General features: G+C 45.8%; 5 protein-coding genes across 8 annotated transcripts; 2 read left to right on the forward strand and 3 right to left on the reverse strand.

Annotated features, from left to right (window-relative positions):
• Positions 1 to 12,557: 12,557 nt before the first annotated feature.
• On the reverse strand, positions 12,558 to 91,692 carry crls1 (cardiolipin synthase 1). 2 transcript variants are annotated; one of them, XM_085981725.1, is made up of 7 exons: positions 90,843 to 91,692; positions 84,586 to 84,723; positions 50,204 to 50,333; positions 37,615 to 37,700; positions 36,068 to 36,136; positions 20,680 to 20,771; positions 12,558 to 12,831 (listed from the first exon to the last, which is right to left on the reverse strand). In XM_085981725.1, the coding sequence occupies exons 1-7, from the start codon at positions 91,287 to 91,289 to the stop codon at positions 12,801 to 12,803; spliced, it is 993 nt and encodes a 330-aa protein (XP_085837851.1). In that variant the 5' UTR covers positions 91,290 to 91,692; the 3' UTR covers positions 12,558 to 12,800. The 2 variants fall into 2 exon arrangements, with proteins under 2 accessions (XP_085837851.1, XP_085837850.1); XM_085981724.1 differs by having other exon boundaries at positions 12,558 to 12,817; positions 90,843 to 91,689.
• LOC147121458 (uncharacterized) lies at positions 63,184 to 76,043 on the forward strand. Its single transcript, XM_085981726.1, has 4 exons — positions 63,184 to 63,927; positions 65,811 to 66,015; positions 68,750 to 68,887; positions 73,181 to 76,043. The coding sequence occupies exons 1-4, from the start codon at positions 63,198 to 63,200 to the stop codon at positions 75,741 to 75,743; spliced, it is 3,636 nt and encodes a 1,211-aa protein (XP_085837852.1). The 5' UTR covers positions 63,184 to 63,197; the 3' UTR covers positions 75,744 to 76,043.
• A 1,634-nt stretch (positions 91,693 to 93,326) lies between the features above and the next one.
• mcm8 (minichromosome maintenance 8 homologous recombination repair factor) lies at positions 93,327 to 136,455 on the reverse strand. Of its 2 annotated transcripts, XM_085981719.1 has the most exons (18): positions 136,051 to 136,455; positions 127,234 to 127,326; positions 121,575 to 121,657; positions 120,930 to 121,079; positions 120,514 to 120,611; positions 113,477 to 113,675; positions 113,306 to 113,391; positions 112,221 to 112,372; positions 110,856 to 111,054; positions 110,745 to 110,775; positions 109,843 to 109,987; positions 107,648 to 107,785; positions 105,406 to 105,601; positions 104,589 to 104,808; positions 102,983 to 103,192; positions 101,413 to 101,489; positions 95,644 to 95,833; positions 93,327 to 95,076 (listed from the first exon to the last, which is right to left on the reverse strand). In XM_085981719.1, exons 1-18 carry the CDS (start codon positions 136,172 to 136,174, stop codon positions 94,984 to 94,986), a joined length of 2,484 nt encoding a protein of 827 aa, XP_085837845.1. In that variant the 5' UTR covers positions 136,175 to 136,455; the 3' UTR covers positions 93,327 to 94,983. The 2 variants fall into 2 exon arrangements, with proteins under 2 accessions (XP_085837845.1, XP_085837846.1); XM_085981720.1 differs by lacking the exon at positions 102,983 to 103,192.
• An 80-nt stretch (positions 136,456 to 136,535) lies between these two features.
• Positions 136,536 to 186,651, forward strand: trmt6 (tRNA methyltransferase 6 non-catalytic subunit). Of its 2 annotated transcripts, XM_085981721.1 has the most exons (11): positions 136,536 to 136,922; positions 158,515 to 158,645; positions 160,389 to 160,498; positions 160,603 to 160,694; positions 161,154 to 161,237; positions 164,236 to 164,360; positions 177,591 to 177,937; positions 179,569 to 179,654; positions 182,152 to 182,254; positions 182,343 to 182,429; positions 185,767 to 186,651. In XM_085981721.1, exons 1-11 carry the CDS (start codon positions 136,726 to 136,728, stop codon positions 185,938 to 185,940), a joined length of 1,536 nt encoding a protein of 511 aa, XP_085837847.1. In that variant the 5' UTR covers positions 136,536 to 136,725; the 3' UTR covers positions 185,941 to 186,651. The 2 variants fall into 2 exon arrangements, with proteins under 2 accessions (XP_085837847.1, XP_085837848.1); XM_085981722.1 differs by lacking the exons at positions 182,152 to 182,254; positions 182,343 to 182,429; positions 185,767 to 186,651 and adding an exon at positions 181,042 to 182,129 and having other exon boundaries at positions 136,588 to 136,922.
• Positions 186,652 to 191,903: 5,252 nt separating this feature from the next.
• chgb (chromogranin B) lies at positions 191,904 to 222,292 on the reverse strand. The gene is made up of 5 exons (XM_085981727.1): positions 222,147 to 222,292; positions 221,366 to 221,412; positions 221,185 to 221,275; positions 208,941 to 210,598; positions 191,904 to 192,359 (listed from the first exon to the last, which is right to left on the reverse strand). Exons 1-5 carry the CDS (start codon positions 222,193 to 222,195, stop codon positions 192,276 to 192,278), a joined length of 1,929 nt encoding a protein of 642 aa, XP_085837853.1. The 5' UTR covers positions 222,196 to 222,292; the 3' UTR covers positions 191,904 to 192,275.
• Positions 222,293 to 288,358: the final 66,066 nt, after the last annotated feature.

A 288,358-nucleotide genomic window follows, 5' to 3' on the forward strand; every position in this document is an offset into this window, starting at 1 on the left:
ACAGGATCAGATTGGCTGCCCATGGTCCTGGGTCAGAGAATACAACATGATGCAGTGATGGGATCTGCTGGTGGTGATTGGGTGGGGAGAAAGAAAAAAATGGTTTATATATAAACATATTTAAAAAAATTACCAACAGTTTTACCCTTTGTTAAACTGAATTATAAAAACCACAGGTCCCCCAAGGCAATCTCATGGATCTAAAAGCCTAAGCAGCATTAGCAGAGACCCAAGAGTAATTTGTCCACTAGCCGATTAATACCAGCAAACAAGCTTCACTTTCCATTTTTGGGAAGATGTTGAAATCTTTGTAAATCTACATTCTATACATCTCACGCAAGCATTCTTCATTACATTTAAACAAGGGTTATATTGTAGGAACGGAGGTTCCTAACTAAATAATTCAGCTCAACTCGATGGATTAAAAGACTGGAATTTAATAACAACGAAGTTTGCTGGATGTTACAAGGAGGAAATCAAAACACATTCGTTCAAGATGCCAGGTAGTCGAAGACTGCTGGCAAGTTCTCTAAGCTGACGTCATGACGTCCCCACGTTCTTCGCGCCAGTAGCGGTCACATGATCAGCGTCATGACGTCACCACGCAGGATAAAGGCAAACACACACTGTAAAGGTAACAATCAGTTTAAAGGTGCAGTCTCCGGCTGCACTATAATACAATTAAGGGGATTATACTAAAGTACACTGAGTCTCTTGTGGCTCCTCCACAATATACTATTTCAAAGAACATTGTATTTAACAATGAAAATTATGGAAATAAAGTACGTTAATCAGCATCGTGGGGAATGGGACTAATTGGATGGCTCTTTCAAAGAGCTGGCACAAGCACAATGGGCCGAATGGCCTCCTTCTGTGCTGTATCATTCTATGATCTATGGACAGAAAAGTCGACATTTCAGGCAAGGCCTTGCTTCAGAACGCAAGTCTGAACAACAGGCAAGCAATATAATAAAACTAAAAAAGGGGAAGGGGCAAACCTCACAATTCTCAGCCAAGTGCTGTGTTGTTCCCATAGATAGGCAGGGGAGCGCACACCTATGTTTGTTGGAGCAGTTTTATTTTCATGTTTCCTCATGGCCCAATCATACAATGGATGATTTGCCAAGTTTGAGGTGCCGTGGCTGTTGGCTGCACATAGCAGGCACCCTGACCACAATTTTCTGTCCATTAATTTAAAATTATTAGACTCCGCCCTGAAGCGTGAACTCAGAATTAACACCAACATGTCATCCTTGACTATAAAAATGAGCAACAATCTAATATGATAGTTGTCAAAAAAAAAACTTTTTACAACCAGCTCCACCATAAAAACAATGCTTCTTACATCCCTCTAATGAAGGATACTGGTAAGTCTGAAACAAATCATCTCCATTACCATCTCCTTTTGCTTTGTACTATCATCCGTTTTGCCATTTAATCTCTCCTGCCGACCTTCCCTTTTGTTCTTTCCTCTCCTCCACTCCCTTCCCTGCCCTTACTTAAAATCTGTTACAGCTCTAGCTTTTTCCAGTTCTGACTAAAGTCCATTGACCTGACACGTTAACTCTGTTTCTCTCTCTCCACAGATGCTGCCTGACCGGCTGAGTATTTCCAGCATTTTCTTCAGATTTCCAGCATCTGCAGTATTTTGCTTTTGTACAAATCATCTCTCTCTTCCCTTCCAGTCTCCTGCTTCCCTCCCGTCTCTCCTCTTTCAACACTCTCCCCTTCATTCTTTACTGTTTAACTTTCTCTCCCTTTTCTGTCTCTCAATGTCACCTCTCCCAGTCTCTTTTCCTTTCTGGTTCGATCATGCCTGGTTGCTGCCCCCACCTGCCCTCTCTTTCTCCCTCACCCCTTTTCTGGTTTGTATGCTTTCTCTCCTTTTCTGGCTCATACTCTTTTCCTTTTCTGGCTTGCTCTCATTCCCTTTGGTTTTCCTTGCTCTCCTTTTCTGGCTTGCTCCTTTTTCCAAGTTCATTTTATGTCTCCCTCACTCTCATGTTTTGTCACTCTGGGAAGACACTATATGGGGTGGGAAGAAAGCAGGTCCCTGAAGAAGTGAGACCAGGTACAGAAAGGTTGGAGAAAATATCAAGGAGCAGCAAGGATCACACTGGGGCAGCAGTAGGAGCACGGTCTCCGGCTAACCTTCGCAAAGTTTGAAATGGCACAGTAGGGAGGAAACTGGAACAGGCATTGACTATACTGTGGGGAAAGACTTGCGGTGACTGACCCAAACTGCAGGCAATTGGAAAGAACCCAGTCTCATCCTTCCTGTACCAGGATCATTCCAGTTCAGTTGGTTATTTTTAAAAGAACCTTCACCAGGTCACAAATTTACATTTTAAAATTGCAAATTTAAAAAAAAAGTGCAAATTTGTAATGGAATGCACAGCCTTGGTGAGGATCGCTCATAACCCTGACTTCCCCCCCCCCCCCCAGACTTCGGTGGGGGAGGGGAAAGAATTCCATGCCTTGTGTGATCAGTTTGTACTCTGCAGCTATACTGTATATATAGCTTTTCGCAATTTTGGCTCATAACTATGTGGTGTTCTGTAGCAGATGTAGAGCACAAGTTGTTCACACTTGGAGGTTACATTACCCACATCATACTGGACAAAGAAGAGTGAAAATAGACTTGGTGGAAAGTTATTTTTGGTTACAAGATAAAATAAATAATGAGTTTTCTTTTAACAACTATTGACCAGCACAGGAAAAAAGGTATGTCCAACTTTTCCGTTGAGAATTACAAGAGACCACAAAGGATCACACTGGCAGGAAGCCAAATAAAGAAGCGATAGGAGGTGAAGGGAGCAGCACACTGGTGTTGCTTGTCATCTGACCATTTGTTATTCAGCTCGTCAAAAGCTAGAAAATAACTTGAGTCCAATTTTCCACCCCTGCTACTGACTCATGTTAAATTTACTTCAGAAATTAGAACTCTGGTTTAACCAAAAGCCTGAACAACAAAGGACAGCATGTAGGTTTCAGTGTGTTCTCAGATAGCAACACCTCAAGAAGTATAAAGCTTGTTCATTTCATCAAGATCACTTGTACTGCCTTGGAACCAGCCCAAGAATGTATTATTCTTCATACTATATAAATGTTAATTAACTTCAATTTTTGGGGGAATGGGTAGAGGCTGGTGGGATGCTAGGGAAGACAGCAACAAATGGGCAGTTTCTGTGACTTGACTTACGTAATTTGAATATTACTGACTGTGCCCCATATTTCAAATAGCAATTTACATTTGTGTTCTATTTGTGTTCTATTTCATTGTCTGTTACAGGAAGTACCAGACTATATAAAATCTAGGTGACAATGATTACAAGAAAACATCTGAGGTTCAAATGACATCAACCTTTGAGAACAAAGGTAAACTAGCTTGTCATCTGAACCTCAAGATATTTTCATTGCAGTCGCAAATGCTTACGTAGATATAGCAATATTATTCTCAACCATACAAGTTAAGTTTTACATGTCATTGCATAGAAAGTTTTCTTTCACCGACAGCAAGCATTATAGACAACCCAGATGGTCCATTTAATTAGTACCTAATGATGTCTTCACCTTTTTGATCTTTTTCATTCTCCAAAAGGAGAAAGAATCTGTAGTGTCCGTGTGTAGATAAAGACACTGAAGACAGGAGTTGGTTCATAGGTATTTACTAAGCAAGTCTGGGGGGGGAGTTCTAAAGGATATACACAATACACAGGCTTATATAGCCCAAGTGGCAATTACCGGCATTACGCACACCTGGGACTCTTAAAGGCACATACACCACAATTCCTCCCCTTCTAGCTAACTAGTACATCATATTTTAAGTAATTATTAATTACATGTTATATGCAAAATCATATACATTGCTGTATTAATTAATTATAAGTTAGTCTCTCAGGAGGCTTCCTGACTCGGTCCGGATAACGCCTCGGGGGTGTAGTAGTTTCTGGTGGTGTAGCAGGTTCTTCTGGTAAGGCTGATTCGGCTTGAAGGCCAGTGTCGGGTTCATCGGGTTCCAGTATCACCGGATCGGAGGTAGATATGGGTATCTCTACTTCATCGTTGATGTATAGCGTGGTGGTGTAGGTTGTCCCTTTTCGGATGAATTGATGATTTGGTCAGCATGGCGCCTTATTATGCTTTCTCCGATGTCCACGGTATACATCAGTGGTCCTAGTCGTGTGCAGATAGTTCCAGGCTGCCATTTCTCGGTACGGTAGTCCCGGGCCAAAACTGGTTGGCCTATCTGGAAGGCCCTAGTTGGCCTTTCATTCATGCCCTGAAACTGCCGGTTCTCCACGTCCCTTCGGATGTTGGGCTTGACCAAATCCAGCCGGCATCTTAGGTTTCTATTGTAGAACATCATGGCGGGAGTTTGGTTTGTAACCATATGTGTTGCATTCCTATATGCAAATAAGAAGTTATCCACCTTGTGCTGAAGTTTTATGCTTTCATTACCCATGGCCTTTATGGCCTTCTTAAAGGTCTGGACAAACCTTTCAGCCAATCCATTGGTGGCGGGATGGTATGGGGCGGACGTGTAGTGCTTAACCCCATTGTTCTTTAAGAACTTTCTGAATTCTTCGGACACAAATTGCGGTCCATTATCAGAACATATCTGTTCCGGCAGCCCATTCCTGGCAAATATGGTCCTTAATACTGTGATGGTTTTTTCCGTGGTGGTGGAGGACATTTTTATTACCTCCGGCCACTTGGAGTGTGCATCAACTGCGATTAAGAACATTGAGTCCATAAATGGACCAGCAAAGTCGATGTGCACCCTTTGCCAGGGAGATGAGGGCCACTCCCATGGATGTAGAGGGGCTTGTGGTGGAGCGTTTTGGACCTTCTGGCATCCTAGGCAGCTCTTGGTCATGTCTTCGATGTCTCCATCGATACCTGGCCACCATACAAACGCCCTAGCTAGGTTCTTCATTTTCACTCCACCCAGATGCCCCTCGTGAAGCTCCTTTAGCACTTTATCCTGGAGTTTGGGTGGAATCACCACTCTGGATCCACACATCAAGGTTCCTCGGCACACTGACAGCTGTTCTCTTCTTTGCGAGAATGCTGGCAACAGTGGTTCGCCATGTGCTGGCCATCCCTTCATTGTTAAATCGTAGACCCGTGAGAGAGTAGGGTCATTTCTGGTCTCCCTTTCAATGGCAGAATTTGTCACCGGTAGACATTCCACTATGGTAGAGTGGAATATCTCTACTGGGTCTACTGTAGGTGCCTCTTCTATCGTTGGCAACGGCAGGCGCGATAAACCGTCAGCATTCCCATGCTGTTTTGACCCTTTGTATTCAATGTTGTATTGGTGTGCCCCTAGAAAAAGGGACCACCTCTGTAGTCTTTGTGCCGTCATAATGGGGACACCTTTCTTAGGGTTGAATATGGAGATGAGGGGTTGATGGTCAGTCAGCAAGGTAAATTTTTGTCCGTGTAGGTAATGGTTGAATTTCTTCACTCCCCATACCAGGCTGAGTGCTTCCCTGTCTATCTGGGAATAGTTACGCTCAGCTGAGTTCAATGAGCGTGACGCAAAAGCTATCGGCCGTTCCGAGCCATCAGGGAATCTATGGGACAATACCGCTCCTATGCCGTAAGGGGATGCATCGCACGCCAGTCTGATTGGTAGTGATGGGTTGTAATGAGCCAAAACTTTCTCGGATGTGATTAAGTCTTTACATTTATGGAAGGCACGTTTACAGTCTTCGTTCCATTTCCAAATCACTCCTGTGTGTAGAAGATCATTAAGAGGGTGTAGAATAGTTGATAAGTTCGGTAAAAATTTATGATAGTAATTTATTAATCCCAGGAATGACCTCAATTGTGAAACATTTTCAGGTGCTGGGGCTTTTATAACTGCTTCAATTTTTTCAGGTGACTTATGCAACCCTTCCTTATTAATTATGTGGCCACAATATGATATCTGATTTTGGAAAAATTCGCACTTGGGGCGATTTGCTCGTAGGCCCCGTTCTTTCAGCCTAGTGAGCACCTGCTCCAAATTGGCAAGGTGCTCGTTGTCGTTTTCTCCTGTTATAAGGATGTCGTCTAGGTAACACTGAGTCCCCGGAATCCCTTGCAGGACTTGTTCCATAGCTCTTTGCCAGATAGCTGGAGCTGATGCTACTCCAAAAACCAGTCGATTGTACTGGTACAGGCCTTTGTGTGTGTTTATTGTGAGATACTTTTTAGAGGTCTCCTCAACCTCCATCTGTAGATATGCCTGTGCCAAGTCAATTTTTGTGAAACGTTTTCCTCCGGATAGTGAGGCGAAAATATCTTCTATCCTCGGAAGAGGATACTGTACCGTGTGAAGGACCGGGTTTACAGTCACCTTAAAGTCCCCACAGATGCGAATTTTTCTCTGTTCCTCAGAGTTATTTTTCAATGCTTTTTTCATGACTGGAACGATGGGTGTTGCCCATTCGCTCCAATCTATTTTGGATAATACGCCTGCCTTTTCCAAATTCTCCAGCTCTGCCTCGACTGCCGGACGTATTGCATATGGCACCGGTCTTGCCTTAAAAATTTTTGGAATTGCTGCATCTTCCACTTTTATTGAGGCGGTGATGCCTTTCAAGGTTCCTAGTTTCTCTTGAAACACTTCTTTGGCGTTGGCCAAGATGTCTTTTAATCGTTCAGGTATGATGTCATCATTGTTTTTTTCCTTACTGGTCACCGTCAGTGCCTGAATGGAGTGCCAGTCTAAACGTATCTTCCTTATCCATTCACGTCCCAACAACGGTGGACCCCCATCTTGTAGAATGTATAAATACAACTTTTGTATTTCTTTGCCGTTGTATACCACAGGCACCTTTATTTTTCCTTTGGGGTATACTTTCTGCCCCGTATATGTTTTTAAGATAATGGATGTGTCTTTTAGAGGTATATGCGAAAATAGCCTCTCGTAATCTCGTCGATTTATTACGGTTAGAGCTGATCCTGTATCTAGCTCCATTTTAACTGGGGGCCCTGCTATTATGAGGGTAACCCAAATGGTCTGGTAATCTTCATTGGCAATTACATTATGTAATTTGAGAGAGCTTAGTCTCTTGTTCCCGGAGTCGCTATCGCTCTTCTGGTCTTTGGAGCTACTGTCTGTCATCATTTGTACCTTTCTGTGCTTTTCCTTATTGATTCTTTTCCCGTTAGTGGATTTTTTATTTTTAGATCGGCATACACGTGGAATGTGTCCCATCTTTCCGCATCGCCTGCATGCTTTTTCTTTGAACCAGCAATCCCTCTGGTCATGGTTGGATCTGCCGCAGTGATAGCATCTCTCGAAACCCCGTGTCATTTTATGGGTGCCGAAGTCCTGTGGCCTTTGCTGTATCTTTGCCGCTCCTATTGCACTGAAAGCCTTGTCCAGTGTTAAATCTTTTCCAGAAGATACCTTTTTTTGTGTTTCTACACTTAGGGGATCGCAGATGAATTTGTCTTGCAGAGAATCTGCCAGTCCTGCCTCGAATTGGCAGTGTAGGGTATCAACAATCTCCTCAAAATTCTTGTCCATCGGTTCGGCTGGAGTGATTAAGTTGCGTAACAGCTTGTATGTTTCTGCGCCCATTAGATCCAGAAGCACTGAAGCTTTTTTTTCATCTTCTATTCCATTTGCGGTGCAAAACACCTCCACTCTTTCTACATATGTGGTCCAATCCTCTATCTTGTTATCAAAAACATCAATATTGCCAAAGTTAGGCTCTGTTTCGTTATCAAAAGCATCAATATTGCCAGACTTAGGCATTTCAAAAAAAAAAAAATGGCGCTTCCCGCGCTTTTTTTCTCTCTCTGTAGCAACGATATGGCGCTTCCTGCACTTTCCCGCCGCTGCTACCGATAACAACGCTGTTTTACTGTGGTTTCCGTTTATTCACTGTTGGAGACTCGTTCCCGACGGAGGTCTAAACGCTGACCTGCTTGCCGCGCCGGCCGTCTCCCGAGTGCACCCTCCCAGTCCGTTATTGCTTGCCTCCGATTTCGCTGCCTGTCTCAGCTGTAGAGCCCGCCGCTGGAGCCCCAGCCTGACGCCCAGGAAGGATTAGCGCAGTACCTGCCACCAGCTTGGCCAGCTGGTGAAACCACAGTTTCTATTACTTCCTTGAGTCTTCTGGACGCTGGAGGAATCGATGTCCTTGAGGTGCTGCCGAATTGCAGGTAAGTCCGTTTCCACTTCGTCGCCACTGTAGTGTCCGTGTGTAGATAAAGACACTGAAGACAGGAGTTGGTTCATAGGTATTTACTAAGCAAGTCTGGGGGGGGGGGGGGGGGGGGGGGAGTTCTAAAGGATATACACAATACACAGGCTTATATAGCCCAAGTGGCAATTACTGGCATTACGCACACCTGGGGCTCTTAAAGGCACATACACCACAATTGCTTTTAAAGGCACATACACCACAGAATCCACATTTTCAAAATTATAATTGTATCAACTAAAAATCTGGCATACAAACTTATGGGAAACTGGATCAGGTATAAACAGCCAGCAACAAAGCACCAGAATGCCTTCTGTGGAAAATTACAGTTCTGGTTGGGTAGATAGCAAGAGAACCATGCCACTTTTGTCAATAATCACCACTCCTTTAAATGGGAATCAGAAAAAAACCACCATTGACTTTTAGCAAGAAGTGAGCTAAACCTCATCTTAGAATAAGGGGCTGCTCTTTCAAAACTGAGATGAGGAGAAACTTCTTCACTCAGAGGGTAGTAGGTCTGTGGAATTTGCTGCCCCAGAAAGCTGTGGAAGCTTCATCATTAAATAAATTTAAAACAGAAATAGACAGTTTCTTAGAAGGGAATTAGGGGTTACGGGGAGCAGGCAGGAAATTGGACATGAGTCTATGTTCGGAACGGTCGTGGCCCTGTGGGTAACGGAGCGGGCCCAGGGGCTGTGTAGCCTGGTTCTGCTCCTACTTCTTGTGTTCTAATTATGTTAGATTTTAGGAGATGGTTCTATTCCTGTTCCTGGCTGGGGTGGAGATCACCTTTTACAGAAGGTAAGTACTGTAGAAAATATAGGGACAGTGATCTCCTGGACGAGTTTCGATCGCCTAGATGGGTCGGAGAGGAATTTCCCTGATTTTTTTTCTCCCAAATTGGCCATTGGGTTTTTTATCTGGTTTTTCGCCTCTCCCAGGAGATCACATGGGTTCGGGAGGGATGTAGAGTGATAGTAGATTTGAGGCTAGGATCAGATCAGCCATGATCTTATTGAATGGTGGAGCAGGCTCGAGGGGCCGATTGGCCTACTCCTGCTCCTATTTCTTATGTTCTTATGTTGGCTCATATTTTCCGATCGGAGGCTTCCTGCGTGCGGAGGCCTCTGATCTGGAAAAAATTACGCCCGTACTCGAGGGCTCCAGAGGTCCGGCCATTTCCACTCCTGGTCCTCTCCATGACGAAATGCGCAGGGCCCACGTATCCCAGGGGCGCATGCGGTTTGCAAGCATCCCTGGGATCACGTGGGCCATGGGGAACCAATGAAAGAAGGGAATCTCCCTTCATACTTTTGACAGCTTAGACCCGTCAAAAGTATGAATGGAGATCACTCCAAAAACACATCAAAACATTGTTTTTTTTTTTTAATCACGTTTTTATAATTAGTTAAAATTACATTAAATTAAATATTTTAAAGAAAAAATTAATTTCTTGAAAAAAAATTAACGCTTTTTTACAGGGCTAAAAATAAACGTACCTCTTTTTAAAGTATTTTTTAAATTATAAATGAGTGGAAAAAAAATTGTTTTTACTTTTTTTTTTAAACTCTTAAGCTGGTAAAAGCAGGCCTTATGTCTGCTTTTACCAGGCATAAGATTTTTAAGGGATTTCAGCGGGCGGAGGTTCTGCAGAAAGCAGAACTCTCCACCCGCAGAGGCCCTTCTCCAGGGAAGGCGCGCGATCTGTCAAGAGGATTCTTGACAGATCAGAAATGCCGGTTTTCAGCGCATGCACTTCACATGCCTGAAACCGGCACTCGTACACACCCGAAGGGATTGGAAAATATGGGCCATTATATGCTCAAGGATAGCTTCCAGTGCCTAGTGTTCATTCTCAAGGCGTTATGTACCAGATTTCATGATACTGTTTTACAAAGTACATTGTAGCTTTATATTTATTAAACCTGTATCCTTGGTATTTTATTCGAAGGTCCCTTGGGTGTGGAGAAAGCCACTGCAGCTGGGTCTAATTTAAACCAGAACTGAGCATAGGGACTCCAAAAAAAACGTTTTCCCATTTCTCGCAAGAAAATAAATGTACAATTCTAAAGAGTTAACTATCTAGCAAACATAGCCATTTATTTTATGTACTTTAAAAAAAAGTGAATGCTTTGATATTGAAGCATTACCAATTTGGCTGTGCGTCAGCCTTGGCTCAATTGGTAACACTCTTACCGCTGGATCAGAAGGTTTGAATTCCACTATCCGGCTGGAGTACATAATCTAGGCCATCACTTCAGTATACTACTGGGGAGGTAACGCAATGTCAGAAGTCCTTTGGATGAGATGTTTGAAGTCCCATTTGCCTGTTCCAGTGGTTCAGATGAAATGTTAAAAATTCGAACAAGAGCAGAGTTCTAGTGCCCTGACCAACATACTTTGCTCAACCACAAAAACAGATTCATTGGCTGTTTCTCTCTCTGGTGTTTGGGCTTTGGAATGTTCAACGATTTGAAACAATCGTTCAGAACAAACTTAGCTTTGCAGCTTTGGGATCGATCAACTTATCTGGCTGCAGTGGGTAAAGGAAGCAATGAAAAACACAACCCTCACTGTCTGAGAACCCGTATAAACTTCTTTCCAAATTCAATCATTTGTAATGTTCACTTCTCCCCCACTTGCACTGTGATTCTGAATTCTTGTGTGCAACATAAAAGGAGATCTGCTATTATTAAAAACAGTACATCAGCACGTATCTGTCACACAATTATAGGCAAATTTATTCTAAGAAACTTTTGTGATGCTGGTTGGCCCGTATGCCAATTGTTCCACCTCATCTTTTATGCAAATTTTACTTCCTAAATTTCAAAAACTGAACAGAAATGAAGAGTTAGAAGCTATGTACTGTATAAGCTTTAGGAAAGTTTTAAAACAATTATTAGAATTAGTAATGAAAAAGTTTCAAGTTCCTTTAACAAGTGACTGAATAATTTAGTTTCTACTTCCCAGTCTCATCCACTCTGACTGCACTCAGTAAAAATAATGAATTGTTGCTCTTGACCCCAGTCATCCTGCTCGCCTGAACTCCCACCTGATTTTCACTGGACCTTAGACCGATTCATAAAATTGCCATTTTCTTTGTCCCTGAGCACGACTCACCACCAATCTCTCACCCAATTCCTATGGCCTCTGTACTATCTCCTACCTATTCACCCCTGCAGCCAACTATAGAATCAGATTAATACAGAAGGAGGCCATTCAGCCCACTGTGCCTGTGTCAGCTCTTTGAAAGAGCTCTCCAATTAGTCCCACTCACCTGCCCTTTCCCCATAGCCCTGCAAAGTTTTCCCCTTCCAAGTATTTATCCAATTTCCTTTTGAAAGTTATTATTGAATCTGTTTCCATCACCCTTTCAGGCAATGCATTCCAGATCACAACAACTCGCTGCATTAAAAAAAAAACTCATCTCGCCTCTGGTTCTTTAGTCATAAAAAACAAAGTTTTCAACCCAAACCCCTAAAATTAAAATAAGCACATTTTCCAAATCAATACGCCAACAGCTCCGATGATGCGCTCATAAAGCTCACCAGAACTCAGAGCAGGATCGAGCTGGAAGCAACAGTGCAAAAACACCACCGATACAGCGGTATCCCAAAGCAATGCAACACTACTACTATCTGAACATGGGAAAAAACAAAACACCTCCCCATACAAGATAGATAAATTACATCTAAAACAGAGGAAACAGTATCAAGGACAAAAAAAAGGTAACTACAACTGACTTCTGTAGAAGGTGCTTCTGTAAAAAGGAACAAGCAAAAGACATGCAAAAAAAATCTTAAAAACAAGTGCAACTTATATATATATATCAGAGCAATTAGACTTTATGGCTGGACGTTCAGCTTTCTGGGCTGTGATTTTCCTGTCCCTTGGGCTTGATGGGCCGAATGGACTCCTGTGCTGTAACCATTCTATGATTAAAATAATTGGGGAAAAGCAGAGTCTGGTGAATACACAAGCAGAAAACCCTAGCCCACAGCCTTAAAGGCAAAGGCTGTATTAGCAGCTAAAAATCCCTTTGTGTGCTGTACATTGTAAAGCTCCCGTTCTCAACGAATTTCACATCCTCTGACTTACCGTGTGAGCAGCATCACAGAAGATCTACTCTTTATATCAAATGTCTCCACCTATGACTGCCAGGTTATGAAAATGTTTATTGCAGTAATATGATTTAAAAAAAACTAAATGGAGCTCTGTTTTTAAGAGCTCGAGCATAATACATCATCTGGATGACGTGCAAATTATCATTGCATAGTGTGTGCTTGAAATTAAATTTATTGCGTGAAGCGCAAATAAAATAATAAAACCATAAATGTAAGAAATCTATAGATTTTTTACTTTTATTATTAAATTCACAATCTTGTAGGAAAAAAATTCCACATATATCTACATTATTTTAATCAATGTCTTTTCAGCAGAGAAATCAAGGTCCAGTTCCTCCTTTGTTTGTTGTACTGTTTCCAGACACCACTGGCCAACTTTGAACCACTTTATTTTATTTCACCCGATTTAAAACTTGCACGGTATTTTTGCCGTGGAGGTAATAGCTGTACGCAGACGCTGCTGTCGTCAACGCTGTAACGTACCTGAAACAACAAGACTATAATAATCAACTTGGAGCATCAGATCATTGCCGTTAGTCACTAAACATTACAGCAGTTTCAAAATTATTCATACAAGATCTCCTTTAACAATAAAAAGCACGCCACAAGTTGCATTTATATTGCACCATTAACATAGTAAAATGTCCCAAGGCACTTCACAGGAGCATAATCAGACAAAAATTGATATCAAGCCAAAGAAGGAGCTATTAGGATATTAAGACAGGTGACCAAAAGCTTGGTCAAAGAAGGAGGTTTTAAGGAGCGTCTTAAAGAATGAGAGAAAGAAAGAATGAAAGACTTACATTTATATAGCGCCTTTCACAACCACCAAACATCTCAAAGCGCTTTACAGCCAATGAAGTACTTTTGGAGTGTAGTCATTGTTATAATGTGGGAAACACGGCAGCCAATTTGCACACAGCAAGGTCCCACAAACAGCAATATGATAATGACCAGATAATCTGTTTTTTTGTTATGTTGATTGAGGGATAAATATTGGCCAGGACACCGGGGATAACTCCCTTGCTCTTCTTCGAAATAGTGTCATGAGATCTTTTACGTCCACCTGAGAGAGCAGACGGGGCCTCGGTTTAACGTCTCACCCGAAAGATGGCACCTCCGACAGTGCAGCACTCCCTCAGCGCTGCACTGGAGTGTCAGCCTAGATTTATGTGCTCACAACCTTCTGACTCAGAGGCGAGTGTGCTATCCACTGAGCTACAGCTGAGAGAGAGAGGTGAAGAGGCAGAGGTTTAGGTAGGATATTCCAGAGCTTAGGGCCTAAACAGCTGAAAGTGAATGGTGGAGTGAAAAAAGTGGGGGGTGCGCAAGAGGCCAGAGTTGGAGGAACGCAGAGTTCTTGGAGGTTTGTATGGTTGGAGGAGGTTAGAGATAGGGTGGAGCAAGGGTATGGAGGGATTTGAACACGAGGATGAGAATTTTAAAATTGAAGTGTTGCTGGACCAGAGGCCAATGTAGGTTAGCGAGCACAGATGGGAAAAAAGGTATGATGCACTATGTACTTAGCATCATTTTTATAGGAAAGCATATGCAAGTTTGCACATATATGGATATACACGCAGAAGATACCCTATGGGCTAGTTAAATAATGTATTGAATATTGAAGAGGCTGGTACTTCAGTACTGAGGGACAGCTGCACGGTCAGAGGTACCGTCTTTCGGATGAGAGGTTAAACCGCGGCCCCATCTGCTCTCTCAGGTAGACATAAAAGAATTTAACATTACCTCCCTGCTTTTGTATTACCTTCCTCTAAAAATAAACTCCAGTACTTCGTTTACATTCTTTATGGCCTTATCAACTTGTGTTGGTACTTTTAATTAATTACGTATCTATTTTCCCAGATCTCTTTGCTCCTCTACCCAATTTAGTTTCTTACAACAACTTGCATTGATATAGCGCCTTAAATGTAGCAAGTCATTCCAAGACACTTCGCAGGAGTGTCAAAACCAAAATTTGACAGAGCCACATAAGGAGATATTAGGACAGACGAGAGGTAGGTTTTAAGGAGCGTCTTAAAGGAGGAGAGAGGTAGAGATGTAAAGAGGTTTAGGGAGGGAATTCCAGAGCCTAGGGAGCTGATTAAGTGGCCTCGTTATTCCTTCTACCAAAATGAACCACCTCACATTTAGCTATATTGACTCTGCAAGCCTGTTTATGTCTTCCTGTTGCTGTCTTCCACCTTATTTGATATACCCCAATTTGATAATATATGCACTACACCATTTCTCCAATTCTTGAGTCCCAATCATTTATGCACATGATAAACAGTGATCCGAGCACTTCTTATTTTCTGCCAGTTTGAGAAACTTTCCTTAACTCCTATCCTCTGTTTTCTGTTTTGTAGCCATCTGTCGATCCATTCTGCTACCTGGCCCATAAGTCCACAAGCCCTGACCTATAACACATTCACTGCATTGCCTTGTCTACTCGTTCTGTTACATCTTCAAAAAATTCAATAAGGTTGGTTAAATATGGCCTTCCTTTTAGAAATCTATGCTGACTTTTTTTTAAATTATATTTTCCACCTTTAGATATTTAGCAAAGTATCCAGTATCTTTCCTATCACTGACCTTAAGCTTTCTGATCTATAGTTCCCTGGATTAGTTCTATCGCCTTTTTTGAAGATTGGAATTACATTTGCTGTCCACCAGTCCTCTGGCACTATTCCTTCTTCTATTGAATTTTTATTTATGGATACTAGTGCCTCTGCCATTTCCTCCTTAGTTTCTGTGAATATCCATGGGGGCAATCCATCTGGACCTGGGATTTGTTCTTTTTAAGTTTGGCTAGTTTCCTCTTTGTTAGCCTCTTTAGTGAAAACTGAGGCAGATTTTTCCTGTTTGAATTTTGTGGGCTTAGGGGTTTGGATAGGCTCTTTCTACAGTTGTTGCCTTATTAATGGATAAATCCTAAATCAGAACATCAAGATCTGTTAATATCAGCAATTTGAGATGTATGCAAATTAATGTGAACATGACTTTAAATGTCTACACTTATGCAGTTCACAAAGACAAAAGCACCCCTGCCTTAAGGTATATGAGCTACAAAGAGAGGTTGAAGGGCCTGGGATTGTTTAGTCTGGAGAGGGAAGCCTATGGGGAGATATTATTTAAGCATTTAAGATCCTTAAAAGAATAGTTAAATTGAGCCTCAATAATATGTTCAAAACTACCACAAACTCTAAAATCGGGGGGGATATATGGGTTCAGATTAGACATTAGAGAAGGGAAGGTGCACAGTTTAGATTTAATTGCTTTACTCAGAGGGTGGTGTATATATAGCACAAACTGACCAGGGACACACAGTGTATGGAAACATTTAAGGGATAATTTGATTGCTATTTGAGTGAGTGGATAATTGAGGGATCAGTTTTTGGAACAGGCCAGATGGACTGCAAAGTCTTTTCCAGTCCCGCACTTTCCGAGGTACAATCTAGCCCCATTTTCTGCAAGCACAGATCCTGTTTTACAATCCAGCATCCAAAATCAGAAACTCATCTGTCCAATATTCAAATATCATAATTATCAAGTGACCATCCCCAAACCTATAGTTACCATAAATCTAGGAAGTTTAAAAAAATATATATATAAAATGTCAACCAGTGATGAACATTTGCATCAGTTGCTGGGCATCATTCTGCCAATTTTCCACCCTAGGTGACTTTCTACTAGGAAATGGGACTGCTACCTTTTATAACAGGATAATAAATCACCATAAGTGACAGCACAAAATCAGCAGTACCATTTCCTGACAGAAAATGTACCAGGAACAGAAACCACCGAGATTGACTTTACACGATCAAGGTTGAGCTCCTAACATTTAAAATTCACCGAAGACAGACAAATTGCAAAGAGAATTCAATGATAGTACAGGTACACTATCCCTTATCCGAAAGCCTTGGGACCAGCTGAGTTTCGGTTTTCGGATTTCAGAAGGTATTATTATAAGACTGGGAAATTTGTATTTAATATAAATTTTAAAAGCTCAGGCTACCTCTTGCGACTGTTCCGTGTCTCATTCCCCTTCCTGCTTCTCTGGAAAGCCGGATGTCGGCTGACTCCTACTAAGCTGGCCCGCAAATCAGGTCAGGGGTCGGGTCGGGTCGGGGGGGGGGGTGGAGAAAAGAATATCGGACGGGCCGCGGTTTGGGTGTCGGGGAGAAAAGAATATCGGACGGGCCGCGGTTCGGGTCGGGTCTGGTGGGGGGGGGGGGGGGGGGAGAAAAGAATATCGGACGGGCCGCGGGTTGGGTCAGGTCGGGTCAGGGGTGGGGGGGGGGGGAGAAAAGAATATCGGACGGGCCGCTGCAGCTATCGGACAGGCCGCTGTATTGTTGGGTTCACTCTCCCGGTACCTCCTTCGCACTGCCCGGCTCGGCCTGCAATCTCCTACCCAGGAGGGAACTCTGTGACCCTCTGCCCTGCTCAGCGTAAGTCGTGCGCCACTCTGGTCATGTCGTGCGCACGACTTACGCTGAACGAAAAAACTTTCGGCTTTTAGAGGTTTTTGGAAGTTCGGATAAAGGATAGTCTGCCTGTATAATATTTGGAGATTGATATTCAAGCGCAATAATGGCATTCAACCAATATCCCAGGATAACTGCAATGGTCCATTAGCTCTTTTCTAAATATAAACATTTCACCAGCATTTGGAGGCTTTATGTATGGGTTTAAGGAGGCAGATATGTAGCACCGCTGTCCCAGATTTCAGTGCCACATAAACAGGCAGTAAACTGCAGCTCCCTATTCACAGAAATTCTCCAGACATTGCACTGCATGGTGTAAGATAACCAGGACAGCCAAGGCTGTTAAAACGCAGGACCCTTGCTCAAATTTTGTGGTTGCAGTAGGACGATGTCCAGGGGCCTCAAATACTGGGTCTTACTGATTAGTCAAGCCTGTAAACCTTAGCAGAAAGCTTCATGAAGCTTTATTTACCAGCTATGAATTAACATAGTAATGCTCATTCAAATACACAATACAGGTAGACTACCCTTTATCCGGACTTCCGAAAAACCGAAACCCTCTAAAAACCGAAGGTTTTTTCGTTCAGCGTAAGTCGTGCGTACGAACGAAAAAACCTTCGGTTTTTTAGAGGGTTCCAGTTTTGGAAGTTCGGATAAAGGGTAAGTCGTGCGCACGACCCCCCGCCGGCCCCGACAACCGCCAGCCCCGACAACCACCGACCCCCCCGCGGACCCCGCCGGCCCCGACAACCGCCGACCCCCCCCCGCGGACCCCGCCGGCCCCGACAACTGCCGACCCCGACAACCGCCGACCCCCCCCCCCCCCGCGGACCCCGACAACCGCCGACCCCCCCCCCGCGGACCCCGCCGGCCCCGACAACCGCCGACCGCCCCCACCCTCCCCCCCCGCGTACCCCGCCGGCCCCGACTGACTTACGCTGAGCGTCAGCGTAAGTCGTGCGCACGACCCCCCGCCGACCCCCCCCCCCGCGGACCCCCGCCGACCCACCTTCCGAAATCCGAAATTCTCCTTTATCCGAAACTCGGCTGGTCCCGAGGTTTTCGGATAAAGGATAGTCTACCTGTAGTTACAATATGAAATGCTGATCCAACACCAATGCGAACATAAACATTGTTGGATTATGTATCAGACTTTAAAGTCTAATAATGAGATTTTTGAAGAGATTGTTTTCATTATTATTACATATTATGAAAATCTGAAACCTCAAAACAAGAAAATAAAACTAGCTATAATACTACAACACGAGAAGTAGAACAGAATACATACAATATAGTGAATTTTATACTGTGAGAACAGTGACTGTTTATTCCCCATAGTACAAACAGACAATGAGCAACGGTCTGAACTACACAAAATGCTGCCAGTGTATCCATCAACTGCCATAACCCTGTTCAGCTAAATCCACTAATACAGTTGACCATATTTTTTGAGTTGAGGAAGTGTGGCCATTACGGGGTCAGGAGCTTTCGCTGTACATATTCTTTGTTCCCTACGCAATATCAAACCTTAAAGTAATTAAAATGAAACTACTAAATCATTGAACTGTAAAATGTAAGCACTGCACTCCCATCAATCTCTCCCACTCCAACTATTTTACTAATTTAGTCTCTCTCCACCAGCAGCTTGCATCACTCCACTTCCTGACAGGCCCTCTCTATTTTGTTCAGCAATGGGCAATGATTCTTAACTGCTTGTTCTCTTTTAGACCCTTTGCATCTTTCAAGCCACTTTCCCTCATGCTGAATAATCTTGTGCATCTCATTGTAAGGCACAGATTCTCTCCACCAGTCACTCTTCCCCAGGATTTTCCTCTCATTCTCAGTGCCAACCGCTCTATCTTACTTGATAATGTGAGGGAACAAACGCAAGCTTGAAACTTCCATGAAGCAGCATTGGAAGCACGTCTCAAAATTCAACATCCACGCACACACACGCACTTCCAGGGGGGTGGGGGTCACTGGCTACAAAGAAAAGAATGGACTTGCATTTATATTGTGCCTTTCACTATGTCAGGATGTCCCAAAGCGATAGCAATTTGGAGCAGGAATCCTGACCTGAATTTCGTCTACCTCAGAAATGCAGGGCCAATTGTAGCACACCGACTTGTCTTGACTTGGATCAGTTAAGTCAGTGCAGACTGGGAATCATATGTGGACAATCCCTGGTAAGTTTTCAGTCTGAGCCAGGCCACTCCAACAGAACTCCAAGCAAAGGTCAGCCACTTGCAAATAAGAGGTCAAAAAATAAATAAAATTGGTGGACTTTTTCCATACACTTCCTAGATGCTGGTTTCAGTCAAATTGACTGGTTGATCATGGAGGCAATCTATTTCCAGACCTCAGAGATGGTCTATAGGAGGAGGGGGATATGAAGAAAATACCTTAAAGGAAAATGATGGGGAAACACTGTCAAATCCTTCTCATCAGCTTTGTAACTGTAGGAAATATTGTGCTTTTATTGCACACTAGATTTTCCTGCCATTAAAAGCCACCATTTTGCATCTAACTTTTACATCAGAGTTGCTTCAATGTAGGTTGCATGTACATCCAGCAGTATCTACATAGAGTAATCCAGGAATTGGCACTGGAGACACTAAGCCAAGAGTAGCTGGTATCGGCTTACAGTAGGACTTAGCTAAACATTTTTTGTTAGCGTGGAAGCCTCCAAAATCAGCAGCCTGTACAGCTTGGATCCATTACCAAACAGATGAGTCACCTATGCCAGAGAAACAATTCCACAGGGTAATGTTATTAAAAAATGATCTAAAATACCAAACCTACTTTCAGGCAAGGGCGGGGGGGGGGGGGGGGGGGTTAGCATAGTTCAGAAATAAAAATGTCATCTCTTACAAGGTAGATAATCTCTATTTAGATACAAGGCAGTACTTCATACTGAAGCAGTTCCTCATGTATGGTCCTTCAAAGAGGAAATCTGAAACAATTTGTCTGATTAAGTGTACGGCTGGTAGATTGATTGCTGGGATGAGAAGGTTGTCCTATGAGGAGAGATTGAGTAGATTGGGCAAATACTCTCGAGTTTAGAAGAATGAGAGGTGATCTCATTGAAACATACAATATTCTTAGAGGGCTTGACAGGGTAGATGCAGGGAGGATGTTTCCCCTGGCTGGGGAGTCTAGAACTAAGGGCATAGTCTCAGGATAAGGGGTCGGCCATTTAAGACTGAAACAAGGATAAATTTCTTCACTCAGAAGGTTGTGAATCTTTGGAATTCTCTACTCCAGAGGGCTGTGGATGTTCAGGCTATATGACCTACTTCTGCTCCTATTTCTTATGCTCTTATGATAGTATTTGTTCTGAACAGACCCGTTTTCAACATGTCAGCAGTGCAATAGAATGCATTCACTCCATGCTCCAGCTCACCAGAGCCCTTGCTGACCTCCACTGATTCCCTGTCAATTATTTCAAAATGCTTCTACTTGTTTACAGATCCATCCATGTTATCCACCTAACTCTGGTCCTGCAGCCTCTGCTGTGCTTCGCATCCTCTGCTCCAGACTCTGGACAACTGTGAATCCTCTACTCTAGCACTGGTGGCACTGCCTTCAGCCACCACACCCCTGCATTCTAGAATTCGCTTCCTAAACCTCTCCAGTGGCTTGTTCTCTCCGCACCTCCAATAGCCTCCTCACAACTTACTCTTCACCCACATTTTCAGTCACTCCCTCCAATCTTTCCCAATTCCTGTACGGTATCCGATCCGTCCCTTTTATAACGTGCCATGGGACATTTTGCTACATTTAAAGGAGCAATATAAATACAAGACATTCTTATTTTCATTCTTTAGGAAGGGGCAGAATGTTTCCAGCAAATCTCACCATAAAGTGTGAAGGAACACACTGTCCACATACTGAAAAACTGGAGCTGCCAGTGATGCAGCCACTAGTACAAGTTGAACCGCTGTGTTAACCTGCAACATTAAAAAAAAGTCAGTGAATTAAAACATTGCCAAATAAAACTTTAGGTAATGTAGCAACAGTCTGGATAACTTTTTCAGTTTCATTATATTATGAGTTAAGTTGTACAACATTGGAAATCCACAGAAATAGTTCAGTAAAAGCCATACTTAAGAGGACCCAAATATGCCATGGGCAATAAAGCAACAAAACCCTGCACCGTAGAATCATCAAATATATTTATATGGGGACATTGAGACAATACTTATTATAAATAGAACAAGCCACAAGTCCTTCAAATTCTGTATCAATGTTTGCTTTTAACATTTCAGAAAAGTTCAATTTTAAGAATCCATACAAAGGGAGATCTCAATCCATCTTATCCAGTGCAATATAAGACTACTTATCACAGACTTATCTAAAACTTATTTGTGTCTCAACATTTGTTGCCACTTCTTAGTGTCACCAATGTAACTGCATCCAGCGATTTCCCAATTCTTTATTACTTTGTAGAAATAGAATACAGGGAAATGACACATGCATATTGATTAGAAATGCACAAATGGGACACACACAGTTCCCAGCATATCAATTTTTGGAAAGAATCCAGGGTCTGACCAGAGAAAGCCAAGTATTAAATTAGGCAAAAAAAGTATGAAGATGGAGTTAGACAAATTCAAACAATATGGTCACAGAAACCTTTCTGCATTTAAACAGCAGGGTAAATATAGATTTGAAAAATTATTAAACTTAAATTCCAAAAGCAAGTCTGCTCTTTATTAGTTAATACTAACTAACCAATTGTTGGTACGGACTTCATTTTGTCTTTATAGGAATCCACAAATATCTGAATAAGTCAATATTTATTAAGTTATTTGACATAGTTTTTATGTATGTGCATATTTTAATGTCCATCATGTAACTACATATCTTAAAGCGATGAATATTTTATCGTATCTGACAAACTTGTGGTTGCACTTCACTTTATGTCACATTGCCAGAATTAGAGCCAAAAACCCTAGCATTCTAGTGGAGTCTCAGTGCAGATAAATAACTGAGAATCAGGACTGCAACAACATTTCAATAATTATAAAAAAGTACTATTTTCCTATCTTTCCTTTACAAGTGGCTCACCAGTACATCTCCACCAGCCACCAGGAAGGAAGACAATGTAGGCCACTCCATAGAGCTGGGAGGATGGTAATGTGTTAATTTTTACCACCAACCAAGATACAAAGTTTGTTCCTAAGTGGTGCTCCATCAAGTGCCCAACTGAGAACCAGTAATTCAAGGACACCGAAAAGCTGAAAAGAATCTCAGTTGTAAGATTCGCAAAATTCCCACATTCCCCCAAGGTCATTAATAAAAGGGACCCTGCATGGACAATTTAAAAAGGGTACCCAAAAGATGGTGTCCGCACCTCGTGACCAAAAGCCTGTAACATTTTAAAACCTTGGACTCTGTAGCACAGAACAGGCAGTTTTGGGAAATCAAAACTTAAAATGCATTTCTGTGAAAAGGACTTTGTGTTTGAAAGCCCAGACAGTTAAGCAAACACTGAATATGCATTTCGTCAGATTGGAACAGATCAACCCAGTTAGGCCTAAGCGTAAAGCCATTACTTTGTCCGCATAAATAATCAGAAACAGCTTAAGGAAGCCACCAAGGCTGGACAGGCTGATTAAAATGCATTAATGACAATACAACTCGGACATCAGGCCATCAGGTGCGATAAACAACCATGTAAAACTAGTTAGTTTAGATTGGTGTAATCATTTAAAACAGCCCGCCAAAAGTTAATGAACTGACCTGATTTGGTGCGCAGATTAGGGCCTTCCGAAGGAGTATAATTGTAGGCCCATCAGTACCAATCACTCTCTTGTCTCTCTTACTCTTGGCCTGCTGCCGCCCTGGCCTCGTGGCGGGTTCTCTTCTCGCTCCCCGCATGAGTTTTGCAACCAAGGACATCCATATCAAGCGCGGAGGAGGGGAACGAGACCCGAGTCCAAAGTCACCCAGGACACCCGGGCCACGAGAGAGGGTAGAGGAAACGAGGCGAAACGAAAAATAAGGTAGAGACCCAACAAGAGCAGAGAAGGGCACCAAAGACACATTGATAAAGACCGAGCGCCTAGTTATAAGCTGGCGCTTGGGGAAGAGAATAAGTTGGCTATTGAACACTGCGAATGAACTGGTGTTAAACGCAGTAACGAATATGATGGTGTTCTAAGAATGGGTAGAAAAATCTAAGCAGTAAAAACTGCCAATGCAACGTTACCGCCGACGACCGTCCGAGGGAGAAGAAGAGAACCCATCGCGACGAGACGACGACGGTAGCTGAGGAGAGGAAAGGTGTGCCACAGCAACAGCTCCAGCACCGCGCCCTGAGACCACGTGGCGACGGAGTACCCCAAAGGACAGGAGACCAAACCTCAAAACTCGCAACGGTTAAGGCAACAAGCCTTGGATTGGTGAGCATGAATTCCTGGCCCCTCATAGCTTAATCTAGTTAGGCATAGGGGGTGGGATAAGGATAAGGGGATTGTTAAAGTAGTTGTTTTTCCCTCGATGTGCCGTGTGTTCCCCATTCCCTGTATAAGTATAGTTATTTGTTTACGCCTGTAATTGTTTACCAGTAAATTTCTCATAAGACTGTGTTTTATTTCTGTTTTAATAAAATCTTGGTTTTCTTACACCGAACCACTTGTCTACTCGATTTTTCTGTATCGCCGCCTGCACCTAAGTCCGGTGTCTGGAACCCAGGGGCGTGGGGGCGATTCGAACCGCTCACCAACAGTCAGGGGCATAACTGACTGGGCGCACGCGCCACCCGCCACACCCTACAGAAAATGGCGATGGTTCGGATGAGCAAACCATGATGGAGGAAAGGATTTCTGATTACGTGTTTAGCAAGGTGAATATCACAAAGAAGTGGATCACCACTCTGTTAAGGGCTGGGCGTCCAGTAGATGCAGCAGCTAAGTGGACAGAGGGAAAGGAACACAAGAAGTCTTTAGAGAAGGCAGTCTGGCTGATGTGTTTCAAAAAGCAGGTGCAGCTTTTGGACAGGCTCGTTGCAGCACAGGCAGCCGAGTTAATGGAGTCAGCCCTGGAGATCCAGGATAAGGCTCTAGCAGGGGAGAAGTTATTGGTAGCATTGCAGGCCCTGAATCAGGAGAGAGTGTATCTAATGGGAGAACACAAGGCCCAGTTGGAATACTTACGGTGCCAAGTCACCGAAGCCAAGGGAAATGAGTTAAGGTTGCGGGAGAAGAACGCCCGCTTGGCAAGGCAAGTTAGGGAACAGGAGGAGAAAGTACAGGAGGTAAAGGCAGCTTACAAGCTAGCGAGCGAACAGGGGTTTGAAGATGCAGATCATGGCCCCTGCAAAGAGCAGATAGAGAATCTGAGCCTGGCCCTCAGGAAGGCAAAAGGCATGGTGTGCCTTATAAGCCCAAAGGCAGGCCAGGCGGATTTTATGGGGAACGAGGGGAGGACAGTTCGAACGTCACCCAGGGACGACCCGGTTGAGGGACAGGAGGTCTCACGACCACCACCCGTAGCGCCAAGCTTCAGCGAGGTCTGGCAGCAAGGGGGGGGGTGGAGCCGGAGGTGGGGCAACCCCCGCCAGAGGTCGGAGCCAGGACCGACGTGCCCAGCACGGCATCAGAAGTTCGGTCCACCCGTCAATGGCGACGATGAGGGACCCCTCCAAAACCAGTTTGTACAGGTAGACTATCCTTTATCCGAAAACCTCGGGACCAGCCGTGTTTCGGTTTTCGGAAAATTTCGGATTTCGGAAGGTATTTTAGAAGACTGGGAAATTTGTCGGGGGTGGGTCGGCGGGAGTCGGGGTCGGGGGTCGTCAGCGGAGGTCGGGGTCGTGCGCACGACTTACGCTGACCCTCTGCTCAGCGTAAGTCGTGTGCCACTCTGGTCATGTCGTGCGCACGACTTACGCTGAACGAAAAAACCTTCGGTTTTTAGAGGGTTTCGGTTTTCGGAAGTTCGGATAAAAGGTAGTCTACCTGTATTACCCTATAGCACCCAACAGCTTAGGGCTATGGTGAACCATATCCCAAAGCTCTCCGAAAAGGGAGACCCCTCGATCCACTTCAGGGACATAGAGCAGGCAGCCAGCGTCAACGACTGCGATGGCGCTGAGCAGGCCAAGATGCTGCTATTCTCCCTGGAGAGTAGTCTCCTCCAATCCCTCTCTGACGAGTGTAAGAGGGGGCAGAGCGGGTACGAGGAGCTTAGAGATGCGGTTCTGGAGGCCATGGGGATGAATGAGGGAAGTCCTTTCTCCCGCGTGGAAAAGACGGTCCAGCTCGCAGGGGAAACCCCGCAGGCTTTCGCGGATCGGCTATGGACAGTGTACCGGAGGGCCTGTCCGGGGACGCCGAATTGGGTATTCCTGAACAGGGATCCCCTGGCCCATTGGCTCCGTTGCCTGGTGGTGAACAGCTTGCCACAGGTCCGGGCCAAGGCAGAAGTCTGGTTCGACCCCAAGAACCCCCAGACCACCGAACTTACGGTGATCAGACAGTTGACTCTGGCCTATAAAAACGGTAGGGGAACCGATGCACACCCACCTAAGGGGAAGGTGCATGAGGTAAAACCCGGACTGGGTAGGAAAGAGTGGTATCAGGAAGGGAATAACCCCCCCAACACAATGACGAATTGTTACGGGTGTGGGAAGGACGGTCACTGGCGGAAGGAGTGCAAAAACCCTTGGAAAGATAACAAGGGAAAGAATTCCACAGCCCCAGCCCAAAAGGCGGGGGCAGGAATCACTCCCGCAGCGGTCGAGTCGCTTTTGGACACCATGAGGTACTTATTGACTGGCCAGGGGAGAGTAGCAGCCGCCACCGGTGCTCTGACCCCGTCAGCCCCATCCAACCCACAGCCCTGACTAGAGCCAGCGCAGCCTGTTTACCTGTGTTCTCTCCGGTACGATGAATGGAAAAGACCCCTCTTGGAGATGGAGGTAGAAAAGGTGATGGGGACCTATCTGTTAGACACGGGGGCATCATGCACCGTGGTCTACTCAGCTAACCCCACCGCCTCGCCCCTATCTAACGGGGTCCCATACAGTCTGTCAGGGTTCACAGGCAAAGAACAGGCCGTCTCATTTTCCATCCCGCTCGTCATTCAGTTAGGACCGCTCCGCTCTAAGTGGACCTGTGTCCTGATGAAATGGGAAGTGGAGGGTGGAAGAGGGGTCCTGGGAGCCGACTTTATTGTAGGCCACGGGATCCCAGTAGATTTGAGAAATCATTGCCTATGGGGGGCAGGTAAAGGAAAGAACGGTAAGGAAGTAGTGATCCCAGGAAAGGAAGGGAAGGGGACCCTGTGCACCATGAAGCCCAAAGAGGGTTATAACCTTGAGCTTATGGTCAGTAACACCCCACAGGACTTCCAGGCATTTGTGCAGGCCCACCTGGCCACATTTGCCACACACAAACACGACTGCGGGAGGGTCAAAGGGTTTGAGGTCAGCGTAGACGGGGACCCCATGGCCCGACCACAGAAACAGTATAACTTCCCCAGGGAAGCAGAGCCAGACATGGAAGCAGCCATGTCCTCGTTAGTACAGCAGGGAGTTCTGAGACTGATAGCCACCCACGTGAATTCTCCATTGTGGCCGGTTAGAAAGCCGGACAATTCTTGGAGGGCCACGGTGGACTATCGAGTGCTCAATAGTAACATCCCAGCCTGTGCACCCACAGTAGCAGCAGTTGCTGACCTGATAGGAAGTATTCCAGCATCCGCGACCACTTTCACGGTGCTGGATATTTCCAACGGGTTTTGGTCCATCCCTTTAAGGAGGGAGGATCAGTACAAGTTTGCCTTTACGTTCAAAGGGCAACACTACACGTGGAACTGCTTGCCTCAGGGCTTCCATAACAGCCCCAGCATTTTCCATCAGTGCATGGCAAACAGTTTAAAAGAGTTCAGCCAGGCCAGACAGTTGGTACAATATGTGGATGACCTGCTTCTCTTCACCAATTCGAGAGAGGAGCATGGCCCACTATTGCAGAACTGCTGGAACTGCTCGGGCAGAAGGGTTTTAAGGTGAACCCCAAGAAAGCGCAGATCGGCCAGCAGGAGGTGAAAATCCTAGGCCTGACCGTGCGTGCTGGAGAAAGGGCCATAGATAAGGCTAGAAGAGAAGCGGTACAAGAGCTACCAGTCCCCAACACAGTGACGGGTGTGAGGTCGTTTCTAGGGCTAACCGGGTACTGCAGGGACTTTATTGAGGACTATGCAGCCACAGCAGCCCCTCTGCTCCGACTCCTACACAAGGGAGTGGAGTGGCTTTGGGATGAGGGTTGCCAGGCAGCATTTGTCAGGCTCAAGAAGGACTTGCAGACCGCACCAGCTCTAGGGGCTATAGATGGGGGGAGAGAGTTTTTCCTGGAGGTAGCAGCCAGCGGGGACAGCCTGAGTGCTGTGCTGCTCCAAGAGCGGCACGGCCGGCTGAGGCCGCTGGTCTACTCCTTCAGGATACTCACGGATGTGGAGAGGAGCTACTCCAACTATGAGCAGCACCTCGGCCACACATTGGGCTGTGAAAAGATCGTTGATCTTCACAGGCACCTCTCCCATCACCCATCACACACCCACCCAGATGCTTCTGGACGGGAGGATCAAGGATGGAACTGTGAGCACTGCCCGCATTGCCCGCTGGACCTTGATCCTCTCACAGATCAAGCCAACCTGGTATATCCTGGAACAGCCCACCGGTGTTCCATAGAAGGGGTTGGGAAGTGAACATAGGTTTACGGGCCGGGATACATCCCACGGGCCGCGAGATCTATGTAGACGGTTCCAGCACGGTATCTGCTGGCGAGCGTCTCACGGGGTGTGGAGTTTATGACCCAGCGGCAAACATTGCCCTGGCGATTAAGCTCCCCAGCACCATGAGCGCCCAGCAGGCTGAACTGTCCGCGGTAGTGTACGTCGTTACACACCCAGAAATCTTCCCCACCCCCTACACGATTTGCTCGGACAGCATGTTCACATGCAATTCGTGTACGGAGTACCTGGCCTTCTGGTCCCGTCGCGGATACACCTCCGCCGACGGGAGACCCCTCACAGTAAAACCCCTGCTGGAGAAGATCCTGGCAACAGTGGGGGAGGAATGGGAGGTTTTCATCCACAAGGTGAAAGCCCATTCCTCCACAGAACCCCGCGGCCAAGGCAACCAGCAGGCTGACTTCCTCGCCAAGGAGGGTGCTTGCACAGGCACTTTCTGGGACCCATTTGGGTCCAGACCCATGGCGGCAGTCAGATGTAGGGACGGGACCCAAGGGGGTGAAGGGGTAGCGTTAGCCCCAGACCTTAAGACGGTCCAAGCCCAAGACCACGTCCTCAAAGCAGTCCTCAGTGCAGTGACTGAGGGAAAAAGGGTAGCGGGTCCGTACGGCGCAGCAACCCTTTCCGTGAAGGAAGGCATGCTGTTCCGGGGGGGAACAGTGGGTTGTGCCGCAGCAACACCACAGGGAATTCCTTCAACTGGCCCATGAGGGTCCAGGAGCGGGACACCCCAGGCCCGAGACCACCTGGCAGCGGGTGGAACGGGCGGGATGGTGGCCGAGACTCAGGGAAGATGTCCGCGAGTTCTGTGCCGGCTGTCTTGTGTGCGCTGCTAACAACCCTGACCCCCACAAAAGGAAGGTACCTATGGGACACATCAGGAGGGTAGAGGGACCATGGCAGTCGATACAAGTCGACTACATCGGGCCCCTGCCCACCGCCCAGGGAGGCTATAAGTACTGCCTAGTCCTGGTGGACGTGTTCACCAAATGGGTAGAGGCCATCCCCTGTAGAACCGCCACAGCTCTGGGTACTGTCAGGATCCTGGTCTGGGAAGTGTGCTCGCGGTGGGGACTACCACAGTATGTGGAGTCTGACCAAGGGAGTCATTTCACCGGACAGGTGATGCAGAACACCCTTATGCTGTTAGGCATTGAGCGGAAGTGGCACGTGGCCCACAACCCACAGTCATCAGGGATTGTGGAAAGAATGAATAGGACCCTAAAGGAAAGGCTGAGGAAGGAAACGGTGGACTCACCCCGTAAATGGGCCGAGGTCCTACCGTTGGTTCTGATGGGGATCCGTGCCAGCCAGTCTAAAAGCACGGGGTACTCCCCGTAAGAGCTAATGACTGGCAGGGTTATGCGGACCCCCACCCATGTACTAGTCCCGGTGCTAAGAGTGTGTGTATTTGAGTCGAGGCCGCAAGGCTCGACTATGCTTCACCCAAGCCAGAGAATCTCTTGGGGACCTGGCTGCATGTTTTTGTATTTGTTGCAGAAAGACTTTCAGGATGAAGGGGATCGTAACCCTACTCGCCCTGATGGGACTGAGCCTGGGAAAGAGGGGCGACGTAGAAGACTCCCACATCTATGGGTGCTCCGGAGACAGAGCGCCGATAGCAACCGACGGAAGCGGCGAACAGGATGCAGAGGAGACCGCCGTCTACGTCCACGAGGGAAGGTGGCCAGGGTGGCTGGGGTCCAATTCGTCTCAGTACTCCAGCCAGACCGGGTTCACATACGGGGAGGCCTCCCTCCTGTGCCCCAGGGTACGGGTCGTTACCACAAGGGTTAGCGTCACCATAGGGAAGCGTGTATGTTTAACGTGCAAGGGACACATTCCTCTGGATAGGTGGTGGTGGCTCAGAAAGCTGAGCAAAGATATGAGGAACCCCGCAGTCAAGTGGGAACGGTTGGGGAACAATACCCACCGGACGATTACAGGGACTCATGGGGGATTAAGTGTGTGTTGGGACAAGTGGTGGGAGCCGGATCAAGGGATTTACATCTGTATGTGGGGGTCAGAGAAGGTCTGCCCCTCAGGCATATCCATTGTTTTCCACCGGCAGTGGCACGACACCGGGGAGGGGATGAAGTGGGATACCAGCCTGAAGGCGTGCGCAGTCCCATTCTCCCCGATCCCAGTCAATGCCACGGAGCTTGTTACCCGCCCCCGAAAGCCCCTGCCCACGGCGCAGGTGGCGAGGTTACCCAGGGAAGGGTGCCCCCCCACCACCAAGGGATCAGGGAATGGGTTGGTACTAGTGCCTACCGACCAGATGCTGTACCAGGGGGTACACTACGCGGTAGCCTCCATGATTTTAAATCTCACCGAGGTACATTTACCGGAGTGGTGTCCCAAAGAAACAGAGCAGCTATACCAGGCCCTATTGAAGGACATGTTCAAGAAGTTTTATGAGTTTGATTTCGCCAATGTTGACAAAACCGAACTGTACACCACACACCGTGAGTTTTTGGGTAATGCAGGGAGATGAAGAAGGGGAGTATGGAATGATGTTTTTACTGCGTTTAATACTGAGTCCTCTGTCATCAACAGTCTAGATGACATAGAGCTGCAGACCCAGATAAACGGTTTAAAAACAGTTAAGGAAGATATTAATGGATGAGAACAAAGTAGTGGGCTCGGAGTTGCATGAGGACCAGGCCATGACGGTCCATTTAAAAGAGATGATAGCGGAGTTGGAAAAGCACGCAAAGACGGTAAATGCCCTCATAAGGGAGGACAGAAATGTTTCTAACCAGGCTGCGCAGAACGAGGTGTGCGTGCTGTATGGGGCGTGGTTACTGGGCGGAGGCCGCAGTAATCTGGAGGATTTAAAACCGGGTTTAGTCCCCTCCTGCATCAGCAACAAACACCTCGCAGCCCTCCATCCGTTTGAGAATGCATTAAGCCCGTGCCAACTCCGGCTAGCTTCCGAAGCCTACCCAGTCCCCGTGGATTCTGGGCGGTCCAACCACATGATCATGGGATGCCAGTCATGGGTAGGACAGCCCGACCCGTGCCGGTATACAGGGTTGAGAACATTGGAGTCATTCAAGGGGGTGTGCACATTCGTTTCACAGCAGTCCCGCCTTACGTCATAAAGTGGGAGCACGCTATGACAGGTACTGACCTCTCAGGGTGCCGGAGCCGGGGAGCACACATAATCCTGTGTCCCCAGCACTTGAATGCCTTTTCAAAACCGCAGTGTGGGTTCAGAGCTGCTGGCGCGAAACCTATAAATTGTACCATGGAGGCAATGGCACAAGGCCATGTTCCCCCGCAAGTAGCATATATAGGAGGTGGGACATGTCACCACAGGCACGACCCACTACCAGAATGGACAGCATAGCTGGTGTCCGGTTAGTGACAGCAGTTTCTGCTTTAAACCTGAGGCAGAAGTTCAAGTGGCCAAGGAGCGAATTGTCCCCATTCCTGAACCCTCCACTGTTCACCTCACTGTGAAAGAGAATTTTACCAATTTACAGAAGTACGTAGCGCATTTCGGCTACGAAATTCCCCCTCTCCCTGAACACCTTACCAAAATACTCAAAGCCGCTATCGTTTCGCAGAAACATTTTTACACTCTAGAGCAGAAAACAGTAGAGATAGGGACTAAGATATTGGATATTGTGATTCCACCCTGGTGGCACATTTTCAATAACATAGAGGTCCCTTCGTGGATCAGACTGGCTTCCCACATTCTCGTGGTTTGCCAGTTAGGGATAGTGTTGTATCTAGTATGCATTCAATGTAAGGGAAAAGGTCAGATGCTAGAATTCCGAAACCAGAGGATCTGGAAGGAACATTATGTGAAAGGGGAGGGAGATACGCCTGTTTGAGTTTTTTGTATTTTGATTAAAGATTGTTGTTTTTTGTGTTTGTTGTTTTTAATAAAGATTTTGCAACGCGTTGTTAATAAAGATGTATGTGTACCAAGTGGTGCAGGGGTGTTGGACCCCTCCATGCTTGGATGTGTGTAAAAGACTGTGGTTATTCTATGTATACTTATGTACACTACATTTTCGCGGAATGGGAAGTGCATGTGTCGTGGGTGTATTTAGATAGGTAATTACAGGGGAAGGTTGACTGTGGAGGGTCAGAAATTTTGCTCACCTTGTAAGGATGATACTAAAACTTGCTTGAAGTATCACAGGGGGGAGTGTAAGATTCGCAAAATTCCCACATTCCCCCAAGGTCATTAATAAAAAGGGACCCTGCATGGACAATTTAAAAAGGGTACCCAAAAGATGGCATCCGCACCTCGTGACCAAAAGCCTGTAAGATTTTAAAAGCTTGGACTCTAGCACAGAACAGGCAGTTTCGGGAAATCGAAACTTAAAATGCATTTCTGTGAAAAGGACTTTGTGTTTGAAAACCCAGACAGTTAAGCAAACACTGAATATGCATTTCGTCAGATTGGAACAGATCAACCCAGTTAGGCCTAAGCGTAAAGCCATTAGTTTGTCCGCATAAATAATCGGAAACAGCTTAAGGAAGCCAGCAAGGCTGGACAGGCCGATTAATATGCATTAATGACAATACATCTCGGACATCAGGCACGATAAACGGCCATCTAAAACTAGTTAGTTTAGATTGGTGTAATCATTTAAAACAGCCCGCCAAAAGTTAAACAATGAACTGACCTGATTTGGTGCGCAGATTAGGGCCTTCCGAAGGGGTATAATTGTAGGCCCATCAGTACCAATTGCTCTCTTGTCTCTCTTACTCTTGCTCTTACTCTTGACTCATGGGCTGCTGCCGCCCTGGCCTCGTGGCGAGTTCGCTTCTCGCTCCGCGCATGAGTTTTGCAACCAAGGACATCCATACCAAGCGCGGAGGAGGGGAACGAGACCCGAGTCCAAAGTCACCCAGGACACCCGGGCCACGAGAGAGGGCAGAGGAAACGAGGCGAAACGAAACGAGACAAAGAATAAGGTAGAGACCCGACAAGAGCAGAGAAGGGCAGCAAAGACGCATTGATAAAGACCGAGCGCCTAGTTATAAGCTGGCACTTGGGGAGGAGAATAAGTTGGCTACTGAACACTGCGAATGAACTGGCGTTAAACGCAGGTGCCCACGCCGTAACGAATATGATGGTGTTCTAAGAATGGGTAGAAAAATCTATAAGCAGTAAAAACTGCCAACGCAACGATACCACCAACGACCGCCCGAGGGAGAAGAGGAGAACCCATCGCGACGAGACGCCGACGGTAGCTGAGGAGAGGAAAAGGTGTGCTGCAGCAACAGCTCCAGCACCGCGCCGAGACCACGTGGCGACGGAGTACCCCAAAGGACAGGAGACCAAGCCTCAAAAATCGCAACGGTTAAGGCAACAAGCCTTGGATTGGTGAGCATGAATTCCTGGCCCCTCATAGCTTAATCTAGTTAGGCATAAGGGGTGGGATAAGGATAAGGGGATTGTTAAAGTCGTTGTTTTTCCCTCGATGTGCCGTGTGTTCCCCATTCCCTGTATAAGTATAGTTATTTGTTTACGCCTGTAATTGTTTACCAGTAAATTTCTCATAAGACTGTGTTTTATTTCTGTTTTAATAAAATCTTGGTTTTCTTACACCGAACCACTTGTCTACTCGATTTTTCTGTATCGCCGCCTGCACCTAAGTCCGGTGTCCAGAACCCAGGGGCATGGGGGCGATTCGAACCGCTCACCAACAGTCAGGGGCATAACTGACTGGGCGCACGCGCCAAACCCACCACCCCCTACACAGTCTCAAATCCTACAACCTTTCTAGTTAGATATAAAACACAACACTTGAACCACTAGATTCCCTTTCCAAACAAAACTTAGGGGAAAATTTAACCCTCCCTGCCGAGCAGGAACGGGATGTGGGGAGGGGCTTTAAAATGGAGTATACAGCCTTACCATACTGTTCCCACTGGAATCCCACTGGCCACCATTTTAACTGCTCACTGCAGTTATGTTGCTGAAGTGCCACTCAGAAGCAGGCAGGTGCCTCATGAATGCAAATCGGAGTCCTGTGACATGAATGAGACCCCGGTTGCATTTTAACCTGGGCCTCAGCAGATAAGCTGCTGCGGCTTTCCCGCTCATTAAAATGCTGTCGGGAGGATGAACAGGCCCTCCAAGCAATGTTCCCTCTAACTTTTTTTGGGGCTGCACGGTCCATTGAAAAGTCCGCACCTGCGCGGATTCAATTTAAAAGCCGTCTCACCAGCTGTGCGGGACCCCTGGAGCGCTGTGCGGGACCCCTGGAGCGCTGCGCGGGACCCCTGGAGCGCTGCGTGGCCATGCAACATAAAGGGAACATTGCCTCCGAAGTAAGTGGAAATGTTTCCCTCGTGGGGCCAGTGCTCCCCCAAGTTCCACAAGGAAAGTCGCGGCCACCTTTGCTCCAGATTCCCCCCCGCACAAGACCCTACTGAAACGCCGTTCCCACGATTTACCTGCTTGCCGGCGAGCCTTCCTTTGGTGCCAACCAGTGGCCTCCGACCGCCCAATCTTCCACTCCCACCCTCCCAGCAGCTGCTGCTTTCTGCCTGTTTCGGGCCGGCAGCATGCAGATGAGGCCCGGCAGTTAAAATAGCCCCGGGCCTCACACTTAGGCCTGTGAGTGCATTTTGCAATCACCCCACTCACCGGGTTTAAAATCTACCTCTTAGTGTCTGAAGTTAGAATAGTGTATCACAGACTAAATTCGTGGGTGGAAATTAGATCTGTCCAAAGCAAGTAAAGAACCCCAAGTATCAAACTTTCCTCATTGGTTGAAATAAGCAACTTGACCATACCAATTCATTGAAGGGTAGGTCCCACAAGAAAGCAACTAACTACATCGCTGATTTCATTTCTGAAAGTGGTTCCTGATGCTGATTTTACTTCGGACCCTGCTAAATATAAAGCTGTATAAATAAAATGTAAAAAATAATAATCGCAAACAATTACATAACTCACCATCAAATCAAACTTACCCATACCAATGTCTCCCTGGGATTACCAATGCCTGCAACATTTGTTTGAGGTGTACCGCTGTCTCAATGACATAAAAGCCAAGTTTTAGTGCTTCCCTGACCTTCAGTTGCTTGGCTGGGTTTTGCTGCCCCCTTTATTTTATTTTTATTTCTTATTTCTGATTCATTTTTCAACATGTTCAGAATCGTTTTCAAGATTTTTGTTCTTTTAGCCATTGATTCTTATCTTTTTTTAATTTCCACCTGTATTGAAGAATTTTTTCCACCTGAAAATTAGCCTGTGCTCATTCCCTTGAGCATAGAAGATTAAGGGGTGATCTAATTGAGGCGTTTAAGATGATTAAAGGAGTTGATAAGGTAGATAGAGAGAAACTATTTCCTCTGGTGGGGCGTCCAGTTAGAGCTAGGCTGTTCAGAGGCGATGTCAGGAAGCACTCCTTCACACAAAGGGCAGTGGGAAACTGGAGCTAACTCTCTTCCAAAAAGCTGTTGAGGCTAGGGGTCAATTGTAAATTTCAAAACTGAGATTGATAGATTTTTGTTAGGCAAGAGTATTAAAGGTTAGGGAACCAAGGTGGATAGACAGTGAATGACATAATCCTGCTCCTATCTTCCTATTTGCAAATGAAGTGACCTTTGACAAGGTTGGCTTGTTCTCCCAGAGATAGTTGTATGTAGCACACGCTTAAAAAAAATATATACTTGAAACTAGAAAAGAGCTTTCTTTGAGTGTGATATAGTTACTGCAATATTTTGAGCAACACAAGTTCATACATGCCAACCTAGAAAACTCACAAGTTGACAAACAACTTCAAGAAAAGCTGACAACTCAAAAAGACAACACGAAGACAGCCCTGAATATAGGTCTACTTTACAGTGGCAAACTTCATTTCTATTACAAGGGATTCCAGGAGTTTTGCTAGCGCGTTAGGGATCACGTTCTGGATTCCGTCTGTGGAAATGGAAACCCAAAGGCCTTGCCAGTGACGTGCAGAAATAAGGGTTGAAATGGATCATAAGCTTGTTGCAACTTAAGCTTTAGGTACACCCCATACTCCGTCACTTGTATTGCAGGAACAATCTAAAGGACACAGAAGTCTGATTTTGCAGGAGTGGACTTGACAATTTCTGAAAGAGGATACGAGCACTCGTGTCGAGATTTATTTCCAAGGGGTATGTCTCCCCCAGAAATTTTTAGTTTACATTCCATGGTCTCTTTTCCAGAATTTTGGAGTTACTATATTGCCCTTTTTAAAAATAAAATGGAAACATTAGATATGTTATTTAAATAAATATTTGTTACAAGTTACAATTAACTCTTGATTTTTGCATCAGAAAGTAATAGACGGTGAGCATAATGCAGCAGGCCTGTGAGTATGCAGCTACCATATCTGAGTGAGGTAATAATGGAAACAGCAGGTGGTCCTGGATCTTACACATGGACTAAAGCAAGTCCTTCCATTGTATGCCTCAGAAGCAGTGGAGTGGTCAGGGGTTGGGTGGGAAGGGGATCAATTAATGGGCAAATGAGTCTTACCTTGCTGATAAATGTTGGTTTTAATTGAGCTGTAGCATAACACGGGTTGAAATATTTGCTGAGAGTCCTCTGCGAGAGAGGAAAGAAGTTATTTAGTTATATATAATCAATTTTATAAAACACAAACCCTACGTAAAAGCTTGCACAATATCATACAGGAAGGGAGAAATTAGTAGGAAAGCATGAGAGCATTTTTGTTTGCATACAAGTCCGAGAACAGAACAGAAGATCAAAGCAAACAGATATTTCATATTAATACTAAGGCTAAGTTCCTGTTACATAATTCAGGACACAGGATTCAACAGATTGGTGTCAATTCAGTGGATTGCCCCATTTTCTTCCCATGAAGGAAAATAAAACCTGGGAAATGCTTCCACCATCCCATTGTCAGTTCCTTCCCAAGAGGGTTCTTGTTTACCTGGGTCTTGGTTTGCTAGGATGGAGCTCAGGTCATTTACAGTGGCAAAAACAAGTTTAAATCCTGCCTCCTTTTGTCACTACCTTATAAATGAGGTATCAAAGATATTATTTTAAACACCAGCTTTGCTCAGATATTGTTACCTAAGGAGCCTTTATCAGCAGTAATAAATTCATCTGGAAAGGATCTGATGGTGGGAAAGTTACGGAAAAAAGTACATGGTACAATAACTGGCTCACTCAGCATTAGCACATGATAGGACATAGGGCGCGAAATTCGGTTATGCCCTGTTTAGGGTGGTAACTGAGTTAAGGCCGAACATTGAGCGCCCGGCACGGAAGTACCACCCCAGCCACTAAATTCAGCTTACCGCCCTGCACAGGAAGTGGAGTGCAATCTTGGGCGCTCCACTTCCTGGTGGGGCGATAACCGAGGCAATGTCGGGGTGTGATCGGCAGCGCTCTGCGGGGTCTCCGCGGAGCGTTGCCGTGTTTCAACGCCCCTCCCCTTCAGTTAAAGGGGAGGGCCGCTGCGCACTCTGCAGGGCCTTTGATGGCCCCAACTAGGCCACCAGGAGAGTTTGGTTTAATGGCAGTAGCCCGGCGCAGAGACGCGGTGCTGGGCTGCATGATGTCGGCCAGGACCACACCACGGCATACCACGGAGAAAATGGCGGCGCGGGTTGCGGCTGCACCTCCCCTTTAAATACCAGCCCACGAGTGGAGGTCGGCCCGGCTTGCGACCAGCGAGGCTGACACCGCCCGTGGCAGCCTCGCAGGGAGCAGCCAAATTTCTGCCATGGGACAGTAAGGGGCCATGATGGGGTGCTAAGGGGTCGCAGCACACGGTGATGATGTCATCATCGGAGGTGCGGCAGCCCAGGGCGCTGCCGGCGGGGGGCGCGGCGCTATCGGGTAGCGCCTCAGCAACGCCCCGCCGAATTTCTCGGGAGGCGCTTCCCCCCCCCCGGGTGATGGGCCCTTTGCGGCCCGTTGTTGCCACTGGAGGCGCTAAGGGCAGGTGCGAAGGAGCCGAATTTCTACAGACTTTATGCAAAACAAAAACACTGATGACAGAGAGAAAGAGCAAACGCGAGCGAGAGAGAGAGAGAAACAGTTTTGTTACTTACTGGTGGTGGAACCGTTCGGTATCTAATATAGAAACCAGCTGCAATCAAAGTGATATCTCGCAAAAGGACCATAGCAGTAAGAGGAGCTGAAAAATAGAAGGATTATGATGGTATGAGGTAGAGTTGTGGGTGGAGATTAAAAAAAGGGAAGAGAAAAGGAAAAGGAGCCTCATGTGCACACACCCTAAGAGTATTTCATTATTATTCACAAATCTTTCTTCTGCCCTTGGAGGGAAGATGAGCAGAATAGTTAAGGACGCAGACTTCGCCAAGATTTGAACTGGTAGCTTTAAAGTACACATTTCATCTCTCGTCTCCCCTCTTCCTACCAGACAACACACAACAAAGTTCTGAAAAAAAGAAGGAAGGAAGGGAGGGAGGAAGGGAGGAAAGAAAGGAGGAAAGAAAGAGAGAACGAAAGGAGGAAAGAACAAAAGGAGGAAAGAAAGAAAGAATGAAAGGAGGAAGGAAAGAAAGAAAGAGAGAAACGAGGAAAGTAAGAATGAAAGAAAAGTAAAAATGAAAGAAAGAAGGAAGAAAGGAGGAAAGCAAGAAAGAAGGAAGGAAGGAAAGAAGGAATCAAGGAATGGAGGAAAGGAGGAAAGAAAGAAGGAAGGAGGGACGGAGGAAAGGAGGGACGGAGGGAAGGAGGGAAGGAGGGACGGAGGGAAGGAGGGACGGAGGGAAGGAGGGACGGAGGAAAGGAGGGACGGAGGAAAGGAGGGACGGAGGAAAGGAGGGACGGAGGAAAGGAGGGACGGAGGGACGGAGGAAAGGAGGGACGGAGGAAAGGAGGGACGGAGGAAAGGAGGGACGGAGGAAAGGAGGGACGGAGGAAAGGAGGGACGGAGGAAAGGAGGGACGGAGGAAAGGAGGGACGGAGGAAAGGAGGGACGGAGGAAGAAAGAAAGAGAAACGAGGAAGAAAGTAAGAAAAGAAAGGAGGATGGAAAGGAGGAAGGAAAGAAAGAAAGGAGGAAAGAAAGAAAGGAGGAAAGAAAGAAAGAGAAATGAGGAAGAAAGAATGAAAGGAGGAGGAAAGAAAGTTGGAAAGAAAGAATGGAAGAAAGAAAGAGAGAAACGAGGAAGGAAAGGAAGAAAGGAGGAAGAAAGAATGAAAGAAAGGAGGAAAGAAAGAAAGAGAGAATGAAAGGAGGGAGGAAAGAAAGGAAGGAAATAAAGAAAGGAGGAAAGAAAGAAAGAGAATGAAAGGAGGAAGAAAGGAAAGGAGGAAGGAATGAAAAAGGGAAAGAGAGAATAAAAGAAAGAAAGGGAAAGGAGCAAAGAAGGAAAGGAAGAAAGAAAGAAAGGAGGAAAAAAGAGAAAGGAGGAAGAAAGAAAGAGAAATGAGAAAGTTGGAAAGAAAGAATGGAGGAAAGGAGGAAGGAAAGGAAGAAAAGAAAGAGAGAATGAAAGGAGGAAAGAAACAAAGGAGGAAGGAAAGAAAGGAGGAAGGAAAGAAAGGAAAGGAGGATAGAAAGAAAGAAGGAAGGAAGGAAGGAAAGAAAAAGGAGGAAGAAAGAAAGAGAGAAACGGGGAAGAAAGAATAAAAGGACAAAAGAGAGGAAAGAAAGGAGGAAAAGAAAGAGAGTGAAAGGAGGAAAGAAACAAAGGAGGAAAGGAAGGAAAGAAAGAAAGAGAGAAAGAAAGAGAGAAAGAAAGAGAGGAGAGAAAGAGAGAAAGGAGAAAAGAAAGAAAAGAATGAAAGGAGGAAGAAAAAAGAAAGAATGGAGGAAGAAAGAGAAACGAGGAAGAAAGTAAGAAAGAAAGAAAGGAGGAAAGAAAGAAAAGAATGAAGGAGGAAGGAAAGAAAAAGAGAAACGAGGAGGAAGGAAAGGAGGAAGGAATGAAAAAGGGAAGGAGAGAATGAAAGAAAGGAGGAAAGAAAGAAAGAGAAAGGAGCAAAGGAGGAAAGAAAGAAGGGAGGAATCATAGAAACATAGAAGATGGGAGCAGGAGTAGGCCATTCGGCCCCTCGAGCCTGCTCCGCCATTCAATGCGATCATGGCTGATCATCCAAATTCAGTACCCTGTCCCTGCTTTCTCCCCATATCCCTTGATCCCTTTAGCCTTAAGAAATATATCCAACTCCTTCTTGAATATATTTAATGAACTGGCCTCCACCGCCCTCTGTGGCAGAGAATTCCACAGGTTCACCACTCTCTGGGTGAAGAAATTCCTCCTCATTTCTGTCCTAAATGTCCTACCCCTTATCCTTAGACTGTGACCCCTGGTTCTGGACTCCCCGACCATCGGGAACATCCTTCCTGCATCTAGTCTGTCCAGGCCTGACAGAATTTTATAGGTTTCGATGAGATCCCCTCTCAATCTTCTAAACTCCAGTGAGTATAAGCCCAATCGACACAATCTCTCCTCATACGTCATTCCTGCCATCCCAGGTATCAGCCTGGTGAATCTTCGCTGCACTCCCTCCATGGCAAGAGCATCCTTCCTCAGGTAAGGCGACCAAAACTGCGCACAATACTCAAGGTGCGGCCTCACCAAGGCCCTGTACAACTGCAGCAAGACATCCTTGTTCCTGTACTCGAACCCTCTCGCTACGAAGGCCAACATACCATTTGCCTTCTTAACCGCCTGCTGCACCTGCATGCTTACCTTCAGCGACTGGTGCACAAGGACACCCAGGTCTCTTTGCACTTCCCCTTCTCCCAATCTATTGCCATTCAAATAATAATCTGCCTTCCTGTTTTTGCCACCAAAGTGGATAACCTCACATTTATCCACATTATACTGCATTTGCCATGCTTCTGCCCAATCACCCAACCTGTCCAAATCGTACTGGAGTTTCACGACATCCTCCTCACAGCATACCCTCCCACCCAGCTTTGTGTCGTCTACAAATTTGGAGATATTACAAAGAAAAGAGGAAAGAAAAAAAGGAGGAAAGAAAGAGAAAGGAGGAAGAAAGAAAGAAAGAGATAGGAGGAAGAAAGAAAGGAGGAAAGAAAGAAAATGAAAGGAGGAAAGAAACAAAGGAAGAAGGAAAGGGGGAAGGAAAGAAAGAAAGAGAAAGGAGGAGGACAGGAAGGAGGACAGGAAAGAAAGAAAGAGAAACAAGAAAGTTGGAAAGAAAGAATGGAGGAAAGGAGGAAGGAAAGGAAGAGAATGAAAGGAGGAAAGAAACAAAGGAGGAAGGAAAGGAGGAAGGAAGGAAAGAAGGAAGGAAAGCAGGAAGGAAAGAAAGAATGAAAGAACGAAAGGAGGAAAGAAAGAGAGAAATGAGGAAGACAGGAGGAAAGAAAGGAGGGAGGAAAGGAGGAAAGAAAGAAAGAGAATGAAAGGAGGAAAGAAAGAAAGAAAAAGGAAGAAAGAAAGAGAAAGGAGGAAGAAAGGGGGAAAGAAAGGAGGAAAGAAGGAAGGAACGAAAAAGAGAAAGAAAGAAAGTCAAAGAAAGAAAGGAGGAAAGAAAGAAAGAAAGAAAGAAAGAAAGGAGGAAAGAAAGAAAGGAGGAAAGAAAGTAGGAAGGAAAGAAAGGAGGAAAGAAAGAAGGCAGGAAAGAAAGAAAGAGAAAGGAGGAAGAAAGAATGAAAGGAGGAAAGAAAGAAAGGAAGATGGAAAGAAAGTGTAGTGTATGTAACCTGTACTACCTTAAGAGGATACCTTAAAGTGATGGACTACTTTTAATGGCTCCTGTACATTGTAGTACCGGTGGTGACCACACCGGTATATAAACCCTGCGGAGCAAGTGTACCTCAGTTCCCGCCCTGACCCTCAATCACTAAAGACCTGTTTACTTACTTCTGTTGTCTGTGTCCTGTTATTCATCATAACTGCACTTGTAAACACAGACTCAACAGTGGCGACGAGTCTGATCGTACCTAGCGGCAGTTTTGCATCACCTCCCCCAGTACTGATTCTGGGGTCCATTCCAAGGAGGATCGCACGGGAGGCCATCGAGAACCCGGTTTGGTCTTCTGGCCACGAAGTCCAACATCAGCAACAGGCAGTGATCATCCCTTCTTCGACAGCGGCGGGTAAGCCCGATCGAGCGGCACGGGGGGGGGGGTGGGGGGGGGGGGGGGGGAAGTCGGCCAAGTTGTCAGAGGGAGAAGGGGAGGAAAAACAAAGAGAAAGGGCAGAGGACACGACCGCAGCCGGTGTCAGGGGCCGGGCTGCAATCGGGGCAGAGACGCGCAGCAGCCAGAAAGGCGCTTTATTGCCACAAGGACCGCGGGAGCGGCGGGGCAACAGCGCAGAAGAAGCGCTGAAAAGCAGTTTTAAAATAAACTGCAATCGGGGCAGAGACGCGCAGCAGCCAGGAAGGCGCTTTATTGCCTCAAGGAACGCGGGAGTGGCGGGGCAACAAGAGCAACAGCGCAAGGAAGCGTATACACGGGAAAAGAAAGGCAGGAAGGACAGCTGGGAGGCGTGGACAGCAACAGCGCGGAAATCGCCATCTTGAGTCGGCGGGGCAAGAAGACAAGCGCGGGAAAAGCCGCCAAGCGCAGGAAAAGCCGCCATCTTTAATTAAATTTTTTTTTTTAAAGTCATCATATTAAAGAATATCCGAAGGGAAAGAAGAAACTCAGCAAGGATGCCGAAAACGGGTAACATCACTGCCTTCGACAACGATGTGGAAGATTGGGCCACTTATGTGGAACGCATCGAAGTTTACTGTAGTACAAATGATGTACCGGATGATAAGAAAGCACTAACCCTATTAAACTCGATGGGTGCGAAGACGTACGGGTTATTAAGGAACTCGGTAACCCCAGTCAAACCGGTAGAAAAGAGTTTCGCGGATATTGTTACTATCCTGCAAGAGCATTTAAATCCCACACCGCTGTTGATAGCGGAACGGTTTAAATTCTACAGAAGAATTCAACATAAAGAAGAAAGCAACGCTGAATTCCTAACAGAACTGCGCAAGTTAGCAAAGTACTGCCAGTTCGGAACAGGACTAGCAGACGCACTGAGAGATAAGTTTGTGTGTGGGCTCCTAAGGGAAGGAACCCAGAAGCGACTGCTAGAGGAAAAGGATCTTACGCTGGACAAAGCTTTCAGCATTGCAGCATCCCACGAGGCAGCAGCACGGGGCGCTGCAGAGATACAGCAAAGGCCACTGGAATTCAGCACCAATGAAATGGCATTGGGCGCAGTAAAGTGCTATCGTTGCGGAAGGACAACGCATGACCAGAACCAGTGCTGGTTCAAAAACAAAGAATGCAGGCAATGTGGCAAACTTGGTCACATAGTGAGAGTATGCCGGTCAGGAAAGAAGACCAGCAGCAAAATGTCACCACAGGAGAAGTACAAAAAAGTACACAAGGTGACAGTACAGTTCGGATGAACAGAAGACAGATTCAGACTCCAGCAGCAAGGGACTGGGTTGTCTGAAAATACATAATGTGGGTAACACAGCAGACCACCAAACTATCTGGGTCATGCTCCAGATAGCAGGAGTCCAAGTGAAGATGGAGCTGGACACAGGGTCAGCATTAACGGTCATAAATAAGCAAGACTACAAAAGGTTATTCTCGCATTTTCCCCTGAGGGATACGAAGACTGTATTGAAAACATACACGGGGCAAAAAGTATACCCCAAAGGAAAAATAAAAGTAAATGTGGTCTACAATGGTAAAGAAAGTCAGAAAATGGACTTGTACGTGTTACCTGATGGAGGTCCGCCACTACTAGGACGGGAATGGATCAGGCGAATAAAATTGGACTGGCATTCCATAAAAGCACTGACTGTGGATGCCTGTAAGGAGGACGACGTCAAACCTAAACGACTGTCCAAAATCTTAGACGATGCTAGGGAGGTGTTCCAACAGGGACTGGGAACACTGAAAGGAATTACTGCAACCATCAAGGTTGAAGAACAAGCAAACCCAAAATTTTTCAAAGCCAGACCGGTGCCCTATGCGATACGACCTGCTGTGGAAGCAGAGCTGGAAGGGCTAGAACATTCAGGGGTACTGTCGAAGGTGGACTGGAGCGAATGGGCTACACCCATTGTTCCTGTCATGAAGCGTTCGTTGAGCAACAAGCCTGGGGAACCTGGGAAGGTTCGCATCTGTGGCGATTTCAAGATCACTGTTAATCCAGTTCTTCACACGGTGCAATATCCGCTTCCGCGGATCGAAGATATCTTCGCTTCGCTGTCTGGCGGAAAGCACTTCACCAAGATAGACCTGGCGCAGGCGTACCTACAGATGGAAGTTGATGAAGCGTCACGACAGTATCTCACGATCAACACACATAAGGGCTTATATCAGTATAATAGGCTGGTTTTTGGAGTGGCATCGGCTCCAGCGATTTGGCAAAGGGCCATGGAGCAGGTATTGCAGGGAATCCCAGGCACACAATGCTACCTGGATGACATCCTGATTACAGGAGATAACGATAACCTCGCGAATTTGGAGCAGGTGCTCATCAGGTTGAAAGAATATGGGCTAAGAGCTAATCGCCAGAAATGCGAGTTCTTTCAAAAGCAAATCTCGTACTGCGGCCACGTCATTGACCAAGAGGGGCTCCATAAGTCCCCTGACAAGATCGAAGCTGTAGTCAAGGCTCCAGCACCGGAAAATGTATCCCAGTTGAGGTCGTTCCTCGGGTTGGTTAACCATTACCACAAGTTTCTTCCAAATTTATCCACGGTGTTACACCCACTAAACACGCTTTTGCAAACGGGAATACCATGGAAGTGGAGCGATGATTGTAAGCAGGCTTTTCAAAAGAGCAAGGCATTGATCACCTCTAAGGAAGTGTTGGCTCACTTTAACCCAACGCTACCTATTCGCTTAGCTTGTGATGCATCTCCATATGGTATCGAGGCAGTGCTCTCACATAAGTTTCCAGATGGCTCGGAAAGGCCAGTCGCTTTTGCATCCAGATCATTGACCTCCGCTGAGCGCAATTATGCTCAGATAGGGAGGCTCTCAGCCTCGTGTGGGGAGTTAAGAAATTTAACCATTACCTGCACGGCCAAAAGTTTACGCTGCTGACAGATCACCAGCCGTTGGTTTCCATTTTTAACCCTAAGAAGGGTGTTCCGGTAATGACGGCTTCAGAGATGGTCCCTCTTCCTAGAGGCACATCAGTATGATATTGAGTTCAAAGGTACAAAGCAGCATGGTAATGCTGATGGGCTGTCGCGCCTGCCACTACCTACAGCGGAAGAGGCACCGGCAGTTGACCCTGTCGAGATATTTCACTTGACCATCATCGAATGCTTACCAGTCACCAATGCAGGTATTGAGAGAGAGACCCGAAATGACCCGACACTGTCTCGGGTCTACGATTTGACAGTGAAGGGATGGCCAGCACATGGCGACCTGCTGTCACCAGCATTCCCAGCCAGACGAGAACAGCTGTCCGTATGTCAAGGAACATTGATGTATGGAACAAGGGTGATTATTCCTCCTAAATTAAGGGAGAGAGTTCTAAAAGAATTGCACGAAGGTCATCTGGGGGGGAGTCAAGATGAACAGCCTTGCTAGGGCTTATGTGTGGTGGCCACGTATAGACAAACAAATAGAGGATCTGACTAAAAGCTGCTCAGGGTGCCAAAAAGTTCAGAACGCACCTCCAATTGCACCGCTGCATCCGTGGGAATGGCAACATGTGCATATCGACTTTGCAGGTCCATTCATGGATTCCATGTTTTTGATAGCAGTAGACGCACATTCTAAATGGCCAGAAGTGATTAAGATGTCGACCACTACCACTGAGAAGACAATCGCAGTTCTAAGAACCATATTTGCAAGGAATGGATTGCCGGAGCAAATATGTTCAGACAACGGACCACAGTTCGTGTCAGAAGAAGTCCAGAAATTCATGAAAAAGAATGGGGTGAAACACTATACATCTGCCCCGTATCATCCGGCTATAAATGGGTTGGCCGAGAGATTTGTACAAACGTTCAAAAAGGCAATAAAGGCCATGAGTGAAGATCATATTCCACTACAACACAAGGTGGACAATTTCCTAATGGCGTATCGAAACGCCACGCATGCAGTGACAAATCAAAGCCCTGCCATAATGTTCTATAACAGAAGGTTGCGGTCCCGGTTGGATTTGTTAAAACCCAATGTGCGACGGGAAGTTGAAAACAAGCAATTCCAGCATGTAAATAAAAAGGCCACTCGTAGTTTTGAAATAGGACAACCAGTGATGGCCAGAGACTATAGGGATGATAAATGGCAACCTGGAACAATTTGTGCACGAAAGGGACCTTTGATGTACACGGTAGACGTTGGAGAGAACGTAATACGACGTCATGCTGACCAACTTGTGGAATCGAGAACAAGGGTCGGCCCCATGTCTACGGCAGAGACACAGTTGAAGAACTTATTGAGCCTGTAGCATCTACCTCAGACTCGAACGTATTGGATGATGTTGAATCCATAGGAGATCAATTGGATGAGTCACCCCAGCAATGGGAACCAGAGATCCCTGAAAAGCGTTATCCGGGCCGGATCAGGAGGCCTCCTCAGAGACTGAATCTTTGAACAGTTCTTGTGTGTAAATTGTATATATGTATATTATTCATGTAGTGTATTAATTGGGGTGTCCACTGTTAAGCTAAAAGGGGAGGAAGTGTAGTGTATGTAACCTGTACTACCTTAAGAGGATACCTTAAAGTGATGGACTACTTTTAATGGCTCCTGTACATTGTAGTACCGGTGGTGACCACACCGGTATATAAACCCTGCGGAGCAAGTGTACCTCAGTTCCCGCCTTGACCCTCAATCACTAAAGACCTGTTTACTTACTTCTGTTGTCTGTGTCCTGTTATTCATAACTGCACTTGTAAACACAGACTCAACAGAAAGGGAGATGGAAAGAAAGAAAGAGAAAGGAGGAAGAAAGAAAGGAAGAGAAACGAGGAAACATGAAAGAGAGGAAAGAAAGAAAGGAGGAAAGGAAGGAGGAAAGAAAAGAAAGGAGGAAAGAGGGAAAGAAAGAAAGGAGGAAAGGAAGAAAGGAGGAAAGAAAGAAAGGAGGAAAGAAAGAAAGGAGGAAAGAAAGAAAGGAGGAAAGAAAGAAAGGAGGAAAGAAAGGAAGAGAGAAGGAAAGGAGGAAGGAATGAAAGAAGGAAGGAAAGGAGCAAAGAAGGAAAGAAAGAATGAGAAACGAGGAGGAAAGAAAGGAGGAAAGAAACAAAGGAGGAAGGAAAGGAGGAAGAAAGCAAGAAAGAGAAAGGAGGAGGAAAGGAGGACAGGAAAGAAAGAAAGAGGAACGAGAAAGTTGGAAAGAAAGAATGGAGGAAAGGAGGAAAGAAAGAAAGAGAGAATGAAAGGAGCAAAGAAACAAAGGAGGGAGGAAAGGAGGGAAGAAAAGAAAATAATGAGGAAGAAAGAAAGAAAAAGGAGGAAGAAAGAAATGAGGAAAGAAAGAGAATGAAAGGAAGAAAGAAACAATGGAGGAAGGAAAGAATGAAAGAGAAAGGAGGAAGAAAGAAAGGAGGAAGAAAAGGAGAAAGAAAGGAGGAAAGAAATTGAGAAAGAAAGAGAAAGGAGAAAAGTAAGAATGAAAGAAAGAAGGAAGGAACGGAGGAAAGGAGGAAAGAAAGAAGGAAGGAAAGAAAGAAAGAAACGAGGAAGAAAGAAAGGAGGAAAGAAGGAAAGAGAAAGGAGGAAAGGAAGGAGTAAAGAAAGGAGGAAAGAAAGAGAAGGAAGAAAGAAAGAGAAAGGGGGAAGAAAAAGGAGGAAGAAAGGAGGAAAGAAGGAAAGAAACAAAGAAAGAGAATGAAAGGAGGAATGAAACAAAGGAGGAAGAAAGAAAGAAAGAGAAAGGAGGAAGAAAGAAAGAGAGAAATGAGGAAGAATGAAACAATGAAAGAATGAAAAGAGGAAAGGAGGTAAGATAGAAAGGAGGAAAGTAAAAGAAAGGAGGAAAGAAAGGAAGAGAGAAAGGAAGGTGGAACAAAAGAATGGAGGAAAGAAAAAGGAAAGAAAGAATGAAAGGAGGAAAGAAAGAAAGAATGAATGAAAGGAAGATAAAGAGGGAGAAAGAAAGGAAGGAGGAACAAAAGAAAGGAGGAACGAAAGGAAGAACGAGAGAAAGAGAAAGGAGGAAAGAAAGAATGAGAGAGAAAGGAGGAAAGAATGAGAGAGAAAGGAGGAAAGAATGAGAGAGAAAGGAGGAAAGAATGAGAGAGAAAGGAGGAAAGAATGAGAGAGAAAGGAGGAAAGAATGAGAGAGAAAGGAGGAAAGAAAGGAAGAAAAGAGAAAGGAGGACAGAAAGAAAAAAGAAAGGAATGAGAAAAAAGGAAAGAAAGAACATACACCAGTATCTTTAGTCTCTTATAACTGAATAAAAACAGTGTGTTCTATTAAAAATTAATAAACCACACTAAGAAAATAATGAGTTCTGCAAGCGAGTGGTGAGGGTGTAACTGGAAGCAATGAAACCAGCATCAATGCAGCTCAGCCTGGGTTTCACCACAGCTAACACTGCCATAACAGAACAATAAAATCACAGCATTGCAGATAAGACAAGCTAACTGAAACCACAATCTAATGCCCATCGTTTCAGCCCAGAGAACTCTCTGAAGCCAGAAGATATAGTCAGAAATCATGAAAATTCAACTATATTGCCAGAAGTACTGATAGTATTGCTTCATGTAAATAGAACTATTGCCAAAATAAGATGAAATTAAATCCTTTCACCATATGACCTCATCTGCTGAAAGCAAGCAATCACTCGTCACTCATATTGATGACCTGAAGCCGAGGCCATCTGAAGATTTAGTTTTCAGGAATCTCATCAGCATCCCATACATCACTGATGTCCTGCACTATGGGTCCTGACCCTTCATCCTTGTTGCTCAACCAAAACAAAACTGCTGGAAAAACAGCAGCACTGACTTAATATTGGATTTATGGAGCAGTAACAGCAAGGACAATTGTCTTGCTGAGTCTTTGCCTGTACGTTCTGAATGCAGTCAAGCACCTTCTAACATGAAAGGAGTTTCACCTACTTTAAAACAGGTCGAGTATGGAGTTTCCTGGAGTAGCTTTTTAAAGCTATTGGCATTTTTACAAGCATTCAAAATTGGTTTCTAGCTATTGATTTAAAAGAAACCCCGATCAGTTTAACGTGTCTGATTACAAGAAAACCTGATGTCCCAAGACGGGCATTTCTACAAAGTAGTACATAGAATTTGTACATCCAGGGTGTCAATGATGGACTATTGGAGCAATTCAGCTGCCTGAATACCAAGCACGTTAATTTAAGATACAGAGATTTCTGGCACAGTATAAACTTTAGCAGCTTGATTCCAAATGACTTGTCGTGCCTTAAATATGCCGGAAGTCTCATTTGGAATGTGCTTTGTGAATATAGGTATTTACTTTGGCTTTTCAGTTTCTAGGTTTCTGCCCTGCATGGAAGACTTCCCATATTTAGCTTGAACATGGAATAGGGAAGTCCATGACAGGCTGAATAAAAAGGTGTTGTGGATTCTTTATCAACTGTAATGTCTGGTTCCGATGGGACGGTCACAAATCGACCCAAGTTCTGACAAACTGATTGCGCAGAGGAGCACGTAGATGTCGAGGTGAAGCTGGGAGATGATAAAGAATTTATAGTTAAACGAAATGTGACGAGGACTCGGTGTGGAAACTGAAACTTCTCCTTGAAGGAATATTCCTAAGATCATGGCCATCCTCGCCCAATAAGCCTGGTATCTATTTCTAGATCTCTAGGTACATCAGTGTTGTAGAGATCGGGCTACATTGTTGGAGGTGCTGTCCTTCAGGTGAGACTTCAAATGGCTGCTTGCTCAGGTGCATGGAAAAGGTTCCACGTCGCTAATTGAAGCTGTGCAGGATATTTCTCCCAGTGCCCTGGCCAACATTCCTCCCTTGAGCAACACCACAAAAAAAGTTAAAATGGTCATTCATTAATTTGTTGTTTCTAGGACCTTACTGTGCACAATTTGGCTGCCGTGTTTGCTTGCGTAACAAGCGTGAGTACATTTTAATAAGTCATTTTCTGAAGGGTCGATAATGAGAAGGCACAGATTTAACGGTGATTGGCAAAAGAACCAGAGGTGACAGGAGGAAAAACTTTTTAAATTCAACAGGTGGTTAGGATTTGGAATGCACTGCCTGATAGGGTGGTGAATACAGATTCAATAGCAGCCTTCAAAAGGGAATCGGATAAATACTTGAAGGAGAAAAAATTGCAAGGATATGGGGAAAAAGCGGGGGAGTGGGACTAACTGGATTGCTCTTCAAAAAAGCTGGCGCAGACTCGATGTGCCGAATGGTCTCCTTCTGTGCTGTACTATTCTATGATTCTATAATCCTTTGGCTAAGAAGCTCTTTGGGATGCCCTGAGGAAGTGATAAGGTGCTATATGAATGCAAGTTCCTTTTTTTTTTACTTGCAACTAGATTTAGCTAACTCATCTGGTCCAGATTGTCCTACAATCTCAGGGGTAATAATGCAAAGGTACATCAGACACTGGTATCTGGGCCATTAGCTGGTCGAAGCAGATGAAATCCGAGACCTTTGGTGTAGCTGCTGGTATTCAGAGCTGAAACACGTTATTGTTACACCACTTATTTTTCTAAACTATCCTAGAAGGGAGAGCAGAAAGAGAATAACGAGAGTACCTGGAATGAGCTCAGCACAAGTCAGACTGACGTACAGGACACTGATCAGAATTTTATCTGCCAGTGGGTCCAAGGCACTCCCCAAAGCAGATTTCTGATTAACCCAGTTTCGTGCAATGTACCCATCCAACTGCAAAATGTAAAGAAAATAGGGGATGTGTTAAACAGTCAGTCAATCATCAATGATGCATCGGAGAAAGAAATCACTTGAACAAAAATGGCGAAATTACACAAACTTAAGTCATGTCTCTCTTATAATACAACAAAGTACTTCTGCATTTACATAACTTTTTTCCCCCCCAATTTATTTTTGATTATTGGCTGTAACTAGTGCAAACACACCAAAAACAAACGTTGCAAGATTGCTCTCAATTTGTTAGAGATGAGCCATTATTACAAGGACATGAACATTACAAGGACATGAACATTATGCCATCTAAAATGGACCGTAGATACATGTCCCTTGAAGCCTAGGTGTAATTGCTCTGAAATCCTAAAATGAACCATGGGGTCCCTTCAGATCAGATTGCACCTAAGATCCCTGACTTTGTTTAGGTTGGCGGAGAATGCTGTCTTTAACCGACAGATCAATTAAGAATTATAGCAAGGGGAGCTAATAAAACAGTATTCTGAGATTGTTCACATTTTTAAGAAGGTAAAGAGTGAAATTATTGCAATAGTAAAAATTGTTTAAAAAGTTTGAACTTAAAAAAAAAATACATCTAGCGTAGAGCCATGCAATTGCTTTTAGTTTCTTCTAAACAGTTTGGTCTGATGCAAATCTCGAGATAGTGAAAGTCAGGCCCAGTTGGCAGCACTCTTGCCTCTGAATCAGGTGGTTGTGGATTCAAGTCCCACTCCAGTGACTTGTGCACAAAATCTAAGCTGACACTCCAGTGCAGTGCTGAGGGAGTGCTACACTGTCGGAGATGCCATCTTTCGGATGAGACGTTAAACCGAGGCCCCGTCTGCCTTCTCAGGTGGACGTAAAAGAACCCATGGCACTATTTTGAAGAAGAGCAGTATTCTGGTCAATATTTATCCCTCAACCAACATCAATAAAACAGATTATCTGGTCATTATCACATTGCTGTTTATGGGACCTTCCTGTGTGCACATTTGCTAAATTACAATAGTGACTACACTTCAAAATTTCTTCATTGGCTGTAAAGCGCTTTGGGACATCCTGAGGTCGTGAAAGGCGCTATATAAATACAAGTCTTTCTTTTATGATCACGTGTGAAAATTAACCCAAATCAGGTGTGGCAAACTAAATTTGTCTAGTAAATTTGCATAGCATAGAATACATTTTCCAATGAGTAGTAATGGCCAAGGACATTACAGAAAATACTACATAAAGGTGTTAAGGAATTATGTAATGGAAATAATGATTCTTTTAGCACTCTGGAGTGGATTTTTCTCACAGTAGCAGTGACAGAAAACCCAATACCTCGAAGTGGTGAAAAATGAAGGCCTTTATTTGGTGCATTTTAGAATCTACAAAGAACATGGACATTCCGGTTCTTTAAAAATAAAAATAAAAGGAACATTTTCTTCATTTTGAAAACTACTTTCCTTTTGCCATTTGGGAATTCATTATTTCTTTTCTATATTTTAAAACTTTGTTCCCCCAGTCGTACCAGATAATCTATTAAGTGGCAGAAAAAAGTTTGTTAATTTTTTTTAAGTTGGCTAATAGTAAATAAGGATTTGAACCCATTGAACATAGTCAGGGGCTGTCGGTAGCAAATTTAGAATTGCATAGACACTTTGCAAACACAGCTCTGCCCCACTGGTGGTTCATTTCTAGGGACCGAGGGCATGCTCCCCTATACAATTGCAATATTTTCCATTAAAAAATTATGTTTTTCCCTCCTGCAACAAGTACACAATTCACATAAAAACAGAAAATGCTGGAAATACTCAGCAGGTCAGGCACCATCTGTGGAGAGAGAAACAGAGTTAACGTTTCAGGTTGATGACCCTTCATGTTTCTCTCTCCACAGATTTCAGATTTCCAGCATCTGCAGTATTTTGCTTTTGTATTAGAACACAATTCACATAGGCTGTCTGTCTCCCCTCCTGTCCCAGCAGGGCTCTCGGGTTTTCCTTTCCTTTCCTTCACCACCCTATCCCACCCCCACCAGCAATGCTTTCACTAGAAGCTTCCTTCCAGCTTCCCTCTTTTTCCATCCCCACCCTTGCCGGGCTTTCTTCTCCCGCCGTACCCCCTCCAGACTCAGACTTCCCTTTCTCCCCTTTCCCCCACAAATGCTGGCTCTCAGGCTTTCCTCTCTCTAACCCCTTGGTTCCCCTATAAGTGGAGCCCTTGGACTCCCCTACACAGCGCTGCTCCAGACTCCTACCTCCTGCTGCGATTTTGAATGTCACTGAAACTGTGCCAAGATCTCCTGATCTGACATGAGGTAGGAGTCCAAGGGCACCACGGATTTTCATTCAAAACACAGGCGTGTGCAGTGTGCCCCCAAAGTACTGTCAGCATCAGTGTAGGGTTGGGTCTGAATGTCTGGGTAGGAGATAGATGTTCAGATAGGATGAACTACCTACACCAGACTGGTACCAGTGCCCTCAGAAAAGATGAATAGGACAATGGGACAGGATTTAAACTGATGAAGCTTTGGTGGGGAGCAAGAGGTTAATGAATCAAAGCAAAAAGGAAATTAATAACAATAGCAGAATGAGCAAATAAGAAAATAAATATTTTGAGGGATAAGCTTAAATATTTTTATACAAATACAAAAAGCTGTAAGGAATAAAGTACTGGATTTAGGGGTTATGCGATTAATGAGAATATTTCTATTATATATCTCAGCAATTCTCTGCTGTCAGCCATGTTTCTAAGAGCTGAATCTAAGGGGATATGAAATGCTTTACAAAGAGAAGCACATGAATTGCTTTATTGATAAATAAATGATACAGCAGCTACACACAGAGTGGATGTAGCAGAAGGGGATATGTTTGAAACAAGGCAGATAGAACTGAGTGATAAAGGTGGCAAATTATTAATTGGTAACTGTTAGAGACCAGCAAAATAAAGGGAGCAGGCAGATGGGGAGCGGACTAGACAAATAAAGAGGGACATAGTGAAGAAAAGAGAGAGTACAAACAAAAGCAGAGGCTGTTTAGCAATCCATCAGAGCTGGTCAGTAGACTAGAAGTTGGTGAGCATCGGAGATCTAATGAAGCGCCAAAGCCCTTCATGGATCCCCCCTCAGCCTTGATGACCGATGGCAAAATGCTTGGAAGAACTGTGACATACGGAATGGATTCCTTATAGGAGGACCCCACAGTATAACCTGAAGGATCAAACCTTCCTTGCAAATAGTGGACAACCATCCATGGTAGATGGTGCCCCCTTCTTCATAGATGGAAGCTTAAAGCATCCCCATCATGCGACTGTGGAGCTCCTAATCAGACCCTGGGGCACATCATTGAGCACTGCCCTCAGAGGAAATTTGCAGGCAGCCTACAAGATATCCCAGCTGTTACACCTGAAGCTTCAAATACTCATTCCAGCATTTTCTGTTGTTATTTCAGATTTCCAGCATCCGCAGTATTTTGCAAATAGATATTGATACTTGATTTGCTTTGCTACCACCATAAGAAAGAGATGATTATATTGTTAGATTTGAATTGTCAAAGGCCAAAAACAACAATGTGGTGCTAGAAGACTTTAGGGAAGTAGATTTTCACGCTATGACAAAAGTCTGAAAAAACCTAATATATTAGAGAAGGCGAGAAAAGTAGGGAGAAAAAAAATCAGAGGGCAGCAACAAGATGAACCCAAAAATCTTTTGCAACAATGTTAATAGCAAGAAAAAAGCTAACAAATATTCGGATCTGTTAAACGATGATTTGAATAAAACTATTACAAGTGATTTGGGCATGATAGATATAGTGAACAGATTCTTCACATCAACCTTCACAAAGGAGGGCAGTAGACAAATTCCAGTCATAGTAAATGGAGCTATGCAAACCATAGTACACACATACAAGTTAAAAAAGATGTATTATGCAAAAACTAGAAGCATTAAATAGCCACAACGCTCCTGGGCAAGATGGAATACAACCTAGAATTCTCAATGACTTAAGACAAAATCAGTGATGCTTTAGTTGATATTTTTCAAAGCTCCACAAATACTGGAAAAAGTATCCAAGGATGGCAAATAGTTCCAATATTCAAAAAAGGAGCAAGACATAATCCTGATAATTAGAAGTTGATTAATCTAACATCTATAATGGTAAAATGTTTGAGGGCATTCTCCAAGATGCTGTAAACGAGTATTTAAAGAACACTGGCATCATATGGAATTAGTGAGCGTGGTTTTATAAGTAATAGGCCGTACAAAACTAACGTAACACCTTGAGGTAACCATTAAACTATAGGATGTAGTTTACATGCACTTTCAAAAGGCATTTGACAAAGTATCTTATGAGATACTAATAAGGAAGCTTAAAGTTCATAGAATAGCTGACAAATTGTCCAGATGAATAGAAAAATGGTTTGGCAAAAAAAAAAAACAGACAACTATAAACAAATCTATAAGGGGAGGTAGGGCATGCTGTTATGGTCACCCTATCTCAAAAGGAACACAGATGCATTACAGGAAAGGTTTAAAGTAGAGTAGCCAGGATGATTCGAAGGGTTTTAGAGGCCTAAATTATGGAGAAAAGCTCAAACGACTAAACTTTTGCATGAGAAAAGACACAAGGGAGACATGATATAGATCTTCAAAATAGTGAAAGGTATACATGAAGCAGAAATGCACAATCTATTTATCTTGGACATGGATAGGAATGGAAAGCACAAGACCCCACCAACCAACCCCTCCCCCACCACAACGAAAATTAGTGCTCCCTAAAGTAGGGGATCATAGGTGGGGTGTGGTAGAGAAGTCCGTGATAGAATAATCTTACACAAACTCTATATGGAGCTGACTTAATGGGCTGAATAGCTTTTTCTCACTGGATTTCTTCATGGTTTTATGTTGCTTACCATCCTATATTATGGTGCATGCTAAGATTTAAAAAAGGGAAATAAAATGCAACATATACTTACTAGCAGCTTAATAATAATCAAAGCCATTGATTTACAGTTTTAGGAGTAGGCCATTCAGCCCTCAAGCCTGCTCTGCCATTCTATATCATGGCTGATCTGTACCACAATTCCATTTACAGACTTTTGCTCTGTATCCCTTGATACCCTTACCTAGCAAAAATCTACTTGACCTCGGTCTTGAAAATTTCAATTTACCCAGCATCAAAGCCCTTTGAGGGAAGAGTTCCAGATTTCCACTACGCTTTGTGGAAAAAGAGTTTTCTGATTTTACTCAAACTGGCCTAACTCTAATTTTATTTTGTCTCCTTGTTCTAGATTCCCCCACCAGAGGAAATAGTTTCTCTGTGTCTATCCTTTCGAATCCTTTTTTCATTTTAAGCATCTAGTTTAGATCATCCTTCAACATCTAAACTCAAAGCAATACAAACCAAGTTTATGCAACCGGTCCTCATAATTTAACCCTTTCAGCCCCAGTATCATTCTGCAGAATCTGTGCTGTAGCCCCTCCAAGGCCAATATATCTTTCTTGAGGTGCGGTACGCGAAACGAAATGCAGTGCTCCAGATGGGGTTTGATGAAGACATCGGCAAATATTGTAGCATTACTTCCTAACTATTGTATTCAAAAGCTGTCATGGAAAAAATAGAATTGCAGAATTTGATCCAAAAATACCAGAATGTTTGTAATTAAAAGACAACGGGACTTAAATCAGTCAGAATAAATCAGTGGTCCTAATAATACATTGTGCATTCCATGGCATAATGCCTCTATTGTAATGAAACAGCGTTTTATCTCTGACTCAGGTAATGAATTAATAGAGGGGAGATTTTGAAGGAGTTTTTACTACATCTTAGGTATGCTGCTGTCAAGATCACATATGATTTATTCTATGTCAACCATAGGGTGAAAATTCACTAAGCTTGCTCCTTTTTGGGAGAATAAATAACCCCAACTCCCTCACTGAAAAAAATAAAAGTTTCTCTTTGGATCATAGACCCTGTGCAGCTGGGTCAGCTTTCCCTCAGGACGCCAAAGTCAGAAAGAGCTTCCTCCAAGGGCCCTTCCCCCATTCACTGTGAGGGAGCTGCACGGACTCCACTCGGGTGGCTCCCCATGCCAGCACAGCTGGGACCAGGAACTCCATACAATGGAGGATGGGGCCAAAGTCTCAAGCACAGTGTAATAGGGGTGAAAATTAGGAAAAAAAACTGCAAACACTGGAACAGTGAAATAAAAACAGAAAATGCTGGAAACACAGCAAGTCGGGCAGAATAAGAGAGTTTAACGTTTTCGGGTCAGAACAGTTCTGATAGAGTTACACCCTAAACATTTACCAATTTTTTTTTCTTTTCAGGTGCCCACAGACCTACTATATATTTGCAGCACTTTTTGTTTTTATATTTTGCTACAATACATTGCATAATTTTAAGTGCAATTTAAATTTTTTTGAAGAAAAACAAAATCCATTTCACTACTAGGTTTCCAAATATTTTATATATATGCTCAATGGTTTTAATAATTAAACTTTCACGTGGATGAAGGAAATTGTGGGGGGGGGGGGGGGGGAAGAGAAGGGTCATACGAAGATGAAGTGAAACATTAAACTTTCAGGACTACATCCGATCTTACCTACATGCCATAAGCGCAAAATTATAACCCTACCTTGCTAATAAAACAGGGCCTCTCCAGCATGCTTTAAGATTTATTTCACCTAATGCAACATTAATGACCAAAACGTCCACTCTTAAGTTCTTATCATCCCCACCTACTCCAGTGGATGTTTCAACTATTCAAAAAACCAGGTCAGTCATTTCCTGTCATCAAGGACTTGCAAACAGCTTGGACCGATCTCTCATTTATATATACCACATTCTTCGCGATGGAATGTGCTTTGCTAGAGCCATCCCTAGTTGGTACAAACTCCTACAAACACTTTATCACTGCTGCTGTTTATCTTCATAATGGCACAGGAATTTCAGAAGCCGGCTCCCGACTCCAAAAGCCACGCTTCCACAACTATGACAGCAACCTTAATTCCAAGCACATCTGGTTATTGTATGAATCATCTCTACACTGACCCAATGTAAAACTATTTCTTTTAATCATTGCACTGTAGGCAGCTTTCCCATTGCCTCGTGGTTAAAAGCATTGCTCAGTGCAATACAAAGCTAAATAGACCAAAAGGTCTCTGGTTCTTTTCGCAGTGAACACACAAAGCCTGGAAAATGGTCACTTGGGTGAGGTACTGATGGATCCTAGCAAGACTCAGCACCTTCAAGAGAACAGGGGAGAAAAAAAAACTACCAGACAAATTGATAATTAGGAGATCATTTTCCTGGTAGGCAGGATTAGTGCAAGGAGTTGGCGGGGAGGGAAGGCCGGGGCAAGCGGCCCGCATGTTGATGCCGCCTTACACGCAGAAAAAAAAATTCCCACCGTCCAGGGGCCCCAAACACTCCTTCTAGGTGAAACAGTGATTTACCTGTACTTCTTCCAACTTAGTATACTGTATTCACTGCTCACGATGCGGTCTTCTCTACAAGGAGACCAAACGCAGATTGGGTGATTGCTTTGCTAACACCTCCATTCAGTCTGCAAGCATGACCCTGAGATTCCAGTCGCTTGGCATTTTACTTCTCCATCCCACTTCTATTCTACCCTCACTGTCCTTAGCCTCCTTGGTTACAGAACCATGACAGGTAGATGGAATTAAGATACAGATCAGCCATGATCTAATTGAATGGCGGAACAGGATTGAGGGGCTGAATGGCTTACTCCTGTTCCTATGTACACTGTTCCGATGAAGTCCAACGCAAGCATGAGGCACTTTCTAATAGGCACTTTACAGCCTTCTGGCTGTAACACTGAGTTTAATTTTAGATTTTATCACCACACAGTCACCCGTCAGGTATAGATGGAGGTGTCTGGCCAACCAAGACAGGTTTGTGAATTGGTTATAAAATTCTGAGAGGGCTTGACACGGTAGATGTGGAGAGGCTGTTTCCCTTGATTGGAGAGTCTACTAGTGGTCATAGTCTAAGGAGAAGGGGTCGGTCATTTAGGACTGAGATGAGGAGAAATTTCTTCACTCAAGAGGGTTGTGAAGTATTTTTTTAAGTGTAGTCTGACGGATAAATATTGGCTAGGGCACCGGGGATAACTCCCCTGCTCTTCTTCAAAATAGTGCCTACCCCAGAGGGCTGTGGATTTTCAGTCGATGAGTATATTCAAGACTGATATCAATAGATTTTTGGGCAATAAAGGAATCAAGGGATATGGGGATAGAGCGGGAAAGTAGAGTTGATGTAGAAGTTCAGCCATGATCTTATTGAATGGTGGAGCAGGCTCGATGGGTTGTATGGCCTACTCCAGTTCCTATTTCTTATGTCACTGTGCGAAAGACAGAGCCACTAACTATGATTGTCTGTCCTATTTACCAGATGCTCAACTCAGCTTTTTCCAGATAGTAGGTGAATGGTTTAAAGTTGATACCAAACAGCCTCCTTAGTAGTCGTGAAAAGGGATCTGATTGATACGTCCAGTCGCTGTAAGAAATGCTTTACAGTTGGTTGACTTAGATTAATTGTGAGTGGGATCTGTCTATATTCTTTTGTCATAGCATAAAGAGATCAAGACTAGCAGGGTAGTTTTTTTGTTAAATTATTGAGTGGGGCCAGTGGAAGGCTGAAAATCTGATTGCAAATATAAACTTTGCATCATAGATGTTGGTCCTAAGTAAAGGTGTAGCACTGCAGTGTGCCTGCGATTCCAAGAAGTTTTATTTTGGAACACAGTCTAAGTAAAGCTTTGTAATCTAGTGAAATCTGTTACATTTGCTCTTTCTGATGATTAATTTTATTGATTAATCGGATTCATATTCTAAGTAGACATTTACAGACTGTCAGTGTTATTTGTACCTCTTTTGGAGAGGCCAGAAGAGTACAAGGTGTCTTGTACTATTTCTAGTGAGCTCATTTGCAGCATATGGGATTTATTGCTCATCAGACATGCTACATCATCAGATACTTTGCACAGAAGGTCACACTTCTGTTCTTGGGGAGTGAGGGCTGGTCTATGGGAGTGGCTTTTCACACTGGGCATGAGGAAAAGCATCTGGCGAGAGCTTGAATCATAACAGTGACTTCAACAGGCATTGCTGTTGTCCTAATCACCTGGTGAACTTTCTTTCCGCGTAAAATCCATTTGTAAAATAAAGGGAATGGAGAAGAATTTAATTTCTACAACTAACGTCTGTTATACAGATTATTTCCATCTTAAGCAATATTTTTTGGCTTATTTTTACCTGGGGCAGAGCAGAGAAGTTGGTTGAACAGAGGGAACAGGTTGGGTGCCCAGAATTGCCTAGCAGGCGCCAATCGTGCTCATTATAGACCACAATTTTCAGGTCACATGGTATCTACAGATAAATTATATAATAAGGCAATACGACCCACAGCAGATGTTATGATGGAAAGGTGGATCTCTAATGGATTGCAACCATCCCTCAAAACAATAGATGGCATGGGTGGAAAACCTAATAAGAACATAAGAAATAGGAGCAGGAGTAGGCCATTTGGCCCCTCAAGCCTGCTCCGCCATTCAATAAGATCATGGCTGATCTTCTACCTCAACTCCACTTTCCTGCACTATCCCCATATCCCTTAGTATCCAAAAATCTATCGATCTCTGCCTTGAATATACTCAACGACTGAGCATCCACAGCTTTCTGGGGTAGAGAATTCCAAAGATTCACAATCCTTTGAGTGAAGAAATTTCTCCTCATCTCAGTCCTAAATTCCCACCCCATTCTGAGACTGTGACCCCTGGTTCTAGACTCCCCATCCTGGGGAAACAGTCTCTCAGCATCTACCCTGTCAAGTTCTGTAAGAATTTTATATGTTTCAATGAGAATATCTCTCATTCTTCTAAACTCTAGAGAATAGAGGCCTAGTCTACTCAATCTCTCCTTAGAGGACAATCCCCTCATCCCAGGAATCAGTCTAGTGAACCTTTGTTGCACTCCCTCATCTATTCCACCAAGATATGGCACAGCAATCACAGGATCCTCTCCTAAATCTTTGATAAAGTGATACTAATAGCATTTGTTTTTTTTTTGGTCTTCCCCATAAACAGATCAGCCTCAAACCTGTAAAATTGTGAAAACCTGTTTTCTATGTCCGGAGGCAAAATTAGTGATGGCAACACTGGACTGTAAGGAGCACGTTTGTTTAAATATAAAGTATATACAGGTAGACTACCTTTTATCCGAACTTCCGAAAACCGAAACCCTCTAAAAACCGAAGGTTTTTTCGTTCAGCGTAAGTCGTGCGCACGACATGACCAGAGTGGCGCACGACCCCGACCCCCGCCGACCCCCCCGCCGACCCACCCCCGACAAATTTCCCAGTCTTATAAAATACCTTCCGAAATCTGAAATTTTCCGAAAACCGAAACACGGCTGGTCCCGAGGTTTTCGGATAAAGGATAGTCTACCTGTATATGAATTATCATTTGCCTCTCCAAACCCACTTATAAAGACTTGCATCCCCAACCTGCAATATAGATTTAGAAACACCCTGTTTTCACAAATGATAACAGATCATAATGCCAATGTTAAAATGTCCTCTTGCCTAGCCAGTTACAGAGATGAGTTATATTGTCTCATTAATACAGTTATTAATAATAGCAGCCCATTCCCTCCCCACCCCCTCAGAAAAAAGAACCAATACACAAGTCAGCTTCTGGAAAAATGGTAATCCATTTCAGACTCACTTGCTTAACTGTTTCTCCTTTTTCGTTAAGGCCAAAGAGTCATCATTAACCCTGAAGATAACCATGAATCCATCTTACTAGTTGGTTATAGCCTGCCAGCCCTCACTTATCCCAGACATTTAGCTATCAAAGCAAGTTACATTCCAAGAGCTCTGCTGGAGGAACGCATAGCTACAACAAAAGGAACAAAGCAGTCAGATGAAAGACACAAAGTACATGCCCGGAGTCCACACAGACTTACTAATACTTACACTTCTTGCGCACGTCCAACAGAAACTCCTTTACAACGCCTGCAAGTGCTTTTAGAACAAACAGCGGGGGTTAAAAGCCATCTGAATCAGACAGTCTAAAAATCTGGGGCAGCTACACAGCACTCTGAAGACAGCGTGCTTTAAATATCCAGATATCTAGTGCTCCAATCGGTTTGGTAAGTGCAAAAGTTATTGTATGTTTGAAATGTTCTTCTGTATAACCATTGTTAGCAGAAACTAAAAGCACAGTTTTAATGACTAAATGTTGTACTATTTTGCTGATGACTTTTCTATAAAGCTTTAAATCACAAAATTAGAAAAATTAAAACGACATTACTCATGATTGCGAATGATTTCACATTTGTGGGATCACCACATAATTTTCATATTAATACTATTTAGTCTTAACCCAAATGCACTACAAAACAACAAAGTTCAAGTTAAATCAGTTAACTACCTGATTTTGGAGTTTAGAAAGGATATTTTTGAAAGCCTAGTTCTTCTGTGATTGTTGGATTAACTAGATATTAAGGGAAGGGATTCAGTGCATACTCTGGCACTGACAGTAAAATAATCATAATTGGCAAACTCAAGAGTATTATTAAGGTTAAAAATATTGTTACTTCCCCCCCTCTCCTAATTTAAAAAAAATTCTAATGGATGACAGTAAAAGAAAGCATGCACTGGTCTCTATAGTTGACTGGTTGGCAATCCCCTTCTCTACAAATTTATACCAGGCACCTAAATGCTGCTTGCACCAGTGCAAAAGTTATATCCATGTGTTGTAAGGTTCATGCGTGAACAAGTGACTTGTGTAACAGATGTTACAGTAGCTGTTTAAATGTTGATATACCTGAACTTTGCAGGTCTAAAGTCAATCAATAATCCAACAGCATAATTTATACTTTGGCAACTAAAATTTATTAAAATCCAGTGTGGCAAAAGTTCACAATCCAATCTTTACAATATAAAACATTACACCGTACTAGCCTTGAGTACATGGTGCTTGATTCTGTTATGCACTGTAGAACTACCTTAAGATTTGAAGATCTAAAGACGTGAGCAAGTCCAACAGTATTCTTACAAATTGAGCTCTTTCAACTGTTGAAATATAGTATTTGGACACAGTTCTGTGCTCGGAAACCTTTTTTTATTTTAAGGAGGGTGTGGCACATATAGACAGCAAAAATGCTAATTTGATTATCCAAGCAGATGATTTTATTTGGGGTGAAGGAGGGGCGGGCAGGAAGGCTGGGGTCACTTGACAGCAATTGGGGATAGGAGCCTAATTAATACCCCTTGCCCCATCATGCAAGCCAATGCCTAAAGGGTAGGGTGAGCTGGTAAACAATGGAATTGTAGTTAAACTCCAGCAGCACTTATGTATGCTCTTGGGATTCCATAACCCTTGGGTCTTGCTAACCTGCTTCTGGTCTTGTGTAAGTGGGCAGTGTCCTCAAGAGGAGAGTTTACACACTGCATAATAAGCTAACGGAAACTATTGTATGCATTTTTCAATAGTTTTGCTTGCAGCTTCTTCAGTTATATGTTTTATTCAAGACACTCAACTGACTAATAATAAAAATTGTTGTCAGCTAAGCTGGTTTTTACAAATCTCAGTTTACACTGCGAGACAAATTTTAGAATTGACGTATGCAGAAATCAATTATTCTGAAGGTTGCATATTCAATACTACAGAAACTGTAAATTGACATCATATAGTATAACAGAAAACACCATATAAAATTGGACAAAATAGTATTATATTTAAGACTGGAGCAGGTTTAAAATTTACTTGCACTTAAATTTAAAAATAGAACAGTGATGACTACCAGCCCACCTCAAAGTTTATTTATAATCTGTTTCAGGAATTGTATCCGATTAAAAAAAAATGGAAGTGGTGGATCTTTTCTTTCTACTTATGGAAGTAGTGTTTTTTCTTCTGAAAATTAATGGTTTACCAGTTGATCAGCCTGATCATTTTTCGTTCTACCATATGAAAACGTACACCCAAAATGACACTCAGCTTCATCTGTCAAGCAAGAACATCAGTAACATACTGGTCAATACCTTCCAAAGTTTCAGTGCCCTGGAAATACTCGACCTGTCGCACAACAGTCTGACTTACGACGGCCTACCCTGTGGATCCCTGACCATAGCAACATTAAGGCACCTGAACACGGCCAACAATCAACTCACAACTGTCCCATCCTGCCTACCCGCAGCCCTTGAATTTCTTGATTTGAGCAGGAACGTCATCCAGCAGATCGAGTTTTCGGAGTTTACAGGCCTTCACAATTTAAATGTTTTACTTTTAAGTCACAATAAGATCTCAAAAATTGTCTCTTCAGGGACAGTGCTCCCACAACTTGTATCTCTGGACCTGAGCTACAATAACTTTCCGAAGTTACAATGGAAATTTCAAATGCCTAATCTCACCCTGCTAAGACTTGAAGGAAATCCTTTGCAACAGATCAGCCCATATGAATTCTCTCTTTTCCCCAAGCTCCATTACCTAAACCTGTCCATGACGTCTTTGGAAGCGTGCAGTTACAAAGCATTTGCCTCTGAAATGAAAACTCTCAATGTACTTGATCTGAGTGCAAACTTATTCAAAATCTGTAAGTACCATTGCCTCTTATTTAGGAATTTAAAAAAAATAACGCACGACAAAAACGTACAGGTTTCTTGCTCCCCTCAAAAGGAAAGCACTTAAACATCACATATTAAAGCTTGAAGCAACCTGTGTGATTAAAAACAACACAAACATGTCTACTGACATTGCCAAGAGTCTAAATAATCATCTAATAGTTCTAAGTCACTGAAAGATAGGTTAGGAATGTCAGAATGTCAGAAATCAGTGTATAAGTGCAGCCTAACCTTATGTTTATTGAAGCCATCTGGCTTGAACACAAAACAGACATTAACAAGAAATTAAATACTAAATTAACTAACTACATGCACAGACTTGTTAATTAAAAACAGACTAAATTACCATTGAAGTGAATGGGGGTCGAGGGTCACAGAACTGGTTAGAGAGACAGAGAAAAAAGTATTTGATTTGAATGTTAAAACTTTCACAAGTAATATTACTTTAGGGATATAATTGATGGGCTTAGATACATTGCAAGGGATACCAAATAGGTTGCTTTTTAACAAATGTGAACTTTGAGGCAAACGAAAACCTAAATATTTATTTCACAATCTCTCAAACAAATTCTCATTCATTATAAACAAGAAGGTAATCACACCCTGAAAACGTTGTGAGTCTTTTGAGTGACCATGTTGGTTTCACAACCACTCCTCAAGGCATCCCTATAAATTATCAATATTTTTAAGTTCCTCAAATTTATAATAAAAGTTAATAATCACAAAAATTATAAGTTCAACTGGTAAAACTCACTCTAGTGGCAGAAAATAGGTATTGCAGTAGTTAATTTACTCTAATGGTGCCGTACATTTTACATTAACTTTCTCTGGTCAGAACAAGGATTGCTTTCACTGATTTTGTTACAACAAATAAGAGGCTTTCAAAAGAGGCCAGCATCACTTGTGTCTGGACAAGATTTAAAAACTTAAGTCAGAAGTAAAAGGTCAGTGATTAGTACAGGTCAACTATCCCTTATCCGCAATTCCGAAATTTGAAAAGCTCTGAAAACCGAAAGTTTTTTCGTGGAGCGTCACTCAGTGGGGAGATACTTAAACAGATAGGAAAATGATTGAGATTTCTTGTGCTTTAAAAAAACTGACCCTTAAATGTTCACAATACTTGTTGTATTCATACTTTGTATAAATTGAAATATTGTATATTTTTGATGAGTAAATTAGGTAAACAGTAAATCTGACTTTACAACGTTCCCCGTGGGCTGCATTGTTCGATGTGGCTTGTTTCTTTCAATGCGCGGTATTTCCAGTGTAAAAGCTTGAGCAGCTTGCACGGGAGTTTGCAGATTACTGCGTGGCCGTGTGCAACTTTGAGGAAACATTGCTGTTAACTATTTCTTTATAGTAATCTGGTTACCTAGCCAGGTTTGCATCCATCACTAGTGGTGTAGTTGTAGGGTAAACCCGACAGCTGCCTCTTGTCCATTTATAAGCATCATCCGTTCTGAAATCCGAAAAATTCCAAATTCCGAAACACATCTGGCCCCAAGGGTTTCGGATAAGGGATAGTGCACCTGTATTTGAAGTTGGTTTACTACACGCGTTATGAATAGCCTTAAAAATCTGTACTTGTATTTGTCAGCCATTGAAAATGGCTATAAGTCAACAAAAACAATTATGTTGCTGTCTTCAGTTATCACTTAATTGTCTTTAAGTGGATTGGGAGAAATAGTAAGAGTTAAGAAAAAAAAGAGGTTCTCATTGCTGAGGGAGCCATAATTACTGAGTGCGCCATAATTTAAGTATGTTAAGTCACAGACTGTAGTTCTGAATGTCAGCAAGCCTTATAAAGGGGTCTTCAGAACAATACAATAGCTAATTATTTATTTACAATCTACAGTTGACCCACAGTGGTTTGAAGGATTAAACAATCTCCAGATCTTTTGGATGAGGCAGATGCCCTTTCTTCAGGCTCTGCCTGTTGATCTATTTGTCCATACACCAAGCCTTATACATGTGGATTTGGAAGGAAATCCCCAGCTACATTTTGTGAAAAGTAGTATGTTTGAGTTTCTCCTGCATCTAGAGTTCCTTTCTCTTAAAAGGTAATTATTCAACTATCCTACTAGTAGAAATATTAAGTGGATGCATTTTGCTTGTAGGTATACCGTAAAAAATGTCTTTTGTTGACACTTCTTTATTAATTCATTAAATGTATTCAGTGTTGTCATTCGGCGTATTTAGTGCATTGACATCAATGTGATATAAAACTAACATACTGAAGCCCATATGCTTCTTGCGTGCTACTCTTAATTCAGGATTTCAAATTGCTCTCATCACCAGTGAGAGACCTATAATCATAATTTTCTGCAGTCACAATGTAAGTTTGGTACGATAAAATCTAAACTGCATTGATGGGTATTTTTCCCAGTTCAAATGGAGATAATACAATGATTTCACAGGCCCACTATTAGCCTTTATTGAAGTTCTAGCGACATCAGTGTTGAAAATGAACTATTTTGTATACTATGTAAATATATCCAGTGTTCGGCGATACAGTTCACTCCGGATATAGTGTCAGCTGTGGCTCAGTCGGTAGCACCCTCACCTCTGAGTCAGAAGGTTGTGGGTTCAAGTCCCACTCCAGAGACTTGAGCACAAAAATCTAAACTAGCACTCCAGTGCAGTAGAGGGAGTGCTGTACTGTCAGACATGCCGTCGTTCAGATGAGACGTTACAAACCAAGGCCCCGTCTGCTCTCTCAGGTGATGTAAAAGATCCCATAAATCTATTTTCAAAGAAGAGCAGGGGAGTTATCCCCGGTTTACTGACCAATATTTATTCCTTAATCAACATTAGTAAAACAGATTATCTGGTCAATTATCTCATTACTGTTTGTGGGATCTTGCTGTGCACAAATTGGCTGCCGCTTTTCCTACATTACAACAGTGACTACACTTCAAAAGTACTTAATTGGCTGTAAAGCGCTTTGGAACGTCCTGAGGTCGTGAAAGGTGCTAGAGAAATGCAAGTCTTTCTTTAATTTATTGTCTTTTGTTTGTATAAAAATTTTTTAATTATCCAATCACTCAAATTAAACAACTGGAATGAAACAGCATATTTAGCGTAATTAGAATTATTCAGTAATTCAAATTAAGTAACTTCGTCAGGAACGAACTGTGCTGATTAAGCTGGGAGTTCCACAATAATACAGCACCGCATCTAAAGGCCACAACAGAACAGTGACTAAAACAGTCAATGAAACACTCAATTTGTGCCACATTATTAGAAACAACTGTGCAAAGAAACAGGCACAATACAGCCAGCACAGTATGTACTGTTCATGTAAAAAGAGTTTGCAGATGGCAAAAATCTGTAAAGTAAATACAGAATAAGCAGTTACAAATATTCCTCCCTACTAAACAGGCAGAAAGGTCACTATCCCAATAGTGACCTTGAAATTCTGCAACTTTAAACAAAATATCTTCTATAGTTGGAGCCAAGAGACCTACAACAGAAGTTTACTAGTCCAAAAGGTTTACATTTTGACAGTTGGGTTTGCTAGGCGAGATATTGCCTTACAGCAAGAACTGTGCACATTGGGCAGCTACCCGTTCCAATACTTCTGGCATATTTAGAATAGCCTGTATAAATGTTTCCATAGATTTTCACTTCATGCCAGCTTATTGATCTTCTAGCAGCTGTAAAACACAAATATTCTTTTATACTTTAAAGAAAACTTGTTATGGTTCTTCAAAAAGATTTTGTACAAGACAAGGAGTCTGGACGAATGAACTTCATACTTTCAACACACAAATCAATTTTGCTCTTACCGTTAAGGCAATCTCAAAAAGAATTCCACACAATTCATTTTGGAACAGGGCTCCAGGAAGTTGTTATTCTCTCTCAGGATGTGGGTGTCACTGGCAAAGTCAGCATTTATTGCCCATCTCTATTTGCCCAAGCAGTTTTGATACAACCTGGTGGTTTGCTAGGCCACTTCAGAGGACAGTTAAGAATCAACCACATTAGTGCAGACAAGGGGTCGCATATTGGCACATAAGGACAGCAGGTTTCCTTCTCTAAAAGGACAATAATGCACCAGTTGGGTTTTTACAACAATCTGACAGCTTCATGATCACTTTTATACAGATACCAGCTTTTTATTTCCAGAATTTTTCAACTAAATTCAATTCTCAAACTACCATGGTGGGATATGAATTCTCAATCTCTGGATTATTAGCTCAATCCTCTGGAATACTAGTCCAATAAAATAATCACTACACTACTGTACCCAACTTTACTGCATTCTATTCCCTGTCTCTCTCATTTTTGGTTAGAATTACTTAATATTCTCAGCCCGTGCATTATTTCTGACTCTGGTTTAGTTATCAATGAAATATATATTTTTTCTGTTCACGGGATGTGTGCGTCACTGGCAAGGCCAGTATTTATTGCTCGTCCCGAATTGCCCTTGAACAACTGAGTGGCTTGTTCTGCCATTTCAGAGAGCAGTTAAGAGTTGTGGGTCTGGAGACCAAGTAAGGATGGAGTCAGTCCCAGTATCAGTAATCTTGATCATGAAACTAGCAGATTTCCTTCCCTAAAGGACATTAATGAACCAGTTGGGTTCTTACGACAATCCGGTAGTTTCATGGTCACCATTACTGATGCTAGCTTTTTATTCCAGATTTATTTAATTAACTGAATTTAAATTCCACAGTAGCCCAGGTGGGATTTGAACTCATCTCCGGATCACTAGTCCAGGCCTCTGGATTAAAAGACTAAACCAGCCAGCAAAAATATTCTAATTAAAAGTGTTGCTTTTTCTCATTCCAGTTGTAACCTGACAGAATTCAGACCCTGGAATTTCTTCACTAATTCAACTGTCACAATAAGCCTCTCTGGAAACCCCCTGGTTTGTAGCTGTGAGCTCACCTGGCTGATTAGTGAACCAGAAAAGCTCCTACTGAACAGGTAAGGATCCGATTAGCTTCACCATCAGCAGCAGCTTCAACTATACTGTATTTCTAGAACACGAGTAAGTCAGTGCAACTGGCACAATGGTGAGGCAGGGAAAAACACACATTTAGAATTTTTTTTAAATTAAAATCTAGACGTGGACAGAGACTAGGTTAAAAAGGACAACAGTGAAAGCAGTCTTTACTGGTTTTGTTTTTTTTAAACTAAAACAGTAACCATACCAGCTTAATTTTTACTTGTCTAACAAACAAATAGTAGCAATCATAGGATTATAGAATCTTACAGCACACGAGGCGGCCATTCGGCCCATCGTGACTGTACTGGCTCTTTGAAAGAGCTATTTCTCACTGGGAAATAGGCATGTGGCATTGAACAATGACGAACAATCAGCAACTTATATATATTTATGTAGCGCCTTTAGCGTAGTAAAATCTCCTAAGGTGCTTCACAGGTGGGTTATCAAACAAAATCGGACAGTGAGTCACATAATAGGGCAGATGAAAGATGTACGTTTTAAGGAGCATCTTAAAAGGAGGAGAGACAGGCTGAGAGGTTTAGGGAGGGAATTCCAGAGCTTAGGGCCTCGGCAGCTGAAGGCTCGGCCGCCAATAGTAGAGCGATTAAAATCAGGGATGCTCAAGAGGCCAGAATTGGAGGAGCAGAGATCTCGGTGGGGTTGTAGGGCTGGAGGAGATTACAGAGGTAGGGAGGGGCGAGACCATGGAGAGTTTTGAAAAAGCCATACTGTATTTTTCTCCACAGTTTTGAACATAAAGTTAAGGGTAGTACAACACGAGCAACAGGATATTTGTTTGCTTCTGTAATTCCTCCATATAAGCAAGTTCCTAACCTTAAATCATGCCACCAAAAGGAAGCTCCAAGTGGAGATTAGGCTCTTTCCCAATGAAAGGGAACGGAGTCTGAAGTCAGTCACACAAATTTGCACTGGGATACTACAAAATTGGTGGTGGGGGAAGGGGGGGGGGAAGAGTGTAAAGTATTAGAATTCCTCCTTTGGTGCATTCCTGTACTCTAAAAAGAATTACTTGCAACCTCGAGAACTTTCAAAAAAATACCATAACTATTAATTCGCTTCTTGTAACACAAACCTGAAACATTTGCCTTCCCCATTCTTAAAAAGCTACTAGTCACTCAACAATTGGCATTTACATAGCACCTTTAACATAGGAAAACACCCCGAGGCACTTCACAAAAATCATAATAGACAAAAATTGTCACCGAGGAGATATTAAGAGAGATGACTAAAAGCTTGGTCAAAGTGATAGGTCTTGTGGAGGATGTTTGGAGGCACGGCCTTCAGTAGTGGAAAGAAGGGAGTGGGTGTAAGAGGCCAGAGTTGCAGGAACGCAGAGTTCTCATAAGATTGTACGTTTGGCATAGGTTTCACAGATAGGGAGGAGTGAGGCCATGGAAGGGTGAGAACACAAGGATGAGAATTTTAAATTTGAGGTGCTGGTGGACTGGGAGGTCAGTGAGCATAAGGGTGATGGGAGAGCAGAGCTTGGTTCAGGCTAGGATAGAGCAGAGCTTGGTTCAGGCTAGGATAGAGCAGCAGAGTTTTGGATCAGCTCCAGTTTATGGAGGGTGGGAGCTAGGAGGCCGGCCAGGAGAGCATTGGAGTAGTCAAGTCTGGAAGTGACAAAAGGCATGGACAAGGGTTTCAGCAGCAAGACTGTTGAGGCATGGGCAGAGACGGGCGAAGTTATGGAGATGGAAGTAGGCGGTCTTTGGCAAGGTACCACATTGGAGATTAAGAGAGAAGATTAAGGGGTAGGGGGAGGATAGTAAACTGCATTAAAATTGGTTAGAAGAGAGAACACAGAATAGATGATAAGGGCATTTTTCCCCCAGAGTGGACAGAAGTATCCCTCAGGGTTCAGATCTGGGGCCAATGTGTACATCAATGCTTTGGATACAAGCCTAGAGGGAGTGGTGACAAAATTTGCTGATGATTTCAAAATAGGAGGTATAACTAATTCTGTAGAAGACCAAAGGAAAGGGATATTGGGCTAAAAGTGGCAGATGGAATTCAATGTCAATAAGTATGAGGTTATACATTTTAGTTCAAAAAGTAACTACAGTAATTATACTCTGTATAGAAGTGCTGTGCAAAGACTGAGAAACGTGTCGGGTACAGGTTCACAGGACATTAAAGGCAGCACCTCAGGTTGATAAGGCTCAAGAGATATAGGATCTAAAAGCCAAGAGGTAATGATGAGCCTATATAATCCTTAATAAGATCTCAGAGTATTGTGTGCAGTATTGGGCTTCACACTGTAGGAAGGATATTGAGGCTTTAGAGACAGTACAACATAGATTTATCAGGATGCTGCCTGATATGAGGAAGTACAAATAATTGAGTTTTCATTAGAACAACCCAGATTACGGGGCAATATATATATTTTGTAATTCATTCACAGGATGTGGACGTCGCTGGCAAGGCCAGCATTTATTGCCAACCCCTAATTGCCCTCGAGAAAGGTGGTGGTGAGCTGCCTTCTTGAATACTCAGAGAGCAGAAATGGCCTATATAATAGAAGTGTTTAAAATTATGTAAAGACGGGACAGGGTAGATAGAAGCAGACTGCTTCCAGTGGTTGAGGGGGCAAGAACAAGCGGCCATAGATACAAGATTAAATATCAGAATTAGAACTGAGGGAAGGAGAAACTTCTTCAGAGAGCTATGAAATTCACTTTCTGGGTTAGCGTTGAGACAGAAATTGTGTCAACATTCAAGGTCAGATAGGATAGGTGGATGATGGAAAAGGAGTGGGTAAATATGATTAGAACGATTTGTTCATGTGAAAGGTAACGCCAACACAGGCTAGTTGGGCCAAATAGCCTGTATCCGTGGTGCATCTTCTATGTATTTCTATGCTCCTGAAAATCCATATGCGCTGCATCTACTGCAAGCCCTTTACGTATCCAATTGGTCGCTTTTTCAAGTAAACAATTAAATTTGCCATACACGACTTGTCTTTAACAAATTTGTGCTGGTCGCCTAAATGCTCACAAATTAAGTGTTTTTTTATTTCAATAATACAAAGTACAGAACTGGAGTGTATAATCCTTTTAGTACAAGGTCTGCCTTCAGCAATATCAAGTCCATGAATCAAGTCTGTGCTCACTAATTTAAACTTGGGAAAACAAAATTAAAAGATTTCTGAAGTATGGAATGTTGCACAGCAAAAAGATCACTCACGAAACTGGTCAAATGGACTAATTCCCTTGGTTGGCAATTTAAGCAATACAAATCATTCTACTTTGTAGCCCAAAAGACACTTTACATTAGTATATATGAGTTCAAGATTTATTAACTGTTTTAAGTATTTACAGCTGCAGTTTATTGCTGTTTCCATAAGAACATCTACGTTATCTATAAAATAATGAAAGGACTGTAAAAATGTTTTTAACATCTTACAAGCAATTAATTTTTTTTGGGTGCGCGGCCCATTCAAATTTCTGCGCATGCGCGGTTTTTCCATTTAAAAGCCGGTGAGCCGGCTGCAGGGGACCTCCAGACCACTGCGCAGCCACGCAGCTTAACAGGAACATTGCTTACAAGTACATGGCAACAAATGTAACAGTTGTGAACTGCACCCTTTATATTGAGTAAAGATTAAATCATCTATAAAACCTAGATCTCGGTACTACTATGCTCTAGCACAGACTTGGAGCACAGTTAACAAAATGTAGTGCGGTGGTGTTGCTCAGATTCCAGTGAAACACAATATTAAGCCTGTAAAATTTTTATTCAGTCACATTCAATGCTTTCCCCTTATGGCTTCAATGATGCATAACTGTGGGCACATGAAAATCACAGATTTTGCCCTTCCAAGCTTGGCTAGTGTCAAGAGAGAGCAGAGCATTCTGAGCGATATAGCACCAAGATGAAGTATTAGAGGTTAAAGGTCCAGCACTAATGAGAGCAGTATCGGGAGAAAATTCAAATGGTGAAGATTATAGAAGCTTATTGTACAATAGTAAAGGGCATTGGCTTCAGTGCATTTTTTTGCTATACTATATTCTATTTGCTATACTATATCATACCAATATTCTTCATAAACTTAGTAACAATGTTGTGTATAAATAACAGCAGAAATAAATGCTCAGTAATAATCAATTACATCATATTTCTGCACAAATTTGAGAGATGCAGAATAAACTTAGTGAAGTGTAAAGATTTGTAATGTTTATTAATAGTCAAACCATTAGCTTAGATTTCATTTTTTTGATATTTAACTTCCCTCCCTCCATGTACAACAGAGCAAACGATACCAGATGTCATAGGAATGGTCCACAAAGAGAGATGTTATTGACAGATCTCATAGAGGAGTGTGATATTAATGGAAACCACACGCAGGAATTACAGGTTGATGACAGTACTGTACAAACTGGACTGCTGGAGCATACAACTGCAGTATTTCACAATTCTTTGGCTATCACCATCAAGGCATCAAGCAGCAAGTTCCCAGTCCAAAGCTCAGCTGGGTTCCAATTCAGTATCAGCACATCTTCCACGATGAGTACTAATGTGTTGAATACATTACCTTTCCATGGCTTGTCTTCCCATTCAAACTCGGCTACTCTACAGACTAAGGCAAGCACCACACAAAATTATCAAAATTGGATTAAAAGTAAAAGTAAATCAAGGGCAAAAACTTCAACATCATCAACAACTAACATAGATCAAACTGGGACCAAACATTACCCAACAATTACCACAGATCAAACTGGGACCAAACATTACCCAACAATTACCACAGATCAAACTGGGACCAAACATTACCCAACAATTACCACAGATCAAACTGGGACCAAACATTACCCGACAACTACCGTAGATCAAACTGGGACCAAACATTACCCAACAATTACCACAGATCAAACTGGGACCAAACATTACCCGACAATTACCACAGATCAAACTGGGACCAAACATTACCCAACAACTACCGTAGATCAAACTGGGACCAAACATTACCCGACAATTACCACAGATCAAACTGGGACCAAACATTACCCAACAATTACCACAGATCAAACTGGGACCAAACATTACCCAACAACTACCGTAGATCAAACTGGGACCAAACATTACCCGACAATTACCACAGATCAAACTGGGACCAAACATTACCCGACCACTACCGTAGATCAAACTGGGACCAAACATTACCCGACAATTGCCACAGATCAAACTGGGACCAAACATTACCTGACAACTACCACAGATCAAACTGGGACCAAACATTACCCGACAACTAACACAGATCAAACTGGGACCAAACATTACCCGACAACTACCACAGATCAAACTGGGACCAAACATTACCCGACAACTACCACAGATCAAACTGGGACCAAACATTACCCGACAACTAACACAAATCAAACTGGGACCAAACATTACCCGAAAACTACCACAGATCAAACTGGGACCAAACATTACCCGACCACGACCGTAGATCAAACTGGGACCAAACATTACCCGACAACTAACACAGATCAAACTGGGACCAAACATTACCCGACAACTAACACAGATCAAACTGGGACCAAACATTACCCGACCACGACCGTAGATCAAACTGGGACCAAACATTACCCGACCACTACCGTAGATCAAACTGGGACCAAACATTACCCGACAATTACCACAGATCAAACTGGGACCAAACATTACCCGACCACTACCGTAGATCAAACTGGGACCAAACATTACCCGACAACTACCGTAGATCAAACTGGGACCAAACATTACCCGACCACTACCGTAGATCAAACTGGGACCAAACATTACCCGACAACTACCACAGATCAAACTGGGACCAAACATTACCCGACCACTACCGTAGATCAAACTGGGACCAAACATTACCCAACAACTAACACAGATCAAACTGGGACCAAACATTACCCGAAAACTAACACAGATCAAACTGGGACCAAACATTACCCGACAACTAACACAGATCAAACTGGGACCAAACATTACCCAACAATTACCACAGATCAAACTGGGACCAAACATTACCCGACAACAGTGACATTAGAGACATCAACATTACCAGAATTCTCCTCTATCTCCACCACCATAAAGAAGAAGGGACCGATGTTTATAGTAATTGAAGATGATGATTCAGAGTCCCTAGAAGAAGAAGAGATTACAAGTCCTACACATGTTGGTGATTGTAATTATGATCCATGTAGGCACTGGCAGGTACCTTGTCATAACCTGCAACATTTGACAGGCTGTAACTGTCCTGACATAACTGGGGAGGAAGTCACACCAGATCCAGTGAAGATACAAAAGGTGATTAAGATTTCAGACAATTCAGCAGAAATCTACTGGTGTGCCCCTAGTTCTACAGTACTCCATTACTATATTATCTATCAGTCAGACGACAACAGACATTTGTACAAGACAGACACCATCAATCCTACATATCGAAGATATACTTTACGTGATCTTACCTCGGACAGCACATACCACACGTGTGTGGTGGCTGTGAATAAAGCAGGATCAAGCACAGCAAGCAGCATCTGGCCTTCAAAAGGCCCATGCTATATTTTCAAGACTAAGCCAAACTACAATAATATATTTTATATAGCCTCTACTGCAATTATTGCCACTCTCTTCATACTTGTGATTCTCCTATCAGTTTGCTTGTGCAGAATCCGTCAAAAGGGACGATCAACGGACTTATCTCGTATCAGCTTGAATCCCCTAAGTTTGCAAAACCCAGCATTTGATGACCACCTGGAGCTGGCAGGTCCCAGATCAGCAGTTAGTACAATGAGTGCTGACTCTGAACCCATTCCCTGAGGCCAACATTTAAAACAAAACCCAACTCTTTTTAGAAGCAGCTGCCTAAATTTATCAAATGATGTAACTTTTCCTGGCAATCGTTTGGTATTTTCTACACCTCATCAATGTCATTGTTCTTCAGCAGTCATTCAAGCAGTGGTGTCATTTATAAAAGGACCCTTTCAAAATGTGTACAAGATGCATCTTTTCAATGAACCGTTTAAATAAATTGATATATTGAAGAAATTAAATACATATGCTTTCTACATGTGAAATAAAACATATCTCCTGTACATATTTCTTTGGAGAATGAAGAGGTTTTATCACTAAAATATTCCCTCCTGTGTTGCAGAAATCTTTAAAGCAGCAATGCTGAGTTATAGTACCAGTGGCATGTTATAGTACAAGTATCATGTTATTGGAGCAGGGGCTGAGATCTGTGATGGGAGACAAACGAGAGAAAAAAAATGTTAGGTGCATTAATAGGCCTGACCATCTCTTATTTTTCAGTTTTGAAGGAGGGTCCACACCAGAAATGTTAACTAATCTGCTGCCCTGCACTATAGGCCTTGGTTCTTCATGCTTGTTTCCCAATTAAAGTCCGAAAGTACTGTAAACTGTGCTATGAAACTAACTAATGTGGAGCCCAAAGTAAGCAAGTCTTAACAGTATTAGGAGAGTTGGTAAGTACAAAGCTTCATATAATTATCATTGACATGTTTAGTTGTGTTATAATTTCAGTTTTGATCAAGATGCTTCATTGTTATTGGAAGCAAAGAGCTAGAAATTTGAGTGTGCCCAAAATCAGGCGTGCAGGGGGTGCAGGGAGCATAATATTAGGCCTCGAGCCTCGTCATCATCGAGCCGGCGAGCTACAGCTCGCCTGTTGAAAAGGACTCAATGATTGGGCCGTTCCGACACAAGCAGTGACCCTTGGGTAATTCCTTAATGGGAAGCAACCGGGAGTAAGCGTAGCGGTAACCAGGATTGGGAAAAGCATGATTAGGGAGGGTAGAGGCCGGCATCTGGGAGGGTGGAAGTGGCAATCTGGGGGGGGGGGGGGGGGGGGGGGGGTGGTGGTGGGTGGGAGGGAGCTAAGTGGCGGCCAGCAGTGGCCCATGCAGTTCAGATGTGGAGCCAGGAGTCTGCATATTCAGGTAAGTATATTTTGCGTCCTGCAGCAGCCCCTTTAACAACCATCTGTTAGACCGTACATAGACCTGTTTTTTCTGAACACAGACTGCCCAGCACCAGCTGCATTCAAGGCGACCAAATATTGCAGACGGCACCCCAAACAAGCGTTAGGCCCCTTATTTGAATATGTTTCCGGCATGGGCCCTGGCCGCCTATTTTTTTGCCTACACTAATATTTCAGGCAGCACACTTCCGGCTCTTAATGAGCGTGCGCTTCCTGCCCGCCATATTGGAGGCTCAGGCGCCCATTTAGCACACATAAAATGGGCACGGCGCCATTCAATTTCTAGACCAAAGAATTTAGACTCAGTAGCAAAGAAATTTGAGGATGATGCCTTCTAAAAAGGAAGAATAAAAGTCACACACATCAACTCCATATATGCAAGTCTCTAGTTCCATCTAAATCTAGGAAGTTGAATCTTTTTATTTAAATAATAATTGAAAGTCAGCTTTAAGATTCTGCTAATCATGTACTGTATAAACATCTTGCGTGGAGTGTATATCTGTGCAGCATCACCTCTCAAAAGTGGTTTCAACTTTTGGCTCAAATAGCAATTCTGATCAGAAATCATTCTGTAAGTGAACAATGTTGATTGGATAAATCCACTTTTAGGTACAAAAAAGGTCATCAAGCAGCTATGTTTTACAAATAAGATAGAATATATTTATTATACAAAAGTTTATAAATATCACTTAAGGAGTCTCCTGATGCTCAAATGTGCTGCACATCGCCTGTCCCACCGACTGATCCCTTTCCCAACTTGACACTGCTCCCTAAATCAGGCTTCCAGATTTTGTTCCCCTACCGATAAATACATTACATTTTTATAATTATAACATTTTACTAGCTACCCACTGCTGTAGTTATCCCACCACCTGCTCTTTACTGCCCACTCTCACACTTCACTCTTGCTGCCACCCACTCCCCCAACCCAACTTGCTGCGACCCGACCGTGCTCAAATATCATAAAACTCCGCTCCTCTCCATTTATATTGACTTCAGACAGTAACCCCTACCTTTGTCCCATCCTACACTCACTTCCATCCACTCCACAGTATCTGCTGCCACAACCATGGTCACTCCCAACCAATACCCATCTCCAAACTATTCATTTCGCCAACTCCCCAGTGACCCACTAAATATCCATTTGCCCTACCCGCATAGCCAATACTCACCATCCAAACTTTCCACTCCCACCTCATCTGCCTTCTTCCCATTCCTCACTTTCTATCCCTTCAAATACTTCTTACATCTAAGCCCAATATCCTTGCCCTAAATATTACTCGTCACTCAACAATCACTCACTTCCCCAATTGAATTTTAACCATCCTACACTTCTCACCTGCATAACTCGCTGTAATCCTCCAAATACTCCGACCCCCCTCAGCTCTGTACTACTTAGTACTTCATCCCACTACCCTCATCCCCTAAATCCTCAATATTTTCTTTCCCAAACTACTTACAAACCACCTCTCATACTAATAAAACTAACACCCTCTCCGAAACAGCATATCCTATCGCTTACTGCCATCAACCCCACACCCACGTCCTTATAAAACAATATCCTCTGAATTCATATCAACAAAGATATGGGAGATCCACTAACAATGTGAAAAGCCTTGCATATAGTGCACACATCCTGCAACATTTCCCCATTATACTCTTCTGGCCCAGTTTAAGCAATGCCACAGAGGATGCACTCGTAATATATTGAAAGTTGTGCAAAGTGACACACTTTGCTGATTTGATAAAACAGAATTTGACTTCTTCAGTGGCCCTGGTAATTGTGCGTTACAAAGCACAACAATTAATTGTGATAAAGAGCTTCTCCTCTGACTCACCATGAGCAACACCATGGGGAATCTGCTAATTTAGTTTTCCATGCATTATTATGTACATCTCGTATATAGCTTTTCGATTATAGAGAAGTTTCTTGAATACTTGGCCTTTTGTTAACATTTTAGTTTGTGGTGGCTTTGAACAAATTGTAGATATCTTTAAAAGTTTTAATTAAAAAGGGGCATCTGATGATTTTCAGAACGGATGTCAGCAAAATAACTGCAGTGATTGCACAAGACTTTTTAAATTGCAATTGTGCATTTTGTAGTAAAATAATGCTCCCGTTAGAAACAGCATACATCTTTCAAATTACCAGAGCAAAGCTATGGGAGATATGTTGTCACTTTCATATCTTCACATTCCTCCCTTGGCGAACGGTGTGAAATAGTGGAAGGATTTGCAGGTTGATTAACGATCTGACAGCGGTGAAGGTTCCTTCATGAAGATGGCTGTAACAACGTTTAAACCAGCCGATAGGGTAGTTAATCCTATAGGGCGGGAGGGTTTTGTGGGCTCCCACAACCTATACGATGAGCGAGGGCCACCCACACCCACCAGACGAGTATCCCACTGGATGCCAACCCAGAATTCCGAGCCGGAGCTCCGGTCTCCACTCGCCAGGACTGTCTGGAGCAGGGTTCGAACCCTGCATCTTCTAACTCAGTGGTGGCTACAGTTCCATTAAGCCAAAGGCTCGCTCCATATGGCAACTTCTGTGAAATAAGAATCCAGCAAAGGAACTGAACATCCAACTGAAAAGCCTTTCTAGAAAGGCTTCTGACAGTAAACAGACTGTCATTAAATTCAAACAAGAGAACAAAAAGATCTAGATTGCCCACATGTCCAACAACGGGATATTAGATGGTGCGATAGTGACACATTTGACCATCCTAAAAGCTACAATCAACTGCGACGCCCTCGATCAAGGGAGAAAGGTGGAGGGAAAGAACGGAGGCAACCTGCTCAGTATTTTGCAAGTGGAATTTTGTAAATAACTAGGTGGATGATAAAAACATCGTGCTTTCGATCAGCCTCGGTTGCTCCTGCCTGTGTTTTTGAAGATATAATGCTACTTCTGAATATTTACCATCAACTACAGTGAAAAAAATAGCCTCTGGCACTCTCCTTTCCCTCCATCCTCCCATAAAAGGTGTTAAATGTGCATCTTGGTGTTATTTACTCACTATCCAAAACAACATTCAACATTCTGAAACACACAAAGTCTTCCTCTACTTAGTAAGTCAAAAAGAACATTTTGGAGTGGAAAAGAAACCATGTGGTAGTGAGACACAGGCCTTTCAACTCTAAACCCCAGATCAAATTCAACTCAAATTGGTGGATGAAGACATCCTCTATCTGCAAGTGTCTCATGTAAAATGAATTTGGGCAGTCTCAACCCAGTTCCTGTTAGACATGACTCCACAGCACAAAGCTGTCTCTCTCTCGGAGAGGCCATTGGATGGCTTGGTCTGGGAAATGAAAGGTGGTCAAACTGGTGCAATTGGGGTTGCACCCCAGACTAGGACTGAAGCATGTTGTTTGGGCAGATTGAAGAGAGCATTATTTTGCATCTAACCACGTTACATCTGATCTGGAATGCTTGATATGACAAGGGGAGCCTGGAAGGCAAAGTGCTTCATTCCTAAGCACTAACAGGCTGGAAGAGAGGTTGAACGAGGAGGAGGATTCCTCTAAATTTGTAATGAAGTAGTAAATGTGTTCTTTTTAAGCTGCATTTATAATTTTGCTGCAAACAGCAAAAAGGAAACTGTTCACCCAAATGAGGACAAAAATTCACCAAATTTAAACAAAGGCAAACTCACCATAGTGTCATATTTTAGGGTATGTTAAGTTTTTTCACAGAAAGGATTTGGAAATTAGTTACATTTAAGTGGTGCGTTTTGAAACAAAATGGATTCACACACAGGTTTAAAATTCGCCTTACAGCCATATATCGCAACCACTAAAACAATGAAGAGTTTAGATGTTATGAGCCAGCCATGAAGATGTGTTTACATAATGATCAGGGACAATGACCAGGGACAATAGTGAATTTTGTTATCTCGTTTTTAGCCTTCCTAATAAACATCCACACACATTATCACTGGGATGATCCTTTCCTTTGATCCCTGCGGGGGTGCCATTATTATGTAGTGACAATAATAAACTAAAAAGCTATTAGCTTATCTTAGTTTTTTAACCACGAATTATTTCAGTGTTCAGTGGAGTGCCAAAATAGTTTACTAAAACCAGGGATTTAACAATGCCCTTGTTTGTTCCAAATCAGGGAAAAGAATCACTGCAGCAATTGATGCAGAGAGCAATTCAAATTTTACAAAGCTTAATAACCAAAAGTTAAAAAAAGTCTCTCATTCATTATTGCTTAAACAGAAAACAAAACAGAAAGCACATAAAATGCAAAAATAAAGGCCAAGCACACATGCTTAAAAGCATGGAACTGAATGATTTCAGACAGTATTTTTTTTTAAATGGATACTCAAATGTTTCTGGAAGATGTTTATAAAAAAAAATTCTGAACCAACTAACAGCACTTCATCTTCAAAGGTGCCTGTAAGACTATCTTGTGATTCATAATTTGGAAGTTGAAGGCTCTGGAAGTGAAAATCAGTTCTTTATTGATTTGGTTATATATAAAAACAGAACAAAGCATGCATATTCTAACCTTTTATATTCCATCCTCCTTTAGGTCAGCTAAAAACAATGTTACATTAAGAAACATTAAATGTTTTATGATATTAACTCAGCATCTTAGCACTGCATCAGTAACTTGTGATTTTCACGGTAAAGTAATAATACAAAGTGATTACTGCACAGCCTCATTAGCTGCACTATCAAGTACAGTATTAAGAAGCAAAATAATTTGATCACTTTAGAAAAAATTCCATCAGCTTTTTTTTTGGTGAGGGAATAGAAATCTTGCATCATTAAAGAACTGGATTGAAGCGATGCAGTATTATACTTTCCTCCCATCCCATTTCCCTGCCCCTACACTTGCTTAAAACCTGTTACATCTGTAACATTTTCCAGTTCTGATGAAAGGTCATCGAGCTGAAACGTTAACTCTATTTCTCTCTCCACAGATGCTGCCTGGCCTGCTGAGTATTTCCAGCTTTTTCTGTTTTCATTCAATATTATACAAGTCTGACTAACAAAGTTTTCCTGCTCAAACATCATTTCCTATCTATAGGCACTGCGTAACAATCGTTGCAAGTGTGGAAGATATATAGGATATTTTTGGACCCGAACTACAAATCTGGGAACTTACCCTTGATCAAAATAGAAATTTTCAACAAACTTCTCAATTCTGATTGGTGTCCTTTATGTTTGACTGAAGGATAATCACATATTAAGAACACCAAACTAAAATCCCATCAGAGAGTGCAATAAAGTTCAAAATTGCTGTGATACAGCTGCCAGTAACTGGGACTGATATGCAAGACTTCTCAGACCTTAAGCATCAAGGCTTCTTAAAAATTAACTGTCCCACTAAATACATTCTGTGTTTTAAAAGGGAAATAAATAGCAAGAGTGAAATCAAGAGTAGCTTATAGTTAAGAACAGGTTATTTGATAACATGCTGCTTTGATAGAATCAAGATCTGTCCTTCAACGTCAGCATTTGTATAATGACTGAAGATGTAATTCAATCACAGATCTTTGGAAGGCAAGGGAAGGCTAGTGTAGGAAGCAGTAGCTTTAGAAAGATATTAATTGGAAACCTACAGTTCAAAAGGCCCATCAATTGTTTATTTAGGTTGAAGAACTTAATTTGCTATCTCAGCCTTTACTGAGGTTACCCATCTTAAATCACAACCTACTGTCGGAGATGTCATCTTTCGGATGAGACGTTAAAACCAGGCCCTGTCTGCCCTCTCAGGTGGACGTAAAGGATTCCACGGCACTATTTCGAAGAAGAGCAGGGGCGTTCTCCTGGCTAATGTTTATCCCTCAACCAAAATCACTAAAACAGATTATCTGGCCATTATCTCATTGGTTTGTGGGACCTTGCAGTGTGCAAACTGGCTGCCGCATTTCTCTACATGACAACAGTGACTACATTTCAAAAAGTACTTCATTGGGTGTAAATCGCTTTGGGATGTCCTGAGGTCATGAAAAGCGCTATATAAATGCAAGTCTTTCTTTCTTTACTGTACTTGCATTTGTCAGTTATGACGAGCAATCAAAGCATGCCAATCAAAATGGTATTAAATAAAACATCACCAAGTGTATGAAACAAAACAAACTGGTGAACCAAGCTAATAAGCCACCACCATTGTACGACTCTTCCTTTCAGGAATGGACCCATTAAATGCTTTGTTAAAATACACTGTGATTTTATATTTTAAAAAACCAATGAACTCATTGAAATGTTTTATATTTAGTCATTTTTAAAAGACACTTCACTAATGCTAGTCAGGTGGTAATCTGACAAAAGGCTACAGCCTGGTTTAACTATAGCCAGCATGCTTATATAACAGTACCTGTTCGTATAGTGTGTACAACCATGCATACAAAGTTACAAATCCTGCTATTAAATTCATCCTGCTGTACAGAACTGAAATTTTCTGAATACAATTCAAATTTAAAGGAGACATTTAAATTTGCTTACATTAGGCAACAACAAAAAAGTTCCTACTGACTCAAAGGTGAACAAAGTATTTGGGCCAAAGGAGCCCCATGAATTTAATATGCAATTCCAAATATTTTGAGTTTTCAAAATGCAAGCCTTTCCACCCTGACAACAGACACTAGACAGTTCTCTCTTTTTAAGTTTTAGAACGACTCTCACACATAATACGCTGCAACATTACAGAATAGGAAGTAATGAACTAACCTGGCTTGTTCCATGGATAAGATGGACCTGATAACTCACTTCTGGAATAAACCGAGTGATTCCACTACTTCCCATTATGCTTGCTCCAAGTACACAGCTTGATCAAATTCAAAAATGACCTATTTTTGGTTGTGTCCACTCCTTTTAGGCATAGACATGAAGGGGAAGTTTCATTTTAATGTGAACATTTGCAGCTTACAAATAATAATAAGCAGCAAATTAGTAGCTCCCATTTATATTTGAAAATAGGAAACTTGTTCATGGCTCATCTAATTTTATTGTTTTAAATTAAACTTAGCAATTAAGCACATTTTTAAAAGTTTAAATATCTTAACAGTACAGTTAGGCTTACAGTAAAATGTAATGTGGGCATGAGAAACTTTAATATGTATGGCCACATTACATTTTACTGTTTGCCTTTCCACCCTGGTCATTTGCCATTTTAAACTTGGGCTGTAAGAGGAAGCATTCCAAGCTGCAGAATACTGGGTGCTTATAGGTTATCACTCATGGTGGAAGCAATTTGATCTGAATTAAAAAACATACAAATTATATGATGTGATTTTTCCCACAGCCTATTGGTATCATTATGCTAAATAAGCTTGGTGACAAAATTTAATTTGCTGAATCCTCAAGTTCCCTTTTTCAGGACTTATATAGTGCAAGACTCTTTATGAAGAGACATTATCGTCAGCAATATCCAACACTGCTTTAGTTTTTGAAAATACATTTAATGAAGTGTTGAGTATTACGCCTGTGTTGATATTCCCATTAGTAACAGGTTACCTTAATATAACACTCCAATTTCCAGAAGATTGGCTACATACAAAATGATGTGGTGCAATGCACAAAGCAGAAGTATTTGTTTAAAAAGCCAATTATATACTTTATTAGAAAATTTGAACGGCATACTCTTCTTAATGGTGTAAGTTTAACAAAAGTTGTCCATTTATCCTAGAGCTAGTTACTCACCAGATCAGTAATTCCCGCCAAAGTAAAAAGACCCAGCGCTAGATTGAATTCTTCTTCCACAATCAGGTAACCCAAATATGGTGACAAGCCAATCCTTGCCATACAGAGTAAGTTTGGAATTGTCCATGGATTTTCATACTGCAAAGAAAGATAAGAAATGTATTATTTTCAGATGAACATATTCCTGATCACCAGTAAGAAAGCCTCATTTTTTTTTGGTAGGGAAAGAGTGCTCAGACAGGTATCTGACACGTATGGAAACCCATCAGCATGTTTAGGAATTTCCAAACTAAACTACTGAGAAATGTACACATATCCTTCCTATTTCCCCAATATAAAAGGCTGCACAATACTGGGTGCTTATATGTTATCACTAGTGGTGGAAGCAATTTGACCTGAATTAAAAGCAATACATTAAAACAAATTATTAGTATTTCTCCAAGTAAGGCATACTCCATTTACCCAAATCCATAGACATTTGGTTCAGGTTGGCAGCGGTCAAAGCTGAGGTCAAAGGTTATCCACTTTAGTGGCAAAAACAGGTAGACAGATTATCTGAACGGCAATAGATTGGGAAAAGGGGAAGTGCAACGAGACCTGGGTGTCCTTGTGCACCAGTCGCTGAAGGTAAGCATGCAGGTGCAGCAGGCAATTAAGAAGGCAAATAGTATGTTGGCCTTCATAGCGAGAGGATTCGAGTACAAGAGCAAGGATGTCTTGCTGCAGTTGTACAGGGCCTCGTTGAGACCACACCTTGAGTACTGTGTGCAGTTTTGGTCACTTATCTGAGGAAGGATGTTCTTACCCTGGAGAGAGTGCAGCGAAGACTCACCAGACTGATACCTAGGATGGCAGGAATGACGTATGAAGAGAGATTGGGTCGATTAGACTTATATTCGCTAGAGTTTAGAAGAATGAGAGGGGATCTCATTGAAACTTATAAATTTCTAACAAGACTAGATGCTGGAAGGATGTTCCCGATGGCGGGGGAGTCCAGAACCAGGGGTCACAGTCTAAGGATAAGGGGTAAGCCATTTAGGACTGAAATGAGGAAGAATTTCTTCACCCAGAGATTGGTGAACCTGTGGAATTCTCTACCACACAAGGCAGTTGAGGCCAATTCATTAAATATATTCAAGAAGGAGTTAGATATATTTCTTAAGGCTAAAGGGATCAAGGGATATGAGGAGAAAGCAGGGACAGGGTACTGAAATTGAATGATCAGCCATGATCTCATTAAATGGCAGAACAGGCTTGAGGGGCCGAATGGCCTACTCCTGCTCCTATTTTCTATGTTTCTATGACACTGCTGGAGTTTAGCCAGCTAAAACCATGAATCGTAGCTTTACAGAGCACCGGTAAACCTCCACCTGCTTGTCCTAACTGTCAGGGTACTGTCTTGCAGAATTATCTGTGGTTGAGTAGGGAAGGATCCCAGCTCTCACTGAGAGGTCTATTCCTCCGGATTAGATTAATGAGCCAGGCTCGCTGGCTGGCAATCATTCACAATGCCCCAGAGTACTGTTCTGTGAGCAATTGTTGTTTTCAAAATCTCAGTCTGAACAAAAAGACACCTGTAAATAATTTTGCCATCAAAACGTAGCTCAAAAAGGTTCTAAATTTCATGCGCCAGCCCACTTCCACACCACCTCTCCCTGACCATGAGCATCGCCACAGGAGATCCACAAGTATTTCTGCCTAAAAATCACAGGCCTACATTCACTTCCTGTCATTATACCAATTGCTTCACACTTCCTGCATATCTGGCATACAATAATATATGCACATTTTTTACATCCAATTTTTTTGTAATTGATTGGCTAATATATGCTCAAAATATGAATATTTTTTCACCTGCCACATCTTTCCCTTCAGCCTGCCCAGTAATTCCCCACAATAAGGTTTGTAACATAACAAAACTACTTAAGTATTACATATTTCACAATAACATAATTAAACTTCCCTATAAAATTGTCTATAAGTTGTCCCTATAAAAATACCTTTGAGAAATTTACTTGCAGGCCTCAACCTGCCTCAAAAGACTAGGCTTGAAGTTCATATTTTCCCCAGAGCTATCACTCTGTCAGCTAAAGGGAGATGCTACAAGAACTTGCATTGATATAACAACTTTAACATAGAAAAACCGAGTGTCTGAGTGTGTGTAGTGTGCACAATTACCCAGCATGCATCAAAGAGTTTCTGTTGGTGCAAGTGTTTCCTCATATTCCAAACAAGTTGTATATGTTCATATCCCTCCATGGCCTCACCCTTCCCTATCTCTGTAACCTCCTCCAGCCCTACAACCGTCCAAGAACTCTGCCTTCCTCCAACTCTGGCCTCTTGTGCATCCCCCACTCCTTTTGGTCCACCGTTGGTGGCTATGCCCTCAGCTGTCTAGGCCTTAAGCTCTGGAATTTTCTCCCTAATCCTCTGCCTTTAAGACCCTCCTTAAAACCTACCTCTTTGACCAAGCTTTTGATCGCCTGTCTTAATATCCTACCATCTCCTTCTTTGGCTCAGTGTCAGTTTTTGTCTGATTATGCTCCTATGAAACGCCTTGGGCCATTTTCCCATGTTACAGGCGCTACATAAATGCAAGATGTTGTTATAGGATCAACAGCATAATCTATTATGAACAGTTTAATTTTACTTCAGAGATAGCCAGAGCTAATGGGTGATTAATATGGCCTGTGTCTTATATTTAGACTCAGAAATCCATTGTGTGCCTCCACAATGATCTTCCTTATCTTCAAAAGCAGCAAGCACTCACGCTAGACATTATTTTAGGCTTTAAATGCCAACCAAGGGCACAGTAACCAAGTGGTTATGGTACTGGACTAGCAATCCGGAGGAGAGTTCAGATCCTCCCCATGAAAAATTATGGATTTGATTTCTGTAATAAATGTAGTAAGCTGAGATGTAAAAACGCAACAGGTTCACTAATGTCCCTCAGTGAAGGGAACCTGCCACTCCTAGCCAGCCTATCTTACACGTGACTTCAGTCACATACCATGTGGTTGATTGGTTCTGTCACCAACTTAATGGTAAATTTTCCTCATTGCTCAGAGTTTGAGTTCTGCTTTGCTCCTCTCTCATGAACATGAAATATAGGTCAGGCAGATTGAAGGGCTTTTCATATGAGGTGTGATACAGGGCTGCATAGAAATTTGCTGTGACATCACTCCATAATGATGCATTAATGGTTTCGCCATTATTAAATCATAAAAAATCCAGCAAGTTGCGGAGTAACTGAGATATGCCATCGGTTTTGATCCTCCGCTGTTATCCTCGCCAAAGCTGATAAGAGTCCATTCTTGCCGCTCAGTTTTCCATTGTAGTTAATGGCAATCGCTAATTTGCTGGATTTATACTGTTATTTCTGCCGCAGGCAGTTAAACTGAAAAAAAATGTCGTGGATCACCTGGTATTGACATGATTTATGGCCAGCACATGGCTCTCAGCCTGAGGCCAACAAAGGGACCTTTAAAGCTATGGAGCAGTCAGGAAATTTTTCTAAAAGTATTTTTTCCTAACTCTCTCATGTTTGGCAGTTTATTCTTGTCAACTTTGCCATCCAGACTACCGTTAGTGTCTGAAGGCAATTCCTTTCAAGGCCCCTATCTGTGTCAGGAAGGCAAAAGCATTGTAATGGTCTATCCACTGGGCATTCCCATGTTCCTGATTATTATGGATGACCTGGAGGGGGTGCAGAGGGAGTCAGCATGTCACTTGAGGTACCATGGCCGGAGACCTCTGTAACATCAGCCAAGAAGCTGTGAGGACCTGCATTCAACAGGTGACTGATGCAATATTCTGCAGGGCATCTGACTGCATTAAATACCCTGTGCAGCAAAGAGACAGATCCATCAACTTCCACGGGATTGCTGGCTTCCCTAAGATGCAGGGCAATGTTTCCGTTTAGCTGCACAGCTGTCTGAAGCTCCCGCGCGGGCAGCTTGCCGGTTTCTGAATGGAAAAACTGTGCATGTGTGGAAGCTTGAACAGGCCGCGCACCCAAACATTGGTGTAGGGGGCTATCGATGGGACCCGCATGCTGCTGAAGGCTCCACCTGAGGAACCTGTCACTTTCATCAACAGGAAGGTTATCACTCACTAAATGTGCAAATTGGTTATGATGCCTAACTAAGGATTCTACATGTAAACTCACGAGCACTGGGGATGCACTCACAACAGGGACATGCAGACACTAGAGATTACCTTTTGCAGCCTTTTATGAAGTTTATTTTTAAAATATATTAAATTTTTTAAGTTGATTTGGGTTGATTTCAGAAGGGGCAGCTCAGTTACCTCCCAGTGTCAAAACTCAATCTGACTTATGGCAAATGTTCCCTATTACCATGTGGTTGCTCTGCAGGGTAAGCCATTGGGTATGCTGCCCATGAGGCCTCGGATACGTCACTGACCTTGTCGTTACTGGATCAGCGGTGCAAATATAGATCATTATCAGCAGGGAGCTGAAAACTCCAACTAAGGGCATGCACAGCCTAATACGCTGTTTCAGCAATTCAGGCCCTTTAAAAGTGCCAACTACACATCCACGAAAGAGTTGTGAAAAGCAAGCAAGTGTAAACTTAACATACATTACACAACTGCATCTATCACAAAATCTGGTCTTATTTTGCTTCTATGAAAGGCTGACTAACCACATTGTCAGCTCTTCCAGAAACATCAGAGCATGTTCTGCTATATCCTATAAGCATGGCCCATATCAAGTAAATTTCAACAAAGGCGATAAATTTCAACAAACGCGCGAATAGGTAGTCAAAATAATTGGTCGCGTCTAATAATAAAAAGAAAAACAATTACTAACTCTAACCACCTGCCCCAAGCCTAACCACCTGCCCCAAGCCTAACCACTTGCCCCAAGCCTAACCACTTACAGTAATAATTTGCACTGCAATGTTTATATAACAAAAAACTTCAGCTGTGGTACATTCTCCATTGAAAATCAGATGGTAGTTTTTCAGCAGCAAAGTCCACAACCAATGCAAGTGTATCTCTGGAATGAGTTTACGGTAAAAGACTGGGGAAAAATCTGAGCCCAATGAATATGTGGAAGTGAGTCAGTAACTGGGAGAGAGGGCGGGCGATGACGGCGGGAGGGCGACAGAGGGCGGGCGGCGGAGGGCGAGCGGGCGGCGGAGGGCGGTGGGTGACGGAGGGCGGGGAAAGCTGGCGACGGAGGGCGGGGAAAGCTGGCGACGGAGGGCGGGGAAAGCTGGCGACGGAGGGCAAGCGAGGGCGGGCGGGCGAGGGCAAAGGAGGGCAGGCGACGGGGGGGGGGGGGGGCGGGCGACGGGGGGGGCGGGCGACCGGGGGGGGGGGGCGGCGGGTGGGCGACGGGGGCGCGGAGGGAGGGCGACGGGGGGTGCGGAGGGAGGGCGACGGGGGGCGCGGAGGGAGGGCGACGGGGGGGGCGCGGAGGGAGGGCGACGGGGGGGGGCGCGGAGGGAGGGCGACGGGGGGGGCGCGGAGGGAGGGCGACGGGGGGGGCGCGGAGGGAGGGCGACGGGGGGGCGCGGAGGGCAGGCGACGGGAGGGCGGGCGACGCGCAACGCCGAGGGCGGGCGCGGGTGACGGGGGGCGCCGAGGCGTGACAGGGGCAGGCGACGGCGGGCGACGGGGGGGTGCGCGGAGGGCGGGCGACGGCGCGGAGGGCGGGCGACGGGCGCGGCGCGGAGGGCGGGCGACGGGGGGGGGGCGCGGAGGGCAGGCGACGGTGGGGGCGCGGAGGGCGGGCGACGGGGGGGGCGCGGAGGGCGGGCGACGCGGGCGGGCAACGCGGAGGGCGGGCGACGGGGGGGGCACGGAGGGCGGGCGACGGGGGGGGGGCACGGAGGTCGGGCGACGGGGGGGGGCACGGAGGTCGGGCGACGGGGGGGGGCACGGAGGTCGGGCGACGGGGGGGGGCACGGAGGGCGGGCGACGGGGGGGGCACGGAGGACGGGGGACGGGGGGGCACGGAGGGCGGGCGACGGGGCGCGAGCGACAGAGTGAGAGGACATGATTGTTTTGTTGGAATAGCTCAGGTGCGAAGTCAGGTAATGTAATTCAGAAAGAGTGGAGCTTGGGCAGATTCCATGTGTGCCGCTGAGCTGGAGAGTTAATTGCTGGAAGAGCTCAGATGCCGAGTCAGGCCCTGTCATTGAGTGGAGTTTGGGCAGATCCCATGGGTGTCGCCGAGTGAGTGAGTGAGGCGGTGTAACGCGCGGCCCCGGCCCACCCTTTGCCCTTACCAGCTCCGGAGACCGGGCGGTTGCCCTGCTCTTGCCGGCGGCCCTCTCCTTCCCCTCATCTCCGTCCCCCCGGTAGGTGCAGGGCTCGGCGGGTTCCCTTTTCGCGGCCGGTTTCCCGGCTCCGTAACCGCGAGTGCCGCCGGCGGACCCGGGGCCTGGATCCACCTGCTGCCGGAGGCCGGGACAACACCAGGGGCTCCAGCCGGGCCGCAGACGTCTCCAACCGGCCCTGGGCAGGGACAGAGCCAGGCCGCCGGCACCGGGGAGCAGGACAGAGCCCAGCCGTCGACGGCAGCCCCACCTGTGAGGCGAGGGTGGGGTCCCGCTCGGGCCTGTTCTCGGCCGAGGCCCCGCGTCCGCCTGGCCGTTGCCGGCGCTCCCTTGCAGCGGTCGGGTCACTGCCCGCCCGACGCTGCTAATCGCCCAGCGGCTTCGACACAGGAACATGCTGAGGGCCCGAGAGTGGGGCAGGGACCCGGCCGCGGCAAGCGCCTCACGCTCAGTGCGAGTACCGGCAGCCGCCGCCGCCTTCTGCCCGCCTCTCTCGGCACCCCTGACCAGTGACCATTTTGTAACCGTGTCCTGGGCTGGAGGGAAGAGGCCCGGCTCGGCCGGGCCAAACCTGAACTAGCACCCGCTTAAAGGCGCAGGCCGCCACACACTTTCGGCCGACTAAATATCTCTTCTTAAAGGCGTCTGCCCCAGCCGTAAATGCTCGCAGAGCCGGTCGCTCGCTGGTGCCCTCCTCTCTCAATTGGATTGCTAACAACTGTCCTGCTGAAGAATTCGCCAGATCAGGACAGCTGAGGAAGGCCCGCTCACACTGAATCTACCCAAGCTCCACTCCCTCAATCGCTCTCTCCCTCACTTTGAAAATTGGATTTAAGCCAGTTACGTCTCTGGGAGGATCCCATCCATTGTGTAGGCAGTTATATATACTGATCACTATTGTGACAGCATATTCAGTGGGAAATATACCAATTGGATTTTCATTGATCAAAAGGGTACTTGGTGGCTTACCCAGACAATTTGAAATATTACAATGAGTGTGATGAAATATGTTATTCATCAGACTCTAACTACATATATTGTATTGCCTGCTCCGGTGTTTTCCCTTGTATTGTATATAGTGCACCGCCCCCTTTCTCCCCATTGGGTGTGTTGGCTCCGCCCATACCTGGCCCTACTTAAGACAAGCCCAGGCTTGTCTTGGAGCAGAACGCTAGGTAAAGACACAGGCATCTTTCTTTGCTAATAAAAGCCTTGTTTTATCCAGTTAACTTTGAGCCTTGAAGTTATTGAGGCGCATCAATGAGAATTAATCCAGAGAAATGCTAAAAACCCACTCCATATTTCCACTGGTTGGCGATTCTGGGACTAAGGGGGTATAGTCTAAATATTAGAGCCAGACCTTTCTGGAGTGAAATTAGGAAACACTTCTACACAGAAAGGGTGGTAGAAGTTTGGAACTCTTCCGCAAACAGCAATTGATGCTACATCAATTGTTCATTTTAAATCCGAGAGCGATAGATTTTTGTTAACCAAAAGGTATTAACGGATATGGGCCAAAGGCAGGTATATGGAGTTAGATCACAGAACAGCCATGATCTAATTGAATAGGGGAACAGGCTCAAGGGGCTGAATGGCCTACTCCTGTTCCTATGTTCCATCGTAGCATCTACTTTCTTAAATGATTCCAAGGTTTTTTTGCCTCCATTGCTCTATCTGTAGGCCATTTGCACATGTTGATCATTCTGTGAAGGATTTCCTGCTATCTGGCCTAAAATTACCTTTACAAAAGGAAAATATTGCAGATAATAATCTGAAATAAACAGAAAATGCTACAAATACTCAGGTCAGACAGCATCTGTGGAGAGAGAGATGTTTCTCTCTCCACAGATGCTGCCTGACCTGCTGAGTATTTCCAGCATTTTTTATTTTTATAACTAAAATTACCTTTATTAGTTTAAACCTGTGTCCTTCAGTTCTATTCCTGCAATTAAATGTTATGTATTATTCTGGGTTAACTTTTTCTATATCCCCCCTAACTCCCCACAGCTGAAAAAATGCAGTGGCAACATAGGGAGCATTCTGCATTTTATTTTGTGTTATGTCAGATGTTTAGGATGAACCCAATTCGAAAATTGGATTTAAGCCAGAAACTTGCAGACAGAAACTAATTTTGTTTTCAAGTTTGTGCTGTTTCAGTATCTTGCTCATTTGACTTGTGTGTTACTTAACCGGTGAATAAATCTAAGATTTTTAACTTGTATGCACTGGCCTGGCAGACCGTGTGGCAGAACATCTCGCATGTTCTCAGTGAACTATATATTGCACAATTACTCTGGGTCACACATATAGAAGGGCTACTTGAGTACCAAACTCTTCAGTGCTCCTTCATTTCCATACTCAATTCAAAATTTGGGTGATATTCTCTGGGAAAATTCATAGACCGTGACAAAATAAAAATGAATTAAGAACATAGAAGTCTCAACAAAGGTATCAGTCCAAACTATAAAAAGGTATGGACGTTCCATTTATTCTGTCAATGTTAAACAAAATATAATTTTAATAGCATTTGTTCATTGCATTTTTCAAAATATATCTTCTATAAGATGGACAGAAACTCCTTTCCATACTTTGTAGATTATAATGTAGAATTACAGAACCACAGAACATAGTATTTTCTTAATCAACTAAAAGCTATTTTTGTATAAATGATAATACTCTAATATTTGAAATAAAATTTCTACACAGAATTGAGGAAACAGAATTACTTAATGGTGTAAATACCCACAAAAGTGAGAAAATGTATTATGACCCATTTAATATTTCCAGCAATGTTTTTAAATGGGAAAAGATTCTTGTTTGAAAATTTTTCTCTTCCTTTTCACTGCACATTTCTAGAGAAGGTCTGGGCAGAACTTTCTCCACACTAATGCCTTAACTCCACAGAAACCCCACACTTCCCCACTGTACTCCTATTTTGTGGCTGAGCACAGATGAAACTCAGTTGAGTAATAGGCACCCTGGCAATCAAGATCTTATTGCTTGAATTTCAGACAAGTGACAGCAAAGATGCATTAATAAAGTCCGAACAGGTTTCTTGTCCCCACATCTATGATTATTAAAAATCTTTCATCTGCACACACTTGAGTCAACTTTTTCCCACTGTAAATTCTTAAGTCGACATTTGGAAACTGCCGATGTAAACTTGTCACACATATAATTACATCTTTCCACCAGTGTAGGTGCTGCAGTGCCACTACTGGCAGAGTGCAATTACAGTGTGACGAGTTCACATAGGAAGTTTCCATTATAAATTTAATATAAGAATTTGTAAATGGAAAATATAAAATAAGGGCGGAATTATACAATTTTAAAATGGCAACTAAATTGTTTGCACGCCCTGGTCCGGTTAACCCCACTTTACCCGAGGTCTACACATAGTCTCGACTTCCCCTGCGCAATGCCATGGGAGATTAACTTGCTTTTTATTCTTTATTACTCACCCAAGTGGCATGCACCACACCAGGTGAGATGGTGAACAATTTACTTTCACCGAGCTCTGCCAATGCTGCTAAAGTATGCAGGAGCAGTACTGTGCAACTCTTCTCTCCCTTTTGAAGTTTCCAAACCCTTTTCCCTACTTTGTTCAGAAATATAGCTAATAACAGAACTAGTCCTGTGGAGTACACAGGAAGTAGATTCAAGCCTACTTTTCCGTGACATAGCGAGTACCAACATCCTACCCGAACTCAATTTCCTTACTGAACAGTAACTGATATTTGTGGGGATAGGGGAAATAATCAGAATGAACAATTCTATTCCTACCAACACTTTCCAAACATTATGAAATTCAGCAATTTTGAATGTATGTAGTAACTTGTCAGAATGGGTTGTTTTTTTCTTTAAAAAAAGCTAAAATTAGGATTTTGCTCCGACCTAGTGTTATAAGTAAATAAATATTTCTATTGTCACCCATACTATTTTGCTGATTTGTAGCTTGAAAGATTTATGACATAATAATCATATCACCTAAAGTGGATGTCATTTTAGCTCTCCTTGCCTTTGTTTTCCTTTGAGGGGTTAGAACAATTCTACAAAGGCACTTGCTGTAGAATGTTTGATCGGTCTGCGGTTACATGGTCTGGAGCTGATAAAGTCTTGATCCCTTTTTTAACAAGTAGCCCTGAACATTCAAAGAGTGGATAAATCCCTCAAAGTCAGATACCTGCATAATTTAAGACAAAAATAAAATTGTGTTTTAATCGTTATCTGTAGTACTATGCAGTGCAACAACAACTTGCTTTTACAAAGCATCTTTACCACACAAGGCATCCCATGGCGCTCCACAGAGAAATAGTAAGAGGAAACGATGCACAGCCAAGGGAGAGATATTGAGAGGTGACTGAAGGTTAGGTGGAAAAGATGGGGTTGGAAGAGGTTTTTTTAAAAAGGACAGAGAAGTAGAGGGGTAAATGGATTTAGGGAGGAAGTTTCTAAGTCGGACCAAAGTGACTGAAAGCTCTGCCATCAAAAGGTGGGGTAAGAGGGCAGGGGGATGCACAGGAACCCAGAGTAAGACTGAAGAATGTGGGAGGCATGTATGGCATGGAGAGAGAGATTGGGGGGGAGGACAAGAGAAATAAAGAAGTAAAGAAAAGAAAGATCGAAAGAAACAAAAGGAGAAAAGAAACAGAACAATCTTGCATTTATAACGCCTTTCACAATTTCAGAAAGTCCGAAATCACTTCACAACCAACAAAGTACTTTTAAATGACAAAGGAGGTGTATTTACCTGTATCTGTATTTCTCTTGCTAATTGCTTGAGTTGTTGAAATTCAAAAACAGTTTTATAAGTCTGTTCTGCTATCCTGTTCAGAGCAGCCACAAATCTTTTTGCCTGGGATCGTTTGCTCATACCAGAACCATGCTGTGAGCGTTGAAAATCCAATCTTCCAAACTCATCAGAGAAAGTATCTAATAAGCTGTTAAAACAGTATATATGTTTTATAAAGGTGATTTATTGAAGCTAAATTAAGAGTAAAAGAGACAGAGAAAGAAGGGGAAATAAAGAGATTACTTTCACCTGGTTACACACCGGCATCTAAATATCCGGAACTCTTTCTTAACCGGCAAAATTCAGGAGTAGGTTCAGGTAGGTTTTACTATATATTAGTGGCCGTGTAAACGGGGTTCCTGCACCTGTGGCCGTGCAACAGGGACTCCTGGATCTGTGGCCGTGTAACCGGGACTCCTGCACAAGTGCCATGTAACCGGGGCTCCTGCAGTTGTGGCCGTGTACAGGGCTCTCGTACCTTGGTAAGTATACCTCTCTGTAATCCGGGCTTTTTGATCAACCAGCACCACACCGGTCCCGTCGGTGCTGGATAAAAAAGAGTTTCCTTGTACAGGAAACTTTGGTTTATCCGGAGGTTAAAAGTCCGGAAAGCTCTATCTACCGGCAAAATTCAGGAGCCGTTTCCTATAAGTATTTTTACTTCTCGTTGCATTTTTTTCCCCAGTCAGGCTCTGCAAGGTCTGTAGCTAAGCAATAGCTTCAGCTAGAGACGCTTTTAAGCTGCAGCCGACTGTTTTGAAGCTGTTAGCAACAGGGTTTGTTGATTCACACGGAGCTGAAAATCTTCGTATGTTTCAACATGTCCGGCGGTTTTGATCTAACGGCAACAGCTCGGTCCCGTCGGTGCCGGATATCACAAAGTTTCCTGTACTACATTTAAAAAAAAAGAAATAAAGATTACCAGAAGACATTTAAAGCCTCAGACTGATGCCCATAGTGTTACCTGGACTAGAGATGGACCCAGAAGACGTTAAGTAAGTAAGCAACATTATTACATACCTTGAAGACCAAGCATGGAAGGCTCAGAAGTGAGCAAAATCAATAGAAAAATATATTAGCATGACAAAAGAATTGTGGAAACAAGCAATGCAGAAATAGACGCGACCAGAAATGAGTTAGTGGAAGTGGATAGTCAAGAATTTTATTTTATTACATTATTGATAAAAGATATAGCTGGAAAATCCTAAGCAACGTCAAGTGTCTTAGTAGCTCATGGATAGTGGTGCAACAGAAGTGCTGACTCCTACCCATTTACAATCTTGCCTTCTCACCTGGTGGGAACAGTCCAGGATCTTAACTCATGATGTGTGCTACCATTCATACCGCTCCATCAACTTACCAATTTTATCCCTATAATTCAGATAATCCTATTACTAACTCAGATGGGTTTTTTCAAATTGGCCTGAAGTTCCTAGCCACCTTTTGGATAGGGATTCTGTTTCTCCAAATTCAGTATTAATTTTAGGTTGGTTTTCACCATACCTCCAAATATACAATTTCCTGTCAGATCCCATTACGCCAGCAAAGGCTTTGTTGGCCCTAAAATAGGAAGACTGCGTCTGGCCCGTATTTTCCGATTCTTATGAGTGTGTAAACACCCGTAGGGACATCGGAAATGCCGGTTTCAGGCATGCGAAGCGCACGCGCTGAAAACCAGCATTTCCGATCTGTCAAGAACAGATCCTCTGCCTACACTGGAGAAGGGCCTCTACGGATGGAGAGTTCCGCTTTCTGCAGAACCTCCGCCCACTGAAAACCGTTAGAAATCTTACGCCTGGTAAAAGCAGGCGCAAGGCCTGCTTTTATCAGCATAATAAGAGTTTAAAAAAGTTTTTAAAAAATTCTCATTTATAATGTTAAAATACTTTTTAAAAAGGTAAGTTCATTTTTAGCCCCGTAAAAAACTTCAATTATTTTTTTCAAAAAATGTAATTTTTGTTAAATATATTTAATTTAATGTAATTTTAACTCATTTTAAAAACGTGATTTAAAGAAAATTATTTAATGTTTTAGTGCCTTTTTGGAGTGATCCCCATTCATACTTTTGATAGGTCTATCTGTCAAAAGTATGAAGGGAGATTCCCTTCTTTCATTGGCTCGCCTGCCCATGTGATCCCAGGGACGCCCCTGGGATACGTGGGCCCTGCGCATTTCGACTGTGGAGAGGCCCAGGATCGGAAGTGTCCGCACCTCGGGAGCCCTCAGGTGAGTGCGTAGATTTTTTTCCTATAGGAGGCATTCGCACGCAGGAAGCCTCCTATTGGAAATTACAGACCTTTGGCCTAGAAATTCAGTATAGCCACGTTTGGGGCGCTACAGCATGGCGTTCGATAACTTTTGCACCCGGCGCAACTTAGAGGAAGCCAGCCCATCAGGGACACCCTCAGCCGAGGCAGCCCATGGCCATGATGGTGACACGTCTTCCCTGGAGGGGAGCAGGGGGGAAGGGTCGGAGGATAGTGAAGCTCCGGGGACCAGCGGGCTGCAGCAACGCGGGAGGGGTGGGGAAGCTCGGCGGCCTTCTCCCCGGAGGGTGAGTGCGGCCTCCAGTCCTGCTACGGTGAGCGCAGAGGAGGTGCGGCTCCTAGCGGAAATGGGCGCCCAGGCTGAGCGCAGGCACACTGAGCTCATGGCTGCAGTGGCAAGGATGCCTGACTCCATAGTCACTGGCAAGGAGTGTGCAGGAATTCGGGGCAGCACAGGCCAGGAGTCTGCAACAATTCAGTGCAGCACAGGCCAGGAGTCTGCAGGACATCGCGGCAGCACAGGCTAGGAGTCAGCAGGACTTCGCTGCTTCACAGGCGGCTTCTAGCCAAGTGCTCAGTCGTGCCGTGCATTCACTGGCTGCTGTCATGCAGACACAGACCAGGGCCACACGGGCACTAACTGCTGCCACACTCGCTGGATCGGCCAGGCATCGCTGGGGCACTCGCTGTGCCGCAGCAGCCCAGCAGTCTGTGCCTCAGCAGATTGCTGCGCATGCTGTAGTGCTGGCCCGTACGCGTGCCAATGTCTCAGCCGACCAGGGAGTGCCTGTGATCTGTCAGGTTGGCAGCATTCCTGCAGCCAACACTGTCACTCCTCCATTGCAGCTGCCACCAGCTGTTGGACAGACTGCTGCCGCCCAAGCAGAGTTGGAGCAGTCAGCAGCCGGCCCCCTCCAGGCCCAGAGCTGGTCCAGGCCGACCCCCAAGGGCATCTGCCGTCTCACCATCTGACCCTCAGCAGCCTTCCCCCAGCCTTGCTGCAGCCACTGGGGTCCCATTGAGGAGGAGCTGCAGGGCGGGTAGGGGCCAGTCACGGAAGCGAAACGGATCACCCTCGCAGGGGAAAAAGTAGAAGGGGTGGCCAAATGTTTTGTTTTACTTATAAAAGCCGAGACTGGTGTATTTGTTTCATATTTAAAAGCAGAGACTGGTGTATTTGTTTTACTTGTAAAGGCCGAGACTGGTGTATTTGTGTTTTTTGGGGGGGGGGTTTCTCTCCATTAGTTTGTCATGTGGGAAGGGCACAGAGGTATCATAGTAAAAAAAATTCTTAAGTCGCACTGTCCATGCTGTCTTTTGGAAGTCCTGGTTGCCCTGCTCGGCTGAGGGCTTGTGGAGCGGCTACATTCATCTTCTGCCATTGGCACAAGCCATTCCCTGAGAGGGGGCCTAGAACCGACTTGCAATAAGCCACCGACGGGCGGCCCTTGCACTTTCTGCCTCCCTCCTGTGCTGGTCCTCCTCCTCCTCCGGTGGTCCTCCAATGTCTGCTGGCAGTGGCTGAGTCCTGCGGATAGCCAGGTTGTGCAGCATGCAGCACACGACAACGAAATGGGAGACTCGCTCAGGCGAGTACTGTAGGGCTCCCCCTGAACGATCCAGACAGCGGAACCGTTGCTTCAGCACGCCGATTGTTTGCTCAATGATGTTCCTGTTTCCTTGATGGCTCTCATTGTATCCCTCTTTAGCAGGGGTGCTGGGCGCACGGAGCGGGGTCATCAGCCAGGTGCACAAAGGATAGCCTTTGTCCCCGAGAAGCCATCCTCGTGGGTGAGGCTGGGCCTTGAACATGTCTGCCACAGAAGTCTGGCGCAGGATGAAGGCATCGTGGCTGCTGCCTGGAAAGCGGGCATTGACAGCTAGGATGAGCTGCCTGTGGTCACACACCAACTGCACGTTGAGCGAATGGTAGCCCTTCCGGTTGCGGTAATCCTCGGCATTCTCTAGAGGTGCCCGCAAAGCCACATGCGTGCAGTCAATGGCGCCCTGCACCATGGGGAAGCCCGCTAATGCTGCAAAGCCCATTGCACGCTGTTGCTGCTTGTCAACGGTCATGGGGAAGGAGATGAACTGACGTCTCCTTCTGAAAAGGGCATTGGTCACCTGGCGGATGCAGCAATGTACCGCAAACTGGGAGATGTTGGAAATGTCCCCAGTCGCGGATTGGAAGGAGCCGGTGGCATAGAAGTTGAGAGCCACCGGCACCTTCACTGCCACCGACAGAGACGTCTTGCTCCTCAGCTGTGGCTGCAGATCTCCGCGAAGCAGGTGGCAGATCTCAGTGACCACCGCCCTTCTGAATCGCAGCCTCCGAACACACTGCTCCTCAGACATGTTCAGATATGAGAACTGCTGGCGGTATACCCTGGGTGGGTAAGGCCTCCTTTGCCGACGCCTGTTGCCCCTTCTCCGTCTGGCCATGACTGGCACTCTCTCACGGCGTCTCCGAGCCCTTTGAATGCAATGGAGAAGCCCAACGTTTCCACCCATTGCAGCCCCCATTATATGTTTCCAATCAATGCTATGACTCTGAAGTTAAAGACAAGTGCAAAGCTGTGGCCTGAAGCCACAAGTACCTGTGCGAGTGTTGAGCCAAACCAGAAAGCTCTCTACCTTTGTCTCTCTCCAAAGATCCGTCTCTCACAAAGAAGGAGTGGTGCAAAATGGCTGCCATTTATACTGCAGGAGGAGTCCCCTTTAATTAGCGCCCCCCGCAGCAACTGGGAACCGTTCCCCTCTACCAGTCGCTAGGGGCGCCAGGCGCACAATAGGCCGGCGCCACTGAATTTCCGGTTTGGGGCGCACAAAGGGCGTTGCACCATGAAATGACGTCAGGATCTGCGTGCGCAGCTGAGCGCGCACAAAGGTTTTGCGCCGCCGCTAAATCTTAACTGAAGTTCGCGAGAGGCGCAGACCGTGCTGCGCCCGTGCGCTAGCCGCTTAGCACCCCACTTCTCCTCCTAAGGCACTAGTGGCTGGCGCAAACTACTGAATTTCTAGGCCTTTGTCTTTTACTTCATAAAAGGAGTAAATCTCCTTACTTTGTTTGGATTTTTATGGCTCCAATGAGCTTTTGCAATCTTAAAAATGGGGAAAAGATCCTTGAGCAGATGAAAGTATATATTTTTTTGCAATGGCTACAAAAAAAAATTGCCTAGTAATAATCAAATAAAGATTATTAATTGTACCCATTACCCTCCAAATGTTGTGTACGTCATTAAAATGTGTCAGCTCCCTGCACATCCTGGAGAGATTAGAGATATCAATTAACTTCTTCCTCCTAACTATGTTCACAGTCAACAGTTACATTAGCCTGTGTTCATTGTGTACAATTTGCTCCATGTTGTAGCTTTGCATATTTTGTACCTTTATGCTTTTTGTTTGCCTCTACTTGTTCTGTAAAGATTAAATAAAGATAATATTAAAGAAAAGGCTCTACCTATGTTTCATGATGTCCACCACATCTTCTGCGTCACTTTTTGTTGCATTTTCTCTGAGTTCTAATCTTGCTCTTGCCTTTCAAAACACAGAAAGTAGACTTTTTATCTCCAACATTAATAGGCACTGAATTGAACAGAACACTAGTTACCATGGATTGAAACATGGTACAGCAACATTTGAACTAGAGATACTGATTGGGGGAGGGAGGGGATGCGGGGAAATCAGTCTGCTCCCAAACATTTCAAAGGAGGATGCAATTTAGTGCCAATTAATACCCAACTTGCACAATGCTGTTATAATCTAGCAAAATATCACAATGTGCTTCACAATGGGAGAGGATTCAGTTACTGGGAGAAGATTTAGAGGAGATGATCAAAAGGAGGAATTGAAGAGGTAGTTTTAATGAGGCCTTTGAAGGTGGCTAGAAATGATGTTTTAGAAAAAAATTCAGAGAATTGGATCGTGATAGCTGAAGACTTCCATTACTGATGGTGCAGCAGAGTGAGAAGGGAGCTGGGGGTGGAGAGGAGGAACTCACAGTCGGCCAGAATCAAGAGTGAAAGATGCAGCCTGGGATATAGAGCTAGAGAAGGTTACAAAAGTTGGATGGAGCAAACCCTTAGAGGGAAGTTTTAAATGAGGATCACAATTTTTCAAATCAATGGGCAATGGATGGGGAACCTCAGCAAGGACAGTGACGTTCTGGGAGAGTTGGAGTTTGAGAGTTAGGAACTCTGGAGGCCAAAAAGGAGAGCTTTGGAGAAAGAGTCAGGAGGAACTATGGCATAAGTGACTGTTTCAGCAGGACTGGGGATGAGATAGGAATGGTGGCAGGCAGTGTTGCGGGGGTGGAAATGGGTGGTCTTAGTGATGGTTGAGTGTGGGATATGAAGGTCAGTTCGAGGTTAAACATGATGCCAAGGCTGAACGCCATCAGGTTTAGCCTGAGGATGGCAAGTTGCTGAACTCTGACCTTCTGCAGGTGAAAACGCCAACTAGTGGTCAAGTGTTACACCACAGAAAAGGAGCAAGTCTGTTTCAGCTGTTCTTCTATACCTTTAGTGCCCAGATCAAGAGCAAGATTGATAGAGCCCCAAGGAACAGATCACTTGGCACAAAAGCCACAGAATGTTGTTTGTGGGGTTACCACAAACTGGGCCACTGAGATCATTTATTCTCCTCCCCAAAAGAGTTACCTTGTTGTCTGCTATATTAGACCCCGAGTGTGACCCAAGAATGCTGTAAGATTATTGGATTTAGTAGGATAAATTCAGCACTCACACACTCCCAGCTGGAAATCTCACTCAAAAAGAGCTAAAGTTACAATACTGTAGCACTGATTCTCCAATCTGCGCTCCCTTTGAGCAACCCTTCCTGTCAGAAATGCAGAATATCTGAATTTACTCAAGTGCATCACAGCTTCTTGCGTGTACTGTTTTTAGAACAAAATGGAAAAACAAGTAACATGGAGCGATTCCAACATACTTTTTAGGCACGTTCACATGTCAGGTTTAAATTCTGTTTCACCAATTGCCCCAAAGTACTTTGAACAATACATCCATATTTACCTCTGTGAGCCTTATAAGAGACTCCAGCTGTCTTGTGGTAATTGGAGTGTTATCTGGACCTTGATTCTGTCTCCTCAACTCTAGATAAAACTCTTGAAGTACTTGAGCTGCTTCAATGGATAACTTTGGACAAACATAATGACGTGCGTATCCTACATATTTTCTTAGTAACTGATGAGGAATAGGATCAAAGTTTTCTCCAGGGGAAGCCTTTTAAACACAAATACTTTGGATCAGAATGCTACAGTGGAGAACACAAACTATTAGATTTCTGTTTGTAGCCAATCATAGAAAAAGGTAATGTATTAAAATATCAGAACTTTTAGACACTTGTTTCAAGATCAAAATTCTACTAATCTGGAGTCTAGTAGTGCCTTAAAACCACACTGATAATTTAAATCAGATGCAAGTTTTATGTGCCAGTAGTCGATTGCCTGCATCTCTAATTTACTATATCCGTGCGGTTTCCCATTTCTTGTCAGAATTGGGAGTGGAACATTTTCGCACTTTCAGCACTTAATGACAGCAGCAGGCACTCCAGATCAAGTAAATCACAGCCAAATACAGAGATTAATCGATCCACCTTAACCTCAATCTTAGAAAAGCATCACTTAAAGCACCAATAGGATTTTTCCATTTTCCATACCATCCACCCTTGAGTGACACTGTTCTCACTGTGGATAATTTTGTGCTGTAGTTCCACACCCACTAAGGACTCGCTTCACCCCATCTTTTCACCCCACTGTAACATCCAGTTCCCCAGCTAATTCTCAGTTCTAAATTTTGCATTATTAGTGTCCCCAATACATTCTTTGCTTTTCCAGCTTCTCCACATCATGTCAGTTTTGCTTAGTTGATAAAGAGATTTGCCTCCAAATTAGGAGTATATAAGTTCATGTCCCACTCCCCAAGCAATTGAGGACATAATAATTTAGCCCCAAGATACAGCTGCTTTGGCAGAGATGTTGCCCTTCAAATTAGACATTAAACTAAAACCCCGTCTCCTGGCCTCATTCGTTCACATGGTTACTAATATCCCATGGCATTATTCAAAGAACAAATGAACAAACTTGCATTTATATAGTGCCTTTCACAACCTCAGGACATCCCAAAGTTATCCAGATGTCCTGAAGTTTTCCCAGTGTTCATGACAGGTCATTAATCTCATTGTTATTTGTGGGATCTTGTGTGCCAAATGACTGCTGCATTTCCCTGCACTCAAGTCATTTCATTTCAAAAGTATTTCATTGTAGGTGAAGCACTGCGAGACATTTCTGACAGACATGATAAAGTGCTGTTTAAATGTAAGTTTTTATTCCTTTCTCTCCCACATCTTAAAGTTTTTACTGTATTTATTTCTGTTTTGAAGTGTTTTGGTGTTCAGGATGTCCTAGGCACAACACACAATGGTGAATTGTGATGGCCAAGAGATCTGACTTCTGTTTTGGACAACTGGGCGGTGGGAGTTTAATACTTTAATCTCAGTCACTGTCAAGGTGCTGTCTTATACATGACTATAAGCGTATTATAAAATACACTACAGTAATTATACAGTCATACAAATCATTTCTGGTTTCACTTTCACAATTACTGCACACTTCTGTACCTTTAATCTTTCGGCTAAGGGTCTATCTGAAGCAATTTCAAGTACTGAAGTATTAGTATCTTGTGTGCTTTGACGTGAAACTGTGGCACTGCTCAAGACTGCTTTCTTCCCAGCATGCAAGGCCATGACATGTTCTGAAAGAAGGTTGTCATGATCTTCGTTTGGAGTATCAAGCAAAATAAATACCAAATCGAATCTTGAAAGTAGGGCACTGCCCATTCTAAAACATTAAACATAAATAATGAAAGTTACCTCACACATGAATAGTACTATTTGTTGTTAAGGTATTTCTATATTCATTTCATCCTGTAGAAATAGCACAACATACAATTCCTACTGGTCAGCAATACATTGCTTAATATTCCTCTATGCTCGAAGAAAAATAATTTCCAATGGATGTGCTTTGCAAGCAAATTAAAACCTATGATGAATGGCTTCAGAGAGAGTTGAGAATTTTATGTTAAACTGATAGTCTATTGGCTTTTTATTCCACTTTTAAATTTACTTTCAGCCTTTAACACCCCAAACGTAACTCCCATTGGCCAGTTACAAAGACTGATCTTGGGTTACTTCCATAAAATTTAACACTGCTTTTTCCTTCAAACTCCAGCCGCTGTCTCCCTCTGACAGTACAGCTGATACAAGAAATTCACTGTGAGACAAATCATAAGGAGAAATACATGTCCTACTATTCTATAATGGAGTTTTGGGAGGACAACCACCCTACCACTAAACTGAGAGTTTCTGTCTTTTCATATTACCCGAATTGTCAATGCAGAAAATAATTAAAAGTGTTAATTATACAAGCACAACCTACTTTAAGTTCTCAGAGACTGTTTTAGCTTTACTGTAGTGGCCTCCAGCCGGATTAGCAGCAGCAAGAATTGAAGTTCTGGCAGGCAAACTGCAAACAATTCCAGCTTTGGCTAGACTGATACTCTGTTGCTCCATGGCTTCCAGTAAGGCTTGGTGCTGGTTTCCCATTTTATCAAATTCATCAATGCAGCAAATGCCTGAAATAGATAGGAGACAATTCAGCAAAGTACATTTTCATAACTTTAACAGAAATTGCAATTTTCCCTAAAATAAGTAATTCTAGTGGTTTCTGGCAAAGCCATAACCCTGAAGTAACATTGCTGCAATTGCTTTGGGATAAGGTGAAAAAAAAGCACATATTCAAATTCCTAAAGTATATACTGAAAGCACACAATTACAATTTGAGAGACAATTAAACACAGATCCTGATGGTCAAGCTGAGAGGTATTACCTAGCAAAAAGCACCCAATCTTTCAGGTCTAGAAGAGCCAAGTCCTCACTCCTATACATAGATGGTGAACTGATATAGAATCTTACAGCACAGAAGGGGGCCATTCGGCCTGTCAGGCTTGTGCCGGCTCTTTGAAAGAGCTGTCCAATTTAGTCCCACACCGAGCTTTTTCCCATGACCCTGCAAATTAGTCCTCTTCAAATAAATATCCAATTACCTTTTGAAAGCTCCTGTGGAATCTGATTCCACCACCCTTTCAGGCAGAGCGTTCCAGATCTTAACAACCCTCTGAAAATGTTTTTCCTAATTTCCCCTCTAGTTCCTTTGCCAATTATTTTAAATCTATGACCTCTGGTTATCAGCCCACTTGCCAGAGGAAAGTTTCTCCCTACTTGCTCTATCAAAACCCCTCATAATTTTGAATGCCTCTATTAGGTCTCCCCTTAACCTTTCTCTAAGGAAAACAATCTCAGCTTCTCCAATCTTTCCACATAACTGAAGTCCCTCATCCCTGGTATCATCATGGTAATCCTCTGTACCCTCTCCAAGGCCTTGATATCCTTTCTAAAGCCCAGAATTATACGCAGGTTGCGGTCTAACTAGTGATTTGTAAAGCTTTTGCATGACTTCCTTGTTTTTGTATTCAATGCCCCTACTTACAAAGCCAAGTATCCCATCTGCTTTCTTAACTGCCTCATTAACTTGCCCTGCCACCTTCAAAAATTTGTGAATATGCACTCCTTGGTCCCTCTGTTCTTGCACCCCCCCCTCAAAATAGTACCATTTAGATTATACTGCCTCTCCATATTGTTCCTCTTAATGTGCATCACTTCACACTTATCCATATTAAACTGCATCTGCCTCGTGTCTGCCCATTTCACCAATCTGTCTATGTCCTCCTGAAGTCTGCTATTATCCTGCTCATTATTTACTGCATTGCCAAGTTTTGTATCATCTGCAAACTTTGAAATTGGACTGCCTATACCCAAGTCCAGGTCACATGAAAAGCAATGGTCCTAATTTTGACCCCTGGGGGACTCCACTGCACACTTCTCTCCAGTCAGAAAAAACGGCTGTTCACCACCACTCTCTTCCTCATATCCCTTAGCCAATTACAATCAAAAATATCATTGATGAAATAGAAAATATTTAGTCACAAGCTAAATTCCACAAAATATAGGATCCACTTCATTTATATTTTCATATATTTGAAAAGTTTCAATGAAAAAAGTGATCAAACAGGAACAAAGACTGGAATATAAAATGGCTTAGATTAAAAAAAAGGGAAAAATAGTTGAGGAATAAGAATGAATGCAATGATGGAAGGGTGTGTAGCTTGTAGAAAATAGGTTTCAGAACATATAGCACCAATGGCTAACTTGAGTGATTTAATAATGAGAACCTGCAATAAGGGAAACAAGGGCAAGCCTAACTAGTACCTTTCAATATAGTTTGAAATTAACAGATGACGTGTTCAAATCAAATCCCAATCTTTCAGCATGTACCGAAAAACTCTAATTACAAATGCAAATATCTTTACTACAGCTGTGAACATACCAGAGCTATTTTTTTTGAGAATGTAATGTTACCTTCACCACCCACCCCCCCCAATTCCCCCACAAGCCTCCCACAGAGCAACTGGTCAGACTGAATCGATTTTACAATTAATTTCCTAAGCACCTAGCCAAGTACCGTAGTCAGAAATACTCACAATACACATGTACTTTGTAGTTCATGACTGCATAATTAGCTATGCATTCAGTCATCACCATATATCCAATTTGTTAATTACCTTGATCACCAAGTACAAGAGCCCCTGCTTCCAATGCAAAATCTCCTGATCCGCTGTCTCTTGATAAAGTTACAGTAAGTCCAGAAGTAGTGGTGGTGTTACCACAGACATATACTCCCCGTGGGGCAATATTACACACTGCCTAAGAATAAAATTGCAAATGGGCATTTAAGCATAAAATATAGCTAAATACACTTATCTGCAAAGTGCATAATTAGCACCACAGTTTTGAAGACAACAATAAGTAGAACCAAAACATCAAACATGCACTTGATGACTTTTGGGAATCAAATATTAAATCCGAGCACTGGTTATATTTTTAATATTTTATAGTACATTATCTCTCCTTTGAGTAATATTCTCAACTAAATGAACTACACAATAATTCAAATAAAATCCCCGTCTATAGTTATTTCAATGACAAATTTTATTCCACAGGAAGTGTCTGCCTAAAATGGAAGGTGTTACAAAATGAGTTTATGGTATAAGGAATTCTGTGTAATACAGATTTATATTTCAGTGTTGCCAACAATCCTCTATTTTTTTAATGAGGTAATTCACAAGAGTGGCAAATAAATCACAACTTAGTCCATTTATACTTTTTCTTGAAAATATAGTTACCTTTCACCAAGCAGAATTGAGCATTTTTCTTGTACAAAAACAAAGGCCTTGAAATTACTGAGATATTAACATGTGAGCATTTAGCACATTCATATGAAATTTCTTCCTCTGCTTCTTTTAAAGTAGCGGAGGATGCAATTCTTATAAAGCATCAAATGGCATAATTGTGTTTTGTATCATAGGCAAGGCCAACAATGCAGAGACATAGGGGGTGATTTTGCCAATGGGGGCGCGTTGGAGGCAGGACTGCTGCTTGTCGGGTTTTAGTCCCGCCTCCATCGACTTGTGGCCAACCCATGCTATTTTCCCTTGATTGACCTTGTTAAGCTCGCCCAGCGAGCTTAGCAGGCCAATTAAGGGGAAGCCAGTTACAGAGAGCGTCAGCGTATGATGTTTCAGCTGTCAAAAAATTTTGACAGATGAATTGTCATCGTTTGACAGCTCTGTGAAGCTGTCAAACACGGACATTCTATGTTGTTTGATGAGTTCTTGTATTCAAGACTCATCAAACCTCTTTTGTGAGCAGAAATTGGATGGCTGTTGCATCGGAGAATGCAGCAGCCATCTGTCATCTCTGCCAGTGAGATGCGAGAGTCTCCGCATCCCCAACTGTTGAAGCCTGCAGGAAGAAACAAAGATAAGTAAACATTTTCGATAACTTTTCACTCACCTCACATACTTACCTCTCCACACTTGCACCCATCACTTACCTACCTCCACAGCGCACTTTTGCACCCTTCTGACCCCCGCAGACCCACTGCTCGCCTCGGTGGCACTGGCGGGTTTCCCAACGTTGGGAAACCTGCGCCTCTGGTGGAAAAATGGGGATAATCCTCTTAACTGCCTGTTAACTACCTCCAGGAGACGGGATCCGGCACAGGTCGGCTACCCGCCTCCTGGGAAGATAGCACGGAGGCGGGTTGGGGGCGGGATAGGCACCCGCCCCCAGATTTTGACATTTTCCTGGCAGACTCACCTCCCCAAGGCTGGCAAAATCCAGCCCTCAGAGAATAAACTTCCAGGATTGGATTTGTTCTTTTTGTTCTTTGTGCCTAGTTTGCCCACCACAACCTACATTGGGATCAGGTCCAGATAAGCTTGCCTCACTTGGAAACTGAACGTTATCCAGTGGAATTGAATGAAGGTGAACAGTAGAAAGCACCAAGGTTTCCATAATTTGGTAATACCTAGATCCAGCACTGTGGAACTCAGTGGGGCAGACAAGCACCAAGGTATTACAATTGGACTCAGCAGGGGAAAGGAAAAAAAATCAGCCAGATCACTGTCAGCCACTCCTGCTACAAAGTTCAGATGCACAGATAACAATTCCAGGCATTTGGATACTCAGTCAGATGTCCTCCTCGGTCTAACAGTGTGCCAACACTCACAAAAGAATGGGTACTTGAACAAGATATCAGAGGACAGCTGACACTCCTGCAACTGTTCCTCTGTAGGAGCCCATATCTTAAGAGGAAAAAACATTGAAGCCATTTTTTGTGAACAAAGAATGATTTATACAAGTTTGAAAATCCTTACATTTTGCCTATAAAAAGGAGATTTTTGTACTTGATAACTTGCCTGTAACATTTGGCTCTTTCCAAGTCCAGGATCACCAACTATAAGCACATGAGGATCACCTCGGATAGGAATGCGATTTTTATCATCCACATACTTTTGGCAGCCTCCAAAGAGTGCCAGTGCCAATCCTGCTTTGACAAGCTACGAAAAAACATCTGTTTATTGGGAGTTTTCATTCAATAAAACACAGTAATAAGCTGTTTGAGCACAAAAAATAATTGTATTATTAATCATTTAATACTGTGGCCACAAGAGCAGCTCAGAGGCTGGGTATTCTGCGGCGAGTGTCTCACCTCCTGACTCCCCAAAGCCTTTCCACCATCTACAAGGCACAAGTCAGTGGTGTGATGGAATACTCTCCACTTGCCTGGATGAGTGCAGCTCCAACAACACTCAAGAAGCTCGACACCATCCAGTACAAAGCAGCCCACTTGATCGGCACCCCATCCACCACCTTAAACATTCACTCCCTCCAGTGCTGGCAAACCATGTCTGCAGTGTGTACCGTCTGCAGGATGCACTGCAGCAACTCGCCAAGGCTTCTTCGACAGCACCTCCCAAACCCGCGACCTCCACCACCTAGAAGGACAAGGGCAGCAGGCGCATGGGAACACCATCACCTGCAAGTTTCCCTCCAAGTTACACACCATCCTGACTTGGAAATATATCGCCGTTCCTTCATCGTCGCTGGGTCAAAATCCTGGAACTCCCTCCCTAACAGCACTATGGTAGTACCTTCACCACACAGACTGCAGCGGTTCAAGAAGGCGGCTCACCACCACCTTCTCAAGGGCAATTAGGGATGGACAATAAAAGCTGGCCTGGACAGTGACGCACACATCCCAGGAACGAATAAAAAAAATTAATGGCAGCTTTATTATTGTACCGTGACACTCACCTCATGACCATATATAGCAGGACACAATGAACTGCAAAAAAAATAAAGATCTTCAGTTGCCTTTCAAAATTATACTAAACAACAGTTTTAAAGAAATAGGATACAACATACTTAACAAATAATTTGAAAAGGTTTTCTTCAGCCTGAATCTCTTGAATTGCATAAAGCTCTTTAAGTGTAAACTCCATGGAGGCCATATCACCAGATACCTCTTCAGAACTCACATTCCTCCGTCCTTTACCATTACTAATAGAGTTGGCCTCAATATACAAAAAGAACATGCACTTGTCATCTTTGTTTCTAGTCTTCCCTAAAAAGATAAGTCAAACAGAATAATGAATGAATATATACAGCCAAAATATAGAGAACTAGTGAACCTTCCATTGCCTTAATCAGTTAATCAGAGGAAATAGTGCGGGAGAAATTTGTTATGGCCCGTTTTCAGGCACATAACTGACAGCATGCTTCCAGTGGGTGCCCGAATCAGGAGACCCCTAGGCTCGATAGAAATTGGGCATACTGGGGGTGTGACAGAGTTATCAACTCAAGGAATTTAATCAATTAACAGATAAGCAATTTTCCTGGAATATACTGTGGAAAAAGCTCAGTATCAATCATTTATTTTGATTCAGGGATTGTGCTGACAGTCAGTACGGCTACCATTAGTAACGAATGTTTATTTTTATATCCTGCCAAAAATGGAAGAGTACTGGCCACATGAACTCTACAAGTGTACATTACACAGACTAGCACAGGTTGGAATATATTTCAAAACTGCAACACATCTTGGTGATTCAGATAATGTTGCAAAATTCGCAGGATCTAAACCACATGATGGCTAACTGCCTTGCAACACGCTCCAATCAATCAGTTCTCCAATATAAATGTGGCACATCAGCACCCAGCCAGGACTGTCCTTTCTTGGCTTGGGCACCTCCAGAACAGCATCCAGGTTGATATGAAGTGTTAACTTCTGGGTAAACCAGTATAACCACTCAAGGACACATCAGTAACCTACATCATTAGAACAGTGCCAGGTGAAAGAGAAGACTTAAAATGGCAGTTCTGCACAGGAAAGGAAATTAGTCATATAAATCAACACCACCCGAGTTATGTTACATTTTATAGATTGGTGCATGGATGAGAGTACTTTATACTGGAAATACTCCACTGTACTCGTTCCAACTCCTTTAAACTATTTCCATACGTTTTCTTCTATTGATATGAAAAGGTAGAGAAAAGGAGATGGAGATCTTACAATACGAGCTGAAGTGGTAGAAGACAGAGTTAGTTGAAATTGTAACGAGTCATTTGGCAATGGCTCTCTAGTGAAATGATCTTAAATAGTTTTGGTGCATAAGACATTACAAGTTCAGAACTAATGGCTGGAATGTTTTCATAAGACGACATCACACAGGTGCATGTGTCGTGGACAGCAAACAAAAGGTGTACAGTTTATGTGAACTTCCGTCATACCTTCATTACTGTTTGCCACCTTGACAATCCCTGTGACTGTTACCATGTCTCCTGGAACACAACAGTCTACCAAATCCTGGATAAGTTCACATTCTATAGTTCGAGGGATTCTCCCAGCCTCTCTCTTATCATCTGATGTAAGCTCCTGCAGTCTTTAAAAAAAGAAACAAACATATACACAACTTTACCTAAATGGGAAAAGGTCTTTCCACGTTAAAAGAGACACCCATTTGTGTGTGGCAAAAGTAAATGATCTCTTGTACTTAAAAAAAAACACATATATTCCTGGCAATGTTACGTCTAATTTTTTTTGGTACACAGTCCCTTGCGCGGCCCATTCAAATTTTCGCTCATGCACAGTTTCTTCCACTGAAAAGCCGGCGAGTGGCCTGCGTGGGACCTCTAGACCGCCGTGCAGCCACTCGCCTTAACGGGAACGTTGATTCCTGGAGACCCAACAATTCTACAGCGTCTCAGCTACAAACTGCAATTCTCTAGATTGAGATACCAATACTGAATTTTTACATCACTGATGCAACTAAAGTGGGAGGATGAATACTTGAACCTACACAGCGCCACATGCCATTAATTAATATTATATATTAGAAAATGGTGCATGGTCACAACATGGTGAGCATGTAGTTGCTGATGTGAGCATACCATTGCATGACAGAGCCACCTAAAGCAAAAATATCTGAAGTACTTTTGGAAACACCAAAGGGACCAAAAAATGTAAACTTCGAGGAAAAAAACCCATCTGCAAGCTGCTTCACCTCAAATCAAATGACCAGTTACTTAAAGAATGAGGTGAAAGACACCTACGGCTGAAGAAGGCTTGTAAAAGACGGTGATCTCAACGCCTCCAGCCCCAACCCCCACCCCCACAGTCCTTCTACTAGTTAGAAGCAGATAATACAGTCTTAAACTAGTACAGCTATATAACTCTCCTGTTGAAAGCACCAAATTAAATCGCAATGCCACCAAGGTCAGGCCGTTCTGGCCAGCTGGATTGAATAATAATTTATTTATTTTTAAAAACTAGAAATACAGAAAATGCAAAGATCTTTGATCAAAAGTTTACTTACTTGATAGATTGCCAGTCCACAGTAACTGTTAATGGAGAACTTCTATTCGGTGTAAATGATCGGCTGCGACAATCTGGCGCTAAACACTATAGAAAGAATTCGAAATTAGTTTCCTCAAATAATTCCCAATTTAATCAATATTTTTTTCTCTCTAATATGATAGTACAATACCTTTGTAGGGAGTGTGTATTTTCCATCAGGAAGAGGTAGACTCTGAACATCTCCACATGTATTACATGTAAAGGCCATTCTAGTGCAGAAAGGTTTGACATTGCTGACACGGACAACTGTTCCACGCAGAGAAACATATTTTCCATAGCAGTTAGCTCGTAAATTTTTCAACGACGTCAAAGGCTCATAGTTATAGACCCTAAAAATGTAAACACTTTGCATGAGATGCATGTTTATTTTAATAAAGTAAAAATAGTACATCTTAGCTATGTTTTCATCATACTTTGCTGTCACACCATATATGCAAATATTTTGCAATTTATTGTTTTATGAAGACAAAATTTGAGCCTATGACAAATCATAATTGAACAGGTAGGTGCCATATGAATCATGCAAACATGAATAAAAATTAAAAATGAACATACTTTTCTATATTATAAAAATAGTACATCTACACATTTCTTGTCCAGCACATTCAAATTTCTGTGTTGCATCTTAAAAAAAACCACAGAAGCCAGAATGTATGTAATCTCCGAGTGACTTTACAAATCACAAAAAAAAAGCCGCAATTGTAATCAAACTTTGAACTTAACGGCCTAGAAATTGGGTTGGGGCGCCAAAGTCGCCTGAGCGCAGGATTTAGTGCAGCGTTCAAGGCTTTAGCGATCGTCAGATATTCAGTTTCATTGCCCCTAGAGGGAGACGGGGCGAGGCTCTCCGCGTCCCTCTTAGGGCGCTGAAACTGAATATCGCAGCGCAACGTGCTGCAGCACGGCACGCTGCGGTACTGCAGGCCTTCCTCCCATTGTTAAGGGGGAGGGGCCTGCAACAGCGCGATCCCCGCTCGCGAGTGCCGGCAAACGAGCCCAGCACCAAGAAGTGCCGGGCTCTCGGGAAACAGCCGGCAATGCCACGGGGAGGGGGTCAGGAGGCCGGGGACGGAGGTGCTGGCAGGCGGCCGCCCCGCACCTCCACCTTAACTTGCGCCGCTGCCGGCACAGCAAGGTCCCGTAAACCGGGCGCGGGTAGCGAACGGCGCAACTGCGCCGTTCGCTACCAAATATCGCGAATGGGGCGCTGTGCACACCGATGATGTCATTGGTGGCGGCGCAGCACAAATGGCCAACGCCACCATTAGCGCCCCTGCTGAATATCACGGGAGGCGCAGCCAGTGGCGCTACAGCCACTGATTGCCTCTTTAGGCGCTAACAGGTGGCGCTACTCACCCAATTTTTCCCCCATCCTGTTTTAACTTTACATCACTTACCAAACCATCACTTTAGGTCCCCACGAACACTCCGCTACCTTATCAAGGACTTCACCACCTCCCCAGCTGTTTGCTCAGGCTGAACCAGACTGTACAAAATGTCAGTGTCCTGTTCGACCCAGAACTAAGCTACAAACTCCAATCCTATCCATCACCAAAGTGCTTACATGTACCTTAGCAACATCACACACCTCTGCCCCTACCTTATCTCCACCTTCCATAAATTCCAACTGAACCACCTGCATCCTGCCCCAATCTCATTACACACTGCAATACCTGCAATTTTTCCCTCAAACTCAAAACACACAATTAATAATTCAATTCTTAACTTATCCATATCTACAAAAACAACTTGTATTTATACTGCAGTTATTGTAGAAAACATCTCAAAGGCACTTTAGAGAGAACATAAGAAATAGGAGCAGGAGTAGGCCATTCGGCCCTTCGAGCCTGCTCCGCCATTCAATGAGATCATGGCTGATCTGCTGCCTCAGTTCCATTCACCGGCCTTATCGCCATATCCCTTGATGACTTTACTAGTCAGAAATCTATCGACTTCTGTTTTGAATATACCCAATGACTGAGCCTCCACAGCCCTCTGGGGTAGAGAATTCCAAAGATTCACCACCCTCTGTGTGAAGAAATTTCTTCTCATCTCAGTCCTGAATGGCCTACCCTTTATCCTGAGGCTGTGGCCCCTGGTTCTAGACTCCCCAGCCAAGGGAAACATTCTCCTAGCATCCACCCTATCAAGCCCTGTAATAATTTTGTATGCTTCAATGAGATCCCCTCTCATTCTTCTGAATTCAAGAGAATACAGACCTAGTTTACTCAATCTCTTCTCATACGACAGTCCCGCCATCCCAGGAATCAATCTCGTGAACCTTCATTGCACTCTCTCTATGGCAAGTATATCCTTCCTTAGGTAAGGAGACAAAATTGTACACAGTACTCCAGGTGTGGTCTCACCAAGGCCCTATATCATTGGAGTAAGACTTATTTACTCCTGTACTCAAATCCTCTTGTAATGAAGGCCAGCATACCATTTGCCTTCCTAATGACTTGCTGCACCTGCACATTTACTTTCAGGAACTCATGTACAAGGACACCCAGGTCCCTTTGAGCATCTGCATTCCCCAATCTTTCACCATTTAGGAAATACACTGCCTTTCTGTTTTTTCTACCAAAGTGGATAATTTCACTTTTATCCACATTACATTCCATCTGCCATGTTCGCACCCACTCACTGAGCCTGTCGAGATCCCCTTGAAGCCTCTTCACATCTGACAGCAGTTATCATGGGTGACTTTAATCTACATATAGATTGGGCTAACCAAATTAGTAACAATACTGTGGAGGAGGAATTCCTGAAGTGTATACGGGATGGTTTCCTGGACCAATATGTCGAGGGACCAACTAGAGATCAGGCCATCTTAGACTGGGTATTATGTAATGAGAAAGGATTAATTAGCAATCTTGTTGTGCGAGGCCACTTGGGTCAGAGCAATCATAATATGATAGAATTCTTCATTAAGATGGAGAGTGAAATAGTTGACTCAGAGACTAGGGTCCTGAATTTAAATAAAGGAGACTACAATGGTATGAGGTGCGAGTTGGGTAGGATTGATTGGGGAATGTCACTCAAAGGGTTGACGGTGGATAAGCAATGGCAAACATTCAAAGATCGCATGGATGAACTACAGAATTTGTTCATCCCTGTTTGGCATAAAAATAAAACAAAAAGGTGACTCAACCGTGGCTAACAAGGGAAATTAGGGATAGCATAAGATCCAAGGAGAGGACATAAAAATTGGCCAGAAAAAGCAGTAAACCTGAGGATTGGAAGCAGTTTAGGATTCAACAAAGGAGGACAAAGGGACTAATTAAGAGGGGGAAAATAGAGTATGAGAGTAAGCTTGCAGGGAACATAAAAACTGACTGTAAAAGCTTTTATAGATATGTGAAGAGAAAAAGATTGGTGAAGTCAAGCGTAGGTCCCTTGCAGTCAGAATCAGGGGAATTTATAATGGGGAACAAAGAAATGGCAGACCAATTAAATACATACTTTGGTTCTGTCTTCACAAAGGAGGACACAAATAACCTCCCAAAGATGTCGGGGAACATAGGGTCTAATGAAAGGGAGGAACTGATAGAAATCAGTATTTGTAGGGAAATTGTGTTCGGGAAATTGATGGGATTGAGGGCCGATAAATCGCCAGGGCCTGATAATCTACATCCTAGGGTACTTAAGGAAGTGGCCCTAGAAATAGTAGATGCATTGCTGGTCATCTTCCAAAATTCTGTAGGCTCTGGAACAGTACCCATGGATTGGCGGGTAGCTAATGTTACCCCACTATTCAAAAAGGGTGGTAGAGAGAAAACGGGGAATTATAGACCGGTAAGCCTGACATCGGTAGTGGGGAAAATGCTAGTGTCCATTATAAAGGATGTAATAGGAGAGCACTTGGAAAAAAGTGACCGGATCGGACAAAGTCAACATGGATTTACAAAAGGTAAATCGTGCTTGACTAATCTACTGGAATTTTTCGAGGATGTAACTGGTAAAATAGATAAGGGAGAACCAGTGGATGTGGTGTATTTGGATTTTCAAAAGGCTTTCAATAAGGTCCCGCATAAGAGATTAGCGTGTAAAATTAAGGCACATGGGATTGGGGGTAAAGTATTGACTTGGATAGAGAACTGGATGGCAGACAGAAAGCAAAGAGTTGGAATAAATGGCTCTTTTTCCGAGTGGCAGGCAGTGACTAGTGGGGTACCGCAGGGATCAGTCCTTGGACCCCAGCTATTCACAATATATATTAATGATCTGGACGAGGGAACTAGATGTAATATCTCCAAGTTTGCAGACGACACAAAGCTGGGTGGGCGTGTGTGCTGTGAGGAGGATGCCGAGAAACTCCAGTATGATTTGGACAGGTTGGGTGATTGGGCAGAAGCATGGCAGATGCAATATACAGGAAACTTTCGATTAACCGGCCCCTAAATAACCGGAAATGTCGGTTAACCGGCAAAATTCAGTAGTCGGTTTCAGCTAGCTTTTATAACTTTTATTACTTGCACAGCAACAAATTGAGGAAGGCAAGGGTTTGGCTGCAGCTGTTGCTAAGCTACAGAGACGCTTGCAACTTGTGGACGTTCTTCTGAAGCAACAGGGTTTGTTGCTTCATACGGAGCTCTAAGGTCCGTATCTTTCACTATCGTGTTCAGTTATCCGGAATTGTTGCTGAACTGGCACCACGTCGGTCCCGTCCGTGCCGGATACCAGAAAGTTTCCTGTAACGTGGATAAATGCGAGGTTATCCACTTTGGTGTCAAAAACAGGAAGGCAGATTATTATCTGAATGGCAATAGATTGGGAGAAGGGGAAGTGCAACGAGACCTGGGCGTCCTTGTGCACCAGTCGCTGAAAGTAAGCATGCAGGCGCAGCAGGCGGTTAAGAAGGCAAATGGTATGTTGGCCTTCGTAGCGAGAGGGTTTGAGTACAGGAACAAGGATGGCTTGCTGCAGTTGTACAGGGCCTTGGTGAGACCACATCTTGAGTATTGTGTGCAGTTTTGGTCGCCTTATCTGAGGAAAGATGTTCTTGCCATGGAGGGAGTGCAGCAAAGATTCACCAGGCTGATACCTGGGATGGCAGGAATGACGTATGAGGAGAGATTGGGTCGATTGGGCTTGTACTCGCTGGAGTTTAGAAGAATGAGAGGGGATCTCATCGAAACTTATAACATTCTAACAGGACTAGACAGACTAGATGCTGGAAGGATGTTCCCGACGGTCGGGGAGTCCAGAACCAGGGGTCACAGTCTAAGGATAAGGGGTAAGCCATTTAGGACAGAGATGAGAAGGAATTTCTTCACCCAGAGAGTGGTGAACCTGTGGAATTCTCTGCCAAAGAAAGCAGCAGAGGCCAATTCATTAAATATATTCAAGAAGGAGTTGGATATAGTTCTTAAGGCTAAAGGGATCAAGGGGTATGGAGAGAAGGCAGGAACAGGGTACTGAATTTGGATGATCTGCCATGATCTCATTGAATGGCGGAGCAGGCTCGAGGGGCCGAATAGCCTACTCCTGCTCCTATCTTCTATGTTTCTATGACACTGCCACCTAGCTTTGTATCATCAGCAAATTTGGAAATTTTACATTTAGTCCCCTCATCCAAATCATTGATATAGATTGTGAATAGCTGGGGTCCAAGCACCGATCCTTGCGGTACCCCACTAGTCACAGCCTGCCATCCTGAAAAAGACCCGTTTATCCCTACTCTTTGTTTTCTGTCCGTTAACCAATTCTCAATCCATGCTAATATATTACCCCCAATTCCATGTGCCCTAATTTTGTTCACCAACCTCAAAATTAGGGCACATGGAATTGGGGGTAATATACTAGAGGTGAGGGAAATAAAGGTAAAAGAAATAAATGCTGACCAATGGAGGGAGGGGGAGTAGAAAGTGATTAGAACAGGTGACCAAAAGCTCGGTCACAAAGATGAGTTTACAGAAGGTTTTTAAATGGAGAGAAAGGAAATAGAGAGCCAGAGGGGTTTAGGAAGAGTGACGGAGCCAGAGAGGATATGGGTTAGTAGCTCAGTTTGCCACTGAATAAGGACACAAAGGTTTAGTCTGAGACATTGGCCAGGGAGGAGAATGAGATCTGCAACATGGAAGCAGAGTTTATTAGACCAAAGATGACAGCTTTGGTTCTCCTAATGTTCAGTTAGAGAAAGTTTTGGCACATCTATATGTTGATGTTGGTCAGGCAGTCTGATGCGGTTGTGGGTTTGAGGGAAGAGGTGGAGTGGCAATGCTATGTATCATCAGCATATATATGGAAGTTGACCCAGTCCTGCAGATGATGTCACCAATGGCATGTTGATGAGAAACAGAAGAGGACCAAGAAAAGATCCTTGTGAGATTCCAAAAAGGTGAGGCTGTTGAGACAGGAAGACAAACTATTGCTGGATATGCATTCAAATAGGTAGGAGTGAAACCATGCAAGGGTAACCCTACAGAGTAGAACAGAGGCGACGCTATGTAAAAGAATGGTGCGGTCAACCGTATCAAACACCATAGAGGACGAAGAGGGATTGTGCATCATGGTCATAAAGGATATCATTTGAGATTTTGGCCATAACCGTCTCAGTGCTGCAAAAAGGGCAGAAGCCAGATGAAGGGAATCTGAACAGGAAGTTTAGGGAGAGAACGACATGGAACATGGAGACGACGACACTTTGAAGAAAATAGTTAGCCTTAATTTGACGATTTAATTTGGTTTCTTTGTACAGCACTAATTTAAAGGACAGATTCCTGATGACTAATGAGAAATCCACCCTTGAAAATACAGATCATATTTTAAAGGTCCCTATATTGTGTATAGTGTATATCACCAGTTTCTTATAATAGCAAAAACTGACAAAAGGTAATTAAATTTTGCTTTGGCCAAGTTATTTCAACATGATTTAGTATTAATGGCTTTCTTGGGTATGAATTATACGGTAGCAACAGACCACAAAAATACCAGTTTGCATTTCTTTGCAATCATGTCCACTTATACTATAGTTCTTTGTTCTCAACAGATACAGGCACTGGCCAAGTGAAACAGGTCAGTCAACAGCTAGGAAACATTGTCCAACATATAAATACACTCTCAGATGATACAGAAAATTATATGTTTATAGCAGATTAAGTCTTCACTTAACCTTTCAAGACAATATTTGCAAGCAGCCCTAAAAGTTTCTTGTTTTAAACTTACCGTGCATGAATGAAGGGGACATTTACAATTGGAGCCTCTTCATTTGGTAGCCCTTGTTCCAACTGAGCTGCCTGTCTTTCAAGATCTCTAGTTATTACCTGAATGCATGCAGTATAAGCAACATAAATTAAGCTACAAGCTTTACATTAAAAAAAACAGTTCAGCTTACTTACGACAAATGTCCAATAAGGAGACTTTCAGAATAGTATTTTCATAACAGTAGAAAGTAGAGTTGCACCATAACTTTTTTTTTTAAAGAATAGCAATTCTTTTTACTTTACATTCTTCCAGAAGAAGTGGAAAAACAAAGCAAAAAAGTACATTTAGAACTTGTAAAATTAAGAAAATTGTGTTTGTTACTCAACATGCACATTTAACTGAATGGTTACGCAGAGAAGAGTTACATGATACTTAACCTGGTGAACTGCCAATCCCAAGCAATCCAACAATTTTTCTGGCATATCCCTCAATTCAGTGGCTAAATTTGGCATGAGACCAGTTAGCTCTTCATCATTTACAAGTTCCTTAAAGTCAACCAGGATGCTTCCTTTTCTTTCTATTTCATCCTTTGAAGAGAAATATTTCTCATTTTCAAGTGAATTGCACTTTCAACTTTTCTTATCGCTATCTGCATCATTACTGTGAATGGCCAGCCAGCAGCACTGAATTGATTTTTTTTTCATAACACTCCAATACAGTATGAGAGAGTGCTGCATACCATTGACGAAGTTGTAATGACTATAGTAGCATTTTTAAATGTTTGAAGATTAACTGGTAAACTTCTCCTGGGTGCATTTGACGTTAAAAAGTATAAACAGCATGGTAAAACTCGAAGTCAAATTCTTAATGTACATCTTAAATTCATTAATTAAAAATTAATACATTAGCAAAAAGTTGCTATGGGCCAATTTTGTTTACAATAAATGTTAAAGTTTTATAAATACTAAACTATTGTTTCTTTCTCCCCAGATAGTAAACCAAACTACTAGTTAAGAAAGACTACCCACAAACAGTAAACAATGAAACTAGAAAATTCAAAAATGAAGGGCCAGGATTCTTACCTTGTCATACAAATCAATATGATTTGTGAAAAACTTTTCAAATGTACTAATCTTCTGTATGAAAGGAGAGCTCCCAACATAAGCTTTTAAAGAAAAAGTTTGAAAATCAGGTTTTTAAAAAAAATCCCTCAACATTTTAGCACATAGTTACCCGAAACACAATACTAAAACCACCAATAATTACTGAAAAGCAAGCAGCTGTCATCAGGAATGCAGCTGATAGCAATGAACCAGTCTGTCCAATACCTGAGCCTTGAGATGGTCTCACAGCTAACTATGGGCTCCCTTAATGGTATTCTAAAGTACATTTTCTTAGAAATACCCCAAAATCATTCATGGCTTTTCCACAATTTTCCACAGCAAAGGTTAAATGAGTGATTTCACAAGCCAAGAAGCAAATTAATTCACTACATAAATGTGTGGGCTGTCATCATCACTTTGTGGTGATGCTTGCAACGCTGGCTCACCTATGCGCAGCCAGAACAGCCTCTACGTGGAGAAAGTCGCAACAGCATCTGCATTATGAGAGAGAAAGGAGGGTAACTTACTTTTTAATGTATTTAAATGGTTCTCAGGGAGGCTCTAGCCATCAAGTGAAATATCTCACTCCAGCTGAAGCTGGCATATTTGCATGCTAACCAAGCACTCCACAAACCCTAAACACTGCAGGTGTTTGTACTCAAATGCCTTACAGTTCCAACTAAGGAAAGAATTATGCACCAGCCTTATTGGGAATCCCAAAAATCACCACACAACAAAGGAATGAATGAGTTCTTCAATCTGTTTTAAACTAACAACATTAATCAGTTAATTTTATCGAAGACTAGCTGGAGTGCCCGGCGGTGCCGAGGCTTTTTTGAGGGCATGTTGTTGTTGGAAGAGAGAGAGAGCGCGACTGGGGGGAAGAGAGAGAGCGACCGGGGGAGAAGAGAGAGAGCGACCCGGGGGGAAGAGAGAGAGCGACCCGGGGGGAAGAGAGAGAGCGACCCGGGGGGAAGAGAGAGAGCGACCCGGGGGAAGAGAGAGAGCGACCCGGGGGGAAGAGAGAGAGCGACCCGGGGGGAAGAGAGAGAGCGACCCGGGGGGGGAAGAGAGAGAGCGACCCGGGGGGAAGAGAGAGAGCGACCCGGGGGGAAGAGAGAGAGCGACCCGGGGGGAAGAGAGCGACCCGGGGGGAAGAGAGAGAGCGACCCGGGGGGAAGAGAGCGCGACCCGGGGGGAAGAGAGAGAGCGCGACCCGGGGGGAAGAGAGAGAGCGAGACCCGGGGGGAAGAGAGAGAGCGACCCGGGGGGAAGAGAGAGAGCGACCCGGGGGGAAGAGAGAGAGCGACCCGGGGGGAAGAGAGAGAGCGACCCGGGGGGAAGGGGGAGGGGGTGAGAAAGGGGGGAGGTTAAGGGGGGTGGAGGGGAAGGGGGGGGGAGGGGAAGGGGGGGTGGAGGGGAAGGGGGGGTGGAGGGGAAGGGGGGGTGGAGGGGAAGGGGGGTGGAGGGGAAGGGGGGTGGAGGGGAAGGGGAAGGGGGGTGGAGGGGAAGGGGAAGGGGGGTGGAGGGGAAGGGGAAGGGGGGTGGAGGGGAAGGGGGGAGGGCTGAAGGGGAAGGGGGTGGAGGGGAAGGGGGGAGGGGGTGGAGGGGAAGGGGGGAGGGGGTGGAGGGGAAGGGGGGAGGGGGTGGAGGGGAAGGGGGGAGGGGGTGGAGGGGAAGGGGGGAGGGGGTGGAGGGGAAGGGGGGAGGGGGGGAGGGGAAGGGGGGAGGGGAAGGGGGGAGAGGGGAAGGGGGGAGGGGGTAGGGGAAGGGGGGAGGGGGTGGGTGGGGGGGGAGGGGAAGGGGGGAGGGGGTGGAGGGGAAGGGGGGAGGGGGTGGAGGGGAAGGGGGGAGGGGGTGGAGGGGAAGGGGGGAGGGGGTGGAGGGGAAGGGGGGAGGGGGTGGAGGGGAAGGGGGTGGAGGGGAAGGAGGGGAAGGGGGTGGAGGGGAAGGGGGGTGGAGGGGAAGGGGGGTGGAGGGGAAGGGGGGTGGAGGGGAAGGGGGGTGGAGGGGAAGGGGGGTGGGGGTGGAGGGGAAGGGGGGTGAGGGTGGAGGAGAAGGGGGAGGGGGTGGAGGGGAAGGGAGGGGGGAGGGGGTGGAGGGGAAGGGAGGGGGAAGGGGGTGGAGGGGAAGGGGGTGGAGGGGAAGGGGGTGGAGGGGAAGGGGGTGGAGGGGGAGGGGAAGGGGGTGGAGGGGAAGGGGAGCCGGGGGGGAAGGGGGGCCGGGGGGGAAGGGGGGCCGGGGGGGAAGGGGGGGCCGGGGAAAGGGGGGGTGGGAGGGGGGAGAGGGGGTGGGGAGGGGAAGGGGTGGGGAGGGGAAGGGGTGGGGAGGGGAGGGGAAGGGGTGGGGAGGGGAAGGGGTGGGGAGGGGAAGGGGTGGGGAGGGGAAGGGGTGGCGGGGGAGGGGGGTGGAGGGGGAGGGGGGTGGAAAGGGTGTGGGGGGGAAGGCGGGAAGGGAGAAAGGGCGGGAAGGGAGGGAGGGAGGGCGGGAAGGGAGGGAGGGAGGGAGGGAGGGAGAAAGGGAGGGAGGGAGGGAGGGAGGGAGAAAGGGAGGGAGGGAGGGAGAAAGGGAGGGAGGGAGGAAGGGAGGGAGGGAGAAAGGGAGGGGGAGAGCCAGCAGACCCTCTCCCCTCTCCCGGCGATGGCTCCGCGGAGCTCCATGCCGCCCCACGCACTGACATGGCCCAGCCGAGCGTAGCGCCCCGGTCAGCCCGAGCCCCGCCCCCCCGGCTTCAAGACCGCCGATTGCGGCTGGGCCTGCGCTGGAGCCAAGCCGCGGGAACGGGCGTGAGTCGGCTTGAGGCTGTGAGAGGGGGCCGGGCGCGGTTGCCGGGGTAACCCTTCCCCCCTCTCCTGAGCACCGGCCTCCCGAGCCCCGCCCTCCCGAGCACCGGCCCCCCGCCCAAGCCGTCGGGGGGGGGGGGGGGGGGGGAAGGAGAGAGCGCGCCGCCGCTCCTCCGGTCAATGTGTTGCGGGCCGACCCCTGATGAGTGCCCGATCAGCTGAGCCCGAGCCTCGCGGTGACCGCAACTGACCTCCCGCTAGGCTCCCTCCCGCCCCGCCAGCCTTTACCAAAATGGCGGCGATGGCTACGCTCAGCCCAGCCAGCCTTTACAAAGATGGCAGCGATCGCGGGGCGGGCCCAGCGGGAGGAGCGGTGCCTAGCTCGGGCGTGGCTGGGCAACAGAGGCCCAGGCTTCCAGGCCTGCAAAAACGGTGAAAGGTAGGAAAATTATAGAGGTTAGAGAAAAGATTTACAAATTAATTAACTTTTTTTAAAAACAATTTGTGTTTTAAAAGCAACTTTTTTTTTTGCTGGAAATCTAGATTTGAAAAGAAACACGCAGAAAGTGGGGAAAAAAATAAACTTACGAATCAAGATGACTGACACTTACCTCAGTTCAGAATGATAAGGCCCGCCCACACACGCACCGATTGGTCAACCGTCAGGTCACTGAACTGTAGGATTGGTCAATCGTCACGTCACTCAACTCTAGGATGGCCCGCCCGCACACGCAATGAACCCGCCCCCACTCAATGCTAATGAGCGGATAATGAGCGGAATTTTGAACGTTTTTTAGATACCGTCGGCACAATTTTTGTCCGACCAAAAAGTAAATATGCCTATGAGAGTCCCCTAATGATAAGCTTTCTTTTGATATAACATATGTGTAGGTACGCTCTATAACTTTTGATTGTATAGCCGGACAGAGAGACAGAAAGACAGAGAGACAGACCGTTTTATATATATATAGATAGATATGTGCTGTATTTCCTTAAATTTCTTCACATGTACAGTTCTTGATTTCCCCCCCCTCCCATTTTATCTTTAGTTTCAGCTTTTAAAATTATGCTGCTTTCACATTAAAACTGCTTTGCATAATACCTTTGAATGGAGACCCCTTTTAAAAAATATTAAAGATACTAGTTTGAGATTGGTACTCATATCATATGATTACCCTTCCTTGTGCTCGCTCTTATAGCCACTGTGTTGATATGATTAGCTCAGTAAACTTCTGGACAATAGTGACCCCAGCCCCAAGATGTTGAGGGACTTAGTGGTGCCATTGGAAGTCTGGTAATGGCGGTTTAACTTTCTCTTGTTGGAGATGGTCATAACCTGGTACTTGTGGCGTCAATGTAAGCTGTCTTTGACAGTCCAAGCCTAGATGGCCCAAGTCCTGCTGTATGGGATGGAGTACATCATTAATCGCTGGTGTTGACAATGGAACTGAAGATCATGAAATGGTCAGTGAACAGCCTCATTCCCAACCTTACGATGGAGGGAAGGTCATTGATACAGCCACTGAAGATGATCAAGCCAAGGATATTTCCCTGTGGAGCTCATTCAGCCATGTCCTGGGACTGTGATGATTGGCCTCTGACAAATACAATCACCTTCCTTTGCAGCAGGTATGACTCCAGCCACTGCTGCGCTTTCCCATTAACCCCAATTGACTTTTGTTTTGCTATGGCCCCTTAGTGTCATACTCAACTGATACACTAGGCATAAGGGTTTGTTCAAATTTTCTATTCAAGTGGGCCATCAAGCAGGTTCATGTAATTTTTGGTAATGAACAGTTAAGTTTTACAGCAGTCTACAAGGCTAATTATCTACTACTCTGCATATTAATCATACTAATGTTAATAGATGGAGACGCTCCCCGTCTGGTGATATTAAAGCTATTAGAAAAGTTAACAAATCTTTCACGTGGTTCAACTTGGCTAGCATAGTCCCCATAAATATTTTCTCCAGCCTCAACAAAAATTCAAAGCTTGAACTTTGTGCAATAAAACTGTAAGATTTCACTTTTCTCTGCTTCTGTTGTCCCTTTTTCTTTCCACTCTCACTTAATTAGCCTTGACTGGAATATTTGACTGTTTACTATGTCATTGATGATGTCAACCATGCACGATGTTGCTCCATAACATCACCCGTCTCCACCCCTGCCTCAGCCCATATGCTGCTGAAACCCTCATCAATGCCTGTGTTACCTCCAGACTCGACTATTCCAACGCTCTCCTGGCCGGCCTCCCATCTTCCACCCTCCATAAACTTGCGCTCATCCAAAACTCTAAGCCATATGCTAATACACATCAAGTCCTGCTCACCCATCATCTCTGTGCTCGCTGACCTACACTGGCTCCTAGTCCACCAATCCCTCAAATTTAAAATCATCATTCCAGTGTTCAAATCCCTCCATAGCTTCGTCCCTCCCTATCTCTGTAACCTCCTCTGCGCTACAATCCTCGAAGAACTCTCTTTTCCTCCAACTCTGGCCTCATGCATACCTCACTCCCTTTGCCCCACCATTGGTGCCGTCTAGGGACTAAGCTTTGGAATTCCCTCCCTAAACCTCACCGCCTCGCTTGCGTCCTTAAAACCTACTATTTTGACCAAGCTTTTAGTCACCACTCCTAATATTTCCTTCTTTGGCTCAATGTCAATTTTTGTCTAACATGCTCCTGAAAAGCACCATGGTACGTTTTCCTAAGTTAAAGGCATTATATAAATGCATATTGTTGTTGTCTGTTTGGAAGCTCTAATATTTCCTTTTAAACTTTTGCTAATTTATCAAACATCTGTCATTATTAACTAAGTTATCTTCAATACAAATAGTTTCAAAAGGAAGGCTCACCTTCTGAAAAATAAAGTTTCCAACCCTTATATGGTATAAATTGATCCAAAGTTCCTTGAATTAGGCGCGAATGAGGCTTTATCTGTTGAAAACCTAAGACAAAATGTGTCATTCAATAATCAGAATCTTTACTAGTTCAAATAGGCTTTTCATCATATTTTTAAATCATTTAATCTGTCATTCTTGCAACAAATTACAACTTTTAAATACTAATAACATCAGTAGTAATTTTATAATGTACATTCAGCATGAAATACAGTCCAAAGTTACATATTCAACTCTATTTGAGCAAGGTTTGGGAATAAATGAAATCATAAACGAACATGAAATTTCTAAGAGGAAAGTAATTTTAATCCAAATCATTCTCACCTAACATCAACAGCAGATGAAATTTCACTTACTGCCAAGAGTAAATGAATGCTATCCAAAAATAGTAAGTCAATTAAAACAGATTCAGGTGGGTTAGACACAGGTTTTTCTGGGAGATGTTCTCAAAGCCATTCCAGACTAAAGGAACAAAAGTGTCCTCTGCCTGCCCTCTGAAACGCATTTGAGCAGTCTAAGTTTAGTTTCATTCACTTTGCTTCCAATTTCCACCCTTCCCTCGCCTTCACATAATCCATCTCCAACTCTTCCCTTCCCTTCCTCGACTTCTCCGTCTCCATCTCTGGGAATAGGTTATTGACAAACATTCACTACAAGCCCACTGACACCTACAGCTACCTGGACTACACTTCCTCCCATCCCGATGCCACCTTCCATACCAGTGCTTCCGACATGTCTTCCTTTTTCCTCAACCGAGGATTCCCCTCTACTGTGGTTGACACGGCCCTTGACCATGTCTGTTCTATCTCCCGCACTTCTGCTCTCACCCCTGCCCCTCCCTCCCGGAACAACGATAGGGTTCCCCTTGTCCTCACCTTTCACCCTACCAGCCTCCACATTCAATGGATCATCCACCACCATTTCCGCCACCAAACACATCTTCCCCTCATCTCCCCTTTCAGCATTCCGAAGGGACCGCTCACTCCGCAACACCCTGGTCCACTCCTCCATCACCCCCAACACCCCTTCCCCTGCCACCTTCCCGTGCAAACGTAGGGGATGCAACACATGCTCTATACCTCCCCCCTTCCCACTGTCCAGGGCCCCAAACACCCCTTCCAGGTGAAACAGCGATTTACTTGTACTTCTTGCAATTTAGTATACTGTATTCGCTGCTCACGATGCGATCTCCTCTACATTGGGAAGAACAAACGCAGATTGGGTGACCGCTTTGCAGAACACCTCTGTTCAGTCCATAAGGGGGACCCCAAGCTTCCGGTCGCCTGTCACTTTAATTCTCCGCTCCACTCCCACTCAGACCCCACCATCTTGGCCGCTTACATTGTTCCACTGAAGCTGAACGTAAGCTCGAGGAACAGCACCTCATCTTTTGATTAGGCACTTTACAGCCTTCTGGACTCAACATAGAGTTCAACAATTTCAGATCATAACCTCGGCCCATAGAAACATAGAAGATAGGAGCAGGAGTAGGCCATTCGGCCCCTTGAGCCTGCTCCGCCATTCAATGAGATCATGGCTGATCATCCAAATTCAGTACCCTGTCCCTCCCTTCTCCCCATATCCCTTGATCCCTTTAGCCTTAAGAAATATATCCAACTCCTTCTTGAATATATTTAATGAATTGGCCTCAACTGCCTTCTGTGGTAGAGAATTCCACAGGTTCACCACTCTCGGGGTGAAGAAATTCCTCCTCATCTCAGTCCTAAATGGCTTACCCCTTATCCTTAGACTGTGACCCCTGGTTCTGGACTCCCCCACCATCGGGAACATCCTTCCTGCATCTAGTCTGTATAGTCCTGTTAGAATTTTATAAGTTTCAATGAGATGCCCTCTCATTCTTCTAAACTCCAGCGAGTATGAGCCCAATCGACCCAATCTCTCCTTATACGTCATTCCTGCCATCCCAGGTATCAGTCTGGTGAATCTTCGCTGCACTCCCTCCATGGCAAGAACATCCTTCCTCAGATAAGGCGACCAAAACTGCACACAATACTCAAGGTGTGGTCTCACCAAGGCCCTGTACAACTGCAGCAAGACATCCTTGCTTCTGTACTCGAATCCTCTCGCTATGAATGCCAACATACCATTTGCCTTCTTCACCGCCTGCTGCACCTGCATGCTTACCTTCAGCGACTGGTGCACAAGGACACCCAGGTCTCATTGCACTTCCCCTTCTCTCAATCGATTGCCGTTCAGATAATAATCTGCCTTCCTGTTTTTGCCACCGAAGTGGATAACCTCGCATTTATCCACATTATACTGCATTTGTCATACGTTTGCCCAATCACCCAACCTGTCCAAATCATACTGGAGTTTCTCAGCATCCTCCTCACAGCACACACGCCCACCCAGCTTTGTGTCGTCTGCAAACTTGGAGATATTACATCTAGTTACTTCGTCTGGATCATTAATATATATTGTGAATAGCTGGGGTCCTAGGACCGAACTCTGCGGTACCCCACTAGTCACTGCCTGCCACTCGGAAAAAGAGCCGTTTATTCCAACTCTTTGCTTCCTGTCTGCCAACCAGTTCTCTATCCAAGTCAGTACCTTGCCCCCAATCCCATGTGCCTTAACTTTACACGCTAATCTCTTATGCGGGACCTTATCGAAAGCCTTCTGAAAGTCCAAATACAGCACATCCACTGGTTCTCCCTTATCTATTCTACCAGTTACATCCTCAAAAAATTCCAGTAGATTAGTCAAGCACGATTTATCTTTTGTAAATCCATGTTGACTTTGTCCGATCCTGTCACTGTTTTCCAAGTGCTCTGCTATTACATCTTTTATAATGGACTCTGGCATTTTCCTCACTACCGATGTCAGGTTTACCGGTCTATAATTCCCCGTTTTCTCTCTACCACCTTTTTTGAATAGTGGGGTAACATTAGCTACCCTCCAATCCATGGGTACTGTTCCAGAGTCTATCGAATTTTGGAAGATGACCAGCAATGCATCGACTATTTCTAGGGCCACTTCCTTAAGTACCCTAGGATGTAGATTATCAGGCCCTGGCGATTTATCGGCCCTCAATCCCATAAATTTCCCTAACACCATTTCCCTACAAATACTGATTTCTATCAGTTCCTCCCTTTCATTAGACCCTATATGTTCCCCGACATCTTTGGGAGGTTATTTGTGTCCTCCTTTGTGAAGACAGAACCAAAGTATGTATTTAATTGGTCTGCCATTTCTTTGTTCCCCATTATAAATTCCCCTGATTCTGACTGCAAGGGACCTACGCTTGACTTCACCAATCTTTTTCTCTTCACATATCTATAAAAGCTTTTAGTCAGTTTTTATGTTCCCTGCAAGCTTACTCTCATACTCTATTTTCCCCCTCTTAATTAATCCCTTTGTCCTCCTTTGTTGAATCCTAAACTGCTCCCAATCCTCAGGTTTACTGCTTTTTCTGGCCAATTTATATGTCGTCTCCTTGGATCTTATGCTATCCCTAATTTCCCTTGTTAGCCACAGATGAGTCACCTTTTTGTTTTATTTTTATGCCAAACAGGGATGAACAAATTCTGTAGTTCATCCATGCGATCTTTGAATGCTTACCATTGCCTATCCACCGTCAACCCTTTTGAGTAACATTTCCCAATCAGTCCTACCCAACTCGCGCCTCATACCATCGTAGTTTCCTTTATTGAAATTCAGGACCCTAGTCTCTGAGTCAACTACTTCACTCTCCATCTTAATGAAGAATTCTATCATATTATGATCCCTCCGCCCCAAGGGGCCTCGCACAAGATTGCTAATTAATCCTTTCTCATTACATAATACCCAGTCTAAGATGGCCTGATCTCTAGTTGGTTCCTCGACATATTGGTCCGGGAAACCATCCTGTATACACTCCAGGAATTCCTCCTCCACAGTATTGTTACTAATTTGGTTAGCTCGATCTATATGTAGATTAAAGTCACCCATGATAACTGCTGTGCCCTTATTGCATGCATCTCTAATTTCCCATTTAATGCCATCCCCGACCTCTGCATTACTGTTGGAGGTCTATATACCACTCCTACTAACGTTTTCTGCCCCTTGGTATTTCTCAGTTCTACCCATACAGATTCCACATCATCAGAGCTAATATCCTTCCTTACAATTGTGTTAATCCCCTCTTTAACCAGCAATGCTACCCCACCTCCTTTTCCTTTCTGCCTGTCTTTCCTGAATATTGAATACCCCTGGGTGTTGAGTTCCCAGCCTTGGTCACCCTGGAGCCATGTTTCCGTAATCCCAATATCATATCCGTTTACCTCTATTTGCGCAGCTAGTTCATCCACCTTATTACGAATGCTCCTCGAATATATATATTTTTTTCCACACTTTTTTTTTGTTTGTGTTTTCTTTTCTTCTCTCCCACATGGCAGCTGTCTTTCATTCTGCCAGCACAATTTACACTTCATCTAGAGTCATCTTTTGTTTCTTAACCTGTCCCATTACCATCTCCTTTTGCCTTGAATATCTCTTAATGTCTCTTAAACTCTCCTGCCTTCTATCCTATCACAGACCTTCCCTTTTGTTCTTTCATCCCCTCTCCCCTTTCCCAGCTCCTACACTTGCTTAAAAATCTGTTCCATTTCCTGCTTTTTTCCAGTTCTGACGAAAGGTCATCGACCTGAAATGTTAACTGTTTCTCTCTTCACAGATGCTGCCTGACCTGCTGAATATCTCCAGCATTTTCTGTTTTTATTTCAGATTTCCAGCATCTGCAGTATTTTCTTTTTGTATAAGTTTAGGTCCTAGTGGGAATGGGCCCATGGCACAAAATTAATTTGCCACTGATTGCCAATCTAATTTAGAAAGGGCACAAGTGAGAAATGGGAAAAAAATTCACACTGGTACCGTATTGAATGCTCTTGAGGTTGGGGTTGTGGCACCTTGTTGGGGTAGGGTACAGGTAGTTGCATCTACCTGTGGTATACCTGTCCTGGGAGTCTTTGATGCTGAAACTGTGGCTGAAATGGAAAAAAATGCTCCATTCCCCAACACTAACATCCCTTACCTGGATGAGCAGAGAGAAAAAACATGAAAACTAGTGTAATTTAGAAAAAAGATTAATCTAAAGAGCTGCTTGAAGAGGCAGAATGTAAACTTCTCCCTCATCCCTTTTTAAGATGAATTATTTTTGACACGTAGAGCTCAGAGCCACCATGGCATGTGCATAATAAAGGAAGATTGGAGTGCAGGACAATGCAGCAAATTTTCTTTGATGAGGTTTAAAGTGCTACAAAAAGCACAGTGTGCATCAGAGGTGTTAATAATAATTTGGAATTGTAATGATCACCATGAAAATATACTGGAGAATTTGCCATAGTTTTGCTTACAGGTGGCAGCAGAATCAAACAACATCGGAGGAGAACACTTGACTTGGCAGGGAGTGCCATGCTCAATCCTAAACTTACATTTTATGAATAGTGACACCACTAAGAGCGCAATGGCTTTGGTCAAAAACAAATGCAGCCTGCAAAAGTACATCAATGGTCTGGAGACAGAATGCTTTAGGTACTACAGTCTTTTAAATTTACTGTTCCTGTCTTTTTTCCCTTTCTAATTATTCAACTTCTTGCAACTTTAGAACTGCACTGGCAGGAATTTTTTTTTTTTAAGAAAGTGAAATGTTGACTTCTGACAATATACAGTAACAGCTGTAGTCACTTACGCCTCCTCTGGATCCATTTTTGTTTCTTTACTTGTCCCATTACCACCCCTTTTGCCCTGCGCCATCATCCTTTTTGTAATTTAATCACCCCTGCCCTCCACCCCATCACAGAATTTTCCCATTAATCTCCCCACTTTTTTCCCTAGCTCTGCACTTGCTTAAATTAAAACTGTTAAATCTCTGACTTCTTCCAGTTCTGATGAAATGTCATCGACCTGGAAGGCTAACTGTTTCTCTCTCCACAGATGCTGCCCTACCTGCTGAGTGTTTCCAGCATTTTCTGTTTTTATTTCAGGTTTCCAGCATCCGCAGTATTTTGCACTCGTCACTTACCTATGTCTATATGGTTTTGGCCTGAATTTATGTGAGGCCGACAGAAAATCGCACAGCTTGGATTTCTCATGCTGATGATGATAACAACTTATAGTACAATTAACATAGAAAAACTTCTCACTTCACAGGTGTAAGGAAAGCAGATGCTAAGCCAAAGAAACAAGGAGTAATCAATAGGTTGGTCAAAGAGATGGGCTTTAAGGAGGGTCTTAAAGACAACCAGGATGGCGGTGGAGAGGGGTTTAAGGAGAGAATTTCAGGTAGTGGAACCTAGATGCTTGAAGCACAGCAATCAATGGTGAGGTGCACAAGAAGCCGTAGTCAGAGGAACAGAGAGTATTGGGGGCGTATTGTTGTAGGAAGTTAAAGCAATAGGAAGGGAAAGGCCATAGAGGGATTAGAATTTTAAATTGGAGGTATTGGGGAATGAAAAGCCAAAGTAGTGCAGCTTCTTCTTCTTAGGCAGTCCCTCAGAACCAAGGATGACTTGCTTCCACATTAAAAACTAGTTCTCAGGTGAGCGATGAGACCAATGCGGGACCTACAGTCTCTGTCACAGGTGGGGCAGACAGTGGGTGGGGTGCTTGGGTTGAGGTGCGCTCCTTGTGCTTGGCTTCCGCTTGCTCCCGGCGAAGAGGCTCGAGGTGTTCGGCGCCTTCCCGGATGCTTCTCCTCCACTTTGTGCAGTCTTGGGCCAGGAGGGATGTTGCACTTTTTCCAAGGAGGCTTTGAGGGTGTCCTTGAAGCGTTTCCTCTGCCCACCTGGGGCTCTCTTGCAGTATCGGAGCTGAGTAGAGCGCTTGTTTTGGGAATCTCGTATCGGGCATGCGGACAATGTGACCCGTCCATCTGAGCTGATCGAGCGTGGTCAAAGTTTTGATGCTGGGGATGTTGGCCTGAGCAAGAACACGGATGTTGGTGTGCCTATCCTGCCAATGGATTTGCAGGATCTTGCGGAGGCAGCGTTGGTGGTACCTCTCCAGTGCTTTGAGGTGCCTGCTGTACATGGTCCATGTCTCTGAGGCATACAGCAGGGCAGGTATCACTACTGCTCTGTAGACCATGAGCTTGGTGCCGGGTTTGAGGTCCTGGTCTTCAAACACTCTCTTCCTCAGGCGACCGAAGGCTGCACTGGCACACTGAAGACGGTGTTGGACTTCGTCATCGACGTCTGCCCTTGTTGACAGTAGGCTCCCAAAGTATGGAAAGTGGTCCACGTTGTCCAAGGCCTTGTCGTGGATTTTGATAATCGGGGGGCAGCACTGTGTGGCGGGGGCAGGTTGGTGGAGGACCTTTGTCTTACGGATGTTTAGTGTAAGGCCCATGTTCTCGTACGCTTCGGTGAAGGTGTTGACGATGGTTTGGAGTTCGACCTCCGAGTGTGCGGAAACACAAGCGTCATCTGCATACTGTAATTCGATGACAAAGGATGGGACAACCTTGGATCTGGACTGGAGGTGACGGAGGTTGAACAGTTTCCCGTTTGTTCTGTAAATTAGCTCCACTCCAGCAGGGAGCTTACTGAGGGTGAGATGGAGCATTGCAGCAAGGAAGATCGAGAAGAGCATTGGTGCGATGACACAGCCTTGCTTGACCCCGGTCCGTACGTGAATTGGGTCTGTGGTGGAACCGTTGGTTAGGATCACGGCTTGCATGTTGTCATGAAGCAGGCGGAGGATGGTGACAAACTTTTGATCAAGATGGGTGTGATGGATGAGTGTAACTTGTTGTGGAATAGAACAAGGATAGCAGAGGTTTGAATGAACTGAAGATTATGGAGGGTGGCGAATAGGAGGTTGACTAGGAAAGCAATGGAGTAATCAAGTCGGTTGGTGACAAAGACATAAATGAGGGCTTCAACAACAGATCGCTGAGGTAGGGATGGAGACAAGTAATGTTAGAGGTGGCAGCAAGTGAAGAGGAGGATCTGGAATCGTGGTCAAACAGGCTGCTATGGTTACAGACATCCTGGTTCAGCCTAAGACAGTGGCCAGAGAGGGAATGGAGTCAGGAATAAGCATACAGTTTGTTGCAGGGTACCAAGACAATAGCTTTGGTCTTCCAAGTGTTTAGCTGAAGGACGTTAGAGTGATATCCGACATGTAGCCTGGCAATACAGAAGCAGTGGAAGGGTCGAGAGAGGCAGAACTTGTGTCATCAGCATACGGAAGCTGACCCCATGGTTTTGGCTACCATCACCAAAAGGACAGCATGGAGATGAGGGAGAGGCCACGGATGAATTATTGGGGTACTCTACAAGTTGCGATGATGTTCTTGGTGGACATGCCCTGTATACAATTGCACAACAGAGGAGAGATGTTGGAGCAGGATGGTGAGATTGACGGTGTCAAAAGCTGCAATGAGGACAAGGAGAGATAAAGCATCATGGTCACAGTGAACACATTACTTTTAGTTAGGGCCATTTTGGTGCAGCAGGAGGGTCAGAAATCTGGTGGAAGGGAGTTGTGAGGGAGATGGGCAAGTGATACATTCAGGGACCTTGGAGGTGAAGAGGAGGGTGGAGACGGGGTGGTAGTTTGTGAAGACAGATGGACTGAGAGTGGGTTTTGGCAGGTAGGGGCGACGACAGGGGTTTTGAAAGGTTGGGGAACAGTCCCTGAGCAGAGGCTAGATGGAGCTGCACCATCAGGTTTGGCGCCACACCATTTCACCTCTTGAAGCGGACCAGCCCACTGTTAACCTAGGACAGAGTTTGCACAGACTTCCAAGTTAAAATGCACGGGACTTACTTCCTTCACTTCTCCTGGATTTGTCCCAGTTTCCTCTTCCTCTGCACGGTTTCCCCCTCCATCCACCACCCGTAGCCGCTCTGGCACCCCGCCATGCCCTCCCGCCTCTCCAATCGGAGCACATTGCAGATACTGCCCTTGTTGCCCTTAGCCTTCCTGTGCAGCATTGGGGGGGGGGGGGGGCGCCGGTCACACTGGGCTGAGCTCTGCTGCCAGCTCCACTACAACCTATGGGGCGGGGAGCGTTTCTATGGTTACTGGTTCCCCCACACCCACACCCGGCGGTCAAATCAATTTGCAATCGTGCGAGTTTTGTTTTTCTTTTCCCTCTCTTGCCAGATCGCCTATTTCCAGCCGCTTGCGTTTAAACTCGTCGTCAGTTACACGGACAAGCGGACTGACCGCGGTTCAACGCTCCGACTGTTTGAATCGACCAGAGCAGCTCCTCGCGCCCTGGGCTTCAGTTGTGCGCGTGTGCGTTGCACGATCACTTCCGCTTCCCGTCGCGCATGCGCGCGGAGGAGAGCCGACCAACCGTTGCCCGGGGGAGGCCGAGCCCCGGTACAACCGGCGTCTTCCACACCGCCGTCTTCATTTTATTTCGCTGCTGAGAGTTCGCCGCCTGTATTTCTTTCGGTCCCAGAGCCGTGCTCATTTGTTGGTGGAATGGATTGAATGCGCCTGGCCGCGGCTACGGGAGAAGTTGAAGGGCACGTGGAAGAAAGAGGCAGTGCGGCGGCAATGGCAGCAATAATGTCTGCAGCTGGCGAGGCGCTGGGTCCCGGCAGCGGGGCCCAGACTGTCAGCGAGGGCGACCATGTGGTCCTGAAGAGAGAAGATGTGTTTAAAGCCGTGCAGGTGCACAGGAGAAGGTACAGGAGCCTTGCTGTCCCGGAAGTGTAAAGGTGGGGGGTGGGGGCAGGGGGTGCATTACCACCACTACTACCACCTCCTATGGATGTAGAGCAACAACTATAATTTTATATTTTAGGTGGTTAAGCCAGATAATTGCGCCAGGAGTATCGGAGAGTATCGCTCTGATGCCTCCTTCGTATTTGTGAATCGGGCATTGAGTCGTTGTATGTTCCATGGTCTGTTTTGGGTGATCACAGTCGCACACTGGGGATTTTTTATATCTCCATTTGTGCGTCAAGTATCCGCATCTGCCACGGTTTGTGTGTCATACAGTCAGAGTTTTACAGCACAGAAAGAGACCCTTCGGCCCATCGCGTCCGCGCCGGCCATCAAGTCCTGTCTAATCTAATCCCATTTTCCAGCATTTGGTCCGTAGCCTTGTATGCTGTGGCATTTCAAGTGCTCATCCAAATGCTTCTTGAATGTTGTGAGGGTTCCTGCCTCTACCACCCTTTCAGGCAGTGAGTTCCAGATTCCAACCACCCTCTGGGTGAAAAAGTTCTTCCTCTAAACCTCCTGCCCCTTACCTTGAATCTATGCCCCCTTGTTATTGACTCCTCTACTAAGGGGAAAAGTTCCCTTCTATCTACCCTACCTATGTCCCTCATAATTTTGTGCACCTCAATCAGGTCCCCCCTCAGCCTTCTCTGCTCCAAGGAAAACAACCCCAGCCTATCCAGTCTTTCTTCATAGCTGAAGCGCTCCAGCCCAGGTAACATCCTGGTAAATCTCCTCTGCACCCTCTCCAAAACAATCACATCCTTCCTATGTGGCGACCAGAACTGCACACAGTACTCCAGCTGTGGCCTTACCAGCGTTTTGTACAGCTCCATCATAACCTCCCTGCTCTTATATTCTGTGCCTCGGCTAATGAAGGCAAGTATCCCATATGCCTTTTTAACCACCTTATCCACCTGTTCTGCTGCCTTCAGGGATCTATGTACATGCACACTAAGGTCCCTCTGATCCTCTGTCTTTCCTAGGGTCTTACCATTCATTGTGTATTCCCTTGCCTTGTTAGTCTGTCCAAAATGCATCACCTCACACTTTTCAGGGTTAAATTCCATTTGCCACTGCTCTGCCCATCTGACCAATCCATCTATATCGTCCTGTAGCCTGAGGCTTCCCTCCTCGCTATTTACCACCCCACCAATTTTCGTGTCATCTGCGAACTTACTGATCATACCTTTTACATCCACATCCAAATCATTTATGTAGACCCTTGTCTCTGAGTCAACTACTTCATTCTCCATCTTAATGAAGAATTCGATCATATTATGATCGCTCCGACCCAAGGGGCCTCGTACAACAAGATTGCTAATTAATCCGTTCTCGTTACATAATACCCAGTCTAAGATTGCCAAACAGCAAGGGACCCAGCACCAATCCCTGCGCTACCCCACTGGACACAGGCTTTCAGTCACAAAAACAATCTTCCACCATCACCCTCTGCCTTCTGCCACTAAGCCAGTTTTGGATCCAATGTGCCAAGGCACCCTGGATCCCATGGGCTCTTACCTTCCTGACCAGTCTCCTATGTGGGACTTTATCAAAAGCCTTACTGAAATCCATGTAAACCACATCCACTGCACTACCCTCATCCACACACCTAGTCACCCCCTCGAAAAATTCAATCAAATTGGTCAGACATGATCTTCCCTTGACAAAGCCATGCTGGCTATCCCTAATTAATCCTTGCCTCTCCAAGTGGAGACTAATTCTGTCCCTCAGAATTTTTCCAATAATTTCCCTACCACTGATGTTAGGCTCACTGGCCTGTAATTCCCTGGTTTATCCCTGCTACCCTTCTTGAATAATGGTACTACGTTAGCTGTTCTCCAGTCCTGTGGCCAGAGAGGTTCTGAAAATTTGTATCAGAGCTCCTGCAATCTCCTCCTTTGCCTCACATAGTAGCCTGGGATACATCTCGTCCGGTCCTGGGGATTTATCCACTTTTAAGCCTGCTAAAACCACTACTACTTCCTCCCTCTCAATGCTAATATGCATGGAGACAGAGGAAAGGAAAACACGGATAAAAGCAAAAGATAGGAAGGAGAAAAACAAAAGTGGCAGTCAGAGAAATCAACAGTTTAAATCAAACGTGGCCACAGTAAATAATAATTCTAATAGGTCTAAGAGTGTTAAGAAAACAAGCCTGAAGGCTTTGTGTCTTAATGCGAGGAGCATTTGTAATAAGGTGGATGAATTGGCTGCGCAAATAGAGGTAAACGGATATGATTTGGTTGGGATTACGGAAACGTGGCTCAAGGATGGCCAAGACTGGGAACTCAACATCCAGGGGTATTCGATATTCAGGAAAGATAGGCAAAAAGGAAAGGGAGGTGGGGTAGCATTACTGGTTAAAGAAGTGATATACCTATCAATTCGTCCAATAAAAAGCGACGAGTTAGGAACGTAACTAAAGGTTTTTATTGACTAAATAACAGAGCCCACCCTCGTGGGTGATCGGGTCCAACAAGGAGGAATACCAGCCAGCCGACTACCTTTATACCTGGGCAGGTAGGTGGAGCCATGGGCGGAGTCGGAGGTGGTCAGCCCAGGTATAACAGCGCAACAAGAGGCGACCTCGTATAGTGATACAACAGTGAGAACAGTGATAACAATACAACAGTGATAACTATAGAGTAACGATAGTGAACGATAAAAGTGGTTTACCACATTCACCCCTTGTTTACATTTGAGTCCGGCGGGGTGAAGTGTACTACCAGTTCTGGTATGTCAGTCTGTCCGGAGGCCTCGTAAGCCTCTCCGATCGTCGCAGCGGCGGTGCTGCGTTATCTGGTGTTAATGCTGGTGTCTGCGTGGTCGGCGAAGGCTCGTGGGGTTCCGGCATGCCGTCTACCTGGGCTGGAATTGGGGGGTTGGTGGGGGGGGTAAAGGTGGTGTCTCCGGAGTGCCCGAGGGTGCGAGGTCTCGTAAGGAGACAGTGTCCTCCCGCCCGTCTGGGTAAGCCACGTAGGCGTACTGGGGGTTGGCGTGCAGGAGGTTCACCCTCTCGACCAGGGGGTCCGTTTTATGGGCCCTCACGTGCTTTCGCAGCAAGACGGGCCCCGGAGAGGTCAGCCAGGTTGGTAGAGTGGTTCCCGTAGTCGACTTCCTGGGGAAAACAAACATTCGTTCATGGGGGGTGGCGTTAACGGCAGTGCAAAGTAGTGACCGGATGGAGTGCAGCGCTGTCGGGAGGACTTCCTGCCAGCGGGAGGTTGGGAGGCCCTTAGACTTTAAGGCTAAGAGGACGGCCTTCCATACCGTCGCGTTCTCTCTTTCCACCTGGCCGTTCCCTCGGGGGTTGTAGCTGGTGGTCCTACTTGCTGCAATACCTCTCGCTAGTAGGAACTGACGGAGTTCCTCGCTCATGAAGGAGGAGCCCCGGTCACTATGTATATAGTTCGGGAACCCGAACAAGGCGAAGAGGTCGTTCAGGCACTTGATGACCGTGGTACTGGTCATGTCTGGGCAGGGGAAGGCAAAAGGGAAACGGGAGTACTCATCAACGATGTTGAGGAAGTACACATTGCGGTCAGATGACGGTAGAGGCCCCTTAAAGTCGATGCTCAGGCACTCGAAGGGGCGGGTGGCCTTGATCAGGCTTGCTCTGTCCGGCCTATAGAAGTGCGGTTTGCACTCGGCGCAGGTCTGGCAGTTCCTGGTCATGGTCCTGACCTCCTCGATGGAGGTGGTCAGGTTGCGGGCCTTAATGAAATGGTAAAGTCTGGTGACCCCGGGGTGGCAGAGGTCGTTGTGGAGGGTCTGAAGTCTATCAATATGCGCGCTGGCGCATGTAATTCGTGAAAGAGCATCAGGGGGTTCGTTCAGCTTACCTGGCCGGTACAAGATATCATAATCGTAGGTGGATAGCTCGATTCTCCACCTCAAGATCTTGTCATTCTTGATTTTGCCCCTCAGCTTGTTATTAAACATGAAAGCAACCGAACGTTGGTCGGTGAGGAGGGTAAATCGTTTGCCTGCCAGGTAATGCCTCCAGCGCCGTACCGCCTCCACAATTGCCTGGGCTTCCTTCTCGACTGACGAGTGTCGGATCTCGGGGCCCTGTAGGGTCCTTGAGAAGAAGGCCACCGGCCTCCCCTCCTGGTTAAGGGTAGCGGCTAGGGCGAAGTCGGATGCATCGCTCTCCACTTGGAAGGGGATGGACTATGGACTCATCCACTGCGTGCATTGTGGCCTTGGCTATGTCTCCCTTGATGAGGGAGAAGGCCGCGCACGCTTCCTCCGTGAGGGGGAAGGATGTGGACTTCATGAGGGGTCTGGCTTTGTCCGCATAATTGGGCACCCATTGGGCATAGTAGGCGAAGAGCCCCAGGGTTCTCTTAAGTGCCTTAGGGCAGTGGGGGAGGGGTAGCTCCATGAGGGGGCGCATTCTTTCGGGGTCGGGGCCGATGAGTCCGTTCTCTACTACACAGCCAAGGATGGCAAGGCGCGAGGTGTTAAACACACATTTCTCCTTATTGTAGGTGAGGTTCAGCCGTTGGGCCGTACGGAGGAATTTCTCCAGATTCACGTCATGGACCTGCCGGTCGCGGCTGCAGATGGTGACGTTATCTAGATAGGGGAATGTGGCCTGCAGTCTGTTCTGGTCAACCATCCGGTCCATCTCCCTTTGGAAGACCGAGACCCCGTTGGTGACACCGAAGGGGACCCTAAGGAAGTGGTATAGGCGCCCATTCGCCTCGAAGGCGGTGTACTGGCGGTCCTCGGGGTGGATAGGGAGTTGGTGGTAGGCCGACTTAAGGTCGATGGTCGAGAATACGCGGTATTGTGCAATCTGATTGACCATGTCGGATATGCGGGGAAGGGGGTATGCGTCCAGCTGGGTGTATCTGTTTATGGTCTGGCTGTAGTCGATGACCAGGCGATTTTTATCGCCGGTCTTAACGACCACGACCTGGGCACGCCAGGGGCTGTTGCTCCCCTCGATAATGCCCTCTTTCAGGAGGCGCCGCACCTCAGAGCTAATGAAGGCTCTGTCCCCAGCGCTGTACCGCCTGCTCTTGGTAGCGACGGGTTTGCAGTCGGGGGTGAGGTTAGCGAACAGGGAAGGTGGCGGCACCTTGAGGGTGGATAGGCTGCAGGTGTTACGCGGTGGGCGGTTTAACATTCGCTGGTTGTTGACTGTGAGTGGGGGTAGGGGTCCACCGTATGCTAGGGTTACACTTTGAAGGTGGGATTGGAAGTCCAGCCCTAGTAGGACGGCAGCGCAAAGCTGGGGGAGGACGAGGAGTTTAAAATTTTTATACTCCGTACCCTTAACCGACAAGGTCACAACACAGTAGCCGCTAATGTCCGTGGCGTGGGACCTCGATGCCATCGAGATTCGGTTGCGCGTTGGCAGGACAGGGAGGGAGTAGTGGCTCACCGTGTCCGGGTGGATGAAGCTCTCCGTGCTTCCGCTGTCGAACAGGCAGGTCGTGGCGTGGCCGTTTACTTTGATGTCCATCATCGACTTGGACAGGTGGTGTGGGCGGGCTTGATCCAGAGTGACGGAGGCTAGTGTGTAGGTAAGCGAGTCGTTGTCGTCTGCGGTCGTCGGGTCCGGGGGCCCGGTGGGTAAAATGGCGTCTCCCACGAGGTAGGACAAGATGGCGGAGAAGATGGCTGCCCCCATAACTCACATGAGGCACTATTGGGGTCGGTTGCCTTGATCAAAGATGGCCGTCCCATGACTCACGTGTGGGGATGCTGGCCTCAGTTGCCTTGAAAGAAGATGGCCGCCCCCACAGTTCGCATGAGGCACTGCTGGCCTCTGAAGATCCGCTCCTGCAGGCCTTAGAGAAGTGGCCTTTCTTCCTGCAGGTTGAGCAGGTAGAGTTCCTGGCTGGGCAGCGCGACCTCGGGTGCTTCTCCTGGCCGCAAAAGAAGCAGCCGGCGGCCCGATCGCGGGTGCCCGATGTCGGAGCCGGTACTGGGGGTGGCGGTCCCGGTCGGGTCCGGGACGCCGACGCTGAGGTAGGTCCCGGGGGCGGCGCTGCGAAGGGTATTGCGGTAGGGGTCGGGCCCGAGTCCCAGGGTCGCGAGCAGTACCTGGAAAACGCCTCCTGGTCCTGATGGGCCACCTCTAGGGAGAGAGCGAGGGCTTCAGCTTTGTCCAGGTCGAGGTCTTTAGCTTCAAGCAGTCTTTGCCGTGAGTAGTCGGACCGTAGGCCTTTCACAAAGGCATCGCGGATATTATCTTCCATATTTTCAACAGCCGTCACTGCTTTAAAGTCACAGTTCCTGCCGAGTGCTCTTAGCGCCCGTAAAAATTCAGCTACAGACTCTCCTGGCTGTTGCGGGCGGGATCTCAGGAGGTGCCTGGTGTACATGTAATTTACCGGGCTCCGGTACTGCTGTTTCAGTAGGTTGATAGCGGCCTCGTATGTAGTCGTGTCCTGGATGAGTGCGTATACTCTCGGGCTCGCTTGGGCGTTCAGAACTCTTAGTTTGGATCTCTGAGGGACGCCGGATTCTTCCAGGTAGGATTCGAAGCAGTCCAGCCAGTGTTTGAAGTCGAGGGCTGAGTTTGCTGCCTGTGGGTTTAGATCCAGGTACGGTGGTTTGAGGGCTTGCAGCCAAGCCGGCTGGTGTAGCCCGGTGTCTGAAAGCTGCTGTGGCTGTGCTTCTGGGAGGGCTTCTGGCTGGCCAGTAGTAGACATCTTTAAAATGTAGTCAATAAAATTGATATACCTATCAATTCGTCCAATAAAAAGCGACGAGTTAGGAACGTAACTAAAGGTTTTTATTGACTAAATAACAGAGCCCACCCTCGTGGGTGATCGGGTCCAACAAGGAGGAATACCAGCCAGCCGACTACCTTTATACCTGGGCAGGTAGGTGGAGCCATGGGCGGAGTCGGAGGTGGTCAGCCCAGGTATAACAGCGCGACAAGAGGCGACCTCGTATAGTGATATCACTGTTGTATTGTTATCACTGTTCTAACTATAGAGTAACGATAGTGAACGATAAAAGTGGTTTACCACAAGAAGGGATTAATACAATTGTAATGAAGGATATTAGCTCTGATGACGTGGAATCTGTATGGGTAGAATTGAGAAATACTAAGGGGAAAAAAACATTAGTGGGAGTGGTATCTCGACCTCCAAACAGTAAGGCGGAGGTTGGGGGTGGCATTAAAAGGGAAATTAAAGAAGCGTGCAATAAGGGCACAGCAGTCGTCATGGGTGACTTTAATCTACATATAGATTGGGCCAACCAAATTAGTAACAATACTGTGGAGGAGGAATTCCTGGAGTGTTTACGGGATGGTTTCCTGGACCAATATGTCGAGGAACCAACCAGAGATCAGGCCATCTTAGACTGGGTATTATGTAACAAGAAAGGATTAATTAGCAATCTTGTTGTACGAGGCCCCTTGGGTCGGAGCGATCATAATATGATCGAATTCTTCGTTAAGATGGAGAATGAAGTAGTTGACTCAGAGACAAGGGTCCTCAATTTAAATAAAGGAAACTACGATGGTCTGAGGAGCGAGTTGGGTAGGATTGATTGGGGAATGGCACTCAAAGGGTTGACAGTGGATAGGCAATGGCAAACATTCAAAGACCGAATGGATGAGCTACAGAATTTGTTCATCCCTGTTTGGCATAAAAATAAAACAAAAAAGGTGACTCAACCGTGGCTAACAAGGGAAATTAGGGATAGCATAAGATCCAAGGAGAGGACATATAAATTGGCTAGAAAAAGCAATAATCCTGAGGATTGGGAGCAGTTTAGGAGTCAACAAAGGAGGACAAAGGGATTAATTAAGAAAGGGAAAATAGAATATGAGAGTAAGCTTGCAGGGAACATAAAAACTGACTGTAAAAGCTTTTATAGATATGTGAAGAGAAAAAGATTGGTGAAGTCAAGCGTAGGTCCCTTACAGTCAGAATCAGGGGAATTTATAATGGGAAACAAGGAAATGGCAGACCAACTAAATACATACTTTGGTTCTGTCTTCACAAAGGAGGACACAAATAACCTCCCAGAGATGTCGGGGAACATAGAGTCTGATGAAAGGGAGGAACTGAAAGAAATCAGTATTTGTAGGGAAATTGTGTTAGGAAAATTGATGGGACTGAAGGCTGATAAATCCCCAGGGCCTGATGGTCTACATCCCAGGGTACTTAAGGAAGTGGCCCTAGAGATAGTAGATGCATTGCTGGTCATCTTCCAGAACTCGATAGACTCTGGAACGGTATCCATGGATTGGAGAGTAGCTAATGTTACCCCACTATTCAAAAAAGGTGGTAGAGAAAAAGGCGGGGAATTATAGACCGGTAAGCCTGACATCGGTAGTGGGGAAAATGCTGGAGTCTATTATAAAAGATGTAATAGCAGAGCACTTGGAAAGCAGTGACAGGATCGGACAAAGTCAACATGGATTTACAAAAGGTAAATCATGCTTGACTAATCTACTGGAATTTTTTGAGGATGTAACTGGTAAAATAGATAAGGGAGAACCAGTGGATGTGGTGTATTTGGACTTTCAGAAGGCTTTCGATAAGGTCCCACATAAGAGATTAGCGTGCAAAATTAAGGCACATGGGATTGGGGGCAAGGTATTGACTTGGATAGAGAACTGGTTGGCGGACAGAAAGCAAAGAGTTGGAATAAACGGGTCGTTTTCCGAGTGGCAGGCAGTGACTAGTGGGGTACCGCAAGGATCGGTCCTAGGACCCCAGCTGTTCACAATATATATTAATGATCTGGACGAGGGAATTGGATGTAATATCTCCAAATTTGCAGATGACACAAAGCTGGGTGGGAGGGTAAGCTGTGAGGAGGATGTCGTGAAACTCCAGTACGATTTGGACAGGTTGGGTGATTGGGCAGAAACATGGCAAATGCACTATAATGTGGATAAATGTGAGGTTATCCACTTTGGTGGCAAAAACAGGAAGGCAGATTATTACTTGAATGGCAATAGATTGGGAGAAGGGGAAGTGCCAAGAGACCTGGGTGTTCTTGTGCACCAGTTGCTGAAGGTAAGCATGCAGGTGCAGCAGGCGGTTAAGAAGGCAAATGGTATGCTGGCCTTCGTAGCAAGAGGGTTCGAGTACAGGAACAAGGATGTCTTGCTACAGTTGTACAGGGCCTTGGTGAGACCGCACCTTGAGTATTGTGTGCAGTTTTGGTCACCTTACCTGAGTTCTTGCCATGGAGGGAGTGCAGCGAAGATTCACCAGGCTGATACCTGGGATGGCAGGCATGATGTATGAGGAGAGATTGTGTCGATTGGGCTTATACTCACTGGAGTTTAGAAGATTGAGAGGGGATCTCATCGAAACCTATAAAATTCTGTCAGGTCTGGACAGACTAGATGCAGGAAGGATGTTTCGGATGGCCGGGGAGTCCAGAACCAGGGGTCATAGTCTAAGGATAAGGGGTAAGCCATTTTGGACTGAAATGAGGAGGAACTTCTTCACCCAGAGAGTGGTGAACCTGTGGAATTCTCTGCCACAGAGGGTGGTGGAGGCCAGTTCATTAAATATATTCAAGAAGGAGTTGGATATATTTCTTAAGGCTAAAGGGATCAAGGGATATGGGGAGAAAGCAGGGACAGGGTACTGAATTTGGATGATCAGCCATGATCTCATTGAATGGCGGAGCAGGCTCGAAGGGCCGAATGGCCTACTCCTGCTCCTATCTTCTATGTTTCTATGTAAATGCGGTTTAGAGTTGCCCATTGTGGTAAACCACGTTCACTATCGTATCACTGTTAGTAGTTAGCACTGTTCACCACTGTTCGTTATAACTGTATCACTGACCACTATTGTATCACGGTACGAGGTCGCCTCTTGCCACACTGCTATACCTGGGATGAGCACCGCCGACTCCGCCTTGGCTCCACCCACCAGGCCAGGTATAAAGGTGAGCGACTGACTGGTATTCCTCCTGCTTGGATCGGATCACCCACGAGAGTGGGCTCTGTTATTTAGTCAATAAAAACCTTTAGTCACCTTCGTAACTCTTCGCCTTTTATTGGAGGAATTGATAGGTATATCAATTTTATTGACTAAATTTAATGATGTCCGACAACGAGTCACAACCGGCGGAGGAGCCACCAGCGCAGCTCCCAGGAGCACAGCCACACCAGCCAGCTTGGCTGCGAGCCCTCAGACCGCCGTACCTGGACCTGAACCCACGAGCAGCAAACTCAGCCGCAGACTTTAAACACTGGCTGGTCTGCTTCGAATCATACCTGAGAGAATCCAGCGTCCCTCAGGCATCCAAACTAAGTGTCCTGCAGGCGCAACTGAGCCCGAGAGTATACACTCTCATCGAGGACATGACTACCTACGAGACCGCCATCAACCTGCTGAAACAGAAGTACCGGACCCCGGTAAACTACATGTACGCTAGGCACCTCCTAAGATCACGGCCGCAACAGCCAGGAGAATCAGTAGCCGAATTCTCACAGGCGCTATATGCACTCGCCAGGAACTGTGACTTTAAATCGGTGTCGGCAGCCGAAAATACTGAAGATAATATCCGCGACGCATTCCTGAAAGGCCTACGGTCCGAGTACTCACGGCAAAGACTGCTGGAAGCTAAAGACCTCAGCATGGAAAAAGCTGAAGCCCTCGCTATCTCCCTGGAAGTGGCCCACCAAGATCAGGAAGCATTCACCAGGTACTGCTCGCGACCCTGGGACTCGGGCCCGACCCCTACCACAGCACCCTTCCCAGCGCCGCCCCCGGGACCTACCTCTGCGTCGGCGTCCCGGACCCGACCGGCCCCGCCACCCCCGGCACCGGCCCCGACATCGGGCATCCGCGATCGGGCCGCCGGCTGTTTTTTTTGTGGCCAGGAGAAGCACCCGAGGTCGCGCTGCCCAGCCAAGAACTCCACATGCAGAACCTGCCTGAAGAAAGGCCACTTCTCCAAGGCCTGCAGGAGCGGATCCTCAGAGGCCAGCAGTGCCGCATGCGAACTATGGGGGCGGCCATCTTCGTTTAGGGCAACTGAGGCCAGCATCCCCACACATGAGTCATGGGGGCGGCCATCTTTGATTAAGGCAACCGACCCCAATAGTGCCTCATGTGAGCTACGGGGGCAGCCATCTTCTCCGTCATTTTGCCCTACCTCGTGGGAGACGCCATTTTACTCACCACGCCCGACCGCCTCGCCCGCAGATGACAACGACTCGCTCAGCTACACACTAGCTTCCGTCACCCTGGACCAAGCCCGCCCGCACCATCTGTCCAAGTCAATGATGGACATCAAAGTGAACGGCCACGCCACGACCTGCCTGTTCGACAGCGGAAGCACGGAGAGCTTCATCCACCCAGACACGGTGAGCCACTACTCCCTCTCTGTCCTACCAACGCGCAGCCGAATCTCGATGGCATCGAGGTCCCACGCCACGGACATCAGCGGCTACTGTGTCGTGACCCTGTCGGTTAAGGGCATGGAGTATAAAAACTTTAAACTCCTCGTCCTCCCCCATCTCTGCGCTGCCGTCCTACTAGGGCTGGACTTCCAATCCCACCTCCAAAGCGTAACCCTAGCATACGGTGGACCCCTCCCCCCACTCACAGTCAACAACCAGCAAACGTTAAACCGCCCACCGCGTAACACCTGCAGCCTCTCCACCCTCAAGGTCCCGCCACCCTCTCTGTTTGCTAACCTTACCCCTGACTGCAAACCCGTCGCTACCAAGAGCAGGCGGTATAGCGCCGGGGACAGAGCCTTCATTAGCTCTGAGGTGCGGCGCCTCCTGAAAGAGGGCATTATCGAGGGGAGCAGCAGCCCCTGGCGTGCCCAGGTCGTAGTCGTAAAGACCGGCGATAAAAACCGCCTGGTCATCGACTACAGCCAGACCATAAACAGATATACCCAGCTGGACGCATACCCCCTCCCCCGCATATCTGACATGGTCAATCAGATTGCACAGTATAAAGTATTCTCGACCATCGACCTGAAGTCGGCCTACCACCAACTCCCTATCCACCCTGAGGACCGCCAGTATACCGCCTTCGAGGCGAATGGGCGCCTATACCACTTCCTTAGGGTCCCCTTCGGTGTCACTAATGGGGTCTCGGTCTTCCAAAGGGAGATGGACCAGATGGTTGACCAGAACGAACTGCAGGCTACATTCCCCTACCTAGATAACGTCACTATCTGCGGCCGCGACCGGCAGGAACATGACGCGAATCTGGAGAAATTCCTCCGTACGGCCCAACGGCTGAACCTCACCTACAATAAGGAGAAATGCGTGTTTAACACCACCCGCCTTGCCATCCTCGGCTGCGTAGTGGAGAACGGAATCATCGGCCCCGACCCAGAAAGAATGCGCCCCCTCATGGAGCTACCCCTCCCCCACTGCCCTAAAGCACTTAGGAGAACCCTGGGGCTTTTCGCCTACTATGCCCAATGGGTACCCAATTACGCGGACAAAGCCAGACCCCTCCTGAAAGCCACTTCCTTCCCCCTCACGGAGGAGGCGTGCGCGGCCTTCTCCCTCATTAAGGGAGACATAGCCAAGGCCACGATGCACGCAGTGGACGAGTCCATCCCCTTCCAGGTGGAGAGCGACGCATCCGACTTCGCCTTAGCCGCCACCCTAAACCAGGAGGGGAGGCCAGTGGCCTTCTTCTCAAGGACCCTACAGGGCCCCGAGATCCGACATTCGTCGGTCGAGAAAGAGGCCCAGGCGATCGTGGAGGCAGTACGGCGCTGGAGGCACTACCTGGCAGGCAAACGATTTACCCTCCTCACCGACCAGCGTTCGGTGGCTTTCATGTTTAATAACAAGCTGAAGGGCAAAATCAAGAATGACAAGATTTTGAGATGGAGAATCGAGCTCTCCACCTACGATTATGAGATCTTGTACCGGCCAGGCAAGCTGAACGAATCCCCTGATGCCCTTTCACGAATGACATGCGCCAGCGCGCATATCGATAGGCTTCAGACCCTCCACGACCAGCTCTGCCACCCCGGAGTCACCAGACTCTACCATTTCATTAAGGCCCGCAACCTGACCTACTCCATCGAGGAGGTCAGGACCATGACCAGGAACTGCCAGACCTGTGCGGAGTGCAAACCGCACTTCTATAGGCCGGACCGAGCAAGCCTGATCAAGGCCACCCGCCCCTTCGAGCGCCTGAGCATCGACTTTAAGGGGCCCCTCCCGTCCTCTGACCGTAATGTGTACTTCCTCAACATCGTTGATGAGTACTCCCGTTTCCCCTTTGCCTTCCCCTGCCCCGACATGACCAGTAGCACGGTCATTAAGTGCCTGAATGCCCTCTTCGCCTTGTTCGGGTTCCCGAACTATATACACAGCGACCGGGGCTCCTCCTTCATGAGCGAGGAACTCCGGCAATTCCTCCTAGAGAGAGGTATTGCAGCAAGCAGGACCACCAGCTACAACCCCAGAGGTAACGGTCAGGTGGAAAGAGAGAACGCGACGGTATGGAAGGCCGTCCTCTTAGCCTTAAAGTCTAAGGGCCTCCCAACCTCCCGCTGGCAAGAAGTCCTCCCGACAGCGCTGCACTCCATCCGGTCATTACTTTGCACGGCCACTAACACCACCCCCCATGAACGAATGTTCGTTTTCCCCAGGAAGTCGACTACGGGAACCACTCTACCAACCTGGCTGACCGCCCCGGGGCCGGTCTGGCTGCGGAAACACGTGAGGGCCCATAAAACGGACCCCCTGGTCGAGAGGGTGAACCTCCTGCACGCCAACCCCCAGTACGCCTACGTGGCGTACCCAGACGGGCGGGAGGACACTGTCTCCCTACGAGACCTCGCACCCTCAGCCGATCCGGAAACACCGCCACCACCCCCCCCAACCCCAGCCCAGGTAGACGGCATGCCGGAACCCCACGAGCCCTCGCCGACCACGCAAACACCAGCATCAACACCGGATAAGGCACCAGCACCGGATAAGGCAACACCACCGCTGCGGCGATCGGAGAGGCTTACGAAGCCTCCGGACAGACTGACCTACCAGAATTGGTAGTACACTTCACCCCGCCGGACTTAATTCTAAACAAGGGGTGAATGTGGTAAACCACGTTCACTATCGTATCACTGTTAGTAGTTAGCACTGTTCACCACTGTTCGTTATAACTGTATCACTGACCACTATTGTATCACGGTACGAGGTCGCCTCTTGCCACACTGCTATACCTGGGATGACCACCGCCGACTCCGCCTTGGCTCCACCCACCAGGCCAGGTATAAAGGTGAGCGACTGACTGGTATTCCTCCTGCTTGGATCGGATCACCCACGAGAGTGGGCTCTGTTATTTAGTCAATAAAAACCTTTAGTCACCTTCGTAACTCTTCGCCTTTTATTGGAGGAATTGATAGGTATATCACCCATTAAGTTTCGTGGAAGATCGAAGCCAGGGATCCTCTGTGTTGGGTCTGTCACGGGGTGTTTGTGACTTGTAAGCTACATTCAGCTCTCCAAGCATCATCAGGGTTGAAGTCGCATTGTCGAAGGTTAAGCGCGTGGCTCCAAAAGGGCTGGCGCGTCTTCAAGCGGTGGCGAGGGACGTTGTTAAGATCCTGGAGGATGGAGAGACCTTCGTTTTCCACGAGTTGCTGGACTTCCCGGAGGGTTGCGGCATCGTAACGAGTGGATGGGGAGTGAGGTGTGATGGTACGGGTAGCTCGGGTGTTGTGGTCGACTTGAGGGTTCCAGTGATGCACCGCATTGCACTGTTTAGTTGGACATCAACAAGTCGAGTGTGGCTACGTCTGGTCCATATCGGTGCACAGAACGGAGGGGTGTGATGAACCATGAGGAAAGACTAGAGAAGCTTCAGACTTTATGGAGGTATTAAATGGTGTAGGTAGACAAGATAAATGCAGATTTACTTCAAAATTAAATATATAGTATTTTTACTAATGGCTATAATATCCTCTCCATACTAAGAATTATTATTGGTGGCTTGCTTTTTACTTCTATAAGTTATAACGTGCTATCTTGTGCCTTTGAACCACCAGAAGTTTGTGCCATAAATTCTACACAGCTGAACTAGCAATTGTATTGTGTCTGCACTAATGCTGTTGAACTTTTGGCTAAGCTGTTAATATGTCATTTAATAAGCTGAAACCTGCAAAATTTTAGCTAATATTGCTGTGCAATGTGCATGCCTCTCGTGGTTTTTTTTGTCCTTGGTGGCTTAGTTGAACCTCTGGAAACTCATGTATCCAGAACATCACGTGCTTGCTCCCTGCCTTATTTTGCAAATATGACCTAAATTTGCTTTTTGTGTTAGTTGTATTAGCCGTGGAAGTTTTTACATTAACATCAAAGAAAATTTAATGGTGCATCCGAGATTGGGTTTGTCTTAAAAATCTGGGGATGTTCATGATGAGATCTTAAAAATGTTCATTATTTTGCCCAGTACCTATTACTGTACTTAACTGTGACAGTGGTGGGCATTAAAATCCCACAGCACTATTTGAAGAGCAGGGTTACCCCTGTGTCCTGGTCAATATTTATCCTTCAGCCAACTTCACTAAAAAAAAAACAATTACATCTCACTGCTGTTTGTGGGATTCCTGTGAGCAAATTGGCTGCCACCTTCTTTACATTATAACACTTCAAAAGTAGTTCATTGGCTTTGAAGTGCTTGAAATGTTCTACGGTCGTGAAAGGCGCTATAAATGCAAGTTTCTTTTTAACGTGTGAAAAATAACAACAGTTTTGCTTTATCTTTTTCTCAAAATCTGTAATTAAAGAACATAAGAAATCAGAGCAGGAGTAGGCCACACGGCCCCTTGGCTGAACTTCTACATCAACTCCACTTTCCCGCCCTGTCCCCATATCCCTTGATTCCCTTAATGCCCAAAAATCTATAGATCTCAGTCTTGAATATACTCATCGACTGAGCATCCACAGTCCTCTGGGGTAGGCACTATTTCGAAGAAGAGCAGGGGAGTTCTCCCCAGTGTCCTAGCCAATATTTATCCCTCAGTCAACATCACTAAAACACATGATCTGGTCATTGTCACATTGCTGTTTGTGGGAGCTTGCTGTGCGCAAATTGGCTGCTGCATTTCCTACATTACAACAGTGACTACACTTCAAAAAGTACTTCATTGGCTGTAAAGCGCTTTGGAACGTCCAGTAGTCATGAAAAGTGCTATATAAATTCTAGAGAATTCTAAAGATTCATAACCCTCTGAGTGAAGAAATTTCTCCTCATCTCAGTCTCAGGATAAGGGGTCAGCCATTTAGGACTATGACCCCTAGTCTGTACAGTCTTGGGAACTGCTATTTGTCCTGAAAGATAATATATGTTTTGCAACTTGATATTTTAAATTTCAGGCCATTGTGGTGCATGGCCTTTCACTGATCTATTTCTTAGTATCACTACACAGCTGTAAAAGAATAACATGAAGAGTAGAACTTTAACCCATCATAATCTGTAAATACATCTGATCATCAAGCATCCTTTTTAAACCTTGAAATTTAATGCCTGTTTTCTATGGGAAATAAAAAGACAATCAAGCCATGCTAATGGGTTCAATTTCAGATTTGGTACATGGGCAGTCCTATTAGTAATCTAGTGTAAGCAATCATTAATAGTACAATTGTTAATATGTTTATGGGATCGTGTAATGCTCCTCTTCATTTCTGCCTTCTGGAGATGTGTAAGATCACAGAAACATAATTGGGCTTTACTTTAGCAGAAAAACAACCATTGTGACAGGCTAAGATGCAAATAACAGATCAGCAAGGTCATTTGAACCATCTTGACTCATCCACCCAGAAAGACCCTACAGTCCCCTCATCATGACATCCAACTGCTACTTAAATGATTCCACTATACTACCTAGAACCCACTGTTTGTGCTAACCATTCTTTTATGTGCAGAAGAATTTCCAGATATCAGTCCTAAATTTGCTTTTTATCAGTTTGAACCACCTATGGTCCTTCTCCTACTTGCAACAACAACTTGCATTTATTGTTGCCTTTTAGTGTAGTAAAATGTCCCAAGGTGATTCACAGGAGCGTTATCAGACAGCATTTGACACTGAGCCACATATTCGGACAGGTGACTAAAAGTTTGGTCAGCGATGTAGGTATTGAGCGTTTTAAAGAGAAGAGAAGAGAGGCGGAGAAGTTTAGGGTGAGAATGCCAGAACTTAGGGCCTAGACAGCTGAAGGCACGGCGGCCGGTGGAGGGGCAAAGGAACCAGGGCTGTACAAGGGCCAGAATTGGAGGAACACAGAGATCCTGGAGGGTTGTGGGGCTGGAGGAGGTTGCAGAGATGGGGAGGGACAAGGCCATGGAAGGATTTGAACACATGAATGAGAATTCTAAATGTGAGGTGTTGTTGGACCGGGAGCTGACATAGGTCGGCGAGCACAGGGGTAGTGGGTGAACGGAACTTGGTGCGCGTCAGGATATGGACAGCAGAGCTTTGGATGAGCTGCCAAGTTTACACAGGATGGAGGATGGGAGGCCAGCCAGGATAGCATTGGAATAGTCGAGTCTGGAGGTAACCAAAGCATCGATGAGTGTTTCTGCAGCAGATGGTTTGAGGCAGGGGTGGAAAGGGCGAAATAGGTAGTCTTGGTGAGGGAGAGGATATACGGTCGGAACCTCAGCTCAAGGTCAAATAGGATGCAGAGGTTGCCAACAGTCTGGTTCAGCCTCGGACAGTAGCCAGTGAAGGCTGGAATCGGTGGCTAGGGAATGGCTTTGGCCTTCCCAATATTTCATTGCAGGAAATCTTTGCTCTTCCAATACTGGATGTCGGGCCAAGTAGGCAGCCTTTGTGATGGAGAGGGTACAGACGAACAGGAGGCTGAGGTTGTGAGAAATCTTGTTCAGCCTGAGACAGTGGCCAGGGAGGAGAATCGAATCCGTGGTGAGGGTAGAGAGTTTGTGGTGGAGCTGAAATCCGAGGCTTTAGTCTTTCCCATATCTGCGCTCCTCTAATTCTGGCTTCTTGAGCATCCCTGATTTTAATTGCCCAACCATTGGTGGCCATGCCTTAAGCTGCCTGGGCCCTAAGCTCTGGAATTCTGTCCCTAAATCTCTCCACTTTTCTACCTCTCTTTCCTCCTTTTAAAACGCTCCTTAAAACCTACCACTTTGACCAAGCTTTTGGTCATCTGCTGTAATTTCTCCTTATGTGCCTCACTGTCAAATTTTGTTTTATGACACTCATGAAGCGCCTTGGGACGTTTTACTACATTAAAGACGCTATTTAAATACAAGTTGTCATTGTTAGCTGGAGGAAATAATGGCTTGTCCAAAGGGGTTGGGGTAAGGTAAGACCATGGATTTGAAGTTAAGGACAAGGTTTTAAAATTGCACGGATTGGGGGGGGACAAAGAACCAGTGCAGGTCAGCAAGGATAAGAATGATGAATGACTTAGTGTGGGGTAAAGATGAGCTTGGAGAGGGTGTGTGCAAGTTGGGAGAGAAACTGCAGAGTGATGGGATTTGGAATAAGATGATTGCCGGATTGGAATAGTCAAAACTGGTTGGGCAGGGTGGGTTGGGGAGAAGAAAGTGAGGTGGCAGCAGGCTCAACTGTGCTGAAGGTCTCAATCTTGAGAGACGAAGATTGTTTGTATTTGGAGTTGGAAGAGAAGGTGGGGGAGCTGGGAGAGTGATGTGGTTTGTTGTGGAGAAAAGGAGCCTTGGATTGTCCTTGCTCTTCAGGGTGGTTATCGAGTAATGCACCTATCTTTATTGTTGCCTTGGTGTTATTTGCACATCTTTTGTTGCACCAAACTCAAGTAGGAACCCTGTCCCTCCTGTACCAGTCCTTTTTGTTCTGAAGGTATTTCTAGTTACTTATGTAGGTCGCCTTTCTGTTTTTTGCACTATATTCCCAGCCACTCATTTGCATCCTCAGTTTATGAAGCTAAGAATTGGTGGAGACACTCAAAAAATCTGGAACATGATGGTTCCCGTGCTGAAGGAATCATGAAATTGTATATGGAGTGCATCTGTTTAAATTGAATAACATAGGTAGTGTTAGACTAAGAATCTGGAGCTCTACTAGATGAAGTAGAACAAGAAATTTTGGAGTATTTTAGCTGTAGGTATTATCTCCCTCATAATAAAGTTGGATACAGTTCTGTGACAGCACAAATCATACCATGACCTGGTGGAAGGGACTATATACAACTTTTATAGAATGGACTCAAAACAGCATATAGAGAGGTTATTGTGATAAACTTCATTTTTCGAGGGAGGGAGTTGTATTTGGGTTCCTTTTTGTACATCTTGTACGCAGCTTTTGAATGGCATTGGAGAATCACCTGCCTACCTTTGTCTGCTGCGGATGGTGTGTGGCTGACGACTGGGGTAGGTGGCAAATAACTTGGTACATGGCAGGATGAGAAAAGAAGTTGGATAGTCCCCAAAACTTTGTATCTGTTTGCTGCTACTGGGTTGTGGGATTCTTTTAAAAAATGATGCACCATCAGGGCATTTGGAAACAGTCAGCTGGGAGCTACAGTGTTTATTCAAAACCTTTTCAGAGAAAATGTATTTGCAGTCATCAGGTTTGTTCTGGAAGAAAGACTCTCAAATGGGAGACTGTTGGAGAGCTGCTCTACTAATATTCATACAACCAAATTTACTAGTTTCTGTTATCCATTCGTAAGATTATTTGACCTGTAATAAAATTACCACATTAATAGAATTTTGCTTCACAAGAGTGGATTGGTATTGATTTTTGCTACAAGTGGTTTAACATGTAAATTCTGGGTTTAATGAAGCCCTTCAATCACAAATGAGCAAGTGTAAGGAGACTATATATATTCCTGTTAAATGTCAGTACAGATGGTTTGACAAAAATGCTTCGTGCAAGTGCAAAATCAAAATTTCAAATTTAGACTGGTTGCTTTCATGGTAGTTCTTGAAATATTGCTTACAATACAATGGAGCAATTCAGATCTTGGATATTGTAACTATAAGTTTCTTGGTATTGCATTGTAGATAGTATTTAAACTCTATTGTTCTGTTCAGGTTTCGATAGAGCGTATGCTTCCTACAGCCAAGAAAACACATGTTAGGAGGTGTTGAAGCAATCTGATTATTTCACCATCTTTTGCCCTTTACTTTCCCTCTCTTGCCCCCGGCCCTCGCCTAAAGGTGCAAAGGGCGCCCATTGCCTCTCTACAGCAGTGTGGCTGAGACTGGGAGCTTGGCGTGAGGGGAAAAATAATACCTCTGCGGCTCTCCATTTTTTATGGTACTGTGTGTCGGTGCTTCAATCTGCTTCCTTTTTGTGCTGTCCCAACATGAAAGCATTTTTTTTTTTGCCTTTTCACCTCCAGTAGTTGAATCGATTTACCTGTGTTCCACTACCTAAAACAAACATTTTATTTAACTTGTTAGAGTAAAAGCTATTTCTTTTTATTGCTGGATTCTTGAGGTTCTGTAATTACTTCTGGGTGATGAACTCGCTCTGGGCCACAGCCCATCTGCTAAAATAATCAGGCAGTGTCCTAGGCCCAACCATCTTTAGCTGTTTCATCAATGACCTTCCCTCCAACATAAGGTCAGAAATGGGGATGTTCGCTAAGGTTCTCTTCAGCGCCATTCACAACTCCTCAGATAATGAAGCAGTCCATGCCCGCATGCAACAAGACCTGGACGACGTTCAGGCTTGCGCTGATAAGTGGCAGGTAACATTCGCGCCACAGAAGTGCCAAGCAATGAGTACTTCCAACAAGCGAGAGTCTAACCACCGCCCCTTGACATTCAACGGCTTTACCATCGCCAAATCCCCCACCATCAACATCCTGGGGGTCACCATTGACCAGAAATTTAACTGGACCGGCCATATAAATACTGTGGCAACAAGAACAGGTCAGAGGATAGATATTCTGCAGCGCGTGTCTCACCTCCTGACTCCCCAAAGCCTTTCCACCATCGACAAGGCACAAGTAAGGAATGTGATGGAATACTCTCCACTTGCCTAGATGAGAGCAGCTCCAACAACACTCAAAAAGCTCGACACCATCCAGGACAAAGCAGCCCGCTTGATTGGCACACCATCCATCACCTTAAACATTCACTCCCTCCACCACCGGCGTACCATGGCTGCAGTGTGTAACGTCTACAAGATGCACCGCAGCAACTTGCCAAGGCTTCTTCGACAGCACCTCCCAAACCCGTGACCTCTACCACCTAGAACGACAAGGGCAGAAGGAGCATGGGAACACCACCACCTCAAGTTCCCCTCCAAGTCACACACCATCCTGACTTAGAAGTATATCGGCGATCCTTCATCGTCGCTGGGTCAAAATCCTGGAACTCCCTACCTAACAGCACTGTGGGAGTATCTTCACCACACGGACTGCAGCGGTTCAAGAAGGCGGCTCACCACCACCTTCTCGAGGGCAATTAGGGATGGTCAATAAATGCTGGCCTTGCCAGCGATGCCCACATCCCATAAACAATTTTTTTTTTTAAAGCGTCTTGAGTTTTTTGAGACTATTATAAGTCTTTCAGTGATTGTGCCTGTGACTTTAGATGAAATGTAATGTTCTGGTTAGGACTCATTGGATCTTGAACTTTTGCTTTCCAGAAAAATCACCTTTGAGAAACAGTGGTTTTACTTGGACAATGTGATTGGACAGCAGTATGGCACCACTTTCGAGGTTTCCAGTGGTGGAGCACTCCAACCACTTAAAGCAAAAACTGAGGAAGCTGCTAAAGGTAGTGTCAGAATCTCTTGAATTGCAAACTGTACCTGTAAATTGCACTGTGGGAAGCTTAATGTCAGTGTTGCTGACCACTGAAGTTGGATATTCCACTAGACAGTCTGACTGTATACATTCAAAAGTATGTTTGACGAGATAACGCTTGCAAACCAGAATTGAGCAATACTAAGTCCGTATAATTTTTTAAGTGGTAATATTTAACACATTAACTTGTATTTGCGCAATACAATGTGCATATGGTAATTGCTGTTCCAGTTTGGGCTCTTTGGACAGTGTTTCTCCAGTGGTTATGTTCAGCTACCCGCAAGCATCCAATATCCCATGGGTAATATATAGGAAAGTGATTCAGTCAACACTTTATTGGATATAATTTTTAAAACTTTTAAGAGGATTGAGCTAGAGCATAGCTTTTGACGGGTCATGTAAACCTTCAGAATCTGAGTGAATTATTTCTGATTTGAAATCTGTCTTGGTTAGTGAATTAGCTTTCCACATTGCATTTTCTTTAATCTTCTGCTGAACTTAAAAGGCAGGTAAGAGTGTTTCTTCCCATACTATGCACCAAAATTAAGAGGATTAAAAGAAACATTTATTTCAAAATTAGTTGTAGTTTATATTTGTCCTTTACTTGGGGGGGGTCAGAAATAAAAGGATGTTTGCTAAATTCTCTTAATAGTTTGGCTTATGGATTTTTTTTTTAATTGCTGAAAGTCTAACTACTGATAGTTTGGACAATCTAAAGAATAACACCTAAGAAAATGGTACAAGCTTCAGTGTTTCATTTTTATTTTTGCCTGCTGAGAAATGAAACACTTGTGTACTTATTTGTAACCTAGTGTAGGTACTGAGCACAGATGGATGCTGGGGTAACATTTCTGCCTTAACTGTGTGTCTTAACTCTAGTCTAGGAAAAGCCCCAACGACTGTAGGTACTAATTTAATTAATTATGGAAAGTTGTATACTGTGGACCAATGTCCCCTTTAAGTTGCGCGGCCGCGCAGCCAGTGAGCCAGCTTTTAAATAGATAAACCGCACATGTGCGGAATTTTAAAGGGGCTGCGCGGGCCAAGAAAAAATTAAGAGGAAACATTGCTGTGGGCTCTTCCTCACCACGGATTGAGTTTCTCTTGGAATGCTTACAGTTTGAAGAGATCTTCAACCTAATAGTCTTGGCTAAATTTGACCCAGGTCCTTGCAAAAGAAAGACTTGCATTTATATAGCGCCTTTCACGACCTTGCAAAGTCCCAAAGCGCTTTACAGCCAATTAAATACTTTTGAAGTGTAGTCACTGTTATAATGTAGGAAACGCAGCAGCCAATTTGCGCACAGCAAGCTCCCGCAAACAGCAATGTGATAATAACCAGATAATCTGGTTTTTTTTTGTGATGTTGATTGAGGGATAAACATTGGCCAGGACACCGGGGATAACTCCCCTGCCATGGGATCTTTACGGCCACCTGAGAGAGCAGACGGGGCCTCGGTTCAACATCTCATCCGAAAGACGACACCTCCAACAGTGCAGCCCTCCCTCAGTACTGCAATAGAGTGTCAGCCTAGATTTTTGTGCTCAAGTCTCTGGAGTGGGACTTGAACCCACATCTAACTCTGGCAAGAGTGCTATGCACTGAGCCATGGCTGACACAAAGTAGAAGGTTGCTGTTCTAACCTACTGCACTACTTGGTGCTTTTTTTTTTTTGTTTAGCTTTAAAGCATTCCACATTTTATTTTCTTCCAGAAACAAATGAAGCTGGTATTGATAACCGAAACATCATTGACGATGGCAAGTCCCAGAAGCTCAGCAGAGATGACATTGAGGCACTAAAAGAGCAAGGGTTAAAAGGGCAGGTAGGGAGGGATGCCTTTTATACTAGCCAAGTTGGCTGTTTCGTGAGAGTTACATTCTCTTTACTGAAATTGTGTCTTTAAAGCTAAGTTTTTATTTTATGCAGGATATTGTTCAACATCTGATAGAGAATAGCACTACATTTAGAGACAAAACTGGATTTGCTCAAGAAAAGTACATCAAGAAGAAAAAGAAAAAGTAAGCTTTTGTCCTTTGGGTGGGGAGTAGAGTCTTGTACTTCATTAGACGGAAAAGGTTTTCCCCTGACTGGGATAAAATATTTACTCTCACTACACTAACACATGAATTCTACCTATTTATTAATTTTAGTAAGAAATTACAGTTAACCAAATCGTTTAAGGTCTGATTTTGTTTCTTTTTGTAAAATTCTGATTCAGTGGTTCTGAGAGGAAGTGCAATGGCAATAAGGGAATATAGGTAACTGGTACATTGTAATGATACAATTCAGAAGCAAGTACTTCTCAACACACCTTCAGTGGAAGCCCATTTTAAAATACGCCTTGACATCTTTATATATTGTCACAAGAAATTCAATTACATAACTATGTTTTGGGGTTCAAATAAATTTTCGTATTTTCCACCTTAGAGTATAATGACTCATGGCCAAATTCTAACTTGGTTAAATCTTGTTGATAGGTACGAAGCCTTTATAACTATCTTGAAGCCCACCACTCGCATAATGGCCATGATGTATCATTCCCGTGAGCCAGGTAAAATTTGGTGAGTAAAATCAAGTTGAATGTTCGTTTTTTTTTTTATGTAGTTTAAAATTTTTAGAGCACATTTCAGACCAGTAGCTGCATTTTGGATTTCAGCCAGGCAGTACCATGTTTACCTTGCTGGTTTCTACCTGACTAGAACTCTAAGGGGTTGGTTTTAATTCCTTCCGCCTTGTGGTAAGTTGCGGGGGGATAGTTAAAATGGAGTGAATGTCTATTTGCTTTCTACAATGACGAGACATCGTGTTGATTCTACTATCGCTTTCAGATCTCGGAGCGCAAGAACATAAGAAGCAGGAGTCGGCCAGTCGGCCCCTCGAGCCTGCTCCACCATTCAATAAGATCATGGCTGATCCAATCTTGTCCTCAACACCACTTTCCCGCTCTCCTCCTACCCCTTGACTCCCTTGTAGTTCAAATGTCTGTCAATCTCCGTCTTGAATATATTCAATGATTCTGCCTCCATAGTTCTCTGGGGTAGAGAATTCCAAAGATTCACGACCTTCTGAGAAGAAATTCCTCCTCATCTCCGTCTTAAATGGGCAACCCCTTATTCTGCAACTATGCCCCCTAGTTCTAGATACCCCCACTAGGGGAGACATCCTCTCAGCATCCACCCTGTCAATCCCCCTCAGAATCTTATGTTTCAAAAAGATCACCTCTCATTCTTCTAAACTCCAATGAGTATAGGCCCAACCTGCTCAACCTTTGTCATACGTCAACCCCTTCATCCCAGGAATCAACCTAGTGAACCTTTTCTGTACTGCCTCCAGCGCAAGTATATACTTCCTTAAATATGGAGACCAAAACTGTACGCAGTACTCCAGGTGCCTGTAAAGTGTCAGCGCCCTGTAAAGTTGCATCAAAACTTCCCTACTTTTATACTCCATACCCCTTGCAATAAAGGCCAACATTTAATTACTTGCTATACCTGCATGCTAACTTTTTGTGTTTCATGCACTAGGGCCCCCGATCCCTTTGTACCGCAGCATTTTGTAGTCTCACTCCATTTAAATAATAATTTGCTTTTTCATTCTTCCTTCCAAAGTGGATAACCTCGCATTTTCCCACATTATACTCCATTTGCCAAATTTTTGCCCATTCACTTAACCTATCTATATCCCTCTGCAGAGTCTTTGTGTCCTCCTCACAACTTGCTAACCCACCTATCTTTGTATCATCAGCAAATTTGTCTACAGTACACTCGGTCCCTTCATCCAAGTCATTAATATAGATTGTAAATAGTTGAGGCCCCAGCACTGATCTCTGTGGCACCCCACTAGTTACTGATTGCCAACCGGAAAATTACCCATTTATCCCGACTCTGTTTTCTGTTAGTTAGCCAATCCCCTACCCCCAACCCTGTGCGCTCTTATCTTGTGCAGTAACCTTTTATGTGGCACCTTATCGAATGCCTTCTGGAAATCCAAATACACCACATCTACTGGTTCCCCTTTATCCACCCTGTTTGTTACATCCTCAAAGAACTCTAGCAAATTTGGCAAACACGATTTCCCTTTCATAAAACCATGTTGACTCTGCTTGATTGTCTTATGATTTTGTAAATGTCCTGCTATTACCTCCTTAATAATGGATTCCAGCATTTTCCCAATGACGGATGTTAGGCTAACTGACCTATAGTTTCCTGCTTTCTGTCTCCCTCCTTTCTTGAATAGTGGCGTTACATTTGCAGTTTTCCAATTCGCTGGGACCTCTCCAGCATCCTATCTAGTTGGACTCCATTCATGAAGTACTTTTTTCTTCCAGTGTGCAAGATCTTGGACTTGTCTGTATTGAATTTCATCTGCCATTGCCAAAATCAGCTATTTTTGTCCATAGCTTATGAGTTTCCTCTCTCTAACTGAAAAAGCAAGTTCTTTTTGAGAAAAATAGTACAGTACTCAGAATTTTTCTTCTGCATGTGTAGAAATTGGTTTCTATTATTTTGGTTCTACATGAAGTTGATCAGAAGCCGTGTATATATAAAAAATAAAATCATGCCATTAAGCCATGATATAATCTGCCTAGATGTCATTTGTCAAGTCAACATGGGTGGTGATTGACGATGCATTATGGAGCTCACTGTAATTGTTCGAGTAAAGCACCTCGGTATCGCAGGTTCAAGGGCAAAATTGCAAGTTCTGAGTATCTCGATTGGACACTTTTGATATACTACTTGATTATGGTTTTGATGTAACCACAGCAGATACAGAGGCAAAACGAGGCTCCGTAGATAATTCCTAGAAAGATTGTAACCAGTAGGGATCGGGGGCTACTGCCTTCCTGAGAAATGTTTTTCTATCCAGTGACAAATCTGCAAAGAAAGCCATTTCATTGAATTCAATTGACTGGTTTGTCTGTTTTAACCCTTTTTTTAACTGGTCCAAAGCTGCTGTGTTATTTTGAATCTGCTTCAGCAACTGTTTATTTCCGTGAGCGTCTTTTAACCATGAATAAACCAGTTTGATAGCTTAGTTTGCTGTGAAAGTGTCTGGTGCAACCAATGTTAATATTTTTCTGAAGTGATGTGGGTGTGCAGTTGAAATCCAGTGTGCAAATCTAGGGACAGTAAATGGGTTTATTGTGCACCCAGTGCATGCTATCTCAAATTACTTTTTATGCAAAGTTTAGCTTTAGTTCGGAGGCGAAGGATTGTACTGGCATGGCTGTGCAAACTGTTTTTTGTTGGGCACGAGGAAAGGAATCGGAAAAAATCTGAATCATAAACAATATGTTCCTCCTTGATTGTTACAGATTATAAGATATTGCACTTGTCCTTATTAAATTTCATTGTTTTGCCCACTTAAACTATTGACTAGATCCTTTTGCAACTTTTTCACTACTTCATGGGGGTGGAGAAAGAAAGACTGGCTCATTTGCATCATGATCTTTAAATTGCACAGTTGGTGTTGCTGTAAACCTCCAAAGATGCTGATTTACTGAATAGGTCAGCAGAACTGCACCATTAGAACCATTATTAACTAATAATTCTTTTCCAGCTATTTACGGTACGACACACTGGCTCAGATGCTCGCTCTTGGGAATATCCATGCTGGCTGCAAAGTAATTGTAGCAGAAACCTGTGCTGGTCTGGTGCTAGGCGCTGTAATGGAGAGGTTAGGAGGTAATGAAATCTAAATTTGCAGGCTATTACCATGAGAATTTCTAATGTGTTCTAAATGTACTGTTTTTTTTTAATTGTATTGTAGCGTGAGTATAGCTGACCAGTCTGATCACTGATGAAGCCTCACAGCTGTACTTATTGAACTTTAACTGAGCAAAACTCATCCTATTAGCAATACATCTCACTGAAGTTCTATCTAATTGAATGAAGAAGCACAACTAGGAATATATACTTCTAAATTTAAAGCTGTATCATCCAAAACTTCTAATTGCGGTGAACATCATAATGGGGAGTTGTGCAAGTTGGCCTTATAATGCGCATGTCACAAAATGAGTTCAGACGGTCTTGTTTAAATTATTTCTAATTTCTTCATCCTGTATAATGTTTATTAAGCTGGTACTACCACTTCTCCTATAAAAATACTAAGGTTTTGTGTCACTTATTCTATTCCTGAATACTGTGGGTGAAGAATGGATTAGGGAGGAATATGAGAGTTCACTTCAAAGAAATGGAAGTTGGGATTAAGGGTGGAGATACAAATTTTATTCTTTTTTTCTCTAACAAGAAAATATCACTTTTTAGTTTTCATAGTGGAACTTTTCCCTCCCTTATCCTTGAGTGCTGTTCATGTAGCAATTGTTAGCAACAGCAAAAAAAATGGGAATTAACTTTAATCGTTGAGCAACACAATTGAAAATCTATTTGCATACAATGCCGAGCAAAAGTATTGCAGGGAAAGAAGGGTCGGAGAGAATTAGTCTCGATGAAAGATATAAAATGCATGTAAAGAAAACTGCAAACTTTCCATTTTCCAAATCAGAAGGGTTAAATAATGCTAGATAGCTTTAATTTACAAATCCTGACCATTATTTTGTTGTCACCCACCCACATCCCTCTGCTCCCTTCGAACACCACTTCTGCCCTGAGGAAAAAATTCCCCCAAGTTATTTATAACTGCACTTGCAAACTCCCAACTAGCTAGCTTTGGTCCTCCATTCTACATAATGCCTCTACGGGCATCAATTTTCTCAACCACTCCCTCACCACCACATTTGATACCCTTGTCTCCATCTCAGTCATTCCCCCATCTCCATCTTTTGCTCTGGTCCATGGGCAGAGAATTGAGCATATCTGGTGCTTAACTGGCTGAACTGTCCATCACCAGATCTGGCTGGACTACCTCAGGCTTTACTGATTCTCATTCTCTTCTGCCAAGCCACTCGCTACTTTGGGATCATCCCGGAGAGCAAATATATCTTGGAAATATATCGCCGATCCTTCATTGTCGCTGGGTCAAAATCCTGGAACTCCCTACCTAACAGCACTGTGGGAGCACCTTTGCCACACGGACTGCAGCGGTTCAAGGCGGCGGCTCACCACCACCATCTCAAGGGCAATTAGGGATTGGCAATAAATGCTGACCTTGCCAGTGATGCCCACATCTCATAAACGAATAAAAAAATAATAGCACCTGGCTTCTTTTCACCGTTACCAACAATCTCCTTATACCCTACTCCTGTAGCTTTCCATCTGACCTCGTACAAGAAGTTTCAGGTGCTCATGAACTTTTTTGCCACCAAAGTATTTGTTCTGCTGCGTTTGCTGCATCTCCTCTTGTAAGAACATAAGAAATAGGAGCTGGAGTAGGCCATTTGGCCCTTCGAGCCTGCTCCGCCATTCTACAAGATCATGGCTGATCTTTTACCTCCACTCCACCTTCCTACACTCTCCCTATATCCCTTAATTCCCGAAAAATTATCGACCTCTGTCTTGAATATACTCAACAACTGAGCATCCACAGCTCTCAAGTAGAGAATTCCAAAGATTCACAAACTTTTGAGTGAAGACATTTCTCCTCATCTCAGTCCTAAGTGGCTGACCACTTATTTTGAGACTGTGACCCCGTGTTCTAGATTCCCCAGCCAGGAAAATATTTTCCCAGCATTAACCCTGTCAAGCCCCTTAAGAATTTTATATGTTTCAATTAGATCACCTCTCATTCATTCTTCTAAACTTTAGGGAATATATGTCTAGTCTACTCAATCTCTCCTCATAGGGCAATCCACTCATCCCAGGAACCAGTCTAGTGAACCTTCGTTGCACTCCCTCTAAGGCAAGTATGTCTTTCCTTAGGTAAGGAGACCAGAACTGTACACCGTACTCCAGGTGTGACCTCACCAATGCCCTGTATAATTGTAGTAAGACTTCTTTGCTCTTATACTCTAATCCTTTTATAACAAAAGCTAACATAACATTTGCTTTCCTAATTGCTTGCTGTACCTGCATGTTAACTTTCTGTGATTCATGTACCCAGGTCCCTCTGAATGCAAACATTTCCCAGTCTTGCCATTCAAAAAATATTCAGCTTTTTTGTTTTTCCTACCAAAGTGGATAACTTCACACTTCCCCCACCTTGTATTCCATTTGCCATGTTCTTGCCCACTCAGTCAACCTGTCTATATCTCTCTGCCGCCTCTTTGCATCCTCCTCACAGCTTACTTTTCCACCTAACTTTGTATCATCAGCAAACTTGGATACGTTACACTCAGTGGGGTAGAAATTCGGTTGTTTACGCCACCCGTTAGCGCCTAAAGAGACCGACAAGTGGGGCGATAACCAACGAGCGCCCGGGTGCTGCGATCCCTGCGCCTCTCCCCATATTGAGCGGGCATTTAGCGCTGGCGCTAAACAGTTGCGCCCGCTCACCGGCGCAAGCAGATCATGACATCATTTCAGTGTGCAATGCCTTTGGGGCGTCCCGGACTGGAAATTCAGTGGCGCCCCACTCTGTTCCGCCTGGCGCTAATAAGGACAGCTTACCTGGAACATTCCCCAGTCGCTGTCGGGCTGGGGGGGTGTTCTTTAAAGGGGACTGCTGTGGTATAAAAGCGGCAGCCATTTTTGGACCACAACTTCTTCAAGAGTTACAGAGAGTTGCTGAGCTGCACACTGAGCCATTTCACCACTGAGCCAGCGCTGGCAGAAGAACTTCAGCCTTCTGACCATCACCTTGCTGTTGGTGAGCATTTCAAGCGGGGAAAGTTTCTTTGCGCACTTAATATGGGGGCTGCATTGGAGGGGAACGTGCTGCTGCTGAATCATCTTGAGAGGGCACAGAGACGCAGGGAGAGAGGGGCAGGCATGGCCAGACGGAGGAGGGCCAACAGATGTCGCCACACGAGACCTTACGCTGCCAGGGTTTTGCGACAGCAGTTTTCCTACATGAACATGTCGGAGGAGCAGTGTATCAGAAGGCTGTGCTTTAGAAAGGAGGTGGTGACTGAGCTGTGCCACCTGCTTCAGCCAGATCTGCAGCCTCAGATAAGGTGCATGACATCTCTGTCGGTGGCTGTGAAGATGACTGTTGCCCTAAACTTCTTCGCAAGCGGCTCCTTTCAGGTCGCAACTGGGGACATAGCCAACATCTCGCAGTTCGCGATGCATTGCTGCATCTGTCAAGTGACTGATGCCCTGTTTAAAAGGAGGCAGCAGTACATCTCCTTCCCAATGACCCCAGACAAGCAGCGGGAGCGCGCAGAGGGCTTCGCAGCAATAGCGGACTTCCCCATGGTGCAGGGTGCCATTGACTGCATGCACATGGCTTTGCGGGCGCCTGTATTGAATGCGGAGGAGTTCCGCAACCGCAAGGGGTTCCATTTCTTGAATATCCAGCTGGTCTGTGACCACCGACAGCTGATCCTCGCAGTGAATGCCCAGTTCCCTGGCAGCAGCCACGACGCCTTCATCCTGCGCCAGACTTCTGTTGCAGACCTTTTCGAGGCCCCGGCTCACCCAGGAGGCTGGCTTCTCGGGGACAAGGGCTATCATCTGTGCCCGTGGCTGATGACCCCGCTCCGTTCGCCCAGCACCCCTGCTGAAGAACGCTACAATGCGAGCCATCAGGCAACGAGGAACATTGTGGAGCACACAATCGGCGTGCTGAAGCAGCGGTTCCGCTGTCTGGACCATTCCGGAGGAGCCCTGCAGTACTCACCTGAGCGAGTCTCCCACTTCGTGGTTGTATGTTGCATGCTGCATAACCTCGCTATCCTACGTACCCAGCCAATGCCACCAGCCATTGAAGCACCAGCGGAGGAGGAGGACCAAGACAGGAGGGAGGCACAAACTGGAAGGGCCGTCCGTCAGAGGCTGATCAGAAGTCGCTTCTAGGCCCCTCTCAGGGAATGCTTGCTGCCATTCCAAGAGCAGGAATGGAACCGTTCTGATACCCCAAAGCCTGTGAAGGGCAAAATGAATGTAAATAGCAGACATGGCCATTGTAAATAAAGAAAGTTGTTTATTTTACAAAATGTGCTTCTTTCCAGCATGACCAAGCAATGGCAACAGAAAGCAAAACTAACAGACTGCCACATAAGTTACTCGCACACCCGGGAGACTGTCCAAAACATCACTAACATTCAGACCAGCATCCTCAGCCTTGATTTCTACAAATAACAGGTATCAGCAGCACCTTCTACTTTTTCCCCCTCGATGGTGATCTGCTTTGCTTGCGAGACTGGCCCCTTCCCTCCCTGCAGCTCCTCCGTAATGGGACCCCAGTGGCTGCAGCAAGGCTGGGGGAGGCCTGCTGACTGTCCGAAAGCGCAGATGCCCCTGAGGGACGGCCTGGATAAGCTCTGGGCCTGGAGGGCCCGGCTGCTGACTGCTCCAACTCTGCATGGGTGGAAGCAGTCTGTCCTACAGGTGGTGGCAGCTGCAGTGGAGACGTGCCAGTGGTGGCATCAGGAATGCTGTGATCCTGAGAGCGGACAGCAGCTCCCTGGTCGGCCGACACACTGGCACTCTGACGGGGCAGCATGCGCAGCAATCAGCTGGTCCACAGATTGCTGGCCTGCTGTGGTGCTGCAAGGGCCCCGGGTAATCCTGCCCGATCCAGCGAGGGTGGCAGCAGTCACTGGTCGCGTGGCCTCAATCTGCGTCTGCATGAGGCCAGCGAGTGACTGCGTGGCAGCACTCAGCACTTGCGTGGCAGGTGCCAGTGCTTCGGTGAAGCCCTGGACAATCCTTTCCAGTGCTGCCCCGAAGTCCTGCGCACTCCTTGCCTGTGCTGCGCCGAGGTCTTCGACACTCCTTGCCAGTGTCTCGATGGATTCGGGCATCCTTGCCACTGCAGCCATGAGCTCAGTGTGCCTCAGCCCAGCCTGGGCGCTCATTTCTGCGAGGGCACGCACCTCTTCTGCGCTCTGTGCAGCAGCACTCGCGGCCTGACTCGCCCTCCGGGGAGACGGCCCCCGAGCTTCCCTACCCCACTTGCGTTGCTGCAGGCCGCTGGTTCCTGGAGCTGGTTCCTCCTCAGAACATTCCCCCCCCCCCCCCCCTGCTCCCCTCCAGGGAAGTAGTCTCCCCAGTCTGCAGATGGGCTGGCTCGCCTGAGGGTGGTGGGGATGGTCCGGCTTCCTCCTGCTCGTTGCCTCCGGAGTCAGTGGCAGTGGCAGCTTGAGGGCCCGGCTCCCGAGCTGGTGATGCAGCATCTGAAAGCAGGGAGGTTGAAGAGTGGCTTTAGCGAAAGGTCAGGGTGGCAGCAAGGGATGCATGAGTGCTGCAATGCTCTGACTTGGGTCCAGAGTGAAAGAGCATGCTGGTGGGGGGAACAAGTCGAAGGAGAGAGTTCAAAAAGGTGATGACCTTACCATCGCTGTGCACAATGGCGTCGGCAGCTTCAGTGGTGACGGGACCACTCATCCGGCTTGCAACAATCTGGTGGACCCGCTCCTCGAGGTCTGTGAGGGTCTGCAGGTGAGGCCGGCCTCCTCCGGTACGCAGCTGCTCCCTGCGATTCCTGGCCAGCTTGGCCTGCAAGAGAAAGGAAGGGAAGTGAAGAAACATGCTGCACTGAGCTGACATCACGTGCCCCCCATGGTAGAATAGCCCTTATGCACTGAGCTGAATGTGTGTGTGTGTGTTTCCAGAAAGGGCCATGGGTGCTGGATGACAGCTGGCCATTGGGGCTTCGCTAGCCCTCTGGCCATAAAGTGAGGTGCAGATGGAGGGATGAAGATGAATGTGAAAAAGGCACTCGCCCTAACGACCCAAGTGAGGTCGTTGAACTTCTTCCTGCATTGCACAGGAGTCCTGGGCACCATGCTACTGGAGGTGACTCTTTGGGAAACCTCCCTCCAAGCTCTGCGGTATTCAGTTGGATTAGGCCTCCTGCTATTCTCCGGGTACAGCACACCTCGCCGGCGCTCCACTGCGTCAACCAGAGCATTCAATGCCCCCTCGCTGAAGCGCTGCGCTCTCTCCCTGACCCTCTCCATGTCTTGGAAGTTTTGGCCGCCACAGGTAGGTCACTGCCGAGTTTGAGGCCTACAAGGCGCAGAGTGTGGCTGCAGATGAGAATCGATCCGCCCCTTTAAGAGTTGGCCGGCGCCGGCGTGTCTGGGTCAATTCGATTATTGACAGCACCTACGCTGCCCGCCCATGGAGAAATTGAGTTGCGCCGCCGGGTTAGCGCCTTAAGACTACCGTGCAGCGCCTGATTTAGCGCCGCGATCACCTTCAGGGGCACTACAACGCAATATCGCGCGAGGTGGCGTGAATTTGCGCCTGGCGCAAAACTTTGCGCACCGCCAGTACTAGTGCCCCAAATGGGGCGATACCCAATTTTTCCCCCAGTCTCTTCATCTAAGTCATTAATATGGATTGTAAATAGCTGAGGCCCAAGCACTGATCCTTGCGGTACCCCGCTAGTTACAGCCTGCCAACCCAAAAAAGTCCTGTTTATTCCTACTCTCTGTCTCTGTCCATTAACCAATCCTCAGTCCATGCTAATATATTACCCCCAATCCCATGGGTCCTAATTTTGTGTAATAACGTCTTGTGTGGCACCTTATCAAATGCTTTTTGAAAATCCAAATACACTGCATCCACTCGTTCCCTCTTATCTATCCTACTAGTTACATCGTCAAAAAACTCTTAACCGATTTGTCAAACACTATTTCCCTTTCAGAAAACCATGTTGGCTCTGCCTAATCATATTGCGATTTTCTAAGTGCCCTGTTACCACGTCCCTAATAATAGATTTTATCATTTTGATTACTACTGATGTCAGGCTAACTGGCCTACAGTTCCCTGTTTTTTCTCTTCCTCCTTAAACAGCGGGGTTATGTTTGCTACCTTCCAATCCTTGGGGACTGTTCTAAAATCTAGGGAATTCTGGAAGATTAATACCAGTGCATCCACTATCTCTGCAGCTACCTCTTTTAAAACCCTAGGATGCAGGTCGTCCGGTCTAGGGGATTTGTCGCCACTTAGTACCATTAATTTCTCCAGTATTATGTCTTTACTTATACTGATTTCTTTAAGTTCTTCATTCTCTCTAGACCCTTGGTTCCCCATTATTTCTAGAATGTTTTTTGTCTTCTAGTGTGAAGACAGATGCAAAGTATTTGTTTAATGGTCCAGAAATTTGGGTCGGAGGCTTCCCGTGGGTGCAAGCCTCCGACCTGCACTTACCTAGCGCGCCGGCCGTTAAGCTGTGGGCCCACGTGGGATTCCGATCCTGGGCCTCCTCCAACTGCTGGCGCGCAGTGCTTGCGTATCCCAGGGGCGCAGTTAGTTTGATGCGTCCCCTGGGATCACGTGGGCCATGGAGAGCCAGTGGTAGCAGGGAAACGCCCATTCATAAAATTGACAGGAAGAGCTGTCAAAACTATAAATACTATAAGCCCCAAAAATCACAAACTTCAAACTTCAAATAATTTTTTTTTTAAATCGCATTTTTGAAATAACTATAAATTACATAAAATAACTATTTCAAACAATAATTTAAATTTTTGAAAAAATTAATTACATTTTCTAATGGGGCTAAAAATAAACTTACCTTTCTTTAAATTATTTAAAAATAATAAACCTGTGGAAAAAATGCTTCAATTTTAATTAATTCACCACTTACCTTGTTAAAAGCAGGCCATTACATAGAAACATAGAAGATAGGAGCAGGAGTAGGCCATTCGGCCCCTCACGCCTGCTCCGCCATTCAATGAGATCATGGCTGATCATCCAAACTCAGTACCCTGTCCCTGCCTTCTCCCCATATCCCTTGATCCCTTTAGCCTTAAGAAATATATCCAACTCCTTCTTGAATATATTTAACTGGCTGGCGGGGCCCGGCGTTGCCAGGGCTTTTTTGGGCCGCGCGGTTTACGGCCGGCCGCTGCCGCTCCCCCGCTCTGTGTCTCGGGCCGAGCGGTTGTCAGGCCCGGCCCGAGTGACCCCTACTGACCTGCCGCTCCGGCGGGCCGGGAGCGGGATACTGTGCCGGAGCCGCAATGTGGGGGTTTGTTGTGCTGGTGCTGTCGCTGTCAGTATAAAAAAAATGGCAGCGAAGTTTCGGGAGGCTGCAGGATTAGGCCCGCCCACACACGGAATTAAACGCCCCCCGTGACGCACCGATTGGTCAACCATCAGGTCACTGAAGTGCAGGATTGGTCAACCATCACGTCAGTCAACGCTATCCCCTGTATGATTGGTCAACCATCACGTCACTCAACGCTAATGAGCGGTAGGATTGGTCAACCGCTAATGAGCGGATTTTTGAACGTTTTTTGTACACTGTCCGAACAATATTTGTCTGACCAAAAAGTAAATATGACTATAACACTCCCCTGATCATCAGCTTTCTTTTGATATAACGTGTAGGTACGCTCTATAACTTCTGAGTATATAGCGGACAGACAGACGGGCGAGCGGGCGGACGTCAACTGCCTTCTGTGGTAGAATATTCCACAGGTTCACCACTCTCTGGGTGAAGAAATTCCTCCTCATTTCTGTCCTAAATGGCTTACCCCTTATCCTTAGACTGACCCCTGGTTCTGGACTCCCCCGCCATCGGGAACATCCTTCCTGCATCTAGTCTGTCTAGTCCTGTTAGAATTTTATAAGTTTCAATGAGATCCCCCCTCATTCTTCTAAACTGCAGCGAGTATAAGCCCAATCGACCCAATATCTCCTCATACGTCATTCCTGCCATCCCAGGTATCAGTCTGGTGAATCTTTGCTGCACTCCCTCCATGGCAAGAACATCCTTCCTCAGATAAGGCGACCAAAACTGCACACAATACTCAAGGTGAGGTCTCACCAAGGCCCTGTACAACTGCAGCAAGACATCCTTGTTCCTGTACTCGAACCCTCTCACTACGAAGGCCAACATACCATTTGCCGCCTTAACCGCCTGCTGCACCTGCATGCTTACCTTCAGCGACTGGTGCACAAGGACACACAGGTCTCGTTGCACTTCCCCTTCTCCCAATCTATTGCCGTTCAGATAATAATCTGCCTTCCTGTTTTTGCCACCGAAGTGGATAACCTCGCAGTTATCCACATTGGGCAGATGCAGTACAATCACCCAACCTGTCCAAATCATACTGGAGTTTCTCGGCATCCTCCTCACAGCACACATGCCCACCCAGCTTTGTGTCGTCTGCAAACTTGGAGATATTACATCTAGTTCCCTCGTCTACATCATTAATATATATTGTTAATAGCTGGGGTCCTAGGACCGATCCCTGCGGTACCCCACTAGTCATTGCCTGCCACTCAGAAAAAGACCCATTTATTCCAACTCTTTGCTTCCTGTCTGCCAACCAGTTCTCTATCCAAGTCAGTACCTTGCCCCCAATCCCATGTGCCTTAACTTTACACGCTAATCTCTTATGCGGGACCTTATCGAAAGCCTTCTGAAAGTCCAATACACCACATCCACTGGTTCTCCCTTATCCTACCAGTTACATCCTCAAAAAATTCCAGTAGATTAGTCAAGCACGATTTACCTTTTGTAAATCCATGTTGACTTTGTCCGATCCGGTCACTGTTTTCCAAGTGCTCTGCTATTACATCTTTTATAATGGAGTCTAGCATTTTCCCCACTACTGAGGTCAGGCTTACCGGTCTATAATTCCCTGTTTTCTCTCTACCACCTTTTTTGAATAGTTGGGTAACATTAGCTACCCTCCAATCCATGGGAACTGTTCCAGAATCTATAGAATTTTGGAAGATGACCAGCAATGCATCTACTATTTCTAGGGCCACTTCCTTAAGTTCCCTAGGATGTAGATTATCAGGCCCTGGGGATTTATCGGCCTTCAATCCCGTCAATTTCCCTAACACCATTTCCCTACAAATACTGATTTCATTCAGTTCCTCCCTCTCATTAGACCCTATGTTCCCCGACATCTCTGGGAGGTTATTTGTGTCCTCCTTTGTGAAGACAGAACCAAAGTATGTATTTAATTGGTCTACCATTTCTTTGTTCCCCATTATAAATTCCCCTGATTCTGACTGCAAGGGACCTACGCTTGACTTCACCAATCTTTTTCTCTTCACATATCTATAGAAGCTTTTACAGTCAGTTTTTATGTTCCCTGCAAGCTTACTCTCATACTCTATTTTCCCCCTCTTAATTAATCCCTTTGTCCTCCTTTGTTGAATCCTAAACTGCTCCCAATCCTCAGGTTAACTGCTTTTTCTGGCCAATTTGTATGTTCTCTCCTTGGATCTTATGCTATCCCTAATTTCCCTTGTTAGCCACGGCTGAGTCACCTTTTTTGTTTTATTTTTATTCCAAACAGGGATGAACAAATTCTGTGGTTCATCCATGCGATCTTTAAATGTTTGCCATTGCCTATCCACCGTCAACCCTTTGAGTAACATTCCCCAATTAATCCTACCCAACTCGCGCCTCATACTCATAAATTCAGGACCCTAGTCTCTGAGTCAACTATTTCACTCTCCATCTTAATGAAGAATTCGATCATATTATGATCGCTGCGCCCCAAGGAGCCTCGCACAACAAGATTGCTAATTATTCCTTTCTCATTACATAATACCCAGTCTAAGATGGCCTGATCTCTAGTTGGTTCCTCGACATATTGGTCCAGGAAACCATCCTGTATACACTCCAGGAATTCCTCCTCCACAGTATTGTTACTAATTTGGTTAGCCCAATCTATATGTAGATTAAAGTCACCCATGATAACTGCTGTGCCCTTATTGCACGCGTCTCTAATTTCCCGTTTAATGCCATCCCCAACCTCTGCATTACTGTTTGGGGGTGTGTGCACAACTCCAACTAGCGTTTTCTGCCCCTTGGTATTTCTCAGCTCTACCCATACAGATTCAACATCATCAGAGTAATATCCTTCCTTGTGTTAATCTCTTTAACCAGCAATGCTACCCCACCTCCTTTTCCTTTTTGCCTGTCTTTCCTGAATATGGAATACCCCTGGATGTTGAGTTCCCAGCCTTGGTCACCCTGGAGCCATGTTTCCGTAAACCCAATCATATATATCCGTTTACATCTATTTGCGCAGCTAATTCATCCACCTTATTACGAATGCTCCTCGCATTAAGACACAAAGCCTTCAGGCTTGTTTTTTTAACACTCTTAGACCTTTTAGAATTATTATTTACTGTGGCCATGTGTAAATCCTGGAGACTTACCCTCCCGGAGAAACCTGCAAAAAAAAACGTAAGTTCCATGCGCACGCGCTGCCTCTCCGGCGTACGCGTTCGACCTCTGAACCCCTTTAAGGGAACGGAAGTTCCGGTTTCCCGCGCATGCGCAGTGCATGCACGAAACCGGCACTTCCGTTGGGCCTACGGGTGAGTACCCCATGCGTACTCACCCGTGGAGACCCGAATTTCTGGGCCCTTGTCTCTGCCATTTCCTTATTGCCCATTATAATTTCTCCTGTTTCTGCCTCTAATGGGCCCACGTTTACTTTTACAAATCTTTCTATTTAGGTACCTATAGAAACATTTACAATCTGTTTTTATGTCTCTTGCTAATTTACTCTCATTCTTTTATCTCTTTCCTTATCAATTTCTTGGTCCTCCTTTGCAGAATTCTAAAATCCTCCCAATCCTCAGGCTTACTACTCTTTGGCAACATTATAAGTCTCTTCCTTTGATTTAATACTATCTTCAACGTCTCTTGTTAGCCACGGTTGGACCACTTTTCCTGTGGGATTTTTGTGCCTTAAAGGAATGTATTTTTGTTGTAAATTATGTATTCTTTAAATGCTAGCAATTACTTGTCTACCACCGTACCTTTTAATGTAGTTTCCCAATCTACCATAGCCAACTTTCCCCTCATACCTACATAGTTTGCTTTGTTTAGATTTAAGACCCTAGTTTCGGACTTAACTAAATCACTTTCAAACTCTAAAATTCTACCATATTATGGTCACTCTTCCCTAAAGGCCCTTTTACTGCAAGGTTATTAATTAACACTTTCTCATTGCACAGTACTAGATCTAAAATAGCCTGTTCCCTAGTTTGTTCCTGTAGTGTCCGTGTGTTGATAAAGACACTGAAGACAGGAGTTGGTTCATAGGTGTTTATTAAGCAAAGTCTGGGGGGGGGTTCTAACGGATATACACAATATACAGGCTTATATAGCCCGAGTGGCAATTACTGGCATTACAGCACACCTGGGGCTCTTAAAGGCACATACACTACAGTTCCTCAACATAATGATCTAGAAAACTATCTTGTATACATTCCATGAACTCATCCTCCACACTATTACTGCAAATTTGGTTTGCCTAGTCTATATGTAGATTTAAGTCCCCCATGATTACTGTATTACCCTTGTTACATGCGTGTCTAATTTCCTGATTTTTATACTCTCCCCTATATTACAACTACTGTCTGGGGGCCTATAAACACTCCCATCAATGTTTTCTGCCCCTTGCTGTTTCATAGCTCCACCCAAACTGATTCTACTTCTTGATTTTCAGAGCTGAGATCTTTTCTCTCTGCTGTATTTATCCTATCATTTGTTATCAGGGCTGCCCCTCCTTTTCCATTTTGCCTATCTCTTCTAAGAGCTAAGTATCCTGGAATATTTAGTTCCTAACCTTGATCACTTTGCAACCATGTCTCCGTAATGACTATTAGATCAAACCTGTTCATTTCTATCTGCGCCATTAATTCATCTGTTTTGTTGTGAATGCTTTGTGCATTCAGATATAGTGCCTTTAGCTTTTACTTTTTTCTATTTTTCCCTGATGTCACCTTAGTCACTGATGCTCTATTACCTCTTCCCCTTGCCCACCAAGCCAAGCCACCCTAAGTTTGAGCCAAACACTCAGTTGAAATTTTAATTTGTCACTAACCTGCATACTGACCCCAAGCCAGAGTACACACATGTCTGTAATCAGTATCCAATTATCTATTCAATATAACCTATTTAATCTCTCTCTGCAGGTTTTGGGCCTGTTGTCCACATGTATCCAGGTAGCATGCCTATCAGAGCAGCGATGGAGAACTTTGGGTTTCCAAAATCATTTTATAACCACCTGTATGACTTTCCTATCAACAAATTGAACAGTCTGCTTTCTGGAAGTTTTTCAGCTGAGAAAGAAACATTGCAGAATCAAACTGAAGTTCTGGTGGGAGATGGTAATGGGAGCCCACTGAGTGCACACCAGGGTGATGGGGTGCCGAGTGGCGAAGCCACAATGGATAACGACCAAGCTGGGGAAACTGAGACCATGGATGTTGCATGTGAGGAGACAGAAAATAAAGACAAAAATACAGACAGAAAATCCAATGTAAGTTTTGCTCCAGTAGGATATAGATGTGGAATGTTACATTCTAATGTACCCAGTTTCGAGGGCCCAGTGATTTGAATAGAGTTATTGTCTGTGAGGAGAACTATTTCTCCAGATTGACTGTGACTTGATATCTGTGGGTAACCGGTTTCGTTGGGCAACAGTAAAATAGTGGCCACCCAACCCACCACCCACAAAGCACACTGCTTTTAATGCTTTGTCCTTTGTGTCGTTCTTTGCGTACATAACAGTCACTGCATTCCAAAAGTAATTGAATATGTGAAGTGCTTTACGGTGTTTTGACCTAACAAACCACTATATAATTGCAAATATTTATAACATTGTGCAGTGTGGTTTTGCCTTTATTTGCTTTCTTTGTTGAATTTGTTTCAACTGGAAAGATGCTTAAACATAACTACATTCCACTTTTTTTTGTTTGCTTCGGTCATCAACTGTTTTGCAACTTTTTGTGCTAATCGCTTCTGCAAATTTAGTCTTGGTTCCTACAATACCTTCCTGTTAGCTGTCTTATGGTGTTTCCTCAGTCAGCTTATGTCCTCGTTCATTGTCGCTGGGTCAAAATCCTGGAACTCCCTCCCTAACAGCACTGTGGGAGTACCTTTACCACACAGACTGCAGCGGTTCAAGAAGGCGGCTCACCACCACCTTCTCGAGGGCAATTAAGAATGGGCAATAAATGCTGGCCTTGCCAGTGACGCCCACATCCCATAAAAACGAATAAAAATTTTTTTTTTTTTTTAATTCAACACACTTCTGTTTGCATTTGGTTCACTAATGATGTCAGTTTATGGCAAGTTGCTGCTTCGTGTTACTCGGGGCTGGGACCTTTTGCTCTGCTTTAGTCATTTCATTCTGGTCAAAGTGGCAAATCCCAGTATCTTTCACAAGTACCATGCCCTGTTTGTGATGTTGACAATTTTGGTATATGGGCCTTCCCGAGCAAAAGTGCATCTCGGCAAGTGTGCATCTGACCACTGACTCCTCTGGATCCTAGTGCCTATGATTTTAAGTGCATTTACTGGGAGAAGGAGAGCAATTGATTTCTCCCTTCTTTGCACCAAATGCTTACGTGAATGCTAGTGTGACATTTCAAAATGTGGTGTAGTTCGATTCAATCAAACCCATCCATACAGTGTCAAAAGTTGATTTTTGGAAATAGTCCTGCTTTCATTTATACACTATTTGATAATCTGAGACTCCCATCTGTATCTACACCCTGGGCAGCTGACAGCTCCAGCTTTTGGGTGCTTACTTGCCTCATCCACTACTGACACAATTTTTTTTTTTTAAACCCACCAAATCAGTATTCCTTTCTAATCGTACCCTCCTTTCACTTGGGACCCTACTACTGGCACTTTATTCTGGCTGCGTTGTCTCTCTGAAACAGAATCTTTGATTTACCTCCTGCAAGAAAAGTTTTGTTTCAACATTCTCAAAAAACTTTTTTTCCAAAGCAACTCTTGTGAACTGCAGCCAAACCTTTTTTTTTGACTGTTCTCCTTGTGCAGCATAGTCCAGGTTTCTAACCTAGATTTATGCTTGTTCTTGTACAAGTTTTAGACTCCCAAAGTCAAACTGGACTCCATCTTTGGTGACATGTTTCTTGGCAGGTTGAAGAAAGGAAGAGTAAGCAAGAAGATCGTCTGAAGAAATTACAGGCCGCTGCTGCTGTGCTACAAGAGAGAAACGCAGATGGGTGAGCTTATGTAACAAATTAAAATGAACTCCAGTACAATTCTATTTCAAATTTTTCTTCTGAAAGTGGCAACTGTGATACTAAAAGATTGGGTGCCACCTTGATCTTTACAAACTTGTGCACAATTGGTCATCTCTATTTATTCAGAATAAATTATGACTTGTAGAAATTGCAACACTAAAACAGGCCTTCAGCCAACCAGTCCGTGTTAGTGTTTATCCTCCACACGAGCAGTAGTCCTAATTGTATGTGCCTGCCCTGTTCACAAAACCCTTTATCCTTTCCGTCAACTACTTGTGTAACCTATTCTTAAATGTTGACGCGGTCTCTGCTTCAGTCTCTAAACCCTGCCTTTAATTTTTTTTAAATGTTTCTCCTGCTCTCTGTCCTAAATCTCTTGCATTTAACCTTGTATCTATGTCCTCTCAACCTGGAAATGGACTGTTCCTTCATAATCAAATCGCCCCTTTAAATCACCTCTGTTGTGTAAAAAAAAAAAAGCAGTCTTTCTTCATATTTATATTATCTCATCAGACAGCAACCTAGTGAATTTGCAAGTATTCAGTTAGCTTTTTTATGGTCTGCTTTTAATGTTTTATGAACCCAAGTCCCCAAATCCCTCTGCTTATCTGCAGCAGCCAGCATTCCCCCATTCAAAATATAATTTTAAACCAAAATGTAGATCTTCATGCTGACTGACTTTGAATTACTACATCTGCTACTGTTTACCCATTCCACCATCTTATCAATTTCCCCATGAAACTTCCTATGGCCCTCAATTATTTACTATGCCTGTCTTCCATTTTAGTATCTGCTGCAAATTTGGACACTACTCCCTCTAGTCCGATACCCAAATCATTGATGTACACAGCAAACAAAAGTGGTCCCAGAACAGGACCCTCACTATTCACTTCTAACCACTCTTGCAAAATTGTCCTTGACTCCTACTCTGTTTCCCTGTTTCCTCCCTTCTAACCAGTTTTGGATCTAATTTTTCTAACCTTCCCTGACTCCATATCCCATAATCTCCAATAGTCACCTATATCGTACCTCCACCTACACTACATATGCTGAATTTCCCCATTTACCGTATCTCCTCCATTCTTTATTTAATGTAGGTAAAGCACATTAATTAATTTTGCAGATCACTCATTTATAAAGACAGTTCTGCCAAATAAGCAGAATTTCACACTTTGTTAAAAGCATCAGCTAATTTTTTCAAGAAGATTTAATTCTGTGATCATATTAATGTCACATGAACAGTTTCATATATCCTACATCATAGTGCCTTTGGTTTATGCTAACTTCTCAATGTTTGAGAATGTTTTAATTTATGTTTCATTCTTAAAAATGTAGTCTCATCCATACTTTTGTTTGTTACCTCCAGACTCGACTATTCCGGTGCTCTCCTGGTCGGCTTTCCATCTTCCACCCTGCATAAACTTAAGCTCATCCAAAACTCTACGCTTATCCTAACTCGCACCAAGTCCCATTCATCCATCACTCCTGTGCTTGCTACCCTACATTGGCTCCCGGTCCCTGAGCGCCTCCATTTTAAAACTCTCATGCTCAAATTCCATAATGACACCTTCCCTCCTGATCTCTAACCTCCTCCAGCCCAACAACCCTCTGAGAACTCTGCGTCCCTCCAACTGTGGCCTCTTGCCCATCTCCCACTTCCTTCACCAACCATTGGTGGCTGTGACATCAGCTGTCGAGGTCCAAAGCTCTGGAATTCCCTCCCTAAACTTCTCCACCTTCTTTAAGCCCCTCCATAAAACCTACCTCTTTGACCAAGTTTTTGGTCACCTGTCCTAATGTCTCCTTTTTTGGCTCAGTGTCATTTTGGTCGATTATACTCCTGTGAAGGGCCTTGGGATATTTTACTAGATTAAATGTGCTATATAAATGCAATTTGCTGTAAATATTATACATTATTATCGCCTCTGAGTCTGAAGGTTGTGGGTTCAAGTCCCACTCCAGGGACTTGAGCACAAATAACTAGGCTGACACTCCAGTGCAGCACTGTCGGAGGTACCGTTTTTCGGATGAAACATTAAACCGAGGTCCCCGTCTGCACTCAGGTGGATTAAAAGATCCCATGGCACTATTTCGAAGAAGAGCAGGGGAGTTATCCCTGGTGTCCTGGTTAATATTTATCCCTCAACCAACTTCACTAAAAGAGATTATCTGGTCATTATCACATTGCTGTTTGTGGGAGCTTGCTGTGTGCAAATTGGCTACTGTGTTTCCTACATTACAACAGTGATTACACTTCAAAAGTACTTCATTGGCTGTAATGCGCTTTGGGGCATCCAGTGATTGTGAAAGGCACTATATAAATGCAAGTCTTTCTTTCTTTCTATATAACTAATCCTGTCTAAACATTTTATTCTAAATAATGGCTATTTCTAGTAGCTAGCTTACCTCAATTAAATGAAAATTCACGTTGTTTTAGTAAATTCTGGTGAAAAGCTGTTTTTCTTATTTATTATAGGTTAATTATAGCAAGTCGCCTTTATCCTAGCCCCTTACTACTTTGTCTTCTGGAGTTTGTGGCACCATCTAGACCGTTTGTCATCTACTGCCAATACAAAGAGGTAAAACTGAATATTTGGCATGTTGTTGGTTTGATTGGACATTTGAGAGCACAGCTCAGTTTATTGTTTATTTTCTTCCCCCGTCTAGCCTTTGCTCGTGTGCTATGCAAATCTACGAGAAAGGGGTGGCGTTGTTAACCTGAGGCTATCTGAAACGTGGCTGAGAGGCTATCAGGTAAACTTCAATTAAACACCGTAGATGCCTCCTAAAGTAGAATTTCAGAAGCAGGTTATCAATGCCTCCAAAGTTCATTAACTTTTAAGCTGCTCTACGGTGTCCTTGTATCTAAATTCCTAATGTTTTGACAGAATATTATAACAATTATATAGTGAATCCTTCTGTTTTGGTCATACTGAGTGTATATTAGGGAGAGTTTGGCTGTACAAGCTGCCTCTTAACACTTTAAAAAAAAACTCACAAGCCATTTGCTTCATCATAAATGTTTCATGGGATTTATTACAAATGGCTTGTACTTCAGTTTTATGATAGAAAGGCCTTGCTGAAGTTCAGAATAATTAGTATGTTAAGTAAGAAAGCTTGCATCTCTATAGTATCAGCCTAGAACACGTGCTCAAGTCCTGAAGTGGGGCTTGAACCCACGACCTTCTGATTGAGAGGCGAGTGTGCTACCACTGAGTTAAGCTGGCATATATAACCTACTAAGCCAGCACGTTGCTAATACTGTGGACATTTTAATGCATGTGGATTTTCTAGATAAACTGTATGTGCCCGAACCAAGCATGTTGGCGTATACAAGATTCTTTGGTTTGTCCAAATAGTATTTTGTTTGCCTGGACAAATCGGCAAATTTTCTACAATTAATTTGGTACCTCATGTGACTAAGACTAAGTGAGACCACACCTTGAGTATTGTGTGCAGTTTTGGTCGCCTTATCTGAGGAAGGATGTTCTTGCCATGGAGGGAGTACAGCGAAGATTCACCAGACTGATACCTGGGATGGCAGGAATGACGTATGAGGAGAGATTGGATCGATTGGGCGCATACTCGCTGGAGTTTAGAAGAATGAGAGGGGATTTCATTGAAACTTATAAAATTCTAACAGGACTAGACAGACTAGATGCAGGAAGGATGTTCCCGATGGCGGGGGAGTCCAGAACCAGGGGTCACAGTCTAAGGATAAGGGGTAAGCCATTTAGGACAGAAATGAGGAGGAATTTCTTCACCCAGAGAGTGGTGAACCTGTGGAATTCTCTACCACAGAAGGCAGTTGAGGCCAATTCATTAAATATATTCAAGAAGGAGATAGATATATTTCTTAAGGCTAAAGGGATATGGGGAGAAAGCAGGGACAGGGTACTGAATTTGGATGATCAGCCATGATCTCATTAAATGGCAGAGCAGGCTTGAGGGGCCAAATGGCCTATTCCTGCTCCTAAATTCTATGTTTCTATGTATGTTTCTTCTTGCCAACTTAATCTGACCCTCCAGCCCTCTTCTATTGTATCCATTGCATGTGCTGTATTTAATTTGCAGTCCATCAGACCGGGTTTGTATCTCGGCCACATCAGACTGCACTGATAAATTTGCTATAAGAGGATTATATTATAGTAAATAACAACAGAAAATGCTGGAAATACTCAGCAGGCCAGGCAGCATCCGTGGAGAGAGAAACAAGAGTTAACGTTTCAGGTCTGGGACCCTTCATCAGAACTGGAAAAAGCTGGAAATGTAACAGATATTAAGCAGGTGCAGAGACAGGGGGAGAGGGGTTTAGGAGGGGAGGAAGGAATTGAAAGAACATGCTGTGAAAATGTTGCAAATGGGAATGGCAAAATCATACTGCATGAAAAATGGGGGCAGGGATTATTATCTGAAATTGTTGAACTCCATGTTGAGTCCGGCAGGCTGTAAAGTGCCTAATCGAAAGATGAGGTGCTGTTCCTCGAGCTTACGTTGAGCTTCATTAGAACAATGTATTAGGTCGAGGACAGAGCGATCAGAGTGGGAGTGAAGTGGAGAATTAAAGTGACAGGCGACCGGAAGCTCAGGGCCACCCTTACGGACTGAACAGAGGTGTTCCGCAAAGCAGTCGCCCAATCTGCGTTTGGTCTCCCCAATGTAGAGGAGACCGCATCGTGAGCAGCGAATACAGTATATTAAATTGCAAGAAGTACAAGTAAATCGCTGTTTCACCTGGAAGGGGTGTTTGGGGCCCCGGACAGTGGGAAGGGAGGAGGTAAAAGGGCATGTGTTGCATCTCCTGCGCTTGCACGGGAAGGTGCCAGGTGAAGGAAAAGGACTGTTGGGGGTGATGGAGGAGTGGACCAGGGTGTCGCTGAGGGAGCGGTCCCTTCGGAATGCTGAAAGGGGAGGTGAGGGGAAGATGTGTTTGGTGGTGGGATCACGTTGGAGATGGCGGAGGATGATCCGTTGAATGTGGAGGCTGGTGGGGTGAAAGGTGAGGACAAGGGGAACCCTATCATGGTTCTGGGAGGGAGGGGCAGGGGTGAGAGCAGAAGTGCGGGAAATAGAACGGACACGGTCAAGGGCCGTGTCAACCACAGTAGAGGGGAATCCTCGGTTGAGGAAAAAGGAAGACATGTCGGAAGCACTGGTATGGAAGGTGGCAACGTCAGAACAGATGCGGCGGAGATGGAGAAACTGGGAGAATGGAATAGAGTCCTTACAGGAAGCGGGGTGGGAGGAAGTGTAGTCCAGGTAGCTGTGGGAGTCGGTGGGCTTGTAGTGGATGTTAGTCGAAAGCCAATTGCCAGAAATGGAGACGGAGAAGTCAAGGAAGGGAAGGAAAGAGTCGGAGATGGACCATGTGAAGGTGAGGGAAGGGTGGAAATTGGAAGTAAAGTGAATGAACTTATCTAGTTCAGGGCGCGAGCAGGAAACGGCACCAATACAGTCATCGATGTACCGGAAAAAGAGGTGAGGGAAGTGACCCGAGTAGGACTGGCACAAAGAATGTTCCACATATCCCATGAACAGGCAGGCATAGCTAGGGCCCATGCGGGTTCCCATAGCAACACCTTTAATTTGGAGGAAGTGAGTGGAGTCAAAGGAGAAGTTGTTCAATGTGAGAACAAGTTCAGCCAGGCGGAGGAGGGTGGTGGTGGATGGGGACTGGTCGGGCCTCGGTTCAAGGAAGAAACAGAGCGCCTGTTCTGATGAAGGGTCCCAGACCTGAAACGTTAACTCTGTTTCTCTCTCCACAGATGCTGCCTGGCCTGCTGAGTATTTCCAGCATTTTCTGTTGTTATTTTAGATTTCCAGCATCCGCAGTATTTTGCTATTATATTATAGTAATTTTAACTTTGGAATTATGAGGAAAACCAGTTGAAGGGGCCATAGTGCAGGATGACACCAAATATTTCATCAAATTATAAAGACTGTTTTCAAACAGACCAAGCAAACACCATTACCAATGCTTTGAATAATTATCTGAAGAGCAATCTCCTTTTAAAGATAATGCACTTAATGAGTTTTTAGCATTTACTAATTTACAACAACATGCAAACTTTAATTTGTCCAAACTTTTTAGGTTTTGCCAAACCGAACTCATCCCAAGCTGACAATGAGTGGAGGTGGTGGCTACGTCCTGACCGGTATCACTGTTGCTATAGACAGAGCTAAATCTGTTGCCAGTAATTCTAAACCACAGGAATCTGAAGAACCTGCAGCTAAAAGACAGAAAGTAGAAGAATCCAAAAGTTAGCTTTCCCCCAAGTAGTTGCTGCTAATCCTGAAACTGTTTGATATTGGAGCCCATCGTAAAGCTTAAGCTGCAAGTTTTTACAGACTGCTATACTTTTATATTGGTATAATATGGAATGTGTGCCTTTTGGAATTTTCTGCTATGATGTGGAGTGCTAGCAACTGGTATTGCATGTGGGAGGAAGTGGAGGGAAGATGCTCTCAATGCAGCGAGAAGTATTTCTATGTACCGGTGTAAAATGTTTATTTTTTGCAGAGGTTGGGGGGAGGGGTGAAGAAAGAGAATGGAATTAAGTATTTTGGAAAATGTACGCCTGCTGGAATTTAACGCCAGAAGAGTTGGGTTTCAGGGCTCTTATATTGATAGAACTCTGCATGAATGTTTGTTCCATGCAGTCTCAGCCTGTTGAAGGCCCTCTAACGTTAGAAAATGGAGGTCCTAATTAGCTAGGATTTATATGGCCATCTGTAAAATAAACTGCTATTCATATTTTTACATAATTTCATTGGTTGTATCAAATTATGGAAAGTAACTTGATGCACTGAAGTATTTTTCTTAATGGGTTTAGCTTTTTAAAAATTGATCTTATTTATAATTTGTATCATTGTGTAATTGTTTTCAGTAGCAGTTTAGCCATATTGAATGTGTCTTATCACTAATCAACTATTAAAATATTAAGTTATCTGAAATAAATCCATTTAATCAAACTGATTTAAACTTGTGACTGTCTTTTTTAATAGTTAATTGATCCAACACATAAAAGTATTGTTTTCTCATAAATGCCCTATTGTTTTTATGAACTGCATGTATGAAAATACAGCCAAAAGATTTCTTCAGTGTTCAAAAACTTGCTACTGTCACTACTTACAAAGCTAATTGCTTCTTTATACCTTTTAGCATGTGCATTTTTTGAGCTTTCAAACTGTACATTCAACATCTGCAAGTGTTTTTAAAAAGTGACTATTATAAAAGTTTGCATGCATTGATGACTTGCTTTGAACGCAAAGCCTTGACATGTGAAGAGCAGGTTCTCAAACTGTAATGGAGATGCTTGTGTATTTTTATTAAAAATATTCTTCAATTCAAACTGCATTCATTTTTAAAAATTTGCTGTGGAGGAATATGTACAGAACACTTGTGAATCTTTGAAGAATGTTTTTTTTTCATTCCCTGACATTTAATATTATGAGAAACCATCAACCCTATTGAAGCTTGTCCCTCCAGTAATCCTCATAGTTCACTCCCACTACATTGGGATCTTTTTTTATTGCTTTTCTCCAGACTCTCTCTAACACATGTTTGTTCCTTTTTGAATTGTGGTGACCAAAATTGTACTTCATATTCTGTGACCTGACCAGTGCCATTATATAATCTCGGCATTACCTTTGTAGACTCCACAGTTCTTGCTATGTATTCGGCATTCTGTAGCATTTATTTTTTAATATCCATGTTCACATTGTTAGGACATTGAAAGTGATGAATCTGCTTGCAGATTGTTTTCTAACACTCCCTATACTAATTATTCCCTTCATTGTATAATCATGTTACAGGAAACTCTCATTTAAACGGCACCTAAATATCCAGAATTCTCTATTAACCGGCAAAATTCATACTCCGAAAACAACACCTCAATAACCGGAAATGTTGCTGAGTTCGAGTCTTCCGCGGTGGCCGAGTGGGGGTAGATCTCCAAACTGCCACTACTCGGCTTCTTGGCGCTGTCGAAGTCCGAACACCTCAATAACAGGAGTCTGACTTTCCCACGCTGCCGGTAGTCTCTTCCGATCCGCCATTTTTCTGTGTGTCTCCATCTTTATCGTGAATTATCTCCCCCATCTTGCATTATGGAATTCCCAAAAGTTGGCCCAAGCAAAAGATCAGTTTACACACCGGGCAGTATATTTGTCAGTTGAGCTATGAGGGAAGCCTACATTATAAGTTTTCATTTCAGTACTGTATACAGTCCTTTACTGTAAGTTTTGTTTTACTGTTAAGTAATTAAAGAGTTATGGATTACCCTCAACTGGCAGTACTGTACTTAATCAAGCATCTTCCACCATCCATTTAACACAACATTCTGTAGGTGAGTACCCAATTACTGTATACTGCACATTTGTTGATTTTTTAATTTTTGTTTGTTAAAAATAGCCTCGGTAGATAACCCTCTCCGTCATCCGGAATTTTTAATCAACCGGCACCATCCCGGTCCCGTCGGTGCCGGATACCAAAGAGTTTCCTGTATATTTGTCAGTATTCATGTTTTGTTGCTCACTTAGTAATCGTGAAGAATGGGCACGCAACATGAATTTTCACATCTGATGTGTGAAGTGCAGCATTTCAGAAATATTGGAATTCACTGTCTGTAATATCAAACAGTTGAATCCCATATTTAATTGTGTGCATTGGCAGTGGCTGCTGACCTCTTCTGATTTGGCAGGTTCATCTTATTTTAAATACTCCAAATCAGCTCTCTGCACAACCTGAGCCTTGTGCAGAGAGGCACGTGGATTGGGAGCATGCAGCCCTAAAAGGTATTGCTCCAACTTAAAGTGATGTGACTCCAGTCTTTAGAATTTCTGAAAATAGTTTCATACATATGTCATATTTTGGCGAAAGATAAAAAGGAGGGTGAAAGTGAATCCAATGGTGAGGCACAAAATGGAGTCTATTGACAAGTGGCAGAGTGGAGCAGCTCCTGATCCCATATTTCTGACTGGGGATGTCAACGTGCTTGAGGAGGCTCGCCCTGATTGGCACTCAAGGACATCCTCCCTGGAGGACAGCATTGCACCATGTGTGCCAGCCAAACTAAACATTGCCTACAGTACCTGGAAATACACGTGGGATAAGACTATTGCAATGTAAGACTAACAACCGTACCAGGTAGATGTCACATGCTGCAGTGTTCCACCATTATTGTTTGCCATCTTCCCATTCTTGCAGGATTTACAGTAATGATGCAGCATACAATAAAAACCATGCCACACTCTCATCTTCCAAGGCTTTAATTTGGACATGTGGTCGCAAGCAGTGACTCCCATAATGTTGTCCCATTTCCCAAAGTTATGGGTGGAAAAGGAATTAAGTGTTGGCTATGCTGACCAATGCATGTCATCTTTTTGATGCCTTTATGGTCAGCACTATACCAAGAGTGCTAGCTAGGACTTGGGCCATAGGCATAACAATTAGGGTTGCAAAGGGAAGTTTAGCTTGGGAATTTTGCCCAAAACACATGCTAGCATATAATAATTGGTTTTTTTTAAAAAGAATTTCACAGGTCCTCTTAAAATTACTAACTGAGATGGAATCTTAATTATTAAGGAATTTCTTAATCAATATATGTTTATCTTGACTTGTTTTAATAATTACAAGTTTTGTGTGTGACTGAACAAATGTGTCCTGATTGGGTGGATGAGCGATTAGCTCCCTCTATTGGTGATGATGGGTCATGCGTGCACAGGTCATGCTTCTATCACATGGAGCATCAGGAAAAATTTACTCACCCTGTTGCAATCGTGCTGATTGACTGCAGTTCGACACAGAGACGAATGCCCTTTATTTCTCTGCATAGAACAATGCCACGTTTACTGTCGGATGTGTGGAAGCATTTTACCCCAGGCATTAAAGATGGAAAGACTGTGTATATGTGCAAACACTGTACAAAGCCATATGTAAAGAATGCCACAAAGATGCAGCAGCATTTATCCAAATGCAACAACTTCACTCAAAGCTCACAGCAGTCAACCCAGAGTTCCTCTGCTTCCATTCAAGAAGATGATGGTTCACATTCAGCATCAGGCTCCTTTTCATCAGCAACTCCTGGCCCACTTGGAAGGTTCTTTGATACAATGGATAACCATAGCCAGAAGAATGCAGAGGAGTGCCTTGCTCGAGCTGTATATGCGACAGGCTTACCCCTTATGCTCACAGCCAATGTGTACTAGAAGAGATTTTTCAATGTTATTCGCCCTGCATACTGTCCTCCACACATGCTTTGTCTACTTATTTGCTGGAGGCTAGTATAACAGAGTCCAAGGAAAGCTCAAATAAATGATAGAGATGGCAGACTGTGTTGCAGTTATCTCAGATGAAAGCCTGTTTTTATTTGTATGGAACAGTATGTCTACTTTGATGACAAAGATAATATAAGGGTCAGAGACAAAAACCATCAGTGTGCAAAAAAACTATAAATTCCTGAAAATTCCCATGGAAAGTTTCCTCTTAAAAATTCCTGGAATTTTGCAACCCTAATAACAATTGAGGGCAGTGGTGATCTTGCTGGTAGTGCTTTTCCTATGTTGCAAGTGTCCTTGCTGCAGATGACAAAGCTCTGGCCTGGTGCCCTGGAGCAAGCTGAGGCAGTTCTCCTGCACAATGGGCAAGTAGATGTGCTAAGGGCTGCCAAATAGTCTAGGCCTGCTGATTTTCCTGCTTTCTCTACCCTAAAATTGGAAGTGATTTTAAACTGCTTGTGAAGGCGTTGGATCGGGTGGATGCGGGGAGGATGTTCCCGATGATGGGTGAAACTAGAACTAGGGGGCATAGTCTTAGAATAAGGGGCTGCTCTTTCAAAACTGAGATGAGGAGGAACTACTTCACTCAGAAGGTGGTAGTTCCATGGAATATGCTGCCCCAAAAAGCTGTAGAAGCTACATCATTACATAAATTTAAAACAAATAGACAGTTTCCTAGAAGTAAAGGGAATTAAGGGTTACGGGGAGCGGGCAGGAATTTGGACATGAGTCTAGGTTCGGATCGGTCATGGCCCTGTGGGTAGCGGAGCGGGCCCAGGGGCCGTGTAGCCTGATCCTGCTCCTATTTCTTATGTTTGTCTTGAGGAATGAACAAAAATAACTGCCAAAATTTCCCCCCAAAATTAATTTTTTATAATTTCAAATATGGGAAAATGGCCCAATGCAAACAGTGCACTATAAAGTTACTGTAAACATTATTTAAAAGAAACCTTCTAAAGGCTCTTTTGCCCATTGAAAATAGACACACGAATAAAAAGGAGGAAATCTGGCACAAGCCTAGGGAATTGAATGGTGTTCATTTAAAGATGTTTGCACTAAATCTGGGGCCTTAATAAGCCGTGTGCATGAAAACAAACACGAGCACTTCAGCTCACGAATAATAGAAGAGCAAGAAAATGAAACTCTGAAAGAAATTGGCAATGGGCATCCACTCCCAATTCTCACCTATCTGGGCCAGTTGTACACATGCTTTCCTAGCACACCAGACCCGGAAGGAGCCCTGTGTTGTACTAAAGTGCCTTAATTCTGTAATAGAGAAAATACCTGATAACTAAACGAAAGACGTCTGTCTTTCGGATGAGACATCAAACCAAGGCCCAATTTGCGCCCTCAGGTGGGTGTAAAAGATCCCATTGCATTATTTTGAAGAATAGCAGGGGAGTTCTCCCCAGTGCCTTGGGAAATATTTACCCCTCAATCAACATCACTAAAACCAATGATCTGATCTTTATCGCATTGCTGTTTGTGGGACCTTGCTGTTTGCAAATTGGCTGCCAAGTTTCCTACATTATAACAGTGACTGCACTTTGGAAGTACTTCATTGGCTGTAAAACGCTTTGGGATGTCCTGAGGTCATGAAAGCTGCTATATAAATGCAAGTTCTTTTTCTTTAAATTCATTCTCATGAATGGGATGAAATGTCTATCCTACTGTTTTCCCAGTGCGTGTATGTATGTATGTGTGCTGCAAGTGTTGGAATAATTTTGTTTTACGAAGAAGCCATTGTATACTTGTAATATATATCCCCAGTAGAATGCGTGTGATATCATTTATCAAAACCATATTACAGTATAGTTTTTAATTTGATGTAGAAATGCTGCTCAGGCTTTGAGGGTTAAATAATAGTTATTGAATTCAACTGCATTTTGCCACTTCAGTTCTTCATATTCCCTTTTTCTATAGCTAGGTAAAGTAGATGCGACACAGAGGTTTGGTCTCAATACACCTGGATTTTTATTTATAGCAAATTACAGGCTGAAGTGCAGCACAATAACAATATGAAATGAGTATATGAAGATGATGAGATCTGACATTTTTCATGAGTCTAGACCCAAACTGTTCTAATTTAATTTTTCATGCCTTTAAATCTGTATATCGTATAGCAATATAGAAGTACCACAATAGAAACATTTCCAGCAGCCTAAAACACACCACCAAGAGGACAACAAAAGACATTTGATACTGTGCAAGCAGCCTCTTCACTGCTGTTTATTTTTTTAATGATATATATGTGGCTTTCTAGTTTAAAAAAAATAAAACTGGTATAGCATTCGGTGCCTTGATAATCAAATAGACATTGCATTAACCTCTTTGACTCCCGTGCAGTTTCTCTGCCATTTTCTCCAATTCCAAGTCCATAGCTGCCAGATTTTCGAGCTCCTTCTCCTTTGGGGACAATGGAAAGCAATTTATTATTGGTATGGTAGCTTTTTCTTTGACTCTATTCAAGTATGGGCTAACAAAAACTTCACTGACTGCAGTACAGACAATATGATATTCTTCCAACAGTGTCATTGTATATTCTGAGACTCCTTAAGGGTTCTACAGCTCAATTATTTAACTGCCAAATTTTCTCCAAGCAAGCTACCAGCAATCACAATGCACTATAGAAGGCAATGTTCTTGTGGGTTTTACAAAGGAATAATTCATGAGGACTGGGAGGAGGGGGCATGTTTATTATGGGTTATGCTAATCTATCTAGTTAAGGTTTCATTTGTGAATAAGGAGTTATTTGCATGTTCAATTCAGGTGCACTTTACTCTGAGGTATTACTTTCGGCACAATTTGTACAACTAAATGTAAATTTTAATTCCATCCGCAAAACCTAGAAGGAATATTGTACATTTGGCCTGTTGTAAATTCAGAATGGTGAAACTATTCGGTAAATGCTCCAGGAACTCTCTTTGACTACTTATTCAAATGAATCCAAGTTTAGTTTTACCCCACAGAGTACTGACAGGTAACATATATATTCACCGACCTCGCCTGTCAAGTCCTTCTGGATCGCTCGTTTGGCGTTCCTGCAGAGTTCGTCAGAACAAGGACTTGTTTCAACATCAATGGAGACATCGCCCGCGTCCGCCCAACCTGCCCGTCACTCTGACAAGGCCTGCTGTTTCGCACGTCTCCACGGTCCTTCGCCTGACGGATACGTTTTATTCGCCACGACGTGTGTAAGGATCCGCTTACGACCAGCATCTACAGGCCTCGCCTGCCAAGTCGAGACAGCATGACCGCCGAGACCACCAGCTCGTCAGACCATCTCATCTTTGGACTTTCGTTAAAGCGAATTCTGGGGGGGCGCATGTGGCAGTTCCACCGGGTGTCCCTTACATATATAATGTACATAATTCACTTTAACCTAACTGTATGTATATTACTTACCTATTTGGGCCGTTGACCCTTTAACTTACCTGTTTGGGCCGTTGCCCCTTTAAGACGCGTCCTAATGCACTGATGTCACATGACGTACGCGTGGCGGCGGCCGGCCCGGCACGGCCGCCGGCGCAGCTCGGCCTACCGCACCCGTGACTTCGGCCGCATCGACCAGCCGCACTGCTGGGTGCCTCCTGCTCTCATGACTTCGGCCGCAACGGCCAGCCACAGCAATGCGCCGACGCAACGGCGCAGGTCACGTGACCACCCAAGCGTGGGCAAACGCGCTAACGTTACGACGCGGTCACGTGACCACACAAGCACAGGAAAACGCGGCCGAGCGTGATGACGTCATCACGCTCTCCACAGGACTGCGGACTCAGTCCTCGTGGCATCCCCGCTGGGGAAAGACCTACTTCACAGTGCTCCTGCATCCAGCTGCCTTACCTGCTGTACTTCGTCTGTTCTTGTAAATAAACAACTTCTAGATTGTTCTCCTGAAGTCGAACTCGATTATTTAGTAGTCATTCGTCCGATACCTACCTAGGTGAACACGAACTGCTACACCTCCCTGATTAAATAAGTCACATTGGTCATGTTTTGTAACTGAATGTTTTATTCCTTGGAACAGTTCTGTAAGAATTTTAATGATAATTAATCTGAAAGCATGTACACTGTAGCTGATTGTTTTTCTATAACCTTCAATGTAGCAAATTTCTGTGTTTCTAGTTATTAATCCAAGCATTCTGGAGAGAGAGAATTCTTATAGGAAATCATGCAAAATTTATTAAGGAAATTAAAAATTAGTTTTAAGTGTAATGACACATAACTACTCAGAAAGGAAAAGTAAGTGAACACTAACAGCATTTTACATTTGAATAACCACACTGTAAGTAAATACAGGTCTGTTTAAAAACCTGTGTGAGATTGACTAGAGAAACCGAAATGAGTATTATTGTTCTTTACTTAGTTAAATGAATTATATTTCTAAAGCATTAATGCAATATGTCTTTATCACTCATTTGTTTTGGTTCTTTGTTTCATATGTGTAATCAATAATGGACTGAAAATTGAGACAAATATTCAAAAGACTTAAATCATTACTCTTTAAAATCATAGAATCAGACAGTACAGGAAACTTTGGTTTATCCGGAGGTTGTATGCCCGGAAACCTCGATCTAACGGCAGAAATCAGCAGCTGTTTTAGTTAGGTATTTTTTCATCTAGCATTTTTTTTTTTTTAAACAGTCAGGCTCTGGAAAGCGTCTCTGTAGCTTAGCAACAGCTTCAGAGACGCTTCCAAGGTACGGGCCGAGTGTTTACAAGCTGTTGCTAAGCAACAGTGTTTGTTGTCAGATATGGAGATGAAAACCTCCGTATCCTTCAACATTAGCGCTGGTCTATCCGGAAGTTTTGATAGATCGGCAGCAGCTCGGTCCCGTCGGTGCCGGGTATCAGAACTTTTCCTGTACAGAGGAAGGCCATTCGGCCGACTGTGCCTGTGCCAGCTCTTTGAAAGAGCTATCCAATAAATCCCACTCCCCCTGCTCTTTCCCCATAGCCCTTCAAATTTTCCCTTTTCAATTATTTGTCCAATTCCCTTTTAAAAGTTATTATTGAATCTGCTTCCACCACCCTTTCAGGCAGTACATTCCGGATCATAACTCGCAGCATAAAAATGTTCTCCTCATCTCCCCTCTGGTTCTTTTTCCAATTATCTTAAATCTGTGTCCTCTGGTTACCGACCCTCCTGCCACTGGAAACAGTTTCTCCTTATTTATCCCTTCATGATTTTGAACACCTCTATCAAATTTCCTCTTAACCTTCTCTGCTCTAAGGAGAACAACCCCAGTTTCTCTACTCAATCCATGTAACTGAAGTCCCTCATCCTTGGTACCATTCTATTAAATCTCCTCTGCACCCTCTCTTAAGGCCTTGACACCCTTCCTAAAGTGTGGTGCCCAGAATTGGACACAGTACACCAGCTGGGACCTAACCAACCTCAGTCCTGAACTGCCCTTTTGCCAGTTTGTCCCCTAATTCTACAGCCGTGGTTTAACCCTGAAACAATACTACAGATTCTATCATCTCCCCCCTCTATGGGAGTCCCCTTCCCATTCCCCTACTTTCAAGGCTGGAGAGACCATCGTTTCCGCAGAGTTCGGTCCCTCTGCTCCATTTTCAGGGCCTGTTTGATTCCCTTGTGCCTCAGTGACCAAAGCTGAACTCAGTGTTCCAGGCGCAGCCTGAGTGGCGCATTGTACGACCTTGGACCTGCACTTGACTCAGCTCTCGGCACTGCTCAGCATTCGGTTCCCTTCTCCTCCCCCACCCCCCAAAATGGTTAATTTCATGAAATGTTATTGCCTTGAATTGTTCATCACATGTGTCTGGTCTTTTTGTTTTGGTTTATATACTGGAATACTAAGATGTCCCGATGGGCATTATGCAAAAATGGGTCTATTTGAATAGTCAGAAAATAAAATACATCTATCAATAAAAAGTATTGTTAAAATGCCCTCATCCTTCAAATCATCAAAAATCTGGCCTTTATTCTGGATAGGAAAAACTTCTGGGCTCCTTGCAGCGTTTATGCTTCAAGGAGCCCAGAAGTTACGAACTAAGTTATACTGAGTGTATTCCCCAAATGTATTCTTTAACTCTTTCCCTCTAAGTAAACAAGAACTTTAAATAGTTATCTTAAAACACAGCTTCATCCTAATGCTTTTCCTATTGCAGTTCTTTTTTAATTCTCTGGATGTGGGCGTCGCTGGCAATGCCGGCGTTTATTGCCCATCCCTAGTTGCTCTGAGAAGGTGGTGGGCCGCCATCTTGAAATGCTGCAGTCTGTGTGGTATTTCTTTTGTAGCAGCATAATACATCTGAGTGGCTTGCTAGGCTGTTTCAGAAGGCAGGTAAGAGTCAACCACATTGGTGTGGGACTGGAGTCACATATAGGCCAGACCGGGTAAGGAGTCGGGATGGCAGGTTTCCTTCTAGTTGGGTTTTTAAATGACAATCCGATAGAACCGTGTTCGCTTTTACTGGTAGCGTCTTTTTATTTCCAGATTTTTAAAATTCAATTCGAATTATTATACCGGGATTTGAATTCGCATTCTTCTGGATCATTAGTCCAGGCCTCTGGATTACTAGTGCAGTAACATAACCACTACACTATCATACCCCCATTACAAAATAATTTGTTGACAATTTAAATAGAACTTTTAAGAAAAATAATTTGAAAAAAATGATCCTTGGTAGATCAGACGATGCCGCTACCTTCTATTCTGTGTTCAATAACTTCAAAAATAACTGGCGGAGATAAAAATGCTTTGCCCTTGTGCGATCAAGGTCACCTTGCAATCAGTTATCTGCTTGTCTATTTTACCTCCGACAAGTAACCTCTTCCTTCACCTGCTGCCCCATCCAAATGCATGTTATCCTTCAGAAAATACTTTTCATCTTTTTCAATTTTGGGGGAGGGAAGTGAAAGAAAGGGTGAATATTTGTTCATGTGAAGATGATGGATGTTATTATCAGCATCAAATTTCCCAGTTCTAGAATATACTAGGCAGATACAGAGAAAGGTTTCTCCTATCCACTCCCAACAATGTGCCTTTAGCTTCAGGCTCAAAGACACCAGTATGATATTTCCATTTTTCACACCAGCCATCCCTGTTGAGGGTGACTGCCAATTGGTACTGAATTGTATGTAGTTTTGTGCTGGAGGACTGCCAGCAGTAGGAGCTGAGTTGAGATTGTGTTTTATTAAGCTCACTTACAACCTGCAATGAAAGGACACTTTCAGCCCATTAGTTGGAACTACATTCAAACACTGGGCCCACTGGAAGTAAAATAATTGTGTTTTAAAACACTGCATTTCCCAGTCTTCAATGGTGCTCTCTTTTTAATATCTATATCTTATTGAAAATCTTGCAGATGGCATGCACTTCATGTCCACAAATCATACATCTGTTGTGTATGTACCTTTTAAGGGAAGAACTGGTTTTAGACTGCAGTACCGGCAGTGACCACCCCTGTATAAAAGGCCCTAGCAGGCTTCTGTATTTCAGTCTGATGTTGCCCTCCTGTTTAGTAAAGTACCTGTTAAACTGTTCTCCCGAAGTCCGTGTATTATTGAGGCGCGGACTTTACAGTGGCGACGAGTAAGTTCGAACTCACCTGCAGTGTGGCATCATCTCACGGGGATCTCGCCCTGAGAGGAGGTTTCTTGGAGGTCGTAGTCTGAGCAACGGGCGTCGACCGTGGGCAACCGCCCAAAGAATTCATCGGTGTTCGGAGAATTGCGGGAGAGACTGTGGAGAGCTGTGCTTGGCTCCCCAGTTAAGGTGTTCCAGCAAATTGTGCTGGTAGCAGGTAGTGCGCTGACCCTTCCGGACTGCGGCGGGCTCAAGCTCGATCGAGCGGCTCTACAAAACGGGCCGCGCAGCGTCGCCGGGAAAAGAAAACGAGAGAGGGTGGAGCGCACAGGGCGCGGTCGGTGCTCAAGAACCGGGCAGCGGAGAGAAAATAAACGGGGGGGAAGGAAAGCGAGATGCGCCAAAGCCGCGGGTCACCGCCATTACCCCGTAGAACGTTAGGAGCAGCGCGGCAGCAAGGGGAAGAAGGAAAAGCGCGGGAGGCGCCATTTTATCCCGTTGGGGAAGAAGGAAAAGCGCGGGAGGCGCCATTTTATTCCATTGGGGAAGAAGAAAAAGCGCGGGAGGCACCATTTTAAATTACCCAAGATGCCAAAAAGCGTCAGTATCACTGCTTTCGACAACGAGGTAGAAGACTGGACCACGTATGTGGAAAGAATTGAAGTGTACTGCAAGGCAAATGAGGTGGCCAATGGAAAGAGGGCGTCGGTATTATTGAATTTGATGGGCGCGAGTACGTACGGCCTATTGCGGAATTTAGTTACCCCAGCTAAACCAATGGAGAAAAGTTTTGAGGAGATTGTTAATACCTTACAGGAACACCTAAACCCTACACCGCTGCTGATAGCAGAAAGATTAAAGTTCCATAAAAGAAACCAGCACAAAGATGAGAGCAATGCTGGCTATCTTACGGAACTACGCAAGTTATCGAAGCACTGCCAGTTTGGATCAGGACTGGCAGACACCTTGCGGGATAAGTTTGTCTGCGGGCTCCAGAGTGAAGGAACCCAGAAACGACTACTTTCAAAAAAGGACCTGACGCTAGAACAGGCTTTCAGCGTGGCAGTATCCTACGAAGCAGCAGCACGGGGAGCTGCAGAAATACAACAGAAACCACAAGAATACAGCGCTAACGAAATGGCGTATGGAGCAGAAAAGTGCTATCGCTGCGGCAGAACAACCCATGAGCAGAAGGACTGCTGGTTTAAGGACAAAGCATGCAGGCAATGCGGAAAAATGGGACATATAGCAAGAGTTTGCAGGTCGGGAAAGAAAACCAACACGACAAGAACTACTAAAGAACAGTACAGGAAAGTAAAGAAACTGACAGACAGTAGTTCGGAAGATCAGGAGAGTGATAAGGACTCCGGGAGCAGGAGACTAAGTTGTCTAAAGTTACACAACGTGATCGCAAAGGAAGATCACCGAACCATTTGGGTCACCCTCATGATAGCAGGGTCCCCAGTAAAGATGGAATTGGACACAGGATCAGCCCTAACTGTCATGAATCGACGAGACTATGAGTGGCTATTCTCACACACACCCTTAAAGGACATGTCCATTGTATTGAAGACAGACACGGGGCAAAAGGTCTACCCCAGAGGAAAAATAAGGGTGCTAGTTAAATATAACGGCAAGGAAACACAGAAACTATATATGTATATACTACAAGATGGAGGACCACCATTATTGGGACGTGAATGGATCCAAAAAATACAATTGGATTGGCATTCCATTCTGGCGCTAACTGTGACTGACAAAAAGGATGATGACGTCGCACCTGGACATCTGTCACGAATTCTATCTGACGCGGAGGAGGTGTTCCAACAAGGACTTGGGACTCTAAAAGGAGTAAAGGCAACCATAAAGATTGAGGATAACTCAAACCCAAAATTTTTCAAGGCTAGACCGGTGCCATACACGATCCGCCCAGCCGTTGAAGCTGAACTGGAGAGTCTGGAGCGTTCGGGTGTGCTGTCCAAGGTGGACTGGAGCGAGTGGGCCACACCCATCATTCCTGTAATGAAGAAAGCATTGAGCAGCACACCTGGGGAGCCAAAGAAGGTTCGCATTCGTGGGGACTTCAAGGTGACTGTGAACCCAGTCCTGCACACAGTACAGTATCCACTTCCGCGGATAGAAGTTATTTTCGCCTCACTATCTGGAGGGAAACATTTTACAAAGATTGAGCTGGCCCAAGCGTATCTACAAATGGAGGTGGAAGAAGCATCTAGAAAATACCTCACGATAAACACTCACAAAGGCCTTTACCAGTACAATCGACTGGTATTCGGGGTAGCATCCGCCCCGGCTATTTGGCAGAGGGCAATGGAACAAGTCCTGCAAGGGATCCCGGGGACCCAGTGTTATTTGGACGACATCCTGGTTACGGACGAAAATGACAATGAACACCTTGCCAACCTGGAGCAGGTGCTCACGAGATTACAGGAATATGGGCTACGAGCCAACCGCCCCAAATGCGAGTTCTTCAGGAGACAAATCTCGTATTGTGGCCACATGATTGATGAAGGGTTGCATAAGTCGCCGGACAAGATTGAGGCTGTAGTCAAGGCTCCAGCACCGGAAAATGTGTCCCAACTGAGGTCGTTCCTCGGGTTGGTGAACTACTACCATAAGTTCTTGCCGAATTTATCTACAATTCTGCACCCACTGAACGCCCTGCTGCAAACTGGAGTGACATGGAAATGGAGTGATGAGTGTAGGCTTGCCTTTCAGGAATGTAAATGCCTAATCACTTCAAAAGAAGTATTGGCCCACTACAACCCAACACTACCGATTCGGTTGGCATGTGATTCGTCGCCCTACGGCATTGGAGCGGTACTGTCACACAAATTCCATGACGGTTCAGAGAGGCCAATAGCCTTTGCGTCACGCTCGCTAACCTCAGCCGAGCGTAACTACGCCCAGATTGACAGGGAGGCCCTCAGCCTGGTGTGGGGGGTGAAGAAGTTCAATCACTATCTGCACGGGCAGAAATTCACCCTACTGACTGATCATCAACCCCTGGTCTCAATTTTTAACCCAAAGAAGGGCGTTCCGGTGATGACGGCGCAACGGCTGCAAAGGTGGTCACTTTTTCTAGGGGCACATCAGTATGACATAGAGTACAAAGGTACGAAACAACATGGAAACGCTGATGGGCTGTCGCGCCTACCGTTGCCTACGGCGGAAGAAGCACCTGCAGTGGACCCGGTGGAGATATTCCATGCGACCATAGTCGAATGTTTGCCTGTTACAAACTCGAGTATAGAGAAGGAAACCCGAAATGACCCGACACTCTCTTGGGTCTACGATTTGACGGTGAAGGGATGGCCAGCATATGGCGACTCACTGTTGCCAGCATTCTCGCCAAGGAGAGAACAGCTGTCAGTGTGCCGGGGAACCTTGATGTGTGGATCCCGAGTAGTAATTCCACCCAAGTTGAGAGATAGAGTCCTCAATGAGCTTCATGAGGGTCATCTGGGAGGGGTAAAAATGAAGAGCCTAGCCAGGGCGTTTGTGTGGTGACCGGGAATCGATAAAGAAATCGAGGATATGACCAAGAGATGCACAGGATGCCAGAAGGTCCAAAATGCTCCACCACAGGCCCCGCTACATCCATGGGAGTGGCCCTCATCTCCATGGCAATGGGTACACATTGATTTTGCTGGTCCATTTATGGACTCAATGTTTCTAATCGCTGTGGACGCCCATTCGAAATGGCCAGAGGTCATTAAAATGTCCTCCACCACCACAGAGAAAACTATTGCAGTCCTAAGGACCATTTTCGCCAGGAATGGGTTGCCAGAACAGATTTGCTCCGACAATGGGCCACAGTTTGTGTCTGTGGATTTCCGGAGGTTCCTGAAGAATAATGGGGTGAAACATTACACACCTGCCCCATATCATCCAGCCACAAATGGATTGGCTGAGAGGTTTGTTCAGACCTTTAAAAAGGCCATAAAGGCAATGTATAATGACGACATACCACTACAACACAAGGTGGATAGTTTCTTGTTTGCTTACCGGAATGCGACACATGCAGTAACCAACCAAGCTCCAGCCGTACTGTTCTTCAACCGAAGGCTAAGATGTCGCCTGGATTTGCTCAAACCAAACATAAGACGAGATGTTGAGGATAAGCAATTCCAGCACATAAATGAGAAGCCAACCCGGAGCTTCAAGGTAGGGCAACCAGTCTTGGCCCGCGACTACCGAACAGAAAAATGGCAGCCAGGAACGATATGCACACAGCAGGGACCACTAATGTACACAGTGGACGTTGGAGAGAGCATTGTGAGGCGCCATGCTGACCAGATTCTAGAGTCACAGGAACAAGCCAAACCTGTACCACGAGAAGGTGCACCTGGTAATCAACCTGAAGTACAGATTGCGTCTACCTCAGAAGCAGTGGATTGGAAGCTGACGAACCAACCAGTGACCATGAACCAGAATCAGCTTCGCCGCAAGAACAGGATACTCGAGAAAGGCGCTATCCAGTCAGGATCAGGAAGCCTCTTCAAAGACTGAACTTATAAATGATTATTTCAGTTGATGTATATAATATCCAGAAAGTTGTAATTAGTTATTATTTAGTTGTTAAATGAATGTTATATACTGTTTATCTAAAAGGGGAGGAATTGTTGTGTATGTACCTTTAAGGGAAGAACTGGTTTTAGACTGCAGTACCGGCAGTGACCACCCCTGTATAAAAGGCCCTAGCAGGCTTCTGTATTTCAGTCTGACATTGCCCTCCTGTTCAGTAAAGTACCTGTTAAACTGTTCTCCCGAAGTCCGTGTATTATTGAGGCGCGGACTTTACAACATCCTGTTCTGATTTTTTGTCAATCTTTTCTGTCAACATTTACCATAGTAAATTGCGATGTCAAAATTTCTTATTCAATTTTGCTCTATCAACTTTCACAATAGTTGCAGGTTTTGGCCACTGGGTGGCGGCATGGAACGAGTTTCCGAGTCGCCCAACTCTCGCTATCTTGTATGTCTAATATTCATTAACTGACCATGGGCATTGCATTTACTAGCATCTTTTATATCTTATGTGCAGTTTTAATCTCTTCATTGTTTACAGCCATTACAGGATGGAAAACAGTGCAGTCCATTCTCCAAAGTATATAATAATCATACCTTTGCAAGAAAACAATAAGAACTAATGCCAGTTAAATCTACATTCCATACTTTATCCTGTGTTGAGCAGTTTTACCTACAAGTCTCAGAGGATAATTTCATTTCTGTAAACTAAAGAGTATTGCGAGCACCATCTGAACTTACATATCCCAATCCTGATCAATTGATGCCATATGGCCTCAGCTAGCTTTTGCTAAAATATTCCAGTTAGTATTTTATTATATTTTATCTCCCTACCACCCCCATAATTTTTTCTGGCCTCTAATCTTTCATGGTTCTATATATGTTACCAGCATTCATGTTGGAAGATAATGATGAATTCTCAAATAATGTAACAATTACCATAACATGTACTTTATATTCTGTAAATTGCAGAACAATTGAGCAATTTTTTTTTTATTCGTTCATGGGATGTGGGCGTCACTGGCAAGGCCAGTATTTATTGCCCATCCCTAATTGCCCTTGAGAAGGTGGTGGTGAGCCGCCTTCTTGAACTGTTGCAGTCCGTGTGGTGAAGATGCTCCTACAGTGCTGTTAGGGAGGGAGTTCCAGGATTTTGACCCAGCAACGATGAGGGAACGGCGATAGACTTCTAAGTCAGGATGGTGTGTGACTTGGAGGGGAACTTGGAGGTGGTTTTCAAAATTGCAACCTCAATTTTCCTATTTTAATGAGCACTTCAGCCTTCGTCAATGTTAGGAAGGGTGATTTCATTTATTTAATATACTAGCAGATCTCCTGTGATGATGAACATGGTGAGTGTTTTATAACAATATGGGTATTTTTGCAATCTAGGGCATAACAGCAGGGCCACTGATTTACAGTGACCGAATATGTCAAAATCCATTTTTATTACATGGTATTCTGGGATTTTTACCATCATTTTGGGGATTGAATTCCTTGACACTGCCCACTATTCTGTGGAAACCAAAAATGAGTGGTATTTTGTTATATATCCCATGGCATTGCACACATCGGGGCTAGTTTTCATCCCTGCCCCCCCCCCCCAATCAGGTGAGAACGGGGCAATAGTATACCTTCCCTATCTCTGTAACCTCCTCCAGCCCTACAATCCTCCAAGATCTTTGCGCTCCTCCAATTCTGGTCTCTTGAGCATCCTCTATTTTAATCGCTCCACCATTGGTGGCTAACCTTCAGCTGCCTAGGCCACAAGCTCTGAAATTCCCTCCCCAAACTTCTCAACCTTTCCTCCTTTAAGATGCTCCTTAAAACGTACCTCTTTGACCAAGCTTTTGGTCACCTGTCCTAATACCCCCTTATGTGGCTCGGTGTCAAATTTTGTTTGACACCGCTCCTGTAAAGCACCTTGGGATGTTTTACTATGTTAAAGACGCTATATAATTGCAAGCTGGTTGTTGTTGTTGTTGTGATTAAAATGGCGGTGCATCCACACTCCTGTTGGTGTCTGGTCACCGTCATTTTGGTGGGGCCTTGAAATGGGCAGCCCAAACGTGCCCACTGGAAGCAGATGGGAGCCGTGTTATCTCATGCAAATAGAGGTCCTCTGACTTCAATAGGACCCCAATGTAATGGCCACGCACACTCCTCCCATTAGTACTTGGCATAGAATGGCCTAACCGATGGTTCTTAAAGAGACTGTTGCAAGCCGGTTCAAAAAAGTTGAAGAAAAGCCTTGTAAATGATTTTTGGGGAGCATTCCTGGCTCCAAAAATCGACCCCTAATGCCTAACTCTCCATGGCCCGCCCCTGGGATTGCTTCCCCGCCCTTTTTACTTACCTGGACTGGCTGCACGCTGCAGTGAAACCTCCAGATTTCCTGTCCCCCACCCCCCCTGCTCAGTGAGCTGTTCTAAAAGTACACGAAGCTCGCCAATGAAATTCAAATAAGACCCGACCGTGAAAATGGTTCAGGCCTCTGACCACTTCCATCGGGCGAGTGCTGAGTTCAAGAAAGGTAATCGCATGGTGAAACTAAACATATCTAAGTATTTTTGGTTTATATCCAAGATTTAGAATTATCTCGATGTCTGGCTCCCCGTTCAAATGCATTGAGCGGCGTGAAGTTCATGGCTTGCACAGTAGATATAAACTAAAATCGCCACAGAAAGTTAAGTCAAGTCATTTCAAGTCTAAGTACCCTTTTAATGATGTGATGAGTGTAAATTACTGCCAGCCAACCTCTCCGGCACTGAAAATTAACTATTACAAGTGTGGAATCTTATTCGGGTTGTAATTGTCGTTGGAGATTTTTTTGAAAATTAAAATGAATTCTTTTTTCTTTTCTGTCTCTTCTCTCCCTCAATCCAATCTTTCTTTCCCTCTCTTTATTTCTCTTTCTGTCCAAGATTTGTCATTGAATGCACCCACTCTAATCTACACTTCCTTGTTGAGACCTTGCGCCGTTCATTTCGCAGTCGTTCAATCTGATTGGTTAAGGAGATATACAGTTGCTTTCCCTGTTCACGCAGGTCCCAGATGCCCTGTAGTGGGCAGCGTGCCATTTCCATCTCGCACTTCCAGCAACTTGCAGCGCAAAATATCATGGAGATTAAACGGGCAAGGGCAAGTCTTCCATTTGCCTGCCACAGCAATTTGTGGACCCATATGTTATCTCCATAGCAACTGGCTGTCAAGCTGTTCATTCTGCAGGCTTCCCACTCTCTGATGAGCCTTGACTCTTGTTTGCCACTTAGTTCACACCTTCACACTCGGGGCTTCCCACCACCAAAACTTGCCTTGCCTCATCCTCATAATTAATGCTGCTCTAGGCATTACTAGTATTGTATGGCATAAATAGAATGGTGCAGAAGAAGCTGCTTTAAATCTAATTCTGAAAGAGCATCTGTATATTCATTCACTCGCATTTCACTCCTGAGCTATTCAGTCTTTCACTTGAGGAATAATTAATATATGGGGAAATCTAGAACGCGGGGGCACAGTTTTAGAATAAAGGGTCACCCTTTTAGAACTGAGATGAGGAGGAATTTCTTCTCTCAGAGGGTCATAAATCTGTAGAATTCTCTGCCCCAGAGAGCTGTGGAGGCTGGGTCATTAAATACATTTAAGGTGGAGATAGACAAATTTTTGCAAGATATGGGAGTGAAGGGTTATGGGGAGCGGACAGGGAAGTGGCTTTGAGCCCAAAATCATAATCTTATTGAATGGCGGAGCAGGCTCGAGGGGCCAAGTGGCCTATTCCTGCTCCTATTTCTTGTGTTCTTGTGTTCAATCATCCTAATGATTCTTTACCAAATCTATATCATTTCCACTGGCATACAATTCATGTGTTTACCTAGATGCATGAGGAAACTACTCATTGCCAGATTCAGAGGCATCCTGCTATATCTAGCATTAGTATTTTTAAAAATTCATTCTCAGGCTGTGGTCATCACTGGCAAGTGCGCCGTTTATTGCCTATCCTTGGTTGTCCTTGAGAAGGTGGTGGTGGGCCGCCGCCTTCTTCAACCATTGCTGATGCACGTGCTTCTACAATGCTGTTAGGTAGGAAGCTACAAGCTTTTGACCCAGCGACAATGAAGGAACAGCGATATATGTCCAAGTCAGCATGGTGTGTGACTTTGAGGGGAATTTGAAGGCGACGGTGTTCCCCTGCACCTGCTGCCCTTGTCCTAGCTGGTGGAGGTCGCAGGTTTGGGAGGGAGGGAGGGAGCTGGTGCCAATGAAGCCATAGCAAATTGCTGCAGTGCATCCTGTAGGGAGTACACACTGCAGCCGATGGTAGAAGGAGTGGATGTTTAAGCCAGTGGATAGGGTGCCAATCAAGCAGACTGCTTTGTCCTGGATAGTGTCTGAGTATGTAAAAATGGACTCTCCCTGGCTACTGTTTCTACTAAAGGAATTATGGTTCCTACCGAGCTCTATACAAACATGAAAAAGAATGTAGTTTCAAGCATGTACAAGTTGACCATTCTCCATCACTGCTTCAATAGAAACAGGAGTATCTGATCAGACCACCACTATCAGATGCATTGACCTGTTGGTTCCCTTTATTTTACTATGTTGCAACCTAGCAAGTTGAAATTCTGACCGAAGTAATCAGGAGTATAGTCTACTCATTAAATAGGCTCTGAATTTGCGGTCGGAGGCTACCCGCGGGGAAAAGACTCCGATCCGTAAATAAAATTTCCCCGGTACCTAGTGGTCCGGGAGGTACGGAGACTCACGGTCCCACCCAAACTGTGGGTAGAGGCCCACATATCCCAGGGGCGCAGGCGGTTCACAAGCGCCCCAGGGATCACATGGGCCGGCCCAACAAAGACAGAGGGGAATCCCCATTCATATTTATGGGGATTCTGTATGTATGGAACTCCCATAAGTATGAATGGGAATATCCCCAAAAAATACCTCTACACTTCAAATAAATTTTAAAAAACCATTACATATTTAAAATGAATTAAAAAGGCATTTAATTAAATATTTAAAATAAAAATTTAATTTTTAATTTGGCATCAAGGGGTATGGGGAGAGAGTGGGAATATGGTATTGAGATAGAGGATCAGCCATGATCATATTGAATGGTGGAGCAGGCTCGAAGAGCAAATGGCCTACTCCTGCTCCTATTTTTTCTATGTTTCTATAAATTTACATGTTTTAATGGGGCTAAAAATAAACTTACCTTATTGGACAGGATTTTTAATGCATAAATTATTGATAAAATTTTATTTTTCTGTTTTTTAAACTCTTACGCTGGTAAAAACAGGCCTTACGCTTTCCATGGGCATTCGCTGGGCAGAAGGTGGGCAAATAGCGCAACTCTCTGCCCGCGGAGGCCCTTTTCCCGAGGATGTGAATGATCTGTCAAGAATCCTTGTATGCACCCATAGGGGCCGCAAATTACGGCCCAATGTTTTGACTAAAATTCACCTCACATACCTCATGGATATGCGCAAGGAAAGAACTTGGAGCCAACCCCACACTTCAAGCATTACTATCCAGACTTAACTGCTAAGAAAAACACACAGTTTGAGCTGTATTCAACTTTGTTTTTGGTCCTAAATGGAAAGGTCCTCCCTCTGAGGAGCTACTGTGGAAATGTTAGCCATGGTTTCAAGCAAGGAAGAAGAACTCACCCTTAAATGTAATTGCCTTTATTGTTTCAATAAAGTTTCGATTCCACATATCATATTTGCCCACGATCCAACCCATAAGTTCTGCTCCGTGGGCTGTTGTGCTGGTGCAGGTTTTCCTCATATGACAATGGCCTAAAAATTCATTGATGCTGCGCCCGTTTTACAGGCATAAAATGGGCACCTAAGCGTCCAAAATGGTGGGTGGCGTGAGTGTGCACACTCTGTACCAGAAGTGCACTGCCCACCATATTGGACGCACACTGACAGGCGCCCAGGGCCCGTGACTGAAACAGACGCTAAGCCTTTGAATATGCAAATATGGGGTTTGACGCTTGTTTCAGGACCCCTTCCCAAAATTGGGCTGTCCCGAACGCAGCCAATGCCGGCTGCGTTCAGGATAACCAAGTCCACATTCGGCCTAACCAGCAGCCTTTAAAGGGGCCATTGGAGGTTGCCACCAAAAAGGTAAGTTTAAAAAAATTACTTACCTGAATGTGGAACCAGAAGGAACAGGACTGCTCCTCCCATCTCCACAGCAGTCCCAAAGACCATTGCCAGCCCCCCGCTCAGCCCCACTCCCAATCACCTCTTTCCCCCGCCAATCATCTTTCACCTCCCGATCGCCTTCCGATTCTTCCACCTGGGTGTAGGCCTGCCAAACTTTTCACAGAATCTAACTTTAAGATACTTCCTCAGGCCAAAAACAACAAAAGATGATTCAGGACGTGGAAATTAATCCAAATTGTTGATCTTTAATATCATTAATAACTTAACCTTATCTTATCAATAGTGATCAATTTTTTTTAAAGAATATTCGCAATGCTTACATCAGTACGCTTTTTAAGGTAAACATACTTTAATTTTGATTCCAAAATGCTACTAAAGTTCTAAGAGTTAGAATAATAATTCTTATGGAATACTTATTGTGAAAATATTTGAGATCAAATTAAATGGTTACAATATTTAAAAACTTGACATTAAACTATAGCTATAAAACGTTTTATAAATTGTCATGATAGTATTCATGTAACCATGTATCATTTTAGTATCCCATCAGATTATTTTAGATCACTAATCAATCAGCTACGTTGCAAAGTGAAAATGATCACTTTTTCCCTATAACCTTACCCATTAGTTCATCCAAAATAAGAAATACAAGTTAGTGAAGAGTTTTACTCTCTTTCATTAAAAGAAAAAAAAATCAGTTGCCTCACCTCTTCTTCAGTCAATGTTCTGTGGTTCATGGTCCTTTTTTCCTCTTCATGGGGTTGCTGTTCCTTTTCTTCCTCAAAATCATAAAGTTCTGGGATTTCCAATGACTTTTTCTTGGATTTCAGATATTGTGCCAGCTTGTCCATTCTATCATACATCCTTTTCTCTTGGAAATCGTGGGCAAAGTTTTGTCTTACAGCGTGTTCTTCATTAACTTCCTCATTCTGCCCCTGATCTTCCTCCTCGTGTCTTTTTTCATAACGTCTCTTCTCCCACCTGTCACCATGTTCTTCATATTCTGGATAAAAGTTCCTTTCCTCACTGTGCTTTATTTCTTCTTCACTGCCAGGATTTCGGCCCTCCGTACTGTGCCTTTTCTTCCACCAACCCCGTTGCACTTTTGGAAAGTGTTTTGTATTTCTCTCTTCCTCTTCATCTTTTTCATTGCTGGCATATTTCTCTTCTGTGTCTTCCTCGCTTTGGTATCTCTTTTCATTGTGATTATATCTCTTTTCTTCTTCACTATAATGCCTCTTTTCCTCACTGTGATACTTCTTTCCCTCTTCCTCCTCTTCCTCTTCTTCCTCTTCACTCTGGTGTCTCTTGTTCCCATTATGATGTCTCTTTTCTTCTTCACTGTGGTGTTTCTTTTCTTCACTGTAGTGCATTTTTTCTTCACTGTGGGTCCTTTTGTCATGGCGTCGTTTTTCCTCATCTGATTCCTCTGAGTTACTTCCCATGTATCCATTTATTTTATCCTCATAATGATGTTTACGTTCTTCATATTCTTCCTGGTTGTTATTTCTCTTAAGGTAATTATGAATGTTATTGATCTGTTCTAGTTCTTCGCTGGATTCATCAGATTTACCAGAGTTCTTCTTATCTTGGTGGGGACTTCTATCCTCATCAGAATGACCATAGCTGTTTCTTTTGTGGTAGTGTCTGCGACCATTATGTCGTTTCTCTCTTTCTTCACTATCTTCCTCTTCTGATTCTTCAGAGTCAGATTTCTTATGCTCATAATGGCCATTTCTTTTGTCTTGATTATTGTGATCTTCTTCAGATCCCTCTGAACTATATCTTCTTTCTTCTGAGTGTCCATGTAAACCAATTTGTTTATCCTCCTCAGATGACTCTTCTTCACTTCTTTTGTCATGTTCATGATGCCATTTTTGATGGGACCCATTGCTTGTATTCTCAGAACTGTCTGTTTTTTGTGAGCTTTTTTCCTCTTGTTCACTATCTTCCTCACTGTGTCTTCGTTTCCTGTGTTTTTCTTCTTCATCTTGCTCACTTCTATTATCTGCATATCTTCTTTCTTCAGAGTTGAGATATTCTTGGTCTGAATGATGCTCTCTGTGACCTCTGACATGGCGGGTGGTTGTTACTGGTTCGAAGTCTTCCATACTCCTGCTATCCTTTTCATTGTTATTCTCTTCACTATTTTCTTCATCATGGTTTCGTTTGTAATGCAGTTTTTCCTCACTTTCATCTTTATTGCGTTTGTCTGCCTCATAATACTTTCCCTTGTGCCCCTCCACTGCTTCCTGGCTTGCCTTATCTTCATAGTGTCGCTTTTCAGATTCCTCAACATGTCTCTCCTCTTCATAGTGTTTGCTTCCTCCCTCATTTTTCTTTTCTATTACTTCATGTTTACCACCTGGAATAGGATGTAACAATGAAGATTTAAGCATCTTTACATCAGGAGATAGGACATCTCATTGAATATGGACACGAGTTCTCAGTTATGTTATTCACTGTGTGAAAGTCAAACTCATTAGATTTACTGGAACATGCTACATATTAGCCTGGACAATCTTTATCCTTCAACCAACATCTTCCGATATATCTTCCTTTTTCCTCAACTGAGGATTCCCCTCTACTGTGGTCGACAGGGCCCTCGGCCAAGTCCATTCCATTTCCCGCACTTCTGCTCTCACCCCTTCCCCTCCCTCCCAGAACTATGATACGGTTCACCTTATCCTCTCCTTTCACTCCACCAGCCTCCACATTCAATGGATCCTCCTTCGTCATTTCCGCCACCTCCAGCGTGATCCCACAACCAAACACATCTTCCCCTCCTCTTTCAGCATTCTGAGGGACCGCTCCCTCCGTGACACACTGGTCCACTCCTCAATCACCCCCAACACCACCTCCCCTTCCCATGGCACCTTCCCATGCAAGCACAGGAGATGCAACACCTGTCCTTTTACCTCCTCCCTTCCCACCGTCCAGGGCCCCAAACACTCCTTCCAGGTGAAACAGCGATTTACTTGTACTTCTTACAATTTAGTATACTGTATTCGCTGTTCACGATACAGTCTCCTCTACACTGGGGAGACCAAACGCAGATTGGGTGACTGCTTTGCAGAACACCTCTGTTCAGTCCATAAGCATGACCTCGAGCTTCCGGTCACCTGTCACTTTTGTTTTCCACTCCACTCCCACTCTGACCTCTCTGTCCTCGACCTCCTACACTGTTCCAATGAAGCTCAATGTAAGCTCGAGGAACAGCACCTCATCTTTCGATTAGACACATTACAGCCTTCTGGACTCAATATCGAGTTCAACAATTTCAGACCATAACCTTTGCCCCCATTTATTCAGACAGCAGCTGTTGCTGATTCTGCTATTCCCATTTACACCTTCTCTAGACCCATCTTTTGTTCCTTTACTTGTCCTATTACCATCTCCTCCTGCCTTGTACAATCACACCTTTTGGGCTGGATTTTATCAATGGAGGCGAGTAGGAGGCAGGACTCCCACTTTTGGGGTTGCAGTCCCGCCTCCATCGAGTTGTGGCCAATCCACTTGATTTTCCCTTGATTGACCTTGTTGAGCCTGCCCAGCGGGCTCAGCAGGCCAATTAAGGGCCACCCGGCAACAGGTGACGTCACAGACTGACATTTCATCTGTCAAGAGCTTTTGACAGATGAAATATCTGCGTTTGACAGCTCTTTGTACTCTAAATTAATTCCTTCCTCTCAGGCTGATTTAGAGATCTCTCCAGAACAGAAAGCAGAGGCTGCAACTTTTGACAGCTCGCGGCCATTCTGCTTTCTGTACTGGTGAGATGAGGGACTCCCGAGACCTGAAGGAAGGAAGCCTGCATTAGTAAGTAAAGGTAAGTAAAACTTATTTAAACACTTTACACACACCAAACACACTTACCTCTGCACTCAGGCACCCATCACTCACCTGAACACCGGACATCTCGAACCCTCCAAGTCCTTCAGCCCGACGGTCTGCCTCGCTAACTTGGCGTGGTTTGGAGCTGTCGGGCAGCCCACACTTCAGGGGTAAAAATAGGGATTAGGCTAAAAACTGCCTGTTAACTACCTGTTAACAGGCAGTTAATTGGCACGAATCCCCTTCCCGCCTCAGGGAGGCGGCTCCAAGCACAGGTCGGGTACCCGCCTCCTGGGAAACGGGCATGGAGGCGGGTTGGGGGTGGGATGGGTTTGTGCCCCCCGATTTTGCAATTTTAACCCCCCACACGCCTCCAATCCTGCCTCAACAGCCTGATGAAATTCGAGCCCTTTGTCATTCAACCTCTCCTGCCTTCCACCCTAATCTAATGAAGGGGGGTGGGAAGATGCAGGAAAGGATAAATTGAAAAGCAGTAAGAGAAATGTCAAGGCGGTAGAGCAGAGTAGTGATCTGGGTAAAGATCAGCAGGGTGGGTCAGGAAGGGACAGAAAGACTAATAAAGGTAATAGGGCATTTCTGACGAAAGTTACATCAGGGAAAAATAGAAAAAAGTTAAAGTTAAAGGTGCTATACCTGATTGCACGAAGCATTCGCAACAAAATAGATGAATTAATAGCGCAGATAGAAATAAATGGGTTTGATTTAATAGCCATTACAGAGATGTGGTTGCAGAGTGACCAAGGTTGGGAACTAAATATTCTGGGATATTTGACTTTTAGAAGAGATAGGCAAAATGGAAAAGGAAGAGGGGTAGCCCTGATAATAAAGGAGGGAATAAAGGATCTTGGCTCGGAAAAACAAAATGTAGAATCAGTTTGGGTGGAGCTAAGAAACAACAAGGGGCAGAAAACATTAGTGGGAGTAGTCTACAGTGGTTGTAGTGTCAGGCAGAGTATATATTAGGAAATTAGAGATGCATGTAACAAGGGTAACAAAGTAATCGTCGGGGACTTTAACTTTCATATAGACTGGGCAAGCCAAATTTGCAGAAATAGTGCGGAGGAAGAGTTCATGGAATGCATTCAACATAGTTTTCTATTCAGTATGTCAAGGAACCTACGGGGGAATTGACTATTTTAAATCTAGTACTGTGCAATGAGACAGGGTTAATTAATAACCTTGTAGTGAAGGAGCCACTGGGGAGCAGTGATCACAATATGATAGAATTTTATGTTGCGTTTGAGAGTGATTTAGTTAAGTATGAAACTAGGGTGCTAAACCTGAACAAAGCTAACTATGTAGGTATGAGAGGTGAGTTAGCTAAGGTAGGTTAGGAAACTAGATTTAAAAATATGACAGTAGAAAAGCAATGACAAGCATTTAAAGAAATAATTTATAATTCGCAATGAATATACATTCCCTTAAGGAATTAAAACACCACAGGAAAAATGGTCCAACCATGGCTAACAAAAGAAATTAAAGATAGTATTAGATTAAAGGAAGAGGCTTATAATGTTGCCAAAAGGAGTAGTAAGTCTGAGGATTGGAAGGATTTTAGAATTCAGCAAAGGAGGATCAAGAAATTGATAAAGAAACAGAAAATAGAATATGAGAGTAAACTAGCGAGAGCCATATAAACAGACTGTAAAAGCTTCTCTAGGTATGTAAAAAGGAAAAGATTAGCGAAAGTAAACGTGTGTCCCTTACAGGCTGAGACAGGAGAAATAATAATGGGGAATAAGGAAATGGCAGAGAAATTAAACAAATAAATCCAATAAATCCCCTGGACCTGATGGCCTACATCCTAGGGTTTTGAAAGAGGTGGCTATAGAGATAGTGGATGCATTGGTTGCCATCTTCCAAAATTCCATAGATTCTAGAACGGTTCCCACGGATTGGAAGGTAGAAAATGTAACCTAACTATTTAAGAAAGGAAGGAGAGAGAAAACGGGGAACTACAGTTAAACTATGTTAGCCTGGCATCACTATTGGAGAAAATGCTAGAATCTATTATTAAGGATGTGGTAACAGTCCACTTAGAAAATAATAATAGGATTGGGCAGAGTCAACATGGATTTATGAAAGGGAAATCATGCTTGAAGAATCTTTGAGTTTTTTGAGGTTGTAACTAGCAGAATAGATAAGGGGGAACCAATGGATGTGGTGTATTTGGATTTTCAAAAGACATTCGATAAGGTGCCACACAAGAGGCTGTTAAACAAAATTAGGGCTCATGGGATTGGGGATAATACACTAGCATGGATTGAGGATTGGTTAATGGACAGAAAACAGAGAGTAGGAATAAACGGGTCATTTTCGGGTTGGCAGGCTGTAACTAGTGGGGTACCGCAAGGATCAGTGCTTGGGCCTCAGCTATTCACAATCTATATCAATGATTTGATGAGGGGACCAAATGTAATATATCTAAGTTTGCTGATGATACAAAGCTAGGTGGGAATGTAAGTTGTGAGGCGGATGCAAAGAGGCTTCAAGGGGATGTAGACAGGCTAAGTGAGTGGGCAGGAACATGGCAAATGGAATATAATGTGGAGAAATGTGAAGTTATCCACTTTGGTAGGAAAAATAGAAAAGCAGAGCATTTTTTAAATGGTGAGAGATTGGGAAATGTTGGTGTTCAGAGGGACCTGGGTGTCCTTGTACACGGATCACTGAAAGTTAAACATAGAAACATAGAGATAGGAACAGGAGTAGGCCATTCGGCCCTTCGAGCCTGCTCCGCCATTCAATGAGATCATGGCTGATCTTCGTCTGAGATTATAGCTGATCTTACCAGTTCAGTACCCCGTCCCCGCCTTTTCTCCGTAACCCTTAATCCCCTTAGCCTTCAGAAATATATCCAATTCTCTCTTGAAAATATTTATTGAATTAGCCTTCACAGCCCTCTGTGGCAGGGAATTCCACAGGCTCACCACTCTTTGAGTGAAGAAATTCTTCCTCATCTCTGTTTTAAATGATTTGCCCGCTATTTTTAGACTGTGGCCCCTGGTTCTGTGCTCCCCGGCCATTGGAAACATTCTCTCTGAATTCAGCCTGTCCAGGCCTGCCATAATTTTATATGTTTCGATGAGATCCCCTCTCAATCTTCTAAACTCCAGTGAGTACAAGCCCAAACTATTTAATCTCTCTTCGTAGGTCATTCCCGCCATTCCAGGTATCAGCCTGGTGAATCGCCGTTGCACTCTTTCCATGGCAAGAACATCCTTCCGCAGATGGGGTGACCAAAACTGTACACAATACTCCAGATGCGGTCTCACCAGCACCTTGTACAGCTGTAGTAAGGTATCCCTATTCCTATACTCGAACCCCCTTGATATGAAGGCCAACATACCATTTGCCTTCTTAATCGCCTGTTGCACCTGCATGCTCTCCTTCAGTGACTGGTGCACAAGAACACCCAGGTCCCTCTGCACTTCCCAATCTATTGCCATTTAGATAATAATCTACCCTCCTGTTTTTACCCCCAAAGTGGATAACCTCGCATTTATCCACATTATAGTGCATCTGCCACGTATCCGCCCATTCCCCCAACCTGTCCAAATCGCACTGTAGCCTCCTGACATCCTCATCAGAGCCCACCCCTCCTCCTAGTTTAGTGTCGTCAGCGAATTTGGAAATATTGCATCCAATTCCCTGATCCAGATCATTTATATATATTGTGAACAGCTGGGGTCCCAGGACAGATCCTTGCGGCACCCCGCTGGTCACTGCCTGCCACTCCGAAAACGAGCCGTTTATTCCAACTCTCTGTTTTCTATCCGCCAGCCAGTTCTCTATCCACGTTAATACTTTGCCCCCAATCCCATGAGCCTTAATTTTGCATGATAATCTTTTGTGTGGGACCTTATCGAAGGCTTTCTGGAAGTCAAGGTACACCACATCCACTGGCTCTCCCCCATCTATTTTACCAGTTACTTCCTCAAAAAATTCCAGCAGATTAGTCAAACACGATTTACCCTTTGTAAATCCATGTTGACTCTGTCCGATCCTTTCCCCATTTGTCAAGTGCTCCGCTATTTTATCCTTAATAATGGACTCTAGCATTTTGCCCACAACCGATGTAAGGCTTACTGGTCTATAATTCCCTGCTTTCTCTCTACCCCCCTTTTTAAATATTGGGGTAACATTAGCTACCCTCCAATCCACGGGTACTGTTCCCGAGTCAATGGAGTTCCGGAAGATGATCCTTAGAGCATCTGCTATCTCCAGGGCCACCTCCTTAAGTACCCTAGGATGTAGTTTATCAGGCCCCGGGGATTTGTCGGCCTTCAGTCCCTTCAACTTACCCAACACCATATCCCTAGAGATACTAATTTCTGTCAGCTCCTCCCTCTCATTAGTCCCTATGTTTGCCGATATTCCTGGGAGGTTATTTGTGTCCTCCTTTGTGAATACAGAACCAAAGTATGAGTTTAATTGGTCTGCCATTTCCTTATTCTCCATTATATATTCTCCCGAATCGGACTGCAAGGGACCGACTTGGGATTTTACCAGTCTTTTCCTCCTGATATACCGATAAAAGCTTTTGCAGTCTGTCTTTATGTTTGCTGCAAGTTTACTTTCGTATTCTATTTTCCCCTTCCTGATTAATCCCTTTGTCCTCTTTTGCTGTATCCTGTACTGCCCCCAATCTTCCGGTCTGGTGCTTTTTTTTGCCAGTTGATATGCCCTTTTTTTAAATTTTATGCTGTCCCTAATTTCCCTCGTTATCCACGGTTGAGTCACCTTTTTAGGTTTATTTTTATGCCAAACCGGTATAAACATGTTCTGGAATTCTTCCATTCTATCTTTGAATGCTTGCCATTGTCTATCCACTGTCAATCCCCCCAGAAACACCACCCAATCAATCTTACCCAATTCCCGTCTCATACCCTCGTAATTCCCTTTATTTAAGTTCTGGACCTTAGTCTCTGATTCAATTTCCTCACTCTCCATCTCGACTGAGAGCTCGATCATATTATGATCGCTCTGACCCAAGGGGCCTCGTACAAGAAGATTGCTGATAAGTCCCTTCTCATTGCACAATACCCAGTCTAAAATGGCCTGATCTCGAGTCGGCTCCTCGACATATTGGTCCAGATAACCGTCCCGAAAACATTCCAGGAATTCCTCCTCCTCAGAATTTTTACTAATTTGGGTAGTCCAATCAATATGTAAATTAAAGTCACCCATGATGACAGCTGTGCTCTTATCGCACGCTTCTCTAATTTCCCTTTTTATGCCTTCCCTCACCTCCATATTACTATTTGGAGGCCTATATATCACACCCACTAACGTTTTCCTCCCCTTGCTATTTCTCATTTCTACCCATACAGATTCCGTTTCATCCGAGTTAATATCCTTCCTTTCCATTGCATTAATCCCCTCCTTTACCAGCAATGCTACCCCACCTCCCCTACCTTTTTGCCGATCCTTCCTAAATATTGTATATCCCTGGATGTTAAGTTCCCAGCCTTGCCCACCCTGCAGCCACGTTTCTGTAATCCCAATCAAATCATACTTGTTTACCTCTATTTCCACAACTAATTCATCCACCTTGTTCCTAATGCTTCTAGCATTAAGATACAAAGCCTTCAGGCTTGCTTTTTTCACACTCTCATTGTGAATTAGTTTGGCCCTTTGTGTTTCTCTCCTTTGCTTATTGCTTCTCACCTTTCTACCATCTATTTCTGACTTCATATGACTTCCCTCTTTTCCACTACCTAGGTTCCCATCCCCCTGCCAAATTAGTTTAAATCCTCCCGAACCGCCCTAGAAAATATTACCCCGAGGACATCGGCTCCCTCACAGTTCAGGTGTAGACCGTCCCCTTGGTACAGGTCACTCCTCCCCAAGAACTGGTTCCAATGCCTCAAGAATTTAAATCCCTCTCCCTTGCACCACTGCTCAAGCCACGTATTTAGCTTATCTATCTTACTCTCTCTAAACTTATTAGCTCGTGGCACTGGTAGCAATCCAGAGATTACTACCTTTGAGGTCCTACTTTTCAATTTAGCTCCTAACTCCCTAAATTCAGCTTGTAGGACCTCCTCCCTCTTTTTACCTACATCGTTGGTACCTACATGTACCACGACAACTGGCTGATCCCCCTCCCCCTTCAGAATGCTCTGCATGCAGGTACAGCAAGCAATTAGGAAAGCAAATGGTATGTTGGCCTTTATTACAAGAGGATTTTAGCATAAGAGTAAAGACGTCTTACTGCAATTATATAGGGCCCTATATAGAGACCACACCTGGAGTATTGTGTACAGTTTTGGTCTCCTTACCTAAGGAAGGATATACTTGCCATAGAGGGAATGTAACGAAGGTTCACCAGACTGATTCCTGGGATGGGGCGATTGTCCTATGAGGAGAGATTGAGTAGACTAGGCCTATATTGGCCCAGAAATTCATGTTGGGGGCTTCCCGTGGGTGCAAGCCCCCGACCTACACTTACCTAGCGCGCCAGCAGTTGAAGCCTGGGCCTGCGTGGATTTCCTGTCTGTGGCCCGGTTCAGCTCCCGGCGCGCTGTGCTTCCGTGATCCAGCGGCGTACTTAGTGCGATGCGTCGGCTGGGATCACGTGAGCACTGGGCAACCAATTGGAGGATGCAAAAGTTCATTCATGAGTTTGACAGTAAGAACTGTCAAACTCATGAAAACTCCGGGCGCCCAAAACAGTACTTAAACTTGAAATAAAATTTTAAAAAACATCACACTATTTAAATGAACTATAAATAACTTTAAATAACTATTTTAAACAATAATTTAAATTTTTGAAAAATAATTTTATAAAAAATCGGGGCTAAAAATACACTTACCTTACTGTAAAGTCTTTAAAAATAATAAACCTGTGGAATAACATTCTAATTTTAATAGACCACTTACCTTTTAAAATTAAGTCCTTACGTCTGCTTTTTTAAAGTGTAAAAAGTGGAGACCTTCACGCACGGGCAAACCTGGAAAAGAAAGGAAGTTCAACGTGCACACGCAGACTCCTGCGCGCACACATTCGACCTCTGAACCCCTTGGTTCAGAGGATCGGAAATGCCGGTTTCCCGCTCATGCGCTGTGCATGCAGAAAACCGGCAATTCCATCGGTCCCACGCATGAGTACACGGTGCTTACTTGTGCATTGGGACACTAATTTCTGGGCCATTCTCTGGAGTTTAGAAGAATGAGAGGTGATCTCATTGAAACATACAAAATTCTTACAGGACTTGACAGGGTAGATGCAGGGAGGATGTTTCCCCTGGCTGGCGAGTCTAGAACCAGGGGTCACAGTCTCAGAATAAGGGGTCGGCCATTTAGGACTGAGATGAGGAGAAATTTCTTCACTTTAGAGGGTGGTGAATCGTAGGAATTTTCTACCCCAGAGGGCTGTGGGGGCTCAGTCGTTGAGTATATTCAAGACAGAGATCAATAGATTTTTGGATATTAAGGGAATCAAGGGATATGGGGATAGTGCAGGAAAGTGGAGTTGAGGTAGAAGATCAGCCATCATCTTATTGAATGGCAGAGCAAGCTCGAGGGGCCAAATGGCCTACTCCTGCTCCTATTTCTTACGTTCTTATCACAGACCTTCCCTCTTGTTCTTCCCTCCCCTCCCTGCCCCTTCAATTGCTTGAAACCTATTATATCTCTAATTATTCCAATTCTGACGAAAGGTCATTGACCTGAAACACTAACTCTGTTTCTCTCTCCACAGATGCTGCCCGACCTGCTGAGTATTTCCAGCATTTTCTGTTTTTATATCAGTAAAACAGATTATCTGGTCATTATCACATTGCTGTTTGTGGGAGCTTGCTGTGGCAAATTGGATGCGTGTTTCCTACATTACATTCGTGGCTACTCTTCAAAAAGTACTTCATTGGCTGTAAAGCGCATTGGAACGTCCTGAGGTCGTGAAAGTCGCTGGATAAATGCAAGTTTTTATTTATTTTTACATGCTTAGAGTAGGAGTAATATAAAAGGTACTTTACATTCACAGATCATCTTAAAAATGTCCTTGGTAAACGTTGCATCCCATACCCCAGTGAACACTTTAAGGAAACAATGCTTGGCGTTGAAAGATCCCGAGGCACAAAGGCAGTGTTCATCGTGCAATGACCGGGATTTCAGCCGCTGCCCATTCTCATGTTTTACTCACCAGCAATATGGTCACATTTAAAGAACCAGAAACCTCCAGCCCTCGAAATTCGGAGCCCAGGGTCACTTCCATTCAATGTCTCTTTAAATGAAACGGCCGAGCGAGTACAGGTACCATGAAATGTTGAAGTCGCTTGTTCTTCATTACACGTCTATCTGCAATTCCGAAGCTTTGAAAGTTTCGGGCGAACGCGGGGGCATTGCGTGCGTTTACCCAACCCGTTCTCAACTCACGGACCGCTTCCACACGGACCGGCGTTGAACTGGAGTGTTAAATATGAGAGTGAAAATCCCGAATGTAGTGTCGCTGGATTTGCTGTGCCTTCGGGAAATTTAAACGGAATATGCAATGGCAGAAATTCGGACTTTATAGCAAGCGCAAATCTTGCTGATATTTGTTAGAATTTGTCGAAATGTCACCACGCGGGTGTCTTCAGAGCATGCATTTGTGAAACGCGGTGTCTTGGATTGGAAACATTCACCAAATAGGGGGCTTGGGAAAAGCTGCAAACCTCGCGGGCTCCCAAAACCCAGCGCTTGCTGTCAGGGGAGAAACTAAACCATCACAGATCGCTACTGTAATGTAATTAAAAAAACACACATTTAGAATATTGGAGCAATAAAAGGCAATGGCATTCTCTATTACTGATAGTTCTTTAACCGCTCCTTAATGGAAATGAATCTCCTCGGAACCCAACACTTTGGATTGAGCTGTTCAGTAACGGCTGAAGCTTCACCGCCCAGAGGATAATACATTTTTTTCAATTGTTTACCTCCTTCACGCCCCGTTTTTGTTCTAAATTTCAGCGTAGAATGCAGATTAAAAGACACCTACGCAAAACACTCGCATTTTCCAGTGGTCTTGTATGGATTTTTGCATTAGTGATCTGTGGAATAGTTAAGCTCAGAGTGGTTAGTGATGCTATTGACCATGCAAAGACATGCACTTACTCTTCAGGATCTCGCTGCACTCCGAGGTCACTGGAGGAGCGTTGGGTTTGGAAAGGGCGTTGGAGAGCGCTTCGATTATACATCGTGTCACCTAAATGGACAAATACCGGACAATATCAGTTTCTCTGGTAAAGAGCAAGAATTGACCATCTGTATTGGAAACACATTTACTGACACCTACCAATTCATCCTTCTGTGCCTCTCTCTCCACCGGCAGCGGTCTGACGACTGCCAAGAACAAATTAGAAAGAAAGAAATGGCATTACCGATCAGTTTCAAACAACCGCTGCACAGGGCGTGGCTTTCTCTCACTGTACATTGCGAAGAAGGAACGCGAGACTGCAGAAGCCAGCCAGTGTAAGTTAACCCGCAGTTTGGTTTATCCCGACCTGCCGCTTAGAATCTGAGCCCGCCGGCACTCTTTAAATCTACAAAACCGGACTCCCTGCCCCGGTGTGGGCACGGTTTCTGTGAAAGTTTTCATTTTAAGATCAGCAGCAGCCTTGCGAGTTTGTCTTTCGCTTCAATGTGCTGTCATACAATTGTTGTTTACTATTATAATGAAGTGGGGAAATCGATCAGTGAATCTATGCGAGCCCTCGACAATCTGTCGACAAACCCGTGCCCCCAGTATGAAGACCTACTGTGCGGGGCAGTCGGTAACACGCCTCTTGTAACAGGTAATAACCCGCATTTCACCATACTGGGCTCTAAGCACGGCAGCAACACAACGGGTATTCTGACATGTAGCTACCAACACGCGCTTTTCCATGATCAAAAAATGTCACACTTTGTTCCGATTTACCAATTACAAGAAGAAGAAATGCCAACCAAGTTCCTCCCAAATCATAACATTTAGGAAGTCCTGGCAGCCGGGATCAGTCGCCGGGACCCATCCGCTGTCCAAGGTGCTGAAACGCAGGAGCCGCTGGATGGGAATAAGGATTAAAAATAAACTTTACCTGCCGCGGCTGACAGAACGGACAAGGCGAGGAGAGCCAAGAATTGCATCGTCTTGTGCGAGGCGTACACGCTTGTGTGGGACGAGGGCAGCGCTTCCCCGGCTGCTTGCAGTCTCCGCCGGTCTCTGCACCGAGCCCAGCTCCAGTAATCCCAATTTAAAGCCAAGGGGTCGGCGGAGGCAACGCGCTGCTCGTCAGAGAGGCGGAGGCAGCCTTCACTCCCAAGAACATCATCGTCATCAAAGTCCCACAAGAGCCAGCGCAAAGTGTTTCTGTGTCATGCAGCAACTTTCATCTCCATTCATGATTTAGTCCCGGATTCTTAAAAGTACGTGCTTGATCTAGATCTACCGAACTCGGGAAGCTCAAGCCCGTTTATTTGTCTAACCCAACCGCACCTTAGAGTTGTCAAGTCACTGATTCTGTCTATCAGCCCTTCGGTTATAGAGGGACGATATCGACACCAAGGTCGATTCTTAGGCACTTCTTAGGCAATCCCTCGGAACCGAGGATGACTTGCTTCCACATTAAAAATGAGTTCTCAGGTGACTGATGAGTCCAATGCGGGACCTACAGTCTCTGTCACAGGTGGGGCAGATGGTGGTTGAAGGGGTGGGTGGGTGGGGTGCTTGGGTTGACGTGCGCTCCTTGCGCTGCCAGCGAAGAGACTTGAGGTGTTCAGTGACTTCCCAGATGCTTGTCCTCCACTTTGTGCGGTCTTGGGCCAGGGATTCCCAGGTGTCGGTGGGGATGTTACACTTTTTCAAGGAGGCTTTGAGGGTGTCCTTGAAGCATTTCCTCTGCCCACCTGGGGCTCTCTTGCCGTGCCGGAGCTCCGAGTAGAGTGCTTGTTTTGGGAGTTTCGTATCGGGCATGTGGACACCAAGGTACGGTTACAGAAAATAGGGTTACAGTTTCTGTTATTGGAGTTTTTTTCAGTTTATTTTCTCCCAATCTTCTCCCATTTTTTTCTTCTAGGGTAGAGTTCTATAGGCAATCAAATCCCTTCAGCAAGTGCTCATTCCTTATGTTTAAGGCTAAATAACAAGACTTTCTGGCATAACAATGTAATATGCTGAAAATGGCCAAACTTTTGAAGTAGAACTTAATGGATGCTCTCTAAATATAAACCCATTTGCTTTTACACAAAGAGAAATACATTTCAAGTCAATTTGTGGCCAGTTCTCTTTGCCAGATATTCAATAACATGAGGTTTAAACTGTTTACTGTGAAATTTGAAGAATCTAAAAGAAGGTAGTAAGGGAGACAAAAGAAACAAGAAAAAAGCCTTGACATGCCCACAAGGAAATTACAGAATCATAGGAATAATTTTTCATCTTTTGTACTCCTAGACAGAAAACCATGAGCCCACAATTGGGCATGTGCCTGAATTCCCGATATGAGCTCCTGGCATACGGCACTCTGGATCAGAGTGCTAAAGATGAAAATTTACCCTTTAGCAATTATAGCACAGAAAGAGGCCATTCATCCCATTGCATCTGGGTAAGTGCTAACTGGAGCAATCTACGCCAATCCCAATTCTCTGGCCTTTCTTGTATCATTTAATATTCTTCCTTTTCAAAAATGTTTCTATTCCATTTTTAATGAGGTTATCGTGTCTGCCTGAATAGCACAGGTGGCAAATCATTTCACATTCTAATACCCTCTCTACGAAAAATGTTTTCCAACTTCCTACTTTATTCTTCTGGTGATAGTCCTGAACTAATTCCCCCTCATTATTAATTCACTAACCAGTCTTTCACATTTCTCTGCATTGGCCTACATCTGCCATCCATCTGTCCACTCTGCTGACTCTGTTGTTCTGCAATTTGCGGTATTCCTCCTTACCATTTTCCAAGCCCTCTAATTTGATACAGTTCTTTGTGTGCTTTTGTCCAAATCATTTACATAAATGGTAATCAATAGAAGTCCCAACATAGATCCCAGAGGAACACCACTATCCCAATACCCAGATCCCACCAAACCAAACAAAAATCCATTTACCCCATTGTTTGCTTTATGTCTCCTAACCATCTCTCTATCCAAATGGCTACATTGTCTTTAAGACCGTATATGTTAATTTTTGTAGCAAAACTCTTATATGGCACCTAATAAAACACCTTCTGATAATCTATCTATATATCTACCACATTCCCTTTATTAATATGCACTGATTAGCCTATGCCACTTTAAAGGCTGATTTAGGGATCCCAATAAAAAGGCTGTTGGAATCACTGCACCAGACCAAATCCTTTCCCAGGGAAATGGCAAGCTGACCTTGCCAGATGCAGTGACGCCAGCTAATTAATATCTTTTTCATATGGTCACGGTGCAACTTAAGCTTTGCAATGAAGGGAGTCCCTTAAAGAACTGCTGCTCAAAATTAAAGGGATGTGGCCATTTAAAGATAAGTGGCCACATACATGGAGATAACAATGTTGGAGCCTTTTTAAAGACTCGGAAATGGGTTACACAAGTTTTCAGTCTTTACAAAGGTTAGGAAAGGGGGAAGAAAATGCAGGGAAGAGCAAAAGGTTAGACAACACAATGTGATAACATGAAATGGAGTTTGCGGGCAATGGCATAATGGTACTGCCCAAATACCTTATTTAATGGTTGGCAAAGTTGACATTCTGCTTCATGAGGTGGGTTCAAGTTCAATCAAGGAGGCTTGCCATGTTTGGCACTCTGGGGCACCCTCCCCAGAAGATGTTAGTACATTATTGATTGTGCATTATGCCTGCCAGAAGATGACAGCCAAACAGAATGCTGTCTACTGTACCTGCAGGCCCTGAGAATTGAGGCAGGTGAAGGTGTCACACTTTAAGAAGTCTGGCAAGGTACAACTAACTAACAGTACCATGTACCAATTAAATAGCACAAGCTGCAAAGTGTAGCCTGTCAATCTGTTCCACATTTATTTCATGCCCATGCCATGCCCTCATAGAGTCATAGGAGTCGATTTTAGTTCAGGTGCGGGGAATTGGCGGTTTCCCCGAATTTAGTGATTCCGACATGATTGTAAATGGGTCTGTGAGATTGATGCAAATTTAACACAATTGGCCAATTGATTTCCAGCGTGTGGGAAGCCTTGGCAATTGAGTATTTCCAGTCAGAAAGTTGCAGAATATGATGTCATAATTGCTGCTGCTTTTAAGGCCCACAGCAAGCCTTGCTTCCTCTGCAGGCTTCCAACCTTCAACATTAAGATGGCACAGGAGCCTGCAGGAGGAACGGCCAGCGGGAGGGCCAGATCTGCACCCAAATTTGATGAGGCTTCACTACAGGCATTACTGGATGGTGCTAGGGCCCACAGGGAGGTCCTCTTCCCTTCTTCAGGGAGGAAGAGGCCTCCCAGCCAGACCAAGGCTGTGTGGCTACAGGTGGCAGGCCAAGTCAACTCCTTGGGGCTTACACAAAGAACGTGGTTGCAGTGCAGGAAAAGATTCCATGACCTTCTTCGCACTGGAAAAGTAAGTACTGTATGATGTTTCCATCACCCTCAATCTGATTGCCTTTCCTCACCAGCACTCAGCTTTAGCAATCTCTTCCTGCACATCCCACTAGACACTCACATCCATGCACCCTTACCCATTCCCTCTCTCACTATGCTCACAGTCACAGAATTATGCCACCATGCAGCCCTCACACTCCCTCTCACTCTGATGCTTTGAACACAACTGACAACACACAGGGAGGGCCCTTGGTATTGCAACCTCACTCCATCTTTGTCTCCTTCTAAGTATCTATGCTATGCAATCTCTGCACTCACTCCTTCATTCTCACTCAACCTCCACTTGTCTCCCTCATTGCAGGAAAAGAGAGCTCACAACAGGAGAGAGCGAGCCAGGACAGGAGGAGGGCTGCCCTCATTAGCCCAGCTCACCCCCTGGGAGGAAGGCATCCTGGAGTTTGCTGGGGCTGACCGAGATGTGGACATTGGGGAAGGACAGGCAGGAGCATCCCCGCAAGCTGGTGACAGAATAGTTTTCCATCTCTCTCATTGGCATTGCATGAGTCACTGATAATGATTCTGAAGCTACATCATATGGACTTATGATCATCTGCAAAATGCAATGTGCATGTAACCTTGGCATCACATCTCTAACCTTTTCCTTGAGTCCCCTATAGGACCATCGAGAGCCCCCGTCCCCACTGTGCAGGAGGAAGAGCCTGAGATTCCAGACTCCTCAGAGGAATCTGCAACCTCTGAGGGCGCAGCGTCATCAGAAATAAGCGCTCCCAGCACCAGTGCAGACACTCACACCTCGGTGGGACCATCAGGACATAGAGTAGAGTTGTCACCTGGTGTATCACAGCTCACAAGTGAGCATCAGCAGATTGTGGAGACAGGGACAGCAGTGGAGAGTCCTCGTTGGAGGGCGCAGGACTCTGCCAGCTCGGCTCAGCAGCATGTCGACCCTCTGCCTCTGGGTCCATCTGTAAGATCAGAGGTGATGGATCTCCAGGCACAGATGCAGAAGTCTCTGGTAGGTTTTGTCTCTAGGGTCGCTGCGAGTGTGGAGCGAATGGAGGAGTCTATTGTGAACATGAGCAGAGCCTTTGTGGAGTCATTGGCGCATGAACGCATCAACACGGAAAGGATGGCTACCTACGTGGAAATGATTGCCGCCTCCGTGGTAAGGCTGGCTACGGTAGAGGAGAGGAGGGCTATGGCCATAGAGGAGGTTAGTCACCAGGGTATGGAAAACATGGTGCATGTTCAGAATAGAATGACATCTCTTGAGGAGCGATGGACATCTATTGAACAGAGAAACCAGACCTTCATGGAAGTCTTTCTGAGTAGGACTGCCATTGCAGATACGGGTCCCCATGTCCCCCCTGATGTGCAGCAAGCTGCTCTCAAGCCACTTGCAGGCACTGAGGGGGACCTGACTCATGAGAGGGAGGCTGGTGGCAGACCTCAAGGAAGTGGGAGCTCCTCTCCAAGCGCTCACACTTCCATGCCACTGCAGAGCCCTCGGTCAGAGCCCCGCCGGAGTACACACCCAACGGAGATAGAGATCTCAACCCCTGCACAGCCGCAGGAGCAGCAGACTGCTGGTGAGCCCTCACAGGCTCGCCATCCTAGAGGATGCCCGCCAAAGGTGTCGAGACAGAAGCAGCAGGAAAGTGAGCAAGGGGCCTCCACATCTGCTGAAGCCACAGGGGAACCACTACGTAGGAGCACGTGTAAGAGGAAAATAAACCACAAATAGTCACAAGGGTAGTCACTTGGGTGAAATGCCATCAGTTGTGTGTTTTTCATAAAAATTCTGATGGCAACTTCTGCAGTTGTGGCATGTGTCATTTCGCGAATGGGGCTGGAGGTCCTCTAATTCAAAGAGGGGAAGGAAAAAAAGGCCTCCCATGTTTCTGGTAGGTGCCTCAGTTGAGGAAGCGCTGAGTGAGGGTGGCGAGAGGGGTCTCGCAGGAGGTCACACTGGAGATGGGTGTCAGGCTCCAAACTTCCACAGCTGTGGTTAGGCCTTCTAAAAGTTCCCCCAGACCTGAGGCAACAAAGTCCTGCCACCTGCAAATGATGACTGATCAAATATCCTCTTTAATGTTGGACCTGTAGCTGATAGTCAGCAAGCCAATAGTGTTCACACCAGGTTTCACAGGCGTGATCCCCACCAGGCGTGTTTTACGTGGGAAAAGGGTTAATCAGGCAAGGGCCTGTTCAAATGGGATTATAAAGGCCAATCAGTGCTGCTTAAGGGCCCTAAAGACCAGTCCCGCCTGCTGCAAGCGAGACTGATTCTGGTCAATCAGACACACCTAGGTTAAAATGGTGTGGAGGCAGGAACCAGGCGGGGGGGTCGCGACCCCCAGGTTTTGCGATTTGAACCCCCCCACATGCCTAAAAGCCCGCCTCACGGCCCAATGAAAATCGAGACCATAGAGTCATAATGGCACAGAAGGAGGCCATTCGGCCCATCAAGTCTGTGCCAGCTCTCTGTAGAGCAATCCAGTCAGTCTTATTCCCCCGCTCTATCCCCCTAGCCCTGCAAGTTTATTTCCATCATGTGCCTATCCAGTCTCCCCTTGGAAACATTGAGTGTCTCCACTTCCACCACCTCCGTCGGCAGCAAGTTTCAGGTCCTCACCACTTGCTGCATAATTTCTTTCCCCTCACATCCCTCCTATATCTGTTGCCCAAAACCTTAAATCTGTGTCCCCTAGTCCTTGTACCATCAACTAGTGGGAACAGCCTCCCCCCATCTAGCCTATCCAAACTTGTCATAATCTTGTACACCTCTATCAAATCACCCCTCAACCTCCTTTGCTCTAATGAAAACAAATCCAGCTTCTCCAAGCTGTCCTTGTAGCTAAGATCCCCCATCCCCGGAACCATTCTGGTAAATCTCCTCTGCACCCTCTCAAGTGCCTTCACATCCTTCCTAAAGTGTGGTGACCAGAACTGGACGTAATACTCCAGTTGTGGTCTAACCAGCGCTTTATAAAGGTTCAGCATAACTTCTCTACTTTTGTACTCAATACCTCTATTTATGAAGCCCAAGACCCCATATGCTTTGCTAACCACTCTCTCAATACGTCCCACCACCTTCAGGGACCTATGCACATTAACTCCCAGGTCCCTCTGTCCCTGCACACTTTTTAAAACTGTGCCATTAAGTGTATATTGCCTCTCCCTGTTCCTTCTGCCAAAATGCATCACCTCACACTTCTCTGTATTAAATTCCATCTGCCACTTGTCTGCCCATTCTCCTAGCCTTTCTATGTCCTGTTGCAGTCAATTGGTATCATCCTCACTGTTTGCCACACCCCCAAGTTTGGTGTCATCAGCAAATTTAGAAATTCTACTCTGTATTCCAATATCCAGGTCATTTATATATATCAGAAAAAGCAGTGGCCCCAGCACTGACCCTTGGGGGACACCACTGTCTACCATCCTCCAGTCTGAAAAACAGTCATTTACCACAACTCACTGTTTTCTGTCCTTAAGCCAATTCCTTATCCAAGCTGCCACTGACCCACTTATTCCATGAGCCTCAATTTTGTTAACCAGCCTTCTATTTGGTACTTTGTCAAACGCCCTCCGAAAATCCATGTAGACAACATCCATTGCATTCCCTTCATCAATCCTTCCTGTTACTTCATCAAAAAATTCAATTAGATTAGTCAAACACGATCTGCCTTTTACAAATCCGTGTTGGCTCTCCTTAATTAGCTTAAACCTCTCCAAGTGCCCGCTAATTTTTTCCTTGATTATTGTTTCTAAAACTTTACCCACCACTGATGTTAAACTGACCGGCCTGTAGTTACTAGGATTGTCCTTACACCTTTTCTTGAACAATGGTGTCACATTTGCCACTCTCCAATCCTCAGGCACCTCCCCCGCACCTAGGGAAGATTGGAAAATTATGGCAAGCCCTTCCGCTATCTCCTCCCCCAATTCTCTTAGCAACCTGGGAGCAAGCCATCTGGACCAGGCGACTTATCCCCTCTAAGCACACACAGCCTTTTTAGTACATCCTGTCTATCAATTTTCACCCCTTCCATTGCTTCTACCTTTTCCACTTCTACCAATATTTTGTCAGCATCCACCTCCTTAGTAAACACTGATACAAAGTACTCATTGAGTATTCTAGCCTTGCCCTGTGCCTCTAAGCATATATCACCTTCTTTGTCTCTAATAGGCCCCACCCCGCCTCTTACTACCTGCTTACTGTTTACATGCTGGTAGAAGATTTTTGGGTTTCCTTTTCTGCCATTCTACTCTCATATTCTCTCTTTGCCAATCTTATTTTCATCTTCACTCCCGCTCTCAACTTATTGTATTTGGTCTGGTTTTCCTTTGAAGAATTCACCTGACATTCATCATACACCCTCTTTTTTTGTTTCATCATCTTCTCTATCTCCCTCGTCATCCAAGGAGCCCTTGCTTTGGTTCCCTTACCCTTCCCTCTTGTTGGAATATATAACCTTACAGCTCCTTCAATGCATATCCTGCCTACCCTTACCATAGGAGGGTACACAGTCAAGATGCAACATACAAATGGAAGCCTTGCCAAATTCACAGCTTCCAACGGGTTTAGGTTGAGCACATGGCAACCACCAGTACTTTGGGAAATGTACCAGAGTGGTGAAATTGGGTAGCCATACCATGCTATGTGCTGGCTATGCTGACCAATGTATCAGTCATCTTGTTGATCATATGTGGGCAACAGAGTATCTGATATTGGAGTTCTAGCAGAAAACAATAGGCTTAACAATTGAGAGAAGTGGTGATCTTGCCAAATATTGGTATTGCTAATCAATCCTATGTTGCAAGTTGACTGCAAGTGTCTGCTACAGATGATAAAGCTCTGCCCTGCTTACATGTAGCAAGCGAAGGCAATTGTCCTGGATTATTGGCCAGGTCTGAAAACCAGTCTAGAGCCTGCTGATGTCACTGGAATGCCTTCTTTCATACCATCTCAACCAAGAAATAATATATTTGAGGTACTTTAAAAACAAACTTAAGGAGTATAAAATGACTGCTTTCATGAAAAATTAATATTCATCAAAAATTAAAATAAATGGAACAATGGGGGGTGGGGGGTAGGGGTACGGTAGCATACTGGTTACAATACTGGTGTGGCAAAACCACCAATGATCTTCTGTACAAATGCATAACTGTCTTTAACCCAATGCTACAGCATCTGTGTTTGTTGGCTGAGTGTAAATAAGCTTTCTGCAAAAGCCCTGAAACAACGTGATGACGTCATCACGTTGGTCACGTGATGCCCCGAACGGCGGGAAACGTGATGACGTGATGACGTCAGAGAGTGGGAGGTTCTAAGCCCAGACCTCGTGTAACGAGCTGCTGAAAAGACCTGTTTGCTGTTGCTCCTGCATGTTTTTGTTTTGTTCACTTGTTTGATTAAATTCAGTTGAATTATTGAACTGACTCGACTTCAGTGCTTCAGTTAGGGATAGATCGATTCCTACATTGGTGACCCCGAAGCTTCGCGGACGATTTTCGCGGAGGAAAGTTCGAGAACAAGATGGATGTGAATGCAGCGAGTTTGAAGCTCCCTCAATTTTGGGAATGACAGGCAGCCTCCTGGTTCGTGCAAGCGGAGGCTCAGTTCCAACTTCGGAACATCGTGCTGGGTCAGACCCATTACCTTTACGTGGTCTCCGCACTGGACAGCCCAACGGCTTCCCGAATCATCAGCCTGCTGGAGAACCCAACCGTGGATGACAAGTATGAAATGCTTAAGGCGCGCCTTATGCAAATATTCGGTCTCACGAAAGCGGAGCGCGCACGATGTTTGCTCACACTCCCCGGGTTAGGCGACTCGAAGCCTTCCGAGTTGATGAGCCAAATGCTCACACTCCTCGGGTCTGAGCCACAGTGTTTTCTGTTTCGGGAACTGTTCCTGAGCCAGCTCCCTGAGCAGGTACAAGCAGCCCTCGCCAGGTCGGAGGCTACGGACGGCGTAGCGCTCGCGGCCGAAGCCGACACCATTCACGCGGTGATGCAACAGTACTGTGCCACTTCGAAGCATCCTGCCTCAAGGAACCCCGCCTCGGTGCCTCCACAGACCGGCCTCTGTTACTACCATGCCCAGTTCGGACCGAAAGCCAGATACTGCCGACCCCCATGTAGTTGCGTGCCACCGGCACCGAGAAAGCAGCAAAACCGTGCGCGAGAACGGAAGAATGACACCGAGGTCAGGTTCGCATCCACAATGACGGTTGGTGATTCCGGGAAATTGTTGTATATCACCGACTCCATTTTGGGCCGGCGGTTCTTGTGCGACACGGGCGCCCAGTGCAGCATCCTCCCCGCTTCGCCCCTCGACGTCGGGTCCGGGAGGCGTGGTACTCCGCTACAGGCCGCCAATGGCAGCGCTATCTGTACGTTTGGGATGCGGCGAATCAGGTTGTGTCTCGGCGGGCAACTCTTCCACTGGGAGTTTATAACCGCCAAAATACCACTAGCAATCCTCAGCGCTGACTTTTTCTGTGCTAATAACCTACTGGTCAACGTACGTAATCGCCGCCTGATTCACGCCGCCTCATGGGCCCCCATCCCCTGTTTTCGGGGCTCAGGCATGGCCCCCGCGCTCGCCTGCGCTGAGTCGACGCCTGACGACTTCACCCACCTGCTCAAGGAATTTCCGGAGCTCACTCGACCCACCTTCTCGGCGACGACCGCCAAACATGGTGTTGAGCACCACATCACGATGACCGGACCCCCAGTTTATGCCCGCGCTTGACGTTTGGAGGCCAGTAAACTCGAGGCCGCGAAGGCGGAATTCGCTACCATGGAGCGGTTGGGCGTCGTTCGCCGGTCCGATAGTCCCTGGTCGTCTCCACTGCATATCGTGCCAAAGCCAGGCAGTGGGTGGCGGCCCTGCGGTGATTATTGGCGCCTCAATGAGGTCACGACTCTGGACCGGTACCCGATACCGTACATCCAGGATTTTTCCGCTCATTTAGCAGGCAATTCGTTTTTTTCCAAGATCGACCTCATCCGGGGGTTCCCCCAGGTGCCCGTCCACCCCCAGGATGTCCAGAAGACGGCGGTCATTACCCCGTTTGGACTTTTTGAATTCTTACGAATGCCTTTCGGTCTCAAAAATGCGGCGCAGGCGTTCCAACGCCTCATGGATTCGGTGCTACGGGACCTCACATTCCTTTTCGTGTACCTTGATGACATCCTCGTCGCCAGCGCTTCAAAGGAGGAGCATCTACGACACCTGCGCATCCTTTTCCGTCGCCTCCAGGAGCATGGCCTTATAATTAATCCACACAAGTGTCAATTCAGACTGAGGCAGATCGATTTTCTGGGCCACCGCATCACGGCAGAAGGGGCACTGCCACTCCGGGTGAAAGTGGCAGCCATCACTGCGTTTCCACGGCCACAATCCGTCAAAGCACGGTGGCATAGTGGTTAGCACTGTTGCCTCACAGCGCCAGGGACCCGGGTTCGAATCCGGCCTCGGGCAACTGTCTGTGTGGAGTTTGCGCATTCTCCCCGTGTTTGCGTGGGTTTTCTCCAGGTGCTCCGGTTTCCTCCCACAGTCCAAAGATGTGCGGGTTAGGTTGATTGGTTATGATAAAAAATTGACCCTTAGTGTTAGGGGGATTAAATACGTGGGGTTACGGGGATAGGGTGGGATATGTGTTGGTGTAGGGGTTACGGGGATCGGGTGGGATATGTGTCGGTGCAGGCTCGATGGGCCGAAATGGCCTCTATTGGCACTGTGGGGTTTCTGTGATTCTGTGAAAGCGCTCCAAGAATTCCTCGGCATGGTAAATTTTTACCATCGATTTGTCCCCCGGGCCGCACGGCTCATGCGGCCGCTCTACGAGGCACTCCGAGGGAAGCCGGGGAAAGAACCTGTGTCTTGGACGCCGGAGATGGACTGCGCTTTTGGGGACATGAAGGAGGCCCTCGCCAACGCGACCATGTTGGCGCACCAGCTGCCTGGCGCCACCATCGCGCTCACGACGGATACGACGGACTACGCCGTCGGTGCCGTGCAAGAGCAATGGGTCGATGGGACATGGCAACCGCTGGCGTTTTTTAGTCGCCAGCTGCGTAGTAACGAACGTAGCTGCAGCACATTCAACCGGGAGCTGTTGGCGTTGTTCCTGGCCATCCGCCACTTTCGTTTTTTATTGGAAGGATGCCAATTCACAGCGTTTGTCGATCACAAGCCCCTGACGTTTGCCATGGCCAAGACGACTGAGCCATGGTCAGCCCGGCAGCAACGACAACTCACCTTCATTTCTGAGTTTACCACCGACATCCGGCACGTGGCTGGCAAGGACAACGTGGTTGCCGACTGCCTCTCACGTACGACCGTCCAGGCCGTCCAACTGGGGCTCGATTATTCGCTCATGGCAGCTGACCAAGCGACTGACCCGGAAACGCAAGCTTTCCGCTCTGATTCGTCCTGCCTGCGGCCAGCAGATGTGCCTTTCCATTTGGCTGGCACCTCCTTGCTCTGCGACGTCTCCCTGGGAGACCCACACCCGATCGTTCCGTTGTCCTGGCGCAGGAAAGTATTCGATGTAGTTCACGGACTTGCACACCCGGGCGTGCGGGCTTCACAGAAATTGTTAACGTCCAAATTCGTCTGGAGGGGAATGAGAAAAGATGTGCGTGACTGGGCCAAGACCTGCGTTGTGTGCCAGAGGGCGAAGGTACAGCACCACGTCAAAGCTCCTGTCGCCATTTTCGAGGTACCGGAGCGGCGAGTCGATCACGTTCACATCAACCTCGTGGGTCCACTACCGCCATCACAAGGGTTTACGCATCTTTTGACAATCGTCGACCGTACCACCAGGTGGCCGGAGGCCATTCCTTTAACGTCCACCACCTCCGCGGATGTCGCCCGAGCTTTTCTTTCATCCTGGGTTGCTTGTTTCGGCGTTCCATCGGACATTTCGTCGGACCGCAGGCCGCAGTTTTTGTCTGCTTTGTGGAACGCTGTGGCTTCAGGTTTGGGCACCAAGCTCCATCGGACCATGGCTTACCATCCGCAGGCCAACGGGTTATGCGAACGCTTTCACCGCTCTTTGAAGGCGTCGCTGCGGGCCACCCTCCAAGGGACCGCATGGGTGGATAAGCTGCCATGGGTGATGCTCGGGTTGCGCACAGTGCCTAAAGAGGACCTGCAGGCGTCGGCCGCTGAACTAGTTTATGGCCAGCCGCTCAGGGGGCCCGGCGACTTTCTTCCATCACCGACGCGTCCGTGGTCAGCAGCTGAACAACTGGAGGCTCACCGGGCCGCAGTGCACTCTTTCTGGCCCATTCCGACTTCACAGCATGGACTGCCCGCGTCACATGTTCCGCTGGAGCTTATGAGGGCTAAATTTGTTTTCGTCCGACAGGATGCCCACCGTAGTCCTCTCATGCCTCCATACGCAGGCCCTTTCCGAGTACTGCAGGCGGGCGCCAAGAGTTTTCTAGTGGACGTCGGAGGTAAACCCGACCACATTTCCGTGGACCGCCTCAAGGCTGCACATCCAGATCTCGAGCAGCCAGTCGAGGCAGCGCAGCCGCCACGTCGTGGCCGACCGCCCGCGAGCGCTGCGCCTGGCCCGTTGGCCCCGCAACCCAGCTCATCTCCTGCACCATCCATTCCTCTCCGGGAATATCGGAGTCGCTCCGACAGGATTGTCCGACCTCCTCTGCGATTGACCTTTGCGATTAAAGACACTTCTGGGGGGGCGCATGTGGCAAAACCACCAATGATCTTCTGTACAAATGCATAACTGTCTTTAACCCAATGCTACAGTATCTGTGTTTGTTGGCTGAGTGTAAATAAGCTTTCTGCAAAAGCCCTGAAACAACGTGATGACGTCATCACGTTGGTCATGTGATGCCCCGAACGGCGGGAAACATGATGACGTCATGACGTCAGAGAGTGGGAGGTTCTAAGCCCAGACCTCGTGTAACGAGCTGTTGAAAAGACCTGTTTGCTGTTGCTCCTGCATGTTTTTATTTTGTTCACTTGTTTGATTAAATTCAGTTGAATTATTGAACTGACTCGACTTCAGTGCTTCAGTTAGGGATAGATCGATTCCTACACTGGACTAGTAACCCAGAGGCCTGGACTAATGAACCGGAGACATGAGATCTGGAATAAAAAGCTAGTATCAGTAATGGTGACCATGAAACTACAGGATTGTCGTAAAAACCCATCTGGTTCACTAATGTCCTATAGGGAAGGAAACCTGCCGTCCTTACCTGGTCTGGTCTATATCTGACTCCAGACCCACAACAATGTGGTTGACTCTTAACTGCCCTCTGAAATGGCCAAGCAAGCCAGTTGTATCAAAACCTCTACGAAAAAGTATAATTAGAAACACCACACGGACTGCAGCGGTTCAAGAAGGCGGCTCACCACCATCTTCTCAAGGGCAATTAGGGATGGGCACTAAATGCTGGCCTTGCCAGCGAAGCCCACATCCCTTGAATGAATAAAAAAAATATATATTTAAGAGCTCCAATGTCGATGGAGCTTTCGTTGCTCCCATTCCAAATGGGTAAAGAAAGAAACGAGAGCAAACCCAGCAAAATGCCATTGAAATGTGCTACATGTTCATTTAGATATTTTTACAACAAATCTGGGGCATTAATGAGGCTTGTGCATGAAATTGGGCACAGACCTTTAAGCTCACTAAAATAGAAGAGTGATGAATTGCAGACCCAAAAGAATTTGGCACAGGGCTTGCTCCTCTAATTCAGTGCTCCCTCAGCATCAGTTGTGCACCGGCTCTCCTGGTGCATACAACAGCTGAACTGGTCTTTGAGTGTTCATTAATTTCATCCTGCATATGGACTCTAGAAATGTTACCACAACTGAGATTAGATGAAATAGGAACATAGGAAAAGGAGCAGGCCATTCAGCCCCTCGAGCCTGTTCCGCCATTCAATTAGATCACGGCTGATCTGCATCTTAACTCCAGCTTACCTGCCTTGGTTCCGTAACCCTTAGTACTCTTGCCTAACAAAAATCTATCTCAGTTTTGAAATGTTCAATTGACCCCTAGCCTCTACAGCTTTTGGGGGGGAGTGAGTTCCAGATTTCCACTGCCCTTTGTGTGAAGACGTGCTTTCTGACATCACCCTGAATGGCCGAGCTCTAATTTTGAGGCTATGTCTAGTTGTTCTGGACTCCCCCACCAGAGGAAGTAGTTTCTATCGATCTACCCTATCAACTCCTTTGATCATCTTAAACATCTCAATTAGAGCACTCCTTACTCTTCTATATTCAAGGGAGTACAAGTCTATGCAACCTGTCCTCGTAATTTAACCCTTTTAGCCCGGTATCATTCTGGCCTATATTTTCTTGGCTTATCTCATTCCTCTTTCTTGAACACTAAAGTATTTGTTATTAAGTACCAAAGAAAACTAAATACAGGAAACTTTGTGTTATCCGGAGGCTAACTGTCCAGAATGCTCGAGCCACCGGCAAAAATCAGGTGCCGTTTTCGTTAGTTTTTTTTTCTCATTGCTTTTTTCCTCAACAGTCAAGCTCTGCAAGGTCTGCTGAAGCTGTTGCTAAGCTACAGAGATGCTACAGAGATGCTTGGACTGTTTAGAAGCTGTTGCTAAGCAACAGGGTTTGTTGACAGATACAGAGCTCAGAAGCTTCCGTACCTTTCAACATTAACGCTGGAGTGTCCGGCAGTTTTGAGGGAACGGCAACAGCTCGGTCCCGTCGGTGCCGGAGAGCACAAAGTTTCCTGTAGGTGGATTCCCCACTCAGGCCTGAGTTAAAATTACAGTCGGGTCTCAATGATGTCATTGGGCCACAACATACATATGTAAAGAAGGACCCTGTTGGCTCCGGGCGGGTGTCCTTGCTGTCTGTTCAGGAGAGCAGATTAAAATTGCAGATGTTGTGATCGTGGCGTCTTTTGGACAGGTAAGAGCCAGAGTGATTTTAACTGCCCACCCGCCAGGTTTCTGCTGAGCGAGTAAGGTTAAAATCACCTCCCCATGTTTCAGTTTGTCATTCGACAAAAGAATAAGATCAGTACAAAGGGTATTGTACTGGCCGTGCTAGACGTGTTCCTATCTAGTTATCCAGCAAGTTAAACACTCTATTCAAAATAATTCTTCTGAAGCCGTTTGCTGTTTTGAAGCTTTACTTGAACAAATTTGTGAAACTGTAAACAAAGACAAAGTATGTTTTGTACATAAACTGAGTACTATACATTTGATATTACATAAGATATAAACATATTTACAACAGTAGAATAGACTAATTGTATAACTAACTAACATTTGAACTAACTTCTGTAACTATTAAATATTAACCTTTTATAAACATAGTATTATCAAAATATTACTCTGACAACATTGCTATTATGCTAAGAACCAAAGATACTCACAGATATTGCGCTTGGCCTAACATATGAAATCAGATTACACTGGATTGTAAATGGAACCTCTCATGGCAAATTCTCCATTACTCAAGTCAGGTTCTTCCTGGCAAAACTGCTTCCTGGGGTCAACAGGAAGAAAGGTAGGAAGGTCAAATGACCTCTCACGGGAAGAAAGGAACAAAGGTCAAATGACCTCACACAGCATACAAACTGTTAACACAATAACTGCCACCAGAGGGTGCTATTGCATGTAAAAATGTCCAGAATGTCACATAATGTCCATCGGTCCAGAACAGGTATAGTGTGTAGACGGTGAGTTATAGTTATTCCATGTATAACTTTTACAAGGAGTCCCCGAGTTCAAACTCACAGTAAGGGAAAATAAAACAATTTTACCTGATCCTTCTGTGCCGTATATGGGAATAGGTATCAGACTATTAGTGATACTAAAGAGCAAAATGGGACTAAACCAAATTTCTAGAGACATTGGGGGTGATCTTTGACTTCCACCCTGAATGGGCGTAAGGTCAGTGGAGCGTCCACACTGCCCACCCATTGTAACTGCGGTGAGACCCAAGATGTCTTGAGGCCTGGGCATCATTTACATGCAACTGGCAAGCTGCCCTTGCCAAACCAGTGCTCTGCAGCCACTCACTAGTTGGGGAGGATGGGTAGTCAGGCCGGCTGCTATGCAGAGCCAGCCAACAGCTGGAGCCTGGGGAGAGGGAAGCGATCCCGGGAAAAGGAGGGGTGGGGGGTTGGGGCAACACAGCCTGTAATTTTTTTTAAAAGTTAAGCATTTTTTATGCTGCTTTTTGAGCAGCCTCCAGAAGCCCCTTTAAAGACCAGTGGTTAGGCTATTCAACAAAATGGACGGAGTGTCAGTGGTGCACACTGTTCCCATTTGCAAATATGGTCTCATTTATGTCATAAGTCCCTGATCAAAAATGGCCTCCCATCTGAAATAGGTGGGCGTTCAGGCTGCCCTTCTCAGAACCTTACCTAAGATGGTGGTGGCTGGACCCAAAGTATGCGACCTTTGTGAGTGAGAGGATATGGGGTTGGAAGCTCAGCCTGAGGTTGCAACCAGTCCCATTCAGCCTGAGACAATGGCTGGGGAAAGGGATGGAATTGGTAGTAAGCATACGGAGTTAGTGGCAGGGGGCAAAAGGCAATGACTTTGGTCTTCCCAATGTTTAAGTGGAGGAAATTACAGATTCTCCAGGACTGTATTTTCGACTCGCAGTCGGACAACACAGCGGCAGTGGAAGAGTTGAGCAAGGTGGTGGAGAGGGTGAGCTGGGTGTTGTCAGCGTACACGTGAAAACTGTCCCCCGTGTCTGCAGATGATGTCAGCATGGGGCAAGAATCAGAGAGGGCCGAGGATGGATCCTTGGGTGACTCCGGAGGTAACGGTGTGGGGACAGGAAGAGATGCCATTGCTGGAAATGCGCTGGCTATGACTAGATAATTAAGAGTGGAACCAAGCGAGACCAGCCCCACTGTGCTGGACAATGGTGGAGAGGTATTGGAGGAGGATTGTGTGGTCGATCATGCTAAAGGCTGGAGAGAGGTCGAGGAGAATGAGGAAGGATAATGCATCATGGTTACAATCACAGAGGATGCCATTTGTGACTTTGGTTAGGGCCATTTCGGTACTGTGGTAGTGATGGAAACCTGGTGAGAGAGACTCAAACATGGAGTTGTGGGAAAGATAGGCATGGATTTGGGAGGTGACAACATGTTCAAGGACTTTGGCGAGCAAAGGAAGGTTAGAGATGAGGTGGTAGTTTGCAAGGTCAGAGGGGTTAAGGAACAAAGGGCGAGGTTAGGATTTATTTTATGTGGATAGTTATTTAAGTACGGAATCTCTACCAGAAACAGTGTTGATAGCAGAATTCATAATACTTTTAAAAAGGAAGTTGATAAATATTTGAAAAAGAAACATTTTAAAGAGTGTGGGGAGGGAATAGGACTAAGTTGATAGCTGTTTCAGAGAGCTGGCACAGGAGCGAGAGGCCCAAATGGCCTCCTTTTGTGCTATAGCATTCTATGATTATATTTTGACAGTAGAAAGCTCTATGGCCTAGAAATTCATTGACGCCACTTTTGGGGCGCTAAAGTGGGGCGTCCGCTAAAGTTTGCGGCCACCGCCAAATCGATGCCACTTCTCCGATATTCATTAGCTTAGCCCTACGAGTTCGGGCGAGCGCTAAAACTGCTGCTGGACGCCTCACTTTGGGCGCTAAGCCGGAGGTGGTGATCGATAGCGCCGAGGCCGGGCACAGCGCAGGTGCGGCCATCTCGTGATTGACAGCAAACACCCTGGCGCCGGCCAGCTCTTAAGGGGGAAGGGTCGACTGTGTCTGCTGCCACGCCCTGGATAGTGGAGCCCTCCAGCTAGGCCTGAACACTGCTGCTGGACCCAAATAGCGCCTGAAGACATGGAGAAGGCCCGTGAACGTGCGCAGCGCTTCTCAGAGCGTGATCTGAGTGTGCTGCTTGCTGCTGTGGAGAAGAGGCGCCATGTTTTGTACCCGGACAATGGCAAGAAGGCGACGGTCCGCGTCTACAGGAGAGCCTGGAGGCATGTCGCCAGCAAGCTGTCAGCCAACAGCGACGTCCCCAGGACCGGTGCCCAATGCCGCAAAAAGTTAAATGACCTCACACGCATTGTCAGGGTGAGTACCCTTTCCAATGACCTCCTCATCCTTGCATGTGCACCTCACATTATGGGCAAAGGGACCTGAAAGCTCTAATGGCCAGCCTTCATCCAGCAGCTATGGGACAGGCATGAGCATCAATTGCACATTCTGCACTTAACACACTGGCCAAGCTATTCCACCATGGGAGGCAGTGCACACCAGATCATGGTGACACACTGGCCAGGCTATTCCACCATGGGAGGCAGTGCACACCAGATCATGGCGACACACTGGCCAGGCTATTCCACCATGGGAGGCAGTGCACACAAGATCACGGCGACACACTGTACTTAGAGGCCGACCTTTCTCTTGCAGGCCAAGCTGGCGAATAATCGCAAGAGCCGGACTGCGACCGGGGGAGGCCGACCCCATATCCAGCCACTCACCGACCTGCAACATCGCGTGGAGCGCCTCATGGGTGGCCGGGTGATTGGGCCCGTTGCATGTGGAGATGCCGACCCTGTTCTGGGCAGCAATGGTAAGGACATCACCTTTTGCACCTCTCTCGTCCCACTTGCGCATCAGATCTACATCCTTTGCCACTGTCCGACCAATGCGCTGAATGCCACCACTCATGCATCCCGCACTGACGCCCTCTCCTCACTCTAAAGCTACTCTTGTGCCTTCCTGCTTTCAGATGGTCAAGAGGAGGTCCCTCAACTTGCCAGTGACAGACCCTCCGAGGAGGAGCAGGAGGAGGAGCAAGAGGAAGGCGGCCCATCAGGGGAACCCTCAGCCGCGGCCACCCAGGCCAATGTAGGGGACACGTCTTCCCTGGAGGGCAGCGTGGCGGAAGTGTCGAAGGGGAGGGGAGCTCCTGGGACCTGCGTGCTGCAGAAAGGCGGGAGGGGGGTGGAAGCTCGGCGGCCTTCTCCCCAGAGGGGGGATGCGTCGGAGGGGAGTCCAATTGCTGGGCCCAGCGGCCTCCAGCAATGCAGGAAGGGTCGGCCAGCTCGGCGGCCTTCTCCCCAGAGGGAGAGTCCGGCCTCCAGTCAGGAGATGCTCTTCGCCGAGGAGATGGAACGCCTCGAAGACTTGTCCGCGGACTCGGAGTGCCGGCACGCGGAGCTCATGGCGGCAGTGGCACGGTTGCCTGAGTCCATCGATTCCCTCTCTCGGAGTGTGGCCGAGTTCGGGCCCTCAGAGGCCACCAGTCGGGCGGAATACCGGGCAGATCTGTCAGCGACTGGCCAGGTGATCAGTGGTGCCGTCCAGTCACTGGCTGCTCTGATGCGGTCAGTGAACAGGTCAACACGGGCACTCACTGCTGCCACACTCGCTGTGTCAGCCAGGCATCGCCAGGGCACCCGGCGCGCTGCAGCAGCACAGCGGTCTGTCCCTCGGCAGATTGGTGCGCATGCTGCAGTGCTGGCCCGGGCGAGTGCCAGTGTCTCAGGCGACCAGCGAGCACCTGCCATCCGCCAGCTTGCCGCCATTCCTCCAGCCGCCACTGCCAGTCCCCCAGTGGAGCTGCCAGGAGCTGCTGCAGCGACTGATGCTGGCCAGCCACAGCTGCAGCAATCAACAGCCACCTGCTCGATGGCCAGACCTCGACTAGGCCGACCCCCAAGGGCATCTGCCGTCACGACATGTGCCCCTCAGGAGCCTGCCCCCAGCCTTGCAGCAGCCAATGGCCTTACTTTGAGGCGGAGCAGCAGGGCGGGCAGGGGCCACCCAAAGATGGCCAAGGCATCGCCCTAGCGGGCCAAATAGTCGAATGTGTGGCCATTTGTGTTTGTTTCTTGAGGCCGAGAATTGGATGTTTGTTTTTTGAAGGCCGATGATGTGATGTTTGTTTTTGACGAAGGCCGAGAATGACGGCCATTTTAGTTGCCCTATTTTGTTAATCCTCTCCAGGTTGTGGGAGCGAGTGATGTGTTTGAATGTTTTTTGGGGGTTTCGTCTGTTTTTGGTTTTCATGTGGGAAGGGCCCAGAGTTTGTACAATAAAGCATTTTATTTATTCACATTGTCCATGTTTGATCTTTGAAGTGTTTGTTACCTTAACCGGCTGAGGGCTTGCGGAGCGGCTGCAATCATATTCTATCATTGGCACAAGCCATTCCCTGACAGGGGGCCTAGAAGTGACGTTCAATAAGCCGCCGACGGGCGGCCCTTGGACCTTGTGCGTCCCTCCTGGGCTGGTACTCCTCGTCCTCGTCATCCTCATGCTCCTCCTGCTCCTCCTCCTGAGGTGGTGGTCCAACGTGAGGTGGCAGTGCCTGAGTCCTGCGGACAGCCAGGTTGTGCAGCATGCAGCAAACGACGACGAATTGGGAGACTCGATCCTGTGAATACTGGAGGGCTCCCCCGGAGCGATCGAGACAGCGGAACCGTTGCTTGAGCACGCCGATTGTTTGTTCTATGAGGCTCCTCGTCGCTTGATGGCTCTCGTTGTATGCCTCTTCAGCAGGGGTCGTGGGCGCGCGGAGCGGGGTCATGAGCCAGGTACACAAAGGATAGCCTTTGTCCCCGATAAGCCATCCTCTTGGGGGAGGCTGTGCCTGGAACATGTCAGCCACAGTTGTCTGTCGCAGGATAAAGGCATCGTGGCTGCTGCCTGGAAAGCGGGCATTGACAGCTAGGATGCGCTGCCTGTGGTCACACACCAGCTGTACATTGAGGGAATGGTAGCCCTTCCGGTTGCGGTACTCCTCGGCATGCTCAAGAGGCGCCCGCAAAGCCACATGCGTGCAGTCAATGGCGCCCTGCACCATGGGGAAGCCCGCTATTCTTGCAAACCCCACTGCACGCTGCTGCTGCTTGTCCAGGGTCATGGGGAAGGAGATGAATTGATGTCTCCTTCTGAAAAGGGCTTCGGTCACCTGGCGGATGCAGCAATGCACGGCGAACTGGGAGATGTTAGCGATGTCCCCAGTAGCGGATTGGAAGGAGCCGGAGACATAGAAGTTGAGAGCCACCGTCACCTTCACTGCCACCGACAGAGACGTCCTGTGCATCAGCTGTGGCTGCAGATCTCTCTGAAGCAGCCGGCAGATGTCTGCAACCACCTCCCTTCGGAATCGCAGCCTCCTAACACACATCGCGGCAGACATGGTCAGATAGGAGGTCTGCTGGCGGTATACCCTGCGTGGGTAAGGCCTCAGTTGGCGACGCCTGTTGCCCCCTCTGCGTCTAGCCAGGGCTGCCACTCTCTCACGGCGTCTGTAAGCCCTTCTGGCATAAGGCTGAAATTCAGCGTTGCCACCCAGTGCAGCCCCCATTATATGCTGGCAAACACTGAGCTCTGAATGAAGGCAAAGATAATTGGTAAGCTCTGGCCTGAGCCAAAAATACCTGTCCAAGTGTTGGTCCAAACCAGTAAACTCTCCTCCTTGGTCTCTGTCCAAAAAACCGTTGCACAAGAGTGAATGCTGCAAAATGGCCGACCTTTATACTGCTGGGTAAGTGCCCTTTAATTAGCGCTCCCCGCGGCCCGGCTGGCCTGTGTACTGTTCCACTTCACAGTCGCTCGGGCCGCCCGGCGCACAATGGGCCGGCGCGAGTGAAGTTCCGGTTTGGGGCGCACAAAGGGCGTTGCACTATTAAATGACGTCATGATCTGCGCGCGCAGCAGGGCGCGCGCTAAGACTTTGCGCCGGCGCTAAATGTGTCCTGAAGTTGGGGAGAGGCGCAGATCGCGCTGCGCCCAGGCGATAAGCGCCTAGCGCTCGAGATCTACTCCTCCTAAGGCGCTAGCGGCTGGCGCGCCCAACTGAATTTCTAGGCCTATGACTTGATGTATCTAGACTTCCAAAAAGCATTTGACAGTAATGTTAAGCTTGTTGTGGCGTGGATTCAGAGTAGACCTTGAGAATAGATAAGAAATTGGCTGACGGGCAGAAAACTTCCCCCTCACCCGACATAACACCTTTAACTAGTTAGAGGAGTTATGTTAGGGTGAGGGGGAAGTACGGAGTGGGGTGTTTCAGGGATCAGTATTGGGACCACTACTGTTCCTAGATTACATCAATGGTTTGGATTCAGAAACAGAATGCAAATTGGTCAAAGTTGCAGATACCAAATTAGATGGGGCAGTTGATTCCCAAGGAGACACCTTGGGAAATACAAAATTAGGAAAATAGCATGCGTTCCTTTACAGGTGTATGCTTCAACCCACCAGATTTTCCAGTATGTGTTGTGCCCAGGCATTCCAGTGTTCCCGGGTGCAGCCTCAGGGAAATCTTCTCTAATAAGCCCAACCAATGCAGCAATGATGAACTATATAGCCAAAATGATAGGGGCACAAGTGAGAGGAAGTCATGTTTAAACTGTACAGTTTGAGTACTGTACCCAGTTCTTGTTACTGAGACACAGAGGAGATTTTAAAGAACGTTCACATTTTAATGAACTTTGCGATGTAGTTAAATTTAACATCACATTTCTCTAGGACATGGACTAACAAGCTCAGTCAGACTGTCAGGAGAGATGCAAAGCGGATATGCAATACGTCCTCCACAAAAGATGATGAAGAACAGGAAAGTAAATCAACCCACATCATTGTTGCACCCCTCCTAGCAGTTATTTACAGAGTGTGGTAAACCACTTTTATCGTTGCACTATAGTTATCACTGTTGTATTGTTATCACCGTTATCACTGTTGTATCACGATACGAGGTCGCCTCTTGTCGCGCTGTTATACCTGGGCTGACCACCTCCGACTCCGCCCATGGCTCCACCTACCTGCCCAGGTATAAAGGTAGTCGACTGGCTGGTATTCCTCCTTGTTGGACCCGATCACCCACGAGGGTGGGCTCTGTTATTTAGTCAATAAAAACCTTTAGTTACGTTCCTAACTCGTCGCTTTTTATTGGACGAATTGATAGGTATATCAATTTTATTGACTAAATTTTAAAGATGTCTACTACTGACCAGCCAGGAGCCCTCCCAGAAGCACAGCCACAGCAGCTTTCAGACACCGGGCTACACCAGCCACACCAGCCGGCTTGGCTGCAAGCCCTCAAACCACCGTACCTGGATCTAAACCCACAGGCAGCAAACTCAGCCCTCAACTTCAAACACTGGCTGGGCTGCTTCGAATCCTACCTGGAAGAATCCGGCGCCCCGCAGAGATCCAAACTAAGACTTCTGAACGCCCAAGCGAGCCCGAGAGTATACGCACTCATCCAGGATACGACTACATACGAGGCCGCTATCAACCTACTGAAACAGCAGTACCGCAGCCCGGTAAATTACATGTACACCAGGCACCTCCTAAGATCCCGCCCGCAACAGCCAGGAGAGTCTGTAGCTGAATTTTTACGGGCGCTAAGAGCACTCGGCAGGAACTGTGACTTTAAAGCGGTGACGGCTGTTGAAAATACGGAAGATAATATCCGCGATGCCTTTGTGAAAGGCCTACGGTCCGACTACTCACGGCAAAGACTGCTTGAAGCTAAAGACCTCGACCTGGACAAAGCTGAAGCCCTCGCTCTCTCCCTGGAGGTGGCCCATCAGGACCAGGAGGCGTTTTCCAGGTACTGCTCGCGACCCTGGGACTCGGGCCCGACCCCTACCGCAATACCCTTCGCAGCGCCGCCCCCGGGACCTACCTCAGCGTCGGCGTCCCGGACCCGACCGGGCCCGCCACCCCCGGTACCGGCTCCGACATCGGGCACCCGCGATCGGGCCGCCGGCTGCTTCTTTTGCGGCCAGGAGAAGCACCCGAGGTCGCGCTGCCCAGCCAGGAACTCTACCTGCACAACCTGCAGGAAGAAAGGCCATTTCTCTAAGGCCTGCAGGAGCGGATCTTCAGAAGCCAGCAGTGCCTCATGCGAACTGTGGGGGCGGCCATCTTCTTTCACGGCAACTGAGGCCAGTATCCCCACACGTGAGTCATGGGGGCGGCCATCTTTGATCAAGGCAACCGACCCCAATAGTGCCTCATGTGAGTTATGGGGGCAGCCATCTTCTCCGCCATTTTGTCCTACCTCGTGGGAGACGCCATTTTACCCACCACGCCCGACTGCCACCGGGCCCCCGGACCCGACGACCGCCTCGCCCGCAGACGACAACGACTCGCTTACCTACACGCTAGCCTCCGTCACTCTGGATCAAGCCCGCCCACACCACCTGTCCAAGTCGATGATGGACATCAAAGTAAACGGCCACGCCACGACCTGCCTGTTCGACAGCGGAAGCACGGAGAGCTTCATCCACCCAGACACGGTGAGCCACTACTCCCTCCCTGTCCTGCCAACGCGCAACCGAATCTCGATGGCATCGAGGTCCCACGCCACGGACATTAGCGGCTACTGTGCTGTGACCTTGTCGGTTAAGGGTACAGAGTATAAAAACTTTAAACTCCTCGTCCTCCCCCAGCTCTGCGCTGCCGTCCTACTAGGGCTGGACTTCCAATCCCACCTCCAAAGTGTAACCCTAGCATACGGTGGACCCCTCCCCCCACTCACAGTCGACAACCAGCGAAGGTTAAACCGCCCACCGCGTAACACCTGCAGCCTATCCACCCTCAAGGTGCCGCCACCTTCCCTGTTCGCTAACCTCACCCCCGACTGCAAACCCGTCGCTACCAAGAGCAGGCGGTACAGCGCTGGGGACAGAGCTTTCATTAGCTCTGAGGTGCAGCGTCTCCTGAAGGAGGGCATCATCGAGGGGAGCAACAGCCCCTGGCGTGCCCAGGTCGTGGTCGTTAAGACCGGCGATAAAAATCGCCTGGTCATCGACTACAGCCAGACCATAAACAGATACACCCAGCTGGACGCATACCCCCTTCCCCGCATATCTGACATGGTCAATCAGATTGCACAATACCGCGTATTCTCGACCATCGACCTTAAGTCGGCCTACCACCAACTCCCTATCCACCCCGAGGACCGCCAGTACACCGCCTTCGAGGCGAATGGGCGCCTATACCACTTCCTTAGGGTCCCCTTCGGTGTCACCAACGGGGTCTCGGTCTTCCAAAGGGAGATGGACCGGATGGTTGACCAGAACGGACTGCAGGCCACATTCCCCTACCTAGATAACGTCACCATCTGCGGCCGCGACCGGCAGGACCACGACGTGAATCTGGAGAAATTCCTCCGTACAGCCCAACGGCTGAACCTCACCTACAATAAGGAGAAATGTGTGTTTAACACCTCGCGCCTTGCCATCCTTGGCTGTGTAGTAGAGAACGGACTCATCGGCCCCGACCCCGAAAGAATGCGCCCCCTCATGGAGCTACCCCTCCCCCACTGCCCTAAGGCACTTAAGAGAACCCTGGGGTTCTTTGCCTACTATGCCCAATGGGTGCCCAATTATGCGGACAAAGCCAGACCCCTCATGAAGTCCACATCCTTCCCCCTTACGGAGGAAGCGTGCGCAGCCTTCTCCCTCATTAAGGGAGACATTGCCAAGGCCACTATGCACGCAGTGGATGAGTCCATCCCCTTCCAAGTCGAGAGCGATGCATCCGACTTCGCCCTAGCCGCCACCCTTAACCAGGAGGGGAGACCGGTGGCCTTCTTCTCAAGGACCCTACAGGGCCCTGAGATCCGACACTCGTCGGTCGAGAAGGAGGCCCAGGCGATTGTGGAGGCGGTACGACGCTGGAGGCACTACCTGGCAGGCAAACGATTTACCCTCCTTACCGACCAACGTTCGGTCGCTTTTATGTTTAATAACAAGCTGAGGGGCAAAATCAAGAATGACAAGATCTTGAGGTGGAGAATCGAGCTCTCCACCTACGATTATGATATCTTGTACCGGCCAGGTAAGCTGAACGAACCCCCCGATGCTCTGTCACGAATTACATGCGCCAGCGCGCAAAGTGATAGACTTCAGACCCTCCACAACGACCTCTGCCACCCCGGGGTCACCAGACTTTACCACTTCATTAAGGCCCGCAACCTGCCCTACTCCATCGAGGAGGTCAGGACCATGACCAGGAACTGCCAGACCTGTGCTGAGTGCAAACCGCACTTCTTTAGGCCGGACAGAGCAAGCCTGATCAAGGCCACCCGCCCCTTCGAGCGCCTGAGCATCGACTTTAAGGGGCCCCTCCCGTCCTCTGACCATAATGTGTACTTCCTCAACACTGTTGATGAGTACTCCCATTTCCCCTTTGCCTTCCCCTGCCCAGACATGACCAGTGCCACGGTCATTAAATGCCTGAACGACCTCTTCGCCTTGTTCGGGTTCCCAAACTATATACATAGTGACCGGGGCTCCTCTTTCATGAGCGAGGAACTCCGTCAGTTCCTACTAGCGAGAGGTATTGCAGCAAGTAGGACCACCAGCTACAACCCCCGAGGGAACGGCCAGGTGGAAAGAGAGAACGCGACGGTATGGAAGGCCGTCCTCTTAGCCTTAAAGTCTAAGGGCCTCCCAACCTCCCGCTGGCAGGAAGTCCTCCCGACAGCGCTGCACTCCATCCGGTCACTACTTTGCACTGCCGTTAACGCCACCCCCCATGAACGAATGTTTGTTTTCCCCAGGAAGTCGACTACGGGAACCACTCTACCAACCTGGCTGACCTCTCCGGGGCCCGTCTTGCTGCGAAAGCACGTGAGGGCCCATAAAACAGACCCCCTGGTCGAGAGGGTGAACCTCCTGCACGCCAACCCCCAGTACGCCTACGTGGCTTACCCAGACGGGCGGGAGGACACTGTCTCCTTACGAGACCTCGCACCCTCGGGCACTCCGGAGACACCACCTTTACCCCCCCCCACCACCCCCCCAATTCCAGCCCAGGTAGACGGCATGCCGGAACCCCACGAGCCTTCGCCGACCACGCAGACACCAGCACTAACACCGGATAATGCAGCACCGCCGCTGCGACGATCGGAGAGGCTTACGAGGCCTCCGGACAGACTGACATACCAGAACTGGTAGTACACTTCACCCCGCCGGACTCAAATCTAAACAAGGGGTGAATGTGGTAAACCACTTTTATCGTTACACTATAGTTATCACTGTTGTATTGTTATCACCGTTATCACTGTTGTATCACGATACGAGGTCGCCTCTTGTCGCGCTGTTATACCTGGGCTGACCACCTCCGACTCCGCCCATGGCTCCACCTACCTGCCCAGGTATAAAGGTAGTCGACTGGCTGGTATTCCTCCTTGTTGGACCCGATCACCCACGAGGGTGGGCTCTGTTATTTAGTCAATAAAAACCTTTAGTTACGTTCCTAACTCGTCGCTTTTTATTGGACGAATTGATAGGTATATCACAGAGGGACACTGGAAGAGAAATGACAACGAGTTGATTTATCTCTATCTCTGTTAAAAGATGAAACATGTCGTAAAGAGCGCAAGAAAGGGAGAAAGAAAGAAAAATGAGAGAAAGTAAAAATACAAATGAGTCAATGTATGCAAAAATGAGCAACAGCTCATTCCTTCTGGAGCTACCAAGGATGCATTCCATTTAAGGAAAGGGCTTTCCCTCAGCCTAAGTTGGCCACAGGTAAAAGGAACAGTCAAAAGCCAAATAGTTATGCAGTTAATTAGGGAACTTTATTCACAAATTAATCTTTTTCTGAGCATATGAAATCCCTCTTTTTTCCCCCTTTTTCTCTCTTTCCATCTCTCACTAGGCCTTGCACCTCAAACAACCAAGAGGGCGGGTGACCTGTTTCCTCTGCCAGTGCTACTTTTCAGCTAGCTGGTAGGAGGTGCGTGACAGCAGTATGGTGACAACTCTTCCTTCTCCTGTGGTAGACATTGATGTGCCTCAATAATTCCGAGACTCGAAGGTAGCAGAACAAAACAAGGCTTTTATTAACTTAGAATGAAACACATAAGCGAGAGAGATGTCGTCCTTCTGGAGATTGGGGCTAGACTGAAGCTAGCTTACAAACGGGGCCAGGTATGGGCGGAGCCCTACACACAGCACATTCCAGCACATTCCAGTATACAATACAGCACATTCCAGTACACAATACAATGAGGTCTGGGGGAAGGGAAATGACACTGAAGCCGATCTCAGTCACAGGCAGTGATGAATGGAAATATTTCATCACATTCACCCCTTCTATAGATTTAGTCTGTTCGGGGGTTTGATAGTCCTCTGCGACCGACGTGGCTGTTGCGGTGCCGCGGGTGTCGGCTGGGTGTCCCCGGTAGCCTCCTGGGTCTCTGCCGGGGGTGCCGCCAGGGTTGTTGAAGGGGTAATTGGTGGGGGTGCCATTGGTCGGTGTTCTTCCGGGGGTGATGAAAGAGTAGTGGGTGGGTAAGAGTTGCTGTGATCGTCATTGCCGCTATTGCCGTGGTTGTTGTCGATGCCAGCTGGGGCGACATCTTTTATGGACACGGTGTCCTCCCTTCCGTCGGCGTGCCGGACATATGCGTATTGGGGGTTGGCGTGGAGTAGGTGTACTGGCTCCATGAGAGGGTCCGTCTTGTGGCCCCTCACATGCCTTCGCACGAGTACCGGACCTGGGGTGGAGAGCCATGACGGCATGGATACGCCTGAGGTGGATTTCCGGGGAAAGACAAACATTCGTTCATGAGGCGTGGTATTAGTGGCCGTACACAATAGCGACTGTATCGAATGGAGCACATCCGAGAGGACTTCCTGCCAGCGGGAGATAGGGAGGCCCTTGGTCCTTAGAGCTAGAGTGACTGCTTTCCATACTGTCCCGTTCTCTCGCTCCACTTGGCCGTTACCCCGGGGGTTGTAGCTGGTGGTACGGCTCGTGGCGATCCCCCTGGACAGCATGTACTGGCGTAGCTCTTCACTCGTGCAGGACGCCCCCCTATCCGTATGGATGTAGCTCGGCATACCGAACAGGCAGAACAGGCTGTTGAGGCATTTAATGACCGTGGCGCTGGTCATCTCTGGGCAGGGGAAGGCGAATGGGAACCGGGAGTATTCGTCCACAATGTTCAGGAAGTAAACATTGCGGTCGACGGACGGGAGGGGGCCCTTGAAATCTAAGCTGAGCCGCTCAAAGGGCCGTGTAGCTTTGATTAAGTGGGCTCTATCTGGGCGGTAGAACCGAGGCTTGCACTCAGCGCAAGTGCGGCAGTTCCTGGTCAGGGACCGAACTTCCTCAATCGAGTAGGGTAAGTTACGGGACTTTATGAAGTGGAACAGCCGCGTGACCCCTGGGTGGCAGAGGTCGTTGTGGAGGGTCTGTAGCCGATCCCCGGTGGCGCTGGCACACATCCCTCGTGAGAGGGCGTCAGGGGATTCGTTAAGGGCCCCTGGCCGGTAAATGATGTCGTACTCGAAGGTGGAGAGCTCGATCCGCCACCTAAGAATCTTATCATTTTTAATCTTCCCCCTCTGTTTATTATTGAACATAAACGCTACCGACCGCTGGTCGGTAAGTAGGGTGAAGCGTTTGCCGGCTAGGTAGTGGCGCCAGTGGCGCACTGCCTCCACGATGGCTTGGGCCTCCTTTTCCACGGAGGAGTGTCTGATCTCGGGCCCTTGGAGGGTCCTCGAGAAGAAAGCTACGGGCCGCCCCGCCTGGTTGAGGGTGGCCGCCAAGGCGAAGTCAGACGCATCACTTTCCACTTGAAATGGAGTGTTCTCGTCCACTGCCTGTAGCGTGGCCCGCTCAATATCCTGCTTAATGCTTTTGAAGGCGGCGTGGGCCTCAGCAGAGAGCGGGAAAGAGGATGCTTTCAAGAGGGGGCGGGCTTTGTCGGAGTAGTTGGGGACCCATTGGGAATAATAAGAAAATAACCCCAGGCATCTTTTCAGGGCTTTGGGAGTGTTGGGCAGGGGCAGCTCCCGTAGGGGGCGCAATCGGTCGGGGTCTGGTCCGATTTCCCCATTCTCCACCACGCTGCCTAGTATGCAGAGGCGCATGGTGTTGTAAACGCACTTGTCCTCGTTGTAGGTGAGGTTGAGTTTTTGTGCGGTTTTCAGGAACCTCTCGAGGTTCGAGTCGTGATCCTGCTGGTTGTGACCGCAGATGGTGACATTGTCGAGGTAGGGGAAGGTTGCCTGCAAGTGGTGGTCATCGACCATGCGGTCCATCTCCCTCTGGAAGACCGAGACCCCATTCGTCACCCCAAAGGGGACTCTGAGGAATTGGTAGAGGCGTCCATTCGCCTCGAAGGCGGTGTACGGGCGGTCCTCTGGTCTGATAGGGAGCTGGTGGTACGCTGACTTGAGGTCGATGGTGGAGAACACCCGGTATTGGGCGATTTGGTTCACCATTTCTGATATGCGGGGTAGCGGGTAGGCGTCTAGTAGGGTGTACCTGTTGATCGTTTGACTATAGTCGATCACCATCCGTTTCTTCTCGCTACCCCTTACCACTACCACTTGGGTGCGCCACGGGCTGTTGCTGCGTTCAATAATGCGCTCTTTCAGGAGCCTGTCTACCTCGGTCGCGATAAACCACCTGTCCTCCCAGCTGTACCTCCTGCTTTTGGTCGCTATTGGCCGGCAGTTAGGGGTAAGGTTCGCGAATAGCGAAGGCGGCTTTACCTTCAGGGTAGCCAGACCGCACACTGTGAGGGTCGGCTGGGGCCCACCGTACTTGAGCGTGATGCTTTGGTGGTTGCACTGGAAATCCAGGCCCAAGATCACGCTCCCACATAGGTTCTTCATGATTAATACTTTAAAATTATCATATACAGTTCCGTTAACGCACAATTGTACCGTGCAGTAACCCAGAATGGTCAATGTCTGGGTTTTGTCAGCCATAGAGATGGTACCCTGAGTAGGGACCACCTTTAGGGAGAGTTGTTGTGCCAGTTCTGGGTGGATAAAGCTCTCCGTGCTTCCACTGTCAATTAAGCATTTAACCCGGCACCCGTTTACCTCGATGTCCACCATTGATCTGGATAGCGGGTGCGGCCTGGTCTGGTCCACTGTGACCGATGCCACTGTAGGGCCCTGATCGATACAAGATGGCATCCACGCTGTCTGCTCACAAGATGGCGGACCCCACGAGGTCGGGCAAGATGGCGTCCAAGATGGCCGCTCCCACGGTGCACACGCGGCGGTGGCGGGTTTTCCGGCGGGGTTCCCTCTGCACACCTTCCCGAAGTGCCCCTTCTTACCGCACTTAAATCAGGTGGTGCCTTTCGCCGGGCACAGGTTTCTGGTGTGCTTTGGCTGCCCGCAGAAGTAGCAGTTGGGTCCCTGACGCGTCGCGGCTGTCGTAGGGCTTCTGGGGGGAGAGCGGGGCCCAGCCGGTGTCGGGCTGTCGGGCGGGGAAGATGCCTTCCAAGATGGCGGCGCCCTCGGTGCACACGTGGCGGCGTGGACGGCGCGGGCTGAAGAGTAGGCGTCCGAGTTTCTCTGGGCCACATCCAGGGATCGCGCGGTGTCCACAGCCTGTTTCAGGTCCAACCCCGTTTTTTCCAGCAGTCTTTGCCGGATGTAAGTGGAGCTGAGGCCTGTGATGAAGGCATCGCGAACAAGCTCGTCAGTGTACACCGCGGCTTTTACATCTCGGCACTTGCAGTCTTTGCCAAGCATTTTCAGGGTGCTTAGGAACTCCTCCACCGATTCCCCAGGTCGCTGTGCGCGGGTGGCGAGCAGGTGCCTAGCATACACCTCATTCGTAGGCTGCTGGTAATGTGCCTTTAAGATGTCGCAGGCGGCCAGGTATGTCTCGGCGTCTTGGATGAGGGGGTAAACCCGGTGGCTTACCCAATTCCGCAGAATTCTGAGTCTCATCCTTGCAGCGTCCGTAGCGTCTTTGACGGCTGCGGAATTGTCCAGGAAGAATTCCATACACTCAAACCAGTGTCCGAAGCGTGCTGATGCGTCCGGAGCATGTTGATCCAAATCCAAACGTTCGGGTTTCAGGAGTTGATCCATAGTGTTGAAAAAATAAGTTAATAAATTTGATGTGCCTCAATAATTCCGAGGCTCGAAGGTAGCAGAACAAAACAAGGCTTTTATTAACTTAGAACGAAACACGTAAGCGAGAGAGATGTCGTCCTTCTGGAGATTGGGGCTAGACTGAAGCTAGCTTACAAACGGGGCCAGGTATGGGTGGAGCCCTACACACAGCACATTCCAGCACATTCCAGTATACAATACAGCACATTCCAGTACACAATACAATGAGGTCTGGGGGAAGGGAAATGACACTGAAACCGATCTCAGTCACAGGCAGTGATGAATGGAAATATTTCATCACAGACATCAGGGGCTCAGCAGAGTGGGAGGAGATCGAACCTCTGATTCTTCATGCCTTGATGGGTGCTGAGCCAGTGCATCGCCACAGGAGTTATTCTTTCAGCCAAGACATTTCTTTCAATTTTACCTCTCTTCTTTATCCTGACCTTCCTCTTTGATTACCTACGGCTTTCCTCTACATTATATTAGCCCTCACTCCTTGCATGTTTTGAAACTACAGCTGTGTTGGCTTTTTGCTCTCAGCGACATTAAATGCAGTCATCACATCCCTTGAGGCTACTGCCAATCCGTCATTACACAAAGATAAATACATCACTCCAACTGAAGACTTTAGAACTTGAGGAAGATCCTGGACCCAGGTCCAGTACTTTATTTCAAATCTGCAAAGATATGAACAGGGCAAACCTTCATATTTTCAATTTGCGTACATATCAACAGTCTCTCCAAAAAAATTCATTGGGCCGTATTTTCCGATGCCTACGGGTGGGTACGAGGTGTGTACACACCCGTAGGGACATCGGAAATGCTGGTTTCAGGCACGCGGAACGCATGCACTGAAAACCGTCATTTCCGATCTGTCAGGAATGCTCTTGACAGATCCTCCGCCTGCCCTGGAGAAGGGCCTCTGCGGATGGAGAGTTCCGCTTTCTGAAGAACCTCCGCCCGCTGAAAATCCTTAGAAATCTTACGCCTGGTAAAAGTTAAAAAAAAATTTTAAATGATTTTTTTTCCACTCATTTATAGTTTAAAAATACTTTTAAAAAAGGTAAGTTTATTTTTAGCCCCGTAAAAAACTTTAATTATTTTTTCAAAAAATTAAATTTTTGTTTAAAATATTAAATTTAATGTAATATTAACTCATTTTAAAAACGTGATGGTTTTAAAAACATTTATTTAATGTTTTAGTGTCTTTTATCAGTGATCCCCATTCATACCTTTGACAGGTCTATCTGTCAAAAGTATGAAGTGAGATTTTCTTCTTTCATTGGCTTGCCTGGCCCACATGACCCCAGGGATGCTTGCGAACCGCATGCGCCCCTGGGATACTTGGGCCCTGCCCATTTCGACTGTGGAGAGACCCAGGATCGGAAGTGTCCGGACCTCAGGAGCCCTCAGGTTAAGTGTGCAGATTTTTTTCTGCTAGGTGGCATCCGCACGCAGGAAGCCTCCTATCGAAAATTACGGGCCTTAGTGTAAAGCAATTTAAGACTGTTTGATGACACAATGAGGTGCTATATAAAAGCAAATATTTTCTCTTTACAAATTATTTTTTTACATAACCTCAAATGCTACGAAACATAATGGGGTAGAAATTAGTACACACGGTTTCCAGGTCCAGAATGGGTGCCACAAAGTCGAATTTGGCAATGTGGCATTCCGTGCCAGAAGTGTGGCCAACGTCATATTGGTTCGGGCGCTTGGTAGGAATTCCTGGCGGCCACCTGAAACCAATGCAGGCATAATTTAAATATGTTAGTAAGGGTCCTGTGCATGAATCAGTGCCCTTTTGTGAAATTGGTGTCTGTGCCCGCCTGAAATGTCACTTCGTTAACCGGCCCAGCAAATCATGGCGGGAGCAGTCGGCAAGCAGGTTTGACAAGCGGTATTTAAAAGGACCTTCACCTCCATTAAAGTAAGTCTCTGGTTAGTCATTTTAGGTGTCGAGAGTGCTTTTGGGCCAAACCTTTGGCTGTTTTGGCAGGTATTTGTATGTGAGATACTTCTACAGAATGTGTTTGTGGAGGGCAGGAACTGTTTCACAATTCACAGAATCACAGAAACCCCACAGTGCAGATAGAGGCCATTTCGGCCCATCGAGCCTGCACCGACACATATCCCACCCGATCCCCGTAACCCCACATATTTAATCCCCCTAACACTAAGGGTCAATGTGGGACTGTTGCTGGGCTTGTCCTCGACGCTCCGAAATCAGGAGGAGAACCAGCAAAGAAGACAGCAAAGACCATGCACAGTCTGCAAGAAGAGGGCGAAGGAGGCATTACAGCTTTCGGGTATTCAAAAACAGAACATCATACCTGGACCTCATAGAGGAACAATGTGTAAGGCAGCTGCATTTCAACAAGGTGACAATCTTGTGCCACCTGTTGGAGCAAGAGTTGGAGCCCAATACCAGGGCCTGCACTGTACTGCCAGTAGCAGTGAAGGTCACAGTGGCTCTAAACATTTATGCTTCTGGCTCCTTCCAAACTGCTTCTGGTGATATCAGCAACCTCAGTCAGTTTGCTGTGCACACGGCGATCTGGCAGGTCACTGATGCACTGTTTATGAGGCAACAACAGTCCATTAGCTTCCTCATGGAGGCTGACAAGCAAGAAGAAAGAGCACTGGGATTTGCCTGCATTGCTGGATTCTTGCAGGTGCAGGGCTTCATAGATTGCATGCATGTAGCCCTGCATGCTCCCCATCACTCTTCTCTCCGGAGTTCTGATGATGGCCATCGACCTGAAACATTGACTCTGTTTCTCGCTCCACAGATGCTGACTGACATGCTGAGTGCTTCCAGCATTTTCTGTTTTTATTTGCTCCCCGTCACTGCTTCTCAACAGGAAGGACTTCCATTCGCTCAATGTTCAACCTGCTTGTGACCACAGGCAGCTAGTCATGAAGGTCTGTGCCCGGCTGCAGGCTACTGGGACTCGGGTTTAGTTAGGGAAGTCTGCCTGTCTGGCACCAACAAGGACACTGGTTGAGAGGCTGGCGGGGGAGCAGGTGTGCTGTCTTCCCGAGAGAGGACTGCATGTGCCTCTGCCATGGAGCCAAGTGTAACAGGTGCCAAGTGCTGCAGTAGAGAGCAGAAGGAGGTGGATTGATGTGTACTGCAGTTATTGGAAGAGGGTGCTGGTAATCAGGGGAGGGAAGGGTTGTGAGTGCTAGGGTAACAGATATGGCAAGGCTAAGCAGAGAATATTGACAGATACATGTTAAGGAGGCTTACCTTAGGTAACCTTGGGGGTCATTGGACTATATTCTGCATTGCAGCTATGCCCTGGGGCGATACTACTGGCACTGGTCCATTATCCCACCTCTGCTGAGGTGCTAGGCAGCATGCCTTGATATTTTCCTGCTGCCTGGTGGATAGAAGATGTCCCAGCTCCTGCTGAGCTCCTCCACCAAAACTTCCAATGTAGGATCAGAAAAACGAGGGGCCTGATACGCTTATCAATTACTTCATAAAAGGTGATGAGTCGAAGAAGAGATGATGAGTCGAAAGAAGAGATGAATAAGGCTTTTATTAGCTAAGAAGAGACCATGCTTCTTCGTGAGTGACTGAACAAGTCTGAACGAAACCCACACAGTGGTGGGTGGAGTCAGCTGAGGCATGCCTCCATACACAGCGCCACCCAGAGGTGGCAATATACAATACAGTGGTTTACCACATTCACCCCTTGTTTAATGTGAAGTCCGGCGGGGTGAAGGGTACTACAAGTTAAGTCTATCAGGAGGCCTTGTCTGACGTCCTGATCGTCGTGGTGGCGGCGGTGGTGTTGCAGCATCCGACGTCGGGTCTGGTGTCTGGGTGGTTGGCGAAGATTCCTGGGGCTTTGGCATGCCGTCTGCAGGGGTTGGGTTGGGAGGGGTGGTGGGGGATAACAGTGGTAAGGGGGATAACGGTGGTAAGGGGGATAACGGTGATAATTCAGGGGTACCCGAGGGTGCGAGATCTCGTATGGAGACCGTGTCCTCCCGCCCGTCTGGGTATGTCACCCAGGCATACTGGGGGTTGGCGTGTAGGAGGTGCACCCGCTCGACCAGGGGGTCCGTTTTATGCGTCCTCACGTGCCTCCGCAGTAGGACGGGCCCAGGAGAAGTCAACCATGCCGGTAGCGAGGTACCCGATGTAGACTTCCGGGGGAAAACGAACATTTTCTCATGAGGGGTCGCATTAGTGGCAGTACAAAGCAGTGACCGAATGGAGTGAAGCGCTGCAGGGAGGACCTCCTGCCAGCGGGAGGTCGGAAGGCCCTTAGATTTTAGTGCTAAGAGGACTGCCTTCCAAACCGTCGCGTTCTCCCTTTCCACCTGGCCGTTCCCCCGGGGGTTGTAACTGGTGGTCCTGCTCGTGGCGATACCTCTTGTTAGCAGGTACTGCCGAAGTTCGTCGCTCATGAACGATGAGCCCCTGTCGCTATGTATATAGCTGGGGAACCCGAACAGAGCGAAGATGTCATTCAGACACTTGATGACCGTGGTACTGGTCATGTCTGGGCAAGGGATGGCAAAGGGGAAACGGGAGTACTCATCAACTATGTTGAGGAAGTACACATTGCGGTCAGCGGAGGGGAGGGGCCCTTTAAAATCGACGCTCAGGCGTTCGAAGGGGCGGGTGGCCTTGATCAGGCTTGCTCTGTCCGGCCTATAGAAGTGCGGTTTGCACTCGGCGCAGATTTGGCAGCTCTTGGTCATGGTCCTGACCTCCTCGATGGAGTAGGGCAGGTTACGGGATTTGATAAAATGGAAAAACCTGGTGACCCCCGGGTGGCAGAGGTCATTGTGGAGGGACTGCAGCCTATCACTCTGCGCGTTGGCGCATGTACCACGTGATAGGGCATCTGGGGGCTCATTGAGTTTCCCTGGCCGATACAAGATATCATAATTGTAGGTGGAGAGTTCGATTCTCCACCTCAAGATCTTGTCGTTCTTGATTTTACCCCTCTGCTTATTATTAAACATAAAAGCTACTGAACGCTGGTCAGTGAGCAGGGTAAATCGTTTCCCGGCCAGGTAATGCCTCCAGTGACGCACCGCTTCTACAATAGCCTGGGCCTCCTTTTCGACGGAGGAGTGTCTCGTCTCGGGGCCCTGGAGGGTCCTTGAGAAAAAGGCCACGGGTCTGCCCGCCTGGTTAAGGGTCGCGGCTAGGGCGAAGTCGGAGGCATCGCTCTCCACTTGGAAGGGGATGGACTCATCCACCGCGTGCATTGCGGCCTTCGCGATATCGTTCTTGATAAGAGTGAAGGCTGCACACGCCTCTGGTGTCAGGGGGAAGGAGGTGGCTTTGATGAGGGGCCTGGCTTTGTCTGCATAGAGGGGCACCCACTGGGCGTAGTAGGAGAAAAACCCCAGGCATCTCTTCAGTGCTTTTTGGCAGTGGGGAAGGGGTAGCTCCATTAGGGGGCGCATTCTGTCGGGGTCGGGCCCGATGACTCCGTTCTCCACCACGCAGCCGAGGATGGCCAGGCGCTTGGTGTGAAACATACATTTTTCCTTATTGTACGTTAGGTTCAGCCGTTGGGCCGTACGGAGGAAATTTGCTAGATTAACGTCGTGGTCCTGCTGGTCGTGGCCGCAGATGGTGACGTTATCCAAATAGGGGAAGGTTGCCCGCAGCGCGTTCTGGTCAACCATTCGGTCCATCTCCCTTTGGAAGACCGAAACCCCGTTGGTGACGCCGAAGGGGACCCTAAGGAAGTGGTAGAGGCGGCCGTTTGCCTCGAAGGCAGTATACTGGCGGTCCTCATGGCGGATGGGCAGCTGGTGGTACGCTGACTTAAGGTCGATGGTGGAGAATACTTTGTATTGCGCAATCTGATTGACCATATCAGATATGCGAGGGAGGGGGTACGCGTCCAGCTGGGTGTACCGGTTTATGGTTTGGCTGTAGTCGATTACCATGCGGCGTTTTGCAGTGGTTTTAACGACTACAACCTGGGCTCGCCAGGGGCTAGTGCTACCTTCGATAATGCCCTCCTTCAAGAGCCGCTCCACCTCAGAGCTGATAAAAGCTCTGTCCCCGGCACTGTACCGCCTGCTTTTGGTAGCGATGGGTTTACAGTCGCGGGTGAGGTTAGCGAACAGGGGAGGGGGGGGGACTTTTAATGTGGAAAGGCTGCAGGTGGTTTGCAGCGGGCGATTTAAAAGTTGTTGGTTGCAGACTGTGAGTGGGGGGAGGGGTCCACCGTATGCTAGTGTGACACTCTTAAGGTGGCACTGAAAATCCAACCCTAGCAGGACGGCAGCGCAAAGACGGGGCAGGACTAGCAGTTTAAATTTTTGATATTCAGTGCCCCCTACTGACAGGGTCACCACACAGTAGCCGCTGATGTCCATTGACTGGGACTTGGACGCCATAGAAATGCGATGGTGCGTTGGCAGAATCGTGAGGGAGTGGCTACGTACCGTGTCGGGGTGGACGAAACTCTCTGTGCTCCCGCTGTCGATCAGGCAACTGGTGGCGCGGCCGTTTACCGCGATATCCATCATGGAGCTGGATAGATGGTGAGGGTGGCCTTGATCCAGCGTCACGGAGGCCAGTATGTGGCTTAGTGAGTCACTATAGTCATCCGCCGAGACGGTGGTCGGTTCCGGTGACGAAATGGCGGTTGAGTGCGTTGGATACGATGGCGGCGGATGCCATGCGGCCGGGGGTACACAAAATGGCGGATAAGATGGCTGCTCCCACGGCCCGCACGCTGCGCTGCTGGCTGGCTTCCCCTTGCAGGCGTTAGCGTAATGGCCTTTCTTCCCGCAGCCCGAGCAGGTAGCTGTCTTAGCTGGGCAGTGCGCTCTGGGATGTTTTAACTGGCCACAGAAATAGCATTTTTGGGCCTGGTTACTGGGCATCGAAGCAGTTCTTACCGGAGGCTGCTGTCTCGGTTGGGTCGCTGCAGCGGTTGGTGCCGGGGGCGGCGGTCCCGTGTCCCACGGTTTCGATTGCCATGTCTCGGCGCCGTTACGGGGGTATGCCTCGAGGTTTCGGTGGGCCTCCTCTAACGAGAGCGCAAGGGCAATGGCCGTCTTCAGGTCGGGTTCCTTGCTTTCTAGCAGTCTCTGCCGGGTGTGGTCTGACTGGAGGCCCCTGACGAAGGCATCACAGGCGAGTCCCTGCGCGTGCTCCACAGCCGTTACCGCTTTACAATCGCAGTCTCTGCAGAGTGCCAGTAGCGCCCGTGCAAATGCCCCTACCGATTCTCCCGGTTGCTGCCTGCGGGATCCCAAGAGGTGTCGGGCGTAAATTGTGTTCACTGGGCGCGTATATTGCCCTTTTAGTAGCTCGAGGGCCACCACGTACGTATTAGAGTCCCGGATTAGCATATATACTTGATGGCTCACCTGGGCGGTCAAAATTTTCAGTTTGTGATCCTCCTCTGTAACCTGTGAGATTGCGAGGAAGGATTCAAAGCAGCTCAGCCAGTGTTCAAACTTGGCTGATGCACCCACATCTTGAGGGTCGAGGTCCAGGCGTGGTGGTCTGAGGGCTCTCAGCAATGTCTGCTGTATCCGTTGCTGTTGTTGCTCCTCAGGTGTCGCCATTTAACTTTTAGCTAATAAAATTGATACGCTTATCAATTACTTCATAAAAGGTGATGAGTCGAAGAAGAGATGATGAGTCGAAAGAAGAGATGAATAAGGCTTTTATTAGCTAAGAAGAGACCATGCTTCTTCGTGAGTGACTGAACAAGTCTGAACGAAACCCACACAGTGGTGGGTGGAGTCAGCTGAGGCATGCCTCCATACACAGCGCCACCCAGAGGTGGCAATATACAATACAGTGGTTTACCACAGGGCCCTTGTAGCTTCTCCTGTGCCTGCCATTGTCCACAATCCCCAGCTATAGTTGCTTGCAGCCAAAGTCCAGCTCCCCTTTAAGAGTTGCAGGATGCCTATAAATGGCATCAGCAATGCACGATATTAGGTGAGCTGCCAGTGAACAGCACGAATAGTGCTGGCAGTCTGCCTATTTTATTTAAAGTAATCAGGGAACCAATTTGGGGCCTCAGTTGCGTTCACATGATCAGAGGGTGGTGCCAATTCTGCGCCCGAACACTTGATTTAACCCATTTCCACCCCTATGAATCATCGTTAAAATATGTATTCCTGTATTGCATCTAAGGGAAAGTAAGATTATGCACTGGGCCACATGAGAGGAAGTGGGGATGTGGGACATCAATCATTTAGTAACTGCTTTTTTGAGACCTATTGGAGATTTATGTAGTGTGGAATAGGTTGTCCAGACATTCCAATGAAGAAAATATATTAAAAATAGCACACATATTGCCATATCTGTTCTAACTAATTTATTTTTTAATTTTGAAATCAGTCCATTTTCTTGCCGTGATCACCCGTGGCAACAGAATGACTCCAGTCAAGAGGGCTGCAGGGTGGCCTGTTCCTGCAGCTCCCTTAACGCTGCCCTGTGCTAACGTTAAGAATGCATGATGATAATTCTTCCCTCCAATTTCTCCTCCTCTTCACCCCCTTCCACAACACCACAGAGGGGCAACCCAACCTCTCACTGGACCCTCCCCACACAAAGCTAACGCAGAGGTTTTTCAGGAAGAAGTTTAAAGCCGGCCAGACCAATTCATATTGCAGAACCTTGTGAAGAAAATCATACCTTATGCTTCACGCTGAAAACTGAGTTCGTCCTCCTGCCTGGAAATGCCTTCCCATGGGGTAGCCAAGTGACGGAGTATAAATGTGCTACAAAACAGTTGGAGACGTATCAAAAATGTAACATAAAAGTTGAGTATGACCTTGTTTGGGTGCCATATATCTATATATATAAAAGGATCGTGGTGTGTGTCTGTCTGTCTGTCTGTCTGTCTGTCTGTCTATCTGTCTGTCTGCCTGTCCGGGGCATCACTCAAAAGTTATAGAGCGTAACTACACATATGTTATATCAAAAGAAAGCTTACGATTAGGGGAGGCCTATAGGCGTATTTACTCTTTGGTCAGACAAAAATTGTTCGGACAGTATACAAAAAACGTTCAAAAAACTGACAAAATCCGCTCATTAGCAGTTGACCAATTCTACTGCTCATTAGCGTTGAGTGACGTGATGGTTGACCAATTGGGGGGGCGTTTCAGGGCGTTTGTGGGCGGGGCCTAATCCTTCAAACTGCTGAGCGGGAGCTGAGCTGAGGTGAGTGGCGGCCATTAAAGACCGGCCGGGCCGGAAGCTAAAAAAATGGTAATGGAGGTGAGGAAATTGTTGATTCATTAGTATTGATTCAGGAATTTCTCTCTCTCTCTCTCTCCTTCCCCCCCCTCTCTCTTTCTCTCTCTCTCCCAAAGCGGGAGCTCAGCTGAGGTGAGTTGCGGCCCGAGAGCCCAGCCGGGCTTGAAACGCTAGGCCACGCACGGTCACCGCGGCCTGCCTCTAAGTCCTTCCCCCCCTCTCTCTCTCTCTCTCTCCTTCCCCCCCTCCCTCTCTCTCCTCTTCCCTCTCTCTCTCTCCTCTTCCCTCTCTCTCTCTCTCTCTCCTTCCCCCTCTCTCTCTTGCCATTAGTGCGGGACCAGGAAAACTGGGGCTTTCCAACAAGCCGTCCCCGACCTAAATCGGACACGGGAGTCCGGAGCGAAAGGCCTTCCACTGCCGCCCGGCCAACCGGGTCCAAAGTCCCGCCTGGTTAAACACGAGGAACCCCGGGCTCGCTTCTGAGCGATGGGCACCCGGCCTCCCAGTGTCGGATATACTCCGTTCTGGTACCGAGGTGAGTCGGAGGGAGAGGAGAGGGGGAGAGGGAGAGAGAGGGAGAGGGGAGGGAGGGAGAGAGGGGGGAGAGAAAGCGGGGAGGGAGAGAGAGGGAGGGAGAGAGAGCGGGGAGGGAGGGGGAGAGAGAGAGAGCGGGGAGGGAGGGGGAGAGAGAGAGAGCGGGGAGGGGGGGAGAGAGAGAGGGGCAGGGAGAGAGAGGGGGGAGAGAGAGAGGGGAGAGAGAGTGTGGCAGGGAGAGGGAGGGGGAGGGAGAGAGAGGGTGAGGGAGGGAGAGAGAGATGGGCAGGGAGAGAGAGGGGCAGGGAGAGAGAGGGGGAGGGAGAGAGAGAGGGTGAGGGAGGGAGAGAGAGAGGGGCAGGGAGAGAGAGGGGCAAGGAGAGAGAGGGGCAGGGAGAGAGAGGGGGAAGAGAGAGAGGGGAGAGAGAGTGGCAGGGAGAGAGAGGGGAGGGAGAGAGAGAGGGTGAGGGAGGGAAAGAGTGAAGGGGTGGGAGAGGGAGCGAGAGCTTGCCTTCTTCCTTCCTTCGGCTGCCGCAATTCAAACTTCCCGCCGACCTCACAAAATGGCGGCCACCCTTCTTCACCTGCTGGGATCTGAGCCCAGCCCCTTCCCTGGGGTGTCTTCCTCTCTTCTCTATCTCCTTCCCTCACTCTCTCCTTCCCTCTCTCTCTCTCTCTCTCTCTCCTTCCCTCTCTCTCTCTCTCTCCTTCCCTCTCTCTCTCTCTCTCCTTCCCTCTCTCTCTCTCTCTCCTTCCCTCTCTCTCTCTCTCCTTCCCTTTCTCTCTCCTTCCCTCTCTATCTCTCTCTCTCCTTCCCTCTCTCTCTCTGCCTCTCTCTCCTTCCCTCTCTCCTTCCCCCTCTCTCTCTCTCTCTCCTTCTCTCTCTCTCTCCCTCCTTCCCTCTCTCTCTCTCTCCTTCCCTCTCTCTCTCTCTCCTTCCCTCTCTCTCTCTCTCTCCTTCCCTCTCTCTCTCCTTCCCTCTCTCTCCCCCTCCTTCCCTCTCTCTCTCTCCTTCCCTCTCTCTCTCTGTCTCCTTCCCTCTCTCTCTCTTTCCCTCTCTCTCTCTCTCTCCTTCCCTCACTCTCTCTCTCCTTCCCTCTCTCTCTCACTCTCCTTCCCTCTCTCTCTCTCTCTCCTTCCCACACAGACAGACAGACAGACAAACTCATTTATATATATATATAAAAATTATTTCTACTTTTCATAACAACATGCCCTCAAAAAACCCTCAGCACCGCCGGGCACTCCAGCTAGTATATATATATATGTAGGATGTGGGTAGGCATGTGGTTCTATCGTTCAAAAAAAGTCTTAAAGTGACAGTCACTGTAAACAAGAAAGTGAAAAATCACTGATGCTGGAGATGCACACACAGCAGGTCAATCAACATCTGATAGAGAAAGATTAATGTTTCAGGAATGACCAGAACTGACCAGTGTTGATGAAGGGTCACTGCTAACACCTTGACTATTTTATCCTCTCTCAGATGCTGAGCAACCTGTATATGCATTTCTGGAATTTTCTATTTTTTTTTCCTCTGCCGTTCCTACTGGTTTTGCTCTTTTGACATGTTGATTTAACCCACTGTGCACGGAGAGCAACAAATGAAATAAAAACAAAGAGCTTCCAGTGGTCTAATGAGAGCGGTTTTGTTAATTGGCTTCAGCGAGCCTTGACTAGATTACTGAATTTAATAAATCATAAATGCATTCCCTGAAAATGCAAAGTTGGTTACTCAATGCCCTATTAATCTACCCATCTAAGTTCATTTTAGTATCACGGTACAGTATAATTTAATTCGAGCCAGATTTTTCCTCAATTTAAATTATAAACAATTTAAACTACTGACTCGCATGTCAGCAAATAGAATTACCTCTTGAGTTGTCTCCACCATAACAAAATATAAGTGTCATTAAGATTCATATCTGGCTCAATTTATTGATGCCCCAAACGTTTCCCCTCAGAGCACAGGATTAGATCACTATAGCTACAGTGTGTCCAACTGTCTGGTTGCAATGTAAGATAGCAATGGTTTCTTTCACTATTCATTGCAGCCAAATCAATAAAGACATGCTACGGAGCACTTTCAAGCTCACTATGTAGTAAAAAAGTGCTGATTGCAAGTGGGCGGAACTTATTAAGTAAGGTCTGTCTATGTAAATGAAATCATTTTATCCATTTATATCAACTTTTGTGCTCCGATCATGCTGGAACTACTGCAGGACAGGACAACACGAAGCTTAGCTTTTGGCACTAATTTAATCTCAGGGCCAATGAGAGTAATAAATCACAAAACCCCAAGCGCTTAAAGAAACTAATTACAACACACACAATATTACAGACTCTCATAAAACCTCCTCTTACAACAAATCTCTTCTCCCCCACAGTCCCATCCAAAGCTCTATCATAATTACCAGCGAGTTCAATAAAGTTTTCTTTAATTCATTCTCGGAATGTGGGCGTTTATTACCCATCCCAAGTTGCCCTGAGAATGTGGTGGTGAATCTTCTTCTTGAACCTCTGAGTAAATGTTTGATACAATTGGGTGGCTTGCTAGGCCACTTCAGAGGGCAGTTGCGATTCAACCACATTGGTGGGACTGGAGTCATATATAGGCCAGACCGGGTAAGGACAGCAGGTTTCCTTCCCAAAAGGACATTAGTGAACCAGTTGGGTTTTTGGCAACAATTTGATAGCTTCATGGTCACTTTTATTGGTACTATCTTTTTGTTTTAATTTCCAGATATCCAACTCCTGTAAAACTATTGGCCCAGACTTTTGTGGTCAGTGGTGAACGAAAGGCATCTGCCGTTCATTACACTTACATTTGTCCACAGACTTTCTATGGGCTTTTGCACTGCAACTTGTGGTGATTAGAGAGCCCAAACAGTGTGGTGCCCTCTACAGGGGATCTGGGACCTGCGTGAACAGGGCAAGGAACTGTGTACCTGCTTAACCAATCAAATTGAAATATCCTTATTAAGGCACACAGGGCTAAAAATTGAGTAGTGCCCCATTTGGGGCACTAACTTCGCCGGGGCGCTACTTTTAGTGCCCCGGAAAAATTAGCGCCCCCGCGCTGGAAGTTGAGTCGTTGCGCCCCAAGAGGGAAGCGCGACACTACTGGAAGCACCCCGTATCCCTCTTGGGGCGCTGCTAGTCAATATCGCGGTGCTACTTGCCGCGGTATTGAGGCCTTCCTCCCCTTCTTAAAGGGGAGGGGCTTTGTGCAGCACGGCCCGGGGCCCAGCTGGGCCCCCAGGGATCGGGAGTGCCGGCAAAAGAGCCCAGCACCCAAGAGAAGTGCCGGGCTCTTGAAGCACAGCCGGCACTCCGCGGGGGCGGGCCGTTCAGGAGGCCGGGGACGGGAGCGCAGGCAGGTGCTGGCAGGCGACCAGCAACAAAAATGGCCGCCCCGCACCTCACCATTAAATAGTGCCTCCCCGGCTGCAGGTAGGCCCTCCTGACCCCGTCGGACATAGCATCAGGCGGTAAGTCAGGAGGCGCTCCCGAAGATCGTGGCCGGGGCACGAGTGGGGCACTGCGCACGGCGATGGCGTCATCGCCGGCGGCGCAGCACCATGAGGCGCTACTGGTTAGCGCGCTGCTAACCTCCCACTGAATTTCGCGGGAGGAGTGGGCGGCACTGCGCCCAGGCGCTAGTTGCTTTGCGCCCCGTTAGCGCCCTCTTAGAGCACTAACGGGAGGAGCAAAGCAACCCAATTTTCCCCCCACAGAGTCTGAACCAGGAAGCATCAATTAGAATAGTTAATTCAATGCCAAATCATGTACAGAAAGTGAAATAAAGAGAGGGAAAGAAAGATGGGATTAAGGAGAGAGAGAAAAGAGACAGAAAGAAAAAGTTCTTTTAAAATTATTTTAATTTTTAAATTAAAAAAAAATCTCCAATGATAATTAAAATCTGAAGGAATGAAACTGCACACTTGTAAAAGTTAATTTTAAGTGCCAAGGAGGTTATTTGGCAGTAATTAAGACTTACTACGCCATAAAAAATGTACTTACGCTGGAATGGACAAGCCCTAACTTTTTCTGGTGAATTTAGAGGGTATCTATCACGTAAGTACTGAAACTTCACGCCCATCATGTGTTTGAATGCTGAGCCTCTCGGTGAGATACCAGTATAGTGTAGCTTGTGGAGGAGCAGGGCAACTCGGACAGCAACTTCCTGATTTCCCCATTTAACTGCACATGTGCGGTCACTGGAAGTTGCTGTTCGATTTACTCTTTAATAACGGAGCGTTGATGGCCTTGCCATTCGCAACTTCTCAGATAATGAAGCAGTCCATGCCCGCATGCAGCAAGACCGGACGACATTCACGCTTGGGCTGATAAGTGGCAGGTAACATTTGCGCCACACAAGTGCCAGACAATGAATATTTCCAAAAAGCGAGCGTCTGACATTCAACGGCGTTACCATTGCCGAATCCCCCACCATCAATATCCTGGGGGTCACCATTAACCAGAAACTTAACTGGACCAGTCACATAAATATTGTGGCAACAAGAGCAGGTCAGAGGTTGGGTATTCTGCGGCGTGTGTCTCACCTCCTGACTCCCCAAAGCCTTTCCACCATCTACAAGGCAAAAGTCAGGAGTGTGATGGAATACTCTCCACTTGCCTGGATGAGTGCAGCTCCAACAACACTCAAGAAGCTCGACACCATCCAAGACAAAGCAGCCCGCTTGATTGGCACCCCATCCATCACCTTAAACATTCACTCCCTCCACCACTGGCGTACCGTGGCTCCAGTGTATACCATCTACAAGATGCACTGCAGCAACTCGCCAAGGCTTCTTCGACAGCACCTCCCAAACCCGCGACCTCCACCACCTAGAAGGACATGGGCAGCAGGCGCATGGGAACACCATCACCTGCAAGTTCCCCTCCAAGTCACACACCATCCTGACTTGGAAATATATCGCCGTTCCTTCATCATCGATGGGTCAAAATCCTGGAATTCCCTCCCTAACAGCACTGTGGGAGTACCTTCACCACACGGACTGCAGCAGTTCAAGAAGGCGGCTCACCACCACCTTCTCAAGGGCAATTAGGGATGAACAATAAATGCTGGCCTTGCCAGCAATGCCCACATCCCATGAACAAATTAAAAAAAAATTATTACCATAGAATTCGGGGCATTGTATGTGAATGTTAGTCACCAGTTTGTAACACTGGGGTTTGATTGTAATTCTATAATTTGGATTAATACATTTTCATGATGATTTGAATAAATGCTTTATCACCCTTTCATGAAGAAGGAAATATATTTTAAAATTATTCTTTTCTCCTCAAAGTATCCCTTTGATTTTCTCCTCTCGTACATGTAATGACTCATACTATGCTCAGGTAACCATTCCTCACGTGCAAGTCTAGAAAATGAGGTAGAAGTTCATCTGGGCCCATTTTCGGGTCCATATTTGGTGCAGCACATGAGCTCAATTAGGAGGTGAAGTTGTTCAGGGGCCCTTAATCTCATTAAGCAGGTGGGCTGCCAGTGCTATTTGCAATTAGCCTAATCGGGGGCATGAATATCAGGTGTCCATGATGCTATTTAAAGGCAGCCTGCACCTCTTAAAGGGGATGCACTTTGGCTGTAGGCAACAGGAAGGCAATTCCAAAGATGACAGGCCAAGGAGAAGCTTCAAGGCCCTCCCACCACCCCTTCCCCACACAATATTGGAGGTCCTGATGGAGGAGATCAGCTGGAGGAGGGAAGTCCTCTTCCCAACAAGCAGCAGGACAATATCCTGCCAAACTGCCCGGCAGCAGTGGGCACAGGTGTCAGAGCGCATCAGCACCAGGGGCATCGCCAGATACACTTGGCTGCAGTACAGGAAGTAGTTTAGTGACCTGACCAGGGTTGCTAAGGTAAGACTCCTCACTCCTATGTCGCATCACTCTCTATAGAGCCCTGCACTACCTGAAGTCCCAGTGTTTACAACCCTTCCCTCCCCCGATTACCAGCACTCTTCTCCATTCACTGCAGCACACTTCACTCCACCTCCTTTTGCTCCTAATGCCACACTCTGCACCTCCTACTCTCCTCACCAGTATTACCTTCACCTCCTCACATCTCCACCACCCTCCACATACCAATGCCACTATTTTACCTTGACATGCCCATTCTTAAAGCATCTCAGTAGGCGAGTGCAAACAATCTCCTTTCTTGTAGAGCAAGCTGGTACACAATAGTAGAGAGGAGGCGAGGCCAGGAGGAGGGCGAGCATCCATTCAGGTCCTCTCCCCAATCGAGGAGGACATTATGCTGAACGTGAGGATGGGGTGAGGCGAGTGGCAAGCTGGGAGGAAACGTCCTGCATGGCTCTTGGCTATCTTACATTCTATCCCTTCTCACTGAAATCTCACCCTCATGCACTATGCATAACAAAGTGCAACTGTTTTCAGCAGCCACACATCTGCCTCTGCTTATCCCTGACACTAAGTGCTAATTCTTCACCCTCTCTTCTCTTCCAGCTCAAGAAAATTTAGAGCACCCAGAGGCTCAGGAGCTGGAAGAGAGCATCATTTAAGTTGACACCATATCACTTAACCTTACGTTAGCAAGCACCAGCTCAGAGACTGGTACGCAATGTTCCCTCTAAGCTGCGCAGCCACGTGGCACGCAGCTGTCAGCCAGACCTGCGCAGCCCGGGGCCAGCTTTTCCAATGTTACATTTTGTGCATGTGCGAAACCGTGAATGGGCCGCGCAGCCATTTAAAGGGGCCACGCACCCCCCAAAAAAATTACTGGGAACATTGCTGGTCTGGTGCGTACTTTATAGGATAGGCTAGAGGAGTGGTCTGCACTGGGAGACTCACCGAGCGTTAGTACGCATGAGCATGGGCAAAAGAGATGGGACAGCCCAGGATGCAGATAGTCGGATGGCGAGCTTACATCTTAACCCTGCTGCAGAGGGCACAGATGAAGATTTCCAGTGCACAGCCTATATTCGAAGTCTGATTCCTATACACCAGGACCTTTTTAAGTGCACTGGGCAACCTACCAGCAAGCTTGAACATAATGGTACAGAGCCTTGAGGAGTCCAACTCTAGCTTGTGTGGGGTCATCCAGCGAGGCATTGGGACCATGCAGTCAACCATGGAGTGAGTGGTTACCTCTATGAACACTGCAGTGGAGCCCACAATGACGGCGCCTCTGGTGACAGCTTCGATGGTAATCCCAGCAACAATCCCATCTTTTCCGGTACTCCTGCAGCCAATGAAGTAAAACAGTGCAGCTGGAGCCCAAAGTCAGCTCTCCAACAACTCTGATGAAAGGTCAGCGACCTGAAATATTAACACTGTTTCTCACTCCACAGATGCTGCCAGACCTGCTGAGTGTTTCCAGCATTTTCTGATTTAATTCCAGCAGCTCTATAGTATCAACAGAATTGCCAAAACGCAGCCAAAAAATGGCTCCAGAGATCCCCAATAACCAAAAATGACTAGCCAGAGACTAACCTTAATTGAGGAGGCAATCCCTTTAAATGTTCCTGTTTCTGCCTACTTCCTGAATGTTCAGCCATGTTATTCTGGGCGGGTTTAAGAATGAGCCAATCAAATGCTTCCAGGCACCAATTTCCCCAAAGGTTCCTAATACAAGTGCAGGATGCCCATTTAATTATTTTAATGCAGTCAATGTTCATTTTAGGCAGCAGTCACATCCACAGTCAGCAATGGATTCCTGTGCAAACTCCAAAGAATAACAGGATTAGTGGGTAACAGTTAGTGGGGTGCTCTCATCGCACTTTCTTTGTGATGTAAAACACAACCCTGCTGTTCAAAACTACAGATGGTAGTTTGAACCGAGCCCGCCCAGTGGGTGACTGACGGGTTGGGATCGGCCACCCGCCAATGGAAAGTAAAATCAGCCGGGGTGTAAAACAGGCAGCACATCTCATCCCGTCAGTATCCTGCTGAGCGGGCTAGGTTCAAATGATCCCCTTAAAGACTTACTGCACAAGGGGCACAGGTAGAATCATAGACATTTACGGCATAGGAGGAGGCTATTCGGCCCATCGTGTCTGCGCTGGCCGAAGAAACACTATCCAACCTAATCCCACTTTCCAGCCTTGCAAGTTATGGCACTTCAAGTGCATATCCAAGTACTTTTTAAATGTGGTGAGGGTTTCTGCCTCTACCACCCTTTCAGGCGGTGAGTTCCAGACCCCCCACCACCCAGCAGTTACTGTTGAAATTAATCAGATTTTGTTCCCTTCACTTTTTTGATCAGCTTTTGAGATGAAACATTCAAGGCAGACTTAGTCAGCTCTTTCTGATTAAGTGAGATGAACTCAATATTCCTGTTAGGCTCCATTTTGGGAGTCAGGTCTGCACTACCATTATACATAGAATATTTACAGCACAGAAACAGGCCATTCGGCCCAGCAGGTCTATGCCGGTGGTTATGCTCCACACAAGGTTCCTCCAACTCTATTTCATCTAATCCCATCAACATGTCCTTCTATTCCTTTCTCCCTCATGTGCTTATCTAGCTTCCCCTTAAACGCATCAATGCTGTTCGCCTCAACTCCTCCATGTGGTAGCAAGTTCCACTTTCTAACCATTCTTTGGGTAAAGAAGTTTCTCCTGAATTCCCTATTGGAGTTGTTAGTGCCTTTCTTATATTTATGGCCCCTACTTTTGGACTTGCCCACAAGTGGAAACATCTTCTCTACGTCTACCCTATCAAATCCCTTCATGATTTTAAAGACCTCTATTCGATCATTCCTCAGCCTTCTCTTGTCTGGAGAAAAGAGCCCCAGCCTATTCAATCTTTCTTCATTCTAACCTTAAAACAGAATACAGCTTAGCTATCGTCAGGCCATCTTCCAATCTGCTGAGGTCAACCAGAAAGGTGGTCCAATGGAATTTTTCTTCAACAGCATATACCAAGAGACCTGCTTAGTAATGAAGAAAAAAACTTGCGCTGCTTCATCAGTTCTCTCCAATCATAAGAAAATAATTTGGAAGTTCATGCGAATCTACCTTTGATCACACCTGCAAGGAGGTCAGGAATTCTGCCACTTCCCTCATCATGATACAAGTAATCACTGTTCCCCACTTTCACTGTGACATATACAGCAAAGCCAGGACAATGAGGATGTTAATAGTTTAACGGCAGCCGTAATTATGTGTGGGACCACATCACAAGCCCCTACTGTTAAAGCGAACTGAAATATCTGACAAAGTAGCAATCTAATAGAAAGTGTAAGAAATGGAAAAATCACATACGTATTTTGTAAATTTGAGGTTTAGACACATTTGCTGGGTTGATGTACTGGCACCTCGAGGCAATTTTAACTCATCCCTCCTGGAGGGAAAGGGATGGCTGCTCAGTTAAACTCGCCGAAAACCCCTGTTCCTGCTCCATACCCTCCTGCCCCATCCGGCCCTACAACCCTCCGAGATTTCTGTGTTTCTCCAATTCTGGCATCTTGAGCATCCCCAATTTTCATCGCTCCACCATTGGTGGCCATGCCTTCAGTTGCCTAAGCCCTAAGCTCCGGAATTCCCTCCCTAAACCTCTCTAATTCTCTCCTCCTTTAAAACCCACCTTCACTTGTCCTAATATCTCCTTATGTGGCTCGGTGTCAAATTTTGCCTGACAATGCATCTGTGAAGCGCCTTGGGACATTTTGCTATGTTAAAGGTGCTATATAAATGCTGGTGAGGCTACAACACAGGACTACTTGCATGCCAAACAACGGAAGCAACATGCGATAGACAGAGCTAAGCGATCTCACAACCATCGGATCAAATCAAAGCTCTGCAGTCCTGCCACATCCAGTCGTGAGTGGTGGTGGACAATTAAACAGTTAACAGGAGGAGGAGGCTCCAAAAATATCCCCATCCCCAATGATGGTGGAGCCCAGCACGTGAGTGCAAAAGACAAGGCTGAAGCATTTGCAACTATCTTCAGCCAGAAGTGCCGAGTGGATGATCCATCTCGGCCTCCTCCTGAGGTCCCCAGCATCACAGATGCCAGTCTTCAGCCCATTCAATTCACTCCACGTGATGTCAAGAAACGGCTGAAGACACTGGATACTGCAAAGGCTATGGGCCCTGACAACATTCCGGCAATAGTACTGAAGACTTGTGCTCCAGAACTAGCTACGCCCCTAGCCAAGCTGTTTCAGTACAGCTACAACACTGGCATCTACCCGGCAATGTGGAAAATTGCCCAAGTATGTCCTGTCTACAAAAAGCAGGACAAATCCGACCCGGCCAATGTTGTGTATGTACCTTTAAGGGAATAACTGGTCTCAGACTGCAGTACCGGCAGTGACCACCCCTGTATAAAAGGCCCTAGCAGGCTTCTGTAGTTTCAGTTTCCAGGTTGTCTCCATTCAGTAAAGACTTGTTATAATCAACTCCTGCAGTCCGTGTCTCAATTATACGCGGACATAATACTGGCGACGAGTAAGAAACGAACTTACCTGCAACTCGGCAGCACCTCAGACGACATTATTGAAGGTCGAAGCCAGAAGAAAGAAAAAAAAATAATCCAAAGAAACTCGAGAAACGGGCGTCGACCGTGGGCAACCGCCCTCCAAATCATCGAATTGAAAAGTGCAGGAGAGACTGTCGAGAGCCAGGCTTGGTCTCCAGTCTGTGGTTTCCCAGCTAATCGGGCTGGTGGCAGGTAGTGCACTGATCCTTCCTGGGCTGCGGCGGGCTAGAGCTCGATCGGGTGGCTCTGCAACGGGGCCGGGCAGCGAGTCGGGAAGCAGAGAGAGAGAGAGAGAGGTTGGAGCACACAGGGCGCGGCCGGTGCTTCGCAGCCGGGCAGCGTTCGGACCTAAGAAGAGGGAGGGAAGTGTTCCAGAGGGTCCGCTCCACGACGGGAACGGTTCTTCAATTAACGGAGCAAATATTGAAGTGCGATAGAAAAATAAAAATACCGCGGAGAGCGGCGTTGGCAGCAGCGATCGGGGAGGCGCGAAGACCATAGGGCGTCGCCATTACAGGATAGTAAAATAAATATAATGGCCAGCAACAGCGTTGGCAGCAGCGGCAGCGGCGGGAAAGCGCGGGAGGCGCCATCTTAACTCGGCGGGGAAGAAGGAAAAGTGTGGGAGGCGCCATTTTGATCCATCGGGGACGAAGGCAAAGCGCGGGAGGCGCCATCTTAGATTTTCAAGATGCCAAAGACTGGCGATATCACTGCCTTCGATAATGCAATAGAAGACTGGACCACGTATGTGGAAAGAGTCGAGGTATATTGCGAGGCAAACGAAATAGCTGATGAGAAAAAGGCATCGGTATTGCTCAATTTAATGGGCGCAAGAACATACGGCCTATTGCGGGACCTGATTACTCCAGCCAAACCGAAGGTGAAGAGTTTTAATGAAATTGTTGCTATCCTACAGGAACACCTAAATCCTACACCGCTGCTGAGAGCAGAAAGATTTAAATTCCACAGGAGAAATCAGCATAAAAATGAGAGCAATGCTGATTACCTTACGGAACTACGCAAGCTATCAAAGCACTGCCAGTTCGGAGCAGGACTGGCAGATACCTTACGGGACAAATTTGTCTGTGGACTCCTGAGTGAAGGAACCCAGAAGAGGTTACTCTCAGTGAAAGAGCTGACGCTAGATAAGGCTTTCAGCGTGGCAGTATCGTACGAAGCAGCAGCAAGGGGAGCTGCGGAAATACAACAAAAGCCACAGGAATACGGCACCCACGAAATGACACGGGGATTTGCAAAATGTTATCGCTGCGGCAGAACAAACCATGGCCAGAAGGACTGCTGGTCCAAGGACAAAATATGCAGGCAATGCGGAAAGATGGGACACATTGCACAAGTTTGCAGGTCTGGGAAGAAGACCAACGACAACAAAAAGGCTACTAAGGAACCGTACGGGAAAGTACAAAAGATGACGGACAGTAGTTCCGAAGACCAGATGAGCAATAGTGAATATGGGAACAAGAGACTAAGCTGTCTCAAACTTCACAACGTAATCGCAAAAGAGGATCACCGAACCATTTGGGTCACCCTCACGATAGCAGGGTCCCAAGTCAAAATGGAATTGGATACAGGATCAGCTCTAACCGACATGAATCGACGAGACTATGAGCGGCTATTCTCACACATACCCTTGAGAGAGACATCCATTGTCTTGAGGATGTATACGGGGCAAAAAGTATACCCCAGAGGAAAAATAAGGGTGCCTGTCGAATACAACGGCAAGAAAATACAGAAACTGTATCTCTACATTCTGCAAGATAGTGGACCACCGTTATTGGGACGTGAATGGATCAGAAAGATAAGTTTAGACTGGCACTGCATTCAGGCACTGACGGTGGCTGGTAAAAAGGATGACGACGTCACTCCTGGACGATTGTCAACAATCTTAGCTGACGCCAAAGAGGTATTTCAACAAGAACTGGGCACTCTTAAAGGTGTAACCGCCTCAATAAAAATAGAGGAGAATGCAATTCCCAAGTTTTCAATGCAATTCGCCCAGCCGTCGAGGCAGAGCTGGAGAATCTGGAGAAGGCAGGCGTGTTATCTAAGGTAGACTGGAGCGAGTGGGTGACACCCATCGTTTCTGTCATGAAGAAAACGTTAAACAATAAGTCTGAGGAGCCAAGGAAGGATCACATCTGTGGGGACTTCAAGGTGATGGTGAACCCAGTCCTTCACACAGTACAATATCCTCTTCCAAGGATAGAAGATATCTTCGCCTCACTATCTGGAGGGAAGCGTTTTACAAAAACTGACCTAGCACAAGCATATTTGCAGATGGAGGTTGAAGAATCCTCTAGGAAGTATCTCACGATAAACACTCACAAAGGTCTTTACCAGTATAATCGAATGGTATTCGGAGCAGCATCAGCTCCGGCGATATGGCAAAGAGTGATGGAACAAGTCCTGCAAGGGATTCCGGGGACTCAGTGTTACTTGGACGACATCCTAGTGACAGGTGAAGATGACAGTGAACACCTTGCCAACCTAGAGCAGGTGCTCACTAGACTACGTGAACATGGGCTATGAGCCAATCGCCCTAAGTGCGAGTTTTTTAAGAAACAGATATCGTATTATGGCCACGTGATTGATGAAGAGGGGTTGCATAAGTCCCCTGACAAAATTGAAGCGGTAGTTAAGGCTCCAGTGCCTGAAAATGTGTCGCAACTGAGGTCATTCCTTGGATTGGTGAATTACTACCATAAGTTTTTGCCGAATTTGTCCACAATTCTGCATCCACTGAACGCCCTACTACGAACGGGAATAGCATGGAAATGGAGCGATGAATGTAAGCGGGCCTTTCAGAAGAGTAAGGACCTAATCACTTCAAGAGAAGTATTGGCTCACTACAACCCATCACTACCGATAAGACTGGCGTGTGATGCGTCTCCCTACGGTGTTGGGGCGGTACTGTCACATAAATTCCTTGATGGTTCTGAGAGGCCGATAGCTTTTGCGTCACGCTCGTTAACTTCAGCCGAGCGTAACTACGCCCAGATTGACAGAGAGGCCCTCAGCCTGGTGTGGGGGGTGAAGAAGTTCAATCACTACCTGCACGATCAGAAATTTACTCTACTAACTGATCATCAACCTCTCGTCTCCATTTTCAACCCTCAGAAGGGCGTACCGATAATGACAGCACAACAGCTACAGAGGTGGTCCCTTTTCCTAGGGGCACACCAATATGACATCGAGTACAAAGGAACTAAACAGCATGGGAATGCTGATGGATTGTCACGCCTACCATTGCCGACGGTGGAAGAAGAACTGGCAGTGGATCCAGTGGAGTCATTCCACTCGACGATAGTCGAATGTCTCCCTGTGACGAATGCAAACATAGAAAAGGAAACACGAAATGACCCAACACTCTCCTGGGTCTATGATTTAACGGTGAAGGGATGGCCAGCACATGGCGAACCACTGCTGCCAGCATTCTCGCCGAGAAGAGAACAGCTGTCAGTGTGCAGAGGAACTTTGATGTGTGGATCCAGAGTAGTAATTCCACCCAAATTGAAGGATAGAGTGCTCAATGAGCTTCATGAGGGTCATCTGGCAGGGGTAAAAATGAAGAACTTAGCCAGAGCGTTTGTGTGGTGGCCGGGAATCGATAGAGAAATCGAAGAGATGACCAAGAGCTGTACAGGATGCCAGAAGGCCCAAAACGCCCCACCACAAGCCCCTCTACATCCATGGGAGTGGCCCTCATCTCCATGGCAAAGGGTGCACATTGATTTTGCTGGTCCCTTTATGGACTCGATGTTTTTAATTGCGGTGGATGCACATTCAAAGTGGCCAGAGGTAATAAAAATGTCCTCAACCACCACAGAAAAAACTATCACAGTGTTACGAAACATATTCGCCAGGAATGGGCTGCCTGAACAGATTTGCTCTGACAATGGACCACAGTTTGTGTCTGAAGAGTTCCGGAGGTTCTTAAAGAACAATGGTGTTAAGCATTACACATCCGCCCCATATCATCCAGCCACTAATGGATTGGCTGAGAGGTTTGTTCAAACATTCAAGAAGGCTATCAAGGCAATGTGTAATGAAGATATACCCCTACAACACAAGGTGGATAACTTCTTATTTGCCTACCGGAATGCGACACATGCGGTTACCAACCAAACTCCAGCCATGATGTTCTTCAATCAAAGACTACGATGCCGCTTGGATTTGGTTAAGCCAAACGTCAGAAGAGATGTGGAGAACAGGCAGTTTCAGAATATGAATGAAAGGCCAACCAGGAGTTTTAAGATAGGTCAACCAGTTTTGGCCCCGGACTACCGCACAGAGAAATGGCAGCCAGGAACGATCTGTACACGGCAAGGACCTCTAATGTATACCGTGGACGTTGGAGAGAGCATTGTAAGATGCCATGCTGACCAGATTCTAGAGTCACTGGAAAACGTCAACTCCACACCACGATCTGATACACCTGGCGATGAAACTGAAGTACCAATTGCATCTACCGCAGAATCGGTGATATTGGAAGCAGACGAACCAAACAACGACATTGATCCCGATGCAACCTTGCCAGAAGAACCTGATACTCCAAAGAGGCGTTATCCAGACCGAATCAGGAAACCTCCTCAAAGACTGAACTTATAATTGCTTAACTTCAACCAATGTATCTAGCAATCGTAATTGTAATTGTAATGAGTTATTATTTAGTTGTTAAATGAATGTTATGTACTGTTTATCTAAAAGGGGAGGAATTGTTGTGTATGTACCTTTTAAGGGAATAACTGGTCTCAGACTGCAGTACCGGCAGTGACCACCCCTGTATATAAGGCCCTAGCAGGCTTCTGTAGTTTCAGTTTCCAGGTTGTCCCCATTCAGTAAAGACTTGTTATAATCAACTCCTGCAGTCCGTGTCTCAATTATACATGGACATAATAGCCAATTACCGTCCCATCAGTCTACTTTCAATCATCAGCAAAGTGATGGAAGGTGTCGTCGACAGTGCTATCAAGCGGCACTTACTCAGCAATAACCTGCTAACTGACGCCCAGTTTGGGTTCTGCCAGGGCCACTCAGCTCCTGACCTCATTACAGCCTTGGTCCAAACATGGACAAAAGAGCTGAACTCAAGAGGTGAGCTGAGAGTGACTGCCCTTGACATCAAGGCAGCATTTGATCGAGTGTGGCATCAAGGAGCCCTAGCAAAACTGAAGTCAATGGGAATCAAGGGGAAAACTCTCCATTGGTTGGAATCATACCTAGCACAAAGGAGGTTGGCTGTGGTTGTTGGAGGTCATTCATCTCAATCACATGACATCACTGCAGGAGTTCCTCAGGGCAGTGTCCTAGGCCCAACCATCTTCAGCTGTTTCATCAATGACCTTCCCTCCATCATAAGGTCAGAAGTGGGGATGTTCGCTGATGATTGCACACTGTTCAGCACCATTCGAGACTCGTCAGATACTGACGCAGTCCGTGTCCATATGCAGAAAGACCTGGACAACATTCAGACTTGGGCTGACAAGTGGCAAGTAACATTCGCACCACACAAGTGCCAGGCAATGACCATCTCCAACAAGCGAGACTCTAACTATCTCCCCTTGACATTCAATGGCATTATCATCGCTGAATCCCCCACTATCAACATCCTGGGGGTTAGCATTGATCAGAAACTGAACTGGACCAGCCATATAAATACTGTGGCTACAAGAGCAGGCCAGAGGCTGGGAATTCTGTGGCGAGTGTCTCACCTCCTGACTCCCCAAAGCCTTTCCACCATCTACAAGGCACAAGTCAGGAGTGTGATGGAATACTCTCCACTTGCCTGGATGAGTGCAGCTCCAACAACACTCAAGAAGCTCGACACCATTCAGGATAAAGCAGCCCGCTTGATTGGCACTCCATCCACCACCTTCAACATTCACTCCCTCCACCACCGGCGCACTGTGGCTGCAGTGTGTACCATCTACAAGATGCACTGCAGCAACTCACCAAAGCTCCTTCAACAGCACCTTCCAAACCCGCGACCTCTACCACTTAGAAGGACAAGGGCAGCAGACGCATGGGAACATCACCACCTACAAGTTCCCCTCCAAGCCACACACCATCCTGACTTGGACCTGTATCGCCGTTCCTTCACTGTCGCTGGGCCAAAATCCTGGAACTCCCTTCGTAACAGCATTGTGGGTGTACCTACACCATATGGACTGCAGCGGTTCAAGAAGGCGGCCCACCACCATCTTCTCAAGGGCAATTAGGGATGGGCACTAAATGCAGGCCTAGCCAGCGATGCCCACATCCCATCAATGAATTTAAAAAAAAGGTTGTTGTTGAATAAAGGGGTATGGGAACAGAGCAGGCACATGGGATTCGGATTACTGGTGATGTAAAGGATAAACACCAACACAGACTGGGCCGAATTACTTGTTTCCGTGCTGTAATTTCTATATAATTTTATAACTATTATTAAATCCTTAGTTGGAAATTTCAGTTGTGAGCAGTGAGAAATCAGTCAGTATATCAAAATAGTTTCCCCTATTGCTCCCCATCTTACTCACAGTGGACTGTGTAAAATGACAAACTGCAGGCAAAATGGGACACAGTATCTTATTGCCTTGGCATTCACGCAACAGTAACTGAAGGTAGAGGGGGTGAACTTCCACTGGGGTTCTCCCGCTTGTCCGCCATACCTTCAGCGGAAGGGCAGTGGAAGTTATGGCAGAGCAGCAGAAACCCGCCGGAAATTCACCCCTATAGAGTCTTTTAATGTCAGATGCGTTGCAGTAAATCCTGACTGCAGTTTTGCTGGCAGTGTCTATTTGTTATTAAGTTGCAAAAAATTATTTTAACTCATAATCACGCCCTGGTATGTGTTGTGTATGTACCTTTAAGAGAATAACTGGTCTCAGACTGCAGTACCGGCAGTGACCACCCCTGTATAAATGGCGCTAGAGAGCCTCTGTTGGTTAGATTCGTTTATGCCTTTCAACAGTAAAGACTTGTTTGTTTCTCTCCTGCTAGTCCGTGTCTCAATCATTCACGGACTTAACACTGGCGACGAGTTAGAAACGAACTTACCTGCAACTCAGCAGCAGCTCCGACGACGTGTTGAAGGTCGGAGCCAGAAGAAAGAAGAAATTTTTTTTAAAAAAAAATAGGCCATTGAAACTCGAGAAACGGGCGTCGACCGTCAATCATCGATTTCAAAACTCGCAGGAGAGACTGTCCAGAGCCAGGCTGGGTTCCTCGGTCCGTGGTTTCCCAGCTAATCGGGCTGGTGGCAGGTAGTGCTCTGATCCTTCCTGGGCTGCAACGGGGCCGGGCAGCGAGTCGGGAAGCAAGGAGAGAGAGAGAGGGTGGAGCATACAGGGCGCGGCCGGTGTTTCGAAGCTGGGCAGCGTTCGGACCTCAGAAGAGGGAGGGAAGTGTCCCAGAGGGTCCGCTCCATGACGGGAAAATAATAAAAGAAAAAGAATACGCGCAAGAAACCGTGGAAAGCAGTGCTAACAACAGCAGGGAAGAAGGAAAAGCGCGGGAGGCGCCATTTTGTTAAATTGGAGAAGAAGGCAAAGCGCGGGAGGCGCCATTTTAGATTTGCAAGATGCCGAAGACTGGCTGTATCACTGCTTTTGATAATACATTAGAGGACTGGACCACATATGTGGAAAGAGTTGAGGTATATTTCGAGGCAAATGAAATAGCGGAGGGGAAAAAGGCATCAATATTGCTAAACGTAATGGGCGCTAGAACGTACGGCCTATTGCGGGATCTGATTACTCCAGCCAAACCGAAGGCGAAGAGTTTTAACGAAATTGTTGCTGTTCTACAGGAGCACTTAAACCCTGCACCGCTGTTGATAGCAGAAAGATTTAAATTCCACAGGAGAACTCAGCACGAAGATGAGAGCAATGCTGAGTATCTTACGGAACTACGCAAGCTATCAAAGCACTGCCAGTTCGGAGCAGGACTGACAGATACCCTACGGGACAAATTTGTCTGTGGACTCCTGAGTGAAGGAACACAGAAGAAGTTACTCGCAGAAAAAGAGCTGACGCTAGATAAGGCTTTCAGCGTGGCAGTATCGTATGAAGCAGCAGCCAGGGGAGCTGCAGAAATTCAACAAAAACCACAGGAATACGGCACCCACGAAATGACACGGGGATTTGCAAAATGTTATCGCTGCGGCAGAACTAACCATGATCAGAAGGACTGCTGGTCCAAAGACAAAATATGCAGACAATGCGGGAAGATTGGACACATTGCACGAGTTTGTAGGTCTGGGAAGAAGACCAGCGACAACAAAAAGGCTACTAAGGAATCGTACAAGAATGTACAAAAGATGACGGACAGTAGTTCCGAAGACCAGATGAGCGATAGTGAATCCGAGAACAGGAGATTAAGCTGTCTCAAACTTCACAATGTAATCGCAAAAGAGGATCACCGAACCATTTGGGTCACCTTCACGATAGCAGGGTCCCAAGTTAAAATGGAATTGGATACAGGATCAGTGCTAACCGTCATGAATCGACGAGACTATGAGCGGCTGTTTTCACACATACCCTTGAGAGAGACATCCATCGTCTTGACGACGTATACGGGGCAAAAGGTATACCCCAGAGGAAAAATAAGGGTGCCTGTCGAATACAATGGCAAGAAAATACGGAAATTGTATCTCTACATACTACCAAATGGTGGACCACCGTTATTGGGACGGGAATGGATCAGGAAGATAAACTTAGATTGGCATTCCATTCATGCAATGACGGTGGACGGTAAAAAAGATGAAGACGTCACTCCTGGACGATTGTCAACAATCTTAGCTAACGCCAAAGAGGTATTTCAACAAGAACTGGGCACGCTTAAAGGCGTAACCGCCTCGTTAAAAATTGAAGAGAATGCAGTTCCCAAGTTTTTCAAAGCGAGATCGGTACCATATGCAATTCGTCCAGCCGTCGAGGCAGAGCTGGAGAATCTGGAGAAGGCGGGCGTGTTGTCTAAGGTCGACTGGAGCGAGTGGGCGACACCCATCGTTCCTGTCATGAAGAAAACGTTAAGCAATAACTCCGGAGAGCCAAGGAAGATTCGCATCTGTGGGGATTTCAAGGTGACGGTGAACCCTGTCCTTCACACAGTACAATATCCTCTTCCAAGGATAGAAGACATCTTCGCCTCACTGTCTGGAGGGAAGCGTTTTACAAAAATTGACCTAGCAAAAGCATATTTGCAGATGGAGGTTGAAGACTCCTCTAGGAAGTATCTCACGATAAACACTCACAAAGGTCTTTACCAGTATCATCGATTGGTATTCGGAGTAGCATCGGCTCCGGCGATATGGCAAAGAGCGATGGAACAAGTCCTGCAAGGGATTCCGAGGACTCAGTGTTACTTGGACGACATCCTTGTAACAGGTGAAGATGACAGTGAACACCTTAACAACCTAGAACAGGTGCTCACTAGACTACGGGAACATGGGCTGCGAGCCAACCGCCCCAAGTGCGAATTTTTTAAGAAACAGATATCGTATTGTGGCCACGTGATTGATGAAGAGGGGTTACATAAGTCCCCTGACAAAATTGAAGCGGTTGTTAAGGCCCCAGCGCCTGAAAATGTGTCGCAACTGAGGTCATTCCTCGGGTTGGTGAATTACTATCATAAGTTTTTGCCGAATTTGTCGACAATTCTGCATCCACTGAACGCCCTGCTACGAACGGGGGTAGCATGGAAATGGAGCGATGATTGTAAACGTGCTTTTCAGAAGAGTAAGGACTTAATCACTTCGAAGGAAGTATTGGCTCACTACAACCCAGCACTGCCAATCAGGCTGGCGTGTGATGCGTCTCCCTACGGCATTGGGGCGGTACTGTCACATAAATTCCTTGATGGTTTAGAGAGGCCGATAGCTTTTGCGTCACGCTCGTTAACTTCTGCCGAGCATAACTACGCCCAGATTGACAGAGAGGCCCTCAGCCTAGTGTGGGGGGTGAAGAAGTTCATCACTATCTGCACGGTCAAAAATTTACTCTACTAACCGATCATCAACCTCTTGTCTCCATTTTCAACCCTCAGAAGGGCGTACCGATAATGACAGCACAACGGCTGCAGAGATGGTCCCTTTTCCTAGAGGCACACCAATATGACATCGAGTACTGGGGAACTAAACAGCATGGAAATGCTGATGGATTGTCACGTCTACCATTGCCGACGGTGGAAGAAGAAGACTTTGCAGTGGATCCAATGGAGTTATTCCACTCGACCATAGTCGAATGTCTCCCTGTGACGAATGCAAACATAGAAAAGGAAACACGGAATGACCCGACACTATCACGGGTCTATGATTTAACGGTGAAGGGATGGCCAGCACATGGTGAACCACTGCTGCCAGCATTTTCGCCAAGAAGAGAACAGCTGTCAGTGTGCAGAGGAACCTTGATGTGTGGATCCAGAGTAGTAATTCCACCTAAGTTGACGGATAGAGTGCTCAATGAGCTTCATGAGGGTCATCTGGTTGGGGTAGAAATGAAGAGCTTAGCCAGAGCGTTTGTGTGGTGGCCGGGAATCGATAGAGAAATCGAAGAGATGACCAAGAGCTGTGCAGGATGCCAGAAGGTCCAAAACGCCCCACCACAAGCTCCTCTGCATCCATGGGAGTGGCCCTCATCTCCATGGCAAAGGGTGCACATTGATTTTGCTGGTCCCTTCATGGACTCGATGTTTTTAATTGCGGTGGATGCACATTCAAAGTGGCCAGAGGTAATAAAAATGTCCTCAACCACCACGGAAAAAACTATCGCAGTTTTACGAACCATATTCGCCAGGAATGGGCTGCCTGAACAGATTTGCTCTGACAATGGACCACAGTTTGTGTCTGAAGAGTTCCGGAGGTTCTTAAAGAACAATGGTGTTAAGCATTACACATCTGCCCCATATCATCCAGCCACTAATGGATTGGCCGAGAGGTTTGTCCAAACATTCAAGAAGGCTATCAAGGCAATGTGTAATGAAGATATACCCCTACAACACAAGGTGGACAACTTCTTGTTTGCCTACCGGAATGCGACACATGCGGTTACCAACCAAACTCCAGCCATGATGTTCTTCAATCGAAGACTATGATGCCGCTTGGATTTGGTTAAGCCAAACGTCCGAAGAGATGTGGAGAACAGGCAGTTTCAGAATATGAATGAAAGGCCGACCAGAAGTTTTAAGATAGGTCAACCAGTTTTGGCCCGGGACTACCGCACTGAGAAATAGCAGCCAGGAACGATTTGTACACGACAAGGACCTCTCATGTATACCGTGGACGTTGGGGAGAGCATTGTAAGACGCCATGCTGACCAGATTCTAGAGTCACTGGAAAACGTCAACTCCACACCACGATCTGATACACCTGGTAATGAAATCGACGTTCCAATTGCAGCTACCGCAGAACCGGTAATATTGGAAGCAGATGAACCAAACAACGACATTGATTCCGACTCAACATTGCCAGAAGAACCTGATACTCCAAAGAGGCGTTATCCAGACAGAATCAGGAAGCCTCCTGAAAGACTGAACTTATAATTGCTTAAACTTAACCAATGTATCTAGCAACAGTAATTGTGATTGTAATTCGTTATCATTAGTTGTTAAATGAATGTTATGTACTGTTTATCTAAAAGGGGAGGAATTGTTGTGTATGTACCTTTAAGAGAATAACTGGTCTCAGACTGCAGTACCGGCAGTGACCACCCCTGTATAAAAGGCGCTAGAGAGCCTCTGTTGGTTAGATTCGTTTATGCCTTTCAACAGTAAAGACTTGTTTGTTTCTCTCCTGCTAGTCCGTGTCTCAATCATTCACGGACTTAACAGTATGTGTATACATTTTATCATTAAAATCACAGAATAACCGATTGAAACAGAATGGGCCAGCTAATAGTTTTCAAGGCATCTATCACTGCATTGTTTCCCAATACACTTTCATGTCCTTCTTGAGCCCACAAACCTTGTGACTAATGCTGCGTCATTTCAAACAGGCACAAAGCTTAAACAAAAATGCTATTCCTGCAACACTGTCTGTCATCTTTCATTTGATCTGATCTTTTTTCCATGAATCATACAACATAGGCTGCTTCTGTTAGTGTATGCAACCAGGAAAATATCTATCAACAGTGTTTAAATAATTTAGTAACATCACACTGAAAGGCAGTGTAGTTGCTGTGGAATGATTTGTGCTTATTATCAGTTTCAATGAAGGAAGACGTTTACTGAGTCCTCCGCCATTTCCGCCACCTCCAATGAGATCCCACTACCAAACACATCTTCCCCTCCCCTCCCCTTTCAGCATTCCGAAGGGACCGCTCCCTCCGCGACACCCTGGTCCACTCCTCAATCACCTACAACACCCCCTCCCCTTCGCCCGGCACCTTCCCGTGCAAGCGCAGGAGATGCAACACCTGCCCTTTTACTTCCTCCCTTCCCACTGTCCAGGGCCCCAAACATTCCTTCTAGGTGAAACAGTGATTTACTTGCACTTCTTGCGATTTAGTATACTGTATTCACTGCTCGCGACATGGTCTCCTCTACATTGGGGAGACCAAACGTAGATTGGGTGACCGCTTTGCGGAACACCACCGTTCAATCCGCAAGTATGACCCTGAGCTTCCGGTCGCCTGTCACTTTAATTCTCTGCTCCACTCCCACTCTGACCGCTCTGTCCTCGGCCTCTTACACTGTTCCAATGAAGCTCAATGTAAGCTCGAGGAACAGCACCTCATCTTTCTATTAGGCACTTTATAGCCTTCTGGACTCAACATCGAATTCAACAATTTCAGACCAGAACCTCTGCCCCTATTTTTTCACATGGCAGCTGTTTGATTCTGCTATTCCCATTTACACCTCTTCTAGACCCATCTTTTGTTTCTTTACTTGTCCCATTACCATTTCCTTATGCTTTGCACAATCATACATTTTGTCATTTAATCTCTCCTGCCTTCCACCCTATCACAGACCTTCCCCTTTGTTCTTTCCTCCCCCCCCCCTTTCCCTGCCTCTGTACTTGCTTAAAATCTGTTATATCTCTAACTTTTTCCAGTTCCGACGAAAGGTCATCAACCTGAAATGCTAACTCTGTTTCCCTCTCCACAGATGCTGCCTGACCTGCCGAGTATTTCCAGCACTTTCTGTTTTTATTTTTGTTACTGAGTGCTGGTGCTGCACCTTGGGTCAGAATCACACTGCTAATTGGTATGCAGTAGGTTTCTTTCCATACTGAGTCAGAGCATTTGTCAATGGTTGATACAATCTCTTCAGATTGCATCCTATGAACAAGTCTGTGTTATATCACAATATATATCACCAATGTTACTGTTTGACACTCTACAAAGGTTGCATTTCGATTCTAATACAGAGCCTAGGTTTAAAAAATATATTTACTGCAATTAGTAATAAAGGGGTTAACTGGCTCAACAATAAAACAGAAATGCTTGCTATTTTTTATTAGGTTCAAGTCAGAAGCTGAACAGCTTCTTGTGTTTCCATGATCAAATACAGAATAATATCATCACCTCTGTCAAATTCTACAGAAATGACCTCAGATGTGTGTTTGTCTTAATAAGCAAAGTGCCAAATATTATTTTAAATTGTCCACTTTTGATAAATCCTGAGAGCAGTGGACAATAGAGGTGGAATTTTCG

Source organism: Somniosus microcephalus, chromosome 3 (assembly GCF_052327205.1).
Source record: "Somniosus microcephalus isolate GS21.2 chromosome 3, FLI_Smic_1.0, whole genome shotgun sequence".
Classification (NCBI taxonomy): domain Eukaryota; kingdom Metazoa; phylum Chordata; class Chondrichthyes; order Squaliformes; family Somniosidae; genus Somniosus; species Somniosus microcephalus.

Excerpts from the sequence above, each read along its gene's own strand:
- LOC147121458 (XM_085981726.1), top strand. The coding sequence starts at position 63,198 with ATGGAAGTGGTGGATCTTTTCTTTCTACTTATGGAAGTAGTGTTTTTT. Across the intron at positions 66,016-68,749 it reads GAGTTCCTTTCTCTTAAAAG|TTGTAACCTGACAGAATTCA; the intron begins GTAATTATTCAA and ends TTCTCATTCCAG. Across the intron at positions 68,888-73,180 it reads GAAAAGCTCCTACTGAACAG|AGCAAACGATACCAGATGTC; the intron begins GTAAGGATCCGA and ends CATGTACAACAG.
- crls1 (XM_085981724.1), bottom strand. The coding sequence starts at position 91,289 with ATGTTCCTGTGTCGAAGCCGCTGGGCGATTAGCAGCGTCGGGCGGGCA. Across the intron at positions 20,772-36,067 it reads AACCAACATTTATCAGCAAG|GTTAACACAGCGGTTCAACT; the intron begins GTAAGACTCATT and ends TTAATGTTGCAG. Across the intron at positions 12,818-20,679 it reads GTGTTCCTTCACACTTTATG|GTACGTTACAGCGTTGACGA; the intron begins GTGAGATTTGCT and ends TTGTTGTTTCAG.
- mcm8 (XM_085981719.1), bottom strand. The coding sequence starts at position 136,174 with ATGTGCTCCGATTGGAGAGGCGGGAGGGCATGGCGGGGTGCCAGAGCG. Across the intron at positions 121,658-127,233 it reads GAAACTTTATTTTTCAGAAG|CTTATGTTGGGAGCTCTCCT; the intron begins GTGAGCCTTCCT and ends TTTCTTTAAAAG. Across the intron at positions 109,988-110,744 it reads CTGCTATATATGGTCATGAG|CTTGTCAAAGCAGGATTGGC; the intron begins GTGAGTGTCACG and ends GTTTTTTCGTAG.
- trmt6 (XM_085981721.1), top strand. The coding sequence starts at position 136,726 with ATGCGCCTGGCCGCGGCTACGGGAGAAGTTGAAGGGCACGTGGAAGAA. Across the intron at positions 160,695-161,153 it reads ATCAAGAAGAAAAAGAAAAA|GTACGAAGCCTTTATAACTA; the intron begins GTAAGCTTTTGT and ends TCTTGTTGATAG. Across the intron at positions 179,655-182,151 it reads CAAGAGAGAAACGCAGATGG|GTTAATTATAGCAAGTCGCC; the intron begins GTGAGCTTATGT and ends TATTTATTATAG.
- chgb (XM_085981727.1), bottom strand. The coding sequence starts at position 222,195 with ATGCAATTCTTGGCTCTCCTCGCCTTGTCCGTTCTGTCAGCCGCGGCA. Across the intron at positions 221,276-221,365 it reads AGGCACAGAAGGATGAATTG|GTGACACGATGTATAATCGA; the intron begins GTAGGTGTCAGT and ends TTGTCCATTTAG. Across the intron at positions 192,360-208,940 it reads GAACATTGACTGAAGAAGAG|GAGAAGGAGCTCGAAAATCT; the intron begins GTGAGGCAACTG and ends TTGTCCCCAAAG.